Source organism: Arctopsyche grandis, chromosome 8, assembly GCF_051622035.1.
Source record: "Arctopsyche grandis isolate Sample6627 chromosome 8, ASM5162203v2, whole genome shotgun sequence".
Classification (NCBI taxonomy): domain Eukaryota; kingdom Metazoa; phylum Arthropoda; class Insecta; order Trichoptera; family Hydropsychidae; genus Arctopsyche; species Arctopsyche grandis.
In genome coordinates this window covers 26190036-26478393 of record NC_135362.1, presented here as the reverse complement: position 1 = coordinate 26478393, position 288358 = coordinate 26190036, and the positions used below count along the sequence as shown (strand labels likewise).

Here is a 288358-nt window from a genome sequence, read left to right as displayed (position 1 = left end):
TTTTCCATTTACATATTCCGCACGTTAGAATAATTTGTGATTGACTTTACGGTCGTATTAATAATGGGCGTCGAAAAATATGAGGCGTTAACTTGTTAGAGTTTGTCAATTTTTTTCTTACACTTTGATGATGTTATGCAATGAATTTTGTACATGTTTTGAGGTCGTTCAAAGAAATTAGAGTTTTTTAAATTAATAATAATTACGAATCCAAATAGACGTCGTTTATACGGATTTCTCTAAAGCTTTTGATAAAATCAATCACAACCTTTTACTCAATAAACTTTGGTCCCTTGGAATCCGAGGAAATTTATTTCGTTGGATCTCTTCGTATATACTAAATCGTCACCAAATCATAATTCTCAATGGTTTTAGATCATCACTTAGACATATTCCTTCCGGTGTCCCACAAGGGTCGCATTTAGGTCCCTTATTCTTTTTACTCTATATTAATGATATCTCATACATCTTCAAACATTCCTTTATACTTCTTTACGCTGATGATTTAAAAATTTACAAACCTATATACACCATAGACGATTGTCATAAGATACAAGAAGATCTAGATAGATTCTCTATATATTGTTTAAATAATGATCTTTTTATTAATCTAGAAAAATGCTCTATTTTAAATTTCACTAGAAATAAGTCAATTATTACTAATCAATATCAATTAAATCATTCAATCCTTAACACGTCATCTTCTATTAAGGATCTTGGTGTAATACTCAATAATAAACTAGATTTCTCTGAACATATTTCTTTTATTACCAACAAAGCATTTAAATCTCTTGGATTCCTACTCCGCTCAACAAAACCCTTTAATGATCCTTATGTACTAAAATTACTTTATTTTTCCTTTGTAAGGTCTCACCTTGAATTTGCCTCAATTATCTGGTCACCTTTTTATTTATCCCATATTAATTGTATTGAGAAAGTTCAACTTAAATTTATTAAATCCTTACGCTACCTTTTTCCTACCTATACCCATTCTACTGTTTCCGACATTTTAAAAATCCTTTCTTTTAACAATCTTTCTGTCAGGCGACGACATTCTGATGCTATATTCTTCTTTAAGCTCATAAATGGTTTCCTTGATTGTTCTGATTTACTGAATAAGGTTAATTTCAGAATCCCAGTTCGATACCCTAGACGCGTTACACTCTTTTCACTTGATCCTTTCAATACTAATTCCCAAAAATATTTTTATCTGCAGCGCGTTTATCGTATGTTTAACGGAGAGCTGAATGAGGTTGATCTGTTTGGTATTTCCCTACATCAATTCAGGTCTAACATCAAGAGAATCTTGACCGATTGATTCATTTTTTCTTCTATTCTATTTTTCCAATATTTCCATTATTTTTATACTTTAGTTTAGTTATGTAATGTGCTATTTAATCATATTATAGCTTTCATTCCTTTCCATTTCATTTGTTTATTTTGTATTTACCTTTTTCATTTGTTTTTTATATTTGTAAATTTCAATTTCTTCTTATATTCTATCTTATAGCCTTTTCCAAATATTTTAATACTATAGTTTAATTATGCAATGTACTACATATTTTGTCATGCCTTTATTCTTTACTTTTTAATTTGTTTTCCTTATATTTATCTTTTTCATTTTTGTAAAAATCTATTATTGGACTCGGGTGTTACATATATTATTTATTTACTTTTTGTGTTTTTTATACCTATCTCTGTACATCCTGTCTGTTGATTTTTCAATTAATAAAATAAAATAAAATAAAATAAAATAATGGACGTACATATGTATGTATGTGTTGGTGTATATAAAATCTATTTGATTAGCATAAATCAGCGGTTAGCGTGTGATGCTTTCTACTGAATGGTCACGGGTTCAATCCCTGGCCCAATACTGATGTCCAGATCTTGGATATTTGACTCCAGGTCGATCTTTAGCTATCAGAGTCTGCCAATTTTTTGTGATTTCATTGAAACAGTTCCAAAAATTTGGCAACCTCAACCGTTAGGTTGAGTTTTGCAAGACACGGGACAAATTTGAGATGCTGAAAACCGTTTGAGTTTCAACATCTCAAATTTGCTGATTTATAAAATGTTGCAAACATACGAAAATTTTTATCAAGTTTATCCAATAGATGTTACTATTTTGAATTCTCTATAAAATTGCTCTGTAAATTTTTTATCGATGTTTATGATTGACTAGGCAGGCGCATTGTAGTTTACCTGTTAGACCTTTCTGGTATATATGTATATGTATAAAATAAAATAATACAATTTGGTGGGATTCATAAACGAAGAGACTTATTTATAGTAGATTTGTATTGTATTTGGAAAACAAATGGTCAGTAATAATGTTGGTTGCATTTATGTTCGTATATAATATAATGCGTTAAAGTATTAAATGTTGAATGTTCGATATAACGAGGACAAACAGAAATTGGAACGCATCGCTGATACTTACATATCTATGGTTAGGGTAAGGTAATCGACTATTGGAGCAATTGAAGTTCTTGAAGTAGAAATGTGGCATGAAGATCAAACTTTATGGAACGTTGTATAGCGAGGGAAGATCAAAACAAATGAGATCAAGGAAATTAATAATTATATTAAAAGGGTAATGTGGCAAGTTCTAGAATGGAACCGGGGAGAGAGAGTAAAATAAATTAAGTAATCAAAATGTGTTGTGTTATATAAATACATGATAAGAATGTATTGGATAAAATTTTCATTTTACAAATGATGTAATAATCAAAACTTGAAGAGCATTCTATGATAAAAAATCATTAAATTTAAATCTTTTAGTTTTGTATACCGTCTGACGATGTATTAGTTTTCTTTTATTTTTCAGGATTTTCCTCTATGCATGTAAATTTTTTTTTTGTTAGTATGCCTGATGTACTCTAAATGGTTAATTAAAATTATATAACGTTTCAAATTAAATACAACTCGTAATATACATTGTAGATAAAATATATATGTATGTATTATGTTTATATTTATTTTATTTTTTTACTTTATTCCGTGCGCGTTGTTTAATTTGGTCCGTGTCGACATTAATTACTCACTTTTTCCGTTAATTAAAAGCGAAATGAATTTTCTAGAATTTTATTGCGCGAATTTCATCCAGTATTTAAAAATCAATTTTCGCACGTGCTCTCGCATTCGCAACGAAACCTTTCAATTTTCATTCGCCACAAATAAAAACTGCAACGGTTCGGAACATACATATGTACATAAAATGTTCAATTCGAAATATTTCCACGTATTGAACGTGTATGGGTTGTAATTTCGATTACGACATTACATACTGCGAAAGGAACGATCCAAAAAAATAAAAAAATGATCTTCGATGATGTTGCACGCTCGACCGATTCTCTACACGTATCGTTTCACTGTTCTGCAACATCAGTGACATGTCGTGAAAAAAAAATAATAAACACAAATACATACATACATAGCGAGAGAGAGATGTATGGAAAAATATACCGGTTTTAACTGATACGGTCTCGTTAACAAGATCACGGGCAAATTATACCGTACATGTGTACAAATAAATAAATAAAAATAAGAATAAATTAACCGGCTCATCAATGTCTCGTTTGTCGACATGACATTCTGAGCGATCCGATTCGATTTCAATTATTAATTAATTTAAATTTTACATATATTTTTGGTTGGAAAATGGTTGCGTTGTAAGATGAATCGATCGAGCTTTTCCTGTGTATGGAAAATCCAAGGATTATTAGCATTGACTTAAAAGGAGAAATATTCAAATTTAGTGCAATTTACTACGATGTAATACTAGTTTTGATGTGAAACTAAATGTGTATAGAGTGCATTGCTAGTGTAATCGCATGCAATGATTGGAGCTACATATGTATGTAGATGCAGTTGTGGTCAATCTTTGATTTGCGCTTTACGATTGCATTTTTTTTGTGATGATTTTACTCGTCATTTTTATTAATCAATTTTTTTTTATTCCAGGTAAGATCAACTTTTCAAAATATTCATACATTTGAGAAGTAATGGATCGCTTGAACGGGTCAATGTAAGATTTTTTTAATACTATATTAAGATTTTTAAATTTGCGAAAAGGTTCATATTGTGAATTTATTATATTTTCGTATTTATTGTGTGATATTAGTGGCGTGATGTTCATATGATCGGTAGGTGCGGCGCATGTTATATACTTCATTTCTGTTAACTTGGCAGTAGGAAGAAAAATATGCAATTCCTATTGGTGAGTTTGACTTGATTTTCTAACCAATATGAATGTGTATTTAGAAGTTCGAATATGCTAGAGGTCCATGAAAGCACCCGCCTACTGATGGAATCAAGATCTTGGTTTTTTTCTTTTTTTTATGGCAAGCCTCATACAAATTTTGGACGATTTGCTGGATTTGTGCAATTTCCCAACTTCTTGTGTCGTGAAATATCCTTTACACAAAGGTTACTCCTGTCTGTTTTTTTTATTGTCAGCAATCAGACAGGCGTTTACGACCCACTTTGTGACCTTCCTCTATTTTTTACAAGCTTTTTATTAGCTTCACTCTGTTTAATGACAATTCAGTCCGTCAAATTCGTGATCTGATTTTGAACCACTTTGAACCACTCTTTAGATCGCTTTGATATCTTACCGACATACCGGGGTTAGCTAACATTAAAGTAAGCTAATGTTTCAGGCCTGATGCTAGAGGAGTTTAACTATTAACAACCTCATTAAAAGTTACACCGGAATCTTGTGTCAGATTGAAGTGATGACAGCTAGCTATTCAAACGCGGCTTTCTACCGTTCCTTCACAATTCAATTAAACAGTGGTAAAAGTTACCTTTTTCACTTTTATTTATTTCATTTTTAATAGTCTGCAACGGATGGACTTCGGACTTTAGGTTTCGTACATAAGTTACTATATTTCGTTACTCGTTCGCTTCAAAATTCTTCTCATGGTCAACAATATTAACGTCCACGATTCACTTGTGTATGTATAACAGAAACAACTGAATATAAAATTTTTGGGATTTGACACGTATTTCTATGCTAAGGTCCCTGCAACAAAGCACTTGAATTATTGCACGGGCTTGACGTCATCATTAGAGTCTGATTCAGGAACAAGCCCATGTACTGGAACTGCTGGACTTACTCCACCTGCTTCTCTTCGACATTTATTTATTTATTTATAATTATAGCTAATAGAAGTTAAGCTAATAAAAAGTTAAGCGAGAAGGGTAAAAAAAACCATCTAGCAAATGAGTTCTTAATAGTAATTAAACTATCGTGAAATAGGTCTATATCCTCTTCTAAGCTATTGTAAAAATTACAAACTCTGACGATGTACGAGTTTTGTCGATAATTAGTGGAGGCAATGGACCGATTTGGATTTGGAGATAATGAAAACATTTGATTTGGATTTGGATAGAAGAGCAGTCAATGATGTATGTAGTTGCGTGTTATCTCTATGTTGGATACAACAGGAACAAGAGGAACAGGCTTTTCCTCCCGTATTCTGCGCGCGCCCATTAATACGGGAGGAAAAGCCTGTACCTCTTGTTCCTGTTGTATCCTGCTCGCGCAAATTAAGTGAGTATGTACCGTTTACCATGCACCCTTATTATTTGATATTTCGACTTAAGATCTTTCGATTTTCGATCTTTGCGTTTTCGGGCGTTTCACATTCGGGCCCGTCACGGAGACCGCTCTATGTTATATTGATTGTCAATTCCAGTCCTTCCGCTGCTGCATCTAGAAGCTTCTTATCTACATATGTAGATTAAACATTGGATATGATGTATTCCAAAACGTTGACGATATTTGTTGAATTACTACAGCTGATGCTTCTTTTGTGCATGCGCTCTACGTCGTTCGCTAATTCTCGGCCGATTTTGATAACCAACCGTCCATGCGGTCACAATGTTTAATATCCAAGATACGTAGATTTGTTTCGATATTGTTGGTGATTTATTTTAGGGTCTGCTTTTTTGTTACAACCACCATCATATATCCTCGAAATGGTTGATGTCCACTGGTGCAGTTAGTTGTTTGTTGTGTTATTGACCGCAGTGGTCTAGTGGTCTTCGTCGTGCGGCTTACCGGCCCGCGGTCGAGTCATTGTCTCTGCGGCTGGCTGCTCAATTGTGCATAATGAATGCACCTCTGGTGCATACGACTCGGGCCGTGGTCAAGGCGACGGAACTTCTTCCGGTTCTCGCCTTTGCCAAACTTCGCGAATTAATTTCTGCGAATATAAGCAGCATGTATGTACTTTCGAAACAAGTCGGGTTAAAGGTGCAGGTGGAATGCTTTCGTGTATTTATGTATGTTGACAAGCAGGTTCGTTAGATTTTGATATGCTCGTGGAACTGCTCAACTTGCATGTGCTCAGGTTATTAGGTATCTACCTATATTATATAATATGAAGGTATATGTTTTGGATCGTTGTGACATTGCGGCACGAAGTGGTAGAAGTTACAATGCATGTAACTTGCGTGGCTAAACCTGCATCGTTGCTTGCGATGTCATCTTGAGTACAGCTTCCAAAAGCTCTTTCGATCGACTTCTTGTTGCGGTGGCTTCCCATCACGATTTACCAAATTAAATTCCTAATATACGTATGTAGGTAAATTAGGGCTGCCATACGTTCTGGTAGTTCGGGACATTTATTTATTTAAGTTTGGACCATTTTGGCATTACATGAGTCCCGAATGCGCCAAATGGTCGAAAAAATACAGAGGGAAGAGCAAAAAAAAAAAAAATATATATATATATATATATATATATATATATATATATATATATATATCATCATCATCATTTACAGCCATTCGCCATCCACTGCTGGATGAAGGCCTCTCCAACACGCTTCCACTCGTCTCTGTTTTGCGCAACACTCATCCATCTCATTCCGCACATTTTCCTAATTTCGTTCACCCATCTTCCTTGCGGTCTTCCTTTTACTCTTTTGCCTTCTCTCGGGTACCATTCAAGCACTTCTTTTGTCCACCTTTCGTCCATCCTCCTAGCTACGTGACCCGCCCATTGCCATTTCAATCTCTTCACTCTATCCACTATGTCCACTACCCTTGTCATATTTCTCACCCACGTGTTCCGCTTCCTGTCTTTCCTCGTTATGCCAAGCATACAGCGTTCCATACTTCTTTGAGTGCATTGGATTTTATTTTGCATCTTGGCGTTCAGTGTCCAAGTTTCACATCCATACGTCATCACTGGCAAAACGCATTGATCAAAGATCCTTTTCTTCAGGCAGAGTGGCATTTTTGATTTAAAAACAGCATTCATCCGTCCAAATGCACTCCACCCTAATTTCATACGTCTCTTTATCTCTTCATTTTTACTACCAGACATGTCAATTATTTGACCTAAATATAAATAATTATTTACTACTTCTACTGGTTTATCATCTAAGGGGATGCTATCAGCCATGCAATAACTATTGAACATTAGTTTAGTCTTATCTACGCTAATTTTTAATCCTACTTTTCTACTTTCCCTGTCCAGCTGTGTTAGTCTGATGAGTAGGTCAGCTGAATCACGAGCAACTAGAACTATATCGTCTGCGAACCGAAGGTGACTCAAAAAGCGACCATTGATGCTTACTCCGGCTGTATCCCAATCCAATTTCCTGAAAACTCCCTCAAGCACCGCATTGAATAACTTGGGCGAGATTGTATCTCCTTGTCTTACTCCTTTTCCTATGCTAAATCTATCTGTACCTGAAAAAATTTTAACCGAAGCTGTGGCATTCTTATATATTGCAGCTAACAGTCCCACATAGGGTTCCGGCACTCCCTGTGTTTTTAGAGCGTTAAGTACTGCATTATGACTAACTGTATCGAAGGCTTTCTCATAATCGACGAAACCTAGGCACAATGGCCGTTGATATTCGTTGGCGCGCTCGATTAGTTCGCCAACTACTTGGAGGTGGTCCATTGTGCTGAAATTTGCCCTAAACCCTACCTGCTCTATAGGTTGGTTCTCGTCGAGGATATTCTTCAGCCTTTCTGTAATAACCTTCGTGAAGAGCTTGTAGACCGCTGAAAGTAGACTAATGGGTCGGTAGTTCTTGATATCGCTTTTGTCGCCTTTTTTGTGTATTAAAATGATAGTTGCGTTATTCCATCCTTCTGGTATAGCTTGGTTCTGGATGCATTTGCTGAAAAGCCTAGCTAAGATATTAATTAGGGGGGGGCCGCCACATTTTAGTAAGTCAATGGGAATATTATCTTCCCCTGGGGTTTTACCGTTCTTTGCAGTTTTTAGCGCGGCCTCTACTTCGCTAGGCAATACTGCAGGAACCCTTTGGCCGTGTGTCGATTCCAGAGCGGGGAATTGGCCGTTGTCGTTCTCGTATAGTTTTGCATAGAACGTGTAAACTCTGTCTATGATTTCTTCTCTATTCCTAATTATTACTCCGCTCTCTGATCTGATTGCGATCATTTGGTTTTTGCCTAAGAAAAGATCCTGTTTGCACTTTTTCAGGCTACGGTTATTCTTAATGGTATTTTCTATTAGCTTGCTGTTAAAATCCCTGACATCCCTGACTATTCTCTTTTTAATTTCCTTATTTACTAGATTGTATTCTTGCTTATTATAAAATACATTTAAACATAATCATACAAAAACAATAGCATTATAATAATAACATATAAAGTAAAAAATATCAAATAAAAAAATAGATAATAGGGATTAGGGAATGTTTTGCATCTAAAGCCAGCACCAATATAAGAAGCAAACGCAAATACAAAATATCCCTGCTAGGCCCAAATGGAAGAGAGAAGATCAACATTTCATTCATACATCACACCCAACTATGAAAATAAAGATGAGCGCAGGCTACCGGATAGATAGGTTAGTATAATCTCCGGTAACCTACGCTCACTGAGGTGGAAAATATCACATTTAGGCACAGCAGCATCGATTTCATTTATAAGTCGGATAGCTCTTGGAATAGGAGACATCCGATAAAGAACTGTGTTAAATCAAATTGTGTCCCGTGTCCCGGTCCATGAGTCAGTTTTTCCAGTTTATATCTAACAGTCAGTTAATCATAAGTTAGTCATACAAAACAAATAAATGTGAGAATGAAAGGTTTAAGGGCGGCAGGGAGCCAAGGACAAGTTCGAATGCGAGTCGCCAGAACTAATCATATCCTCGTCCTAGCGCTTGTTTCAAGTTCATTTTACCGTATGATATTTTCATCGTGTGACTAATTCATCGGGTGACCTGCAATTATTTAATTGTATACCCTGGGCTCTCATCCATAGCTAGCCAGCAGCATAGCTCAGACGTTAAGCTTCTGCTTACCGTCAAGAAGGTGCCGGGTTCTATCCCTGAATGAAAATTAATTTTTCAGAGTATGCTGTTGGTCAGACCTGGATTTGTGACTCCAGGTTGATCGTTTCCTATCAGAGTTTGCCAACTTTCTCTGATTTCATTGTTGAAACGGTTCCCGGAAAAAAAATTGGCTAAAAATCCTTCCTACCTACTATGTCACCACTATTTGAAAAATTTGATTGATGTACAATAAAAATTTATGTACAATTCATAGATGTCTCGTTAATTTGCGAGTTTTTTCAGTGTCTCGCAATTCAACGACTTATAATAAAAATGCTGTATTTGTATTTGTAATTGGCCAGGAAGGCGCATTGGGATTTACCTGTAAGGCCTTCCTGGTATATATGTAAAAATAAAAATAAAATAAAATAAATAAAAATCTCACCTCACACATTTTGTCCACCCATCTTCCTTGTGGCCTTCTTCACACTCTCTTAAATTTTCTCGGGTACCATTCCCGCACTGCCTTTGTCCACCTCCTTTTAAATTACTCGTTTTTCAATTCTACCGTCTATCGTTTAATTTTTAAATGTCATTATCAGTCAACATCTCGAAACCATAGCAGCCCTACGTGTATTTCATCAGAGCAGTGCTTTGTTTTTTTATTCTTTAATAAGTCTATTGGTAAAGGTTTCGTAGTCAATTTTTATTTTAACTACATACATACATATAGTATACACGAAGTATCAATGAATTGTTATGACTGATTGACTTGTTTAATGGTTTTTATTTTTTTTTTTACTTTTGGAAATGTTTAGAATAAGCATTAAACTAAAAAATATATATATTTTAACTCCAAAAGGAAATGATTATTTTATAAATATGTACATAGTTTCATTTGATGAGTTTTGTGAATGTAATTTAAATACACAATCCGACAAATAAGATTGATGTGTTGGTCTTGAAATCTTCTCTCCCAAACTCTTTTACTTGAATTCTCTTCAAAACCACTCTTTTGTTATGGGAGGGGGGGGGGGGGGTATTTTTTCGAGGGCTTAAAGTGTCGTCATTAAGATGTAATTTCGCCTTGGAGAGCTTCAATTCAAAATTAATTATGAGCATTAAGGGCGCTATTATGAAACAAAAACGCCTACCGCCGATTGTGAAGAAGCTACCCCCTAATCGGTAGGTGCCTGAAAAGTACCTCAATCCTATATTATTATAAACCACCCCTCACTCCGTCTCCCTCCCATTCGCCCTACCTCCATCATCCAGTCAAAGAGAGGAAAAATTCGAAGGCGTAACGAAATCTGACTTAAATTAGTCAATTAGAAGTGAGTCGTTAGCGCACTTGCGCCTATACTTTGTATTCAACGAGTATAATTTATATCTTTTGTCGGTCGGAATGTTTTGATTGGACTCTACACGATTTAGTTAGTGAGTTCTGTTTATACGAATTTTCGTCGGAGCGTGTAAAGAGAACTTTAAGATGGCTCGTTATGTTTTTTGTACCGTCGTGTATTTATGCTGTATAAATGTATGTGGAATTTAAAATGTGTAGATTTTCATCGTTTATTTTATTATGATAATGATAAAGTTTACGCTCGGAGGACTTAAAATAATAAGAATTTTTGAGATGGATAATTTTTTACGTTATTTATGCAAGAAAATTCTTTTCAATTTATTTTTTCGTATGAAAAGCGTTTTTTTTAATGTAAAGAATCTTTTTTAATAAGGATTTTGGTGTATCGTTAAAATGGGCTATCGAAAAAGTACGAAATATCTATTTCATGAATGCTTTTCCATTATATATTTTCGTTAAAACCTTCGTAACCCAATTTCGTATTCGTCAATTCTATTGGGATTGAACTCGTATAGAATAACCGATATTCGCATTTTTTGCACATGCTTTTTAAAAATATAAACTGAGAAGTGTATTATGTAATATTAACATGTTTTTATATAATGGGGAAAATGATAAATTGCGATCTCAATTTTTACCAAAAAATCTAGATGATTTTGCCTAAAAATTATTTCAGAATTTATCAGTCTAATTTTGCTTCTATGTATTTTTTCTTCAAAGAAACGTGAAATATTTCAAATTATTTTGAGCTTGAAAAATATTACCAAAATTAAATACGATTTATAAAGCAACCTTTATAAATAGCATCCAATATAAAAATGTTCTGAACATAAAAGTGATTAATCTGCAAAGTTCGTAATGAATCGCTTTGACTCTTCTCTTTTTTTTATCGCTTTTGAAAGATCACAATTATTCATTTTGCTGGTCGGAAAGATATTACATTTTATTGTTATTGTCTCGTCTGAATCGACCATTACGATAGGAAATGTCCCAAAATTATACCTACTTTAGATCTAATATATACAGTCGAGAAAAAAATTGATATAGACTTGATCCATTAAAAATATCTTTGAATGCGGACGTAATTGTAGTGCAGAATTTTTGATCATTAAATCTGTTGGTATTTTAACATTGTTTCCAGTCGATTTTTATAGTGGATAATGTGCATAATATCCAAGACAGTTTCTATGTCAAAACTGATAAGGTTTGAAACTTCATAAAAATCTAACGACGCATTCGGAAGAATCTTCCGAAGGGTCGCGTCGATAGAGGGACGGTAAAATTTCCGTTTATGCCTCAACATTTACGATTATTACAGTTCGAAATGCTTTCGTAAGTGTCGTTTTATTATTGGTTCGTAATCTCTATTATTATATTTTTTTTAGTGAGCGTATAAAGATATCGCACGGTTTACAACTGCGCAAATTTCGACTTTATATTGTTGGTCGTACGTTCTTGTAGGCGAACGCGCGCGCGCTCAACTGTCACGATAAGGTTAATAAAATGAAAAATAATGGTTTCACCTAATGGGTTATACGAAGCCATAACCCATTAGCTGCCGTATCCGTTGGGTTTTGTATCTGCTCAAATAGGAGTGCGCGTGCGTTATTATTTTCGAAAATTTGCGTTTTGCTCTTTACTTATGTACATACACATAGTTTTCATGGCTAGTTATTTTTAATGGATTAAGTAACGTGAGCTTTAATTGAAGTGTCTGAGTTTGGCTTGAAACTTGCTGTACTATGGTCTGATGGTTCTCTCTGGTTTGGGAGATGCGCTCAGAAGCAATTTTGATCATTTATGATAAATGTATCTAAACTATTGTTACTAACACGATTGCTATTGTTGAATTGATTTGTTGGAAATTTATTTTTAGCATATATGTATATGTGTATGTCTAGTTTTAATTTTTCTGAGTAACCAAATTGAGTATAATTATCTCATGATGTATGTATTTAATTATAATATAATTAATTTTTAATAAAAAAATATTGATTAATTAAAATAGGGAGCTTGCAAATCGAAAAAGAGCAGAATTCGTGTAAAAAGTCGCTTATTCTATTGCATTTTTGTAAAAATGAAAAGATACATATGTATGTAATATTTATTTTACTATTATTTATTTGAACTTGCATTTTAATATAAAACCAACATAGCATAAACCATCAACATACATTTATAGCTCAGTGGTTTGGGTATAATGCTAACAACTGAGGAGTCACGGGTTCGAGCCCCGATCCAGTGTTGCCTAACATACCTAGGATATATGTATGCGACTCCAGGTCGATCGATTCCTATCAGAATTTGATTATTTCGGTTCGGAATGGTTCCTACGAAATTGGCCACCTACCCTAATTTGTCACATTCATTTTATAATAACATTATAGTTTTATTTTGTTATATTTTCGACCATTGTGGCGCATTAGAAATTCCTGTAATGCCACAATGGTTCAAACTATAAATAAATGAACTATTAATCTTTGATCGTAAGTACAATTTTTTCATTCTTATATGTTATATTTTTTTAACTTTCAATGTTGAAAAATTTCTTGGTTTATTCTATAAAAGAAGTACAGAATAAAAAAACTTTATAAAAATCATATTGATAAAGAAATAGTTTGTACAACAATCGATTAGATGGTAAAGGGAGATGAAAAGGGATTTAGAAATTGAAGGAAGGATTTTATAACAATATTGTACATAATATGTACCAGTGGCGGCTCGTCCTAATGGGCTGCCGGGCTGCAGCCCCTCCTATAAAATTATAAAATATATGTTTAATAATACATTTAATATTTTATTTGTTAATGATATTTTTTTTATTAGTTGGATGGACGAACTATTGGGGCCTTCGACAGAGTAAATATTACTTACAATATCACCCATATCCAAAAGGGTGATATTGTAAGTAATGTTGACCGTTTCGAAGACCCCACTAACTTGTATGGTGACAGATGAATTAAAATGTTGCTGTACTGGCTGTAAAGTTTTACAGCGCCGCCCTGAACGCCACGCAGCCCGGAGTCTCGGAACGAGAAAGAGAAAGAGCTATTTGCAACTGCAGATAGCTCTTTCTCTTTCACTCACTCTGCCGTTTTGGGCTGGATAGTCGGCAGCCTTCGCCTGTTAAACGACATTCATCTGTCAGTTTGTGTAAGATTTCGCGCACTTGATCTTACATTTGATTAGTTGAATCGCACGATCACAGCTTTATTCGTTTTCGTTACTCTTAATTGGTTGTGTACGAGCCCTCATCAAATCTTCGGTGAGTCGTTTTCATTTCGATAACAGCAAACTTTTTTCAAATCCGTTTAATTTTTTCTCGTAATTTTTATTTAAATATATTAAGATTTTTTTTCTTTCAAAAATGGAAGAAAAAAAGAATTCAGTAAAATATTTACAAAATTTGCACTTTTCACGACTAGAACTTACCGAAAAAGTCGCTATAAAAGCATTAGGCTGCCTCACGCCCAATTTAATTATTTCACAGCCTGCTACTAGTAGATCCTTTAGTTACTCGCGAAAATTTAATACAGACATTTATAAAAAATACAATTGGTTAACGGGATGTACAGAAAAAAACGTGTTATTTTGTTATCCGTGTCTTTTGTTTGGAGGCGAGCCGCCAGGCGAAGCATCTTGGACGAAAACAGGAGTTATTGACTTTTAAACTTTAAAAAACTTTTTAAAAATTAACATTTAAACGATAAAATTAAAAAAACACGAGGGAAGTGTCGAACACTTAAAAAATGTGTGTAATCTCACGATTTTGGGATCGGCTAACATAAAAACCCATTTAAGCGAAGCTTATCGGCGGGAAATAGATAAGCATAACGAAAACTTTTGTCCTGTTATGACTATAGAGCGGACCCAGAGCGCGCTGTCCATTGTTCACATGTTGTAAATGCATTGTTAAAGGTTTGCCGAACCTTTTTAACAAAGCATTTACAATAATGGAACAATTGACGGCGCGCTTCCGGTCCTACCTCTAGTTATGACATGATAGAACAATTATGGTGACATGTTTTAGACATCTTTTCAGTGCAGCCCCGCCACTAAAAATTATCACGAGCCGCCACTGATATGTACCTATAATTTGGATCTTAATTAGGAGTAAAAATAGTAGTCAAAAGTATGTAACTACAGATGCTATTTAATGAAGAGCAGGATTTGCTTGACAAAATGGCTATCACTTATGTATATGTAATCGAATTGCCCGGTAAAGTTAGCGTGTGGAATAACTTTTCTAACCTAATTCGGCAAGTTAGCCTACGAACTAAGTTCGACTATCATGAGATAATACACATGTATATCAAATTAAGTGTTACTAATTTATCAGGAAATTATAGTAGAAGTAGTAGGAAAAGTATGAAGTGTTCAGGATTGTTTAAAAAAATTTACCATATTAAGATTTGCAGCGGTGCCTGTATTAATTTTTTGGTGTCTGTTAAGTATCGATAGTTAAGTAGATGTAGCCTTAGGGGTCGGTGATTACGAGGCTAAATTTTCGCGATGAAAAGCGTTGAAATTTACGACGGTTACCGTGCCAATTATATCCGAACGGTGAGGCTGTAGGGCAGAGATCGCCAATCGGGATAACCCGGCCCTAGAGCCCTATGACGGATTTGCCTCGTTAAAAGCGACTTTAACGCCGACAGAACAAAACCCGTTTCGCGAGCTGCTGCGATAACAGCTTTTGTTTTCACAACTCCTAATAATAATTGTGCCTACCTTGTGAACTAACTAATCCGAGACGGAGACGGGCAACCTTTTTCGAAAATCGATCATGTTCGTGTTCGCACGATCTGATGCCTGATTGGATGACTTTGTAATCGGTGGCTTCTGATACGAACTTACAGACTTAAGTCTTACAAACTTAAGAAATTAAGATTTTTTACGATTTTTACTTAGTGCCGAATATTGATACTCATTTTACATTGTTTTATTGTAATATTTTGAAGATTTAAATTAAATTGTTCTAGCTTACGAATATCTTCCAGTACAGAGCAAAATTTATATTTTGTTTTTTATTCATCTCGGGTCGCTCTTAAGCGACACATATGATATTAAACTTGTACATATGTTTATAAATTTATAGATTTTAACTAATTTTCAAGTAGTGGTGACGATGTGGGTAAGATGTTTTTACCAATCTGATGAGGAACCCTTTCAAACGATCGACATGGAGTGACAAATATCCAAGTCTGACCAGCATTCCTACAGAAATACTTACGTTTACATACTTTTTCAATCGAGGTCAACCCAGGGCTTTAACCTGGGAAACCTATCGGTGGGTAGCATTAACGCAATAATTATGCCCTATTTTATTTATCTGTTACTTGATTTAAATATGCTTAAATTTTATAAATTTTAAATTAATTTTTAATTGATAATTCAAATTGAACAAATATCATTTTTTTAAGGCTTCACCAGTCTAACAGTGGACTTGTTTTTATTTTATAATTTAAAATGTGGTTGTAAAGATTTTTAAATTGAATGACAGGATTGTTGCAGTACTTTTTTATCATTTTAATTTTAAAGCACTAAACTTCTAATGTAGTCGATTTAGTATTACAGTGGTGTGGAGATTTTTAAGCACTGTAAGGCTCTCAACTTATGAAACAGAAAACCAAAAAAACATAAATATTGTTTCATAAAATGTTTCTAGTGTTACCTCTATTTGCTTATACATACATATCTGTAAACGTGGGTTTTCGATGGTTATTCATTTGAAAACCAAAGCAATAAATAGATTCAATGTTGATACTGACATAATAAGATTGGCATTCACAAAATCTCGACCGCCAATTTTAAAGCTAGTTAGCGAGAAGCAGATTTCAACCATCGCATTAAATAAGCCGGAGTGAAAATTCCATATATTGAATATACGTATACATATATACTTTATTACCATAAAAAATATTTTTTCAATGAATATTTTATATAGCCTGTTAAAGAAACCTTTTTAAATGTATCATGGTCACGAGTCACTTGGCTTCTATAAAATGGGGTCACGGGTCCCTTATTTCCTATATAATGTACATGTATGTTACAGTAAGAGTGTAAAGTTCGAATCAGTATACACTGACGAGTTAGTCTATGCATCATCAAAATCACCCAGTAAAAGTATAAATGGGAGAATGAATGAACACGTTTACTAGTAAATTCATACACTAGCTATCCGTACGTAGTAAATGTTTACGAAAGGAATAACAAGCTGACATTCGGAACAAGTGTATAATCGGCCTATGACGGATTAAACTAAAAACTAAAAGAATGTGACATTATATCGGAGAACATATTATTAATGAACAAAATAAAATGTAACCTAAACTACTCTAAAATGATAGGTAATACCGATGTACGTAATTTTAATTGTTGGATTTAACCTTGTTAATTCATGTCTATTTCGTATCAATTCAACAATAAATTAGTTATTTCAACACAACCAGGTATATTCTTGAGCATAAAATTCATTGGAAGAGCAACGTCAAACTTTGGTCAGCTGACAATCCACTTAAATTTCATTCGTTAGCAGATTTACTAGCGCAAATCAGCAAGTGCATGAATTTGTGCGTCAGTGTATCCTTTGTCTAATAAGAATCTAGCGTCGTAAGATTTAACTAAAAACAAAAGCTTAGTGTACACACTTACTACTCAGTCGACAGTACTACTGATTCGAGATTTGACGCTCTTACTGTAATATGAATGATTGGGAATCTGTTCTGTGGCGTTTTTCAGTTATAAGATGACCCAATTGAAATACTCAAATCACACATTTAATGTTATGCATTTCACCAATTTCTAATATGATAATTGACAACTTGTCAGTAAATTACTCCCGTTTCTATATACATATGTGTGTTATATATGTATGTATGCTTGGCGCTTAGATTGAACATCACCTCTAGGGAGTATTTTTTTGGTTATTGTACATATATTAAATTTACTATCTCGCCCGTACCTCCTCCTCTCGGACTGCAGGAGAACGTTTCGAAATGCGTCATTCGGTTCTGTAGTAGAGAGGTAAGTTCGCTTTTGCATTAAACTTCTCTGGAACTCGCAGATACGGAGGCCCCGAAGCGCTGAAAGCGTTTTGAATTTATCTCGGATCTAGCGTTAAATGCTAGCGCTCCGGTTCTGAATGCGCGAATGCACCAGACTTGAATGGAACTCTGTTTGTTGGCAATGTCGTTCTACGTCGGCAATGTTTGGTCGTCATCAGGACAGATTGAGATCTCACAGAGACGTTTCCTCGACGATCAGATAACCCGGCGGCCTCGAGCTCGTCTCGTGGCTCAGACCAGCTCCAGCCTCGACCTTCAATCGGATCGTTCGATTTCAACAACTAAAATAAAAATAAAGTGTGCACCATAGAAGTGAAACTTCATGTTGTAAAGCCGCGGCGTATTAAATTGGATAAGCGGCTGTTTACCAGTTGAGAGGTCTTGAGTTCAAATCCTGGTCTAAATCTATAAAACTGATTGTAAGATCCAAATCGAGCGTCGCGCTTAATTTGCACCAGTGATTTAACCAACTATTAATGAAATTTGCACTTCTAAAATAATCAACCATATCTACGAAAAATCTGGATATATAATATGTATTTTAGGTAATAAATAGCTTAGGTTTAATAGGTTTCCTCTCTCTCTATCTTTTTGCGATTGATTAATACTGAGCATCGTGGTCTCATGGAACGTCTGGGACCTGATGGATAACTCATTTCCATTCCTCTCCGTCCTGGACCAAGCTGATAATAGTGCACATAGAGGATCTAGCTGACTCTCTGGTCTGATCCGCCCAGAATCTGATCCGTGTGGGATCCCCCACACAGATTACTCTTGCGCGCGTCGCCTCCACTGATTCAGCTACGATCAGCTTCAACTCTCACCTCTCCTCCTGACAACATGTCCGAAATTCGAAGAAGAGATTGGAGAGTTTTTTTTTTAATATTTTAAGCTCCTAAAGGATGGACTCGCAGTCCACGGAATTCAGAACATTCGCTTCTAGCACCACATTTCAAAGGCATCCAGGGTGTTTCTCTCCTTTTTCTCCAACCCAAAGTGAAATTAAGAACTCTAATGATATCACCAGGTGGATTTTCGTTCTTCTTGTGTAGAACCGGCTCTTCCATATCACCATTGCCGATTTTGCATATTCCAATTCTTCTATGGAGCTCTGCAGTTTCCATTCTTTGAGACCAATATACCTAGATAATCAGTTCGTTGACACCTCTTCGTTTTCGTTGGGAGTTCGCTCTTATCAGATTACTGAAACTTTTCACATAAAAAAGCGTCTAATTTTTGTTTATATTAAGGTCTAAATGACTTATCTCTTCTACAATATGCAAGGAGCATGCCTATTTCCTGTTTATTACTAGCTATTACTGTCGTATCGTCCACAAACCTTAAGTTTGAAATTCTTCTGGCAACCACTTTAGGTGAGGTAATTTTCAATGTGAGAGAAGGGGAATTCGCTCTAGTTTTGTGCAATGTTTCATGACGCGTTGAGCTGTACATATAAAGGGAAATAATTCACTATACCGGGCGTAAAGAAAGTTTCACTTATAAAAATTAAGCAAAAAAAATAGCCCCAGCACTTGTAAATCATCTGGGGCAGCATCCTGAGTTGGGTTTTTTGTAACGAAGTGAGCAAAGGTCGTCGCCGACAAAGAGTAGGAAGTCGGGCTGTCGGATGAGGGCGCAGAGCCCTGACCAGGTTTTCCAAAGGCTTTTCCGGCGTCGTTGACTAATGGTCGCTCGTTTTCCCCGCGAAAATTTCCCCGTTGTGAAAACTCTCTCCCGGGGCCGATTGATCAGGCTGGGCCGTTTACCGAAACCGGTCCGAAATGACCCATATGATCGATCTGCGCGTTTGGCCTCTTGCAACTTTTTTTCGAATTGATGCCCTCGGACACTTGAGTATACAATGCAATAAATCAAACTCGCACAAATGCGAATATTGTATGTGGTAAAAATTTTGCACACTGCCGAGCTTTTTTTTGTCGTGTTAATTAGCACTTTGGATACGCAGACACACGCGACAGACAAATTCTTAGAATCGATAGTGATCGTTTATAAATAGCATTTTAGGAATTGTTAGACTTTCAAGGTTTTCATGTGTGGACTCACATTAGTTTTTATTTAATTTTCGTACATACATATGTATATATTACACTAATACCTACTACTGTAAAAGACAACTCATATAATATTACAAACTTTTCTATGTGTCTTCGTATGTATGTACGTTTAGAGATTTGATTTATTTTAGTTTTCTTTTAGCGAAAGTCTTATTACATATATTTTTTATTTAGTATGTAGAGTAAGCATAAATCTTTTACGTAGTAAAATGTAAGCTTACATTTATTTTAAATCAAATACCTACAGTGTATGTAGAACTTAAGATTTTTGAATTTGATTTTCTTGGTACGTCTTATCTTAGGATTCTTTCAGACATTAAAATACAAAAGTTATTCTAGGAATTTACATAACCATTATTATTTTTCATAAATTTACTTTGTGATCATCGTTGGAATTAAAAAAAAAATCAGTTTCATTTATTACGGTCATTTACAAAATTTCGTATATTTTTCGCATAACTTTGACGTAATACTGCAAAGTCATCAAGCAAACTTAATCTACTAAATCAATCTGGTTCCATTCAATGGTATACGTTTTATTATCATTTGAGGTATAAATTTAGTAGTTTTACTTCAAAAACAATCCCATCATTCTATGAACATCAGTAAAATTAACCATAGTTTCGTTTATTGTATTGTAATAACTTTTATAAAATTTCATACATTTTAAAGTACATACTGTAACGTGGGAACACGAGAGAGAATATCCACTGTCTAAGTTAATTTATGGGTGAACAATAAAGACCCCGGATTAGGCTAACGGGACTCCCGAACAAAGGATACGCTGGAGTTATCACAGAACAATAGACTCACCACGGTAGACCTTTGTGTGCCTAGGCAATAGATACATAAATGTGTCGGAGAGCTGTGGTGTACAATTTGTCCTTTATAAGGAGGTACACTAGGTAGATCCGATTATTCTGGAGGTACAATAGTTGGATCCGTGTGAACCTCTTGAATCGTTGAATAAATGCTGTGAAGCGACTTTGGCCCTTCATTTGGATTCTGAACCCACCCCTACGTTACAATACCTTTATGCAAATTGACCATAAATCTTTATTCTTACTTTATTGAATGGAATTCAATCCAATGATTTACTATTGCTAATTTTTTTGAAATCACGACTACTGTTAAAATTTACCGAATATTTTAGTTCAACGTACATACATACATATATTGTATAGAATTTTCCGTATATAGACAAATACATACGAACACGTTACATCGAAAGCTTGATGGTTTTATAGGGAACTCCCTCAGGAGCCTTCGTTCGCCCCCCCCCCCCCCCCCTCCATCTCAATTCGTCCGGTCTATTTATGTTTATTTGTGCGAACATTCAAATTAGTTACTACACGCATACTTTTAAGGGAAGTGGGAGAGGGACGGAAAGGGGGACGTGTTCAGTTTTGGGGAATTGTGTGCAAGCGCGACGTGTTCAATGGGAACTCCAACATTTGTACGGCGTGCATAAACAATTTTACTTGTTAGTTCCGGGCCGCTGGATGTTGGGTGTGGGATGCCCCGGAACTGGGGTTGATGCGTGGGTGAGAGGGGCGCAGGCCTACGGCGAGGGCATGCGCCCCCCTCCCTCACCCACCCACCCACTCCCGCATTCGGATTCCACGGAGCGGAAGGTCAGCCGAGACGCATATTCACCGGCGAATTATTGCACTGATATTCAGTGTTTTGCAATGTTTAATTAGTGGATGCTTTTTTACAAAGCTTTTATTTATTTATTTGCCGTTTTTGAATATTTGATCGTGTGATTAGATTATGCTTTTGGGTAATTTTACATATAGACAGATTATTATTAGCATTTTTTCTTAATGTACTATGTATATGTATAATTTTGGTTTGTTAAGATTTTGACTCAAATTAGCCTATATATTCAAAGCTTATCAGTTTCTTTTGTTCTTTGTAATGTTTTTGGTGTGAAACTTAGGCTTTGAGTTTACCTTTGTCTATTTTTTATTGATTAAGATTTTGCGATTTATTGTACAGTTAAATACAGGGAATGAAAGATAAGATTTGCAATATTAATTTTTATCGTGAAATTGGTATTTTTTACTTACCTCTTATTAAGTTCACATGGTTTTCGTGTTAGTGGTCATTTTTTATATCTCTTATCCGATCGTTTTCATACTTTGCCATATTGCTCATTTTGGTCATCAATATACATTAATGTATCGTCTGCCATTACGTTGGAGATAAAATATCGTATACAATGCGTATCAAATATCCAGAATCTCGGGTACGGTGACATCTATGACGGTACGGTAAGCTACCATAATCTATTGTCAACCTTTTCGCCTTGATATGGCCATTTTAGATTTTAATTGTTTAAACGCCTATAATTCACTCTATATTTTATTAAATTTGCTCTATAGGTTTTCGTTACCTCTAATATTGAAATATTTATAGTTTTAACTCTCATATGTATATATAAATTTCAAATTTGGCGTCTAGCTTCATGTATTGTAATACACGATATATATTGATTTATGGCCAAATATGTCAAATCTGACATTTCACGGCTAAAAGTATATCTCTTCATGGAGTTTTATCTGCGAGATATTATTATTATAGTAGTATTCAATAAGAAGTTATGTTTTATCTAATTGTTAATATGATTTACAATAAGCTTACATACATTTATTTATAATATGTAGTCGCCTTTGTTTTTAGCGATTCGAAATTTTTGAGCTAATTTTGAACCACTTCCGCACATCCGATCAATTTGAAACTTAAAATGAATACGGTAGTTGGTTATGGGTTAGTATAGTAATACAATAGGCACATAAATATCACCTAATTAATTAGAAATGATTCATTTATATTTATAATACTGTATTAATTAATAATAATTCATAATTAATAGCTAGAGGAATTAATTAATCTATGAAATCATTTACAAAGATCAACGATATGACATTTGTCACATGACATTCGCACCATTCGCATGTCACATGTTATTTAGTTGAGCAGCTAGTTTTAATTACATTTTTTAACACCATGTCGTATGAAATTTGTAAATTTTTTTAATGGAAACCAAATTTTTGTTATATTATCAATTAAAGTTAAATAAGTATGTAACTTCATATATAAGAATACGTTAGTGTATCAGTTTAATCATTAACATGTATTTTTTATGAAATTATTGAATCATGTTTTCGGTTTCAAAAAATCATTTCATTACGCGTAATAGCGAAATTGATGTTAAATTACGAAACAAATATCAAAATAAATTGACCATCAAATTAAAGTATTAACAATTAAATATAATATATGTACTTACAAGTTGAACGTATAAATTTGAACTTATGTTCGATTTGTTATTTTTTTATTTATAATATAGGAAGATAGGTCTTTTAAAACATTATCCCTATCGTATTAAAGTTATTAAGATGTTATCGTAAATCAGGTGTAATTAAATCAAATAAAAATGCGCAAAGTTCACTCTTGTGAAGTTAAGAATGACGAAAGCTATCGGATAACACAATGGCAGTCGAGGATATTAATAATAAAGTTGAAAGGACGAAATTTGGTAGAATAATAAAAAGATTGGAGCTTTTGTATACGCAAGAGAGCTTGATGATGATATTCGAGAAACCCGACACATAAAAGCTTCCAAAACATTTGACAAAACCTCTCTTCGCAATGTGCACGGTAAATAGTTGTCGTAAGTATCGTATCGCTTTAAGGAACTCGATAATTGGTACATAAATTCAATAATTGACGTTTTTCCGAAAGTTTTCTAAATTTTTACTGCTTATGTATGTACATATGTATATGCAATGTTTGATAATTTGATCCGTTAATATGAAATACAGTTTTGAATAAATGATATTCTCAATTATAGTTTTGTACGTAGAAACACCGATAAGTTTTAATGGTACTTGTATGGATAATCTGAGTATACGTAAATTACAAACGTTTGCATACGACGAAGTTGCAGACGACTTGCAGCCTGCTAAATTCAATATCTTCGCAATTATCACCATTAGCATCAAATTAACGACGCCTAGCTACATTCAAATGCACCAAACTTGGTACAAAGGTTCTGTAAATTCGACGCGCCTTAAGCAATACACAAATTTGAATTATAGTGCACTTGCATTGTCTTCTAACTATTGCATAACTGAAGCTTTATGTTATGTGTAGATTTATTTTATCAAAAGTCATTGTTTTATTTTATGATATATAAAAAGGGTTAGCTTCGGATTTCTCGCAGAATTGAAAACACATATATGTATATGTATGTATGTATGTATGTATGTACCTCGATTTACGCGGCTTTGATCTAACAGATTGCATATTCCTTTCAATTGATTTTTTTTAATGTTTTCTCGGGTTTTCCATATGATGAATAGAAGTCAGTTTATGATCAATTCGGGATGAAATTACAGATAAATCAGCTGATAACTAATAACTAAAAATAAAACTATCACTGTTTGATCTGTGTACATATATTAAGCCTGTATTGGTTAGAAAGTTTGTTTTGATTTGAGGTTATGGGTTAAACGTCATTCTGTCAGATTCACCGGACAGTGTTGCCACCCTACATAAAGGCCGGTGTGGCAACACTCAAGACCGTTGGCTCAGCAAGCCTCCACAAAACTATAAATATTTATATATTAGAGATAAGGAGAACCTATAAAGCAAATTTTATAAAATATAGAGTGAAAAAAGAAAAAGTTATAGGCGTTTAAATAATTAAAATTTGACAGCGAGATGGCAGGGCGAAAAGTAATGAAACTACCGATGTGAATGATGAATGTGACAGATAAACGTCACCGTGTAATACGATGCAGTATTTCCAAACGTGTCTAATACGATATTTTTTCACCATCGTAATTGCGGATGATACCTTAACTTATATTGATGACCAAAATGAGCAATATGGCAAAGTATGAAAACGATCGGATAAGAGATAAGGGATATAAAAAATGGCCGCTTACACGAAAAACATGTGAAATGTATAAGAGGTTAGTAAAAATGACAATTTGTATTCCCATCATCCATATAAGAAAGGTGATTTTTCGTGCAAAGTATTTACTGCAAAAGTCGAGAGATGGGTAGATTTGATTTGTTTATTTCATTGTCTTCATTCACCTTCATATAAAGTTTCATACATTTTTCATTATTGTTCAATTATATTTCAAACGTACATATATGTATGTTATATGCAAGTATTGATTTTAAAACCAATATTGAAGTAGACGTAGACGTGGTTGGATGAAGAGTTTTTCCATTTTTTTTTGGTTTTATTATATTGTTAAGCTGTTTCGTGTGGGTTAAATCCCACTCGCCAACGTTGACCGTTGATATGTCGAATTGTGAACGTTTCAGTTTAGCGGTATGTCGGTTTGCGATAAACACGTGAAATCCTCCAATTTTCACTCACAGTCGGGCTAAAAAGAGGAAAGCGTGGACCTCAATGGGAAAAGTCGCTGTAAATAAACTAGGGCTTTATTTCCCTCGGGATGCTGAGTCTCTAAGCGCATTATAAACTGCATCAAGAAATACAAAAATGTATCTCTCTCCGTCCGACTAAAAGGGAAATGTGGGCATGTATTTACCATAAACGATATTATAAGTTGAATAACACCAAATCTCACACTGGAAGTTTTACCCGATAAGTCTAAATTCGCATTTGAGATTTTGTCAATGTACGTACATATATATGATATATATATATATATATATATATATATATATATATATATATATATATATATATATATATATATATATATATATATATATCCGTAGTTATTATTATATATATATATATATATATATATATATATATATATATATATATATATATATATATATATATATATATATTTTTTTTTTTTTACTTTATTTATTTATACAGGTACAACTATTTTTATTAACACGACATATATCTATGCTTTACATCGCACATTAGTATTATTCAAGGCTAATTACAAACATTGATCATCATAAATACATCTATGGACAAATGTTTGCAGAATTTTTAAATGTCACACAAATAATGAGATGCTTTGAACTCAAATTTTTCGTGAAATTATACAGGATTGCCAATTTGTTGAAACCGTTTCCAATGAAATCAGATAAATGGCTAAACTATGAAAGGAAACGATAGACGATAGATAGATAGCAACAAAGCCAGGGATAGAACCCGTGTCCACATAATCGGAAGCATTACATACTAACTACTGATCTATGTTGTTGGTTAAATTATACAATAGAGAAGAGCTTGTTTTTTATGAACCCATTTTCTAATAATGTTTTCTATGACCAACAGTCGATGATTTTATTAGATATGGTGTTTCACAATAGAATTGGGTTTATTAAATAGAATTCGTTGCATTTTACTAGTGAAAAGTTGCACAGTGGATCCAGATAGCTAGCTTGTTATATACCTATATATTTATGTATGAACTGTTGTTTTGAAAAAATGCTTGAACTGAACTGATTTTGATTATTTACTTGTAATAACGGAGACTATTTCGTATTAGAAATCTGACCTCGAATTGAAATGAAAAATATTTTCAGATTAAACGTGTTGTTTGTTCTCTAAATTAGGTATGTACATACATACTTATTATATACTTTGTGAAATGGTAGTGAAATTAAGAGAAATGTACCTATTTCGAGACTTTTGCTCCATTTATGTTTCTTACATTTGTTGTTTCGTAAAGTTTATTATATTATATTATGTATCTTGGGATTAATTAGCTCGTAACAACAAAGTATTGGATTAATGAAAATCTTGGCATATTTTTTTCTGCGTTAAAATATGTAAGTTTGTTAAGTTAAGCACGAAAAAATATTTCAACGATATTTGAGGTAAATAAAGTGGCTTTTTGTCGTTTGTACGTTGAAATATTGCCGAGGGAATCCGAGTTGACAAGGGTGTAAAGCTGGCGACTTTACCACCCACCCAGTCTCCTCCTTCCTGCCCTTCATCTGCCCCTCCTCCCCTTCACACAAAGGAGCTAAATCTAGAAACTTAATAATGAGAGTACAGACCGCAAGCCGGTGTAAATTTTGCAACCTTAACTTTAAATTCAACCTAAATAAATTCCTCCAACACAATATCGCGAACTTTCTTTCTCGCCACAATGTGACCAAAAACCGATTTCGTTTAAAAAAGAGATATATACGGGGTTAAAGTCGGCGCAAAAAATCTCGTAAATCTGCGCAGATTTAAATTCCCGAGTCGAGTTTAATTCGTTAATCGACAGGAGGACGGGCGTGGGTCTACGACTTCGTAGACCCAAGAACAAAAGCTGAGACCTGAGTCTTATCAAAGTTCACGAAAAGGCGGTAAGATTAGTTTGACACAGGGCGAGAGTTATGGCTCGCGCGGGGATCCCGAGATCCTCCCGACTTAGTACTGGGAATGGCAGAGGCCTAATTAGAGGACGGGAGGAAGGCCAGAGCGATGTAATCCAATTAGCACGGGAGACTGAGACGAGCGAGCACCACTTCGCATCACACACACGTATAGTAGGCATGCACAAAGGAGAGTGAAACCCACTGGTTCGCCGACCACTTTTGGGTCATCCGTATAGATCACCGATTAGAAACCACTCAGGAAGTGGGTAAGATAAAAGGGAGGTAAGAGGAGGAGGTGGGATCCGATCGGAACTTCAATGTATCGGAACAATACCGAGGGCTGGATTATGCCGGTACGACTAATGTTAGATTTATAACGTAGGAGTTGAAAATATTGCTCAACTTCTTTGTATCAGCACTTTAATTCGTTTAATTTGATTCGGTTCTGCCTGATCCAAGCCATGTGAGGCAGTTATTGATGTCTTCAACTTCTTTTTTTTTTTTCAGAAAGTGTCGTTACTAATTTTCAACTAGTTGAGAAACTTATCTTCACGACTTAAGATTGCGATATAGTGGGACTGAAAATATTACAGGTTTTGCCTTAATTAATGGTGTACTGGTCTATTTTTGTTTAATTTTATTTGACAGACAATTTTTTGCTTGTCTGAATATACTTTGAACCGAAATATCCTATCAAATTTGGATGATTTGGCGTTCGATCTACAACAGATGAATCATACCATTTATGTTATCATGTTTAATTAAAAATCTGGGATTATTTTGAAAATGCACTTTGCTTCTTACATTCAAATTTAAATCAAAGTCTTGATGCTTTTATTAGTCTTCTTCGGGAGAGTTTGAGTTGATAGTTTTATCTTTTCACCTACATATTCATCTATCAAAGGTGCCATGACAGTAATTACACTAAGACACATATGGTTAGATTATTTTTTGTACATAATTAATAACAATTTCAAACATTACAGTACAATTATATATGTATGTAGGTCTACATCTATGGTTCAATCAACATATTTTTGATATACAGCAAATTTGCGAGAAATATTTTATTACAGAATATATAAATAGCATATTTTTATAAGAATCAAAAAATTCGAGATTCTACAACCTTGAATTTGCGAGAAAATGTGGGGGAGGATACCGTTTTATTAGATTCGTCACAACAATTATGCCAGAAAAATCTTTAAATTCTGTGTTTAAATAACTAAAAGATCTCGCCAGCAGCGTATTTGGCCGGGACTTGTACCCATGACCTCTCTATTGGTATGCAATAGCTCTACCAATGCACTACGCTGTGGCTATATACATATGTATTATATGTTTGTAATTCGAAACCATGCTACGTAACATTTTGTTGTTGCACTTTTCGTGACAGGATTTACTATACATTGGTTGTCCTCTTATATGTAGTTTTTATAGCCAGTTTTACGAATAATATTGCAAGTGACTCGAGTGTTCAGGTCTGTTCACTTGTAGTTAATGTCGCTTCTGCGTTTAATGCCACTTTTAACGATTTTGATAAATAGGCAATCTTCCGTTCTCACGTTCTCTGTACTATAAATCTTTTCTGCACTTGAGTGTCGCTTGATTGAGCTTTCAGATTTCTCTCGGGCGTAATTGCGCAAAAAAGTTGCGCACATGTCACTAGACTTTCCTAACGGTTATCTTCCACTCTCGCCGGATGCATTCATCAACACTTTAAATGCAATCAATCAGGTCAAATCAAGTGTGATAATTAATTTTTTTCCACCCAGTTCACTTCCTGTGCTGGTTGAGCTTGCGTTTTTTTTAATATGTATAAGCAGAGGTGCTTTTATCATTAGCTTGAGGTTATTATAGGCTAGCGGTAAGACGGTGGCCTGTTCATTTTGTTTTTTTTTTGCAAAACACTTTGATAATCTAATTATTTTTAACGCAGCGAGTGAGAAGGTAATGGAAGAGATAATGTAAGCAGACGTTAAAATTATTAGGTTTGTTTTAATTTAATAATTGTTTATATAAATTCATTAATTTGTGACGCAAAAAAGATGCTTCTTTATTGTTTTTGAAATGCAAAATTTTAGAGAAGATTTAAAAAGTTCTGTAATAATCTTAAAGTTTATACATACATACATACATATGTATGTACATTATTTTCTCAATCTGCTTCATTACGTCTAAAGAAGGACTGGTTATCAGAATATTAGCATTTGAATTGGCTACGAATCATTTAATACATTTTGAATTGATTTATTGTAGTATTAAATTTAGGAGCACACATAGTTTTAGTTTGCTTTTATCATATAGTAATAATTAGATTAATTACTTTTAGGGTTGCCCGTCGTAGGTCAGGCGGATAACATTTGTAAAAATATAATGGAATTTTTATAGAAAATTTGGTAGTCTTCGAACTAATTAAAAGTGTTATAAGGCCATGCCAAATTAAGTGGTCCTCAATTGAAAACTCTGGAATATCAGAGCCGACAAATAAATAAATAAGCAATAATATGTACCTATATTGGTAGATATGTATGTATCTATATGAATGGATAATATTTTAATGTATAACTAAATAAACGTATAAAGAAATACACAGACACACATGAACACACACAGACAAACACACAGTAACACACAGGCAGACACACACATACACAGACACACACACACACACATATTTTTTTCTATATCATGAAAACGTGATCAGTAATCGATTCTGAGTTCGAATCAGTGAAAATCTCGAGTTAGAATTTTCGCATGATCACAAAACTTCATCTATTGTTACTACATACATAGATAAAGTAATAAATATATATTTAAGTAAACCGCTTAATGAAGAGAATGAAAAATGGCGTATGATTTATTGTAAAAATCTATGTACGTAGTTCTGCAGTATTTAGTTAGAGGAGATAATCATAATGGTTATGACTTTTTATATCTATAGTATAGTATTGTCAACTTCTTAGTCATATAAAATCGTCATATTTTGGTGGTAGAATTCTTATCTAAGTTAGATATTAAAAATTGAGTAAATTTAAGCGTATTCAGGCTGTTTATCAAAATCAAACACTGTTGGCAAGCGTGGGCGGTGTACCTTGTAATTTTGTTTCGATCGATTTGTACCACTTTTGACCAGTTGTATTCTGGCTCACTTTCCAATAAATCAATTATTCAAGTGTTTGAGTTGTCCATTGGACGACGGTTGATGGATTTAGCTTAGACATAACCTGTTGTGCCGACAAACTGCGATCTATTTACATATATATTGAATTTATGCGTGCTTTTTATCATCTCTTGGAGTTTTTACTACAATTATTATTATGTAGGTATTAGCATACAGTCAGATCAATCTTAATTGCAATACGAAACTGTCGTGTCCGTTCTTATGAGACTGACTGGTTTCGGTTCAATTTTTTTTTATAAATATTAGAAAGCGTAGTTGCGTCTGATTTACATTATGCAACGATTATTCAGGACTAATTTTCGTCGCGATCTTTCATATGTAGATAGAATTAAGATGACCATTCACTTGGAAATTTGTCTGCATACAAATCGGCAAACTTGCAATTGGCTGTCTGTCGTAGCACCTTTTCAAAGACCGTCAACTTGTCTACCAATAGCTTTTGCTCACAATCAGCAGGAGGATCTAAATATCCAGGATGATTCATTGCTGTATTTTAAGGACTTAATCGTGTACCGTAGACATTATAATCACAATTCATTTTTTATATTTTATTATATAAAGATACGTATTTTTTTGAAATATGATCTCAAAATTGCATTTGGTAAAAGAAGTTTTTATTCAAGAAAATATTTTAGTATAAAGTATAGACAAATATCTTTTATATTCTATCGTAGCATCTCTATCTAAGAAAAATGTCTTACCCAAAAACCATGTGAAACATTAATCTGTCGCTAAATGTAAAAGGTGAATGGTTTTTTAAGGTCACATTACCGCTCAAACTGCTGAGTAGGATTGGGATATGTATTAAGCGATCAAAAGGCTTCATAAAATTCGTTTGTATTAAGTTTACATCGCATTTTGTATATTCGGTAAAATTAAGGTTTCGAAGGGGTTGGTTTTCCTTTGCCTTTTGCGGTCGTTGTATTATGGCGAGGGTTGTATTTATTTATTTAGCGAATATTAAAGGCTTTTGTTTTGCTTCCGTAGAGGATATTTATTTGGCCTGGAGCTAGAGTGTATCTATGTACACTTTTCAATATTGAGATAGATCGCACACTATAAAACCCGCCCAAGTTCAAATAAAAGAAGACCGTTTGATTGTTCTCTTCGAATGGGTCGGAATGCTCAAGTTTGTCAAATGGCGAATGTTTGATTGCTTCCCGATCGTTTGCGAGACGCTCGCTCAGCCCTCCTGAAACTGTGAGGATTTTTGTTTTTATGCACCCGTTTAATTTGTTTTCTCAAAGCGCTTAAACTTGCATTTTCTTTATATGCAAGTTTATAAAAATTCTATAGGTAGTTTCGCTTGGAGCGCTCGTCAAACGTCGTAGCATTTGACAAATCCTATGCCGAAGTGTTTGTCGTAAAAAGATCAACGTCAATTCTACATGTTACAAAATCTTTAATGTTATCAACTTATGCAAATCTAATTTTAAATGCAATGATATTTGAAGCTGTTGCTTTTCAATGTATTTTTTAATGAATTTTAAATGACATTTCATTTTATATTATTTGTTTGAGATACCATTTCATGTTATTCTTATTCTATAGTCATAAAAGAAAACAAATGAAATTACAAAGACACTTTTACTTATAAAGTACTTTGTAGTATGTAGTATTTAATATGTGAGCTGGAGAAAGATTAGACATTCAAAAGAGCCCTTCAAAAATACGTGTACGGTCTAAGCTAGGGTGCTGTCAGCTAGTATAGCAAATTTGACAGTTCTGTATCATCATCATCATCTTCATAATTTACAGCCATTCACTGCTGGATAAAAGCCTCTCTAACACGCTTTCATTCGTCTCTGTTTTGGCCAAATCTCATCCATCTCACCTTTCACAATTTTCCTTGGCCTTCCATTCACCCTTTTACATTCTCTCGGGTAACATTCTAGCACTGATTTATTCCATGCTTCTTGAAATTCACCCACCCATTGCCATTTTAATCTCTCCACTATATCCACTACCCTTCTCATACTTTTCACCCACGTATTCCGTTTCTTATCCCTCCGAGCTATGCCGAGCATACAGTGTTCCATACTAATTTAGTTTATATATATGTAAGTGTGTGTGTGGGCTTTTTCTATAAAGCAAGCAGTATAGTTCGGTGGTTAATACTAACCACTGATAGGTCTTGAGTTCAAACCTTGGTTTGACCTCGATTGAAAAGAATTTATACTGAGTATTTCTGCAGTGCTGCTGATTCAGATTTGGATTTCCTATCAGAGTTTACCAATTTATCTAATTTAATTGTTGAAGCGGTTCCTCATCAAGTTGGCAAACCTCCACTATTTGAATATGACTTCAGATGTTTAATCTATCAATTTACGTATATATGTATATGTACAGGTTTAAACCATATGTGTCACTTAGGGCAGCTATAATGGCACCATAGTAAAATAAAAATAAATTATAAATAAATATATTATATAGGTATATACATATATTGAAAACTGTAGAATTGCATAGCATATGTACAAAAATTTGTTCTTCGATCCGGGCTCTGAGCCCTTCCAAAACTTAAAAATCTAAAATTTAGTTGTGAATTTAACTGTTGAATTTTATTGTATTAAAAAACATTGTTAAATGTATAAAATTTGTAAAATTCTTAAAGTATATGTAACTTTAACATACACACATACATATATACATAATATACTGTAATTGAAAATTGTTAATTTTACCGTAGCCACGTCGCTTGACATGTTCTCTATGTACTATTCGCAATCAAACTGTCGAAGTTTTCACTCCTTTGACGGGAGAATCTCCGGTGTTGCCGGCTAAATTTTAAAATGAGAACGTGACGAAGTCGATCTACACCCCCCTTTTAAAAGGGTTCACAATCTAGGGGGGTGGGGTGGGAAGGACCCCTCGGACAAATTGAAATTCGCCCATGTGAAAATCTTCTTCGTAGCAGACCTTTGTGTGTGGAAAGGGTTGAAATAAAAGTGAAGCAAAAAAATAGGAAAAAAGTCGTAAATGTAGCGAACGTTTTCTATGCAAATGCGCTCACGTCGTTCTTTTGACGTTTCGGCACTTACGTCCTTTCGGATCGGCGACGCAGCCAACTTGTAATTGGCGTTTTTCGCATACCGATTTGCTCTGACACGTCGTCGACCCGTAGACGATAAAGTGCGATCGTGAAATTTATGCACACCGCAATATGCACCGATGCATCTATAACATGCACGTGTGTGTGTGGGGAAAATTTTCCACTTCCGATTCGCATATTTTCACTTGTCCGAATGGTATATGGCAATTCCTATCCAATACTGTTCTGTATTTGAACATTTTTGTCTATTGCATTTTTCTGAATGTGTTTGATATATTAGTATCTAATAATACGAACATACATTCATATACATACTTATATACTGAGTTTCTTGTTCTAAGCCCATTTTTAAGAAAATTTACTTTGCCAATCATTTCCACTTTTTTTAATCTTCTATATGTATTGTATGTTTTTGAATTCACTTTGATTCGTTCCATTATAGTATTCATCTCGATCATGATTTTCATCGGCGAAAATACAATATTTTTCGATGTCTAGTAATTATTTTAATCCTTTGATTCTCTTCTATGTATATTTAAGTTTAAAAGAATTGCTTTTGATGTTTAAAATTTGGAATTTACAATTCTAATAACTTTTTTTTTACAGGTATGCTTCAATCGATTCATTCAATGTTCTATGGCTTGACGAAGAAATCAAATTCAAAATACACATTTGTGGTGTTTGGAAGAAAAATTATTAAATAGTAAAACTTTCAAATGGCTGTACTGTTTATTCAATAAAAAATTAATACAAGAAATGATTTATTAATTTGATCTTAAAAAATATGGTTATAGAAAAAAAATTGTACTATAGGTACATAAAGTGGATTTAACAGAAACATGCCATTTATGGATTTATCATTTTACTTCCAAACACAACAATGCAAGATGATAAAATTGGATTTTGGTGAGTAACATTCATTATTTCTACATATATTTAAAAAAAATCTCGATTAGACACGTTTAAACGTAGTTATGTTAAAAAGTTAAATCTTATATGAGTAATATGTACGTGTACATGTCTGCATATAATCAAACATTTTTAAGCGAGTCACATGTTTATGAATTAAAAAAATAATAATAGGTTAACGTGTATACCTAAGGACATCCTCTAAGATCATTCAGATCATAAAAAACTAACCAATTAAATACAGATACAAATATATATGAAAAAACGGCTATCAAATCGGAATGTTTTAAGAGCGGAAAATGAAAACTATTCCGGAAATACTTTAAATATCTCAAACGACGTGAGTAAATCCCATACAATATTAATATCCGTTGATCATAAATCTTTTTTTTTTGACGCAATAAAAAACTACGGATCTGAAACATTACGAATTTTGTATAATGTAACGATAAGATTTACATACCGCCGAAATTCTCGCAATTTTGGACACATGGAGTGCACATTGCCAACAATTATACATATGTACATATGTACGTTCAGGAAAATGTTATATACAAATTGTGGATATGATAGACAAAGCACATATGTATACAAATGTATTTATATACATACATACATACAAATTCATATAGTAGAGCTTCGGTGCGCCACAACTGATAATTACCATTATGTAACGTGTAATTTGAACCGGTGGCGATTTGCTTACCGACCAAATTGCACAATTGCTCCATTGCTCGGTATTACTAGGTATAGCGTAATGGTATAATATGATGATGTGTGCATGAGTCGAAAAAAACACACATAATTGTGTGTATAAAACAAACGAAATCTCAAAAGCGTTTCATTAGAAATTTACAGCCGATTTGATTTTTAAATGCGGTCATAATTATGTTCACAATACATCTTAGGTCTGTTCTAATAGCTACTGATCCAGTGATCTATTAAAATATAAATTTTACATATTATTTTTTTTGGTATTTATATTATTATCTAATCTTGAGGCTGGTGTTGATTCATCATAATAGAAAAAAATGTTCATGATACATTTTATATATATATATATATACATACAAAGCAAGAGAGCCAAACAAAAAAGTTGATAATAGTGAACCATTTTTTGTGGGCAAAAGCAACTTGTCCGCCGATACTGACGGAGTTCGATCTTGTGGCTATATTGACGGAGTCTGATGTTGTGATTAACTGTCGTACTTGGGCACGGTTTATTTACTGAATCAGATGTTGTCAAGGTTTATATTATAGCAATTAAATTATACTATCGCTTTTATGGTTTTATATTCCCCGTGTACGATTCTTGTATTTATTTAATAAAATAAGATCAAGGTGCTCTATAGCGGCACCGGATACATAATAGCGTGTATTTTTATTTTTATTTTATACCAGGAAGGCCTAACACGTAACTCCGACGACCAAAAACATTGTACATTTGATACAAGTATTATTAGTATTATACAAAGTACATAAATACATATCAATTAGCATCCACAGAGACATCTATGGTCAAATTTGTAAATTTGCATCATTTTTTAACAATTCAGCGAAATTGGAGATTGCCAAAGATTTGCGAGAACAGGTTGCCAATTTGTTGGAACTGTTTCAGTGAAATCGGATAAATTTTCTAAACTCTGATAGTATATTTAACTAGCAGAATAGGCTAGTGGTTAGTATATTATGCTTTGAACAGAGTAGTCGCGGGTTCAAATTCCACTGGTTTCTGCTGGCCAGACCTTGGATTTGTAACTCGATTCGATCTCGAAGTCGATTGTTTCCTATCATAGTTTACCACTTTATCTGATTTTCATTGAAAAGGTTCCAACAAATTGGCAACCTTGCCCATTTTCTGGCAACCTTACACATTTTCTCGGTTCCAAGAAATTGGCAACCTTCCATTTTCTCTTCTTACCCATTTTCAGCAATCTCGAATTTCGCTGAATTCTACAAATTTGAACATATATGTCTCTGTGGGTGTTAATTGATATGTATTTACTTTGTATAATAGTTTTATCAAATTTTCAATGTTTCTGACCAGTGATGCCTTCCTGGTATAGATTAAAAATAAATAAATATTTGTTAATTTTAAATTGGTGAACTAGAAATATGCTCCCGCCTTCAACCGCGTTGGATTTAGATATGTGTATGGATTGTATATTTTGCGAGGGCTTTCATGGGGGAATTGGAGTCGGGGTGGGTTCGGAAGCGCCAGTCAATTCGACGCTGCATTCAAACGGAGCGCGTTCATAATAACCCACCCTTTGAATGGCCCGTCTGGTACCTTCAGTTATTCATCAGCCCGATAATATCATCTGCGATTGTGTCACCGACACCGCTCTTCCACTCGGCGGGCATTCTTGACAAAGTCTGGGGAATCTCAGAGAGTGTCTGGCGACGAGATAGGAATTTGCCAAAGGAATGCCCGAGCGTTTTCAAAACCGCTGCTTCCATCCTCGATCTCGTTTCAAATCGCTCGAATATCCACTTTCGTTTTGTTCTCGAAATATTAAAGGCATGTGCAAGTCACAGACCGTCGAGGGTTTGCCCATGGAGTGAAGAGTTCAAACACCTACCTAAAATATGTATTCGACCCCTCAATAAGTGTTTTATATGTACATAAATATGTCGACATAAGGTCGTTGGAATGTGTTGATTTTATCTCACACTTCGAATTTGTCCACTATGCTCCACTTTCTACGATCTTCAACGCTACATTCATATATGTATGTATGTATGTAGTTTGCTACATATTTATAACAATCGTCTTGCCTCATTTGGAAGCTGCTCTTAAAATTATCATCCACGTAGTGCTAGTTTTGATTTCCGGAATTGGCTTCAAATTGAATTCGGCAGACCTAGTCTCTTTCAATCAAGTTTTTAGTCATACAACAGCCTTTCAAGAAGCTTTTATATAGGTAGAATATTTAAAACTATGATTTATATATAATATTTAAAACAATTTGAAAAACAATGAGATCTCATTAACATTTCAAAGAACAAAGATCTCATCTTTTCAAATCATTAATATTCATATGTAATTTATAACCCACGAGATACTCTTTTACTACTTCTTTCCGATCTTTTGCTGTATAATGAGATTTTATAAATTGATATTTTCATTGTATTATCTTTGTTAAAAGTTCACTGTCTTTGTGCGCTTAAATAAAGACCCAATAAAAACACGCCCCGGTTTATAATCTTGTAATGACCGTTGATTTTGCGTATCTTTTTGAAGTAGTAAAAGTGTGCCATCATTACGCTGAACATATTACATATGTACTTTATTAAGACAATAGTTCTTGGTTTACTGCTCTGTTCTTTAGATTTATTTATTTTCTAAAATTTCCCCTTGTCATTTAATTTGTAACATCGACTATCACTAAGAATATTGACGCGGAAATATTAAAATATGTAATTCATAAACTTTATCAAATTTGTATTGATTATTTAAATAGCTTCGTGGAAATGGAAGTATTTTAATGGGTCCTATTACGCGAAATTCTTCTGTGGACGAAAATCTAAGAAAGCTGTTCGTTTAATTCTAGTCACTGGTCCTTAAATATACTTGAAGGCATATTAGTCAATGAGGTTTCGTGTATTAAAAGTTATAGCACAAATGAAAAGATCGAAAAATGACAAAACCTGCCAATATAGGTGGGTTGAAATTTTTGAATATTTCACAGATAAAAAAGTATTTTAAAAATGTCTCCTGGGTCTAATGCCTCCATTTAACGACTACTTTCGTAAGTGATCAATGTGTGGACTAATAAAAAAACCCATTTGAATATAGACACATAAGAAGAATGCATTTATACCAAATGCAACCTTCGAAGTTGCATAAGCTGTCTACAATTTTTTGAATTTTTAAAGCATGACCCTGCGTTAGTGAAAAATATCAATATTAATTTCAATAATGTGTAATAAATCGTCAAATTTCGAGATGCTGAAACTCGAAACTTGCGATACAATTATGGATACATTTGCAGCATTTTATAGGAATCAGTAAAATTCGAGATGCAGATAGCTCGAAAGTTTTGTGAGAAGAAAGAATTGTGAGAAATGGGTAAAGGTTGCCAATTTATTGGAACCGCTGTAATGAAAATCAGATATATTAGCGAACTCTGATAGGAAACTATCGACCTGGAGTCACAAACCAAGGTTTGGCCAGCAGCTACCAATGAAAGCAACCAGTTCGAAAGGATATATGCTAATCACTATTCCACGCTGCTGGTATAATATATGTTATAAACTTTTAAAACATTTTTGTATGTAAATTAAGTGCTTTATTTTCTCCAAAAAAATATGGTCACCTTAGCCATCATACTTAAATGGAAGAGCTCTAATAAAATACTTTTTATTCCATCAACCCACGAGATGAAGAGATCTTGTCTGTAAATCAGTGTCAAAAGTCTTTTGTATAAAGTTTTTCCTTGAGTAGAATTGAAATTGAAATATTCTATAAAATACTCTCATCTTTGAATCTACTTCGTAAGTTTTATGATTATTCAATTGACTTCCAATTGCATTCGATGCGATCCTCCCCATAAAAATCGTCGTATCTGGAACCACTCTCGCTGGATTTGCGGTCTCCGTGGTCTCCAGTTTCGTTTATGATGATTTGAAAACCGCAAAAACAACTCACGGTATGATTGTTCTCCTCGCGATGATGTCAAGATCAGACATTTCGTTGTTACCGTTTAAAAAGCCCGAATCAATTATCGTAGCTTGCGCTTCGAGCTCTATCCGAGCTATCAATCATGAAGCGATTATCGAAAATGAAAAAAAAATGGTATATTCGAATAACATTATATAAACTTGGGTAAGTCGATGGTTCATTATCATAATTTTCGGTTGGTTCATGGTTTGGGTGGGGATCCATTTTTTTCCGGTTAATTTGATGAATAAATGACCGTGCAGAAACGTAACCACGTTAGAAATGTTTCGTATGTAAATTGAACTCGTTTTTTTTTCTTTTAATTTATTATTATATCTATAGATTCTGTTATAACGAGTTTGTGACTTTTACCGTGTGCGCATGTATGTATGTATGTATGTATGTGCTAACACGCTATTTTATGCTAATTTTAATTTAATTAAGATATAAACTACGGTTCATTGAGTGATATATTAAAAAATCGTGTGTGTATATATTTATGGAACAATTTAATTTATTAACATTGCTATTTGTTTGCCTTGTTATTAGAAATTCTTTTTAAATTTTGCATTTCTTTAAAATACCTACATATAATAAAAAAAACTGAATTACTTCATTGTTTCAAATAAGTCAAATTTATACCTCGATTTTATTTATTTTTTTATTCATATAGATATGTACATATATGCCAGGAAAGCCTAACAGGTAAACCCCAATGCACTTTCCTGGCCAATTATACAGTAACATAGACACGAGTGAGTAGCATTTTATAATATCAGCCAATTCGAGATTCTTATAAACTCGAATTTGCAATACCTTTTGTATGCATTACAAAATTTTCTAGTTGGTTTCATGTTATTTTACAATAATATGAAACCAAATAGAAAATTTTGACCAGTATTTTCACAAATTAATTGACCAGTATTTTAATCAATTTCGGTATGTATATAAATCAGTTTTCATAAATTATATTATTAAATTTCAGTATAAATATCTATCTCTAGATCAATTATCTACATATCTCTAGACCAGTATTTAAAGTATTTATTTAAGGTATACTATTTCGGTATTTCCTTACATCAATAAATTCAGGACTGTCATCGGGAGAGTCTTGATTGATTGATCCATTTCTATTTCTATTTCTATTATATATTCTTTATCCAATTATATTATATCACTTTATGTTTAATTATGCATTGTCCTATTTAGTCATATTTTAGTTTTTATTATTTTTTTTTTCATTTTGTAAAAATCTATAATTGGGCTCAGATGATATGTTGTTATATTTATTGTTTATTTTTATGAATTCCTATATCTGAGGCCTGTTGATTTTTCAATAAGGTCCAGACACAAATAGTGGTACGCAGCGCGTGTTTTTTTTTAGATAGTTTTGCACGTGCAAAAAAAGCTAGCACGTCTAATCTATGCCATCGTGATCCTTGGCAAAATTCACCCCCTGGAGTGTTTTCGATGATATTTTATACTTTTATTGACATAGGTTTGATGATGATCGATAACGGTGATTCACATATTTTAAGAAATTAAGTAGAAACTTGTCGAAATAATAAGATCGTGCGAATTAACATTGACATGAAGACACGGTTATCACATCTGTAGTCTACATAGACGTACCGTGCCGTACTTTCGAGTGTGTTTTTGCCATTATTCTTTCAGTTCAAAACTCTTGTTTTATGTTTGTAGGATTTGACATGATGCGAGTAGCTTGGACCAAGTAGCCTGGACGAGTAACTTAGACGTTACACGAAGCATGACAACAGGTGATCCAACCGTTTTTTAAGGTTTAGGTCATCCAAGTTACTAGTCCAACTTACTTGGTCCAAGCTAATCGCATCGTGTCAACACGGTATAAGTCTTATGAAATCTTACATTGATAGTGAGTCATGCGAGTTTTTGTTCAGAAGCTCTAAGATCTAGGGTTCGAATCTTAATGGAGTCATTCTTGAGCAAAATACCACATTCATTGAAAGTATTAGCCATCGAGAAACTTTTCTACTGTAATTTTGAATGTCCACCATTACATATTTTAATTTTTAAATTCTTTTAATTATTACTAAATTATGTTCACAATACATCTTATATCTATTTTAATAGCTACTGATCTACTGATCATTTTCTATTTTACAATTTTAAATTAATTTTGTTAGTAATCATAGTATTATATTATTATAATGCATACATACATTTGAATATGTATGATTCTATACGAAATGAATATGTTGTTATTTCTTATTATCTTTTCCAGAAGCTTAAAGATAAACTTTTAAACCTTCATCATGGCGAAGCATGATTATAATCGAGTATACTTTGTAAGATAAAATATGAATAATGCCGTGGTCGACCGGATGATTCTTCGTCTGCGCCAGTCATTAGCCATTCCGAGGTCGAAAAGGCGACTGGCCCAGGGCGGCAATTTTATTTAAGGGCAAACTTGACTAGGGACGGGGTGGAGCATCTAAATCACAGGTATTTTCTGTCCATAGGTGATTTATGTCGCTTTTTTTACTGCTGGAACGGTTTTACGACTTCGCTTCGTTCATATTCTTAATACGTTTCCCCATCCCGCCTCATCCCGTACTCATCTCGGGAACAACCCTAGAGATTTATCTGCGTTTGTATTAATACATCTCTCACTTCTCGGTATAATCGTGCGCTTCACTCAATTATCTTTTTCCTATTCGCCCTTCAGAGTGGTCTTCCATCCATATCAGCGATAGGAAACCTGCGATTCGCAATGTGTATGATAGATACACTGTATCTTTATAAATAATTATATAATTATTTTTTTAATTTGTCCAAATGATGTTTAAAGTCTTGCTTCTGGTAAATTGTTAACCTACTGTTCGCCCACCCATCAAATAATCTAGATTTATATCCGTCAAAGCTGTATACTTTCTTGAATACAATTAATTTTATGAAATGCTTGCAAAAATATTTTGGTTGAACTTCATTTCAGATTTTGATTATTATCGGTTAAAAGAATTATTGAGCTAAAATGTTCTAGCCCCAAATAAATATTGTTATTAATCAGTGGTTAGCTTTCGATTGTGTGGTCACGGAATCTATCCCTGGCTTTTTTGCTGGCCAGGATATGTGACTCCAAAATCGATCATTTCCTTTCAGAGTTTGCCAACTTATTTGATTTAATTGGAAACGGTTCCAACAAATTGGCAGGCAACTCTGTCCTATTTATCACGAAATTTGAGTTAACAGCATCTTACAATTTGTTGATACGGTTCAAAAATTGGTTCGTAGATGTGTCTATGACAATGCTACTCAAACTTTTTCAGTTGGCGGACCAGCATATATTTTTCAGTAATTCTCACGGACCACCATCATATTTTTAAATTGTCATATTAAGCTCCTCTCCTCTTTTGTGAATAGCAATCTTTTAAAAACACGAATCTTCCATGATTTTAGTTTTCGTTTCAACCTATCTGTATTGTCTGCTATTGTAAAACAAGATGATATTCTTCCTTGCATGGAAAAATTTCAAATCCAAAAAATAGTCCAAAAAATTCAGGACTTTACCCCTTGACAATTAACATATGGCAGCATGCGATAATAGTTGTTCATAATCAGCGCCCATATCTTGGCATAGTACCACAAATAATCTCAAGTTTGCAGGGCTTGTCTTTATATAATGTATATAATGGATGAGATGATGCAACGTTATCATAAGCTATTGTTTTAATTTTTTAATGACGTCTTTGTCCGCGGACCGGATAGACCATTACTGGGCCGCGGACCAGCGTTTGAGTAGCACTGGTCTATGATGATAGTAATATTTGATGTTCGATGTTTGTAATTGACCTAGATAAAAATGGATGTATAAATAAATATATTTAAACTCATATTTGGACCACTACATTTGGTATGCTTACTTATGATATCCTAACATGAATTTATAGGCTTTGGTTGGGTACGAAACCCTTCGTTTTTGTAGTTTTATCGGCCCTAGTAACAACATTAAATATTAGCACATAAAACGCTTAAGATTAAGAACTTCTTAAAAAATGTAGAATGAGTTTTTCATTCTAAAAAAAATGGTTCTCAATCCCTAGTCAAGAATCTAGATAAATGTAACTAGTATTTCGCTTCCGAGAAATTAGCCAACTGTTCCGTTCCGAGATTCGCCTCCTCTTCTCTTTCATTATTGCGATCTAGTTTTTTTTTCCACCGACTAGATGAGTTGTTTGTGGTACATATCAAAGTGTTATACGATTATTTATCTTTTGGGTTGGGTCATCCGAAGACCGAAATGTGTCCTCGCGTCGTTTCATTTGTGTCAGTCTCGAGACACTAAATAGCAGTTATGTGTCACAGATACGCTATTTAGTGTCTTCTTGTACATAATAATATAGTATCCACATAATATATATGTAGTGTATTTATTTTGTGTCGATTTCTCAACACCACGCGAGAGTCTCGTTAACTTTGTGATTTGTCTTTGTTGTTATTTCGTCGGATGATTATGCATAATATATTGATAGAGCGCGTATCTTTGCCGCACCCAGTACAAAAATGTATACGGCGCGGCATAATTAACGACTAATACAATATCACTGTATTTTTTTCAAATTTTGTTTTTTTAGTTAAATTTGAATTGTTTCGGAATATAATGAATACTTTTTCGTATTTTGAATGATTTTTATTTTATTTCTGTGTATTCAGTGCGCGCTTCGTTGATTTCGAAACCCTCCTAGACACTATTAGTGCGAGCTTATATTTTACGATTACCGCAGGGGTTGTACAAAAAGTGAATTGTGATAGCACCCCATCAGTTCAGGTAGTGAGGATAATGGCCTACAAATTACAGGCGTGGTCCACTCATTTCTCGGATGAGCTTCGGGAATGTCTGGGAATTTTGTTAGCACTGACAAAAAATCCAATGTTAGCATGGATGATAAAATACAAGTAGGTATATTCCAACTTTGGCACACGCTCGGTACGAGGTTGTAGAATTTAATTTAATTTTTAGTTTTTGCCAATACTGAATATGATATGTGTGAAATATTTATGAGGTTAAAATTTTTTTTAGTGAAATTGATTTATGCAAATTGGTGCTTTAGCCGTGACATAAATATTTATGTGGACATGTACGTCAAATGTACGTAATAATGATTCTAGAAAATCTTATTACTTCCTCATTTAGTAATGTAAATTATGGTCGTAAGAAATTTTAGATGTTTTCAAGCTTTCGTTCCACTCAATAAAACATTGCATTATGTCGTCAACATATGTATACATACATACATATATAACTTTATCATCATTTCAAAGTTTTTATGTAATGACCTCTTAATGTAATAATGTTTTATGTGTAAATTATGCGTAGAATATATATTATACATATTAATATCAGACTTTGACATTATATTTTATTTTTATTTGAACTAATTGATTATTCGATAACTGTTGCAATGGAATATTTTTTCAAGACAAAATTTGGGTTTGTTTCAATCATCAGCATCGTTCAAATCTTTTACCTTAGTTCATTCTCATTTTTTATTTATTATAAACCTTATATGTGCCATGACATGAATTACCCCAACTTCATTAATGGTGTAATATTATTTTCGATGTTTCGTCGGTTTCTTCATTTGGTGACACATATGCTTAGGTTATTTTTGTACATAGATAAGTACTAAAAATTATTCAAATATACCAGTACATAGAATACAATAGATCTCGCCAGCTGCGTATTTGGCCGGGAATTGAACCCAGGAACTCTCTACTTGTATGAGAAAGCTCTACGAGTACACTAGGATCTGGCTGTATGTATCAATTTTTGTAGTAAAGCTCAAAAAACGATTCCTCTGTTTGTTTTGTCTTCAGAAAGTTAATGTTAAATTGAGAAAACGATTACTTTAGAGCAGGGTTTGCCAAACTTTTTCTGCAATGGAACACTTCACAAATCCAGAAATTTAAACGGAATACTTATTTTTAATACTATTTTTAAAGTTGGGTAAATATAAAATAAAATATATTATTAAAACACTTGTTATTTTTTTCATAATTATTTTCAAATACTGTTTCTTTCATATATTATAAATACATTTTAAATAAACAAAGCCCTTAACGACTTTGATGATTTTGAGTCCTTGAATCGCAAATCTTCTTGATATCAGGCAATGGAAGTAAAACAAAAATAGCTTGCTTTGACATATTGGTGTATTCTTCTGACGAACTCGCTCAGAAATCATTTAATGGCTGATCTTTGTATTTTTGTTTCAAATCAGAGTCCCCGAGTAAATCAATTAGATTTTCATAATCACTTGCGCTAATCAAGCCTATTGGCTTAACTGTCACAGAAAATGGATTCCGAACTCAGGAATCTTCCTAACTAGTTTTCGGAAAATATTGCAAAAGAGTTGCTTTCAAGTTATGTAGGTGCTCTAAAAAATACTTTGGAAACTTCTACATCTCTTTTAAAATTGAAATCATTTATCTAAGGCAGGAAAACAATCAAAATTATTAGATTCTACTGATGAAATCCAAAATTGAATTTTACCTCTCATATTAAGAATTGTATTACTTTTACCTTATATTGCAATACTTTTTCCACAATTTTCATTTCCATATCCAATTTATATTTAAACTCTCTGCCTGTGTGTACTTAGATTCTTGACGTCATAAAAATCAGTGGAGATTGTCCATCACTCGCCTTTCGATTTGACGTAGAAATTGTTTAAATGTGTATCAGCCTATAAAACCATTGCAAATTTTTCGCGGAACACCTATTCAGGTTCCGTGGAACACCAGAATTCCGCGGAACATAGTTTGGAAAACACTGCTTCATAGTAATGATGACCAAATTTTATATAAACTTTTATTAAAGTCAGTGCTTTGTAGAATATTTGAAAACAGTAATAATACATATTTACTCTGCATTAGATCAATTATATAACACCGCATTCAGTATTAATCAGCGGGTGTAAAAACGTAGCGAAAACAGCTTTTTCAGCGTATTTCGGACCGTATTTTATGTTCGCATAATAGTTTTGAGCACAGTTCACGAGGTGCTTAACCCTTTCGAGGCGGGAGATATTAATGCCGGGAAATTAAACTGTAGGGGTACATTCGACCTTTCGTAATTGTAAAATTATACTATGCCAATTTTGCACAATCGTTACTTTCGTTATAATTTATATACCTGGCGTAGAGTTTCGAAAAGTTCACTGGAATAGTCGTTATTATATACACACACACACATACACAAAGAGGATGTACTCTCTTCAATCAACACAACAATGAGGCAAAACCGATCTTATCTGATAATCCACCATATTGTCGACGTTGAGGGACTCCATCTTTGTCGAAGAAGCCAAACACTGTCAATTAGCTGAATTATCCGGGACCGGTATTGTGGACTTCCCGTACCCAGTTTCGCAGCATCGCATCTATGTAAGGCTCTCTATGTGTATTTAATTGGATAAAAATACCTCTTTTCTTCCCTTTTCGTTGCATACTGCCATAATAGGATTTTATTATTTATTACCTTTCACGCAAACTCAAATTGGCATATCGGGTCGCAATTTTTCAATAGACGTATCAATTAGTGTGTTATTATATTTACATTCCTACTCTTTAGTATTCGCTTGGAAAGTGGATCAAGTCGATAATTATATCACCTGCTATTTTTTATCACTATCACCTATCCGAGCAAGGCTGGGGTATAGTTCTATTCATACTATCCAGCACTGCAAGACAACAGCCTGTCACAGCAGTTCACGGAATATACTACTTCTCTTCATACTATACATCAGCATACGTTCAGACCGAGAAAACCGGTTCTGCTTAATACGTTACGTAGCAGTATAAAAAGTTCATTGGAATATTCTATATGGAAACATGTACATATGTTCCGTAATATGCACTTGGCGAAATGTAACAGCAGCAGTCAACAAAATCTATTCATACTATACAGCAGTATGAATAGATTTTGCCGTAACGTATCAAGCAAAAGTTTTATTTAGCTGTGGAAATATTCACGCACGACGTGACGTCATAGTGGCGAGTGCACGTGGACTAACGAAAGTGCGTATACGCATATGAACAATATTGCGATGTGTCGTCGCGCTCTGTGGTCTATATGTAAGCCGATTTTGCCTTGCACTCGGCTAGAACTTGTCTGAACGTACGCTGCTGTATAGTATGAATAGTAGTAGTCTTTTACGTGCACTGCTGTGCTGTGCTGTTGCCGTGCAGAGCTGGATAGTATGAATATAACTTAATTCGACTATTAGAGAGTCGTACTTTATCATGTAAAGATCCAGAGCTGCAACTTTACTCTAAGAGCCATACTTTATCATGTGACTCCAGAGCTGCTGCTTCTGTCCGTTCATATTATATAAATTAAGTATATTTATGTTATGAGCTTATAAAATCTACTTCGTTTATAAAATTGTTGCTGAGGCATTTTCATCGTGTAGTTTATATCCTTTGATTATTAATTAATTGACCACTCACTTTAACGCTTAAAGCTCACTGTATTTAGCTGTTGAAAGCTTTCAATTTAACTATGAAACAAATAAACGGGACAAAAAAATTTCCTCTATTATAATTTGAGCCGTTTCAGTTCAGAAACTCAACTCGATACTTCCAATTTGTGAACTAATGAATGAGTTATAATAAAACGATTCGTCAGACGTGAAATTATCTACCTCTTCAGACGTACACTTTGCCGCTATTATAAAGTCGTTTACTCAACTTTTGTTCTCGTGAGTTTTTATCGTGTCAAACTTCTGTAACTAATTTTAAAATTTGAAGTCTACGAAATCACTAGTTTGGATCTCTTGCGTGTTTTTTTTTCGCGGCTTAATTAATAACTGGGAGATTTTTATGTGGTATTTTACGGTTTTTGATACTGTTGACTTCTGGTGAATAGCATGATTTATCGTCGGTGTAAAGTCTCCAAAGTGTCATTCAGATCGTAAAAAAGTTATATTTTCTCCGAGCTATCGGGAAAATTATGGAAAAACGATAATTTACATCGACGTAAAATATTTTATGGCCTTTGTAAAATAAAGCCGAATCGGCTTGTCGGAATAATCATAAGATTATATTATAATATGTATACATAGGATAAAAACCAGACTTTTATTCACATTTGTTTTTTAATGCGTTTTTAGTCAGTGCAGTAGATTTTTCGTCGAGCAATTATTTATGACAGCTGTTAAATATATGTTTATTTTATTGTTTAAGATAATGCTGTATAGATCTATAAATTAATATGACTTCTTATATAAAACTTTTAATTTGATTTATGTATCAATATCTCACTTCGATTCAAATTATTGTTTTTATTTTGTTATACAATGATTGAAAGTGGCTTGTTTTTTTAGTGAAAATTTATTATTATTTTAGTTTAAATAATAATAAAATATGATTTGTTTACTTTGGAAAAAAAACAACCAAAATCGTATGCTTTTGGCTTTAAGATATAATTAATGTCTTAATTGACCGAAATTTACATCATTTATGTGTGCATTTACTAATATAATATTAAATATATGAGCTGTTATATTTGAAATTTGCAAGAGTCCAATTTTCAGTTTCAAAAACATTATTTCTGTTTGACTTAATTCACAAATTGTATCACTTCTTTTAATTCGATATGTCCAGAATCTCGGAAAAGCACAATCAACGTATTACAGGCCACCAATATTTTTCAATATTGCTAATCGCAAAGTGGACTTTTGCCACTTTCAAATATAACGGCTTATGTGGTAAAATAGCACAAAAATGCTTGAGTAGGAACTTGGTCTGATAGTTTCATGAAGACTTTTCAAAATTTTAAACGACTTTTTAAGTATCATTGAAATCAATTGCATTGAATTATTTTTAATACAAACCTGTATTACATTAGAAAATTACAGACTCGCTATATGGTAATATTAATATTTTGGTAATATTAATAAGTGGTAAAGTTTCGAGGAATACCAAATTACATGTACACACAATATTTTCTGAATTTTTTTTAATAATATTTATCAATAATAATACAAATATTTTATTCAAAAAACAAATAAAATACAAGAAATAAACACATGCCAAATAGAAACGAGATACTCAACGATTTTTTTTCTATAATTGTATGTAAAATCAAATGTCAAAGATCAAAGAAAAGCTCTCGCAAGATGCAAAACGATACGCGTGAAGGGAGCGTATCTCCTCTCCAGCTTCCCTCAAACTGTACATCGCGAAGTAAAAAGCATGTCATAAAGGGCGCTCGAAAATTACTCACCGCTTTAAATTAAACAATTAAGTCACCTTTGGGGTCCTCGGATTAACGGGTAATGGCCGGGCAGTTAAGCTGAAACGTTTACGCAGGTAAAATGTTCATACATGAGAATCGTCTCAAATTGACGGGTTCGGTTATTTTAATGTGCGTTTAGGTTGCGGTTTTTACGCCGTTTTTTTTTTTTTGTTTTCCACTCCCGACTCGTTTAACCGGAAATTTGCCGAAGGGCTCGATGACGGGCTTTTTTGCACATGCCAAATATGCTGTAAATCTGCGGATGAATTTTTTACTCATTACGTAAGTTTGCATGTCAAATATTACAATGCCTTCTTTGCACACTTTGTATTTAAAGTTTTCCGGTTTAAAATCTCTTTCAAATTATAACTTTTCGTTCTTTATCTTACACTCTTGTCTATTTTGAACAACATTTTCCTTACGTTTTCCTCTCATCTCGCTAGTGAAGCTCATCGTCTCTTATTATGTATATTATCTTGGGTACTATTACTGTGAGTACTTATGTAGGTTTTTCTGAACTTTTAACTACAAACTCTTCACTTAGTACAATATATTAGCTTCTATGGACATTTTTCTTACTCATGTGTTTCGTTTTATGATTCCTCGTTATACGGAGTATACAACGTTTCATACTTCCCTGAAAACAGTGGATTTGTTGCACTATAAATAGGTGTTCAATGCCCAAACTTCTCGTCAATATTTCATTAATTTTTGAAAAACACGTCGAGAAAAATCTTCCTTCTTCAGACAGAGTAACCTTTTTGGAGCTCAAAGTTTAATGCAATCCCTCAAATTCACTCCCATTCCAATTGAATTCATATTTTGATCTTTTTACTTTCAAAAATATAAAAGAATATATGTTATTACTTTTTTGACAGTTTGTTCATGAATTTCATCTTTAAAGCACAATTATGATATGTCAATAAGCCCCAATTTATCAGAACAGTTGTTGAAAGATCGCAATAAATCATGGAGCCTAAATATGAAATAAAATTTTATTGAAACTATGTACTATATATGTATGTACATCTAACTATATATTCAAGTACTTAGCGTGAGTAGTTGCGAGAGGATGGCGTGAATGAATTCACGAATAGCCAAATATCATCACGTCGATCTAACAGTAGATTCTGATGAAATTTTAATGATTTCGTTAATGATTAAAGTCCTCTGGCATCATGTCGGAGACATTTTCTTACCTTAATGACAGCTAACCTCCGTATGTCAGTAAAATATCAAAGCGATCGGAAGAGTAGAAGTGCTTCAAAATCAGGTCACAAAGTTTGGGAAGTAACCATTGAAACTAATTAAATGTTTGTTAAGATATTTTGTGGCAAGTTTTCAGTGTGATCATGATATGAAAACAAAAATAAATAAACTAAGTTTTGAAACGGTTCCAAACAAATAAGTAACCTATTCTCATTTGTCACCATTGGCAAACGGACAATATCGCACATGGCGATCTCGCACACGACAACAGCTGCATTGAAAATCGCGAATACGGAATATCTGGCACTTGAATTTTCATTAGCATGATAGTTCGGGTTTGGTGCAAACGATCGAAAAGCGCCAGACAGATTGAACCACAGATTAACTGGATGGCTGCTTTAAACGCAATTCTCGACTTCACGAATGAAAAATTGCACATCAGATGACGAGTAACCTTTCGATGTGCACAGATGCAATTATTAAAATGGTAATTATTAAAATTGAGTTGGATCTTTCTGGCGAGTTTTTCATAATTTAATAAGGAAAAATTCGGAAATAAAGTATCAGAAGCACAGAACGTATACAGGGTAGGTATGTCGGGACTTCGGGTAGATTTCGCTTAGTGTAAGTGCGAGCAGTGCGCACGCATAAGGTACACGTGTCGTTAATCTCTGTGGTTCAGTCTGTCTGGCGCTTTTCGATCGTTTGCACCGCATCGGATAGTTCACGTGGTGAATCTCGATGAGTGGAATTTTCGAGTGTTTGAGATTTTCGTGACGCGTGAGGTCGCTATGTGCGAAATTGTTCCCGAATCGTTGCCATTAATTAAATATACATACTTTAAAATTTACTATTTATTATAAAATGTAAAATACTTGTGCTAAAATTTGACTATAGTTATTACCCTAGAATGTGAATACAAATACTGCAACAAACAAACTAAAATACATATGTACACATAGCATAATATATTACTTTAACCTAATATATTTTAATATTACATAAATTTTCCACGTCCCTGGTTCATCGCACATACATATCTATGTACGTTATTGTGCGTCGTGTCTGTTTCAATACAATTTGCATGCGTCTTCTTCCCCGAAGCGACAGGCGCTGTAAAACTGTGGGTCGTACCGACTCCAAAGAAGACCAGAGAAATGATTTTCGACAATACGACTTTAATTAACACACGCTCCGATCGTTTTCAGAGCGTATTTTCTTAGCGTCGCGGCGTTGTATGGATTCGCCACAACATCTCAAGCGTGCGGACAAATGTTTATCGAGTAACAAAGAGCCTTGAATAAATTTGGCTCGATATTTCTATGTATACATAATATACATTTATATTCTTATATATATATATTCTTCCCCTTAAAGGTATTTACTAAGAAACAATACGATTTATTATCAGTGTACTTGTCTATACTGACTCTATAATATAAACATTTGCTGCATCGTTGAAAAAAAGCCTTATAAAAATAGTAAAATATAAAGTTCGTAAATTATCGCAATTCCGAATAAACGCTCTCAGTCCAAAATCAAGCCAAAAATCCAAATTCAGAGAGTTGAAAACAAATATCGACGGATTTGTGCGGACAGACGTCAAACAGTTACCATTAGCGTTTTGGCCATAGCACGAATATCGAATTATCAACATTACAATATAAACATTTTAACATTCATTATACATATAACCTATTAGTGAAGAAAAAATATATATGAGACATAATGAGAGCATATAATAGAAATTTTATAAGATATGGTGTGAAAAAGATAAAGTTATAGGCGTTTAAATAATTAAAATGTGACAATTAAATAATTAAAGTTTAAACAATTAAAATCTGAAATTTAAATAATTAAGAAATGTTTAAATAATTAAAACAATTAAATAATTAAAACAAGTGGGGGGCGGAAAGTCAAACATATAATGCTACAGGCTAGTGGCAAAGGGCTAGCTGTCACCGTCTCCAAATTTTTTGGATTCTTAAACGTCTTTATTACTATTATATTTCACCATCGACTGAAATCTGAATTGAATTAAAATCTCTATCGGCGGCCAAACCTCGCAAAATGGCAAAGTTTCAAAGCAATCGGAAGAATATAGGAATCGTCAGATCGATTGGAGAAGTGAAACTAATAAGCCTTGCTATAAAAAAAAATGATAATTGCAACTAAATCATGTTTGGAAAACGTTTTTAAGGAAACCATCATATGTTTGTATAATATTTCTGAAGCTTCTTTGGATTGGAGTTTGTTCACATGTGTGTTATGTGGCTTGTAAAATATTATAATCGAGTTCTTAATGTTTTACAACGATGCTGTTAAACTTTTAGTACCGTTTAATACGGCTTAAATCGTGTATAACTTTATATTTATTATTATTATGATTTGAATATGTATTGTTTCGAGTGCGTGCGTATGAGAAAAGTTTAATTACTCCATTATAACACTGTCAAGGGAAAAGGTAATGGCTTTTTTTGCATCTATCGAACGATTGTTTCGTACTCTGTATGAATGTGCAATCAATTATAAACGTATTTCAATATTCGCTAGAAAGTTTCAGTGCGAATCTCTGAAGCGTAGTCTGTTCCGTGATTGAGATAAAATCGACGTATCTCTGGAGAAATATTCTCGCAATTAAAAATAGGTATCTTTTCACACTCGATTCACAAATGGATTGTTCTTTGAACTATCGTTAACCCCTTTATTGTTCTTCGGACATAAATACAAACATATTACACATGTATGTATATGTTCATTCTCCAATTCAATTGATGTCTTATTGAAAGATGTTCCTACTTTGACAAAGCATGAGTAATTTCAAATTTCAAGAAAATCTACTTACATACATACAACAAAAGTGAAAATACCTTACTCATAATCTACTAAATATGTAATGTACACACTAGGTATTGAAATTTCTATTAGTGAATTAATAAAAGGAATATGAGACAGTATTTCAAGATAGAGATTAGGTCAGTGGTGCTCGTGGACAGATCTCACGTTTGTACCAATAAGCGTATAAATGAGCCGTATATAACAACCAATAAGGTATCTTGACCCATCGACCAATGATCTCTATGTGCAGAGAGTACTCGATGGGTATAAATATTCTGCGGTTTTGATCTGTGCTTCATTCGGAGGTGACAGGCCGATGGATCAAGAACAATAAGCTTTCTCTACCACTACTGAAACCCCTCTATACGTTCGCGCTACAGTATAAAAGCTTATAATATGAAGTGTATATAAGATGAGAGCAAATGAGAGTGAAAAGAGTAGCTTTTAAAACTGTTAAATTGAGTTACAAAAGGGTGCTAGAAAGCCGCATATGGATAGCTGTCATAACTTCGATCTGACATAAAATTAACTTGTGATCTGACATAAAATAAACTCCTCTGGCTTCATGTTGAAAACAATAGCGTATTTAAATGTTAGTTAACCCCCCCGTATGTCGCTCAAATATCAAAGCGATCTAAAGAGTGCAAGTGGTTCACGATCAGATCACAAGTTTTTGCATTAAGTTTTTTAAGTTAAAAATTTCATTCGAAGCAATTGAACGACAGGAATTTCATTGAACTAACAGAGTAAAGATAATAAAAAGCTTGTCAAATGCGGGTAGGGCTTTTGATATATAAATATGTATGTACATATGTATATGTATGTAAATATGTAGTTCCAAAGGATGCTAGAAGATTGTGGGATTGGGTATAGGAGTTGGAACCATCCCTTTTACATCTGTACAAGCGGCGACATAGTTTAGTGATTAGCTTGTAATGATGAGAGGTCATGGGTTCATTCCCTGGCCCGGTGTTGCTGGCTAGACCTTGGATATATGTGTCTCTAGGTCGATCGCTTCCTATCAGAGTTTGGTACCTTATATTATTTCATTGTTGAAACGGTTCAAGCAACAGTTGCAACCTATCTTGTCTCTCGCAAATTCGAGTGTATGTACATATGTATAGTATCATGAATTTGTTGATTATGATATAAATATGCTACCCACTCTTTTAAATATTCGTATTTCTCGAAATATTAGCATTATCAAATTTGTCCATAGATGTCTCTATGATACTGTATAAATGTGATTGTTTATCGATGCTTGTAATTGTTTATCGATGCTTGTAATTGTTTATCGATGCTTGTAATTGTTTATCGATGCTTGTAAATACGTATGTATGTATATGTATATATGCATATAGTTTTGTGCAATTTTTCATTATTTAAACTTTTGTATAGCGTGCATACACATCAAGGCAATTTACAATACAATGAAGAAGTTTTACTCCAAAACAACACTCTAAAAGCGTATGGGTATGTTATCGAAATTTAAAAATAGTTAAAATGGTAGCAATTTCAACTTGGACTCATTACAATAAATCTATCCACATTATACAATGTGGGTATGCCGATATTAATTACAAACCGCAAGCGTGTGTATGCTTGCAACAATCAATGAATTCGGACAAGTAGAGTTTGCGAAAGTAGAAGAGGATTCCAATTTTATTATTGACGTCACAACAATTAAGTTGAAAACATTAGCAAAGTATAATCTGGATTTGAACCCACGACCTCTCTACTGGTGAACCAGTAATTTAAAATTATATTTAAATTTTTAGAATGTATGTATGTATTTCTGTATGTGTCTTCGTCTACACTATTCCGACTAGTCTACACTGGTCGGCGCCACAACCGCGTCCCCATTCGTGTGAAATCGTCCTGTTTCCTATCTACAAATACATTTATCATCGCAGACACACCATAGTTAACCCCCTCGTGGATATTTACATACAGTTAATGCGTCTACACGCCCACGTTTCGAATATCGAGGGATGACGAGTACAAAGTATAGGCACGTAATTGACGATCCTTGGAAATAAAAGCCATTCGTGATTTATGCGAAGTTGTGGAGTTTTTGTTCTGTTTGTTACGGGGCGTCTGTCTCTGCTTTTACTTCTTCTACTTCTTCCCCTTCCTTCTTTCGTCGACCAAGTGACGAAAACTTTCTTGGCCCTGCCACACAATGGCGGTGCATAATGATAGAGGATTAAGCCCTTTGAAAATGGGGCTTCACTTTGTTCTGCCACTGTCTCTCCATTATGTGCACGATGTCGACTTTAGTTAAGTCTTCCAGCTCCGACAATATGTCCCTGCTAGAGTTTCTTTTCCACTGAAAATCTATCTAGCGTGAACTAGTTGCAATTCTTGTCGAATTGTGTCGCTGAATTTTACGAATTGCGGCAATTGGAAGCACTCCAGTTGGTTCATTCAATTGATGTGACGGTTGAAAGTTTTCGTTATACTGAAATGAGCAGCTTAAAACCCGACGATTCAATTACATTTATTGCTTGTGCCTTTTTGGTTTATAATATATGAGCCGTTATAGTTGAAAGTAGTAGAGTAAGTCCACTTTTCTTCATTTCGAGAAATATTTCTCAAAACATTATGTATAATGTTTATTCTGCATATCGAATTACAAGAAGTAATAACAGTTTGTGAATTAAGTCAAACAGAAATAGTGTTTTTGGAACTGAAAATTGGACTTCCGCCACTTCAAAATATAATCCTTTCAAATCTTGCAAATCTCAAGTTATTAAGCGTCTTGAGGTTCGTCAATTTCTATAATAAAATTTTGCAAAAATTTCTCCATATACATATGTCACTGTGGATGATGTTTGTATGAATTTGCAATGTGTAAAAATGCTTGTATTGTATCTATATTAGTACACTCGTCGCTTTGGAGCGATTTGTAAGGCGAGTGTAAATATATGTTCGATTGAAAAAAAAATAACGGCTCATTTACATACATATGTACCAACATTATTTATATTTGGATCAGATTGCCGGTATATTAGAATCGGATATCAAGTAAATGTTAGATGTAACGAATTAAAATGATTAAAAAATTGATAGTAAATTAAAAAAAATACATATGTAGGTCCTCGAGTTTGTCGAAGAACATAGAAATGTTGGGCACATTCATTGGATAATGTGTGAAAAACAAAAAAAATTATATAGGAGTGCCTAAATGGGAGCCACAGCTCAGTGCACTGGAAGAGCTATTGCATACCATTAGAGTGGTCGTGGGTTCAAGTCCTGACAAAATACACTGCTGGCGAGATCTTGCGGTTCTTAAAAAAACAGATCCTGTTAGAATTTTCCGATGTTTGTGGCTTAATTGTTGTGACGGATCCAATAAAATGGTATTACTACCTCGAATTTGTTGATTCTATAAAAACAATGCCACCTATATAATGTATTTCTCGTAAATTTGCTGTATATCAAAAAAATATATATTTCTCTATTTTATGTATTCTATGTATAATATGCACTGTTATGTAAACCGTTAGTACTTATGTACAAAAATAATCTAACCATATGTGTCCTTGTAACCTTGGGGTGATTCCTATCATGGCACATACATACATATGATGTTTGTAATAAATAAAACATGAGAATGAACTAAGGTATAAGATTTGAACGATGTTGATGATTAAAACCCAGATTTTATATCGAATAAATATTCTATTGCAACGAATAATTAATTAGTTCAACGAGAGAATAAATGAGATGTACCGACTCACATGATAAAATCACAGCAATCGACACGATATATACACATTAAAGAATACTGGAGAAGTTTTCATATACAAATGATGATGAATAGTGATAAAAAATCCAGTTTGTATTTAAAAAGCTTACACTTACATATTTAAAAGTTAAGAAAATATCAAAAAAATAAACGCAATGAAGATGAACTAAGAAAAACTGTGAAATATGATAAAATCAGTTGAATGATACTGCCTTGATTTTATCATGAATATATTTCATCGATCAATTAATAAGTTCACAGCGAGAATGAACATTCAGACAATCAAATCAAAACCGCTAAATCTCTCACGTTCACTGACTATGAATTAAAAATCATATACATACATATGTACACACAACAAAGACATAAACTGAGCCATAAAATTACCACCACAATGGAATTCTGATTAAGCAGACATAAATGTACATTGTATGCGATTCTAATAATCGATAAATCTGCAGAATCTTTTCATCATCGTCAAGTTGAGACACTCTCAAAGGTGCAGTTTATTATGCTGTCTTTACAATGTTATCGTTGTATAGTAATAAATGCATTCGCTACGTGTGTGTATGTATGCTATATTATAAACACTGGAGCGTATCGATATAATGAATTATGCATTTCACGTAGGACTAAATTAGTCTCCTACTGAATCGTCAGTTACGCCTTCGTAATTGAAATGTCTTTATTACGACCGTGATGCTGATGATTCGGGTTTGCGATGTGTGTGCAAATTCATTACGTATACTTATCCTTATGACAGTTCATCTTGGAATTGGAAAAATATATTCAAACTCAACAGAAGCGGGATTTTTAATATGACCTAGTGCAAATCATTCAGATGGAGTTCTTCAGTTGTATGAAATGTTATTACACCCTGAAAAATAAGCACATCTAGAAGCGAATTTGATTGTGGAGATGATCTCTCACTCTTTTGCAATAATTACTTGGGTCTGAAAATTGTCATTAGATGTGAATTGCATTTCCTTCTCATTTCTTGTTTCCTATAAGAAAAATTGCTTTGCATCGATTCTAGAACTCATCAGATCTTCACATTTCTCTACTTTGATTGACTAATTAAAACTGCCTTCTAAGTCATCTCATCTCTTATAAGTTATGTACTGCTTCTGACATATCAAACACAATAGATCTTTATAGATGTCACATATAAATTGATCCCCTTTCTGGATTACTTAATTTCCTATAGTAGCTATAGAACCATTATCTTTGGAATATCAGTTCACGAGATCTCTGAATAATTGAAATATATTCTGCATTTTCTCCAAAATATCTACACATAAAATCTTCAGACTTTTCTTCCTTAGATTTACCAATTGGTTATTTCGTCCCCTAAATAAGAATCTGTTCTGTGCGCTTGAAATATCAAACACATTAGATTTTAGATTTTACATATAAATTGATCCCCTTTATAGATTATTCCATTTCTTACAGGAGAACCTGTTCTACATTATCTTGTTAATGTCAATTCACGAGATCTCTGAATATTTGAACGATATTCTGCAATGTCTCCAAAATATCTACACATAAAGTCTTCAGACTCTTCTTGCTTTGATTTAACAATTGATTATTTCGGCTCCTTAAGAAGCATCTGTTCTGTGCTGCTTCTGAAACTACTTACAATTGTATCATCAATCTTTCCTTATGGAGAGTCGACCCTATGTTGTGGATCAGTGTTTATCATTTATTTCTGTATTTTCACTATAAATATAACTTCTGCAATCTGACTTGACGTATTGAGTATCCAAAATGTATGTGTTTTGATTTTTTCCAATCCTATTCTGGTTTGATATATGTATGTATGTATGTATCTCTTATTCTACCTTCCACTTGACGTAAAAGTATTTTTGAACCAAACCAACACCGTTCCAAAGTTCATATTTACTATAAAAACAAAACAGTGTAGTACTTACATACTTATTACATTTTTGGCACTAAAAAAAAAATTTCCACCGTGTAGTCTCAATTTTAAACACCCCAAGTTTATCTGCCTCGCCCTATGTCTGTTTTTATATTATGTGTATAATAGCTAGAATGCAAAATGTTTTAACGTTTTTTTCTACTCTGTGTACTTTATAGTGGCATCATATATTTTAAAACCCACTCTCTCCATACACGTGTGTGTGTGTTTGTGTTCACTTTTGTGTGTTCAGTCTTGATTTCAATCAAATATCGGCAAATATTGGTACTGCAGTGCAATATCCTGTACCATTTTCAATTATGGGCGAAAATGTTTTATATCGTAGTTTGGTCGTCGAACGATGAATTATTAATTTAACCCTTTCAGTTTTCACATCCTCTGTGTTTGGATATTGGTCGTTTGTTGTGTATCAACCACTTTGTGATTTAAAATTTTAAAGGTATTCAAATTGGGTGTATCAATGTGTCAATTTCAGTTTGTAATTGTATAATGCGTGACATTATGTATAATATGGAATTTAAATATAAATTCAACTGATTATCATATATTCAAATTATATGAAAAACGCAATGTTTGTTGCTTTACTTTGATGAACGTTTTCATATTTTCCATTGTACTTTAGTATGGAATTTTCCGTTTCCTTCTGGAAAATGAAGGTAACTAATATTAAGTGATGTAAATTTTATATGAAACTGTCTCAATAACTGTCAAATAAAATTAGAAGTCTAATAAGACACGTCTTATCTTTGCAGGTGTAGTATTGAAATAATCGAATAAACTTTTTGACTTCTTCAAGGATTTTAGGAACTTCCTAATCATGATCAGATCACTAGTAAACATTGAAGTATAATGTATAGAATAGTCATTCCTAACAAAAGTATCGCTTAAAAGCGAGCCATCGAAGAGAGAGACGGAAAGTCAGAAGAGAGACAAAAGAGTGAGGAAAAAAAATTCGTGGAAGTGATCGTCCCTTATCGTCCCTTGACGTTCAGGGACGCACGGGCACATACAGATGTTCGGACTTTGTCGAACTAATACTACCACACAATTTCACTAGTAGAGCCTATTTCAAAGAGATCCTACTGCTACAGAGTTTAACAATCAACTGAGCAAAACAGCCGAAATCTCCGTTTGCACGGAGTTTTTGTAGCAACATTTTTGGAAGCTAAGAGCGCTTCTACCCATTCTACTTCAATGCTAGTAAAGCTATTATTGTTTACCAGTAGGGGTCGTTGGCTCAAATCCTAGCCGGAATTGTAAAATTTATTTGATTTTTTCGATGATTCTTGTATGTCTATCGCTGATGGCAAGATTATTAAATCCAGATTGAACGTCTGTTATAGTTTGTCAATTTATCTAACTTAATTGTTGTGAAGATTTCAGTAAAATCAACATCCCCATCTCCCTCTCGTAAACTCAGCTGGTCTGAATTTGTTGATTGTTGCTAGAAATACACATGCTTGCGGTTTGTAATTAATGTCTGAATAAACATTATATATGTATACATATTTAACGTATTCGGATATTTATTTTATTTTTTTATTTTATTTTATTAATTGAAAAATCAACAGACAGGATGTACATAGATATGTATAAAAAAAACAAATAGTAAATAAATAATATATGTAACATCCGAGTCCAATAATAGATTTTTACGAAAATGAAAAAGATAAATATGAGGAAAACAAATTAAAAAGTAAAGAATAAAGGCATTTATGAACATACAATCATATATACATACACAGTTAGCCATTATGTCTATTAAGGGTGATATTTCATATGAATAAAAATTATTTAATAAATATATTTAATATTTACATAAAAAGATTTTTATATTTTAACTAATTTTTTTTTGTTTTTGTTCACAGGTGTGTACCTTTTTTTTTAACGAAAAAATAAGACACTGGATGTATGTAAGTTTATATTTTTATTTCATAATGCACACAATGACGATTAAAATTCTAGATCTTCTGTCATTTTTCCATAATTAAGAAGCTTTTAACGCAATTTATCTTGTTTTTTATTTTTTTTTTTATTTCATATACATACATATAATATGTAAATAAATCGCCCATTTCGTCACACTGGGTTACACTGGCAAAGCGCATGCGCGGTCTGTCAACTGATATTAAACTGATAGTTCATACAGACTAGGGATTCCCATAGCGGTACTGCCGAAACCGGCTCTTCGGGCTTTTGATCCAAAATCGATCTTCGGTACAAAATACACTACCGGTATTGCTGAAATTGAATAATATCAATTTAATGTCATTTAATTGAATTGTTTTGAATTTATAATAAACATTGTATCGGCTAATTTGTATGGATTAGTCATACAAATTAGGCGATACCATATATAAAGCCAGCAGTATAGCTCAGTGGTTGCGTTTATGTTTAGCACCAAGAGATTATTGGGTTAGATCCCGGGCTAATCTTTAATATACTGCCGGTTAGACTTGGATGTTTTTGAATCCAAGTCGATCGTTTCTTATCAGAGTTTGCCAATTTGATCTGATCATTGTTGAAACGGTTCCTTAAAATTGGCAAAAAAATCACCCTACCTGCTGTCACAAATCTTCTGTATAATGCATGTAGAATTTTTAAAAATGTATGGACAAGTCTAAAAATCCATAGATGTCTCAATGGATTAATTAATGTATTGTTAAATTTCGTGTTCTTCAGCTTCTCGAAATACAGTGATTTATGTTATAAATCGCTGCATTGTTTGTAATTAATTTTCCAGGAGACGCATTGGGGTCTTCGTGTCAAGCCTTCCTGGTATATATATATATGTAAAAAATTCGGATGTGACCAATCCATGACTTTATCTATGTATTTGAGGAATATACGGTCACAAAACAAAATTCAATATTGAACCGTACAGACACATTCACATATTCCGGAAGCATTATGAAATACTAATAGCTATGACAGCATTTTCGATACAAATTGAGCGCAAATGTATGGAAACTTGCACAAGACAAAAGTTCTACTTCCGGTTGTTGGATTTCAATCAATTTTTTTTTTATTACTTAAAATCACTTATCAGTATTATACACAATAAATATAAAGAAGATTAGAAAGTCTGAAATGGCAGTCAGTAATAAAATATTTAGGAGTAACGTTTGATAAAAGAATGAGATGGGCACCTCACATTGAGGCAGCGAAATGCAAGGCGATGTGGGGTATATCCTCAATATATCCAATATTTAATCGCCATAGTTCTTTATCAACGCTAAATAAAATAAAATTATATCGCGCGCTCATATTACCATTATTAACCTATGCTTCACCTGTATGGAATAACGCCTCGAATACTAACCTTTCCAAGCTCCAAGTAATACAAAATAAATCCCTTAAAATAATTTATAATACACCCATATATACTAACCTGAAAAAACTGCATGCTATATATAATATTCCGTTTGTTACAGACATTACTAACAAACTAACCAGTAGATTCTATGAAAGAATCACTAATAACCATTCTAACACACTTGTGAAGAGTCTCGGTGATTACAACAAAATGTCTATACCCTTCAGGTATAAACACAGATTACCTAAACACAATCTGCTTTAGGTCATCGACTTTAGATAGTCTTTAATTAATATTATGTATTAGATGTATCATGAACATTTATAAGGATTGTAAATAGGTTTTTGAGCTCTTTTTCCTATTATGCTTTAGATTAACATTAGAATAATATAATACTGTGATTACTAACCAAATTAAATTAAAATTGTAAAATAGAAAATGATCAGTAGATCAGTAGCTATTAAAATAGATATAAGATTTATTGTGAACATAATTTCGTAATAATAAAAAGCATTTAAAAATAAAAATAAAGAAGATTAAAATAATTTGAAATAATGAAATATTGTTTTAAAAAAAATAGTACTTCCGGCTTACGAATTCTGACCAAAAACTTATTAACATACATATTACTTATTAATATTTTACTTAAAACATTGGGTCGCCTTTATATCATGTCACACTTACGCAAAATATAATAATTTCAATTTTATGTTGGTTGAATTTATAAGAAAGTGTTGTATCGGCTAGTTTGTATAGATAAATCAGAAAATGAGTCAGCCTCGATATCCTTTTCGACCTGCTATTCAAAGAAGCCGCTAAGTGTGGAAGAAAAAAAATAAACTTCGATTAAATTTTATATTCCAAGAAGGAGCTTTTTTAAGCGTATTAAAATATCGTAGGCACGTTTACTATTGGAAATAACTAAAATTGACGACTTCGGTTTTCCAGCCCTGGTTACTGTAACGTCAATATCTATTTATGGGCTATCGGCACGCGAGCCCACGGACGGACGGACGGACACAATAGCTATGGCGGTCGATTACTATAGCCGTGACAGCAGCTCGCGCCTCGGATTATTTATCTTTTGATAGAAGTTGCACAGTCACTGTCCGCGGAAAGATTCAGCGGCCGTTAACCCATTCGGCGGCCTCCGAAAGAATATTAAAAACAAATTAAAAATCGGCCGATGGCGAGTTTCGATAAACAAAGGAGTCTCCCTCTCTCTCTCTCTCTCTATCCCTCCTAACTGTCTACATACTCGTTCGCGAAAATCGTGATTTAACAATCGAACTTACGCCTCTGTGTTCGTAATTGACATGGATATTTAATATGAGTATTTTGAACGTGTGTTTATCAAGTTTTTGATGTTGAATTACACATACAGCTGATCCCCTTTTTTGCACGGAGGATACGCTCCAAAGACTACCGTGCAAAAAAGACAAGGTGCACATACATACATACATACATATATAAATGGTAGACTATATGAAAGTTCTGAAATTTCATCATGCATAGTACGAGGATGAATGTAATCTAAAATATGGAATATTAGAAACGTATTAGATGGTGGTTTCGTCGGTAGATCTATAATATATATTTTTATTAATTTATTTTATTTTTTATTGTTACAAATCAATATACACTCATCATTACAGATTTGCTCCAATGCGACGGGTGTACGTTAACGAAATACAGAATACATAAACAATCAGAAATACAGTAATACATACATATACAATCAGAATATATAGCATATAACAATTAATCAGAAATAATAATCATAGATACATCTATGGATTATTTTTAGATTTTTTTTGTATACAATTTTTATACTTATAATAAATACGAAATTATAGAGATGTCTATAGAGATATCTATAGATTTCAGATTACTGTGTATAATTATTACAAATTATACACAGGCAGATTGTGTGACAACAGGATTAGATCTAATACCAATTTTCAGGAACCGTTTCAGCAATGATCAGATAAAATTGGCAAACTCTGATAGAGAAACGATCGATTTGGAGTCACAAAACCCCAAATCTAACCAGCAATGGCAAGGACTCGAACTTTTGACCTCAGTGGTGCTAAATATATACGCTACCACTAAGCTAAACTGCTGCCAATATGTAGAACTTTATGAAGATCCCTGAGTTTTTCAGTAAAATTTGACAAATTTAAGTGTTCATTATCTTCGTGTGTTCAGCTTAAATGTTTCTCATTAAAAAAAATCCAAAAAAAATGAGTCGTTTTGGTTTTGACCCTTTTACCGAGAGCCGCCCATTGTACACGCCCACTTCGACCTCGCCTACGGACGACCCTGATCTCTGTTTCGTGTTTGCTTTTGAATTGAAAAAAATACAATACATATGTATGTACATACATGTATAGTCGTTCGGCCACATTAATTATTCTGGGAAAGCGTTCAATTACCTAATGTGAAATTAGCTGCTTGGCTCATATAATATACAGCGACTTACAGCCTTTTTTAACCAAGTCCTTTTACAATACAAAAAAAAAGTATAGATTGAAGCAGTATCTATGTAACTTTTCAATTAGAGAGAAAGTTTTTACTTCGTGTTTATATTGAGGTGTTTGAACTTCATATACTCCTTAGTGGTTGAACTTTTTACTTTGTAAATGAAAATAAATGGAAAACTATAGTTTTCTTTGAGAAAATATTTTGATTGTTGCAAATATGTACATACATAAGTTGATTGCTATTTCAGACTTTCTTCGGATGGATTTTTCAGATCTGAACTTTATTTATGTTTTTTTACACGTAAAAAGATCGCGTCTGTTTTAAATTAATTGATTTTAATTTTCCACTCCGTGAAGTGTTCCATCGGTATGTTACCTAGTTCGCCTCTGGTTTGATGCTAGAAGTGAAGCAAGCAGTATCATATGTATAAATAATAATGTGTCAGTTTTTTGGAATAGGTATCTATGTTGCTTATATACAAATATATATGGCAAATAAGAGTGTATCTAGTAAGGTTCCCTGTGGGACACCTGCCGAGATTTTTTTCAGAGAAAATATTTCCTTATTTATTTTTTTTTTATAGCTAAGCCCATTTCTACATTATTTATTTATTTTATCGAACATTTAAATGTAATTATACAGATAGAATATAATCAATATACGTAAGCATTTATACAAATGTGAATTCATTCAAACATCCACAGTGACATCTATGGATAAATTTTTGTAGCATTTTACAATCAAATTGGCGAACATCAAGACGCTGACTCACTTGAGACCAGCAAGAGAGATAGGAAAGGATATGCCAATTTTAGAAGAACCGTTTCAATGAAAATCAGAAAAATTGGCAAACTTATAAGAAACGATCGACCTGGAGTCACAAATCAAGTTCTGGCTAGCAGTGGGACTCTAGTATTATCACTCTGCTCGAAAGCATAATATGATAACCGCTGGTCTTACGTTAACCACTATCTCTCTGCAAGTTAGGTATGATCTGATGATGAAAATTGGATTGTTTGGTACTTTGTTAGTTACGAGTTTATGAATGAGTCCATCTTGCCGAACCATATCAATTTTTACTTTATCTATGTACGTAGTAACAATAGATGAAGTTTTGTGATCATGCAAAAATTCGAACTCAAGATTTTGACTGATTCGAACTCAGAATCGATTACTGGTCACGTTTTCATGATCTAGAAAAAAATTGTGTGTGTGTCTGTAGTTTTTTGGAGATTTTTTGAACAACGTTAGTCCTATCGAATTGAAACTTAATATTGGTTACTGAAATTCTTATCGACACGATGAGAATTTTGTTCAATTTTTTGTTGACCGGAAATGGTACCTACCCTTATAGGTGTCCCCTTTTTTTAAGTTTGTGAATTCAATTATCTCCCAAACCGCTAACTGAATCGGACTGAATTTTTTTTACATGCAATAGAAATAATAATTTTTATAACCTTATATTTTTATATGAACCGGAAGTAGTACTTTTACTCTAGAGAATCGAGGCTTTTTATGTTTTTCTCAGACACCTTTTGGTTTATTGAACTGAAATTTCATATCTAGAAGTTTATTTTTTTTTCTATGTAGAGACATATTATTCCAATGCTTCTTTTCATATTTAATTTTTTCATCATGAGTTCGATCAGTGTTGTTAGTTGTTAGGTCTTCAGTAACAGCAATATATTGTCAATAGCGTTAGGCCAATTCTACTATCCTCCACAATCGAAAAGTGTTTGACCACCGTAGACTTCACATATACTATTTGAAGTATGCATTTTACGTTTAGAAAACGTGAGAAGGTTAAAAGATCGAACCGGGTCGTTTAAATTGAAACATAATCATAAAGCATTATCAATATTTCCCGGCGGTGAAATTTACGCAACGCTTTTCATATTCGACGCTCGTCCGTTTCGTAATCGGGGCCCCCATTGTTCCGTCGAAAAACAATGCACAAATTTATTCTTATGCCACTTTTATCCCACAGTCAATTTATTATTCATATTCGGGGAGGTGGATAAGTGTCCGCGTACTGATTGAGATGTTTATTTTCGAAAGCGGTCCCACCACCGAACGCTCTTATATAGGGTTACCATACATCTTTCTTTTCTTCATACATGTCTTTTTTTAACCAAATTTGGATTTAGCACTGAAATCTTTTGCAAAAATACAAAACTTTTGTGTAGAACATGTAACCCAAAGGTTGGCTCTATGTATGTATGTATGTATTATACTTACAATCATATATATGAATATCGACGCATTAGTAATGTCCTATGGTTGTTTTCGTTGTGCCGTCTTCACTTTATGGGTTTGTTGGAGGCTTTAGCACCTGGTGCAAATGGCTTTCTTCGCGGTTTAGAACCATCCTCGAGCTGATATCTGCACATTCGACATATTCGCCAGATGAGAAAATCCCACGCGCTATTTTCCACGTGCTCTGCTCAGGCTGGTGTGAAATTTACAATATCGCCAGTTCGAGAATTGCGTTTGGTCGCTGAATTTCAATTCTGGAAGATTGGATCAATATTTTGTGTTCTAAAGAGTATTAAAATATATGAATAATAATATTGTAAATGCAAGATCTCCCTATTAGATTTAGTCATTTGGCTTGTATAAGGTAGAATGCTTTTCCAGTAACTCTCTCTTTACCTTCCGTAATTAAAGCAATTGAGAGAAGACTGATGATTATGATAAAATGAATGTCATTTTGCCTGACTCATACACGAGTAATATTTTGACATTTAAATCTTCACCAGTTTAATGTGTATAATTTTCTTAAAATTTAGTATTCGTCTAACACAATATATATGTAAATGTTTCATCTTAATGGTGTCGGTAGAAAAACTGTAGAGTGCTTATTTGTTTTGCTTTAATATCACAGTCAAATACTGTCAAACTTTTCGTGAAACCATCACAAACCGCATCAAATAGAATTAACAAATTTCAAGATAAGATTTTTCTATGTATGTTTGTACTTACCATTAAATGTATCTTCTTTTTATATAAACATTTAGTATAGTAAATGTTTTCTCAGCGATATCTATGTATTTATTTATTTACAACATTTCCATAATGACAGTACATAATAGCTCAAAGTCAAAGGTTACAATAAGTATGAATATAAATCTAAATTAAACTGAAAATATGAAACAAATACAATATTAGAACACGTTTACGATCTCAAATTTAACAATCCCTCAACCAGATCAGTATATTTTAGATTAAACATATAACCAAGTTAACAGAAATCTGGTTAAGAAGCTTGATACCCCTTGCAACAGGTGACGAAATATGAAGAATGGGTACATGACACAGGAGAAGAGAACAAACTGAGGCATCTAATGTACGTGAGTTGGCTGGGAACGTTGAATTTCAATTCTGAAAGAATTTTAGGAATGACCACCAAACCAACCAGTATTTTTCAAATGTTTAATACCAGATCGGCATATTATCAGCAGATTAGATATATCCAAGTTAGCAGAAATCTGATTAAGAAGCTTGATATCCCTTGCAACAGCCGACGAAGCTATCAAATGGGTACATGCCACAGGAGAAGAGAACAAACTTAGGCATCTAATGTACGTGAATTGGCTGGGAACATTGAATGTCAATTCTGCAAGAATTTAAGGATTGATCACCAAACCAACCAGTAATTTGTAGAAATGTTTTGATTGTGAATAAACATTTTCTGGATCGTTTGAAGAAGATAGAGTGGTACATTAGTTTATTAGTACATACATAAGCATAGTTAATTTGTTTGAAAAATATTTAGCATTGAACCTTCAAAGAAAAGTCAAAGAAAATAATCGAATTTGAGCAAAAAATGTTGATTAGAACTTGAAAAATATTAAAACACTTCAAAATGACCGACCTAAGTGTGAGAACCATTATTTAAATGCTTGAATTTTGAATCTTATCACGTACGACTACTTAGTGGATGATCTTTACATTTAAGAATGTCTACATTTTATTGTCTAAATTGCATTGTGTGGAAATAGAATGGTGGTAAGTGTGAGATACCTACACCGAAAATTAGCACTTTTACAATGGCCTGCAATTTGAGATTTCTAAACCTAAACACGTATTATTACATCCAATACATTTACACCTTTTTCTTCTAACGAAACTTAACGATCCCCTAAGAATGATATCATAAAGGCATTGAATCAGTTTTTTTTTATATTATTCGGTGTATGGCTTTAATACTGTATATTCGCATAGATATGTATGTTTCTTTCATAAAATTAATATTTATTATATGTTTGATGTTGTTCAATGTTATTGAATCGTATCCTAAAATGCCGACTTCTTACATGGATTGTATTATAAAACGATTAGCGGCGATTTCGTTTGTTTGTTCGTTACTATTCTAGTGTTGCTTTGTCTAATGATAGCAACCGAGCTTTGTCTTAAATTAAATGGGCGTATTTAATTTATAATAAATGAACTCGAACGTGTCTGCAAGATAACGAGTGTTTCGCATGATTAGAATCACGAACTTAACTCAATAATATCTATCACCTACGTATGTACGTATATACATATTATATTGTTCATACACCCGTTCTCATTTATTGTATCTATGAAGTACATTATATACGTGGAAATTTTAAACCATAAAATATATAATATGTACACGTAACCGATGCAAGTGTAGATAATAGAAAATGGAATGTGTATTTAACGCGTCATATACTTATTTACTCTGGGTTTGTTAATTTGATTTCCGCTAATGAGACACGCCTAGTTCGCCGTGTGTTGATCGAATTTTGTTAATTAAAACTAAACGTGATGATTTCATTCCGGGATGAATTGCAAATTTTTAGTACGATGCGGTTAGAGTAGGTGTTGTATAAAGTACATATTTTGTGTGTTTCAAAATACAAAAGTCTTAAATTTGATTCTAGCTGGTGGTATATATATAAGTATCCGTTAAGGTGAATTCTTGTCAGTATCATTTTATCCTGTCAATTATCTGTTCGAATTGATTCTACCGATTTCGATATGTCTCCCCCTCATCTTTTCAACGAGAATTTTCCCCCAAGTATTACGCCAAAGTTTTCCTGTGAATGTTTGCAGAAAATTCCCCTGATATTGTATATATATATTTATCGCTTTTATTTATTTTATTATATATAGAATATATTCATAAATAATATACATACATACATTGAATTTAGCTTAATTATTATATTAGTAGCTTTTTTCAAATAGAAAAACTTTCAAATCAATGAATAGTGCAAGTAAAATATAAAATTAATATTTATTTTACAATATTTTGATATAAAATCGTTAGATTTTATAATAATAAAGGCAAAAGTAAAAAAATAATAATTTTAATCAGAAATTGTGAACACAGATTTTCGTAAAAGCTTGAAAAATTACAGTATTATTAAAAAAGTGAAAATTTTATTTAATAAAAAAGTATTTAAATATTTTTTCAAAACATTGACACACATTTATTTATCCATTATATATTAACCCCGACCATATCTGCCACTATAGGTTGCCCAGGGCAAAGAATATGATCAAACTTTTGTACATAAGTACCAAATACCATCATAACACAAAATATGAGTTGAAAACACTGTGCGATAACCCTTTCCACTCAACTCTTCCACTGAAGAAGCCGCTGTAACAGCTCCGTCATATGTAGATATTCCTCTTCCCCAATTCATTGAGCAAAACTTTAAATTTGATTGCGGTACGCCTCAATATTCTATATTCACAGTTCAACCAGAAAGGTTGATTGTCCTGATATAACATCATCATCGCCCATCTTGCAAATATTCCATTGATGACAGCCAAAATCCACTCTGCAGACCTTCATAAAAAAATATTAAGATTATTGATGCGAATTAATAATTGCGAAACACTAAAAATGTTATTCAATATGTTGAATATATCTTTCACTATCACTTACTTTTAATACGATACTAATAACATTATTGTATTATTAGTATTAAACTTTATTTAAATGTATTTAATTTGCATAATATGTAAACTTAAGTATATGTATATGCTCTATGTATGTAGACACATTGTAAGAGAAATAATTGTGGATAAATAAAATGAACCAAAGCAATAAATACCTAGGCTATATTTAATGGAGGAAACTGAGTAATAGATTCAATACGACTTTTTATTGAAATCGTAAAATGAAAATATACAAGCATCGCCTTTCAGAACTGTAGTTTATTTAATGCCAATAAAATAAACTTCATTCTGAAGTATCGACAAAATTGTGGAACTATTGCACGTTTCGAAAACAGTTTACACCGTACTCAATGTGATTATTATGAATACGTAATGCATAATAATAATGATGGTCGTGATGCAATTCAATGACAGTCTGCATCGATTGTTCGACCGAATCCATTACTTTTTCATGTGTGGTGTTTACACCTGACGACATCAAAGGCCAATTCAATTTGGCTCTCGATTGAAAACCGCCCCGACAAACTAATTTCCAATATATGTACATATGCACAATCGACGCCAGGTCTGAAAATTTAATTCGGTACGTCGAGGGCTAAAACGACGAAAGGGTTCGCCTAATTGACTGCGAACACATTGCCGATTTGTTTTGTTTTCACATGTCAACCCCGAGGGTATCAATTATGATCCTGACTAACTAAAATATTGATTGGATACAAGATGGGAGAATCAATTTCGACGTGGTTCACGTCTCCGGTCAGATTTTTAAAAAATTGAATCAAGCTATTTTTAAAAGCTGTGTAGGTGTACTTTGTCGAAGGTAGGGAGGAGTGAATCAAAAGTCAAAATGAGGATTTTTAGGATCTCCCCTAGTTCCCCATTGGGGATCGTCATCCCCCTCGTCTCAAAGCCTCCCTTCTGTCACATGCCATTCTCGCTTCCATTACTCCCCGCTAAATACGTTTCAATTCGTTTCATTTTTGCCGTTTATATACACAGTGGACAAAAAATTGTTCGATTTTTTTTAAAGCATGTGTCTCTCAAACTAAGAAAAATATAGTAATTTTATTTTAATTACATGTATATTATCTCCCCTTTCCATTTAAAATAAATGGCTTAAATTTGTATCGATATCTCATCATACCTACACATGTACATAGATAGTCACTGACTGATTCCAGTAACGTTGGCATTGTTATTTCTATGTCAAAACTATACAAAATATCAGATCATTCTATTGTGAAATGATTTTATTCATAACAAATGCTTCTTAACGGTTGAACCAAGAAATCAACACTCAGTGCAGACAGATTTAATCTCAAATATTTTTCTACAGTAAAATAATATTCCCACGAATTTTTTTTTTAAATAAAAATGATTATATGATTGTCATAAATACTTTTTTCATATGATGCAATTTGTGTGTTGAAAGTAAGTATAGACGTAACAATCCGTCAGCTGATAAGCTGGGCAATTTGTTGTAACAACAATCATGGCGATTTATTGTAACAAAAAGTAATAGGTAGGTAGTTGTCTCAAGGTATTTATTTATTATTAAAAACAGATCCAACAGCATTACAATGTATATAACATTAACCAGCAGCGTGGTCTAGTGGTGAATGTTGAATTATTTCGTACTTGATGTTACGAGTTCGATTCCCCGCTAAGTCTCGTTGTTAGCCAGACCTTGATTTGTCTAGGTCGATCGTTTCTTATCAGAATTTGCCAATTTTTCTGATTTTCATTGAAACGATTCCTGTAAAATTGGCGTTTCCTTCCCAATTTTCTGTTGCGAACCTTTAGTTATTGTTATGTCTTAGGTTTCGCCATATTGCTCACCATAGATGTCTCTGTGGTTGTTTATCGAATATAAAATTCGTATTGTTACATGAAAGTTATTCATCGTTATTTATCGTATTAATACGATGTTTGTAATATATGTATACTGTCCATAGATGTCAGATATTTAGATTTACATGCAGTGGCGGACTGGCCATACAAGCGTACATGCCCGATGGCATGTGGGCCCCACTATCCGTTAGAAAATATGGGCCCTCAGTAAAATTAAATAACTTTTTAACTATTTCACGTGTGTAAAACTTTATAGGATATTGCACTTTGGGACCTAGAGTTTGGGTATTTCAACAAAACAAATTTCTTACGATATACACAAACAACTAATACCTGCTTTAACAGCCCAAGGATCGGTTAACTTTTTTTATTAGGCTCGAAATGTAAGTTTCAACATTTGCGTGGGCCCTTTTATCGGGCCCATTTCCAATCTCAAGGTTATTTAATATTTCCAACCTATGTAACAACTACCTAATGAAATAAAAATGGGAATAAACAAATTTCCGTGAATAATATAAACTGAATTGCTTAAAACAATTTTGATAGGACGATTCATCATCAACCAGCGATTTAAATTTACTTCATACATACTTTCAAAATAACATTTGATTATACTTCGACGATATAGTAAGATTTAAATACACAATTTTAAACAGTTTCCGAATATAAAATCTATTCCTAATCTAGACACATCCATGTATATAGAAACATAGGATAGGGGCCCCTCTCCAAAATCTCGATTTTCGATTAACATTAATTGAAAATATTATGCATTTTTTGTTTTCAGGGACGTAATTTGGGGGGGGCACTCGCCCCCCTAAATTAAGGAATAGGTGAATTTAGAAAATATTATGAATTTAATGATTAATGAGATACTATGGATCTATGAATGCTGCGTTTATTTCTTATATTATGTTACTTTTGTGTAACTAATAAAATAATCGCTGCTATGTGCTTTGAAAAAAAAAGATTTTATTATTTTGAAGCAAATATATTTTGGTTTTTAAGTGGTATGCCTTGGGTAACATTCTTAGAAACTGTTCATCCCATTGAGCGAATCGTTAGAAAGGTCGCCTTTACTTTATTTTGTCTCAAATGTGTATCGTTTATTTTTCCGAAAGTTTGTATATTTTTTTTATATACTGATACATTTTGATGGTCGACTTTTGTTAACCATTTTGCGACCATGTGAAGATTTTTGGAAAAAAATTTTCGCCTGCGGCGCTTTTTTGGCTTTTTACATAAGATATTTTTATATATATTTTTTCAAAAATAAGCTTATTTTTTCATATTGTATATTTTCCATTTTTATTCCGATATAAAAAAGATTTTTTGAAAAAAAATTCAATTTGACCAATCTTTGCCTGCCCCCCCCCCCCCCCAAGAAAAAGCTGAAATGACGTCCCTGATTGTTTTCTACCGAAAGTAAAAGCCGCTTTTATGCCGCATTCTTTTATGATGCATTCTATTTACCTAGGACAAGGATTAAAACGAAATATACAATGTAATTTATGGATCTATATTGCTTTTGCCATTTTTCTTGTACCTAAATTTGTTTATTCCCATTTTTGAAAATTTTATTTATTTTTTGCCCTTGATTTTTAGCGTGATGGAAAGAAGAAAATTTTGTTATATGTGGGGGGGGGGACAATTTTTTTTAACCCTGGGTGGGGCCCCCTTTGACTCCTGGCATGCACTGATTTCAGTCCCAGTCCGCCACTGTTTACATGTATCTATGTAATAATTATGTGGACCAGGAAGACGCATTTGGGGTTTACCTGTTAAGCCTTCCTGGTATATTTGTATATATGTATGTAAAATAAAAAATAAATAAATAAACACTAATACGTTTCTAATGATAAGAACAATAAATATAAAAAAAAGAGAAAAGCATATGGGTACTCATAGTTTCAACCTATTATACAAAAATGCTTTAAACAATGTGCCATATGCTTATGAAAATTAAAATTGCATTTGTTTAAAAAAATTTCTATCCGACAAAAAATCCAAAAAAAAAAAACGAATCGACGCGTTGCGACGTAACAAATAATAATGTAGGAAATTATTTGGAATGGGATTTGAAAAGCTTTCGCCAAACGATTGTAAGATAAAAGCTTGATGATATGATCCTGTATACGTAAGTTGTTTCACCATGGTGAAATTTTGAATAGTTTTTGTTATCTTTTAGAGAATATAGAAATCCTCACAAATTGAAAGAATACGTCGAGACAGATTGCAATATTAATCGAATCAAATTTCTCATACAAAGTAATGTTTATCAATATCAGGGATACGCTTTCATAATCGATGCTCTTAATTTAAATTATAATTTACGTATAACGTTTAATATCATTCTCACTATGGAGCATAAAATCTTAAAGAAGAGAGAGTATTTTATACACCCAGGTGCATATTGTGAATGCAGATCCGCTTTGGTCGATCTTCCTTTAAATTCAAGCTCGGCTGCTTCCGCCGTTGCATCTGTTGAGTCGATGGAAACGAGAAAATTCACCGGCAAAGCCAATTGCTCGGCTAATGAGTCGTTTTAATAGTCATTGAGCCGTGGCCGTGTGTCTGATAATAACCGTTGAAATTGCTTATGAACGCTCGAACAGGCCAATTCGGTTCAATTCCCGCGAGACGAGTCGCTGTGCGCCGTCAATGAGCAAATTTAATTAATAATACCCACGAAAGAATTGAAAAACGCTTTTTAAACCTTTCGGGCTTAAATTTTTTAATTGCACTGTCTCCGTGATAAAATTTTCTGAACGGAATTCAATATACATATACATATGTACCTATAGATACACTAAAGCTCGTACATATTATACAACTCGTACATGTATAAAAAGAATCGTTTGAAAATTTATATTCCGACCACGACTCTAGATTCGACTTCAATCAATTCAAAGTATGAATCTTGATATTAAATATAATATGTGGAAAAATTGCCGGGGCTGAAGTGGATTCGTTTGTTGTTTTTAAACGTAAAACTACGTACGTTGGTACTTCTTTCGGAAATAATACCAGAAATGCTACTTTTATTTATTTATATAGCAAACTGCTAATGAATATATCACAAAATAACAACTAAAATTATAACTACAAAATAATAAAATTAACAAAAAAAACTGTAATTAGAAGCTGAAACATAATGTAATTATAATGCCAAACATTGCATTTATTATCTTATACAATTACATCATCTTCCACAAAGGTATCCATTAACACCCTTCAAGAAAGCACCAATGTTATTAGCACTTCTAATGCTCTCAGGAAGGGCATTATAGATTTGAACACCTCTGTGAAAAACACCTGCTGCAGTTTTAGCTTTCTTAACTCTACCTATAATTAATTTATTCCTATTTCTAGTTTTATAATTATGTATATCTCTATTCCTAACTATATGATTATTAAAATATTTGGGTAATAGATTCTTATCTAGCTTATATATAAATTTTAAAGTGCTTAATTTAAGACTATTTCTAATATCAAACCATTTCAATTCATCTAACATACTTCTTACATTATTACGTTTCCTCACATTCAAAATTGCACGATATATACCAGGAAGGCTTGACAGGAAGACCCCAATGCGCCTTTCTGGACAATTAATTACAAACAATGCAGCATTTTATTATTACATAAATCACTGTATTTCCAGAAGCTGAAGAACACGAAATAACAATTAATTAATTACTTAATTACAGAATTAATCCATTGAGACATCTATTCTGATTTTGTACATAATTTTCACAAATTATACACACAATAAATGCAGAAGATTTGTGACAGCAGGAAAGATGATTTTTTGCCAATTTTGAGGAAATGTTTCAACAATTATCAGATAAAATTGGTAAACTCTGATAAGAAACGATCGACCTGGAGTCATAAACGACGGTCTGGCCAGCAACGAAACTCTAGTGGGACTCGAACCCGTGACCATTCTGCTTGAAACATACTATGCTAACCACTAGTCTACCACGCTGGTTATTATTGTACAATTAATTATGTTTGTGAAAAAACGTCAAAAAAATGACACTAAACATCAATTGAATAGCAATTTGAGAGATAATTTTAGATATGTGGCGATTTTTTTTCCTGTCGCAAATACTAATTACTAATATACAACACATTAATTGATAATCACAGCTAATATAGATATACATATATATTATAGTTGTATGCTATGATAATACATCGAATAATGAAAAACATTGAAACAGATCATATATTTTCATCTATTCCCGTCATTTGCAGGTCTTCAAACAAAATTTCATATAATTTTTACATAACTTTATCGCAATACTGCAGACACAAAGACTGTAAGACACAAAGCCAATCAATTATTATGGATATAAATATGTGTAGTTTGATGGGGTCGATTATGATTAATTTTGACTGATTAAACGATAATCCAAAGTAGCATTTTTTGCTTTTTTATGTTTCCTGTCAGAATTTTGAAAATATAACTTGTTGAGAGCTGCATTGAGTATCTATCTTTATTTTAAACGTCCAAATAGTCCGGCGTTAAATATATATAGATCCTAAATTAAGGTACTGTGTATTTTGTACGATTTATTTTTATTTTTAGACTTGCATTGAGCGTTTAATATATACAGACTGTACTAAACGCAAAAGGGGTATTATCTACAATATGTACATTGTATATATGTGCATATAGCCCTCACCCTAGTGCCGCCCTTTGACAGATTATTTCATTGTGCGGCCGTAACGAGTCTGGCAAGAGCGCAGCGACGTATTTTCACGGGCGATCAAAAAAGGCTTTTGTGGGAATGAAAGTTAAATATAACTTTTGAGGTTTGAATAATTTTATTCGAAAATACTTTTTTTGTTTGACTTTCCCCCTCTCGTTCCCTCGTTCGCATTCTGCGCCTCTTGAATACTAGTAGCCGCGAGGGGTGCTCCAGTGGGAGGGTTTGTTCTCGAAAAAGAGTTTGACTTTACAATGAAATTCGTCGACCTACCCTTTGTCAGTTAAATTTTCATACGATCGAGTATTATAGGATGATATTTATAAAAAAAATAAATCACTACATACTAATGAATTGCATAGTTGTAGCTCTGATAGCAAGGTAACTTCATATTATATTGTTGAATACAGCTTGTTATCATTATAATTATAATTATATTATATTCCCATCTGTTTCAATGTTTATATACATATTTATTTGTCAGTTTTTCAATAAAAATTAAGATTTGATCCTAGCATTTGATAATATTACGTTCATAATATTTGAGGTCGAAAACTCATCTCAACTCCTCTATTGAATCATATTAATTTATATATCCGAAATGAACTAATCAATAAAATCATTTACTTAAAATCTCTTCTCTGATTTCACAACCTTATCAATGCACATATCTTTATCGTTATTAACCCATTGTGCATCGTCGAAACGGCCGTTAAAAGAATATTGTATATCTATATCGGCGATCGTTATGAGCTTAAAGGTACCTAATCGAAATCGAATCTCACCTAGCTACGTAATATTAAAACATAAAATAATTACACCCGAAACGACGCCTATTCAAATACCTTTCACGTTTTCATGGATTACGAATAGGGGTCTGTATTCATATATCTAACCTCACCTACCATTGTGGGGGGTGAGGGGGTGAATTTCAGAAAATGAAAGGGGAATTCTGATAATGACGTTGTCGATCGAATCGCTTTTTTAATGGGCTTTGTAATCCAAAACAGTTGCGTAAAGATGTAATAAGAAATCTATTCCTAAATGCAAAAATCAGTTTTGCAATAGCAAATTTTATTAGTAAACAGCGAATGGCCTGAAATACTTGAAAAAAATTATCGCTAATCTTCCGATTTCTAAAACATGCGATGTAGAATTTGACCCATTTCTATACGTCAGTCGTCTTTAACATGTTTTAAAATTTAAATTTGAAAGTTTTTATGATAAACTTGTATTCCCTACTAGTTTTCTACGTATTAGAATCAGTAATTATAAATTTTTATCTCAAGTTTCGGACCACAAATGGTATTTATATCGCATTTGAATGTGTATTATGCGATAGTGCATCCTTTAACGCGGCTTATTAGTTATGAATAGATTAAAACTACATATATGTATAAATGAAGTCAACATGAATGTACATACATATATTATATTATCTAAAAAGAATTTGAGAAACTGTTTTGAAAATATATGCATGTAAATAACACAATGAAAATGGAGTACAATGATCTTGAATAACTGTTTGTACTCAAATCATATTTAGTTTGACTAATCAAAACGCAATATAGTTCACATTGAAAATATTAGTACACGATTGGTTACATCAATTGAATATTACAAGACTCACTCTTAAGGAACTGTCCATCTCTTTCAATTACATATTTTATTTTATTATTCTTTTGGGCTGTAAGGTGTTGACAATCGTCTTTTGACCATTTTTTTTTTCAATCTATTCTAATTTGAAACATTCGACTTGATTGTGGAAATCGAATAAGTCTGTAAGTATAACCAGGGACATATACCTATTGGTTTCCGAGGCTTAACTTTCTCCAGTTGGTTGTTGAGTCTTCGCCATGGCCACCCATGCAGTTGTTGTCCTTCGCCTCCGACCCGTCACGGCCAGTTCTGCCGACTGCAATTGCATTTATGGTGGATTTTCCCTTTGTCGGAGGATCTTCATCTTCGTCTGTACCTCGAGGAGGATTGCCTTGATTGTACGGTATAGTGAAATCGAAAAAGGACGAGCCAACAAGCGAATTCATCCAATCCTTCCAATGTCGAAAGTTTTGATACGATGTTACACATATGTACATAGACATATCTCGACACGTTTCTTATATAATGAATGGGTTGAATGCGCACGTGTCTTCTAACTGGAGCGATGAAAATTTCGCAAACTGAATATAAACCCTCGTAAAGAATTGAAGCTAGGAAAACGCTGTAGGATAAATTGTTGCCAAAATTGAAGAACATCTCATGCAAAAACGCAGTCACACGAGCGCGAACAGGAAACGCAATATCCTGCTATGTATGAATATGTTAACGGCATTGTGTATAATCTTGACAGGTGCCTACTGTTTTCATCTGCCATTTTCATTTTCTTTTTTTACAAATTGTCACTCAATCTACAAGTCAAATTATATTATATATCACAGATGTTAGTACAACTTTATGTACCCTCTGGCGTAGTGGGCTGTGCCAATATCGTATTGAAAAAAGGGCATCAAAATATTCAAGCTAGTTTTGTTCGATGTGATGTAAACTATTACATAACTAGCATGCTAACAACTGTTATAATGCTTAATGCTAACAACTGTTATAATGTTATAATGCTAACAACTGAGATATCACGGGCTCGATCCCTGATCCAGTGTTGCTGGCCAGACCTTGGATACTCCAGGTCGATCCTATCAAAGTTTGCCATTTTATCTGGTTTTATTGTTGAAACGGTTTCACCAAAATAGGCCACCTACCTATTTATATGCTAGATTTATTACTCTATGTTAACTAACGGTTTTTTTTATATCATTTCGCTAGGTATATTTTCGAACATTTTTATTTTGAATGTTTTTTTTTTTATTATTTAGTGTTCATAATTCGTTTTGTTCTCCAGCTTCTACGTGGTAATACGTCATGCTTGTCATTATTGAGACCTTATGTCCCTAGGACATAAAGTCTCGTGTCATCGTGTTCGTGATAAATATCATCATTTGACGGTTGTACCTCCCGCCCGCACAGTTCTTTATCGGATGGCTCATATTCCAAGAGCTATCAGATTTCTTAATGAAATCGTTATTGCCTTGCCTGAATGTGATTTTTATCAGAGACTAGCTGGAGTGACGGTTGAAGGTCAACTAACTAAAGCCGTGTTGTCATAAACCAACTGGTAACATGTTGTCCCATTTTTTTTCACAGTAAGCTTTCCGGAAATGCATACGACAAATCCTGAAAGTTCCATCGTAATCGGTTGAGTGGTTTAGGAGCCTATACGAGACAGACAGACAGACAACCAGACATTCAATTTTATATACATATATGTACATATATAGATTATTTTAACCTTTTTGTCTGGTAGCCAGTATTCTCTTCGCTATTCTCTCTCCAATTCGGGCCTCACAGAGATATTTTGTATTTATGGCTGGTTCTAACATACATAGTGGACGCAAGAGATTCCATACTACGTATGTATTCTGTTTATTTGATATTTCATTTTCTCACAATTCGTATAGAATTTTAAATGAATTTTAACTGAATTATGTAATATGTATATTCAATATTCGTAATGCGAGTATTTTATATGGCGTTCCAGGTTTATACGTATGTATATCGTCGGTAACATTCGCTTCTCAAAGTATGCGCTGTTTGTTTGGCTCGCGGGCAAAACGTATGCAAATTGTCTTTATTAAGTGTACTCTTTTATATTTTATTTATTTTTATTCTTGACTTACTCGGTCGCGTCGCGAATAATGTATGTAAATGTATGTATTTCGCGAAAGTAAAAGCGCATCGTGTGGCATGCGTATGTATGTTAAATTGTATATAATATACTTTGTATGTTTACTTTCTAGTGTTTATTTCGATTGTGATCGGACGGATATTAATTGATCTGTCGGAGTTTTTTTCTTTTCAACACTACCATGTCGGTATTTGATGTGTTAAGACAGTTGTACTTTCTGGGTGTGCCTAGTTCTTATAGAAATAATCGACCCATACGATAGAATTATGAAACAATTCCTTCGAGCCTTAAATATTCTTGGCATATTTAGAATATTTTTAAATATATAATGTCATTTATAGACATAGGGAGATTCATTTTGAATACTAACGAAGTTTCAAATCTAGAGTATATGCAATAAAAATGAGATATTTCATAAGAATAGTAAAGTCTGCAATGTGGAATATATTTATTTATTTATTTATTTTTACATACATATATACAAATATACCAGGAAGGCTTAACAGGTAAACCCCAAATGCGCCTTCCTGGTCCACATAATTATTACATAGATACATGTAAATCTAAACAATATCTGACATCTATCGTCAGATATTACAAATATCGTATTAATACGATAAATAACGATGAATAACTTTCATGTAACAATACGAATTTTATATTCGATAAACAACCACAGAGACATCTATGGTGAGCAATATGGCGAAACCTAAGATATAACAATAACTAAAGGTTCGCAACAGAAAATTGGGAAGGAAACGCCAATTTTACAGGAATCGATTCAATGAAAATCAGAAAAATTGGCAAATTCTGATAATAAACGATCGACCTTGACAAACCAAGGTCTGGCCAATAGCGAGACTTAGAGGGAATCGAACTCGTAACATCAAGTACGAGATAATTCAACATTCACCACTAGACCACGCTACTGGTTATGTATATGTATATGTATAACAGATCTTTGCCTAGGCCTTAAGTGAGTTTGAAACTATTGATCTCAGTTTATGGAAAGCTTAGACAGTGAGCATGTTTGATTAGCAGCAGAACGTACATATATATGTACGAAGAAGCTTTTCTAAGGACCTTTTTAAGCTGTTGAGACCTCAAACCAACCTTGAATAAGAGGCAAAAAACGAAAAATGAGTGAAAATATAACGCATATAGAAGGAAAGCATATCATAATGACAACTCATTTATACATATTGCTAGATTAAATATAAAAAAATTCACCATTACTTAAGAAGTCATAGAGTATCAACGAGCAGATATGAATAATGATGACTAGAATATTAGGCAAATCAAATATGTAGAACAATTTTATGAAACCTTATTATCTCTAATATATTACATTCATTTTTTGAAACCTTATGATGTATCTCTAATAACACTGAGCGACAAAAAATTACCAGAGCAGAGACTAATCATTTACCGCTCCAATTAGTACAATGCGATATAAAATAAATATATGTATATACATATATATTGAGAGAGAAAACCAATCTTTATAAATGTGGTGAAATTAAAAACTGGCAAAATAAACGCATGATATCACAAAAAAAATGGCTTATCTAATATTCATCTATAATATAAATATGTCAAAGGACGTGTCATCATACGTTTTATTGAATTCTTGTACGTTTTTTTCGTTTTTGAACATATATTATTTATTATTTATTTATTACATTTTATACCAGTAAGGCCTTACAGGTAAACCCCAATACGCCTTCCTGGCCATTTACAAACAATGCAGCATTTTTATTACACAAGTCGCTGAATTACGAGACACTGAAAACTAGCAAATTAACCAGACATCTATGAATTGTACATACATTTTATTATATATTAATCATACTCAAATAGTGATGACATAGTAGGTAGGAAGGATTTTAGCCAATTTTAATCGGGAACCGTTTCAACAATGAAATCAGAAAAATTGGCAAACTCTGATAGGAAACGATCGACCTGGAGTCACGAATATCCAAATCTGACCAGCAGCACTACTTGAAAATTCTTTTCAATCGAGTTCAGCTCATGGGATCGAACCCGGCGCCTCTCGGTGTTAGGCAGAAGCTCAACGACCGAGCTATGCTGCTGGCTAAAATATGTAAATATCGTATTATGTTGCATGCTATCATTTTGTCCATAAACATTATGCTGCGTTATCATTTTGTCGGGGACGTTGTGTCGTTCGCAATGTAATCTGGAGACGTTTTGTCGCGGCACCAGTTTAAATATGAGAAAATTTGAAAATCAGCACTGAAATGAAAATTGACCATGTATGTACAAACATAGATGCAAATTTAAATCTTATTTTCACCTCCGCCAGCACACATCGGACCCTTTTATTATATTATAGGATATTTTGCAAAGTACACATTATACACATAGGAGGTGTAATCTAGACGTAACCGTTGACGCTGGAAAGCAATTTTGCTCTAACTGAGTTTGCTCAGAGACAGCCTCGCGATGTAACGAGCTTTGCGTCGTCGTCTCCATTGGGTTTTACACGTAAACTCGCTCACCTTTGAATTTCCTTTTCAGAATCCTCTCCAAAAATTAACTCCATACTCCAAATACGAATATAAACACGATATAATTTGGTCTATTTTGATTTAAAGTATCCAATATGGGCAAATCTGATATTGGATCAAAGCCCTACTAGTCCATTGTGGATAAATGATACGTATCTGAATCTGGGCTCGTAAGTGTTTTTCCCCGGGGAGTATTCCGAGAACCATTCATCGATTCGATACATTGTTGTGTGTGCAATAGTGCATCGTGCTGCACCGCGGGGTGCAGTTTGGAAAACTTACATTATGCTCTTATCTACACATTATGGGTATTGCAAGTGGAGATTTAATGACACAATAAAGAAGAGCGTGTCATTTTTGTCATACATTTTTTTCGAATTTTCATCTGTAGCGTGCCTATTGAGATTTTGCATGCTCTTGTCTTTAAATGATATCGATTTATATCTATATATTATCTCAATTGCAAAATGTTAATGATAATAATAAATTGACCCATTTTTACTTTGCGTTTCTGACGTCATTTTGATTTAAAGTTAATTAACCATCATTGTAGATCAGTTAGCATGTACATAATACTTTCAATTGAGTGATCACGGGTTCAATCCTTGCTCGGTACTGCTGGCTAGACCTTAGATATGTGACTCTAAGTCGATCGTTTCCTATCAGAGTTTACCAATTTATCTGATTTCATTGAAACGGTTCCAACAATTCTCGCACTCGCTGATTTATAAAATGCTGCAAACACGAAAAAATGTTTGGCAAACTTATGGCATAGATGTCTTTATGATGTTCTGTAAAATTACTATAAATTGTTTATGGATGTTTATAATTGGCCAGGAAAGCGTATTGGGATTAACCTGCTAGGCCTACCTCGTATTTATCTTATATATATAACCGAAACAGCGTTTGTAATTCGTTTCTGATTGGCTATCGTCAAAATCGTTTCTGATTGGTTGACGTCAATGTTGTTTCTGATTAGCTGGATTGGTTTAAAGACGTTTGTGATTGGTTGGTCGTTAAATATATATTTTTTTCGATTCAAGTAAATTTAATAAAAAAAAACAAATGTAGATTTTTTTCATGGTTTGACGGTATTCTCACTACTAGACTGCATTCCCATTTCAATTTACTTATATTATATCCGTGCTAAAACGGAAGAGAGCATCAAAAGTGAAGCCAAGCGAAGCCGGGTAGCACCACTAATATACATATGTATAAAAATAAATAATAAATAGAACAATATTAAAGTAAATCAAAGACTGGTCCATTTTCAGTATATTTATATATGAATATATAGATGCGTTTGAAACCTTCAATTCATCAAAAATATGTATAATAATAACATTGTATTTTAATAATAATAAGTCAAATTTTACTGATATTGTAATTATATTAGAATAAAATTTGTTTTAATGTTTATATTTTAAATAAATAAAAAAAAACAATTCAATTGTTTTTTTTTCATGGAACAAAAGCAAGTCATTTTCACGTTGAAAATTTCACTCGATTTTGCTCAAATAAATCAAAGGTAAATTAATCAATATATATGTATGTATGTAATATTTAACTAATGATTATGATTGTATCCAAATCCATCTATTGCTTATACTGATTCATCTTTTGAGTGTGTTTTTGTATTCATTAAAAAAATTGGATGTATGTATTATATAATAGAAATATATACATAGGTTATAAATCGCATTCTGTCTTCGCAATATTAGCAATTCAGCTAACTATCATAATCAACATCACAATTATACGTTTTCGAGTAACGTAAATAAGCGTATATATCTCCGCGTGCAGTCGCGTGTGAACACGATATGAAAAATGCATTACGATGCACATCTGTCTACACAGCCATTAAGACCTCTAGTCGGAATCTTTCGTAAACATTATATAGCATACGTTTCATACATAGTTATTATTATTATGTTTATGTAACGCATAAATATCCGAGAGCCGTTTATGATTGTTTCAAGTTTGATCGTTGACCAATTATGTACTCAAAAACAGGTTATCGACTCATGCGTTTTGACCTTATAAACGCGAGTCGCTTTCATCTCTTCATGACTTCACAATCGATCGGTAAACTTTGATCCGCCGAATCGATATAGGGAAGCTAAACCTGCGATTTGAGAACTTGATTAATGTTTTATTGCGAATAATCAACTTCGTCGTCACGATTTCGACATCCGTGTCATGGAAGCTACTTGATTTTTGTACGGCTTTTACCATCATCTAAAAACATTGCTGATTTTTATCAATTCCTTGCTTCTTTCTTCATCGATTTGGTTATCATTTCATTGCCGAAAATCATCATCATCATCTTCTTCATTTTTTGCTTTGAGGCGCTACTCTTTCGATTCATTTTCAGCGCATACATATATACATACATATAGTACTATTTAGTTGATTTCTGCGTATATAATGGTTAAACATCTTTGATTTGATATATTATATTTAAACTAGCAATAGCATATTATACAGTTTCTCAAACTGTATATCCTGCTGTGTAATTATGTAGTTTTTTTCATTAATTACAATTCATATTAGTACATAAAGTTTGCTATTCTTATTTTACCCATCGCATGATGTTTTTGTTGGCAAAACGATTTAATCGATGACAATGTATGATTTTAAAATTCAGTTTCTACATATAATATCTCCATTATGTATATGAAAATATTCACTTTTCGTTGCCAAAATCGATTGTGTTCCCGAGTTGTTTTGTATAGGAAAATTTAAGCTTATGATTTGTTCTTGGAATAAAGGGTATTGTTGACTGAAAGTTCCAGCTTTGTTCCTATTCAATTTTTTTCGTATGCATAATTTACAAAGTTAAAATTGTTCCTTGACCAAAAATGTTTGACGTACTCTGCTCTAGTATCAATTTAAGCTCAAGCTCACGTCCCACGCTTGTTCCATATTCGTTGCAAAAAAAAAAATTGTTCGTACCTTTTAAATCATAGCACTCGATCATACCTATTTTTATTATGTGTTTATTGGCTCTCATAAAAAATGAAAATCGAAACGTATTAACGGACAGAAATCCTTCACAAAAAAAAAAATTCAGTACGATCGATATAAAATTGTACGTTACTTTTGCACACATACATATGATCTCATTCATATAATCGTATAGTTTTGTGTTCAAAATTCAAAAAAAAAATTCATTTGTACATCTATTGAAACGTAAAATATGATTTTAATAAGAATTTGATTTATTTCTAATTTTCTCCATATTTCTTGCTTTTTTTTTTCTTTTTTCAATCTTGAGATGATAGCTCATATTATTTAGAGCATTTTGGGCCATATGTATGTACATGCCTTAGTACAAATTCATATCGTTTTGTTTCTTATCTTATATCTTAGTACAATTTTTCTTAAATTAGTTTTTTAAAGGTTTTTAGAAAAAACCACGGCCGTTGAATCGGAGTCGGAGTCGTAAATAATCAACCTAATCCCTATTATTATTTCTAACTAATAGTATTACGGTATGCGTCAACTAGAGACTCCAATTTTATTGTAGTAAATCGAATAAATAATTGGAATTTAATAAGTTATTAATAAAACTCATGGATTTCAATTGCATTATAAATAAAATCGTTGAATCCCACATATTTTAATAATTTCATTATTACAATAATTCTATAAATTGGGTTGCACGATTTTTCTTTTAATTCCTTTAATTTTTTATATTTTGAAAATCGCTATTATTTTATATGATAGTAAGAAAAGTCCATCTTACTAGAATCTTTTAAGTTGGAGTCAGAGTCGAATAATAAAACAATTCCGGAATCGGAGTCGCTAAACTTTAATTCGAAAAAAAACACAAAAGTTTCACAGTTAATTGATAATACTGCCCAAGTTAATAGTGGTATGTTGATATATATATTTTTTTTTCTAATGGTTATTCAATCTTATTAAACAAATTCAAGCATCTGTGTCAACAGAAAAAAATACCAAAGGCACGATAAGTTTTCGAAAATTTATCAAGTAGGAGAAAACTGCTTTTTTTTTTGTACTAAATTTACTTTAAGAAGTCAAACCTTTTCAAAGCATGCCCTTTATTTTGAGTTATCACTTATGTAGATGTCTTTCCAATTATCATAATTAGGATATAAAAACCTTATTAAAGCAGCACGTCGAACAAAGGTCACCATTCACAAGTGACTTTTTTTAACTTCTAATGTCAAATAAAACAATTTTCTTGTTAAAATCACTTCCATGGTGGTAATTCTGAGTTTCATCTCTTGCTACTATTTTGTAATTATTATTTTTGAATAAATGAGCTCCTTGTCATGATATGTATGCCATTAAATTTTGGTATTTTTCTTAATTCATTAATTTTTATAGATTTATACATAGTTTTGTATCTTCGTATCTACAAAGGCATATGTATGTATAGGTATACATATGTACATATGTATGTATTTATACTTAGAGTTTTGGATCGTGTACTTTGCTGCATTCATTGTTCCAAATTAACTAAATATTTGCTATACATGTAAAGCAACCTTAGCTTCTTTATACCAACTTTATTTTCTTATGTCGTCCAAAAAAGTTGAATTGAAACCTTTCAAATGAGTACATTTATACATACATGTACATATATATGTATATGTACATACATATGTGTATTTTTATTACAACCATATTCGAATGTCGTTTATTTGATCATTGCACGATAATAAGTGCTCTCGGTGATAATTACACCTATTGTATCGAATCTAGAATTTTTTTCCCCTATATCAATTCTGATGTCTGGAGCGTGGGAGCGGTCGTCTCGCACAGTTTCTCATTGTCTTCGTCTGTTTTCATCATCTGTTCAACGATATGATTATCCAGTGTGTGACTTCACATGAAGCTTATGTATGTATAATACATACATATAATACGTCCGTTCGAAATATCTGGCACTCCCACAAGTTCATCTTCACGCGCTAATTAAAGCGCAGAAAGGGAGAAAAAAAAGCCGAATGCGTCCCATACGTTTTTCCCATCTTTGTTCGCGGTCATTCTATTGTAATCGTGTCGTGTCGCTGCTTAAATCGTTCGAATGTTTTATTTCGCATTTTTCAAATCGTGGAATTGTTCTTGATAATACGGTGATTATTGGTCACAATTATGCGGTGTCGTAGTTTGAAGCAGATGGTTTTTGTACATTTTATTACTATAAGAGTGAGTTGTATTCGGGATATGGATTCGAGCGAGTCTCGATTTGATTAAATGTATGTATTTATAATATTATATTATACGTATGTATGTATGTATATTGAAGGTAGACGTTCAAGTTGATTTTAACAGAAGGAAATGGAAGCAAAGGGTGTACGTAACCATCATCTGCGAGTTTAAGAACTTGTCGAAACTTTGTAGTGAACTATTATGTGTAGTTGTTAATTTGCTATATTATATGTATATGTGTGTTTATGTTCGAGATGTAACTGTATTAGGTACTTACATAATTTCAATTGTTATAACATATCATCATCATCATCAGCTATAGCCGCTCACCATCCATTGCTGGATGAAGGCCTCTCCAACACGCTTCCACTCGTTCTTGTTTTGCAAAACTCTCATCTATCTCGACCCACACATTTTCCCAATTTTGTCTACCCATATTCCGTGCGGTCTTCTTTTTACCCTTTTGCATTCTCTCAGGTACCATTCTAGTACCTATTTTGCCCACATTTCGTCCATTCTTTTACCCACGTGGCCCGCCCATTGCCATTTCAATCTCTTCAATCTATCCACTATATCCACTACTTTTGTTATACTTCTCACCCACGTATTCCGTTTCCTGTCTTTCCTCGTCATGCGAAGCATACACCGTTCCATACTTCTTTGAGCGCTTTGGACTTTGTGTAGCATCTTGGCGTTCAATGTCCAAGTTTTGCATCCACACGTCATGACGTTTATAGTATTTCAATTGAATGATTTTTGACATAAGCAAACTGTCCACTTCTTATTGTGCTATTTTGACTGCTTAGTATAAGAAATTATATTTTAATGTAATTGGCAATATTCATTAATGAAGTACATACATATGGAGCTATGACGGCATTTCTATGTACATCTTATTCATGCGAAATGATGATCTTTTTATCGAATTGGATTAATTCATTTTGTTCCGGACCTGCATATTTATATTAACGCAAATGAGAGTAAAAAATCTGTCTAGATCTTAATCTATTCTAATATCGACCATCAGTCAGCTCGACACGTCGTAAATCCATCCGTATTGACAAATGAAGGCTAAACGGTAGACTTCGAAGGCCACCAGGTAAAATCCATCTAGTCTGTTCGTTTTTTTCCTACGAAGCCTTATTTTTTACCGATAACACAATAGACTGGTCATTGCTTATTACGTATGTAGTATATGATGTGTATATGTTTGTATATATGTATTGTTTTCTAAAACAATATTTCTCAACTGGGGTCAAAGTGGTCTTCTTGGGGCCCCAGAATATTTCAAAGAGGTCAATACCAACTTTTGAGTAGTTAAAATGATTTGAAAGTAATTAAAATTTAATAGGTATATTAATATAGAAATATGGTTCCTATTGAAACCAAACTATAAATTAATTTTATTTTTATGATATACATATGTAAGATATTTTAAGCAGCTTTGTGAGGATTTGCAATAAGTTTAAATTAGATGATATTATGGATATAAATATGTAGTTTGGTGTGAATGCAATTGATGCTGAAATTAAATTGTAAGACAATCTCATAAAGCTGCAGTGATATAAGTGCTCAAGTTAGATAAAAAGGAAAAAAATATAATTTCTGGAAAAGTAGTGAAACGGCGAATGCATTTCCTCCTCTGTGGAGAGGATAAATTTATATTTGATTGCCTTTTTTCACATCCTGGAATCTGATCTCGAAAGCTCACAATCGATTTGATGTTCATTAACAGAGAGACCGTCTTCATTTGTTGCAATCAGACATTGAAAACTCGCTTATTTTTTTACTTATGTTTGCTTAGGTTTCACTTCGCTAATTTCATTTTATCTCCCTCAATAAACTATTATGGGTATCAGAATACTATCAAACTCAAAAACACAGTTTTATAGTATACATATTTTGTAGTATATGTACCTATCAGTGGCGTGCGGTAACTTTTCAACCAGGGGATGCTGTCCAAAAAACGATCAATTTATTTTTTTTAATTTTATTTTATTCTTCGAAACTTTGTCATAGATGTACATATGTAAATATATATTTATTAAAATATCTTTGATATGTTTTCGTTTTTGAATGAATATTCAATATTGGTGTGAGTTTTGGGCTGTTATCAATAATCTCTTTTTCATTATATGGTAGATAAGCAAATGTCCTTTTTAGTACATTTTTGATTAAACAATTACAATTATTATTAACAATGGCGATAAATCTACTTGCATTATTACTTTGGCTATGCATATTTAGGGCCATAATAAATAATAATTTAGGATGTAATAAATTACAATAAAATAATAAAAGTAAATTACTTGACGGCTGTAGAGTCTTCTCACTCATGCGCATACACAAGAGTGAGAGCTCACTTTTGTGCATGCGCTTAAAGATTTGTATGGAAGTTCAGCATCCAAGGCTTAACGAGCGCCGGCTGCAGCAGTGGGATCTAGCCCTTCAGCGGGGATGCTCTTTTATGTCAATTTTGGATCAGATAAAAGATCGTATATAATATAATCATGTTATCAAAAATAAATGAAAGAGAAATAAAACTACAATAAAAGAAATTCAGAAAATAGTTTTGACGTACATTTTAAAGGATGCGCCGCATCCACAGCATCCATGGACGGCACGCCACTGGTACCTATACATATATATCACCAGAAATATAGCTCAGTGGTTAGCGTATAATGCTAACAACTGGGGGGCCACGAGTTTGATCCAGTGCTGCTGGCCTGACTTTGGATATATGTATGCATGTATGTACATACATGCTTGTATGTGACCCAGGTCAAACCTTTCCTATTACAGTTTTCCAATTTATCTGAATTTATTGTCGAAACGATTCCTATCAAATTGGCCATCTCTCCTCGTTTGTCGCCATTATTTGAGTTTAATTTCAAAGTTATGCTATAAATGTATATAAATATTATATATAGGTACATATAGTACAAAGTTGATCATAAGTGTCGCCTTGGGGTAATCCCGTAATGACACGGTGGTAAAAATATTTTTTATGTATTCTGAAATATGGCTCAAATTGTCGTAGTTGAATATTTGAATTCATCAATTCGAATGCTTCTGGTTTTAAAAGTTTGTGCAATCTCGGAAGCGATTGTTGTCCGATGCGAGGTGTCTGGTCCGGTGATTTGAATTACAAATGGCGGCAATTGACGACGACCACCCGGCGTGTCGGCAAATTGAAACATCCCGACCCCAGCCCGCAACCAATCATCCAGCCTCTCTTGTCCCCACTCGTCACATTCACACCCGTTTACAATTGTAGAGGTCGATGGGCTGTTTGTGGTTTTCGGTTTTCGGCTTTCGATCACCCTCCCCCCCCCCCCGTCCCTCTCGTAAAATGCAGAGTGCTTCATTGCAGCATTCCTAAAACATGTATTAAAATTGTTCATAATATTGTCAGTTTAATATGATAATATTGAATATGTATTCTGTATGAATCTTTCTTCGTCATTTTTGTTTAGTTAGAATTTATTTAAAAAATATATAAATAAAAAAATAGTTAAAATTCATATACACTCATTTTTTTAAATATAATACAACCCCACCCCCTTAGAAAGTCATTCCTTACTGGTTGAAAACGGAACCTATTCTGGATAGAAAGATTTATTTATTTTATTAATTTAAGTTTGAGTTTTGACTATTGTGGCATTACAGGAGTCCGTAATGCGCCACAATGGTCGAAAAAATACAGAGAGATGAAAAAAATAAAAACATATACATACATATGTATCTATATACACAGAAAAAAATACATTATATTTATAGTTATATAATAGCGCTATTCTGTGTGTGTGTCAGTGTGCGATAACGCTCGCCGTACTATAATAGTTGTTTCAATTCGACATATGTACATATGTACGTCAAAGCTAAAACACTGCTAACAAAATGTTCGAACAAAATAACAGATGAGAAAAAGCTTCAATATATTCTGTTGATACCAATGTTTCCTCTAAGGCAATAGTCTCAGAGCATTTAGCGACATCTATTGAAAATTTATTTAATTAATCCATTTTTGGAATTGGATTATATGCATATTTTTCCATAATATGAAGTTTCGATGGATGAAGTTTTGTGATCGTGAGAAAATCCGATCTCGAAATTTTTACCTTTGATGATGTATGCAAATATTATGTGAAATGCGAATAAAGTTAAATAATTTTATTAATTTAAAATATAAAAGTTTCAGCCAACTGATTTGAATGCACCGACTAGACTATCGTGTAAATTTATTCGCATTAAAACTTAAATTTGTTTACGAATTAAAATGAAAAATTCATTGCAAGCGTCTCGAGAACATGAGTGTATTAAACTTAAAGTACAAGTTTAATACACATAGTCGAACTTTCCCCTGCTTAAATTATTCATCTCGATGCGAAACTTTTTTGACAACTTTGCGAGATTAAACTTGTACCTACACAAGTTTGACAATTAAAAAATTCGATAGCTGCAAAATCGTGCTCGTTTATCCTTGGCCATGATTTTGTTTTTTTGTTTTTGTTTTTGGCTTAATCATTAATTAATGCAAAATTTTCTCCGCTAACAATACGCTCATAATTGAACCGCTAATATGATATACGTTCAGTTTTGACTTTATAAATGATTGCTGTCATAAAAGTGAATTAGTGTACGATATTTGTAACCTTTACGTGAGCGTGATTTATATCCGTTCTACCATATTTATATTGTGTGTACCCGAGTGTTGAAAGAATGACATATGAAGTGCTCATTTGAGACACTGTAACGTGTCCCAAATTTTTTATATATAAGGTTACCCACGTATGCAAATTCGATATCAATAACAATAAATTTATCATGTTTCGTTGTACATATTGTGCGATTTTATTTTATTTTATATTTTTGTTTTCATTTCAGGCGAATAAATCAGGCCAAGCTTTGCTGGATGCTGTGTTTCGCCAGTTGGATCTGGTCGAGACGAGCTATTTCGGACTTCGATATCTGGACGAAGACAATCAACCGGTGAGTTTCTGTAATATTATACATATGTATGGTACAGCCGAAGTAATTCGGTAAAATTGACGTATGACTACATCCATTCGTGAGGGTGCATAATAGAGCCATTCGCTTTCAAGTCGATACAAATGATAATTTATCTCTTGCATTGCAATACGATTTATTTTTTAATTGATCGCTATGACTCGACGATGATTCTTAATAATAATAACACTGAGACTAATCAATTAATCCACTGATTTTGAATATGACATTGATTTTTGTTGATTTGCTCTCGTTTATGAGATATAAGCATTTAAAATATGCGCAATTTTTACAGTTTTTTTACTTTTGCAGTCTTTAACTCAAAATCTAGTATTGTTGTGCTAAAAGTTATTATTGAAATCAATAGCCAGGTGTTTTCCCTTTGTATCGTGATTTTTTATTGCTTTTAAATACAATTTTAAAAGTCAACAATATATTTTTTTACACATTTTTTTCCTTGATATCATGCGTTTATTTCATCGCGTTTATAAGGATTTGTTTTCTATGTCAATATTTTTTTTCTAAACGTACTTATTCAAACGGTTGATGATTTTAAGTCGAGTAAATTAAATTTGTTTAATTTTGTTAACTATGTTATATTATAGTTGCTAGTTTTATTTTTAAATTGTTAATTGTTAAATAATTCATTAGCAATTTGCTATATAATAATAATAAATAAATAAATAAAAAATGTTGTCGTTGATACCGTGCGCGTTCAAATTTGTGACAGCAAAAAAGCAAATCAACAAAAATCATCGTCATATTCGAGTTCAGTGGGTCAAACATAGTGAAGATTTATAAGTATCCGCTCCGGGGACTCAAAAACGTGATTTATTTTGTTTATCAGCTTAATTAGTTAGCCTGTTGACTTGCAGTCAGTTTGTAGTACATACTACGTTAAATTTGTGACAAAAATGTATACATATGTACACATAAATTTCGAATAAGTTCACAATTTGTTGAAGTTTTCTGACATAGAACTACATCTATTCTAAAAGGTAAAACAATAGTTATGTAGTTGAATAATAATTCGTGGTTCTGGTTAAATCGTTAAATTGTTCGAAAAATGAATGAGTTCCTCTAGAAGCTGTTGTTAATTTCAATTTCTTTCAGAATTCGATATGATTTTAACATCTCTATACATTCGAAATTAAATATAATAATATGTACTTGCTTGTTAACTTAACGTTTTGTTACAAGAATAATTATTTGGTCCGGTGACTTAGTAGTCAATCCGATCATTCGATTGTTGTTTCCAATGATCATTAAAAGTGAATGGTTACAACGACCAAATAAATGAAATTTTGTAAAAAAGCAACGGTGGTATTTAAAGAATGGTGGTGGTATTCTAGAATTCTACGTACGTACCCTAGGGCGTACGTACATATATAGAATTCTAGTGAATTCACTTTGACCAGAGCTGTTCTTTCAAAGGTAAAATATCTTCCGTTATAGACCAATTGCACCATTAAGCATCAAAGAAGTGCAATAGTGTCGTTAGAAAGGACAACGGCCGAGGGTCCTGGAGTCGGTTTGAATTGGTCAATTAATTCCCGGTAACGACGCCCGTGTTTAATGGCTGCAAAATCGCAACACTCCAGCCAATAAAACAAAAGGCAATTATATTTGAACCTTTGAGAGGAGAGACGGCTGGGGAAGCCCTGGACGCAAATGATCCGCTCCGACTAGGAAGCACCGGTAGTAAAAGTGTCCATTTTGATTTTCGCCGCGGCATTAACTCGTAAAGCTTTCTGCGAAAGTAAGCTCTTGTCTTCTGCCGTCTGTTCTGTTTCTCGGTGGTGAAAAAAGGATAAAGGAGAAGAAAGCAACGGGGCAAAAAAGACACCCAAAACGTTTCCGAATTCGCTCCCGTGACACTGACTGATCTTTTCTCGAGATTTTTTTGTATCGCTTCTTCTGTCGCTTCTCGATCGATCATTCTCGAGCAGATATCGCATGGTTAATATAATATAATATCGAAATGTTCGCTTATGGAGACGTCAATGTTACGAGTCGAGAAATCAAAAGGTCACGCCTTGTGAAAAGGGGAAAAAATCGAACCTTCTCCTGTTGGCATTTCAGCCATTTTGTTCGACTTTATTATTGAAACGGTTTTCTGCATAATCATCACGGAATTTAATATTTTTGCTACAATCTCCAAATTCATTGAGAAATCTCTACAACGGTCAGTAGATTGTGTTTTCGTATAAATATTTATAAATGGGACTTATTTTAACAATCAATTTTGACTCGTAAAATCAATACAAATAAGTTAAGTGTTGCTTATACAAATACATACAGTTGTGATCATATCAAAATAATAATGACGGGTCCATTCGGAAAAACCACGTCCAAATTATCGGGCTTAGGAATTTGATCTTAGGACCGGTAACGGGTTTTTCATTTTGTGCTTCAAATTATTTTGTATTTAAATAATCGGCTTAAATGCGTATGTCGAAAAATCGGTTTATAGAATTAAATTATATCAGTAAAAATAGTAGATTAATTAAAAAAAATAATGACACAGTACCTTCCTAAATAAAATTCAAAATACAATGTTTTAATAAATTTTAATAAATGAGATATGTATAATATTTCCCATACATACGGATATGTACCGAATGCTAAAGATTTTCGTATTATTTATTTTAAATATAAAATTGAACTCTTTATACATATATGTATGTAAATACGTATTTATTTACACGAACATAAATGGAGACGGTAAGTCAATTTTACGATTGAGAATTTTATGCGCTTTATTTTTATACAATTGCACTCTAAAACAGAGACCATAATCCTATAAGAGTTGATAGCAGGAATTTATATTGCGCTAAAAATAGAACTCTCAACGTTTCATTACGTTGGGCTTTCGAGAATTTTAACCGTTAATAGACTAAATAACCCACTTTATATACGCGTGTTAATGGGTACACCACAAACTGCAGTATAACATATGTATATGTATGCATTAATATATGTACTTAGAAACATTTCATTTCAAACGTGTCGCAGTTTTAAAGTCCGTCTGCGTAAAATTTGAGAAGCTTCGACCGTTTCCGGTCGCGCGAAAGCTTCCTTTCCTTCCCGAGGGGAAACTCGTAAAAACGAGAAAACACCCCGTGTCTAGGGTGTGCCACATCTAGCCACTTCTCTTATTAAAGTTCTTATCATCCCCCGTTCCGAACAAGGGGTAGTTTTACGACGGGAGCTTTTGGCCGGCCGGTCTTTTATACCTTCGAGATGATCACGGGGACGATGCAAGTTGACGCTTCGTTTACAGGGGGCTGGTAAGGGTGGATGCTTAAAACGTAAACACAACTTTATAAATGTGCTTTTCCGTTTCGACTGGACTGCACTGTCTGTCTGGGGGTAGTTTTGGGTAGGGTTTTGAAAGCGACTCGTAAAATTGCGGTAAAAGTTAATGGTTTTTTTTTCACGGGAAAAAAGTGACAGTAAGCGGTTATCGTTTCGGCGAACGGAAGGTGAGCGGAAAACCGCACCTCAAAGCTTTTCATGAAAATGGAAATTCATATGTCGATTTATACGTTCGCTCGTAAAAACACGACCCGAGAGATATAACGCTAACTATCTGTGTGTGAGTGTATGTACCTACATATATTATACGGGTAGAAAAGGCAAAACATAAAATTTATATGTACTTATGTATGTATATTCTTCGAACTCCTTTCGTCCGTGCTTATATTATGGATATGTGGAAAACCGAGCTTTTATAACAATTCATTTATTTTCTACTTTAACATCCTGTCTGCGATGACGGTTGCGATAAATGCATGCTTCGCTATGTTCATTCGTCTTTTATCGCTTCTATTTCACTTTTATGATCGACTAGTGTCAATAATGAAATTAATTACGTATTTTGGTTTATATCTGCGGTAACCTATATTTTTTTTATTTATAATTATGAAATGGGTTTCATATTTTTAAAAATGCGTACGAGTTCATAGGGTACGGAACTTGGTAATTTATCCCAATAGTTGGGATTCTTGAAACTGAAAACCTTAAATCGAGACCTTTAATAAAAACAAAGTCCAACATGGTAAGCCTAGTATCTAATTTCTTTAAAATTTCAATTTTAAATTGACAAACTTTTAAGATTTTTTTTAGTAATTTAGAATAGTATTTCTTATATTAAATTATAACCCTTATGTTAAAATAATAAAGGGTCGAAATAAATAGTGGAAGAAGAACGCGAGTAAACTGCTAATTATTCCGGTTGACGGGTGTTGACCAAATTTTATATAAAACTTGTTTATAGCCTTAAAATTCGAGATATGAAATTTTAGTTCAATACATCCAAAGGTTTTTGAGAAAAACATACAAAACTTTGATTCTCTAGTAATAGTACTACTTTTGTTTTGAGGTAAAAATATTTACAAAATACTATTGTATACAATTTATAATTTCTATTTCATGTAAAATAATTCAGTGTGATGCGTTGAGTGCTTTGGGAGATAATTGAATCCAAAAACTTAAAAATATATAAAAGAGGTATGTAAAAAAGAGGACACCTACCTACAAGGAGAGGTACCATTTACGGTCAACTTAAAAATTTGAAAAAAATTTTCATCTTAGCATTTCAGAAACCGATACTATGCTTCAGTTCGATAAGATTAACGATGTTCAAAAAATCTTCAAAATTCAAAAATTTTATTTATAATGTAATTTAAATTCATGATTTTTATAAAAAAATTAATAAAATAAATTTCAATTTACTGGTGGATTTACTTCAATAAAATTGGAGACTCTTGTTGACATATAAAGTAAATAATGGAAAGGAATCGAAGTCGGTTGATTTTTACAAGCCTCTTCTATGTTTGTACAAGGCTATTTTACGACTCCGACTCCGATTGAAATGCTCCGACTCCAACTCCACAGCCCTCCAAAAGAGACCAAAATGAACAGTGCTCGGTTCACGGTAAGATACTCGTACCATCAGTTGAACATCGCTGCTATATGATATATAAATATACATTATTTAGAAATATTGGCAAATCTTTAAGCGGGAGTGTTTAATATTTTGTGTATTTTTATTGAATAATATTGAATCGAATTGTGCAGGTTCGTTCACGTCATCTGCAGGCTTCGCACTTTGCTATTGAAATCTCCCGCGAGATTTCCTCGAACAGCTTTTCAATATTACATAATTCGACGAGTAACCTGAATGAGATTTCCGTGGTGCCGCGTTTCCGTTGCGTCCCAGAAACAACGAGGCGAAATTGTCGCGAGGGTCCGTTCACAAAATGGAGACGTTTTCTCAAGGGTCTGGATGGTGTGGAACGGTGCGTGCGTGTGCGTGAAGGTTCTCCTCGTTGACAAAAGTGAATATAAGTACGTAAGTGTTGGAAAACTGGCTATAAAGAGCCACCCGCTGAGAGGTCGTCCTATGAAAAATGGCCATCCGCAGGCTGTGGAGTGTGCGCTCTCTTACCACCGTATTAAAAGCTCGTGAAAGCTCTTCCCACCCCCTCCCATCACCCCCCCATCCCCGAGATCTGCGAGCATAAACAAAGTGCGAAGCTGCAGGTGCCGACATTGCTACAATTCTTTTTACGACTTTGTTCTTCGCAATCTTGCTATTATGCCTGCTTATATATCTTTTGTTTATAACTAATTTAAGGCTATGTACATATGCGCTGTGGCTCGTTGTAGTAAATATGTATTGTCTAGTTGACTTTTTTTACTTACCTCTTATACAGTTCACATGGTTTTCGTGTAAGGGGACATTTTTTATATCTCTTATCCGATCGTTTTCATACTTTGCAATGTTGCTCATTTTGGTCATCAATATACGTTAATGTATCGTCTGCCATTACGTTGAAGATAAAATGCGTATCAAATATCCACAATTTTGGTTACGGTGACATATTGCAAGCTACCATAATCTATCTTCAACCTTTTCCCCGTGATATGGCCATATCAGATTTTAATTGTTTAAACGCCTATAATTCACTCTATATTTTATAAAATTTGCTCTATAGGTTCTCGTTATCTCTAATATATAAATATTTATAGTTTTAACTCTCTCTATATGTACATATATATAAATTTCAAATTTGGCGTGTAGCTTCTTGTAAGGTAATACACGATATATATTGATTTTTGGCCAAATATGTCAGATCTGACATTTCACTGTTAAAAGTATATCTATTCACTGAGTTTTATCTGCGAGATAAGTATTCAATAAGAAGTTATGTTGTATCTAATAAGCTTACATACATACATCACATACAACAGCTACCCATAACCTCAAATTTCATTATTTATTTCTCCAAAACAAACTTTCTAACCAATACAAGCTTTATATATGTACACAGATCGTAAAAATAAAACTATCACAGACAGTGATAGTTTTATTTTTAGTTATCAGCTGATTTATTTCAAGTATATGTATGTACATATATATGTATGTATATTGTTGACTTCGGGAATTTTACATTAGGGAAATACATTTCATTCAAAAATATGTGTTTATATGTACATTTCCTACTTTTATTATTACAGTTGTTTTATTTGAATTTCCGTATCAAAAAGAAGTTATCATACGTATTAATTTAATGTTTTCTTATTATCATTATTAACCTTTGCTTCACCTGTATGGAATATCGCCTCGAATACTAACCTTTCCAAGCTCCAAATAATACAAAATAAATCCCTGAAAATAATTTATAACACACCCATATGTACTAACTTGAAAAAATGCTATACTATTCCGTTATAAATACAACTGATCTACTGATAATTTTCTATTTTAAAATTATCAGTAGATCATTAGTAGCTATTAAAATAGATAATATGTATATAAACATAATTTAGTAATAATAAAAATCAAAATTATCAATTTAATGTTTTAAATTTTTATTAGATGCTTTTTATAGTGCATACAATTTTGTTCACAGTTCTTTATAGGTCGCTCATTTGTCTTCTTAGTATTTACATACATATGTATAGTATTATCTTATTTTAATGCTAGTGTATACAGAATAATAGAAAAAAAGAGCTTAAAATATATTTTCAATTCTTATAAATATATATATCATCATCATCATCATTTACAGCCATTCGCCATCCACTGCTGGATGAAGGCCTCTCCAACACGCTTCCACTCGTCTCTGTTTTGCGCAACACTCATCCATCTCATTCCGCACATTTTCCTAATTTCGTTCACCCATCTTCCTTGCGGTCTTCCTTTTACTCTTTTGCCTTCTCTCGGGTACCATTCAAGCACTTCTTTTGTCCACCTTTCGTCCATCCTCCTAGCTACGTGACCCGCCCATTGCCATTTCAATCTCTTCACTCTATCCACTATGTCCACTACCCTTGTCATATTTCTCACCCACGTGTTCCGCTTCCTGTCTTTCCTCGTTATGCCAAGCATACAGCGTTCCATACTTCTTTGAGTGCATTGGATTTTATTTTGCATCTTGGCGTTCAGTGTCCAAGTTTCACATCCATACGTCATCACTGGCAAAACGCATTGATCAAAGATCCTTTTCTTCAGGCAGAGTGGCATTTTTGATTTAAAAACAGCATTCATCCGTCCAAATGCACTCCACCCCAATTTCATACGTCTCTTTATCTCTTCATTTTTACTACCAGACATGTCAATTATTTGACCTAAATATAAATAATTATTTACTACTTCTACTGGTTTATCATCTAAGGGGATGCTATCAGGCATGCAATAACTATTGAACATTAGTTTAGTCTTATCTACGTTAATTTTTAATCCTACTTTTCTACTTTCCCTGTCCAGCTGTGTTAGTCTGATAAGTAGGTCAGCTGAATCACGAGCTACTAAAACTATATCGTCTGCGAACCGAAGGTGACTCAAAAAGCGACCATTGATGCTTACTCCGGCTGTATCCCAATCCAATTTCCTGAAAACTCCCTCAAGCACCGCATTGAATAACTTGGGCGAGATTGTATCTCCTTGTCTTACTCCTTTTCCTATGCTAAATCTATCTGTACCTGAAAAAATTTTAACTGAAGCTGTGGCATTCTTATATATTGTAGCTAACAGTCCCACATAGGGTTCCGGCACTCCCTGTGTTTTTAGAGCGTTAAGTACTGCATTATGACTAACTGTATCGAAGGCTTTCTCATAATCGACGAAACCTAGGCACAGTGGCCGTTGATATTCGTTGGCGCGCTCGATTAGTTCGCCAACTACTTGGAGGTGGTCCATTGTGCTGAAATTTGCCCTAAACCCTGCCTGCTCTATAGGTTGGTTCTCGTCGAGGATATTCTTCAGCCTTTCTGTAATAACCTTCGTGAAGAGCTTGTAGACCGCTGAAAGTAGACTAATGGGTCGGTAGTTCTTGATATCGCTTTTGTCGCCTTTTTTGTGTATTAAAATGATAGTTGCGTTATTCCATCCTTCTGGTATAGCTTGGTTCTGGATGCATTTGCTGAAAAGCCTAGCTAAGATATTAATTAGGGGGGGGCCGCCACATTTTAGTAAGTCGATGGGAATATTATCTTCCCCTGGGGTTTTACCATTCTTTGCAGTTTTTAGCGCGGCCTCTACTTCGCTAGGCAATACTGCAGGAACCCTTTGGCCGTGTGTCGATTCCAGAGTGGGGAATTGGCCGTTGTCGTTCTCGTATAGTTTTGCATAGAACGTGTAAACTCTGTCTATGATTTCTTCTCTATTCCTAATTATTACTCCGCTCTCTGATCTGATTGCGATCATTTGGTTTTTGCCTAAGAAAAGATCCTGTTTGCACTTTTTCAGGCTACGGTTATTCTTAATGGTATTTTCTATTAGCTTGCTGTTAAAATCCCTGACATCCCTGACTATTCTCTTCTTAATTTCCTTATTTACTAGATTGTATTCTTGCTTATTATTATCCCTATCTAAATTCCTTTTATGCTTAATTAGGTTTTTTGTTTCCGCTGAAATTTTGCTTAATTTAATCTGTTTCCTGAAACCACCTAATTTCTTACCTGTTGAGGTTAGAACCGAACTAATTACAGTGTTCAATTCCTCGATGTCTGCTTCTGGGTTTAATTTCCCGTATCGATTTCCAAGTTCGAGTTCGAATTCCTTTTTCCTAGACCTTAGTTGAGCGAAATCTGGAGAGTTACTGCATCCTTTTATTAATTTCCTACGTTCGCAATTTATATTAATGGCCATCTTGGCACGGACTAATCTGTGATCGCTGCCTATATCTACTTTACTTAAAACACTAACGTCTTTAACGGAGTGCAGGGCATTTGTTAGGATGAAATCGATCTCGTTTCTGTCTCCTTTAGGACTCTCCCAAGTCCACTTATTGTTGGTGTTTTTCCTGAAAAATGAATTAGTGATGAAGAGCCTGTTGTGTTCTGCGAATTCTATGAGGCGATCGCCTCTGTCGTTTCTTTGGCCGGTACCAAAATTGCCTACTGCTCTTTCTGTGTTTGCCTTTTGTCCTATTTTTGCGTTAAAGTCGCCCATGATTATTTTAAAGTGGTGGCGGCTATTATCGTATGCGCCCTGTAGTTTTTCGTAGAAGTCTTCTATTTCCTCGTCTGGGTGGCTAGATGTGGGGGCGTACACTTGGAAGATTTGACAAGTGTACCTGCTCGAGATTCTTAATACTACATAGCATATACGTTCCGATATGTCGTTTATTTCTATAATATTTCTTTCTATTCTCTTATTGATAAGAAACCCTACTCCTCCTATTCTACCATTTGGTAGCCCTCTCCAGTAGAGACAGTTACCACTTTTTAGGATTATTTGGTTTTCCTGTTTTCGTCTTACTTCGCTAAGTCCTACTAAATCCCATTTGATACTTTCTAGTTCATTCTCTAATGCAAGCACACTTCCTTCACTCGATAACGTTCTTACATTGTACGTGGCTAAATACAGGTTTCTATTAGCTAAGCTATCATCCATCGTCACTCTTACCTTGTTGGAGGTTTGGATATTATTTTTCTCGCATTTATCCAAGATGTGTTGAGAAAAAGGCGGTACTTGAGAGAGATTTCCATTCAAGGAGTGAGTTCTTACCGCCATAAACTCTTCTCTGTGGTCAGCTTTGACATATAGTCATCCTAGGTATCACTTGGATCACTTATGAGTTATTACATGCCATTTAACAGGGTTACTTTGTAAGTGAAAGTAGTTAGTTATGATAATAATAGATTAGCAATTGTTATACTACTTTTTTACAGATCTTTATCGTGAGACGCCTCTTTGGAGACAACGGATTTATATATGTGAGTGCGGTTTGCAATTTAATATTTTAATAATAACTTTAGTAAAGTATATAAAATTACACGAATTACTTTAATATAATTTAAATATGAAAAAGAACTGATAGACAGTTGGGAAACACCGTTTCTGTTTGCTATTATTCTATTAAGTAAAGTTCGTTAAAGATTTTTGGCTGGAAGCAATTATGTGGAAGATTTATTGCTTCTGTGGGACCGACTTGGCTGGCGAAGGACCCTTTTTTTGTATTCAGGTAGGGAGATGTATCTCGTTTGACACCGATTTGACACAAAAATTAGCACAAAATTTTTCGAAATAACTGATATAAAACCGCTTTTTACGACCGATTTGCTGTTTATTTTTACACTTAAATTATACTAGGATGCAATTAGTAAAATAAGTGATTAGATGGTTAAGTTAAATTTCGTGCAATAGCCGGGTTTAAGCGAGTAATAGCGGGAGGAACGCAGAAGCACGTCCTCCTCACATGACACGAAAGACCGAACTCCAAATATATATATATATATATATATATATATATATATATATATATATATATATATATATATGTATATATATATATATATATATATATATATATATATATATATATATATATATAAATGTATATATATATATATATATATATATATATATATATATATATATATATATATATATATATATATATATATATATATATATATATATATATATATATATATATATATATATATATATATATATATATATATATATATATACATTTATATATATATATATATATATATATATATATATATATATATATATATATACATATATATATATATATATATATATATATATATATATATATATATATATATATATATATATATATACATATATATATATATATATATATATATATATATATATATATATATATATATATATATATATATACATATATATATATATATATATATATATATATATATATATTTATATATATATATATAAATATATATACATATATATATATATATATATATATATATATATATATATATATATATATATACATATATATATTATATGTATATGTATATTATTTGTATGTATGTATATGTATATTATTTTTTAAATAAATACTCTTTAATGTCGATGATCGAAAACAAATTGCGTTTAGATAATTTGGGTTTGATTTAATCGGCATGAATTTTTTTCTTATATGTATGCACTTCCTAAAATTTCCTTATAACGAAATATAAAAGTAATAGTAATGATTATTTTCACGGTCATGAAAAAATTGTATGTAGCTGTTTTCAGTGTCATTACAATAATTAATACTCAACATAATGAAACAATTTCAAAGTAATTTGAAGTTTTAACTGTAACAATGCAATAGGAGTATGTACATAGTTAATAGTTACATAATAAATTTAAGACTTGTACGGAAATATGATATTGGAGATAAAGAGTTGAATGAAATTGTCGTGAATTGCATTTGGGCAAATGAATGCTGTTTTTCAATAATAATAAAAAAAAATGGCGCTTTGTTTGTAAAAGATAATTTTGGATAAATTTCAATGGCAAAAAGTTGCCTTAAGTTTATTGCACCTATTGAAGTATGAAAAACGTAAAATGAGGAGACACACAAAACGAATCACTTGGTGTGAAGTATATTTAGATAAGGTGACATATTTATCTATATAGTGGAGTGATTCAATTGAAATTGAAAGGGTGTAACTTGAGGCTATAGTAATGGAAAGAGAAAGTACTTAAATGACGCCCAAAATAGTGCAAAAGAAGAAGTAAGGAAAATGTGAGGTTAAATGCTCCTCAGAACAAATATAATCATATTTGTAATCATATAATCAAAACATTACAGCCAGTATGGAAAATCAATGGAGGTCTACAATATTCGTGGCGTTTTTTGTCGAGCGTTTGCTATTCTATCGAACCACTGTGAGCTTGCCAGAAGTCGAGGCGTTTATTACGCAAAACACCAAAGAAAGTTTTCCTTTTTCATTCTTTTATCGTTCGCATTTTCCGAAACGACCCCGAACACGATGTGGACGATGTATGATAATGAGGCCGCAAATGCGTAATTTTCTTCTTCCTAAATGAAAATAAAATAAAGTAAAAAAAGTGAAGCGAAAAAATGAAAGGTCTTTGCCGTATGTCCGAGATCAACTTGTTTTCCGATGGGAGTGCTATTTTTTTACTAAGGCTATGAAAAAAACGCGTAAACTGTGGGTCGCGGTCGACAACCTGTTTATGGAATCTTATTTACTTATATGTACCTACATATGTAGCTTTAATTTTTAAAGTCAAATAAATGGAATAATCGTTTATTCATGATTCATGACTTTTAGTGTATCTTCCACTATTTCCCGTTACATTTTTTTAAAATGAAAATGATATTTTGTTGATTTTTAGCATTGTTTTCAATATGTTATAATCATCCATTACTGGATTAAAACTCTTATCTCTTATCAATCATCATCCTATTTTTTTTTTATTTACTACTTTGTTCCTTAGTTCACAGTCTTTCTTACTGTTCTCTATATTTATATTCATATGTATATTCTCTTTGAGTACTGTCTTATAATATTAGCACTATCTTATAAAGAAATAATTTCAACTGCATTTTTAGTATGATAATTATCAGCCGAATATCTTGACGTTGCTCGTGCGATTAATAATTGGAAATAAAAGAAAAAAATTAACATTTTCAAGCCATTTTGTATGGAGCTTTAATTGTATTTAGATAATATGTTGATTCAATAACACTGAGCAACAAAAAATCACGTTTTTGAGTTACCAGAGCGGAGACTAGCCAATCTTTACTAAGTTTGACCCACTGAATTCGAATATGATATTGATTTTTGTTGGTGACCGATCGTTTACGAGATATGCGCGTTTAAAAAAATCCGCGATTTTTACAGTTTTTTGGCTTTTGCGGTCTTTAACTCAAAATTTAGGATTGTTACGCTCAAACTGAGTATTGTAATCAATAGTCAGTTATTTTTCCTATTAATTGTTATACTTCATTGCTTTAAAATACTTCTCATTAATTGTCTATCGAGTTTTAAAAGTCAAAAATATATTTTTTTTACGGATTTTTTTTCCGTGTTATTTTTCATTTATTTGACAAATTTTTTATTTCACCACGTTTATAAGGATTGGTTTTCAATTCAAAGATTGGTTTTTTTTGTTGCTCAGTGTAATCAAAGAAACAAATATTCATGTTAAGGATTCAATTTAAACACGATATTATGTACGAATCATACATATGTACATTTATTTATATATTTATATAATTTGAGCTATCTAGCTAATTTAAAAAATACATTTTTAATTACTTAACTCTAAAATTTTATGTATAAATTTATATGCACTGTCCTTCACAGAGGTGTCTCCTCGCACCTCGCAAGAATGCATCCACGGTCTTAGAAGACCTGACGCACTCAGGGAAGGCATTGTACATGAGCAAACCCCTGTGACAAACACCACCAGCTGTCTTATTTTTTCTTACTCTACCTACAACTAAATTGTTCTTATTCCTAGTATAATTTCTTATTGTATAATCCTTAAAATATTTTGGTAATAACTTATGATCTAACTTATAAACAAAAGAAAATGTACTAAGATTTAAACTAATTCTAATACTCATCCATCCCAATTCATTTAACATAATTTTAATACTTTTTAATCTGCCCACATTCAAAATACCTCTCATGGCTTTATTTTGTATCTTTCTTAAATCTTCGCCATTAAACATATTAAGCACAGTGGCACAATAAACCCGGTCTCCGTGACGAGCCGGAATCTGAAATTACCGAAAACGCAAATATCGAAAGGCAAAGATCGAAAATCGAAAGATCTTAAGTCGAAAGATCAAAAAAAAGGCTGCATGGTAAACGGTACATACTTATGTACATACTCACTTAATTTGCGCGAGCAGGATACAACAGGAACAAGAGGAACATGCTTTTCCTCCCGTATTAATGTGCGCGCGCAGAATACGGGAGAAAAAGCCTGTTCCTCTTGTTCCTGTTGTATCCTACTCGCGCAAATTAAGTGAGTATGTACCGTTTACCATGCACCCTTTTTTTTGATATTTCGACATAAGATCTTTCGATTTTCGATCTTTGCCTTCCGATATTTGCGTTTTCGGTAATTTCACATTCCGGCCCGTGAGGTAGACCCCAATAAACCACGTGTGGCAATACAATTGTATTATAGACTAAAATTTTACTTTTTCTACTTAAAATATTTCTTAACCTACATAAAACACAAACTTTTCTAGCCATTTTTTAATGATGTATTCAGCGTGCACCTTAAAATTAATTGTGTCTATGTGAAGTCTATGTGGATTTCTAGATATTTTACATTATCAACTATTTCAATAATTTTATCATCAATTCTTACTTCATTAAATACATTTTTATTATTCAACCACATCATTTTTGTTTTACTCACATTCAGTTTTAATTTATTTTCACACAACCAATCACTTACATAATTTAATTCTTTATTTAAAATTTCAGACATTACATCAACATAATTTCCTATGATATATGTATATTAATCATACATATGTACATATACAATGTATTTCGCAATATTTTTTAAATACAGAAAAACTTTGTACAGTCTTGATATATTCCATTTATGTTCATACATTGTACGTATTTAATTGGAAGAAAATACTCATTTTATTCCACTTCTTCATAACAACGAGCACTCCATATTAGGATTTCGCAATTTATTATGTGAATTGATACGCGACAACTTTCACGCCAGATATAAATTGTAATCAACGTGTCAATACGACGACGACTCAGGGGAAAAAAATCAACTCACTCAAAATTTTATATACACGTTTTATTTTTCGAACCGAACGAGTCAGGCAGCTTAATTGTGGACGTATTAAAATTTAGCGATGGCACGAAGACTTTGTGCGGTGTTCAGCTGAAATTTGAGACACGTCACTGAGTTGTAATAGTTGCACGGCATCCGTGAGAACGCCAAACTAATTTCGTATGTCAAAACCCTTTTTTTCCCTTCTCTCTTACCTTTTGTACCTGCTCCGGTCGAAATAATTACAGTGTTTCTTCAGTGCTTGGAAACCCTCGAGCCAATCATATCTCTCCGTTGCACACTGGATCGGAACCGATTCGTATCTAGAATTAAATCATTAAGTTCACATAGTCGGGCAATCCCCATGTAATGATATGTTTCGCATGAATAATATTTAATTGATTTTTTTTTGATTTTTAAATGCTTTTTATTATTACTAAATTATGTTCACAATACATCTTATATGTATTTTAATAGCTTTAATTTAATTTTGTTAGTAATCATAGTATTATATTATTTTAATGTAAATATGTTATGCTAATTTTGTTGTTGGATGTGTTCTTTGATTGTGTCTTGATTTCATGATGTTGAGTAATCTTAGGTGTTATGTGGAAAAGCACGTACAATATTTAAGAAAACATTTTGTTTCAGTCAGATATGGTTCTATGTATGTTAAAATTGATCAAAAAGTTAGCTCCAAAAATTGCGAACATAGATAATTAAATGCACGAAACATGGAAAAAAAAGTGGTACAGTTTTCGTGTTCGGTTTTTTCGTGACCAACTTTATCTGATCACTTTAAATACATATGTACATATGTATGCGTGTAATAAAATAAAATATATGTAAATAGATAAAAATGACCAATTTTGACTGAAATGAAAAATACATTTTTCGTTTTTAATCGAAACAAGGTCATAATGACTCCATCAGTGCGTCATTCTGATCTAATTACAAATATTAATTTAAATTACACACACACACACACACACTGAATGTGAAAGTTATGAAAATATTATACATAGTAAATTTTTCAACGTCAGTATACAAAATTGGCAGTGAATATGTGCACAAATTTCTTACAACGAACCCAGTATCTGTAAAGCCCTGCTAATAATTATCAATATCAACCTTAAAACACTATTTATTAAGAAAGAGGAGGCCTTTTAGGTGAGGTACCACTTCCGGTCAACTTAATATTTAATAATTTTTTTTTAAAAAGTTAAATCGTAACGATAAGCAATCATAGAAATAACAGTGTTTGAATTATCTCCAAAATACACAGACAAACATAAATATTTTTTTTCGGTGATTGGTTTCGAGTTCAAATCGAAGGGCTAATATGCTGGCAAGATGGTTTTACCACTGCAGTGTGGAGGTTAAGAGACAATTATTTTTGTCCTTTTGTATTAGCCTTTATACTGGAGAATTATGGACCAGATACAAGCGGGCGACGATGAGGAAGATAAAAGTACAATATAACATCTGCGTCGCAAATGTTTGTGGAAGGGCATGTGCCTCACTTCGAGGCCATTCTCAGGATGAGAACGGCCTCTCTACGTCTTTGTATATTTTCATCTTCTAATTGTCTTCTTGTTGCTGCATCTTCTCATTTGCATTCTTCATTATATGTTCGATGGATGGAGCTACTCCACCGACCTTAAATGGACATTGATTGATTGTTCTTATTATTATTATTATAATTTTTTATTAATATTTTTCAATAATATTATTATTTATATGGGCGTTGGGGATTGCACTATTCTCCCTATCGCCTGAAATAAAAATTTATTATTATTATTATTAAATCAGTCAAAATATTGAAGTCGAATTTGTGCACAGTCACAAAACTTCATCTATTGTTAGCACATGTATGTACATACTACATAAGATATAGTAATAAGTTTGAGGCCATTGAAATCCTAATGCGCTATCTCCCTTTTATCTTTAGAAAAAAAATATTCAAAAATCGAGGTGATAAATCACACATCAAAATACCCAAACGATGTTTTAAATGTCAAAAGTGAATATATTTCAATACAAAATCCTTTTTAGATTTATTGCAATCTACGATTCGACCTTGGCCCACTGCGCGTTGTATGCAGAGAGAGAGTGAGAGAGCGGGAGAAGTCCCTAAACTTCTTATACATACATTATATGTTTTTATAAAAATCCGCCTCTAATTTTTAATTATACCACTTCGAAAAACGATCGGTGGGCCAACAAACGTCAGGGTCACGGTCGAAAATGCAGGGCTAAGCGCGCGTCCTCTAATGAGGGCGCCCTCACAAATTATAAGGTACTCTTTGGCGGGTTCTCTTTCAGATGCTCATTAATAATTCATGATGTTATGCATTCTAAATGCGTATAATATAATAATATAATATATGTGTGCGCGTACGATTCTGCTTCTTGCACTGACCGATCGCTCTCTGGGTAGAAAACCTCGTGCCTGAATGCAATGATACCTGTTAATAAGTACATACATATACTTCGTTGCCTCTCGAAACAATAGGTCGTACCCGTATCCACTCAATCGATTTTTCTCAGATATTTATTGGTGTTGTCTTATTTGTTTTGTGTAATTCGATGCTTTGTATGCGAATCGGTGATTCTCAAATTTTTATCGTATTTATGATTGGTTTCAAATATAACATATTTAAAGTGTATTTAAGTTCTCTATCTACCAATGTAGATATGAACCGTTATAATTTAAAGTCGCATAACTCCAACGTTTCTTCATTTCGAGAAATATCTCGCGAAACATTAAATATAATGCTTTGCGTTTAACAATATTTAAAAATTCTGGTGGCTTGTAATACGTTTATTCTGCTTTCCGAGATTCTGCACATATCGAATTAAAAGAAGTAATAACAACTTGTGAATTAAGTCAAACGAAAATAGTATTTTTGGAACTGCAAGGTGTACTTTCGCCACTTTCAATTATAACTTTTCATTATATTGAATTTTAAATTAATTGGTATCCGATTACACATTACACTAGGCATAGTTATGTTTCTAGTACAGATATTGCATATTCACAGACGCTAATCAGTGGAATTATAATTTTGATCATATGGGGTGGTCCATGGGTAACGGACGCTTTTGTAATGAGTAGTACTCGGCCCTTAAATGAAGAAGGAACCTACAGTTATAATCGTTTGATTCCTCGCTTCATGTCATTTAGTCATCATGCCAGTAATCATGAATATAACCGGAACTGTGATGACGACAGGGAAAATTTATGGTTCCAGCAAATATACGTATGTATACAGCCAGGGCCTGACTAGTTGCAGATATAGCGTTGATCCCTAGTCGGCTAATTTCGCGCTTTGGTAATGTGCCTTCACTTGACCTTTCCATGTGTGATTTTTATTTGTGGAGATATCTTAAGGCACAAGTGTACAAAGAAAAACACTGGAAAAACTGGGAAAACAAAACAATAAAATCGAACAAATGGAAACATTGGGAAGAATGGAGGGGATTTTCCGAAAACGGCTCTGAAGTGTGTTCGTGAAAACTAACTTTATTTGAGTGATATAATTTTGTACATATAAACATTTCAAAATTTCATACTTTTTTACCTTTATTATTTGTCAATAAATAATTTTTATACAAGAAATTGATGAAGTACCGGTTAATTTATAACCACCCGTTTTACAATATTATAAGATTATTTTATAGAATGCTTTTAGAATTAAAAAATTGATTGATATCTTTAAAGCAGAAATATTAGATTTCTGAATGACTTTGTAAACGGAATGATTAAGTACATCACTCGAATTGAAGAAAATAAGGATGAGTAGTCCTGATCATTGCAGTTTTTTCAATTTCTAGGTCACTATTAAATAAACAATGCAAAAATTCATTCAAAAAGTAAAATAACCGAAATACTTTTATGCACATATGTATGTAGATTATCTGTCCCAGAAAATATTTTAATGAATTGTGCCTCGCTTCTAGCTATTTATCGATGTAGCTTTGTAACTAATGGCTGTTTAATTTAATTTTTATATTTTGATATTACAAAAATACTTTTTTTTTCATTATTTAACATTGTAGCACACTTATTTATCATTCGTTTTTCTAGCATTGAGAAGTGGGTTTGTAATTCCATTGCTTAGATTCATACTCATTCCTCGAGTTATGAAAATTGTAATCTCGCCAGCGGAATTGTAATTTGACTGAAAATAATAATTTCACTGTAACATATGCATATGTTTAAATTTAATGAGGAACGTTTTAGAATCTCTTGATAAAAGTCTATTAATTATCCCGTGAATATAAACGCTGCTGTACCGATCATGTTGCATCTGCTCTCTTTTCCCATATTCATGTCTTGACCTCTTTTCCTGTCCAGGTCGCGGTGCTTCGAAACCTTTCCGGTTGAATATTTATTGTAATTATTATTCAAATTCTGACGCTCGGTAAATTTTAAATGTTTCAGAGGTGGCTAGAGGCTCGCAGACGCTTGGCACGTCAATTGAGAGGAAACGGCCCTCACACCCTCTATTTGGCCGTCAAATTTTATGCAGCAGATCCTTGCCGACTACTCGAAGAAATCACCAGGTAAGATTTCTTTTTATTATTATTTTCCGTCCTATATATATATATATATATATATATATACATATAATCGTACGTAAATATGTATGTATGTACAACAGGAAAAAAGATGGTTTTTCGAATTGCTTCGAAACATACAAAGAGTTTTCCTCATGAATCAACTCACTTTTAAAACTAACAAGGCGCGAAATCTTTACTTTGACTCTTGTTAAATGTGTGACTCCTAGACAATTTTCTCTCTTGGCTGTGTGCGATAGTGTTGCCTTTTGTAAAAACGATCCGACGCAGACGTGTAATATGATCACGTTATACTAAGCATCCCTTTCAGTTCTTGCACGTTGATTCATTTGCGAATGTATACATATATTATATATATTATACATACATATTCTTCACAGTATAATAGTGAAAGATCCAAGCTATTTTCCAGTTGAAAATTTTCGAATTGAAATTGAACACTTTCTGTGTTATTTGCATAGTTCATGTTTCGATAAGTATAAACTTTAGTATGAATACTCGAATAGTTTTTCATTGACTAATTGTAATTCGCGCGGAACGCTCGCACTCGAACGGTTCGTTCTTCAACTGATCGAATTTGCATCTTGAATGGCGAGGAGGGTTACAAAGTCGACGAGTCGGATCGAATTACAATAAGATGAGGAAGTGAGGGCGCGTACATAGAAGGGGTGCAAATTTTGTTGAATTTTAAACCGGGGCGTATATCCCGAAGAGGGGCAGAGTGAATAGTGCAACACCTGTACCACAAGAAATATTCGCAATATCAATATAATATATATAAAAACGGGCGTGACGTTTGTGGATTTGTGACTATGTGTTTGGGTATGTGGCAGACGCGTGGACACACACCCAATCAGAGCAAAGTATTCGAGACGAGGGGAAGCGGGGAAGTGGGGGAGGGGGTGTGTGGAGCGTCATTTAACACATACACACACACACTTATTTCATCATTTCGAACGGGTTGGATTGGTGAGAGCGTAATCCGCGCACTTTTTATTACGATTAATATTACGTGCGCCCGCGTGTCTATAAATTACCTTACTTAAATATTTATAGTATAACATATAACTTTATTTTATTTCGTGTATCAATTCCTTTCCGAAACCACCCGTTGAAATCGACGGACAGAACACTAGTTAATCAAAGGACAGGAATATATTTTGTGCCTAGAGATATTTAATAAAATAAATACACGCGAACAAGACAAGACAATTAGAGCGAAGTGGTTCACGTGGACTAAAACGTTTGACCAATTAGAGCAACGACGATACATTCTGACCAATGGGTGCATTTTAAGCATCCGCTGTAAGGACATGGGGTGGCGAACGATCGTGTTGAGGAAATTCGGGGAAGTGGGGGGTGGGGGGTGTGGAGCGTCTGACATGTGCTCTTGATATTGAGCACCGAGCGACGCCAAATTAGTAATTTGTACAGGAATATTGTAAATATGCATGTTTAAACTTTTGACTATGCCTAGAGAGCTTTCTGGCGCCTTTTGAAGTTCGAGCTATCGATGTGTGAGATGGATGATAGGGAGATAGATGGTTACCCTCTATAAATAAGGGGTTTATTCATGAGACTCGTAGCAAAAATGCACCTCGATGACGAGATATCCCGTTGGAGGCTCGTCGAGTGGTCCACAGACCACTTTGCTATGCTGATGTGTTCATTTGTCAGCCTCGGGGTTTACACAACACTTTACCACCCCTTATTTCCCACCCACCCCTCGTTGGTATTTAATTATTGTTGCTCATTCTGGGCAACTTTGTGCAACGCTAATACGAACAACTCGCTCGAACTTTAATCTAATAAATATGCGTGTCTAACTCCTGTGTAATTTTGAAACTTTGACTTAAGCTAGTATGTATGCGCTGTTTAAATTTCAACATGTGTTTTGTGGTAGAAAGAATTATGTCGGTTGAAATCAGTCGTTTTGTAAAATCAGACTCTGTGTATGTGTGATTTTTATCGTAAGTGTATTTTATATCGATTTTATTTATTTCAATACAGTTCACTTTATATATGTACATACATATGTATGTATTTGAATTATTTGAATTTGTAGGATTGAATTGTAAAAACCGGAATCGCGACCGCTTGAAAAAAAATCCAAACATGATAAAAACGATGAGATTTAATTTTAAACGACAGTATTTACTCGACAATTATGGCTTTAGCCGGTGTTAAAACGCGACATTTTCCGGTTCGCCCGCTCGAAACGATGCTGTGACCAACCTTTATAAAAATTTTGGCACCGCTGTATGAATACTCAATCTCTATAATTATATGAAGAACTCGGGAATGGTTTAATGATGGTTCAATGCATGAAAATCTTCCAGGTTATAGAATAAATTTATATATCATTTGCTATAGATGTAAATATGAATGCTCTTTTGTCCGCTGTTCAAATCTACAGTTTTAAATTTGGAAACAACGAATTGGGTAAACTATTACTTGGTAATTTTCACTTTCACCCGTCCGAATATCGCTGAAATATTTTGCTAGTGACTTATAAAAAGTTTATCATTTGTTTGTCCGCTGGGCATATCAACAGCTTTTACCTTATTTAATTACATATATATATATATATATATATATATATATATATATATATATATATATATATATATATATATATATATATATATATATATATATATATATATATTTTATTTTATTTTATTTTACATATATACCAGGAAGGCCTTACAGGAAAATCCCAATGCGCCTTCCTGGCCAATTACAAATACAAATGCAGCATTTTTTATTATAATTCGTTGAATTGCGAGACACTGAAAAAACTCGCAAATTAACGAGACATCTATGAATTGTACATAAATTCTTATTGTACATCCATCAAATTTCAAATAGTGGTGACATAGTAGGTAGGAAGGATTTTTAGCCAATCTTTTTTTCCGGGAACCGTTTCAACAATGAAATCAGAGAAAATTGGCAAACTCTGATAGGAAACGATCAACCTGGAGTCACAAATCCAGGTCTGACCAACAGCATACTCTGAAAAATTCATTTTCATTCAGGGATAGAACCCGGCACCTTCTTGACGTTAAGCAGAAGCTTAACGACCGAGCTATGCTGCTGGCGAATGACACTCATTCCCGTTTTTCCCGTTTCCGTTCCCGTTTTTTCCCGTTTTTCTTTCACAGTAATCTTACCGGACATGCATACAACAAATCCTGAAAGTTCCATCGTAATCGCTTCAGTGGCTTAGGAGCCTATTCGAGACACACACACATAAACACAGACAAACAATATTAATCTTTATATACATATGTATGTATGTACATACATAATAGATTTCAATATATGTACATATATTCCAAATCTCATGTAATACTAACTTATATAATAGACCAGAACCTTTGTAATGTTTTTGGGAAGGTACTTACCCAAAATGTGTTTGTACTTTTTATTCTATTTCGACCGCCGAGCAATGACAGTTCGGTGGAGTTAACTTGACCTTCCATTTACAATTTGTACCCCCTGCTATGAATTATTTTATTGACATATTGTATAAAAATATGCTTACTTATATTGTATGTAGAATTTGTTTCTCGAAAATTCATCATATATCGAATTTGTTGATTTTGCTAGTTTATCCATAGATGACGCTGTTGTATTGTATTGTGATGTTAAGTACTTATGTACAAAAGTTTGACCATAGATGTCGCCTTGGGTCAACCTGTCATGGCACCTATGGTAGAAATGAATCTAATATACATATATAAATATAAGGTTAATATGGTGAAGTCTTACCCATCTTGTTATCAACGAATTTCATGGTATTATTAAAAACAGTTACATTTTGAAAACGTTTTCTGTTCATCCGGTTCTTTCTTTACGTATATTTTATAAATAGTAAAAATAAAAAAAATGTTACTATATATGTACATATGTTCACCTGTTTAAATTATTCTCAATAATGGTTGACAATGCTATGTTGAAAATACTGTAATAATTGGATATTTAGCATATTCTCGCTGTAATACAATTGAAATATATTTAATAGGAGCTACAGTGAGGATTTTAAGAGTTTCTTCTGATCGTTTTGTGCCAAATGTATGTATGTACATACATATATATGTATATTACAAAAGTGTATCGTATTCGCGACCGGGAAATCTTGGTGACCCGAGCGTCGACGGGGCACTCGAGTCACCCTTGGCGCCAAATTTATGCTCGAATAATGAAAAATTTAAATATTGCCAACTTGCCGGTGTTTCGCTTTTTTTTCATTATTATTATTCTCATCCCTCACCACCCCCCCCCCATCTTCCCTTCCCCTCTTCTGCAGGTTTCGTCTCGGTTCTGCAAATGAATCCGGTGCTTGCGCTAAAGCCGCATAATTTATCCGGCGGATAAATTTAAATATTTGCCAGTTGGCACTTTTCATTTTTTCACACCTTATTTGTGCATCCTTCTGCATACAACCCTGTTTTTTGTATTATTCGATTTTTTGTCGGCATTTTCCCTTCGTTAAATTGCGTTGATTTGAATGAATTTTTGTATGAATTTGAAACTTTTTTGAAGAATTGAATCGTTCGTTAAATATATAATTGTATGTATAGTGAAAATAAATTAACAATATATGTAATTAACCTACAAAATAGTTTTATTCGCTTTTTTTAATTATAATGTACACAGTTTTAGTTGCCGCACGTTCGCCGTTGCAATCCAGTTAGTGAAATGTTAATTTATTTTTATTACGAGCGAATATGAAACGCTTTCCAGTGAAAAGCTCGAGGCACTCATGTATACGCCCTGGAATATGGAGCTTTCATTATGTGTATAAAATATATATATATATATATATATATATATATATATATATATATATATATATATATATATATATATATATATATATATATATATATATGTATGTACATATACAGCGTGTCATTTTCTTTAATGTTACTTTCTGTTAATTATTATGAGTGCTGTATCCTGTGTAGTTCAATTTCTGAATGCGTTATGTTCGTCAGAATATTAACCTTTTACAATATAAAATACATACTGTATAGTTTACATGTATATGTATCTGTTTATTTATTACACGTTTGCCATAGTGATATTACAGAGTCTTCATTATGGCTAGACAAAAAAAGAAAAAGAGTATACATTAAGGCAATACTAAAATAAAACATAATAATAAACCAAAACTAGCATAAATATAAAACAAATACAATACTAGAACACGTTATATACATATATGTACATGCATATATAACAGTAGATAAATCTATTAAGATAATTGATGTACATATTTGTATATTTAACCAGCAGGGTGGACTAGTGGTTAGCATGTTATGCTTTTAGCGAAGTGGTCACAGTTCGATTCCCACTAGTAGCTGTTGGCCCGACCTTGGTTTGTGTCTCCAGGTCGATCGTTTTCTTTCAGAGTTTACACATTTTTCTGATTTTCATTGAAACGATTCCTGTAAATTAGAATCTCCTTTCCAATTTTTCTTGCAAATTTCAAGTTATTCAGCGTCTTGAGGTTCGCAATTTCTATAATAAAATTGTCTCTATAGATGTCACTGTGGATGATGTTTGTATTAATTCGCAGTATATAATAATGCTTGTATTAATTGTAGTATTGTATTGTATCTTTATTAGTACACTCGTCGCTTAGGAGCGATCTGTAGAGGCGAGTGTACATATTCAATTGAAATAAAAATAAAATAAGATATAGACTGAGATACATATCGGTTAGACCTATGTATATACTTGTAGAAATTTGGAAATATTAATATACATATACCACTGAACATCGGTTTATAAATTTGCGTATATACAATGTATTTAATATATTTAGATAATAACAATTAAATGAAACTGAATATTCGTGGTGTATTCGAATATGTTTTTATGCGAGATACAAATCTAATAAACCGTCCGGCGAAATTTTCACATGAAAAAATATAATATTTTTTGCTGCATCCGGAAACCGAAACATTTCACCCGGAAGGGACGAATTCGGCGGAGGTGGTTGTGGGTGGGAGGGGGGGGGGTGTACTTTAGGCCGGAAGTGCGACCTGTGAGCATTCCGCAAACTCTTCCGGTCAAATTCAATAATAAAGTGTCGCGTCTCGAACGCAACTCGATTTGCAGTGGCGGCTCTCGCATGATAATTGCCCGCCAAATTAGATTTATCGTCGAATTAGCACTCGCGTAATTCGAAATTCTCGGTCTCTACATGTATGTATGAATGTAGAGACCGAAAATCGGAGATAGTTCCGATTGAAGACGATCGATTTTCACTTCAATCGCGTCGCGTCCCATTGTTGCTCGAGCGGTGGGTGTGTATTATTCGTGGTCGTAAAACGAAATCACACGGTCGAATTAATGTCCTTACGAGTCCTGCGGGATCGTGGAATGCCGCACTTTCGCACTTTTGCATTAAATGTTTTAAACGAGTCGTGCGGAAATTTTTAATGCGTTTAATATGTCGCGCGATGGTAATACGCAAGTGTGTACCTTATTAGCGGCTCTTTATTGTGCTTTTGAGACGATTTTTCATTTTATTATTATTTTTGCTTGTGAATATTCTTTGATCATATGTATTATGATCATATTATGCTGATATGGTTAGATGTAATTCTATTTATTTATTTTTAATTAATACCAGGATGGCCTAACAGGTGTAACCCAAATGCACCTCCCTGGCCTGAAACATTGTACATTTGATACAATGTACGAAGTATTATACAAAGTCAATTAGCATCCACAGAGACATCTAGGTTTAAATTTGCAGCATTTTAAAACAATTCAGCGACATTCAGTAAATACATATCAATTGACATCCATAGAGATATTTATGGTCAAATTTGTAAATTTACAGCATTTTATACAATTCTGCGAAATTCCAGACTGAAAATTCGAGATTTCGCCAGAAAATGGGTAACGTTAATTTGCTAATTTGTCGGAACCGTTTTAATGAAAATTAGATAAATCCAAGGTCTGGTCAGCAAAAACCAGTGGGATTTGAGCCCGTGACCACTTTGTTCAAAGCATTATATGCTAACCACTAGTCTATTCTGATGGTTAATGAATGGTAATCTATTGGTATCCGAAAAGTTGTTTCATTTAGGTTGCATTCTTGCTGCGGTGGCTGCACGTGACATTCACATTCGCATTCGTGAATGTTATTGTTGTGTATAATTGTTTCGTCTTTCATTTTATTTTCAAATTTGACTTATTTTTCACATCGTTCTAGGGATAAAAATTATATTCCATTTTTGTATCCTATTTCAAACGTTTACCCTTGGTGTTGAAATTCCTTCATTGCTAAAATTTCCCATTTCAAATGCCTAATCTCTTCCGAGTCACCCCACTGCCTTTTATTACTTTATTTTTTTAATGTAACAAAATTCTCTTCGAAAGCTTATCTTTTTGCTTATCCATAAAACCTACCGTAGTCAACTAAATTTAAACATTGCGGTATTGGGCTTTAAAAGTATGAAAACAAAGGACTTTTATGAGTACTTGTTTCGAATAATTATCTGTGCTCCCAATTATTTCCAACATTATCTTGAGAAGTTTGATATCCACTGCTTGCACACTTCATCTGTTTTCGTGTACGTAGTATCAAATACAGAGGCTCTAAACATCTAAAATGAGACTTTCAATAAATTAAATTAACCGCTGGATTAGTAGAACCTTTTGTATCTGTATTTCTTATTTATCCCAATCTTCTTCATGAGACACCACATATCTTACTGCTAGCATCCTTAACTTGGCATTATCGTACATATATGTACCCAGTAGTATCAAATACCCATGTTCTGTTAAACTTTCAAAATGATAAATTTCAATGAAGGATATATTTATATCGGTTTGATTATAATAAAAGTTTGTATGTTAATAATTCTGAATATCTTAACTATCCCCAACATTATCATGAGAAGTATCATATACGTACTTACATATGTTTATGCTACCTAATATTATATTCTCGCGTTGTATCAAATCAGTTTAAATTACGCAATTTCTACGTAGATAACTTTCGTATATTTGCTCATATTCCGTATTTGTTTCATATTAAAATAATTTTTTCCACTATTTTTTTCATTTACCACATGAAGCTTTATAATATATAAACTACCAATGTAGCATAACATTTGAATGTCGTTATGTCGCCAACAAATAGCAGGAAAAAAGCAAGACCCGATATCTTGGATGTAAATAAGAAATAGTAGAGGACCTACATGAGAACCTTGGGGTATTCCCCATGGTAATTTTTCATAAGACGAGATATAGTCTCTTTAATAGTTACGGCTTGGAACCGATTGGAAATACAGGAAGACATCCAATCGAAAAGCTCCCTTCAGCACTTCCATTGTTTTAAAATTGATCTTCACAAAAAAACTAAAAGCTTCGCATTACTGCACATATGTGAGCGCTCAATGAATATAAAAGAATATTTTGACGTAGTACCTTCATTACGTTCATAGGTCAGTCACACACGTCCAAGTAAACTTTCGTCGTCGATTTGTCCGCACAAGTTTAGCCACATCAATTATGGCAGACCGAGCTTGGATCGTTCTTACACATCAAGACCACACGGTGCGAAATGTTTCACTTTCCGCGTTGCGGTCCCGCTTATTCGCGCAACTCTCGATTCGCGGATTCGCGGTCGCTCGCAAACTACTCACTTCCCGCTTTTCAATTACCCGAAACCCAATACGCTTAATTACCCCGCCGTTGGGGTTATTGTTGTTTGTTCGGTTGATGTTTCAAACGAATCTGCAGTCTAGGTCAGTGATCTCCGAAATTGGTCCGAGAGCCGATCTGTGATCAAATCCACCTATCAAGATCGATCTGAAAGATTTCGGAATTACAAAGAGAAGATATAAAACATCAAATGTCAGTGTCAAAACTTGCGTCATATTTAAAAATGAAATAAAACACTTAATCGATTCGATACTTGGGTAACTTGCGCAATTTTAAGTGTATTGCTTTTTATCGCGGTGTTTTTCTTTTTCTTTTTTTTGTATGTATTTATATATAACTTGGTCTATTGTTGAGCGGCCTTCACCTGTTTGGAGACCGGACCTTTTGTGTTGGACTTTTTAGAGCTCGTTTCCCGTCGAGCCTTTTTTGGAGTACTCACGTAGGTATTGAACGATTTATTATTAGTGTGTTAAGTATATGTTGGTTTATATCGGGATTGGTACTAAATAAATACTGAAAAACGTTATAATATGTATATGTAATCAAAATGTTATAATTTAATTCGATTACTCATTTAACATATATTTTAAAGTGAATGGGATATGTTCGTTGATTTGTATGTGCAATTTTTTTAAATGCACAATTCTCGATGTTGAGAGCACCTGCCCCTCTTATCGCGCTTGACAGTAATCGATAATCCCTTTTCACGCCGATTCGCCCAGATCTTTACTCGTCTACGTGATTCTTTAAAAAAGGAAACTTTCGTTCGCGTTTGACGGGCCATGGGGGTGGAATGGGTGAGATCCCATCTTCGAGATCTGCTCCGGAACCAATTGATGGGTCCAGAGACTTCATGCATATTTATGAGCGGGCCTCAGCCGCCGAAACTTTGATTGATTTATAACGTTACGAAAGTCGATATATCGGGAATGGCAGGTAGTGTTCGTATGTTTGTACTCTGTGTTTCGATTCGCAAAGGGCTTATGTCGGAGTGTGCAATTGTGATGAACAATGATGTCATGAAACTGCTATTTATGCTTGATGCTTCCGATCGTCCATTTGAAACAAAAGGACGAAAGAATTTTTAATTTTAAAACAAAGGGTTTCCGGAATCCCTTGGAAACCCGTTTAATGTTGGCAATTCATGCATGTCTCATATAAATTTGCATTCAATGCTGTCGTGTATGAAGTCTGCTCCAGTTGATCGTCAACGGATAATACGATGATCTCGCATCCGATTTGACGTTGACCCTTATAGTGCCGAGCCACCCTCTTATATATGTACGTTTTCATTCGACGTTCAGATGCGGTCAAGCGAGGACTGGCACTGATTCGATTAATCATTTCGCATCGGTTGACACGTGCCTATGCAAATTAGCCAGCAGGACCTTTCCAAGACACCCGGTTCATCGGATTAACCAGTCGACTGTTGTAGGTACGTACATATGTGCGTACGGTTCATTGAATTGGTTGCATCGTATAATTCAAATTGTCACATACATATGTATGTAAATTGCTACACATGATTGAATTCGACCATTTTTTTCAATCTTACTTTATTCGAGGTTTTGATTGTTTGTGCGATCGGTCGAGAGTAGGAACTTCAAAATAAAAACATCCCCACTCCAATAAGCCCTAGTCGAAATGGAGTTCATAGCCACTTGCTCTTTCGTCTCGCCCTATATGATATGTAAGTATGTATTGGGTGTGCTGAGGAAACGGAATCGCAAAGTCGTTCGATTCAATTCGGTTCGGGTCATTAATCCGGTCGTGATTCGGCGATCTTCCGTATACCGGTCGCCTGCTCTGCCCGATTGCACACCTAATTTAGTTAGAAATCCGGAACATTGTCTTGTCTTCCGTTCGACAGGTTCGATTCTGACGTATTTACATACGTTTAATCGCGTGTGAAATATTCATTTCGGGGAAAAACTGCGGGAATCCAGTCGTACAGTCGCGATCCAAAACTTTGAAGCGGGCGGATGTATTTGATTTATCAATTTTGATTTCAACCATTAAATTTTATTTATTAGTATAGGTTGTACATGCATATATGTATATACCAGGAATGTCTGACAAGTAAACCCGATGTGCCTTTACTGATAAAAAATTATATTTATTTAAATTTGGATCATTATGGCATTACAGGAGTCCCTAATGCGCTAAATGGTCAAAAAAAATGCAGACAGATGAGAAAAATAATAATATATACATTTATAAATAATCATAAAAAAACAATAGGAGATAAAATAAAAATATCAAATAATAAAATACAAAGTAGGGAATGTCTTGCACCTATAGGCAGCACCAATATATAAGAACCAGCCACAAATACAAAACATCGATGCGAGGCTCAAATGGAAGAGAAAATTTCTACTTATACATCACATTAAATAATGAAAATGATTATGAGCGCAGGCCACCAGACAAATAGGCTAAAATAATCTCTGATAACCTACATACTTTCACTTCGGTGGATAGTATCATATTCACCAACGATTGCATTAAGAAGTCGTAAATTAGTGATGTCAGCCTATATTGAGAGCTATGTTGCTGGTTTGTTATTGTGTGAAGTTTCAGTACTGGAGCGAACTAGATCTGAATATCCTCATAAAATTTTCATTGCACGTCCACTTTGAAGGTACTTTGAAGGTTTTAAGATGTCTTCTCAAGCACAACGTCATATTAAGGGTTGAGCCTCTTGTCTTAATAAATTATTTTTCACTTAGTTATAATATCAGCCAACATACTATGTAGTGAAGGAGATCTCATACAGGGCAATAATTCGCTCGGTAAATTGCTTACAACGATAATTATCGTAGCAGGAAATGCTACGAGCGATTTGCCGAGCAACTTTTAATTTTTTTTCCCCAAGTCCACTCAAATATGCATATTATACATAAATCGCAAACTTCAATCTACCATTAATCAATTACATTAACCGGTCAATTATACGTTTTCAAATATGACAGATTTACACGATTTTGCATCGTCGGGATTCAAATTATCACCAGACGTGTCGTCGGACCGGTTCGTCGATGCTACCTTGGACACGAATTGAACGCGTGAAGTGCGTTAAAGGTTAAGATCGAAACGTATTGTTAAAAATGTATACGTTTTGAATTGGTTTTAGAAGTGTCAATCGACATAGTCAATCGTTATACATAGTTCAGTGAGAGTTTGCAACGAGTCACGCCAATTAATTGCGTCGATTGTTAAGGTTCCGCAGTTAAAATACCCGATCGACGTGTATGCGCGTTTTTTACGTACCCACCCTGTATAATTATATAGGCTATTGATTAATTGCTTAATAAAAGGGCTCTCTCGCTTTTGTATTATTCACCTTTTGAATGCGGCGGCAACTAAAAATTTATATAAGCACTCTATGGAGGTAATAAATTGCGCACATCGGACGTTCTCAAACAGCTGTGTATGTACTTTTCTTTCAAAGTAATCTGGGTTAATAACTTAATTGTTGGATGATTTGTTGGGCTATTCAAATGTGTATAGTTTAAATTATAAACATATATAAGAATAACTTAATGTCGATACCTGATCACGTTTAAAATGTGTGTTTGCATTTTTAGAAGATTCGAATGCCGTTATTCCTATTACATACACTGAAACATTCTATTGATTTTATAATATTTTATTTTATACGTTAATTTCTACCGTAGGTGCCATGACAGGTTGCCCCAGGGTGACATCTATTGTCAGATTTTTGTACATAAGTACTGTAGTTTGGCCGCGTAGAGGTTTCTCGCGCAGAATTAGTGATAGAAGTAATTTATTGATCTTGATTCGTCTGCCTGCCAGCTCCGAATGAAACACGGATCAAAATCGCATAATATTTATACCCAGTCTCAACACAGAGCGGTCATTGGTCGATGGGTCGCGATATCTTATTGGCTGTTTTATACGTTTTGTTCATACATACGTCGAGGCCTTTTTGGCGCGAAAGTGATATCAAATGATCAGCGATAGTAAACCAGTGATTGACGAGCACGAATCACCTTATCTTTACGATACAGCAATTTAAAACATATCAACACAATATAGTCATCTATGGATAAATTGGTATAATCAACAATTAACTATTACAGTGAATTTGCAAGAACACGTTTTACAGAGTATGTATGTAGGTAGCGTATTTATAACAATCATCTATGGGCAATTGGTATAATCAACAATTAACTATTACAGTGAATTTGCAAGAATACATTTTACAGAGTATGTAGGTAGCATATTCATAGTAGGTAGCATATCTACCTATAGATAATCGGCAACCCTAGCAGGAGACTGTCGATCTGGGCCCATATCTCGCAGCAGCGTACATACATATGTATATGAATCGAATAATCAATACTTATAAAATCTTAATCCTTGTTTTTCAAATTTTAAGTAGGTCGAAAGTAGTGTAGTTAATTTGAAAAATAGTATGCAAATATTTGACTAATGTGTAGGTAACTTGCAGCACTCATTTATAATAATAGATCTGGTGTAACCTTCACACGTGGAGTCTTCGACAGTTGGTTCAGTGGGATGAGTATAATTCTGAGTGGTTAGGTCTTATCCTAAAGACCCAGAGGCCTGAATCCCCTCGGGCGACGAGGGCGCGAGCATTCCGCACAGTTTGCGCTTCCGAAATTATCGTTTATTAAACAGGAATGCTCTCTCGGTCCGGCAATTTGCGTGCGGACAAAGCGAAAACGCACCGTGGGACCATTTTCCGGGACACGACTGAGACTTTGAGTGTGTCTGAGATTTTCGTGTGGGAATTCCAGACAGCAGCATCCCTCCAATCATCTTCCCGTACCACGATTTCTCAATTTTTGCATCCACCGATTGTGCAGCCGAGCCAAAGTCGTGACCTGAAATTATCGACCGGATTGCAATGTCCATCTTTGGATGAGTCGTATGTATGTATAAGATTTCAAACATTGTAAGGGTAGATAAAGTGCTGTAATACCACGTATAGTCGATCCGGAGTAGCGTGAGTCTTACGAAAACCGAGCATGCTTGCGCATTCGTCCAATGTTTTGTAACATCGTAAGGACGCAATATAATTAAACCACATTATGATATGCTCAAATGGTGGTGTAAAGTTTTGTAACGGGAAAATTTGCACGTACGACGAGAATTGTCGATAAATTTGAATTCGGGTTTGGAAAGTTGGGAGTGAAATGAGGAAAATAATAAACGTTCCCGGAAAGAAATATAATGTTGTAGGCGAGCCAGGAAAAAATAATAATATATATAGCGGGCGTGTCCTATAAACGGGCACGAGATGAAAATAAATTTCAAAAAAGGTTGTCATAACTTTCAGCGTATGTTTTATTTACGACAGACTCGTGTCAATTTTGCAATGGGGGTCCGTCCCGGGAAAAAGTTTTCGGCGGAAAATCGTCGTCGACGACGGGCAAGAATTTTCCTTTCTTTTTGACAGCTGACGGAGCTTTTCTTCGCTCGGCGCGCACACAAAATTATTTCGCTTATTATTAAATTCTTTTTACGGAAGACAGCTTTTTCTCGGCATGATAAATCCTGACCGCAAACACACGAATAATGTTTATATATGTGTATAAACTTCGCCTAAAGATACAAACACATTATATTTGCATATAAGGAAATTACTATGTACTGTGTAGTAGTTTTCCATTATGTAAGTAGAGTTGAGGTTTCTGAAATATGTATGCATAATAGTACTGAAGCATGTATGCATAATATAATAGTACATATATTTTGAGATATTCAGCTCTTAATTTTTTTTTGTTTCACAATCATACTACTGATTACAAGTATGATTCTGAAAAATAAGTGAAAGGATGAAGGATATCTCAATTACTTTCTACGGCACATACATATGTTTATTCTGAATTATTTAATTATTATGTGAATTATTATCAACACTACTACATATAGTAATGATTTAAAGTATGAACAGTATATTACGTATTTATATATGACAAGTTTGAAAGTCACAATCTTCGAGTTCGAATGACAATTATTATTATACTAAATTTGTAAAAAATATGAGATTTATCTTTATTCCAATATCTTAATCGATAAATTTAAAAATAATGTATGTTTTTCCATAATGAAAATATCCTGTTTTCAATTTAGGACCACTAAAATTGAGACAATATGTCAACGTTCTGATAATATGTTCTGATAATATGTTCTGATAATATGTTCTAATAATATGTTCTGATAATTGCTCTACTTCTAGATAACGATTTTACATAATACGGTGTAAATTTTTCAATCCACATATTGAAAAAAACTACTCGGCGTTACTTGAGTGTATAAAAGTTGAAAACAAAACCTTCAAAATTCAAAAACTTTTTACGGATACTGTTAAGTATTTAGTATTCCAAATATGGTGACATACATATGTAGATATAAATATATGGTGTTTATATCTACGTGTCTACAAGAAAAGCTTTGGATTGTAATTTCTTATAGAACAATAATATATTATATATTAATAAGATATTATAGAAAAACTTAAATAAATTATAAAAGCTTCTATAATTTATTTTATATCAGATAAGAGTAAATGGGAATGGAAAAAGTAACTTTTACCAGTTTAATTAGGTCTGAAGGGGCGGTAGACGGCCGCGTTTGGATGGCTAGCTGTCATCGCTTCGATCTGACAGATAATTTAATAGATTTAACCGCTCTATGTATCTGAAGAGTTAAAGTAGTTCCAAATCATAAATTTCTTACAAGCAGGAGTTTCATTGAACTAACAGAGTGAAGTTATTAAAAAAAAGACTTTTGTTATGATTTAAACCATTTGAACCATCGAACTTGTCTATAAACAAACCCTCCCCTTTTCTACTTTCCACGTAAATTGCATAGCTTTTTATTAGTTTCACTGACTGTGTACATGGCGCAATATTCGTGAGCTGATTTTGAACCACTTCCTCTCTAAGGAATTCAATCACAAACGAAATCATCAAAGTTTCACCAGAATCGACTGTCAGATCCACATGATGACAGCTCGCTGCTTAGTTGAACAGTTATAATACTTACTTTTTATCTCGTATGAACATTATATTATAAGCTTTCACACTTTCTCATATACATTTTTAATTCACTAATAGATTATAGTATATGTGTGTAGGTATTATACTAGCATTACGAGCACCACTATAATCCGAGAGACACTATCACTCACCACAAATCTAATTAGTATATTCAAATCATTACTATAATGGCTTGATGATGGTTACATATGCGCTATTTTACATCTGGGGTGCGACAAAGAAGCTGCAGGTATCATCAAAGCTAACATCTCCCATGTTACATGCGAATCGACACTAATTGAACCGATCGCATAATTGCAACGCGTGTCGCAAGACAGGCCCGCACACCCAACAAACAAAACACGTTCGAACGAATGCACGCTCCTTACGATAACATGGAAAAGGTTACGAAGGTGTCGCCTCGACTCGACCCTTTTTATCCTCGTGAACAAACACTTCAAGTACCTGTAGGTACTGTGCCAGAGTCGCTCTCAACCCAGGTGGCCAAGTTTATAAGTTTATATCGACAGACGGATGGTGAGATCGAATACAGGGCAAGATCTTATGGAATACGTATGTATATTACGTAATTTAAATCGTCGTCAATTGACACTTAAGCTGCCTAAAGTAAATAAATCACTACATACTACATAGAGGGAAATGAATATATGGACTTTGTTTGTTAGAATATTTTTATTAGCTTCACTTTATCACTGAACTCGGTGACATTCCTACCCGGTGAAATGATTTCTCTGTTCCCACCCGTCAAAAATTTGTGATCTGATTTTGAATGGCTTCCATTTTTTAGACCGCTTTGTTATTTTACCGACATACTAGGGTGAATTAATATTGAAGTAAGCTAATGTCTCTGACATGAAGCTAGAGAAGTTTAATCATTGACAAAACCATTAAAAATTACATTGGAATTTTCTGTCAGACCGAAGCGATGACAGCTAACTATCCAAACACAACTCAATTAAACAGTGGTAAAAGCTACTTTTGTCACTTTCATTTACTCTTATCTCAGATGAAATTAATATTACCAGCTGTTTTACTTTCTCATATACGTTTAATTCGCTAATTTCAAACTAAATATTCTTTTTTAATGCAATTTTGGAATCAATAATTGGTGTTTGATCTTATCTTTACTTCTTATTAGTTTTTATCTAAGAAATTACATTTGGCTACTTAAGTTCAATGCTACTAGATTGGAATCTCAGTTTAGATTTCAAGGCAGTAAGATAAAAAGTCTATACACCGGAATAGACTAGTGGTTACCAGAAAATGCTTTGAACGAAGTGATCATGGGTTCAAATCTCACTGGTTTCTGCTGGTCAGACTTTGGATTTGTGAATCCAGGTTGATCGTTTCCTAGCAGAGTTTTCCAATTTATCTGATTTTTGTTGAAACGGTTCCAACAAATTGGCAACCTTACCCATTTTCTCGCGAATTTTGAATTTCGCTGAATTGTATAAAATGCTGTAAATTTTCAAATTTGACCTTCAATGTCTCTATGCATGTTAATTGATATGTATTTACTGAATTATTTAAAATGCTGCAAATTTAGCTATATATGTATCTGTGAATGTTAATTGATGTGTATATAATTTTTATAATAATACATGTATCAAATGTACAATGTTTCTGTCCAGGAAAGCGCATTGGGGTTACCTGTTAGGCCTTCCTATTATAAACTAAATATAAAAATAGTTGCCAAGCATGTTGTTTCAAGGGAGTGATGACAGTTCATTGTATTTAGCTTTGATTAAATTCTAAAATGCTGCATACATTTCAATTTATATGCTCAGCGAAGTCTTGATCATTGTATAACAAAGAGTAAATGAAACATTCAGTGAGAGGTTTGAATTGAGTAGTTAACATAATGGAGAGAAGAAAATTATTGAAATGATACCCAAAAATATAAAAGCACACAAGTGAGAGAGGTAGACTGAGTTAGGATGTGGATGAGAGTTTTTGGAGACAAATTCATCAATCAGTGAATGGTGGTGATGATAATGAGAACAAATTGAACAGTACTCTTTTCCAAGATAACAGAGGGTTGCGTGACATAAAGTAGTAGATTTCAAATGATTAATTGTATCGTATCAACTTTATGCAACTGAAACAGGACACATTTTCAAAAGATTGAGTGTGCTTAGATTTTTTTTAAATGTATTGACATCCCCTGCTGTAGGTACTATACATACATACATACTAAACTTGCTTACATACAGACAATGTTTATTCACCTAGCCAACAAATATTTACCGTGGCTTTGTGATGTTGCGAGCATAAATCTCACGTTTACCAACACCGTCTCTGGATGCTCGAGCACTCCAACTATTACACTATCCCCTTCCCAGTACTGTGCCTAGTACATACTACACACATAGTTACAAATTGCTCACGGTTACTATATTTATTAGACGTGAGTGGTCACGGGTTCAATCTAATCGATAAATTCTCGATTAGAGTAAACGGTAGTGTATTGAATACAAAATCGTTCGATTTCCGAAATCTTTAATTGAAGTTGTGGCTATGTAGTTGAGAGTGTCTGCTTTATGTTGTATTGTATGTAGTTTATTGCATCGTAGTTGTTAGTTAGTGGGGTGTGTGTGTACGTTTCTATTTGCATTTAAGGGAAATTCAAACGTGTAGGTTTGGATTTGACGTAGCCCTTTGAATTCTATTCACGGGACACGGGGTGGACTATTTAAATGTTAATGTGCGCAAATTGATCGCTAACACCTGACTAGTATTCGGCGCATCGCAAATTCGCTCAAAGTGTATAAATTAAAACGTGAATCAGGTGGGTGAGTGTACTAATTAATTTTATTGGAATATTAAATTTAGTATTGATTTGTTTTTGTTTTAAATTTTTGATTTTATTTGTATGTAATATATAATTTCGAAAGACTTTGTATGTATGTAAATATTGTTGGTTGGAAAATGGTTGGGAACTTCGAAAACAAGTCAAAATTTCCATGACGACATGGGGACGGGGGATGGGGGGTACCGGGAGCCAAGGCCCGGAGGGCGCCGGGGGAGCCGCCGGATGCTGGTATAATATATGTATAATACATCTAATATATAATTTCGAAAGAGACTTTGTAAGTTTGTATCAATAGTTGGTTGGAAATAAAAAGCAAGTCAGTTTCTATGACGATTCGATTGGTAGATTTTTTTTTTCGATTCAAATAAATTAAAAAAACAAATGAATATTTACTATTAGATTCACCATGTTTAAGTTGTTTATATTACAAATACTGAGCGAAGCCGGGTAAAACAACTAGTAATCTATATATGTACGAGTATATAAAAATGAATGTCTGTCTGTATGTGTGTCTCGTATAAGTTCCTAAACCACTCAACCGATTACGATGGAACATTCAGGATTTGTTGTATGCATGTCCGGTTTGCATTTACTGTAAAAAAAATCGCCCAAAACGGGAATGAGTGGCATTGCAACGCAATCATTTCAAATGTTTTCGCGTCGCCACCTGCGTTGTTAGGGTAAAATAAACAAACAATTGAATAATTTAAAATGTGTTCGCTGCCTGCATTTTTCCAACAAATGGGAACGGGAACGGGAATTGTATGTGTTATTGTGGCATTGCAGCGCATGCCGGGTTCAGCTAGTGTTACAATAAATTGTACTGATTCTATGTACAACTCTAAATGGAAAACTAAACGTGAACAGGGATAGATACTGAGTATAAAAACCAACTTAGTGGTTAGCGTATACTTCCAATAACTCAGGGGTCACGGGTTTGAACACTGATCCAGTGTTGCTGGTTCTTCAGTCGGAGATTGCCAATTTATCTCATTTCATTGTTGAAACGTCTCCTATTGCATTAGCCACTTACTCTCCCTTTTCACCATTACTTGAATTTAATTTAAAATTCATAATAATATTTAATATTAATATTTCCATAGATGACTACCTATTGGAGAATAAAAAAAAATCCAAACTTTTCACAAAAATTGTACTAATCTTGTATTCTTACAAAGATTAATCGAATCTAGAATTTTTTTTTAATCTGAATCAATTTATTTTTATATTCACATTAAAATATTTATATTATATATTCTTATATCTTGTCGATTTGTTTCCATGTACATAAGACGTGCTTTGATATTTTTTACACTTTGATAATAAATATTTTATTACATAATAACAGAGGCAGAAAACTTTTGAAATATGAAATGTTTTAGTCTTCATATTAAAATGTCGTAATAAATAAATTTTATTTTGCAAAAACTCACAATTTATAGCGATTACTTTTTACGTAGCACATAATACATATTTAAATACTTAATCCTGGATAGGATCTTTCATCCTTTCTCTGTATTTTTATCACATCGCTCAGACAAAGAGTAATAACTTTAAGTGCATATACATATGTACATATGTATATTAAGTATAATAAAGCACAAGGCTTATAAACACATGGATATAACTTTAACTGATTATTACCCTATAGTGATAGCTGTTCATAAAAAACTGATTTTCCGGATCCTCTTTGATTCATCTGATAACATTTTATGAAGATTTTATCTAAAACGATTATTTCATAGTCGGTATTATTAATATACATATACATATATGTATTCTTCAAATCCCCACTGCGATGATTCTCTATTGTAGATGTTTCTGTTCCGAGAATACTATACAAGGTTCTTGGAAAAGAAACTGCTTGGCTTAAATATATCGTAGACGAAATCTGATTTAGAAGTGGCATATTCACATCCGGTCATCGAACAATCCATCATCATCGGTGCAACAGTTCTTCTGCGGTGCCCTGGGGCTGATGCTGCGGCCAGCACGCCCCTGTCAGCTCTCCTTTAACGCAAAATCAATTATTTATTTCGAAATTGACCGCTCCGTCTCGACAGCGTTTAATGAATGATCGATCCCTTTCAATGATATACATATGTATGTATGTATGTATGTACATATATACTCGTACCTGTGTACGTTTCTCAGAAGGCTGTTGAAATTGTCGGAAGCATGGTTTATTATACGACACGGGGCTCTACTAATAATAATCCAGTTTATTGATCCATTTTTATACCTACATACATATATGATATATAGGTATATGTAGTTCATTGTTTTGATATGTATTTAAAAGTCTTTGGCAAAAATTCATCATAAGATAGTTACGGAAATAATGTAACGAAATTGGGATAATTTCTTAATATCTTTTACATTCGAAATCAATTATACAAAGCGGTGTCCAGTCAAAACGGCTCGGTACATAAGCGGCCCTCCCAATATACATATTTTATTTTATGTACGTAGTAACAATAATATCTTTGTACGTAGTAACAATAGATGAAGTTTTGTGATCATGCGAAAATTCGAACTCGAGATTTTGACTGATTCGAACTCAGAATCGATCACTGATCACGTTTTCATGATCTAGAAAAAATGTGTGTGTGTGTGTATCTGTGTGTGTGTGTATTTTGGGGATATTTTTAACACCGTTAGTCCTATCGAACTGAAACTTAGTATCCGTTACTAAAATTTTTATCGACACGACGTAAATTTTTTTCAAATTTTTAAGTTGACCGGAAACGGTACCTCCCCTTATAGGTGTCCTCTTTTTTTTAAGTTTTTGAATTCAATTATCTCCCAAACCACTAACTGAATCAGAATGAATTTTTTTTAAATATGATAGAAATAATAATTTTTAAAATATGATAGAAATAATAATTTTTATAACCTTAATTTTTTTAAATATTTCTATCTGAACCGGAAGTAGTACTTTTACTCTAGAGAATCGAGGTTTTTTATGTTTTTCTCAAAAACTTTTTGGTTTATTGAACTGAAATTTCATATCTAGAAGTTTAAGCTTAATACCAAGTTATTTATAAAATTTAGTAGGCATCTGTCAACCGGAAGTGGCAGTTTACTCTTGTTCGATTTTTCTTCCACTATTTTTTTCGACCCCTTAAACATGTGTGTTCGTCACGAAAAAATTCAAATTCAATTCAGTGATTTTTAGTAATAAAAGAAATTTGAACAAAATCTGACAACCGGAAGTAGATCTTTTGTTTTGTGCAAGTTTCCATACATTTGCGCTCAATTTGTATCGCTATCATAGTCATCAGTTCAATATCGAATTTTGTTTTGTAACCTTCTTATATTCCTCAAATACATAGATAAAGTCATGCGTTGGTCACACCCGAATTTTTTTTTATTTTTACATAGATATGTATATACCAGGAAGGCTTGACAGGAAGACCCCAATGCGCCTTCCTGGACAATTAATTACAAACAATGCAGCATTTCATTATTTTATAAATCACTGTATTTCTAGAAGTCGAAGAACAATTGATTAATTAATTACAGAATTAATCCATTGAGACATCTATGGATTTTAGATTTGTACATAATTTTTACAAATTGTACATGCAATAAATACAGAAGATTTGTGACAACAGGATAGACGATTTTTTGCCAGTTTTGAGGAACCGTTTCAACAATGATCAGATAGAATTGGCAAACTCTGATAAGAAAATATCGATTTGGAGTCACAAATACCCCCAAATCTAACCAACAGTATAGCGGATCGAACCCACTGATCACTTGGTGCTAAACATACACGCTACCATTAAGCCACAATGCTGGCTAACAAACATACATTGGGGACGATTATTTCTTAGGAACAATAGGCGAAGGGACATCGATTCCATAAATTTTACGTGATTTGTTTCATTGAATTTAAACTGATCTCAATAAATATAAATACTTTTGTATTACACATTTTAAAATGTACAGGATTATTCATATTATATGATTAAGTGTATCTACATACGTGTGAATTACATTTCTACAATACCATTTTAATGTAAAAGCTTAAGAAATTTCGGGGCGCTTTTGATCGTTTTGACTGTTTGACGCTCGCCCCAAATCGACCCAAGCCCGTATTGTTTTTTATGGGAATTCCTTAATATTGAGCTCTGAAGCCTTTCAAAATACATTATCTTAAAGTATCACGAAATGCACAATATTATACCAAGATAGGTCTAAATTGAAAACTATATAATAAACTTTTTATTAGTTTCACTTGATGTTTGTTCGCACCGAAAAATATGTCAGTTGATTTTGAACCACTCCCATTCTTCCGATCGCTCTGATATTTTACCGACATACGGGGTAACTAGCTATCATTAAAGTAAACTGTACATGTTTTTGATGTGACGCTAGAAAAATTCAATCATTAAAATTATATCGGAATCGTCTGTCAGATCGACGTGATGACAGCAGGCTAATAGTGACGACTTTCTTGCCAGCCACTTACAATTCATTATATTCATATTGATATTGATTAGTCGATTTAGATGTGTACATATGTGTCTTGTATGAAGTAAGTTGTAGCTGAATGCTTTGACAAAAAAAAATGCATATGTACATATGTATATCTAAGAATTGTAAGCTCTTTTTCCTATTATGCTGTACATTAACATTAGAATAATATAATACTATGATTACTAACCAAATTAAATTAAATTATAAAATAGAGAATGATCAGTAGATCAGTAGCTATTAAAATAGATATAAGATGTATCGTGAAAATAATTTCGTAATAATAAAAAGCATTTCAAAATCAATATAAATATATTATATTGTCTGACAAATGATGTTTACAAGGAAGTTTTACGAAGTTAGGTGAGCATAATTTCAATCTGATTAGACAGAGAGTCTATTATGAATCCGAAATCATGGGTTGCAATATATAATCAGTGAGTACACACAGATAAGATAACAAGTTGTCGAAGTTGGCGAAAAATCGCCTCGTTCAAAGTGAAATATTTGCGGAAAACTTTCGTCGACGTCATGTTTGCACCGGTCATTGGGACGCGCGAAGTTTTTCCATTTTCCGCCAACTAGATAAGGCCGGTCCCTTCCCGGAAAAGTGTCCGTTCGTTTCGTCATTTCGCTCTCCCGAAATGCACAACTTTTCTTTTATCGTTATTGCCGCGTGATTTTCGCGAGAGAGAGAGTCGTCCCATTGTCTCGGCCTTTCGGGTGCTTTTACTCGTTTAGGATAAAACTTATCACTTTAGATAATAAGTTTCATGAACCCCCTAACACTTTTCCCACCCTCTCTTCCCGACTTCACCTCTTCTTGCGTCTCCCACGACCCTCCACATCACCTTATCATGCGAAGAAATGACAATATGACACATATATTTAATGTGCATGTGCAAAACTTTGGTAATATGCCTTTACGTGTGTTTGTACTCGTCTCGTAAAAATATAAACATTTTCTTTTGAAAGTGTTCTTAAATTAACTTTTGCTTTGTCTACATTCGTTTTACGACTTTTTTATTGCTAAACATAATATATATATATATATATATATATATATATATATATATATATATATATATATATATATATATATATATATATATATATATATATGTGTGTGTGTGTGTGTGTATATATATATTCTTAAATTTGAGTAATCTGACTCGTTTTACCTATGGAATTACCAGAAACGAGCTTGCTATATATGTACATATTTCAAAACATACATACGTACATATACACATTATTTTATACTAGTACAGCACATACTGGCAACTGCACGTTAACAGCAGTACGAAAAATATTCTTTAGTACAATATATTCATATGTTCCGTAATATATACGTGACGTATACGTAACAGCAGCAACCGACACGATCTATTAATATTACTTGTCTCCGAAATGTATCAAGCAGAATCGGATTTATTTAGACATTGTGGAAATATTCACACATGACGTGGCGTCATAGTGGCGAGTGTAGAAAGTGTTGAAAATTTCCGAAAACGTCATATAGAGTTTTAAGAAAACATGATATATTTTTGCCAATTAGGGCTAAATCAAACGTGCTCATGAACTCCCCCCTCTCGAGAGCTGTTCGACACCTTAACTTACTGGCACATTACTTGGACCTCGATGCCAGTTATGTTGAGTTGGTGGAACACATCCTAAATAGCACGATATAAATTTTTCAATCTTATTTCTTTGTTTTTATTTTGTGTACATATTTCTTACTTTATTTTTTTTATAATTTTATTGATTTTTATTATTTGTATTATAATCACATTGACGCTTTGGGGCAACCTGTCAAGTCTCTGTGGTATTGATTTTTTTTTAAATAAAATAAATTATTATATATACCAGGAAGGCTTCTCAGGAAGACCCCAATTGGTCTTTCTTCTTGGACAATTAATTACAAACAATGCAGCATTTTATTATTTCATAAATCACTGTATTTCCAGAAGCTGAAGAACACGAAGATTGTGACAACGGGAAAGATGATTTTTCGCCAATTTTGAGGAACCGTTTCAGCAATGATCAGATAAAATTGGCAAACTCTGATAAGAAACGATCGATTTGGAGTCGCAAATACCCCCAAATCTAACCAGCAGTATGGCGGATCGAACACACTGATCACTTGGTGCTAAACATACACGCTACCATTAAGCCATACTGCTGGCTAAATGAATAAAAGTGGACTTGTGCCACTTTCAAATATAACAGCTCGAATGTATTTCTACGTCAATGTATTCGATGTATTGTTTATAATCACTTATTAAAGCTTCGACCCATAGAATTCAGACCAAAATGTTTCGTCGTGGAAGTTTCAGTAGTCGATCCAACTCACTCAAAATGACATACGACTTTGTTTGTCGCACCGATACGTGCTGGTCCGCTAGTTTTCGCCCACAAAAGATCGATTCTCTTATCTTAATGCTTTCGTTCCCCTTTCTCAAAGTTTGACGAGATTTTCCGTATATGTAGATCGTGTTTGTGTGTTCGTTTTATCTGTTGGCAACCGGTCCTCAAGTCGCTAGGATTTATTATCCATGGCAACACCACCGGCTTGTACATTGTCAGAACATTCAATTCTCTTTTAGCACGGTCGAAATGCTGGGCAATTGCTAGTAAATAATGTTTTAGTCGAATCTCGAACGTTGAGTCTTGGTCGTTGTTCTCTTATACCATTGTTTGTATGTACATACGTACGTACATATGTTTGAAAGCTCATTAAAACCCCACAACTATAAACCATTCCGATTGAAACGGCTCTCAATCTGTCGAATCCTCAAAGTATCGGTACATTTGTCTACAACTATTCCTTTTATAAATCGAATGGCTAGTCTATATTGAAATTCTACCGGTCAAATTCCGACATTCTCATGGCAGTACCATGTTGAAATATTTCGAACTTTCCTATTATATCTTGTTTTGTAATATTTGTTAATAATATTCCACGTATGCTGTTGTTTACTGCTTCAACTTCGATTCCCATTTAGACTCTTCGACATTCGAAATATTATGCAAAACTCATCCGAGCCATTTATTTGCGCCAGATAAAATCACATCGCTTGAGAAGCGCAGATTCAACACGTCCAAAACCCCTACGGTAGATAGATCATAGTGTAACGGCATCCACGCGGACACGAAATTGCAATAAAACCATCGCCATTTTGCTGCCCGATATTTCAAGATTATTGCTGTGACAACTGAAAATTTGGCACGGTCGCGATGAAACAGTTTTCCTTGGAACTTTTCGACGCATCGGAAAACGGTTTTATTAATCGATGACACTATATATGTACATATATGTATTTTTATTTTCAACGCAACCCTCTTTCGTGACTCTGCGAAATATAAATGCGACGTATATTCGCTCGTAAGGGCTTAAAATGAAGTCTCCGTCGTACACGTGAATTTTCCTCGTGTTTTTCCTTCCTCTTTGCTCCTCGGGGATTCTGCAGGCTTGCTTCTATTAGCTTATTGGTTCCGTTATTTACTGACTCGATTGATAAATTGGAAGCGACTGGAGACCCGTTTTTTTTTATTCAAGAAACTTGTTACAAATATCCCTCCGATTCCTCCTCCCCATTATAATATTTTTTTCTTCTTTCATTATGACCCAAATCCCTCCCCCATAAGTTAATATATTATTGTTGTTCTTGGTGATTTATATAACACAAGTACGTCTTCTCGACTTTGGTATATCTCGTGCGATTGTTTTTTTTTATTTGTACATATTTTTTATGGAACGTAATCGTTTCGTCACTTGACGTTTGCGGAAGAAAAAATAATTGTGTACGAATGTCATGGAAAAATTTTTACTTTCATCCGAGGCGGGGAGATGAATTTTCCGCATACATTTTTCCAGGTCAGCGCGGTCCAATTTCTCCTTTTTATGTCACATCGGTCCCACATATATTTTTTGGCAACATAATAGCGAATAAGAATTATTACGTTTATATTGGGTCACTGCTGAAGCTCGTACCGCCCCATTCATTTCTATAATTGAAATATAATTATTTTTACTTTGACAATTGTGTGCAGAAAATGTGAATTCGTGTAGTATATATGTATATGTAGAACATATGTAGGTAATACGTGTAATATAAAAATAATAAATTTTAAATTGTTTTTACATTTGGTCAATTCATATATGCAAATGCCAATGTATGTATGTATTATTCAGAAGGCGCTTTTTCCATTAAATAATACAAATACGCTTTCAACTGATGAAAGTTTTCATGGAAAATCAACAAACGTACACTATTGAGTTGAAGCTTCATGTTTGTATACATTTACTATTAAAATATATAAATTTACATTACAATCATGTAACGTAATATCTATAGTTATGATTGAAATTTCTGAACACATATGTGTGTACATGTGTGTATGTATTTATAACAAATATTGACATTTTGTGTTTTAAATGGTCTTAAATTTCATCATCATTTTTCGGTAAATTACACTGAGCAACAAAAAAACGTTTTTTAATTACCTGAGTGGAGAATTATCAGTCTTTACTAAATTTGACCCACGGAATTCGAATATAACAATAATTTTTCTGAACTTGCTCTCGTTACATAGATATGAGCGCTTAAAAAAATGTGCATATTTTACAGATTTTTGACATTTGCCGTCTTTAATTCAAACTTTGGTCTTGCTGTTCCAAAAGTGAGTTTTGAAATCAATAGTCAGATATTTTTTCTATTCATTGTAATTTTTTTTATTTCTTTTATAAACGTATAATTAATTATATAGCGAATTAAAAATTTATTTATTCTGCACATTTTTTCCTAATGAATTATGAACTAATTTCGCAAATTTACCAGTTTATAAGGATTGATTTTCAATCTCAATATAGTTTATTTTTATTTTAACTGAACGAAATCTTCATCTAAACTCATCGCTCGTAAATGAGCGTGACCGAGTGAGATGGAGTGATGCGCTCACTATTCTTCATCTCGCTCTTACAGTCACATTTCATAAACAGCAACATTTTTTACTCAATTTAAAATCATTTACCGCTAGTATTAGTACGTTTCGATAAAACAAAAAATATTAATATAAAAAACCAATCCTTATATGTGGTAAAGTGAAAAATTAGCTCTTAATATTACAGAAAAAATAAAAATATTCGAATTCAGTGGGTCAAACTTAGTAAAGATTGATTAGTCTCCACTCCGGTATTTTTTTTGTGCTCAATGTAATTAACGAAAGATAATTCATCAATTACTATACTTTGATAATTCAATGATACACGAAAAGGTGAATTTTTTTTATAATTTTATTTTTTCAATGAAATTTTTTTTTATCTGCATTTTTCGTGTTCAGTTTTTTAGCGACGGTTTATTTCGAATACCCATTATAATATACATTTTTATAAATATTTACATATATTTAGGTGTATAAAACATACAAATACAATATAATTTGTATCCATTATATAGTTTTACATTTCTGAATAACATACATATATTTGATAATATTCTAGGAATATACATATTGAAATGGATCATATTTTATAGCATTTTATTATAATGAAATATGTGTATTCAAACGGTAACAAATTATTCATACTACTCCGTCAAAAATACATATACGATTCCATCATAAAGCAAACACGTCGAATCGATATCTTGTTATTTCAATATAAATTATTCTTAAATTGGCCCAAGAAATGAACACAAATATGAAATAATGTAGGTTTCTCGATTTCGAATCGAACGAATATGTACATATGTATGTACATATATCCTTCTACCCTCTACATCCGCCTACTCGATATTATTGTAAGCGTTCGCATGTTGGGGAAGTTTGCGTTCGTTTATTTTTCGACTTTTACCCGCGAACGTATTTGTGTGTATGTTTTTGACATGTTGCGAATAAAACAATATATCGGCTTGTTCGCCATTTTTCGTCCGAAATGAATAACGAATAATATTCATGCCGTGTAAAGAAGATAAACAAAATGTATGTCCGCACTCGCAATGAAACTGCTTTGTTGAAACGCGAAAGATACGGGTCAAAGTATGTACATATGTATGTATATGTATATGTACATGTGTACATATACATATGTTTTATAATAGATCAAAAATATTTTATTCATACAAATTTTAATTCCATTTTTCTATAAATAATTGCGACCAAAGGTTTGCTCGAATACTGTCTATATGTATGTATGTATGTATATACTTATTTATGTTGTTTTCCGACTTTAAAGCCTTGTAAATTGCAATTCAATATTGTGCGAGTCCTTTATATATGATATAAATTACAAAAAGATATCCATCCGGCATTGACTCTTGTATTGTCACCTTCCAATGAAAGATTAAATAATTTTTCTTTTTTTTTAAACTACATATATATGTACTTGGTTAAATATCCAAGACTTCTTTGTCGTTATTATTACGTTACATTTATCTTATTGGTAGAATTTAATTATGGAATGGAGACTTTAAATGAGATACGTTGAACTGTTTCAATTTAACTTTGCTTCACTATTTATGTAACTTTGTTCTGCTGTTAATGTATTGACTGCTACTCTCGGAGTCTCGATGGTGATGACTACCACTCTCGGAGTCGATGGTAATGACTAACTTAAATTCTAACAGTAATGAGTAGAGGTAGGACCGGAATCGGGCTTTTTCCAGGAAACAGGGCAAACTACAAAGCTAGAGAGCATAAAAAAAAGATTCATCATAAAAATGAACGAAGCATGACGTACAATGAACAATGAACGACGCAAAGTTGGTCCGCTCTTTAGTAATGAGTTTATATACTCTTCTTAAAAACAATGAAGTGTTGAAGACACGTGTCCTACAATATTGGTTAGTCAGTTTTTAAGGTGTGCTATAAATCAATGGTGTTACTTATTAAATTGGGTGTGCCACAAATCAACGGTGTGTCTTATCCCTACTGGTTAGTCGACTACATTGATAAGCGAGGTACTTAAAAGTATGTATGTATGTATTTTTATTTATCCAATATATCCGGTTAAATTCATAAAATATTTCTAAGTTTATAACATCTCAAATTTGTTGATTATGGTTTGAATACGCTACCCACTCTGTAAAATCGATAGTACTTATATTTCTCGAAATATAAGTACTATAGATTTTTTCTTACATATAATATCGCTATTCTGTCTGTGTGTTTGTGTGGCTGTGTGTCTGTCTATCTGTCTGAGATAACGGTCACAGCCAAACCTCTGCCAAAACGTATATACGAATACAATAAGAAAAGAAAAAAACTTATATGCATACTCTTTCCCACCAATGTTTCCGCTTGCCTGAGAATTCACCGACATCTATTGAAAATGTATTTAATTAATTAACTTTTCTATTGATGTTTTATATTTTTTACATGTGGGTAAGTAGGTAGTTTTTACTTTTTTTTCGTATTGAAAAATTAAATGTAAATATTAAATTAAATATAGCTAAAAGGTATTTGAAAAAAAATCGACCGCGTGGGGATGGAACTCATGACAGATAACACATTGATTTTAATTTTTTTGTTATTTAATAACTTAATATGCCAACACCCATGCGATGATATGTCATCGGGTACAACACTAGTACTGTATACATATAATTGTTTATCGATGTTAGTATGTAATTGGCCAGTAAAACGCGTTGAGTTTACCTGTTAGGCATTCTTTTTATTCGATCATTTTCCTATACATATTATACAAAGCTTTTACAAGTGTATAGTACTTATAATGGTATTATACCTATACAATCAGTCCATCACTGTATGTAATTTCATACTCTGGAATGACTCATCAGTGATGATGATGAAAGTCGACAAAAAAATTGGATAATGAAGAGGTTTCTAAAGTAACGTGACTGCAACGCGTGCACGCTGCCCCTAATGGCGATTTGTGAGATTAATTGAGGCAGTTAAAAGGTTAAAAAGAGGTACGAACGCGTACACAAATCGTTTCGTTTTTTCATCCCAGTGATACCTAGTTGTATTATGCGTGCATTTATATGACTTTCGATTATTTTTTTATTTATTTATATTACTATATTGGGTACCTATCTGAATATACTCGGAATAATTCACGTGTGATGGTTGGAATTTAACCCGTTCGCCGATGGATAGATAGGGCGAGGATGAATTATTGTATTGCCATTCGAAATTGCCTTATTACGTTTATATTATGTGTATCTTTCACGTTGTGAATTCGTAAGATGTTGAGCAATTTGAACGTTTTTATATGTATTTATAGACGTTTGATGCGAGCTCTGCGTTTGCCTTTTATCGGTTTCGCGTTTTAAATGTGAGCCTTAAATATGAATGCGCTTCTTTATTGCCGTTGTTGATTTTTATGTAGAATTTGACAGACTTCGCCGGGTTCGATCTCGTGAGTTGACCTCGATTGAAAAAAATATATAATTATCTGTAATGCTGCCGATCAGACTTGAATATTTGTGACTCCAAGCCGATCGTTTCCTATCAGAGTTTGTCATTCTGTCTGATTTCATTGTTGGAACAGTTCCTCAATTAAAATTGGCTAAATACCATCCTACCCACTATTTCACCACTATTTGAGTATGATTTATGTGCAATAAAATTTATGTAAAAGTTTAAAATTCATAGATGACGCGTTTGATTCGAGTTTTTCAGTGTCTCGTAATTCAGCGACTTTTGTAATAAAAATTCCGCATTGTTTGTAATAGGCCAGGAAGGTGCATTGGGGTTTACCTGTTAGGCCTTCCTAGTATATTTTTTTATTATTTTTTTATTTTACATATATACCAGGAAGGCCTTACAGGTAAATCCCAATGCGCCTTCCTGGTCAATTACAAATACAAATGCAGCATTTTTATTATAAGTCGTTGAATTGCGAGACACTGAAAAAACTCGCAAATTAACGAGACATCTATGAATTGTACATACATTTTTATTGTACATCAATCAAATTTCAAATAGTGGTGACATAGTAGGTAGGAAGGATTTTTAGCCAATTTTTTTTTCCGGGAACCGTTTCAACAATGAAATCAGAGAAAATTGGCAAACTCTGATAGGAAACGATCAACCTGGAGTCACAAGTCCAGGTCTGACCAACAGCATACTCTGAAAAATTCATCTTCATTCAGGGATTGAACCCGGCACCTTTTTGACGGTAAGCAGAAGCTTAACGTCCGAGCTATGCTGCTGCTGCTATTTATTTACATATATGTATGTAAATAAATATTTTAAATTCGTATTAAAAATAACTCTCCGTTGCCTTTTTATATTATATTTTTCCAAAAAAATAAATAATAATTCATTTCCATTAGGAATGTAAAACATAAACAGAATAATAAACTTACACTTTTAATAAGGTTTAATATGGATATTAAACCTTATTAAAAGTGTAAGTTTTGAACAAAATAAGGCAATTGGACCGTTATATGTATGTATAGCCGAAACAGTGGTATGAAATCTATAGGTCGAATATTACTTAGAAATAAATTTGAAGGTGAGAAAAGTCCACTTTTCTTCATTTCGAGAAATATTTCACAAAACATTAAATAACTGGTGGCCTGTATTTAATTTAATTAATTATACTGGTGGCCTGTATGAAATTTAATTAATCGAGTTTTCTTTATACCTTAATTGGTTTCGTGATTCCATCACCTGCACTCACCTGCATTTCTCTGCTATTTCTGGGAGGTGAAAACATCGGGAATGGGGAAGGATAGGTGACGCGAGCTTTTCCCCCCCCTTGTCCCTGTCAAAGTTTTCAATAAGGCCTCGGAAAACTTCTCGGAGAGCTTTCGTCGCCCGGAAAAGTGCGGGGTGGGCTGTTGTTGTTATAAAGCGATCAGAACGCGAAAAATTGAAGAGGGGAACCTTTGATCGTAGACATAATTTCCCCAGCGGATCGAACGGGACGCATCTGTGGCAGTGACTCAGCATAGGACCCCTCATTCCACTGACAGAAAAAAATATATAAAAAAAAACTTATTTTACCCCACCACCCCCATTCATGATAATATTTCGATTTCGTTCAAGTCCCGAATCGGGATATTTCGAAAAGCTTCCCTGCTTTTCGTGAATAATATTTATATGTACATATGGATACAGAGCTTCGTGGAAACAAAGCTCTGTACGATTATTATCATGAAAAGAGACACATACATTGAAAAGTAAATATTTTGAATTTCAGATATTGTCTTGGGAAAAATGGTGGACAATATTCTACAATGTGCTAATCTCATCTTCAAATAATGGCTTTGTTATTTAATTTAATTATATACTATTTAGTTTATTTTCATTTAAATATTGATATACTTTTCAGTTAACACTCGCCTTACTGTGTTAAAAAAAATCCACCAGCCACTGTGCTGGACGCCAAGCGTCCAGTTAAAAATGTATGTTTTAAGTTAAAATGATGTAAATTCTGCATGAATAATTATGGTGTTTAAGTCATAAAAATCAGTTTATCGTGTATTAAAAATTAATAAAATAACGGCTTAAACAGAGCCGTCTTTCCAAAGTGGATATCATTCACACACTGACTGTTGAGCGCAGCGTACTGAATGCATTATCTCTCTATATTTTGAATTTGTGAGGCATGTGTACAAGGAGCTTCCCGCTAATATAATTACTTCTGTACATATATTGATCAATATTTTTATTTCATAATGACATAATTCGAACCATGGAGGTTTTGATGAGTAATACATAAAATATGAAGTCCTTGCATTCAGTATATTTGGAGAAATAAAATAAAATATATGTCCCGGTCACTGGCTATTCATCACAGTGCAGCAAGTGTTAAAATGTTTATTAGAAATATATTAATCATCTAATTGTTTTCGCTCCATCCTGTATGATCCTCACGAAGTATCTGCGAGTAGTTGTATCGAAATAATTTGAATTTTAAATTCATAATTTTTAAAATAGTTCTAGTGGGAATTTTTGTTGAAAATCGTGAATAAAATTGAAACAATCTCGATTAATGCTTTGTGTGTGGATTTTTGTAATGCCCGCTTCAACGTTTAAAATAGGCTGAATAGTTCCCAGAGGAGCAATTTGGTCTATTTCAGAATGCAATGAGCTTTGAGGCATTGTTTAATTTCGAATTCCTGCATACTATTTCGGAAGCACTGGATTCTACTCGTGTTTAAAAAAAAACGTAAAAAAAATTATACATAGTAAAACATTTAAAAATTTCCTTTGTCTATGAAATGTCCTCAAATTTCATCAGCGTTTAAAATGTTGAAAGTTTTTGATTTGGTTTTTTTTACATTGCTTTTCATATATTGTAGAAAAAATGTGTTTGTATATTTTTTTAAATATGCGATGTAACGTTTTTGACCTCGATATGTGAAATGATCGATGAGTTTGCTGAACAATCTGTTAACATTTTAGAAAATGTGTTGTGTTGAAAACCACGTTTCACTCATGCGATTTTATCGTTCTTGTTTCGCGAAGGTTTCTCATCACTAAATATGTATATTCATAGGTAGGAATATATGTATATGTACATATGTACCTATCAACCGCTAATTTGCGTTTCAATATGTAATAAATCAATATTTTACTATACATATACGCAGTGAGAATCAAGTAAATAATAAATAATCTTGAGTTCAAAAACTGGAAGTTGAAGAACTTTTCAATTTCCCAGTTAGCTTAATGTATTAGTTATTTTCAAATATGCTGAAAAGAGTTGTGTGATGATAATGATGATATTATAAATCTAGATCAACTTCCTGCTGTTGCAATTTTATGATTTTATTTGAAGTACTTATCCAAGATATTTAGTTCCAGAAACCTAGGCTTAAAACCTCAACATTAGCAAATTAACAAACTGGGATTTTTATTGATTGGTTTGATTATGTATCTATGTACATAAATATGCTAACACAAACTGGATCCAATCTTTGAATTGAGAAGATATCCAGAGAAGAAGAACCTTACGAAACACGGTTTCTTCCTTTTATCTATTAGAAATCTCTTTTAAAAGGCAAAAGAAAATCACAATTTCAATCATTCAAAACGTGTCCTTAAATTAAATATTATATTATACATAGATAGTATCGATAGATCGCAAAATTTATAATCGAGTTTTAACTTCACATCCTGATCTACATATAATACTAGACATCAATATTCTACCAGTTATAAGCTTTCACCAATTCTTCACAGTCCTTTTGAACCATTACTAGTTAGAATTTTATTTGTATTTACATACTTGCGAAAAATGGGTAAAGGTAGCCAATTTGTTGGAACTGTTTCAATGAAAATCCGATAATTTGGCACACTCGGATAGGAAACGATCGACCTAGAGTCACAAACATAGGTCTGGCCAGCAGCAGCCAGTGGGACTCGAACCCGTGACCACTATGTTCGAAAGCATGTATGCTAACTACTAATCCATGCTGCTGATTATTACAATCAATAATCATAATTTAATATAACATGCCCCCGCCAACCTTGTTCGAACTTTTCAATGAAAAAGATGAAATATCCACCAAATAATTCTGTAATATTCAGATTCTAATTACAGTATCTCTCTTGTTGCTTCAACTTTTCTTCTCTATCCTTTTGAGCTACTACGTTATTATATCTATTTATGTACATATATATGATAGAATGAAATCGCGTTTTATTGACATCAATTACCCAATGAAGAGTTTTTTTTTTAACTAACAACCAATTAATTGCACCGGCGCATAGTGAAAATTTTTGCACCGTTTATTGGATGTACGTAAAATATAACACCATCATAAAACGTTCATTACGACTCACCCCCACCCCCCTTCCCTTCCTCCCATCAGCTGATTTATTTTATGTGCGAACATAAAACATGCAAAACACATGCATCGGACACGCAGTTGCTCGCTAAAAGCAACAATGTTGCGAAAATGCCTCGACAGAATCGAATTGTTTTATCTCGAAAATCGCGATCGTAAATCTCGCGTAAAGATAGGGATGACTCGTTACTACACGCCTAGGCCCAGTTTAATGGGTCGTACGTAACTTAAGCGGTTGTAAAATGTATGGAATTTGAACAAACTGCTTGGGTAGTAGACACATTCGGTAGCGGAATCGTTAATCAAATCAATTCCAACCACTAGGGCTTGTTAGAGCACACGTGCACCTGTTGACAATATACGAATACGTGCAAAACGTGTAAATGTAGTTCTTGAAGCAGAACTAAGAATTTTTACAAGTTTTTTATTAGTTTCACTGATTGTACTTTCGGCCCGGAAAATTTGCCTGCTGATTTTTACCCACTTTCTGATCGCTTTGATATTTTACCGACATACGAGTTTTAACTCTCCTTGAAGTAAGCAAATGGCTCCGACTCGTTTTCTCAACTTTTCGTCTGCTTGAGATGGGGTTTTGTATATTACATACAGCCAGCAGCATAGCTCGGTCGTTAAACTTCTACCTAACACCTAGAGGCGCCGAGTTAGATCCCATGAGCTGACTTCGATTAAATAAAATTTTTCTGGGTATATCTGTAGTGCTGCTGGCCAGACCTGGATATTTGTAGCTCCAGGTTGATCGTTCTATCAGAGTTTGCCAATTTCTCTAATTTCATTGTTGAAACGATTGCCTATTAAAATTGACCAAAAACCTTCCTACCTACTATGTCACCACTATTTGAGTATGATTAATGTACAATAAAATGTATGTACAATTCATAGATGTCTCGTTAATTTGCGAGTTTTCAGTGTCTCGTAATTCAGTGACTTGTATAATAAAAATGCTGTATTGTTTGTAATTGGCCAGGAAGGCGCATTGTGGTTTACCTGTAAGGCCTTCCTTGTATAAAATGCAATAAAAATAAATAAATATACAATTTTTTGTAATGTAATGTCTTTCATATACGAAACATATTGTGATCATTCATAGATTTTAAGCTATTAATTAACACACCTTTAAAATATTTAAAAACGTTAAGAAATCAATTCTTGTTATATTTTTTCAATACTTAATGTTCATCTCGTAAAATAAGTATTTCACGATGTAAAATATTTTCGTATATGTGTTTTGTATACATATGTATATACAAACTTGATGATGAAATACACTGAAAAAGTTGGGCAAACGGGTCTCGAGAAATTTCAAGTTGGTGGAACGCTTGAGGAATTAAATCATTAACGAAATCATCAAAAGTTCATCAGATTCGTCTTTCAGATTGACGTGATCACAGCTAGCCATCCAACTCACAGATTCACACACACGTGAAATTATTAATTGTTTAAATCTATTTCTAATATTAAATAAGCCATAAATTAAATTAATATCGTTGCAAATTGTTAATTTTTCTTTTCTCTAATCTCTTTTTTCATATATGTAGAAATAAATTTAAATAATTTATATTCATTAAGTAATTAATATTAATTAAGTAATGAATAATAATTAAATAATGAATATTAATTAAATAATGAAAAATAATTAAATAATGAATACTAATTAAATAATGAATATTAATTAAGTAATTAATAATAATTAAATAATTAATAATAATAAAGAGATTAGTAATAATTAAATAATTAATAGTAATTAAATAAGTAATACTCAAAATAATTCATTATAATTAAAAATAATTTAATAATTTGACTGTTCGTCAAAATGTTTGTCGACCTAATGTCCGTTCGGCCAAAAGTCCGTTTGGCCAAAATTCCGTTCGGCCAAATGTCTGTTCTGCCAAATTTCGGTCGTCTTAACGTCCATCGGCCAAGTGTCCATTCGGCCAGATGTCCGCGCACGAAATTACTCTAACAACAATGTTTTCAGTAAATTTGACTATTCAAAATGGCGGAAATGAATGCGTTTCAATGTACGAATGAAATTAAGGTCCAAGGATGATCGTCATGGTTTGCAAAGTTCGCAATATGCCTCGTCGGACCCATTCAATCACTTTGAAGCGAAATTTGGCCAAAGGGCAATACGACCGTGGCATTTTTCGCGCTCAAACTTTCCGAAGGGTTCCCTTCGTTCGACGTGATGTACGACCGGTTCGGCGTCCCTGCTACAAAACTAGTGGAGATTTGTGTGTTGTTTTGAGGCCGTTGTTGCCGCTGATGGATGCGGCATTTCAGCAATCTTAACGACCCGCGGCGCTCCTCAATCATCCGGACGCGGCCTGAAGCCCAAACGATTTTCACCAGGCTAGCCCTTAATTTATTTGACGGATATCCGACTATTTTTACTCTACGCCCCGCCACTGATTTCCCCATATCAAATTACTATGGATAGAAACAACCCATTCGACATATAGGGACTCTTATCAAGTCGCCTTGTTTATTTTTCGATTCATCGTAAAATCAAATCTTCGCCCAATTATAGATAATATAATAGTGAAATATGATCGGGTACATTATCAGAATAAAATTTATAATACTAATATACATATACATATACTACTTCGAAGATCCAAGTATTACTTCATTGTTCGCTTGTCCGGAGCATATTGGAATTTGAGTCTGTAATTTTGAGTGCCACTGAAATTAAATTCTCTCTCTTGATAGAAAGAGTTCAAAAAAATTTTATTAGATGCCTTTATATGAAGAAATATAAATATTACCCCTATTTATTTCACACTGCCTTTTTACAAAGTATGCTAGCCTTTGACTCACTATCTTCAAGAAGAATTATTGCCATTTCCAAAAAATATTTCTTTGGAGTATTGAAGGGAAGAATCGACAACCCTTCGATTTTATTGGTATTAAAATTTTCAACGCCTGAATGCGGTAGAGCTTTGCGTCATCATTTACTTTTTCAACCTATTCCTATTGCTTTCAATAACTCGTCTCTTGTAAAGGCTATCCAGTTCCTTAATGTGATTGATGAGCATTTGGACCTGTTCAATTGTCATATTGATGAGCTGGTTAGTTTCTTGAGATTCAACACAAGACTATTTGAATGAGATGAATGATTGGAATTTTTATTGTTTTTATTTTGTTATCTTATTTATTTTGTTTTGTAAAACTAGTGTGACGCTTTGAGTCAACCTGTCAGGTTACACTGGTAATTTTATTGTTATTAATAATTTATAAACTATCTATAATACAGCAGATAGTAAATAATCTTCATTCGAAATTTCAAAAATGGTTTTCACGATTTTAAATGCTATATATCGTTCTTCAAAATTACGATTAACAATCATTTATTTTAATATACATTTTTTTTGTTCACAGGTATGTACAAAAAGTACATTTGTATTGAGAAAACAATACAAGATACTCGCACGAATATGATATGAATGAATGATGCCCCAACATGGTAATTATAATAAATTTACAGAGATGTTTTTTTTAATAACCAAACAAGTACGATCGTCTCATTCTATGCATGGTAAATCTTATAATAAACATATATAATACATATAAACCAAATTCAAATTGAGAATTATCCAATTATGTAAATTTAGAGTGGATGTATTGAACTCGGCCGATACTGCCCCCTAAGTGTTCGAGTTTAGATTAATATTTTATTGTGTGGAAAGGTCTGTAGGTCCCCTCAGGCTTAAGGGTGGGGCACAAGAAGCGGTGAAACATCCCCGGGGATAAATCGGGGCCAAAGGAGTGATGATACCCTTCCCACGTAGACGTTCCCATGGGAAACCCCATAGCGGGTCGCGAAGCAACCGTAACTAGGGTTTGTACATAACGAGTTGTCGACACGCGTGTGCTTTTGATCATTTAACACCATTTTTAGACACAATATGTTAACACGTGAATATATGTATGTATGTATTATATATTGAAATAAATTACGCATATCAAACGCAGTGATACATTGTTCACGATGCATATAAAATGGTACACTTTTTTTACATACCTCCTTTATTCATGTTCTCTCCACTCGAATTAATTCTTCTTACATATCTACAAATACCATCTACACATGTCGATATACTCTTATACATTCACGTGTGTGTTATTGTATCAGATCGAGAATTTCATCGAGATGATAAGCGCCCGGATACGATTTCATTATGCTAATGATATGTCTTTGTAGATACAGATACTGTGTGTATACCGGTTGTTGCACGAAAACCGGTCGTCAGTATAACCCGGTCAGATACATATGTATATATATATTTATATAAAATATTGGTACAATTTTTATTTTATTTTTTACGCACAATACTCGTTTCATGATGACCCCTTTGTTTCCGATGATTACGAAAAAAAAAATATTTCGCATATGTACTGTCATTATCTTTGCGCAATTCGATCGATTTGCTGTCCAATCATCTGGTTTTGCGACGTTTAAATTGTTGAGCAAATTGTATGTATATTTCGGTACTACATGGTATAATATACAAGTTGCGGGTTTTGAAAGGTGGTTTTCTGCCGCATTTCTCAATACTAAATAATAACGATATGCGTTTATATACGTCGGAAAATTTCGGTTAAATTTCCCTTTTGTTTTGCACATCAAAGGATCAAACGTAAATTGTACGATATTAAAAGCCTTAATTGCTATATCGCTAATGAACACACTTTCAAAGGTATGGAAACGACAAGAGAGCTTTCGACGAAAGCTCACGCGTTCTAAATATTCGTTTTATTTAATGTTGTGTTTCGTTGTCACTGTTTATTAATAATATGTATATACATATGTACATATAATATATTGTACGTAAATATTATAATTTGGCCAAAAATTATAATATTATTATTGAATTAATATAATTAATATAATATTATTGAATTGATATAATTAATATAATATTATTGAATTAATATAATTAATATAATATTATTGAATTGATATAATTAATATAATATTATTGAATTAATATAATTAATATAATATTATTGAATTAATTTAATTAGTATGAAACTTTCGTGTGGAGACATATTTACCTACATATTAAGGTCTATTCATACTATTCGGTACTGCAAGGCAACAGCAGTGCATATAAAATACTACATCTATTCATACTATACAGTAGCGCACGTTCCGACAAGTTTTGTCCGAGTGCAAGGAAAAATCGACTTACATATACATATGTATAATATTGCGTGACGGCGAAATATTGCTTGCGTCGTATCATCGAGTCAATATTGTCACAATATGCCGTTTCTGAAAATATTAATATGCACATGCGCACTTTCGTTAGTACGTCTGCACTCGCTACTATGACGTCACGTCGTGTGTGTGAATACTTCCACGGTGGCCTAAGAAAACCGAGTCTACTTGATACTTTACGGTGACATGTACTGCTGTATAGTATGAATAGATTTTTTCGGAACTGCTACGTCCACGCCACGTACATATTACGCATTCCATTCAGACTGTACCAAAGAATACTTTTCGTACTGTTATTTACGTGTAGTTTTCGTCTGTCTGTGCCTTGCCAGTATGAAATGATCTTTATACGTAAAAATTCATGATTATTGTATAATTAATTTATATACACAATAATATTGTTGAAATTCGAGGATTTCTGATTTTAATTTGCAAACTGAAATGCATTAGTGATCGTCATCGCTTATATAATATGTATGTATACATATACTGTTTGAATTTCGAGCTCGTAAATACTTATCGGCGGTGTCCAAAAGCTGCGCGAATTTACGAAGTTGCGATAGATTCGTTATAGCGGTAAGTGATGTATGATTATTGCTTAACGAGCTCGTTAAAATAAAATTTCCCGCGGAAATTTTCAGCGATGAAAAGCGAGCGCACGGGACCGGACGCGGCCCGTCGATCCTAATTACCGTTTTCAGTTAGTTTTTCCGACAGACGCGAATCCCGTCTACGTCGGCGGAAAGCCGGAAACACTGCTGCGAGTTCCGGTCGTGGAAAATCCCAAATAAAAATAGAAAATAAGCGCACAACGCAACGGTGAAATGCAACTCAACGCAACGGACGTAAACGGTCTCCGGCATCAGCTTTCTGAATTAACTTCTTTCTGAACCACATTGCATACATTATACATATCTGAATGTATGTAGTTTTATTTTTTAAATTCTTATTTTGTACCATTTTCCACATAGTGTACTTATTTTATTTTATTTTTATTACATTTTATATCAGGAAGGCCTTACAGGTAAACCCCAATGCGCTTTCTTGGCCAATTACAAACAATGCAGCATTTTTATAACACAAGTCGCTGAATTACGAAACACTGAAAACTCGCAAATCAACGATACATCTATGAATTGTACATAAATTCTATTGTACATTAATCATACTCAAACAGTGGTGACATAGGAGGTAGGAAGGTTTTTAGCCAATTGTAATCGGGAACCGTTTCAACAATGAAATCAGAGAAATTGGCACTCTGATAGGAAACGATCAACCTGGAGCACAAATATCCAGGTCTGACCAGCAGCACTACAGATATACTCAGAAATTTTTTTTCCAATCGAGTTCAGCTCATAGGATCGAACCCGATGCCTCTCGGTGTTAGGCAGAAGCTTAAAGACCGAGCTATGGTTCTGTATCATTTTGTCCGTAGACATTATTTCGCATTATCATTTTTTCCGCAGACATTATGCTGCGTTATAATTTTGTTGGGGACGTTGTGTCGTTCGCCATTTTGTCTGGGGACGTTTTGTCGTGGCACCGGTTTAAATATGAGAAAATTTGCACTGAATCAGCACTGAAATTCTTTTCAATCGAGGTCAGCTCATGGGATCGAACCCGGCGCATCTCGGTGTTGGGCAGAAACTCAACGACCAAGCCAAGCTGCTGGCTAAAGAAATAAAACCATATTTTCAACATTAGTTTCATATAATGTGAGCACCCTTTCAATCGAATTGCATAAACGATGCAATTGAATCGAATCGTGATCGGGCCTTTAGTTAGACGTCAAATGGAGAAAGAGAGGGAGGGAGAAGTGAGGGGAAGGCCCAGAGGCACGGACAGACGGACAGATAGTGTCAAATGCAAGCGCAAGTGTAAATTGAGAAGTGAAAGGCGGTAGATAGTATGTATGTAAGTACCTATGTACATATATTCAACAGACAAAGGATAGTACCCAGCCGCAAGGACCCAAGCATGGGTGATGCAGATTCTAGAAGTTCACATATACGTAGTAAAGCTTTGTAACTAGCGGAAAACTGTTAAGTTTATATGGGGTCATGCAAAAGTTTAAACATGACGTTGGTTTTTACATATGTATATGACATCTGACGGGTATTAAATTTTCAGAAAAGAATTAGATTTTTCGATTTGTGCTATAGTAGACTCACTGCCTTCGAATCGGAATATGTTTTTAAAGTAATTGGGAGGAAATTTCTAATAATTTAAGATGCCCCCCAAACGATTCATATAAATTTATCTTGACTTAAATCAATGGCGGGTTCAGCTAGTTCATTATAAATTATGTACATATGTATGTGTTTATGTCACGATTAAGCTCCAGTTATTACTTCATGTAATACAATTATTTTTCGAATTCGGAAACGATCGACCTGAAGTCACAAACTAAGGTCTGACCAATTGTTACAAACCTCCTTTACGATTACAATTCAGGAAAAAATTTGCCTCTTATCCGATCGTTTTCATACTTTGCCATATTGCCGATTTTGGTCATCAATATAAGTAAATGGATCCTCCGCCATTACGATAGAGATAAAATATCGTTTAAAACGCGTGTGAAGTTTGCAAATTTGAAATCTAGGTGACGTCTATGTAGTCTTTAGTTTTATACATAGATGACGGTAGTAAAATAAAATTATTGGTATTTTTATTCAAAATAATAATTTATATATGTATCTTTTTATTATGTAAAAAACTAAAAAAGGTTTTTTAAAAAAAAACTTTTTTATTAGTGGGAATCGAACCGTGACCACTCTGCTCGAACGCATAATAAGCTAACCACTGATCCACACTGCTGGTTGTATGTATGTATGTATATCAGTGGCGTAGCTACCGCGCCCGCAGACCCTGCAATGCGGGGAGGCGCCGAGACCCGGGGGGCGCCACGGAGCGCGCCTTTTTCACTGATTTTTTAATTTGTTCCGAAATTTTTTTGAAATAACTTTTTTAAAAACTTCTATTATTTTTCAAACTATATGTATGTACATACATTATTATACATATTTTGAAAATTCACCATCAGTTACTTTAAACAGATTGTGCACTGCTTGTTGATCGTCCAGATTAAACTATTAATGCACTTCGATATATAGGTACATATACCGATACGTAAAAAACGGTATAAATTATTAATTTGGAAAGTTATTTTGCTGTAAGCAAATGATATGAATATATGGGGGGGGGGTGCCTTAAAATATTTTGCGGGGGGCACCAGGAATTTACGCTACGCCACTGATGTATATATATTCTTAAATAGGTGCTTAAGTTTTATTTTTTCTTTTATATAATACTTCTTCGGTTTAAGGGGATCCCATCTCTCTTCCTCTAAATGGGAGCTTAATGATGTTGACATAAAGAAAAGCGTTTTGATGGAGCTCTGGAGCGGTGTGGCGAGCTAGCTCCCCAGAGTGCTGATTTACTTTCAAAACGGGAACGTATAAATCGAGAATCACGAAATGTAAAATATTTAATATCGAAACGTTCTCATTCTCTCTCGCTCGTCCTAATCCGGTCTAATTAAAATTTCGCTACGGCTTAATGTATTATATGTATATTAATAATACGGTACATATACAATTTAATATGTATGCACGGTATGCTTACGCGAAACTCTTCACTCGGATAAGGTCTGTACACAAATGCTTTGTTTATTATTATTATCGTGTTTATTTTTGTTTGAGGTTCATAAATGTTTATGCTCGATATATTAGAATGTGCATATGTAACGGTTGTTTCTGTATCCTGCGTAATACACGATTTCAATTTCATCATCGCATTTTATATGTATTTGTATAATATTTTCATATTTATTTTCATTTTATTATTTCGTATGAATGCTTTCATATATTTTGATTAAAATAACACAATATATATATTGTTGCGTAGGTGGGTGGGCTTAGGATCCAAATGAAAAGCCAAAGTCGCTTCACAGCATTTATTAAGCGATTCAAGAGGTCCACACGGATCCACTGCTCACTTCAGAATAAACTAATCTTCCGTGTGTACCCCTTTATAAAGTACAAGTTGCACATCACAGCTTCCCCGATCCATTAATGTGTCTATTTTATATGCACTTAAACGTATCCTTTGTTCGGGCACTTACTGAGTTAGCCTAATCCGGGGTCTCTATTGTTCACCCACGAATGCACTTAGACAGTGGATACTCTCTCTCGGGTTCTCACGTTATCATGTTATAATGGGTTGAGTTACATACTTACATATGTTCGATGATTTTTTTATTTAATAAATGGAATATGTACAATGGTGGCTTTATGCACAAATATTATACGTCTATTTTTTAATTTGTATCGAATTTTTAGTTTGTAGATGCTGGAATATTTCAAGGTAATTCGTGTGGTGTACATGTGGTATACAAGTCGGTTTTTTATTCCATTTAATGGAGTCAAGTTATATATTTTTTTTTAATTTACAATTTGTCGAAATAATAATATATGTATACGTTTATATATATATACTTTCATTTCATTTTCTTTATTATTTGAGTTATATTTTTATCTATATTTTCAAAGTTAATTAAATCGCCCTGCATGTATATTTATAAGTTGCAATTGATTGCAATTATAATTTGTTAATATATTCTGGCTAGGTTTTGTCGCCAGGCGCTTTTTGCTGGGGCGGTTTTGTCGACGCGCGATTTTGTCCTTGTGCGGTAATGACCGGGCGATTATGTCGAGGCGCTTATTTACCGAGCGATTTTGACTGAACACCATTATGGTTTACTTCCAATATCTTTTTCGAATTTACGAAGAAAATAGCATTTTAAATGCACCATTTTATCTATTTTACATTATATTGTATGGAAATAATCAAATTTGAATTCAACATAACGGATGAATTCATAAATAATATAATAGTTACTACCCAGGAATGCTCGGGTTTATAAAAATTGGAATTTGATTTCATAAAATGCTGTACAATTAAGATTAGATTGATTTTATACCAAACTAGCTGAACCCTGCATGCGTTGCAATGCCACAATAACGCATGCAATTCCCGTTCCCGTTCTCGTTCCCGTTCCCATTTTTCGGAACAACGCACGAAACAACGTCACGACGCGAAAACATTTTAAATTATAGCGAATTTATTTATTTTATTTATTTATTTATTTACATATATACCAGGAAGGCCTTTCAGGTAAATCCCAATGCGCCTTCCTGGCCAATTACAAATTACAATTACAAATACAAATGCAGTATTTTTATTACAAGTCGTTGAATTGCGAGACACTGAAAAAGTCGCAAATTAACGAGACATCTATGAATTGTACATAAATTTTATTGTACATCAATCAAACTTCAAATAGTGGTGACATAGTAGGTAGGAAGGATTTTTAGCCAATCTTTTTCCGGGAACCGTTTCAACAATGAAATCAGAGAAAATTGGCAAACTCTGATAGGAAACGATCAACCTGGAGTCACAAATCCAGGTCTGACCAACAGCATACTCTGAAAAATTTATTTTCATTCAGGGATTGAACCCGGCACCTTCTTGACGCTAAGCAGAAGCTTAACGACCGAGCTATGCTGCTGGCGAATGACACTCATTCCCGTTTTTCCCGTTTCCGTTCCCGTTTTTTCCCGTTTTTCTTTCACAGTAATCTTACCGGACATGCATACAACAAATCCTGAAAGTTCCATCGTAATCGCTTCAGTGGCTTAGGAGCCTATTCGAGACACACACACATAAACACAGACAAACAATATTAATCTTTATATACATATGTATGTATGTACATACATAATAGATTTCAATCAAATTCCCGAAAACTGCCATTTTTCTTCAATATGCGAACCATATTGTTGTTTAACATCAAAGCGATACAGTAGGGTTTTTGTTAACTTATCCGATCTGGAACGAATCCAAAGACCATTTTTTTCCACGAACGATTTATCTCACTCGCGTGGAAGCGGAATCTTCTACGATCAATTTCGTACGTAAAAAAATATTTTTTATTTCACTAACAAGCTTTATGCTAATCGAGCTTTGCGTGCTGAGAGCTTTTTTCAAAACGAGTTTATCGTGTCGGCTACTGTGCCACTGGGCTTCAACATCACGCACCTTTCTCGAAAGAATCTCCGATTTCCCTCTCTTCAAACGACCGATAAGTGCATTATTAAATTGCATCCGTCCAATCGCATGCATACTAAGAATCGATATGTAAATTATCGTTGTATTTTCACCGTCTGTGGTTGCTTTTCGCTTGGTTTCCGAGCGTTTGTGAGATATTGTTCTATTGAAAATGACGCGTGCAAAATAATTAACGATCTTGTAAGTTTTAACGACGTGGCCCCGGGCGTTAATTATACAAACATATCACCTACAAAGCTTCGTTCTATAATTACTATAAGCGGGAGATGTTAGTTTTGCTTATTTGCCCTCATATACAGTACACCAAACTAAACCCGACTACCTCCAACTAGTATAATAGTACAAATTATATACATATACGTGTGTATTATTCATTTTGTATACAGTCTCAACACGAAATTCAATGAAAATCGAATTCGATTAACGTGTCTAAACATTTTCCAATGGCAGGTATGTACATATCTATGTAGGTAATTAATATTTGGAAATATATTTGTAGGTTGTTGCATTTGAATACTAGTTCTTACTGCGTACTACATATGATTTAATAATTGACTAATTCTCTGAAATAATTCTTATATGTAAACATATTTAATAAAATTCCCTCAATTTATAGGTATATATACATAATGAGTTTTCCATTGATATATGTATGTATATATTTAAAAATTGGAAATTGTATATAAACTTCTTTGTAAATTTGTTATCTTATTTGGTAATTTTATGTTCTTTATAATTTTATTCCTAACAGATATAATCATTTATTTACTAGACTTTTACGTTGATTTAGACTAGAATGATGCAGTATCATTATTATTGGTAATAATTGTCATATCTTTCATAGCATATCGTTATGAGACTTTTACTTCAATATAGACAGGGAATATGCAATTTATATTTCACAGAAATGTCTATTTTTGGAAAAATAACTAAGGCAATATTTTACCGTTAATTTTTGGAGAAGCTATAAAAACTAGAAATTTTATGCATTTTTATTTAGTTTTTCATTCTTATAAGATTGTAAGACTCTTATTACAGAATATGATCTTGAATGATATCCTGTTATTCCGAAAATGCTTTTTTAATAAATATTTTTCATTTAAAAGTATCATTTTGTAAGTTAGGACATACATATGTATATTTTAAAATATTTTTTTGGGAGGAGGTAGAAAGCAAAGATTTTCAAGAGTTGATGAATTTAATATTATTTATTTCTAAATCATATATATCAGATAATTTCTTCTTCAATTAATATTTAAATATGGAAATTAAAACAAACTAATGCTTAAGAGAGACCTTAAATATGAATAACAAATCATTTTTATGGATTTTATGTCCATACATACATATTTAATCCATAAAAATTCCTGCCATCAAAAATTCGTTCACATACAATTTCTATAACACAAATTACATCATCGACAAAGGTTACACATACGCTATTCAAAGCGATTGGTGACATTAATAAAAGTGTCGATAAATCTTCAGATTAACGCCGATAAACTAATAGAGATTTAAATCGAAACGATTTGCATAATTAATTGACGTTCTCCTATCTCGGATATATTATCTAGGTATAAATACATTTATCGAATATATTTATCGAACGAATAAACGAATGGGAAACGAACTCGCACTGAATGAATCGAACGATCGTTTAATTTAACGTCGAGATCGTTTCAATGCGAACTTATTAAACGCGCAATTAATTACGCAACCCACTCGGTAATTAGTCTAGGTGATAAATGTGACTATATACCTACACATTTATATTCGTTCATCGTCTACATTAATAAGTCCGTAATGGTACAGTCTCGCTTAACGTACTGGTGACACGTTAAAGTCGCATAGAACGAACGGCGTCGTATGTATGGAAATTCGACCGCCAAATTGACACATTAACTAATTATTCTAATTAAATTTTATTTTATGAATGTATGCGTGCTTTATTCATTCAATTATACGTTTAATATGCGAATGCTTTTAAAAATTTAAATTAAATTTATTCGCATGTATGAAATTTGTCTGTGTAAACTATTATATGTATGTATGAAAAATTCTGTCTGTGTATATAATGTACGTTTTAATAATAAAAGCTGGAAGTTGTTAATACGTTAATATATTATACATATGTATGTATGTATAATGTTCTAACAGATTAAAATTAACGTACTGTGAAAATTTCGGAAAATTCGCAACTTTGGCATAAAATGGCGTATTATATACGGCTCGTACTGAAAACTTTCATTGGTGTATTGAGGTGAATTTTTAATTAATGTTTTACATTATAAAGTATGCAGTTGGATTATTAAATGTTGCTTTGTTAACTTGGGTATGTATTTAGTATGTAATCTTATGATTCAATTAATTGTTTATATACATATATAACTGAATTATATTTGCAAAACTATAAGTGTAAAGGAACATAAATACAACCTTTTTTTTCCACATTTAAGTTCAAACAATTTTCCTACGATCTATTTACTGTGAGAGCGGTTTACTTCTTAAAGAAGTCTTCATTTATAAAATTGTATTTTCTTACTTGCTTTCATTGAATGAAATCCAAACAAAATCAATACTTGTTGTAAGCGCTCAGCATCCTTAAAAGGAGTGTGTAATCAAAAGTGCAATTACTTTTCAAAATAATCGACTGAAGACGATTTCCGACGTATAAAACGAACATTTATTATTTTCCTCAAAAATAAATAAATAAATATTAATATTATAAACCAAACTTACATTCTCAGTACAGTTTAAAAAACATATATAATATTATATTATATTATGTGTAGATAGTGATCATTAAAATGCTCGCGTAGGACGAAAGTGTCCATTTGCATTTAATGATTATTATGATTATGGTTGTTTATGCACGAAACCGAAAGTGGTTCGCCGACTATATTAGCGATAATCAAACATTAATTCGTGTTTTTATTTTCATACTATTTATAATAATTTAAATATTTAAATATGCATCCACTGACACATCGCGAGCAACAAAATATCATACACGACGCGAAACTATCAAATCTATTTTAGATTATTATATGCAATACATTTGCAAAATTTAGAAGGTTTTCGCATAAATTTAATCAGTAGACATTTTCCAGGCTTTAATACGTTCATTTTCGATATCGGAATTTAAATTTTCATTATCAAATTGTCGGATCGAAGCTCGCGCGGAGAATTACGACAATTTTCCGCGCGTGCGTTCGAATGCAATCATCGCGCATTCAATAGAAAATTTTCCGATGTCCATTGCATGCCGATTCGTCGATTTTCCGACTGTTAAACATAATTTGGATGTTATGTTGATACAATGAACATTAAACACACAAACTTGCGTGCCGAATTAGCGCTCATTTGTTCACACATATCAGGCGAATGCGTATACCCTGCGGTCAAATTCCAAACACGCGAAAATGCACTGAATCATACCGCAAATCGAATTAATCCATAAAGGAAAACTGTATTGTATTTGATGTGCTTTTGAAACATAAATTAATCTATATAACATTTACATACTATAAGCATTCTCTTTGACTGTCTATCGCAGTTTTCTTGAATATGTAAGTACTGCGATGAATTTCAGATTATTTTTATAATAATGGAGAAATAATTTTTTTGTCTTATTACGTTGCTTAGTACGTATTATACTATAAGGAATTTAATTTTGTAGTTTGAATTTAATTAATTACTAATTTAGTTCTCCTCTCTCTCTCTCTTAGTTAAGCTGCAAGAAGTTTCCATGGAAACTAATGAACGCGATTGCCATATTATATTATACATTTCATACGGGGATTACACAAAATTTAACGACTAATTTTGAGCCATTATTTATTATTAACAATATTATTATATTCGAAAATATTTATAAAGTATTTAAATAAAAAAATAACAAATGAAAATTATGTTATAAACAAAAGTAAAAATGTTTTATACTAGAACTTTCGATCATCACACCAACATTTTCTGCTAGTGAAATATCGGTAAACACTTAGTTTCTAATACGATTTAATACCTACATTTATGTATTTTATATGAAATGAGCATTTTCAATAAAAACTAGCTATATTTTCAACGATTTCAATAAGTTTAACTTTATTTTATTTAAACCGTCTGAAATGAGTACTTCAATTCATTGGAGCTAATTGGCGTGTTTTCAACATCCTTTATCCGCTTTCAAATTAATATCACCACTTAAAATACATTGCACAACATTTGTGCACTCGTCGATAGAATTATAACTGATATTTAGTACATAAAATGCAATATTTCGATGCATATTGCAATTTAATTTAAAACTAATCCTTTTTTGTATGGAAAAAACAAAATCGATTTCAAAAAACTTATTCAAAACGCAACACAAATTGAATCATTTACAATTTATACTAAATGGCCTTATATTAAACAAAATGGTATCGATTTAATTTTCAAATTATTAAAAACATCGTTAAATTTATTTTTTTTGACACACTTACCGATTTTTTGACACGATACCGATTTTCTTTAAATTTAAATCTCCCATGACAATTATATTAAAATTATACATATTTAAACGCCCCCCCCCCCCCCCTCTCAACTCCCTTATATTAAGGAATTTACAAAGTATTTGAATCTTCAATGGTAGTCAACAGGAATTTCGTTTGATGAGCCTATTATATTATATTTACTTAGTTACCATATGTATTAATCAATCAGCAAATAATGTATGTGTATATTTTGTTTTTCCAATAGTCGAAATAACAAAAATGAAACTTAATAGCTTAAATAGTTTTCAATTGATTTTTTTATGTACATACATACATAGTTTCCACGGTACTTTTCCAGCTATGAAAATTTCATACGACATCCTTTGAGTTTGAATCTCGGCAAAACGGCTCGGTTTGCCTCAAATCGAACCTCATTTCGATTTACACTTCAAGTCGAACCATTTTGAAAAACATTTTTGTCGACTAACATTGCCATTTTGTCGCTCATTAACCCTCAAAGCGATGTACGATTCCGAGAAGAGAGCGGAATCGACGCAATCTACCCCGCGGCCAAATCGCTCAGATTCTTTCCCACGTACATATTTGATCTTTTTACATGACGTGTATGTGTATAATATAATATAATCATACAATACACGAGCGCGCATTAGACCCTTTAGTCTGTTCTTATTTTCGAATCCCTCGGCATAGTTTTTAATGCGTAATGTATAATTAGCTGTCGGCACTAAATTACAGGTTTACTTCTTTCGAGGGATTCCACGAGAGGCTCGATCGCTCGATGTTTAATCTTTCCAATGCGTAGATTTGAAAGGTTCCTTATATACATATATGTATGTATATTCGTGAGGATACGTATTAACGACATTCCAATTTATATCGTTGAATACATGAAAAATGACAATGATAATAATTGGTTGATGTAATGAATTGCACTCTGTTCCACAATGTTGCTTCAAATTTATACGAAAAATGTATGAAGTACTGTATATGACCGTTATAAACTAAGCTATTGTTAGTTCCAATCATGTTCGTAATGTATCTAGAACTGCATATATTCGTTGAGGTACATGTGCATAGTATTAGCCAAAGAATTCGAGACCTGAACTTCATAAAGTTTTCACACAACTTCGAGGCAATACTAGAGTGACCGTAATTCATCGAATCAACTTATATTATCTTTCCAAATTATCGATCTTGCTCTGCCTAACTATATAAGTATTATTTTTATGTGAGTCATAATCCCAGATTTATAGCAATTTTATGTGTGACAACTTTTTAAGTAGTAGCTGAATGCTGCATACAATTTTGAGATATTTTTAACATCGAGCTATTTGTCTATTTTTGTTAGTACATACAAACCATGTTTGTATGTATTAGATTAATGGAAGCCCCGAATCAAAAATATATTTTCTTTAAAATCATTATAAGTTTGTGATCAACTCTTTAGGAATTTAAATATGTACATACATACACAGAGCACAATCAATCCCCTCTCGTTTTAAGTCAGTACATAGTTTTGCGTCAAAGTTGCACAAAATTGTATATTATATAAAGAGCATTGATGTTTGAAAATAAAATTTTCAAGGCAAAGATTAAATAAATGACTCATTGTGAAACAGCAACTCAAATGCTTTCATTTGCATAAGGTACCCCAATCTAAAGGTTTCGCAGTTCTTCGTTCAATGTTTATATTTCACCACCCTGATTATAGACGATATATACATATGTATATATATATATACAGTTTACTCTCATTATATATGTATGTATATACAGTTTACTCTCGATTATCGGGAGTAAACTGTATACACATCTCGATGTCGGGAGTACGGTACCAGATAATTGAAAAACACGGATAATTCGAAGTATCAATTTTTGATATGGTTTCTATAGATATTGATATTGGCAATAGAAACGATATCCGCATGCATTGAAAACCCAAATTGTTAAAATTGTCTTTATTTTTAATATAATTTTATTCGAATGAGAAGAAGCATTATCTGTTAAAAACACTGCTTTCTGTGGCAGCCCTTTTCTTTTTAAAAAATCCCATTTTTTCTTGAATCAATCTTCGAAGATCTCTCTACACATCCATGCTCCTTTTTGGTTATTATAATCAACAAGAAGATATTTTATTCAATGATCTGGTTTTTCCAATTAACAAAAGTTTCATTTTATGAGTTACTGATGAATTTCCACAACACATGACTGTGGAAATGTACGCTCTTCAGATGATTAGTTTCCGGGAGTGGACTTTTCTTTTGAGGCAAACTTTTCGTTGGAAAACAATTCCAAGCGTGTCTCATCTGACTTTGATCGAGTACCAAATTTTCTAATTGAAAATATAATTTAAATTCGATGCAGAATTTATCAGCGCCTTTAGCACAGCCACTGAGACGTTCCTCTTTTACTTTAAGCTCCCGAATACCACATTATTACTTAAATTTGGTCTGCCATTCAGATGAGGCGTTGAAGTTGCTTTTTAACCCTGATTTTTCAAGAAAAAACTTACCATAGTAATTAAATAAATAGCTGAACATACATATGTATCTAACGAAAACATTGCACTGTTCAACCAATGCTCCAAATCTACGCACGTTTACGTTTAATTCATGTCCCAACAGATGTGCATTATTTTTCAAAAATAATTAAAAATATGAATTTATTTCAATTTTTAATTAATACAAAAATACACAATTTTAGAATTAGCACAAATAATCCACAACCGGATAATCGAGAGTACACTGTATTATAATACAATATAAATTCAAGTGATTAATCTGACAAGTTAATCTCGTACAACACTGGTCTTTAGAGCTTTCACGTGCGTAGGATTCGATTCAAAGTGTCGCAGCACCTAATAAATCCGCTCTCCTTAAATTTCTAAACGTTTTCGATGTATTATATGTATCCATAAGAAGTATGTACATATATACATATGTATATACACAACATAAAATTGTTCATTAGGTTGACCTTATCCCCTGCCGATGATGTTTTAACCTTTTGTATGTTTATTTATCGCCCGTCTCATAAATAAAATGTAAAATTGTACGTACTACACACACATATGATTTAAATAATAATTTACATTTGACTACCAAACGACGATGTATTTATTCCGCTCGGCTATAAATTATTTATAATTACCGGTTCATGCTCAATTTATTTAATATACACGTATCTATGATTGTTTGTGTGTGTGTGTGGTTTGCGTTTTTAATTTCTTCTAAATCTGTAATTAAATAAATTATGCGTATGTTTGTATGCATGTATTTTTATCTGTGTTGTCTCGAGAATGATTTATCTCGCTGGTTCATTATGTCAGCCTGAAGGTGTTCGATAAATTTTTATATTTATTATTTGGGTTGGTGGGGGGGAGGGGGGAATTCTGTGCAATTTTATTATTTTTTATTTCTCTTCTAAGTTGACTTACACTTTGAGTAATCTTTGCAATGTGAAATACATATAATTAGTTATGCTTATATTTATGTATGTACATTATTTGACAATGAAATACCAGTATTTTGTGAAAGTACATATGTCCTTTTTTTAATATTTGATCGATTAAGAATCTATGTATTGTCACGTTGTGAGGACTATCTCAATGTTCACAATATATGAAATCTGTATATATTCATTTTTCTCGTAAAGAAATATCAACATAAGAAATACACTTTTCAAGGTAACTTTTGATTGAATTTTAATGGGAAAAAATTAATTCTACATACATACATTAATATGAATGTTCATATAAAAAGGAGCACTTACATACATATGTATATTTGCAATACCTAAATTGCAAAAATACGTCAGCTAATGGATTTTTATTGTGTGCCGATTTTACCATGACGTTTCATGGTTGATAGGAAAACTTCTAATTGCTGACTTCAAAACTGTTTTTGACTATGAAAATTGGGAAAATGGTTTAATCTTTAAAATATTTTTATTTCAAAAACCTTTCCAAAAGATATTCTTGATCATTGGTGTTAAATTGAATGTTCCAAACAGCCTAAAAAAGTAAAAAAAAAAAAACATGAAAACTATCCGTCCAACAATATGTACATTTGAACCTATGATATGTACATATGAACGTATGTAATTTGAATGTGAAATAAAATTTTCCCTTGGCAATCCCTATGTTCACAACGGGACATATAATATTTGAATATATCGAAGGTTTTTCAATACCACACGCTTATTTCCCTTGCGGTAGGACCACATCAATGTTACATTAGCCCCCCCCTACGTGCGTACCCGTCCCACAAGTTTAAAGATTTGAATACATTACGGCCGAAAGGTCGCATCGACAGACTCCTTATCTGATATCACCTGAGTGTTTGTCGATATTTGATATTCGCATGCGAACCGTAGGGTTTTATCTGGCTTGTTGTGACGGAAACCGGGAGTTGCGTCCCGCGGATAACCGGTTAACCGAACCGTGCCGAAAGTCTATTATATTTCATCTCCCGGTCTATCTCCAACATGTGCTCTCAACCTTTTTACAAGGTTTTTCTATGTTGCACTTCGCTTATTTAAGCTCTAGCTTCCTCTTGTTGCGACAAATGTGGATATTTATGTATGTCTATCATATCACTGATTTCAATCTTGCGTATTCTATCGATTTTTTTTAATTTACTCGTTTTATACATGTATATTTTATAGTGAAATTATAACAGCAGTGAAATCATATCCAATTACATTTTCATTGGCCCCTATTAGTGAAATTGTAATTTTTGACTGTAGGATGATAGTGCGTTGCCGATGCGAATCGCGCCACCCCACGTCACAACCCCGCTCCTCTCCATCCCCACTCCGATGTCTAACTCGCGCTCACACGCCCTTCCCCGCAACCCCGCGCCTGTCCATTCCCACTCTCCTCAGGGTCCACTGTTTCGATTTGGCCTTTTTTGATGCTGCATGTGTGGAACTGGATGCGGAAGCAACCCATAATATTTTGTGGGAGCAAAAATCATAATATCTTAGCAGCCAACACTTATTTATTTAAGGATATGTTATGTTAGGGTTGGTTTTATTTATTAAAGGTTAGGTTAAGTTAGAGCTGGTTTTATTTATTTAAGATTAGGTTTTTCGGAGTTGGTAGTACGTTTTAATTCGAATTCGTAGTTTGTAATTCGAATTACGAATTCACTGACATTAAGAAATGAATTTGTAATTCTATTGTTATATTTCCGTACTCACTGCTTGAGTCAGTAAAATTAGAATCTTACAAATGAAAATTTAGTTTCACTGACATAAAAAGTTTCACTGCAACATATGTACATACATATATAAAAAAAGATCATTATTTTGTGCTTATAAAAATAGCTCCCAAAATATTGTTTTTTGGGATGAAATGTTATGCATCTTTTTTGGGAAATATCATAATATATGCTTTTGCAATTTTTTGTGTTTATGTGTGTGTTGTCTGCTTTTCTGTTTTATCTCCTGATAGTGTCTCATTCGAAGAAAGGAAAGTTTGAAGCACAAAACGTTCCGGTGTGAAAATATTTACCGTAATATCTTCCATTGTGTGTTTTTATGCTCTAGACTTGTATAAGGACTTCTTTGATGTTTTATAGAAGTTTTTAATATAACATTCAATATTGAAATAAATTTTCTCTGAATGCAAATTACAGCTTGTTTTCTCCATTGAATTTTATCCCGCCCTCGTAAGTTGAGCTTTAGATAGTGGAAGGTAAAATTTCGCAGTACAAGTCTCGAAATTTTAGTATACGTTATTTGATACTTTCATAATTTCATTTAATGATTGAAGCTCTTTAAGCTCTCTAATACTATATAACTACGTAACTTGTAAAGCTCTTCTTTCGTTATAATTTTCACTAGTTAATTAATACGGTGTGCTCAAAATTTTCCATTATTATTTATGTTAAGAGTATAATTAAGTGCGTAGCATTGCTTTGTATTTTCTGAATAAGATAATTTTCTAGACTTACATAAGTAGCTTTGTATTATATTACGTCTAACATGAAACAAACAGCTAAATTTAATAATATTGGATTATTGTTTTATGTGATGGTTCTTACTAACGACTGTTAATTTTCAAATTAATAATATTCAATGTTTGAGAGTATATTTATTTGCTTAATTTCTATTTTAGGTATTTTGTATAAGTGGTATATATATGTATATATTTATGAGGGTATAAAAAAACATCTGAACCTAAAACAGATGTGATATTTTATTTTCTTCGAAATACGTGAAAAATAAACCTCCGACATTTATATTCAAGTCGTAAAAGGCTGTTTATTTCATCTCTAGAATGTTCTACATCTAATGTAATGAAATTAAATAGTGTTCCCTTTACAATTATATTGTTGCGTAGGGGTGGGTAGGTTCAGGATCCAAATGAAAGGCCTATGTCACTTCACAGAATTTATACAACGATTCAGGAGGTCCACACGTTACCACCGCTCACTCCTGAATAGTCGGATCTACCATGCGTACCTCCTTATATAGGACAAGTTGCACAGCATAGCTTCCCCGATCCATTAATGTCTATTGTCTAAGCACGTAGTCTACCCTGGCGCGTCGCACCCACTCGCCCGGGTTTATAAAAACTCCAGCGTATCCTTTGTTCGGGCACTTACTGAGTCCCGTTAGCCTAATCCGGGGGTCTCTATTGTTCACCCACGAATGCACTTAGACAGTGGATTCTCTCTCTCTCTCTCATGTTACAATATTTATATTATAAAGACCAAAAGATGTGCAATTTTTTTTTTTTAACAAAATGAAAATTTTATGAAAGCACTTATCTCAAACATAAAGCACTTTTCTCAAAATAAATATGTATTTTTATAAATTTTAAATCAGATTGATGAAAAATTATTTCATGTTTAATTAAGAAAGAATTTAAATTGATTCTAATGTTGGCTAAAAATAACTTACATTCTTTTTCTCTGATTTTTTCACGTAATTAGTATGTTTTAATTTCAAAATACATTTCAAAATAAAATACATGGGGATAATACTTTATTAACGCTTATGTCGGGACACCCATTTCATAGCCCATCTGTGTATGCACTTATTTTATCATATTAGAACTTATGTATGTAATGGATCTGAATTGTCATATTTAAATGTGTTTAAAAAAACTATTCTATGAACAAAAAAGCTGAAGTATTCAGTATTTTTGTTTTTTATATAAAATCTAATTAATGTTTTATTTTCTTTCTAGATATCAAGTTTTCCTCCAGGTGCGACAAGACGTGGTACGCGGACGACTTCCGGTCCCACCAGATCTTGCACCCCAACTGGCCGCCTACGTACTTCAATGTAAGTTTTTATCTATTATATACATATATGTACATACATAAAGATATTAAAAAAAAAACAGGTAACATATTATCAAAAAATAAAAACATAAATATCATACATAAAAATAATTATTTTTTTAAATATGAACCGAAATATACATATACAATATGTTTTTAGCTTTTCGTGAGAGGCTTACGCCATTTAAGCTCGCGTTTTGTTTTGAGACAAAATTTAAAGACCTTTTTAAATTCAGCGGCTTTCAAGCACTTGATCGTTTTAATAGTCGTCGTCGGTTGTTGGCGTCGAATCGCTTTCAGTTGCGGACGATTTCGACTGAAACCCTCGAGATTCTTGACCCTTGTTAGTTTGAATAGTTGAAACACGTAATTGAAACTAAAATAATTCAATTTAAACTTGAACGGCTTGCATAGTATTACATAGTATCTATGTACATATACATATTTTAATGTACATATATGTGTGTGTGCATATTGAACGTTCGCAAACACTATCGCTTACTTTTGTATGTACTTGGAGGAATTGTATCATTAATGTTTCAATTGGATGTCAATTTCAGTCAAATTAAGTTAGCTGTAATAAAAATTAAAAGTATTTTTCGCTATGCGTCTACATATAATTAACTGTGCAGAATTTGTTCAGTTATTTTATGTAAATTATATCGACGTTTCTTTCAAATTTGAAATGGTTTTTTGATGAATTCGCACACTATTTTAATATTTTTTTTCAGTTTCCTCTGAAAAATACTATAATTTCTTTCAGTGATTTAAAAACTTAATTTAGTATGTATGTATATAATACGTTTGCCGCTTTTATTTCATTTTATTTTAAGTTTAAATTTGGACCATTGTGGCATGACAAGAGTTCCGAATGCGCCACGCCACAATGGTCGAAAAATACAGAGAATGAGAAAAGTAAAAATATATACATATGTATATATGTATATGTATATATAAACACAAAAAAAACATCTCTACATTATTATGAAAAAACAATAGTATTATAATTATAGCAGAAAAAATAAAAGCATTAAAAAATAAAATACAAAGTAGGGAATGTCTTGCATGTATGTATAGCCAGCACCAATATATATATATATATATATATATACATATACATGTAAGAACCAGCCGCAAATACAAAACATCCCTGTGAGACCCAAATGGAAGAGAAAATATCGAAATTCCACTCATACATCACATTCTATTATGAAAATAACGATGAGCGCAGGCTACCAGAAAATATTACTTTCATGCTCGGTAGCAACGATTTCATTGGGGAATCGGATAGCTCTTGGAATATGAGCCATTCGATAAAGAACAGTGCGAGCATCAAATGATGATGTCTACCACGCACATAATTATTAGGGACATAAAGTCCCAACTGTTACAGCAACGACAGGCATGACGTATTACCATGTAGAAGCTGAAGAACAAAACGAATTAATAAGAAGTTCAAGGGAATCATACCCAAGCATGCCTAAAAGGAAAGGCGTAGGGTGGAGATATGGGCAATACCCGTACTCTTTCCTATATACATAGCAAACGAATAAATGCTTTTTGCACTTTCTCAATCATTATAGAGTAATTTGCTTCATGCGGATTCCACACAGTCGTATTATACTCTTATTATTTATATACATATATACATATTCAGAAAGGACTATTATTTGATAAACATAATTGTGCTATTTGCAATCTTACTCTAAGCGGTTTATATATGTAAGATTACTGGTCGTTTATAAATTGTCTGCTAATATTATATTTTCGCAAGTACAAACTGTTGCTGTCGCCTAAACTCGCCCCCCTCCCCCCATTCCGCTTCCATTTCATACCTACGTATAGTACTTACATCAAAAGCTCACGTCTCGCGAGCTTCCCTTTCTCGTCTTTGATAGATAGATGTTTGCCGGCGGAATCCTCGGGGAGAGAGAGACGAGCCGAGACGATAGCTGCTTATAAAAATGTATCGATAGGTCGGTTAGGGCATTTGTCATCTCGCGTTTTCGCTATTTTTGTGCGACTTGACGCTTCGACCGGAGATGACGGAAGCAAGGAGGATGGGGGGGGGAGGAAGCGAGGAAATGGGTGGGGGAGACGAGTACTCGGAAAACGGGGGGGGGGTGAAAACCCTTTGAGCCGGCAACAATAGGGGAAAATTCATCGCCGTTGTTATCTTAAGCCTTCACTTTTGTGAAGAGACTCGAGCTTATCTCGCCGGCAACACTGGCTTTAGGGGAGGTCATGTGTGCACTTCAACATCACACTGCATACATTTTAATATTATGTAAGAACACAATTGTATTGCAGAGCAACAGGGACGAATTGATGATACGCTACTTGTATATAAAAGACCTACCTAAATCAGAATCGTATATTTTATTGTTGAAAATAAATAGAAATAATTATAACTATTAATAAAACCTGCTTTTTAATATTATATTTTTAAATAACAAATATCAATAATTTATTTAGATGCTATAGGTCTACATATAAGGGTCTTCGTGACGAGACAGAATGTTAAATTACAGAAAACACAAATATAGGAAGCCAAAGATCGAAAATCAAAAGATCTTAAGTCGAAAGATCAAAAAAAAGATTTGTAAAAAGCTTACAAAGCTAAGATTTGTCTCGGTGTCTCGCTACAAAGAGTGCCACTATATAAATTTCGAACGCATCATAAAACACTCATCATCATCACTTTGCACAGTGTATTGTCGTTTTACATACTACATATTGTATCTACTTATGCGAGTTAATCGATGATTCGCAAGTTCGCCTTGCGCATCGGAAAAGGTTAACGATTGATAATGACCGGTTGCGAGGATCCTCGTTATATCGTGTTTAACGACGCAATTTCAACGGTGTGAAATTGTCATTGTGGGTATGCCGCTTTAATCACGGATAATTGTTGTTTATATTTAATGCGCCAAAGGAGTCGATGTTCGATGGTCGACGAACGGTGCATCCGATGCACTTTTGTGCGAACTGCAATCGCGCTGAACAGTTTCTATTATTCGCAGTATGTGTTGGTGTGTTTGTGTCACTTTTTCCTTTGTTAGTTTGTTCTATGGAACGGTCTGAATTCAATTACACGTTCGTCGTATAACGGAATAGTGTCGTAAAGTGGCACTCTTTGCCGTTGGATCGGTCCACACGTCGCGGATTAACGGCGTTAAGTTATTGGGAAATTCGGAAAGTTTCGTTTCAACTTTGAGAGCTTTTACGCGGATATTGATTTTGCCGACTTTTATGTTGTTGTTTCGATTTTTGTTGTTTTGTTTTGGTCATCTTGTTGTCACGTTTTTACAAGCCTCTTCTATATTTCACTTCGCTAACGATTCAGTATCTACATATGTACATATGTATTCCTACAGTCTTCCGTTCGTTTTCAAACAAACGGTTTGGGCAGCGATTGAAATTTAAATCGATTCTCGACAAATTTTGGACATCTTGACGTTTAGTGGTCACTAACCTTATATGTTTGACTTTTCGTCACGCACTTGTCTTGTTAGATTTTAATTGCTTTAACTCCTATAACGTTTTCTTTTTCACACTATATCTTTTAAAATTTGCATTATAGGTTCCCATTATCTCTCATATACATTTTTACTTCACTCATGGGTTATATAATGAATGTTAAAATGTTTTTATTGTTGATTTTTTCAAATACTATACATACATATGTACCTATGTATATTGTTTTATATTTGGCACTACTTATTTATCACTAATGAGATTTAGCATTTTTGAATATTTTAAAAGTAAACTTTACATATGTACATATTACTATTATATTTATTAAAATTAATATTATTTACATATCAGTATAAAATTGAATTTATTTTTTTTAGCATTGAATAAAACACGTGTCACAAATGTAAAAAAAAAAAATTCGTACGAATTTTCATTTATCTTTGTCACAACAAATTTATATCTTTATGTGTATATTAAATTTTTTTTATTATAATATAATATGAAAAAGTACATTTTTCGCTTTGTGCCTAAAACATTGAATACAAAAATTGCAATAAATCTCTTTCGTTGTGTTTTACGAAATTTTATTATCATTTTCATTGGTTTTTTCTCTCGGGTAGGTAAATACATGTGTATGTTATTAAATTGTATATAAAGTATCTATTTGTATTAAATTCGATAAATTTCACGTACGTGAAATTACATGTGTTACATTCTTAAAACAGTAAATTAAGATAACGATTGCACACGCAATTTCTAACGCTTTCGCAACTACGATTGAGAAGAGTTTTATACAATGGATCTAATCCACCCAAGTATTCTTAGTGACATCAAAAATTGTTTGCTAATCCTTAAATTAGGTTGTTATTATGAAATACAAATAAGATTATTTCTCATGTGGATTAGATGTTTCTTAAGACTGCCTTTAAATGTCCATATGTATATACGTATGTATATAAACATATACATGTTGTCTAGTTTAATTCACATTTGATCCAAATCTCAAAACCGGAAACGGTTTTGCTTTTATTTGCTGAATACTACCAACAATCGACAGTGTCGTGCGTTTTCCGCGCCAGATTTCGTCAACTTTCGAAAGCGCTCTGCGAGACGATGATCAATCATACACAAATCGCAGATACGTAGATATTACATTGTGGATCGGGGAGTCGAAAACCTTTCTCAATTCGGTCGACGGATTAATTGAAAGTCGAGGAGAATCCGAGAGAGGGAATGGGAAAAAAACCGCGGCGATAGTTAACGGGACATAATTGGCATATTGAATTTATTTTTGCGATCGGGAAGTCGTTAAAGATAAATCAGTCGACGTCGCGTTATGTACAGGGGGGCGGCCGATAATAACGTCCCAGACGTAATAGTTGCCGATTTGACGGTAATAAATAGCCGCGGATCTAATAGTAACAAATGGCCGACTAGGTGATAAATAAAACAAAATGGGCGAAACGGCGTGGGACGAACGGGCCTGGCCTCTAATGTTATTATACCTTATGTATGTATGGATGGATTTTACTTTAAGCTGGACCGACTCTCGTGTCGGTTCTCGGTCGTGGGATGAGCATCGTCTCGTCGCGGGAAAACCTCAAAGATGAAAATGGAAGAGGGGAACAAAAAATAAATGACAATAAAACATGCCGTAACTTTCTATGATGTACCTACACATGTATGAACGTATCGTAAATCGGACAGAACGAACGGAACTGTTCGAGAACAAATCGATTTTGATTGTGTGTTTTGCTTTTATCGGATGTACGATATATTTTTTTTATAAAATTCAGTAATCCGATGTAGGATGTTCGATAAATTCAAGTATGTATAGGTAGGTATATTATGTCTATTTCCGTTTCCATTGGATCCATCTTGTTGAAGCGTGTGGAATCTATGGTCGATTTGAGTATCACTTTTGATCCTCAACTCGCCTTTCACAACCACATCAAGACAGTCGCTGACGTTTCCTTTCGCCGACTTGGATTTGTCGTGTTATCCTCCAACCCTTTGTCTTCTCACTTGCTTTTCAACTCGCTTGAAAGAAGCAAGCTAGAGTATAGTGCGATTGTGTGGAATCCGCTTGAAGCAAATTACTCTCTAATGGTTGAGAAAGTCCAAAAAGCACTTCTTCATTTCGTATATAGGAAAGAGTATGGGTATTACCCATCATATATCTCTACCCTACTCCTTTCATTTTAGGCATGCTTGGGAATAATTCCCTTGAACTTCGGAGGAACTTCTCATTAATTCGTTTTGATCTTCAGCTTCTACGTGGTAATACGTCATGCCCGTCGTTGCTGTAACAGTGCTAACAGACTTTTTGTCCCTAATAATTATGTGCGTGGTAGACATCATCATTTGTTGGTTGTACCATCTGCTCGCACAGTTCTACAGTGAGCGACAAAAATAGGTACGCACATAGATTTCGGACAAACAGCGCGAAACAAACCTCTCTACCTGCCGTAAACAATGAGACCCCAACCTTTTTTTTTTTTTACACAACTCTATGTACCGTTGGTTCAAAGATTTACAAAGCTGATGGTCAATTCCCTATTTAGTTTCGCGTTAACTTTGGTTGCAATAGCATCGCATCGGAAAAATGTCGTCCGCACGCCAAATGTCGACCGATGAAAAAGCGGTAATTTTGGCTCTTACGAGAGAGCGAATCGCGTATCCAGAGATTGCTCGTCGGGTGGGGTTTAGTGAAGGTTCTGTGAGAAAATTCACCAAAAAATACAGTGATACAGGATTATTAACAAGGGCTCCAGGATCTGGAAGGAAGTCAAAATTGATGGAACGTGAAAATCGTGTCCTAAAACGTGCTGCTCTTCAAGATCAATTTATTACTGCTTCTAAAATCAGTGATGAGGTTTACACTTCAACATCCACAGCAGTACATACCCGTATGATCCAAAGGAAGCTGAATAAATTAGGGTTTAGAGCGATCAAATTCGCGAAAAAGCCACTTCTGGCGGTTTCAATGAAGAAAAAGCAGTTGAAATGGGCCAAGGACAAGAAGAATTGGATATCAGAGGACTGGTACAGGGTGGTTTTCTTAGATGAATCTAATTGGAATCTTATTGGATCAGATGGGAAGACCACAGTTCGCCGTAGAAGTGGAGTATGTTTTCACGCAAGTTGTGTTTCGCGACCGCGAAGCATTCTCCGTATGTCATGATATGGGGGTGCATTACAGGATATGGAATGGAGGCGCTAGAGTTCGTCCGAAGGTCCATGAATGCTATCCAATACGAAAACACGATACGGGAACGTGTTTTACCCACCATCGAAGCACTCACAGAATTCGTCGCTGAACCAATATTTCAGGACGAATCTGCACCTTGATATCGAGCTCGTTCTGTAAGTTATCAAACCGTTTTTCTATCTTTAATTTGTTTTTTTATGTGGTAAATATCATCGACTTGTTTTAGATAACCAATTATAAAGAAAGTTTGGGAATTAAATCCCTTACCTGGCCCGGGAACAGTCCAGACCTGAACATTATCGAAAATTTATGGGCGATTTTGAAGAGGAAAGTAAAAGCCTGCAATCCAAAAACGCTTCAAGAGCTGGAAAACATAATAACGGAGGCATGGGAAAAGGATATTTCCCCAGATGTTATAAAAAAATTGTTTTATTCTATGCCCAGAAGAATTGAGGCAGTAATCAAAGATAAAGGGGGAATTACTAAATATTAAGCTTTATTTTATTTATATATTATTGTTTTATGTATATATTATTAATAGGAAACATTTAAAAAATGTATACCGTGAAAACCGCTTTAAATTAAATTAAAAACTCCCGAAGAACTGCCAATACTTTTTTCCCAACTTTGTCCATTTCGTAAATAATTCCAATATCTCAATAAATACATCAATATAATTAATAATTTGTCTTGTTTTATTATCTTAATGATCCTAGTCATGATTTCAGAAACTTTTAAATGAAAAATATTGCGATATATACGAATAAAATGAAATTTTGCTACTGCGTACCTATTTTTGTCGCTCACTGTATATCGAATGGCTCATATTCTAAAAGTTATCTTCAATGAAATCGTTGCTGCCGAGCATGAATCTAATATTTTCCACCTTATTGAGCGAAGGTTATCATAGATTTTAACCTATTTGTCTGACAGCCTGCGCTCATCATTATTTTCATAATTTCATGTTTGGAATTTCGATATTCTCTCTTCCATTTGGACCTCTCAGGGACGTTTTGTATTTGCGGTTGGTTCTTATATATTGATGTTGGCTATAGGTACAAGACATTCCTTTCTTTGCATTTTATTATTTAATATTTTTACTTTTTTCGTTTTAATATTATTCGGACTCTGTTTATTCCCTCTAAGGATGTTTATTCGAATGATGTCATTTCGGTAAATGTTTTTGTTTCATGTAAAAGTTTTAAATTTTAATAGTTGTATTGGCATTTGCATGGCTTATAAAGTAATTAATGCCTATTCGTATAAATGCCATAATTACCTACTGCTATTACACGCTTGGTCTGTTTCGCAAGAAAAAATAAAGATAATAAAATTATAACAGAACATAATTCATTTGAAAAAACTTTTTCATTTGTTTGTCTCCATGTACCATTTTATGTAATTTATAAAAATCTATAATTTGGCTTAGATGTTATTTTATTTTGTTACATTTCTTCTTTATTTTTGTGCATTTCTACATCTCTTGTCTGTTGATTTTTCAATAAATAAATGATGCAAATATTATATATAAACAGGATGCACTTACATCTCTTGTTTATATATAATATTGCATTTACTATTTATCTTCATTGATTTCTTTGGCTTTCTTGCCAAACCAATCCAGCGCGTTATAAAAGGGCTGACTGTACATATACATATGTACATATATGTATGTACATAGATTTACGATAACAAATATTTTTTTAAATTGAAGGATATCCTCATAAAATGAAATAAATAATGGCATTGAGACAGTCAAATGTTCTTAACTTTTTATAAAGTTGTTGTAAAATAAAATTACAAATCTCTTAAAAGTTGTTTTTTTTAATGTACTCATTTATGAGTTTGCTTTCATTTATTCTTATGCTCAAATTTCGATTTCAATTAAATTTGCAATCAATTTTGTAATTAACCATCGACTGCATGCGAAATGTTCAATAGAAACTGAAATCGGCGTTGAATAACAACCGGCTTCCGGTCTTGCGATTTCCATTAAAATTTGACATACAACTTTTTTATAAACGCGTGGAAATTTTGTTCATTTCCAACGGTTACTTTTAAAAGTATTCGAGATACAAAATAAATTTTCCATACGATTTTCATTAAAATTAGTCTATCGCTTGCAAATTATCCTGTCAAGCTAACCGGATCGTTGAATAAGCTTTTCAAAAACCTCATTATAATTTGTATTGCATAACGTATGTATTAAATATGTAGATGCGAATATTGGGTACTATATCATTCGGTTGACCAACCACATAGGTTTTAATTATATTAGATGTCAACGGCTCACAATCTATGACTCGAAACATAGTCCTACTCGTATTCGACAACTTATACAATGCGATTAAATTTAATTTAAAAATATACATGCACATACATTTTAACACTTTCACAGCATCGTTTGACATTATTGAAAATGTACGACTTCATTTCGTCGATAAACAATCATTAAGTGTAGGTAGATGCACGTTTATTGAAACGAAAAATACGATTATACTCAAAACGTTTCGACAGACCCACGCCGTACCAGCGGGAGATCGAACTGGCAACTTTTATGCCTCTAAATAATTTCGAAATTTTGCAATTACCACGGTAAGGTCACAAACAATACTGTCAATCAATCAAACCGTTCGAAATATTTTGATTGTATTAATGATTTATTTACGTATACAACGTACGTAGGTGTGACGAATACACTGACTGTCTTCTGTTGGCTGAAATTTAATGCATAATGTTGATTGTTCGTGTGTGTCCGAAGTGGTTTAATCTTGGTCGGCAAGTCGGCTAGTTTCGTGAAGTTATAGAACAATGGCTCGGTAAATAAATAAAGCGGTAAAAGGTAATCCCGATACTGGGTAAGGGTTGTGTGGCACCCCCGGCGTTTGCATTGTTTCCACGAAAAAGGTAACAATTGTACGTTTACACCCCCTCCAACCCTTATTCGTCTCCATTCTCATCCTCCTCCTCCTCCTCCTCCTACCCTCTGTTGGCTAAGAATGGATATAATCCCCACACATTCGCGGAAACCTATAAAGGAAATTATCTGGGACCTTAGGCTGACGCCCAATTTATTTATTAAACGCAGGGTGAATACGCACGTCTCGTTTATAAAATTTATTCCTTAACAATGTGCTCGCTGTTTATGTATTATATGTTTATTATTATAGATATGTATGTATATGTTAAATTATTTAGTATTATTAAATTATAATCTAATTGTATGGGCGATAGAATGTTGCAAAATTGAACTTATTATGAAAATTTTGTATGTTATGATACCATATTCGGTGATTCTAAACTGTTTTAAAGCGAAAAAACGGTATTTTTTATACGTAGGTACATAATAGGTTTATAAAGTGATGCTTCCTGTTGTATAAAGTAGATTTCATTTATTTTACTTCAAAAGAATTCGGCTTACAAAAAATAAAGTAAAAATTTCATCACCAATGGAAAAAAATGTACTCATTTTTTATTATATTTAAAATTATTTTTTCTCCTGCAAATAGAGTGCCTCTCTTATGTTTATTATGTATTTAATATAATTTTTAGTTAAATTAAATTGTATTTCATTTTATCGTGTATAAAAAGCGGCTTACAGTTCTGCAAAATACCCTTAAATATATTAGTCGTTTTTTCATGCTAAATTATTAACAAAATTTGATATATGAAGTAATGTATGAAATTTTGAAATATGTGAAACGGTATTTTATGTTTTTGACCTTTTTCAGATGAATAAATTTAATTTTGAAATTGGAGAATTGCTTGGAAAATTCGGAGAAAATGTTTGCGTATCTACAAAATATTATATTATATTTTTATCTTATATAATATGTACATATTAATATGTGTAATAACAACGTAGATTGTGCTATAAAAAGTATTCGGAAGTTATTTTATATTATTTGAATTTTCCCAAATAAATAAATAAATTATAATATAGGGAACCAATGATATAATGGGGAAAAGCTAAAAAATGTATAGATATAGATATGTAGATACAAGGAAGAAATTTTCGGTTATTGTTTGCATCTTTAGCGATTGAGCAGTCATTTCTACATTGAAGGGGCTTTGATTTAAAATTTATGTTTAGAATTGTGTAAAAAAGGCAATAATAATTCTTCTTCTTTTTACAAGCATCATAAAATATTGATACATATTTATCGATATATCAAACCATTCTGAAAATGAGTCGTGTGAAGGCTCCAGAAACAATTGAACAGATCAAAGTCCTGTCGAGCCAATTAATAACACAATCGTGAAAAATTTGAAACACACACTCATTCACTCTATTGAAGTTTGAGCGCGCACATGTGCGCAATAGAAGATGTTAAATTACCGCAATGCATCATGCGATGTAAAAAAGAGCAGAAAATAATCTTTAATGGAAACCACGAGTGGTTTATTTAACCTTTTGCTCCGCAAAATGAGCACAGTGCACATACATATGTACAATTGCGCAATTTTAATTGTGTCGGCGCAATAATTAATAGGCCGCGACTCGTTGAAGTTGAACTTTATCAAAACGCGGAACTAATTAGCTGCGAAGCTCTATCTATGCGGTTTGGATATTTTTCAGCTACATACATAGATATTAGTATTATAACAAATTTAACCATAGCTAAATTAACTCGATAGGGTGATGTCATCGTGTACTGGGGTATCTATGTATGTATGTATCTTAGTTGTAATCCATGTATGCTTAAGATATTGCTGTTTTTTTTATCTTAAAAGCTTCTTGATCGTAATGTGCTTTTTTTGTTAACTCAAAATATTCTGATTATGACTTAGATTATGGTCTACAAATGCATATATGAAGTATTCATTATTTTCATTCACATCCATTCGCCATCCACCGCTGTATAAACTCCTCTCCAACATGCTTCCATTCGTCTCTGTTTTGAGCAACTCTCATCACACATTTTGTCGATTTTACTTACTCATCTTCTCTGTGCCCTTCCTTGCACCCTTTTACATTCTCTCAGGTGCCGTTTGATAACTTATTTCGTCCATATATGTATAGTGCATTCTTCTAGCTACGTGACCTGCCCATTGATCACCATTACAACAACCACTATAATTCTATCTTCTATAATTCTATACTTCATACTTCTAACCCACGTATTCCGTTTTCTTTCGCTCCTGGTTATGCCAAACATACAGCGTTCTATACTTCTTTGAGTGCACTAGAACGTATGCAGTATTCTGGTTTTCAATGCCCAAGTTTCGCATTTTTACGTAATCACTGGCAAGACTAATTGATTGAAGATCTTTTCTTCAGGCACTCCATCATAATTTCATACATTTAGTTATTTGCTCTTCTTTATTTCTGGACATGTCAATAATTTGACCTAGATATATGTGTATGTATGTATATAATTTATCATGAGAAAATTCGACATTGAGATTTTGACTGATGTTTAATCAGAACCGATCTTAAACAAGGTGTAAGTGTTTTTTTTTAATATGACTCAAATAATTTCAAATTTAAGTAAAACTGATATTCAATTAATTCTTAAAATATTCATACATATATCAGTTTGTGTGTTATCCAACTAATAAACACAACCTACTATAGTACTTGTAATAGTCAACAACGTAATATCTTAAGTTGTGAACTTCCTTCTATTTAATTTCAATTTACCTCTATATCTATAAAATAATTATTGCTAGTGATATTAATGCATGTACATAGCTGTCTTCGGTATGCATTCAAATGTATAAAATTGCTATAATCTTTCAATCCTTTTGAAATGGCTGCATTTATTCAAAACGTTATGGTTGCGTATTCCTATAATAACCTAAGAACGTATGCACGCCTTCTGGAATAAAGCAATGAAAATCATATTACATACGCCATCAATAGAAAAACCCACTGTATTAAACTGATTCAATAATGATGCCTCGGTATATTATAGTATAGTACAGAGATCTAATCATTCAAAGCGTGTGTTGATTTTAAATTGTCAAAGCATGCTCAATGCATGCTCATGTGGTTTATGTAGTTTTGAAAAGGGTTATAGATTCCTGACCCGAACGCGTGCACGGTCTGGTTCAGATTTAAGGTAAATCCTCGAGCTTTCAGCTTCCAGATCCTCTGGTGGTTGGCGTACCGTTAAACACTGTTATTACCGGCTATCAGTGTTAAATGCATTGCCATAATCGCCGGCACACAGCCACCATTAATGGCTTCGGCTGCCGAATGAGATACGATCATTCGCACACACATAGTACACCCATTTACTGTGTAAAATATACGTATGTGTGTATGTATACCTTCCCAGAACTCCAGTGGTGAATGCGTTCGTTTGTGTATTCAAATGTTTGGGAATCGCCGTGTATGTATGTATGTATGTATATGTTACAGTAAGAGTGCAAAGCTCGAATCAGTATACACTGATTAGTAAGTGTGGTTCTAGGACGCTTACCCCCTGGACACATACCCCCGGTCAAAAGCCCCGTGGACAAAAATATTTTAAGTCAAGTCAAGGATAAAAATATTTTATAAAAAATGACAGTATCTTTAATAATTAAGATATATAAAAAAAACTCAAGTAAAAAAAAATAAATGTATATAAAAAACTTTAGTAAAAAAACTATATTAAAAAAAAGTCAAGTAAAATATATGTATATAAACAAATAATGTACTAAAATATAATAAATAATTAAATAAATATATAATAAATTAAATACAATTAATTAATAAAAAGTCAATTTAAACAATATTTCAACAACAAATGTACAAATGTGTGGGATTAAAATTTCAATCAAAATGATTTCAATGATTGGGGTTTCAATCAAAAAGATTTCAATGATTGGGGTTTCAATCAAAATTATGATCCCGGCTTAAACTAATGTAATTAAATATATTACTAAGAGGTATGGGCCGCCTTGATATGTATGTGATGATCTAAAATGATCAGATCAGAGTGATCGGAGTTTGCCATTTTTTTTCTGATTTTAATTGAAACGATTCCTTCACACTTGACTTTCCCTCCCAATTTATCTCGCAAAATCTTGAGTTATTATGTTATATCTCAAGGTTCGCCGGGTTTCTCTCCATAGATGTCTCTGTGGATGATTGATGTATAAAAATTCGTATTATTCTATAAATGTTTGTTGATCGTATTGTATACGATGTTTGAAATGAACTCTGCTATGTTTGACCATAGATTTCATGTATAATTTCGAATTATGTATATAATTTGGTGTGTTTCTTTATTTATATATGTAGTATAATCGTCGCATTTGAGCGATCTGTAATGACGAGTGTACATAGATTGATTGATTGAATATAATAAAATAAAATAACATTTTATCGAAGAGCATATTATTAATGAACAAAATAAAATATAGCCTAACCTAACCCAAAATCGTAGGTAATAACGGGTGTACGTAATTGTAAAACTTCTAGAGTGGATTTAACCTTGTTAATTATTGTCTATTTTGTATCAATTCAACAGTAAATTAGTTATTTGAACACAATCAGTTATATTCTTGAGCATAAAATTCTTTGTAAGAGCAACGTCAAACTTTGGTCAGCTGTCAAACCACTCAAATTTCATTCGTTAGCAGATTTACTAGTCCTTTATTTCAAACGGTGCTGTTATGTTGTATGTAAGTTGACAGCATTTTTTCAATGTACTGATTTGTGTGATATGCTTTGGTGAAAGTATAATCTCACTGGAAATACGGATTCACTGTAACATATACATACATATATGTCATAATAAAAGTAACGACGAAACTTTTTCGTCGTTATTATTCAGAATTGCATTTGAAAATAGAATTTTCAGATATGTATGTCTATCGTTGGATATATCGTAGTTCATAGCTATGAACAATGTTGGAGGAGAGACCCTACGAGAGATAAATATCAAATCAATCTTCACTTTATGCGTATCTCATACGAATGTGAAAAGTTCATTGTTATCAATGTTTTTTTTATATTAATTTTTAAATGAATATCATAAACAATCAGTTTTTTATATACCCATATGTATGTTAATTTAAATTTAATTTTATGTTTCAATTCAAGCCTTTTCAGCAGTAGTGTGAGCGCATCAAAGGTTCCCTAATTATGCCGAAGCTCGATACATGAAAGCTTCGCTCGTAGGGTCGAAGGGTTCGACTCGATAATAGATGGAAAATTTATGATAATAACGACGTCCGTGCGGGGAAAAACAAAAGATTCTCCGAAGCCCTTACTATTATCGTTCCGATCGCCAATTTTCGCACAAAACTGTAGGCATTGTCGTATTTGCAGAACAATTGGTACGGAACGGGGTTCCACTTTACGGAGGACGCTGATTAAGAGGCCTCGTTTCTTCGATAAAAGTTAACTACGATGCTTAAGTACTATACTGTATTATATGAGATATATGTACATGTGTATTTAGAATCTAAAATTAGCTAAAGAGTACGTGGATCATTTAATGATAAAATGAGTGATCTACGTCAAGCCCATTTTTATCGTGTTCATTCGGCATTTTACTCATATCGTTATTAGCATGCTTACATATAATATGTACGTGCTGAACTGAATCATTATATTAAAATTAAAAAATAATATTTGAAAGAAATTGATGAATCGCTCTTGGTTAACTGTCCTAAATTCAATTTTAGTATTAAATTATTTTATATAAAAATGTTTGTATGATGTATTTTATTATAACGGTTTGCATTTAATTTGCACATACATTTGTATTTAAATTTTGAAATCATATTCAAATAGTGGTGACATAATAGATGGTTTTTATCTATTTGATGAGGAGCCTGACAGAAGATTCAGGTGTAATTTTTAATGAATTCGTTAATGATACTCCTCTATGTAGCTTCATGCCGAAGACATTAGCTCACTGTACATTTTGAACAAATTTGTATGGTTTTTCTTGAACGTGACATAATTCATGATTGAATAGTTGATATTTTCGTAAGAAAGATTTTTTGCAAATATTACATTTATGCAGCTTTTCTTTAGTATGAGACTCCATATGTCTCACATTGCTAGCTTTTTGACTAAATGTTTTTGAACAGACATCACATTTGTAAGGCTTTTCGCCAGTATGAGATTTTTCATGCATGGCAAGTTGAGATTTGCGCTTAAATGATTTTAAACAAATTTCACATTTCTACGACGTGTTTCCAGTATGAGCTATTTTATGATATGCAAGGGTATATTTTTGAGAAAATGATTTTCAACAAATATCACATTCGTACAGCTTTCCTTCAGTATGAAGTTTTTTATTTTCATTTATATTTGTATATTTTTTGTCTCACTGTACTGCTTTCTTTATAATAAATGTAAACTGACCCCCGGTAAAATATCAAGGCGATTCAAATAGTGGAAGTGGTTAAAAATATTATCACGAATTTTGACAGGCTTTCCTGCCCGTAACAGAGTGAAGGTAATAACAAGCTTGTAAACAATTACATTGACGAAGTATTTGTTTTTTTTTTCATATACGAATAAAATAAATTTCCACTCTTTTGAAACTAGCAAAATACGGTCAATTACTTTGAATGTGAATTCGGTGAATACCCAGCTTTCAATTTGAAATTCAGCACTTGTTACATTTGATAGTATGTACATACACACACACACATATAACCATTAACGAAAATAAACAGATAAATTTTCGTTATGGCTATTTATTCTATGTGGAAAACGCATCAATTCTACGCTTGTCTACGCCGTAGCTCCGTTTCACTTTCATTATTCGTTCGGACGGGTCTACGGACGATTTTTCTTCTCGGTGTCTTCATTTCCGCTTTTGTTCGCCGCTCGATTTGAATAATGCCCAACTAACTCGCACATACATACATACATATATCCGTGGCGGGAAGTTATCTCCTCACCGTTTGGCATTAATTGAATTGAATTAACGCGGTCGGATTGTGGCCGCGCGAGGACACGGTTTGAGAAGCGGAGATGCGGTTCGCATTATTCATACGCGACGGCAAATTGGACGAACACCGAGCGGTCGGAAAATTTTCAATTTTTCCGCGGAAAACTTTTCGCCAGTTTTCCGCGCCAAATCGGCCCAGCGCTCGCCAAACTTTTCCCGAACGCTATATTTTATTCATGCGACACGAAGATTTACAACTTGGAATTATTATTTTTTTGCTCGCCCGTTGTTTTCCCGCGCATTTCTTTCCCTTCCCGGTTTTGACCCGCACGCCTACTAACTATGAAATATGGCGAGATAAAGACTTTTTCCCCCTTTTTTTTTTTAAGGTTCAGTCCGCAGATTGCCAACATTTTTTTTTGTTCTTGTTGTTCGTTTTGGGCGGTTGGAATTTGGCCAGGGGGTTGTTTGCCGGGTTTATACAGTAAATATACTGTTTCTAAGCGTGTGTCGTATATTGGACGATTTATGAAACATAGTTGGATGTTAGATTCCGGTCTCTCTAATACGGGCCAACCCTTGATACGTATCAAGTCATGCGGATATGAACATTGACCGCGTTTGTTGGCTAATGTGTGTTGTTTGCTATTGCTATAGTTTCACGCTCTCCGGCTAAACTTTGTTGATTTTTTTGTTTTGACGTAGAGCTGCGTCTATCTATGCGAGAACTTATTAACAGTGACCGCGAACTGATAAAATCTCTATACACATGTACATACATATGTGTATATCCAAGTTCAGTCAGTCTGCAGTATTGGGTCTAAGTTGTGCTAGAAATGTATGAAATTCCTTAATGGCCGTAATTGTGAACTTCAATGTAGTTCCCAAAGCAAATTTATAAGATATGCTTTCATTATTAAATGCGAAATGTTGATTTCGATTCTTATAAATTGACACTTTCTGTAATGTACCTCGCCCACATCCCAAATAATTTCAGTTCATTGGTTCACGCAGTAGTGATAGTTTAATCATATCTATGATTAAAATAAGTTTACAATATTAACCCTTTGACTGCTACAACAACGATAAATCGTTGTTTTGAAATCGGCGAAGATTGCTACGACGATCGTTGTTGACGTCATTAATTGTCGTATTTCATTACTTTCTTTGCCAGCGCATCAGTGGCACGAAACATTTTTTTTATATACGTATTTATATTTATTTTTCAATCAAGCTTTATAAATATTTATCAATTTTTTAAAAGCTCTTCAATTTCGGGTTCATCATCAAAGTAAATTTCGGGTTCGTTGTCAAAGTCATATAAGGAGTAATTACTTGGGAATTGATTATTGTCGATAAATTCATTTTCAGAATCAGTAGAGCTGCTGATTTGTCGAGTTCCTCGGCGAGGAGCTATTATTTCGCTTTCGTCACTTTCACTGTCCGATATCATTTTGCAGAGTTAAAATAAATGGCAAAAAACAATAGAAATCCGCTTTCAATTATATAGGTCACGAGACGTCACGAATTCGTGCAATCAATCAAATGCAACTGAAATGCATACAAAATGTTTATGATACATGTTGAAAAATTATTTGATTATTAGAAACTTCGCATCCTTGTGTGTCTCGCTCACACATACACAATTAAAACCAAGAAAGAAAGAGAGAAAGACCGCTACCTGTTTCAAATGTATCGCATGTTTTAACAACGACAAATACGTCGATGTCTAAAAATAGATTATTGAAAAAAATAATGCGTCGGAAACAATCGTCAAAACTTATTTAGTGTATATATGTAGGTATCTCTTTCGCACGCACGCATGTAAAAGCAAGACAGAAAGAGAGAGCGCGAGTCCACAACTGCTTCTTAAAAATTTATATAAAGTATTAAAAAAATTACGCGCGTTCGGCGAAGCAAGTATGTAAAAAAATATATTATATTTATTTTTTTATAAAGTAATTACAAATGTTAGCATTTTTCGCTTGGACATTGAAAAACCTCGTAGCAGCCAAAGGGTTAAATGAAACACGTTCTCATATTTATTTTATTTATTAAAATATTTATTTATTTATTTATTTATTCTAAACAGACCATTGTGGCATAACAGGGATTCCTAAAGCGCCACAATGGTCAAAAAATTTAACACAAAAAAAATAAAAATAAAATAACAATTAAACATAAACATAAATACATCCATACTTAAACATAAAAAATAGCATTTAATAATAGCAGATAAAGTAAAAATATCAAATAAAATATAGCATAAGGAATGCCTTGCACCTACAGCCAGTTTCAATAAATATGTAAGAACCAACTACAAATACAAAACATCCCTGTAAGGCCCAAATGGAAGAGAGTTAATCAAAATTTCACTCATAAATCACAATCAATCATGAAAACAATATATATCAATATACCAAGAAGGCCTAACAGGTAAACTTCAATACGCTTTCCTGGCCAATTACAAACATCATAAAGTTGATATAGTACATATCATAGAGACGTCTATGGACAAACTCTATATGTAGTACTAATATTATGAAATGTACATATGTATGTATGTATGTACATATATTTTACAGAGTGGGTAACACTTATAATATCAACAATTTGAAATGGTATAAACTCGAATTTGTTAAAGAAGGGAAAGGTTTTTTCCAATTTTATATAACCGTTTCAATGAAATCAGATAAGTTGGTAAACTCTGATAGGAAAATGTTAACCTGGGTCACATATTTCAAAGGTTTGGTCAGCAACATCAGGCTAGAGAATGAACCCATGCCCACTCAGCTATTTTATTTTACATACTATGTGCCATGACAGGAATTACCACAAGGCGACACATGTGGTTAGATTAACTTTTGTTACATACATAAGTACTTACAATTTTTTAGACATAACAGTACATAGAATACAAAAATCTATGGACAATACAGTTTTGATACACAGCAAATTTGCGAGAATTGCATTATGTAAGTATCTTTTCTTAGATTCAAAAAAATCGATAAACTGAGGGGGAGGATACCGATTGATTGGATCCGTCTGAACAATCAAGCTAGAAAAATTGGAAAAATCTAACTGGACGATATGCGTTTTTTAATATCCAAAAGTCCTCACCGGCAGCGTATTTGGGCGGGACTTGAACCCACGACCTATCTACTGCTATTCAATAGCTCTGCTTATATATGACTTGTACACTTAAAATGGTCCACTATTTATTTTCTTTGAATTGCTTAGCTACATATGTACGGAATGAGATATTATATGTATGTACATATGTATATACACACATAAGGCGTACGTAGTAAAACTTAAAAACTTTTTATTTTTTGGTTTGTCAAATATTTTACTTATGTAAGACTCCATCAGAGTCTGGTCTTATACGAAAAACGAGCATTCGATAAGTTCGATGACTCCATCAGCATGTTGGAGCGTAACAAAGTACAGATTATACACTTTTAATATGGCCGCGGGAACAAAGGGCGAAAATATCTCGACGGATCGCAGGCACGGCTCGTTTTACAGCGAAAGTCATTAAAAGTTACGAAAATACGTATCCGAAAATAATTATTATCCGAGAGGAGGGGTCGGTCGACAGAGGTGGAGTTCGGACAGACAGGCGGACAGGAGGGGAGGGGAGAGGAGGGGTGCGGCGTGGCGGGGGATGGATGGGGGAGGATGGAGTGTTCCTGGTTTTTATCAAGACACCCTCTAGTTTTACCGCTTGTCCAATATTTCACGGTTAGTTGTACTCGGCATGTACCCAGGTCAGGTTAGGTACTACACCCCCAACACCCCTCCAACCAGACCCACTCAATGTGCCACATGCACCCTTAATATATTGCATTCTCTCTTCCGTTTCTAAATATAAAGCAAGGTGTTTAATTCTTTTTGCGTGGACGACACCGTGCGCTTGTAATGTGCCAGTAAAATTTTGTGCATTTTTTACAATATTCTTGTTTATTCGTATGTCTATATGTATGTACATGTGTACCTAATGAAGTGGCCTTAGCTTTTGGAACGTTGAGTTTTTTTTCAGAAAAACTGTAAAACCAAGTTCTATTTTTGTTATAGACAATAGTTTTCAGATCAGAAGTCGAATTTATCTTACTTTAAGTTTAATTCCAAATCTAATAACACTAGTTTTGCTCAAAAGTTTTGCAATATTTGCTTCTTTTGAGTCTGCTAGAAGCTGCTCTAAGTGCGGTCTCCGTGATTTGACAGAATGTTAAATGACAGAAAACGCAAATATCGGAAGGCAAAGATCGAAAATCGAAAGATCTTAAGTCGAAAGATAAAAAAAAATGGTGCATGGTAAACGGTACATACACACTTAATTTGCGCGAGCAGGATACAACAGGAACAAGAGGAACAGGCTTTTCCTCCCGTATTAATGTGCGCGCGCAGAATACGCGAGGAAAAGCATGTTCCTCTTATTCCTGTTGTATCCTGCTCGCGCAAATTAAGTGAGTATGTACGTGAGTATGTACCGTTTACCATGCACCATTTTGTTTTGATCTTTCGACTTAAGATCTTTCGATTTTCAATCTTTCCCTTCCGATATTTGCGTTTTCTGTCATTTAACATTCTGTCAAGTCACGTAGACCCCTCTAAATGACCTCAGATATACTATCTCGATTATTATTACTATATTTTATGTCAGGCATCAATTTTAAATCGTTACATGTTGATTACATTGAGCAAAAAAAATTACCGGAGTGATGACTAATCAATCGTTACTAAGTTTGGTCCACTGAATTCAAATATGATAATTATTTTTGTTGGTTTTCTCTCGTTTTGAGATATGAGCGTTCAAAAAATGCGCAATTTGTACAGGTTTTATTCTTTTACTATCTTTAACTCAAAATTTAGTGTTTTTATGCCAAAAGTCAGTATTAGAATCCATGATCAGATATTTTTTCTTTTGTACTTAAAATTAATTATGTAACGAGTTTCAAAAACAAACTTTTTTACGCATTTTTTCTTGAGAATTGGTCCAGTTTTATATTTTAATACGATTACAAGAATTGGTTTTCAATCTCAATAATTATTTTTATCTGATCGTACTAACTCCAACGATAAATGATTTGAAAAAATATTGACATATTGTCTTTCTTCAATACCTATACTACAATATTTCCTCAATAAACTTAATTTTAATGTCTTCAAATTTAGGACTCTTGTTAAATAACCAACATCAATGTCCTTGTGTTAGTATTAGTATACAATTAGTCTGCATTGTGGCTTTCAAATGGTTCAAAACCTATCCTTTTTAGCCTACATAGTATGAATGTATATGCATGAAGTCTGTTCCTGATTCACCTTGATGAATCTTTATTGCCGCTTTCCAGATACAATAGAAATTAAAAATGCAACGAGTACGTTTTTATGTTATTCACTCGCAATTAAGTTCACAGGTGTGGCACCTTTCATCCATCCATCCTTCAATTATTCTCAAAGCACACACATCTTCTAACAAAGGAAAAACCTCACCGATTAATTATGCGGAGTGTGTAGCGATTCAGAACTCCGAAGCAGAAAAATCTTTTGTTCACCGTTTTTGTTGGTTAGATCTGCGAACGCATTTACTGCGATAATAAAAACCCCTAGCTCGGGAATAATCTCAAGGGTGAGAGCTTTCAAAAGCTCCAGTGCAACGAGGTTAGTTTTCTCCACCCTTACCCGCCCATATGTGCAATAAAAGCGCACTCGGGGACATATCTAATATATATGCAAGGCCTCTTTTACAATACCCAGTAGATACCCGGTAGATATCGTCGAATAAAAAGGAATACTAGAGTGTCCTGCGAAGGGCCAGAATTGGTCATGATAAATCACGCTTGCTCTTGCTCACTGACCCCAATGCTGCTTTTTCGCCCACGCATGTATTTACATGTACTTGCATGGGTCCTGTCTGGGGACAAGGAGGGAGGTATTTGTTGTTGTTTTGCCTCGGGAAACCGAACCAAACAAGTTCAATCAGCGTGCTCAAGCTCCGTGTAATGCGCGGCTCCGTGCTATATCGAAATTGCGCGCTCGCTGTCACACCACCTCCCCCCCCTCTGTCTTTCTAAACGCTTCTAATAAACTTTTTCTGCCATTACGTGCTTCCAGGTGCTTCAAACTATCGTTTCGATCGTGAATCGTTTGAATTCCTCTGAACTTATCGGCCGTATCGTCGTCGCGTTGGCTGTACTTAACGCACGCGTCATGCAATTCCACTTCAAAATTCGCGGTGTATACGGATTTATATACATATGTTCTGTTGTTTTAGACTAGCATGTAGTCTATAAAACGGATTTAAATGAGTAGAAGATTTTGAACGTTTGAACACTGATGGATCATAACTAGAGTTTGTTTAATGATCAGTCAAAATCTCGTGGTCTCGAATACACTCTACTTCATATAAGTATGTAATGTTTTGGATATCGTTATGAATATATTTTATATTTTTAACCAGCAGTATGGCCACTATGGTTAATATATAATGCTTTCGAACCAAGTGGTAACGGGTTCAATTCCCACTGGTTTCTGCTGTCCAGACCTTGATTTGTTACTCCATGTCGATCGTTTCCTATCAGAGTTCGCCAATTTATCTGATTTTCATTGAAAAGGTTCCGGAAATGTGGCATCCCTGTCCTGGCTCTCTCGCAAAATTCGAGCTATTCGAGTTTGTATTCATATGTACATATGTATGTACATATATGCTGCAATTTCACCATAGAAATCTCTGTGGATGTTGATCGTATTTGTCTTGTATATTTATAATGCTTCTGTACAATGTTTGACCATACATGTCGTGTGTAATGTAAAATATATAATAATTCTGTACATCTTAACCCTTTGAGTGCTGACGTCTTTTCTGTTGAAAGCCCGCCACACTGAAAGTTTCACCAACATTTCCAACTAGAATTATTTAGAAATCCAATAGAAAGCAGATATAAAAATTTTTGCTAATCCAAACAAACCCTAGATAACTACTGCCGAGGATTTCGAGTTTTATAAAGGCGTGTTTAGACTCTCTTATATATCTTGCAACTACATATATAAAATAAACAAACGAAGTCTATTAATGAATGTATTTTTCCAAAACTAGTTCCATCTTCTTCATTGTTGTTAAAATGTAATGCTTACAATCCAAATGCCAAGGCACAATCTAAAATACTCAGCAGTTAGGGATTTCTATCGATAAATTCTGCTATGGCTATAAATTTAGAAATTCCGGTGTACACCAGACTTTTTAAACGTAGGCACGGATTACACTGCCAATGTTCAATGCATTTTTTTTCAATGCTACCTGCAAAGGCTTAGCGGGTATTATTCCTATTTATATTTTACATACTCAAAAAACAACGCCTATCGGCGTATTTCAGGCTCATGGACTTGTGGGCAAAATGCCGAACGGCGTTGGTTAGGATGCAAAGGGTTAAGGAGGGCGGTTGGGGTGGAAATAGCCGCCCACTCTAGCCAAGTTTCTTAGGAATGAGTTTGCAACGTTTCGTTACACATCCAACCGCACAAATCTAATTCTCTCTACCGTGTATAAATAAGTTTTTACAAATCAACTTTTCGACGATCATATCGTTCATATGTATATACCTAATATATATTCGACATCGTGGTAGTTTACAACGGAGTGAAGAGGGTGGGGGGGGGGGGGAGTTGTGAGCGCGACACATTTGCGTAATGTGTGCAAATTTTCCGCAACACGCGTCCGCACATTTCGCAACAAAACAATTTCATTAAAAAGTCCCCTTTGTGAGGCGCTGCAGGCCGTGAACGTGAACACGACCCATACACGACCATAGTTTTCGGCGACAAAGACTAACCGCACAGCATCCGGTCGAAATGAAAATTTTTCAACCCCTTCGCCGGCTTTTCCTCGTCTCCCACCCACCTCTCCGGTTTTGTATCATTCGAAAGTTCGGAGTGGCCGATGTTAATAATAAATATATATCCGACGAAGGATCGACGTCGTGATCGAGAGTGTTTGTATGTTGTTAGATTCGAACAAGGATAATAATATAAAATATATGGGTGTGTGTGTACGACACTTTAGAAAGTGATCGTGCTCCGTTGTGTGTATGTACATTTTCACTGTTAATTTATTTATATCTGTTTCAGTTTAGTGCTGGTATGTTATACTGTTACGATTCATTGTATGTATATAAAATTGTGAAATGTCTAATCATCGGAGAATTGTGCCAGGATTTGTGTGTGGGTTACGCGTTTCGTGATTTCGTGCCGTTTGCTTGTCTCGTCTTTGTTATAAATAAATGATCATCATTTTCAAATACTACATAACATAATATGTATTTATATTTAGATAAAGGTCTTTTTAGAGAAATTTTGAGCAACTCTCATCTAAATATTTTGGCCATCTCATTTTTGGACTCATTTTGGAAAAGGTTTTTATTAGCTTCACTCTGTTAGTTTGGTGACATTCCTGCCCGGCAAAATATTGTGATCTGATTTTGAACCACTTCTTCGATCTTCAGATCGCTTTGATATCTAACCTACATACGAGGGAAGTTTGTTAATTTATTTATGTATTATTTTTACATAGATATAGTCAGGAAGGCTTGACAGGAAGACCCCAATGTGCCTTCCTGGACAATTAATTACAAGCAATGCTGCATTTTATTATTATATAAATCACTGTATTTCCAGAAGCTCAAGAACACGAAATAACAATTAATTACGGAATTAATCCATTGAGACATCTATGGATTTAGATTTTGTACATATTTTTTACAAATTATACACACAATAAATACAGAAGATTTGTGACAACAGGAAAGATGATTTTTTGCCAATTTTGAGGAACCATTTCGACAATGATCAGATAAAATTTTACAAACTCTGATAAGAAACGATCGATTTGGAGTCACAAATACCCCCAAATCTAACCACCAGTATGGCGGATCGAACCCACTGATCACTTGGTGCTAAACATACACGCTACCATTAAGCCATACTGCTGGCTATACTACTGCTGCATACTAATATCTCCGACATGAAGCTAAATGAGTTTAATCATTAACGAACTCATTAAAAATTACATTGGAATCCTGTGTCAGATTTAAGCGATGACGGCTAGCTATCTAAACACGTCATTCTACCACCCCTTCACAACTCTCAAACTAAACAGTTAAACGGTTATTAAAATTATTATTTTGATATCTTACCGATATACGAGGGCTAGCTAACATTGAAATAAGTTAATGTCTCCGACATGAAGCTAGAGAAGTTAAATCATTAACGAACTCGTTAAAAATTAAATCGGAATCTTGTGTCAGATTGAAGCGATGACAACTAGCTATCCAAACACGTCTTTCTACTACCCTTTCACAACTCACACGCTAAGCAGTTAAAAGTAAAAGTTACTTTTTTCACTATCATTTACTCTCATCTCATATAAACTTAATATTACAAGCTTTTATATTTTCTTATATACGTTCTCAATTAATTAATAGACAAAGTAATATTGATAATATTTCTGGCTATCGTTTAGTGCAGAGAGTGTTGGAGATAGATGTTCTGAAGCGTCCTGACTCCTCATTGGAAGACCAATAGGAGTCAGGACGACCAATAGGAGTCTGATTTTACTGATTTAACTTAATTACTTCTTCAGAAAATTTTTCACTTTAAATATCCGCAATACTAAAGCTAGCTTATATAATTTAATAATAAAAAACTTGTAATGATAATAAAGTACATATATGAAATTGCACATGTTGCATTGGGAAAACTATTATTGCAATTGGAATTGGAATTGCATTAGGAAAACTACATTGTATATGTCCAAATATATGTATAATAGTTTGTGCGTCTATTTTACCTAGATAGTTATATAATACAATTATATACTATATATACTAGTATAATATGTAGGTACATGTAGTTTGACAAATATTTTAAATTGTTAATAATTGAAAAAACTATCGAACTTTCCGTTACCTGGTTTCATTTGCTTTTATTGCTTTTTAAGCTCGCAAAAATATTCATGTAATTGAAAATATATTATTACTCATGTGGATGTGGATTGAATGATCAAAAATCATCGATTGTCCTGACGATTTCGTTATTTAAAAAGTATTTTTTTATACACGGATGTACTTATTCAAAGTGGTCGAAGCGTTTTCGCGCTTTGTCGACTCGTATCAATTATACACCTGGCTCGAATTTATCTGGTGCATTCATGACTATTTCGCCAACACTAGGGATAAAAAGCCAAACGTGCATAATTAATCAATTTGAATTATGAATTTGATTGAATTGACGAGCTGACCCGTTCGGACAAATATGCACATTCGAAATTAGTTTAATTTATTTATTTTATTCCCGTGTTTCCGGGAGTAAATGTTTTAAAAGTCGATGTAAATTTTCACCCATTATTGGCAAATAATTATGCACAGTTTTGAACGTGTCTGAAATTCAATACAACTTTTTTAAATATTTACTTTACAATTGCCATTATTAGTTGAAACGGTTCCATACAAAATTATTATCACAATCCATTATTTCTTCTTCAAAAGACAAATGAAAACCCTTTGGAGATGAAAAACTCTGCTCAAGACAATTTTCTTGCTTGTATGTAATAGTGGTGAAATTCAATTTCCGCAAAAAATTTTATTACATTTAAGGGGGGGGGGGGCAAACCATAACGTTGTAAGTGCCACATGGGCTAATTTGAAGTATTTAAATTTAAAACAATTTCGAAATGCCACCCTCTAGGTGTAGAAACTAACTAGTTATAACGTTGTTAGTATTAGTTGCACTGTCTCTTGTACTATCAGTATTTTAAAGATGTATGTATATCAGTATATATAGTGAGTACTACGACATTATTTAACTGGATGAATTTTTCTAAAGAGATTATGTACATCAAGAAGCTGATGATCTTCAGCCACCATAATCAGAATAGCATCTGAAAGTTGAGAAAGACGACGCTAATAAGTCGTCTATTTATTATTATGAAAGTGGTACATACAACGTTATTATAGCACAAAATTATGACACACATGATGGCATTTAAAACATTTCATTCTTTTTTTTCTGATATCTAAGATTTATAGATTGCATTTTGAATGATTATAATACTTCGTAAAAGTATTAAAGTTTATTAATATATGTTGCAAGAATGAAGTTATAAACAGTTTTAATTATTAATATTCTGGCACTTGAAACGTTATGGTTTGGCACACCTCATATGTGTGTTTGTATAAAAAAAGTGCATATAAAATCCGCATATGTACATACGTTTTGTAAATAGTAATAATTAATATCGGTATTTGATCAAAGGCTACGAAAGCTTTCAAAGCCATGTTAATACAATAATATTGATACAAAAAGCTCACACATGTTTACGTATGTACATTTGCATTTCTGAAAAATCGAACAATGGTCGTGGTTTTTTGATTGCGAAACGTACGGTTTTAAATTTTAATTGCAATTTTAGTATTTATTTAAACGTACATATGTACATGGGTAGATAGGACTTTACAAAAGGGCACGTCCAACCACCCCAATAACCCTTCTCGCCAGCATTCTCACCCCCTCGGAATCGTCGTGTTTATTTTATTTTTAATTACCTAGCCGCATTCGCTCGAGTGTAGAGATAGTGGGTATATATCCCTACGGCAGACAATGGAGCGATTTAAACATGCCCGAGTGAAACGCCTTTTAATTCGCATTCCCACAGTGCAAATTATAAAAGGTGCATGTGCACTAAATGGTAGTTCAAAACTGACGTTTCTTTCAACTTTGCGTGTAATTGAATGTTTTGGTAATGGAATTTTTACATATGAGAAAGGATTTGATTCAACGAATGAAATATTGATCCGTGTGGAAAATTTGTATGAAACTATCTTATTTTATTTATTTAAAGTTTGGACCGTTGTAGCATTACAGGAATTCCTAATGCGCCACAATGGTCAAAAATATAACAGAAAAGACAAGAAACAAAATAATAAATTAGACATAACAAAAACAAAACATATATATACACAAACAACTAAAAATAATAATTATTATTATTATATATCGTTTATCGTCTTGAATTCATTCTATGTTTACAAGGTTTTTGTATTTCGTAATATTCTTTCTCGATTATGATTTTCAAGTTATGAATTCCATAAGTCCTCACCAGATAGAGTTGCAAAATTTGTCATCCGGACTGACCGAAACCAATCACGACAAGCAAATAATACACCACCACCACGTCGATCTACTCTATCGCGACGATGTAGCCTCCAGGAAGAATCAAAAAGTTCAGCATCAAAAAATTATGAAGTCAACCATGTTTCCGTTAGTGCTACCATATCATCACAAATATGTAGTAGAAACGGCTGAATTAAACGCAGCCAGCTTTGTCTTGAGACCTCGTGCATTTTGGTAATAAATTACCAATTTTCGGTATGTAGTAGGTATTGTTTAACATATATGTACCTATCAGAAAAATAGCTGAGAGCGGCCAATTTGGATTTGATCATTAATCGTAATAATTTTTCTTCACACTCTTTTCAAAATTCGACTATTGTTATGCGTATTATAATAATAGAGATGTCGGCTCACATAAACTTTTCACATATCTAGCATATTATACATACAGATATTGCTTTCGGTTATTGCTTTATGGTGCGCGCAATACTTAGAATAGGGTCCGTAGCAGACAAATGGCTCGTCCCAGAAACAAAACCATGGACAATTCGCATAATAAACCTATATCCTTTAGAAAGGGACGTTAGATTTGACGACGGTTCACTTATCAACCGAATTATTGGAATTCCATTGCACGCTCTCCGACCGTAGAGGCCTCCTTTATATAACACGAGAACAACCACATACATACATACATAAATATATAATAATGTAAATAGTTTACTCACATTAAAGGTGGACATTCACCTAGAGATTTGTGTGTGAGCAAGTGTCTGGCTACGGCATTTGTTACGGCTCAAGACTCTACGACAGATTCTTCTAAATGAAGAAAATCTATCGACTTCTGAAAATCTATCGCTTCTGAAAATCTTTTGTCGAACAGAGAATGATATTAATAAATTACATGATAGAGTTTGAAGCAGTTGACTATTATATCTGTTTAATTATTTAAGCTGTGAGTTGCGCAAGTGTGGTAAAAAGGTGCTTTTGGATAGCCACCTGTGATAACGTCGATCTGACAGGCGATTCTGATGAATTTTTGATGATTTCGTTAATGATTAAATTCATCAAGTGGTTCAAAATCAACTCACAAAGTTACTCGGCCAAACTCACAGTTTGGCCGAGTAACTATGCTTTTAATTATGATGTGGTCAAAATTCTTCAATAGCAAGGCCACGAGTTTGACTAATATCTTACTTTATTTAATCTATATGTGAATTAAAAACATATATAAGAAAGTTTGAAAGCTTGTAGTATTAAGCTTACGTTGTATGTAAGATGAGAATGAAAAAAATAACTGTTAACCACTATTCAAGTGAGTTTTGAAGGGTCGGTAGAAAGCCGCATTTGGATAGCTGGATGTCATCGCTTCGATCTGGCACATGATTCCAATGTAACTCATCAAACTCTTCGAGCATCATTTCGGAGACATTAAATTTATTCAATTTAAGCTTACATATGTCAGTAAAATATCAAAGTGGTCTTAATAATGGAAGTGGTTCAAAATTATATCATAAATTTCTGACGGACAGGAATTTCATAGAACTGGCAGATTTAAGCTAATAAATAGTGACTCATTCACGTAGCGATAAATTGCCTGCTACGAAATTTTTTGTTAAAATTCATACGAGAGATATTTCAACGAACAACTCTCTCTTACTCTCAAATACTCTTTTTCAAATGCAATTTTGATATGTCCTTTGAAAAACTCTAGGTCGACCGTTATATGTATATGTAGCTTAAACGATCAGTCCATTATTTAATAATACATATTTTGAGTCCCTGGATGACTCTGTCTTACAGTTAGCAGACAAATTGCTTGTCTTTACTAAAGGTCTTTGAATAAAAAATTTGCTAATTTATTATCAAACAAGTGGCTACGGCAATGGAACACATTACATATCACACCTATATTTAATGTATAATTTAAAAAAAACTCCACTCTATTATTTTGATATCATATTGACAAAAAAAATAAGCTTTGTCTTTACATATTACACATAAATATATGTATATAAAAAATCATTTAGCTTTTTATTTAAAAAATCTTTTAATTTTCACTTCTGGTTTATTTTTTAATAATATTTTGATTCCTCAAAGGACGGTGACTTCTTACAACATAATAAATAAATTGATTACAATACGTTATTATTTAAAGCCTTATCTTTTGGTAAACATGCTGTCAGTCTCTGAGAAACCGCTTGACTTGACTTGACAAATTGATAGACTTGTCTACCGATTTGTTTACAGATTTGAAACCCTACTGCATCCTGAAATGAAAATTTGGGGAATTATATAAAAATCCATACCTTAAGTAGTCTACGGGTCATCGGTTGAAAATTCCTTGTATATGTATGTAGATTATGAAAGTAATTCGCAAATCCCTAGGTGTTAACGTACATATGTAGGTACCACCTTTTGAGGAGCGCCGGCCTAATGTGAATTATTAAGTGCCTCGCTCCCAAAAACCTCATTATCATTATTATTCGTATATTCAATATCCTGCGCTCACATGTGGGTAATTTTTGCGCTATGCCGCGGCATTGCAAAAGAGATTACGAGATGAAATGTTAATGGCGTCTCGGGTACCCGAAAGATAATGAGAATCCCCGGAGGATCCTTGCGGAAATCCTGCATCGCCAGGATTATCACATCGAGTCGGAATTTTATCAGTAATAATTCAACAGACGGCATAAATTAGAATAACGAATCGATTTATGAAGGTAATGAAGTCATTCGCATTCATTCCACTACTTTGAATTGCAATTTTAGATTAAAAATGATGTAAATCAAAAAATTCAATCTTAGTCATAGCTACTTGTAACTACATATGTATGTACAAATGGACGAGTTGGTCTTGTTCTCTCACCCACTTTAATGTATATGGGTAATAAAATAAAGTCACTTATTAAATCTTTTAATTTGCACCTGTTAAATGTTTATCGTCATTTCAACGAGTTGAAAGATTTTTCAAGTAGCTGGAATACTTCCAGCAATTGACTTACAAAGTCTTTTTACTGTGTATTTATTTAAATGTTGTCAACGTGATCTTGTTTATCACTTTTTTAAATATTTACATAAGTACAATGACCAACAAAAACCAAGTTTTTTGAACTCAAAATCTAGTATTGCTGTGCCAAAAGTGAATATAGGAATCAGTATTCAGGTTTTTTTCTATTGATTGTGATTTTTATTGCTTTAAAATACATATAATTAATTATGTAACGAATCTTAAGAGTTCAAAATACAATTTTTTACACATTTTTTCTCGAGCTATCATGTATTTAATGGACCAGTTCTATATTTTCCTTTATTAACAAGGGTTGGTTTTTGATTTCAGTATTTTTTTTTTATTTTATCTGAACGCACATTTGAGCTTATAATTAATTATAAGTATTTAAAGCAATAAAAAATCACAATCAATATAAAAAGGAAAGTCTGTAAAAACCGAAAATCTGTAAAATTTGCGCATTTTTTTTAATTGCTCATATCTCATAAACGAGAAGAAAACAACAAAAAATATTTGCCAAACTCGAATTCAGTGGGTCAAATTTAGTAAAGATTGAATAGTTTCCGCTCCGTTAATTTTTTTTGACTAGTATCTGGCATACTTTTAGTAACCAACAGTGTACAGAACCAATTTATGATTATCCTACGGATTTGATTAATAAACTGGTGCTGCTTTTTCACTCGATTTACTATTTATATGTATAAAAATAAGAAAATGAGATCTGTTGATTGGTTAGATCTATTGGAAAAATTTCAATGAATGTTAAGTTTTGTACGTACACATATTGATTCTTCTTTTCTTCTTTGTTTCCATTCCAGAAAACTATGCTCAGTTAATTTATTAGCCAGTCTTCTCATATGCAGTATTTCTCTCCGTTATAATGGTTCCATTTCAACAGTATAAAACGGGAGAGGAGTGTACGATAAAGTCGCAATCTTTCAATGGGTGTTTCAAGGCTGTATGCAAAAAATAACTGGAAAGGAAATTGGAGAAGTTGTAACGATATTTTAATCGCTCTCGTTCGGACGGATATTAAAAACGCACCAGTAAAATTTAAGTGTTCCAATTTTTTTTTACCCTCTCTTCGTTGCTTTCTTTACGATTTTAATCTCAACGCGTCCGCTAAGTATTATATGTATGTACATACATCCTCCTTACGACCGGACGAATTAATCCGAATCGAATATATTATATCAACGGCACGAAACCTGATTACATATTATTATTTACGGTGTCACAACAGACGGACGTTGAACCTCCTCGGAGCGGTTTTGTCGGCACATATTTTGAAAATTTAATTTCGTAGACAGCTATGACTGATGAGGATGCTGCGGCGAAAGCTCTCCCGTGTAGCTTTTTATCCTCTGGTATAATTCTAGCGTGTGTTCGGGACAGTTGGCACCGGTTTCTTGGACGGCTCGCCGCCAGCTGCCTCCAATGTTTTACCCCACAGGACATTACTAATGGCCTATGATTCCCCATAGAGGCCATTATGAAAATAGTGCTGCTGGTGCAGACGACCTCTGACTATGCGGTTTCTTCCCCCATCCTATCATCATCATCCCCCCCCCCCCTCAACGATATCTTTGCTTTACTGTCTCGAATCGCTTTGGACTCCTAATTCAATCAAAAGACAGATCGTTTCAATTTTTCCATCAAACTTAATTTAACGCTCTCGATAAAATCGATGCCGTTCGAAGTTTAATAGGTTTGTAATCAACAAAATGCAGTAGGATATAATAACTTCCTGGTGGTAGTTAAATAAAAGCCATTACTTTATTTTTACGACGTATGTATGTATGTACCAGCCGGCGTTGCTCGGGCTTGTGGAAGTTAACTTTTTTAAAAAATAATTCATAAAGTTTACATGTTGGAGTATCATGAAATAGTCAACATACCAAATTTGGTGGAATTAAATATTAAAGAGCCTTTTTATGTAAGTATTTTTAGTTCGTTTTAACATCGAAAATAAGTCAAAGTTTCTATGACGATGATTCGATTGGTTGAATATTATTTTTTTCGATTCAAATTTTTTATTAAAGTTATTTGAATAATTGAACTTAGTATTATAATAATTAAATGCATCTATTCAATGCATGTATAATTATTTATTGAAAATTACTTTTTTTTGTTGTTGATAGTATAGTTATAATTCTATCGATTTTTATCAGGGTATATGTATAGGCAGTTGTGTAGTCGGGCCAGGTCGCCGCCCTGGCACTTTGATTGATATAAACATTGTTTTTCGAGTACAATTACAAAATATTTTGACTAAAATATTGTGAGCATAATCTCGTTCTAACACTCGATGACCAAAATCGAATAGTAATCTTAGCGCATTCAAAACTTATAGGAAGTTTAATGAAATTTATTGACTTTTTTATCTAAAACCATCCAAAAACTCGAAAGAAAACATTATTTGAACTATTGACCATAGTACACACTTGAGGATAGATAAAATGAGAGAACTCAGCTTAAATGAATAGTCATGTTTAAATTCACCTGTTAAAATGATTAAATTGATTTTTTGATATATTTGACATATTTACATGGTTTTAGCACTGCTAAAAGCAAATGTTGCTGTTGACACACAAACACGGGTTTATGGAAATATTGATGCATTATGGAAGTTTTTATAAAATAGAGAAAAATACATCATAATTTCAACAAGTAAGAATATTTGTTAATTATTATTTGATTTTTTTATAAATATTTGGACTACCAATATTAGGATACAATTTTTTTTAGTAAGAAAAAAGCGGGGGGGGGGGGTCGTAAAAATTAAACACCGACCTGGTTCTTTTTTATTTAGCACTACTCCACTGTGTATAGGTATAGTTAAAGTTCGAATTTAAGTGTTAAAAGGGGGAGTAATTCGATCATGTATTTCCAGTATGTCTTCCTTATAATATATGGCGTATTTAAATTAAAATTTATACACATCGTCAAATTTATACTTTGGCATAAATAATTTGGCATAATATCCTGTCAACCTTTGTTTTATGGCGTAGTTTGCCAGCGCCTTGGAACGCCTCGAATTCCCCCTTAGGTTTTACATTGTCCGTGGGGTTGGTTATGGGTTACTTTTGAATAGTGCTTTAGCAAACTGAAACTGCTCCCTCTCGGCGAGGTTTGCTTGCCTTTTTGCGATCCTGGATGGATTTACGACCTGGCCACAATGCAACGGCGATTGATAGCCCACCTAACCTTACCCAAAGGGTCACCCTTCTTCGTCTTGGAGTTCTACGTACACTAGCATTAACGCATTTACCTCTGGGTGGTTAACCTTTCACCAGTTCCGGTCAGAATTTAGTGTATTTTTATTCTTTTGTACGGCCTCCTTCCACCCATTACAAAACGTTCTCCTGTCCAAATATGTATGTATGTATGTAATGGGGTGGGAGGGGTTGGGGTATTTACATTGAACTGAAATAGTACATACACACATATATGAAGTAGATCGAGTTTTCCATTCTTTTTTTTTTATTATTGAGAAAGAATATACAATAAAAAATACTGCATTATTTGCTTTTTGATTTAGCGTTTGGACATATTTTTTATTTCCTTTGGCAAAAAAGCATTTTGCAATATGGTTAAAGGAAGCTGCGCCACTCTGTAGATATATTGTCGACGCAGCGAACGGTTTCACCTTTGTCCCCTGGAACGCTAATGACCGGGAAGTTAGTTCCCGGGAAGCGGGGGAATTCATTGGTATCATTATCCCGGGATCGAGATCTAAATCCCGGGGATCTCCGCACTGCAGAATTTACTATACACGTAGACGAGCCGGCGACTTATTTGTCTTGATCGCAGTTTCGCAAACTGGCGTGTATCGCTTTTCTGAATTTTACCACAGGTCCAAAGTCGTTCAATATGCGGCCGAATGAATAATTTGTATGCTAAACGAGCTGTGCTTATCCTTGTTAATCGTCGAGGATAACGGCCCATTCCAGAGCTGCTTTTCGGGATCAACCACCCCCCCATAACACTAGCCCGCTCTCCTCTTCTAGCCACTAAGATGTAAACAAACCCCTTCGAAATGGCCGAAGGGCAACCGTAACGATATCGTTAATTTTTTACTCTAATTGCTGTTATCCTACTATTGTTCTGCTAGAGCAAATTTCACTATTGTATTTGCTTTGTAGGATTATGAATTTCTATTCGACAATATTTTGAATTACATACATACAATATGAACTTGATGATCCTGACAGAGAAAGTAAGGCAGTGATGAGAGCATTAACGCAAAAGTGAACTGTTTGTATGTGCATATATTTAAATTCTCAATTATTAAGATAGCTAGGAGAAGTTTTCATAGTGTTTATAGAAAGGTCACTGAAAAGAACCAGTTGGTAGTAACATAAGATAGGTTTCAAAGAATCTGAATACGGCGTTGAACCTCTCCCCAATATGTATTAGATAATGAAGTTAAAGAAACTACATATACATATATGTACATATACAACTAGCAGCGTGGACTAGTTGTTAGTATATTATGCTTTCGAAAGGAGTGGTCGCGGTTCAATTCCCACTAGTAGCTGTTAGCCAGACATTGGTTTGTGACTCCAGGTCGATCGTTTTCTTTCAGAGTTTTCAAATTTTTCTGATTTTCATTGAAACGGCTCCTGTAAATTGACATTTCTTTTCCAATCTCTGAAGTTATTCAGCGTCTTGAGGTTCGCCAATTTCTATAATAAAAATTCTAAAAATTCTATAAAAAAATGTCTCCATAGATGTCACTGTGAATGATGTATGTATGAATTCGCATTGTACAAAAATGCTTGTATTAATTGTATTATTGTATCTGCACTAGTACACTCGTCGCTTTGTAGCTATGTACATACATTTTCTATTGAATGTACATGTTCAGCTTTCTGATTCAAATTGATGATCTTTGTCAATTTCCCTATGAAATTAAGTGTATTGGATAGCAAAATTTCAATTCATGAATCTACATACATAACCAACAGCTTAACAGGTTAGCATGTAATGCTTTCACCTGAGTGGTCACCAGTTCAATCCCTGGCCCGCTGCTGTTAGCTAGACTTTGAGTTTGTTACTCCACGTCGATCGTTTCCTATTAGAATTTGCCAATTTATCTGATTTCATTAAAACGGTTCCAACAAATTGACAACCTTGTCATATTATGTATATGTTATATGTTATAACATTAAAAGTATCTAAAATTACTCTTTCTGTAAACGTATTGTAAAAATACTATTTCTGTTTGACTTAGTTCATAAATTATCACTATTCGATAAGTACAGAATTTTGGAGAAGCAGAATAAACGTCAACATTACAGGCCACCAGTATTTTTAAATATTGCTTAACGCAAAACATTATATTTAGTGTTTTCGAGATATTTCTCGAAATGAAGAAAAGTGGACTTTCAATTATAACGGCTCATATGTATATAATACATACATAAATAAATCACTTGGATCGTACGATTTCTTAAAAAGTATTTTTGTTCATTTTTAAACGATATCGATTCGCTTGTTCGTCAAACTGTTTTCGATCAATTTCGAATTAATAATATAACAACCCCTTTTTCTCACAAAGCGAAAGCGGCTCCATTGTTACAATTCCCAAATTGTTTCAAATTTTGATTGCTTGTTTGTCGACCGTCAAAGCCGAAAACGGAACGAACACGTTTCGAGCCATTTTTCATTCTGCCCTTTTTTTTATTTTTATGTGGAAATTTCCATACATTACCGTGAAAAAGAGACGCCAGCCTATAAATAAACACCTCCCCAACGAAGATGAAACGACCGAGTACAGCATAAGTCGGAGATAAATGTGCAAATGTAAACATTAATAATACCTCATGAAATTCTAATGGAAAAATGGCGGTTCGTTCGCATCGACTCAAAACTGTTGCCTCGCTTATGAGGGCTGGACACCAGCGCCTTGTCCATACAAACGTATTACACTTCTCCCTTCCTCAATTATGGCACTAGAGAAATTATTTTTTAATATGCTATGGATATCCACCATAGGCATGTTTCTATATTTTTTTTTTTTTTTTTGATGAGTTATTTTTTATAGGAGCTAGGAGCCACCAAATATCTATAAATTCGGCTCGTTTTTACACCCACGAAAAGAGTCCAGTGTGCTAGTTTAACGATTGATTTAAAAAAAAATACGAAGACCCATACATAGAAAATATCTTTCTCATACCGATGATGAAATTTTTTTTTAAATTGGTCCAGTTTTGGAGGAGAAAACTGGAGAATACGAAACCTCGATTTTGTCAATTTAAATTAGGTATTATCTGGTCGAGGCGCAACTGTTGCATTCACTCAATATATACATTCACTCAAAATACATATACATATATCGAAGAAATGAACGGCAACAAAATTAAGGTTTCGGGTATACAGTCCTCTTAATAACGTGTTGACTAGGGATCCCAATCGAATATTCGAATATTCGAGTATTCGAATTAATCGTCTGATTTTTCAGTCATTCGTTATTCCAATATTTCATCAACTATTCGAATATTACTCGTGTATATATTTTTTTATAAACTAAATACACAAAATCAACATGAAAAGAGTGATGAAGAAGAAGCCGACGATTATGAAGTAAATGAAATACATATATGTATAATGGGGATAATTGTGATAAAAATTAAGATTTTTATTAAATACATAAATACAGAAATGTTTTAAGAAAATCACTTTTAGATCGATAATAATCTCTACGAAAATCATCAGAAAATAATACGAATATTTAAGAAGTCACCGGCGAAATATACATTTTTACAAGAAATCATAATGAAAAAAGAAAATAAAAAATTGAAATTATTATTGGCTATAAAAACTAGTTGGAATTCAATGGCAACTATGATGAGACGATTCATTCAAATTTATGCTTGGTTTATATGTAATAACCTTTTTTTAATTTTCGAATATATTCCAATATTCGAATAGCTCTTGATTTACTATTCGATATTCGAATAGTTGAAGTCGACGAATATTTGGGATCCCTAGTATTGACGCGCTTTACTCGATGGTCAAGCAGCGTCCTGCTTTACCACCGGGAATTCTGTTTTTCGGATTATATGATTATGTCAATGATCCCACAATAGAGCAATTCTATTAACTTGAATGCTCTATTAGTTGAATTAAATTAATGTATTATCCTACACACGTGTTCTTGGCAGCGTTCAGTTCAAATAGTGTAATTTGGAGCATCCACCGTCTTACGACGGTCAAACCTCCTAGTTAAATATATTCATATACAACATGGTAATATACACGTGTGTAGACATCCGCCGATTATGCTGATCACAGGCGGGTTCGGCCGGATATCGTCGACCATTATACTAATTACCGTTTATAATCCGTGCGCGTTCCGTCGCTGGTGCCTGCTGCGAAACAGTTTGACAACAACTGGATCGATCGTCGATATGTTAATGTTAATGGATGTTGTGGGTCGGCGCCAACGATCGTCCTCAAGGGGTGGGTGGGTGTGGTTTCGTCTACGTAGTCGAGTTGTGTCATTACGTCAAACACTGATTACACCGGTCTCGCCACTTGATCGGTGACGTTTCAGTGAAGTCAGTGCCGTGCTTTGTGAAATGGCGGAAACAAACCCACTGAAAGGAGTAAAAGTGTTCCCCGGAAAAGTTCACCCTCGTTATGTGGCGAACGCTCTTCAAGTTTCGCCCGTTATTAAAAAGTGAAAACGAGATTAAACATCGGGTGACCCAAAGATTCTGGCGAATGTGTATTTTATCCGAATGAGGTCTAGCCAAATAGAACAACCCAGAAGTTTTCCCATTTTGAACGTGTTGAAGATGTTCTTTTTAAATTGCGTCTCCTATGCGAAGGTTGTCAATCAAGGCTTTCATAAATAGTGATATTGTCCTCTTTTCTTTTGTAATAACTAATGAGTTTTATTTCCTTAAGCAAATTTGTCACGTAACTTCAGGTTTTCAATTTAATCAATCAGCCATCTTGTATTTGTAACTTACAAGAATATGTGGCTTCTAATTCAGATTAGCGTGGTCTAGTGGTGAATGTTGAATTATCTCGTACTTGATGTTACGAGTTCGATTCCCGCTAAGTCTCGCTATTGGCCAGACCTTGGTTTATCAAGGTCGATAGTTTATTATCAGATTTTGCCAATTTTTCTGATTTTCATTGAAACGATTCCTGTAAAATTGGCGATTCCTTCCCAATTTTCTGTTGCGAACCTTTAGTTATTGTTATATCTTAGGTTTCGCCATATTGCTCACCATACATATATGTCTGTGTGGTTGTTTATCGAATATAAAATTCGTATTGTTACTTGAAAGTTATTCATCGTTATTTATCGTTTTAATACGATGTTTGTAATATCTGAACATAGATGTCAGATATTGTTTAGATTTACATGTATCTATGTAATAATTATGTGGACCAGGAAGGCGTATTTGGGGTTTACCTGTTAATCCTTCCTGATATATTTGTATATATGTATGTAAAAATATTAACATTTAGATATGTATTATAATTTAGATTATATTGCATAAAGGGAGTTATTTACTTCAGAATGGTAGTTGTAGTTTATTTTATTTTATTTTTGCATAGATATATACCAGGAAGACCCCAATGCGCCTTACTGGACAATTAATTACAAACAAAGCAGCATTTTATTATTACACAAATCACTGTATTTCCAGAAGCTGAAGAACACGAAATAGCAATTAATTAATTAATTAATTACGGAATTAATCCATTGAGACATCTATGGATTTTAGATTTGTACATAATTTTACAAATTGTACATACAATAAATACAGAAGGTTTGTGACAACAGGAAAGATGATTTTTTGCCAATTTTGAGGAAACGTTTCAACAATGATCAGATAAAATTGGCAAACTCTGATAAGAAACGATCGATTTGGAGTCGCAAATACCCCCAAATCTAATCCAGCAGTATAGCGGATCGAATATACTGATCACTTAGTGCTAAACATACACGCTACCATAAAGCCATACTGCTGGTAGTTGTCTAATTTGACCCAGAAACTGCCACATTTTGACGCTTTTTAACCACATTTTTTCCGCAAACTATCTCTTATTGGTGGGTTTTAATCAAAATCTAGATCCTTAAGAAGTAATTTGTTGCATTGTATTAGATTCTGCTTCTTCCAGATCGTTAATCGATGAATATATTCAATCTGATGCTCATTCAAATATCAAACAACTATCTATCAAATTTACTACCATAGTTTTATATACTTCCTCTTCATATCATATTTAAGATTAAGTATAGATCTCAGCGTTTTAATAATGCAATTTTATCTGTATAAGAATGCTATGAGAGAATGAGAGCAGTTTCCTTCAGGATGGTAGTTGTCTAATTTGACCTAGAAACTGACTTAATTTTCATGCTTTGTTAACTTTTATTTTTTCTGCAAATTGTCTCGTATGTGTTGGTTGACTTTAGTCAAAGCTATTTCCATCAATAAAACTGCATACTTAATAAGTATTTAATGTGTTGCATTGTATATTATATTATGCTTCTTGCAGATAGATCTTCAATCAATGAAGATATTCATTCCGATTCTCATCCAAATCTCAAACAACTATCTATCAAATTCTTCTTCTTCATCTCATATCTAAGATTAAGTCGAGATCTCAGCGTTTGGATAATAAAAAGTATGACATTCGGGTAAATGCTCCGTAATGACCGACTTTTAAATGATATACACACTCGTGAAAGAATGCTCTTAGAACGGTTTTCGTCAATTACAAATAGATTTTTTTCAGTCCTATTGATTGGTTGTTCTTAAAGTTGCAATTTTAAATCTCTTAGATGATTTTTTACAATATTATATAGGTATATGTAAATGTTTCATTTTTTTCCTTGCTTTCAATTCATATTTTATTATGATTTCATACTGAGGACGAGTTTTTTTGATCACCTGATACTTTCTTTGGGTGTTGTACTTAGATGGTCGTTCTTAAGTGTTAAATCTGGTTTTAAAGAAGCAAAAAAAAATTAAAATAAAAGAAGAAGTAGCGAGCAAGCAGTCGAAGAAAAAGCTTTTCGTTCGCCGTCCAGCCGCGGGGCAAATAGCTGAAAAGATAAAGGAGTCTTTACAATTTGCATTCAATTAAACGGTAGTAGAATAACGTTAGTCCTTTTATAAAGATAAGACGTTGAGTTTTTAAACCTTCCTCCTTTATATTATTGCATTAAACATTTTCTTTAGCCGGGCTAAAGTTGGCAGTCTGCAAGCCTCTATTCAATTTAACGGCAACGTTATGCAGATATTGTTTACTCAAATAATTAAGGCTCGAAAGCAACTATCGTTTAAAAGGTCCAAATTTTAAGTGAAGTTATATTTTTTTTTAGTTATGTAAAATTCTTCAATGAAAAAGTTCAAAACTTATACATATACTCGAGCAACGTCAATATTCATTCAATTTTTTTCATGCTGCTATGTATAGGTACATATATTTTTAACACTTGCCTTGTTGTGCTAAACAAATCCGCTAGCTACTGTGCTGGACTCCAAGTGTCCAATTAAAAATGTGTGTTTTAAAATAAAATAATGCAAATTCTTAAAGGTTAATTATTAGCTATGGAAATCGTTTTATCATGTAAAAAAATAATGCAATAAATGAATAAATTTACGTCTGAAACAGAACCACCATTTGAAGGCGAATATCATACACACACTGACTGCTTTATATTTATCAATGTTTAGTGACATAATTCGAATCATAGAGGTTTTGATGAGGAATACAAAAAATGTGAAAACCCTGCATTCAGTATATTTGGAGAAATAAAATTATATATTAGTCCTGGTCACTTACTATCCATCACAGTGTGGCAAGTGTTAGCCAATTATATATATATTATGTATAACGTAACAACAATTTGGTTAGATAAATTGTCAAATTCCAGTCAGGAAACGTTCTATCTGGATTAATACTACATGGATGTTGCCAAAAGCGATAGACATCGTTGTATGTAATTCGGATTCGGATTCGAACACTCACTTAACCAGTGACCTACGCTGTAGATTACATATAACAATATAAATTTCTGCAATAATTTGAGTTCTGGATATCTCCAGTAGCTGTGTATGTACATATTACAAATCAAGCCAGAAAGTTGAAATCACAGAGTTTAAAACAAAGATGGATGGGATCAAAAAAAAAGATACGTCAAAAAGTTGGCCATAGCACGGCATCAGCATTGGCCATTTCCTTTTAAAATCAATTTTTAATCATTGTTTATATAATCTATCAGTGAAGTAAAAATATATGAGAGAAAATGAGAGCCCATAATGCAAATTTTATATGATATAGCGTGAAAAAGATAAATTTATATGCGTTTAAACAATTAAAATCTGACAAAACGAGTGGGGGGCGGAAAGTCAAACAAGCTTGGGCTAACATTCTAGCGTTCGCGGCGGCTGTCACCGTCAGAGAAGTGTAATATAATAGATATAATATAATTTTAATTATATTTTATTTTACATAGTTATATACCAGGAAGGCTTGATACAATTAATTACAAACAATGCAGCATTTTCATTTCATAAATCACTGTATTTCCAGAAGCTGAAGAACACAAAAATAACAATTAATTAATTAATCCATTGAGACATCTATGGATTTAGACTTGTACATAATTTTTACAAATTGTACAAAAACTAAATACAGAAGATTTGTGACAGCAGGTACGATAATTTTGAACCGTTTCAAAAATCAGTTTGGCTTAATAATAGCGTATATGTTTAGCACCATGCGATCACTGGTTCGATCCGCCAAAACTGCTGGTTATATTTGGGGATTTTGTGACTCCAAATCGATCGTTTCTCTATCAGAGTTTGCCAATTTTATCTGATCATTGTTGAAACAGTTTTCTCAAATTGGCAAATAAATCCTTTCCTGTTGTCACAAAAAATCTTATGTATTATTGTGTATAATTTGTAAAAATCATGCACAAAATCTAAATGTATAGATGTCTCAATAATCATCTGTATTTATTCTGTGTATAAATTGTAATAATTGTGCACAAAATCTAAAATCCATAGATGTCTCAATGGATTAATTCTGTACTCAATTAATTGTTGAAATTAATTCAATGGTCCTTGCGGCCGTATATGTATATGTACTATGTAAAATAAAAATGTCTGGCCGTATATTTCATTTATGGTTTCGAATTATGTAATGATTGTGTATTGAAAATAATAATAAATTCTTGATGGTTATAGTACACTCGTCGCATTGGAGTGATCTGTAATGAGTGTACTTTGATTGATTGAATAAAATAAACAATGACAATGACCGTGTCATCTGCAAATGTTCCAATGAATGTCTCTTCGCTTGTCGGGATGTCAGCAGTGTATATCAGATACAGTATAGGCCCTATTATAGTATATAGTATATAGTATAGGCCCAGTATAGGCGCCAAACTGGGAGATCGAAAATTGGTAATTAATTACCAAAATGCACGAGGTCTCAGGACAAAGCTGGCTGCGTTAATTCAGCCGTTTCTACCACATATTTGTGATGATATGGTAGCACTAACGGAAACATGGTTGACTTCATCATTTTTTGATGCTGAACTTTTTGATTCTTCCTGGAGGCTGCATCGTCGCGATAGAGTAGATCGACGTGGTGGTGGTGTATTATTTGCATGTCGTGATTGGTTTCGGTCAGTCCGGATGACTAATTTTGAAACTCTATCTGGTGAGGACTTATGGAATTCATAACTTGAAAATCATAATCGAGAAAGAATATTACGAAATACAAAAACCTTGTAAACATAGAATGAATTCAAGACGATAAACGATATATAATAATAATAATTATTATTTTTAGTTGTTTGTGTATATATATGTTTTTTTTTTTGTTATGTCTAATTTATTATTTTGTTTCTTGTCTTTTCTGTTATATTTTTGACCATTGTAGCGCATTAGGAATTCCTGTAATGCTACAACGGTCCAAACTTTAAATAAATAAATAAATAAATTACGCTTCCCTGTGGTACTCCTGCAGAGGCTGTGAAAAAGTTAGAGAATGCCTCCTCATGAGCAACTCTGAATTTGCGTCCGGATAATTTGATATAATTTCCAGGTAGTGACTTGCTGATTTTGTGGATAAGTCCTTCGTGCCAATGATCAGATAAAATTGGCAAACTCTGATAAGAAACGATCGACTTGGACTCGAACCCAATAATCACTTGGTGCTAAACATACACGCTACCACTGAGTCATACTGCTGGCTATTTGTATGACACTAGTATAAAACCTTAAAAAAAAGTATTTTCGAAGAAAGCTTGCATACCACTGGCTCAATATACAGAACACGGCGCGGCGCGCCTTGACTTCCAATGCCTAATGTAATGTTTATTTTCGTATATATCCTCCGTGCGTTCGTTAATTACCCAGAGATCCCTTGTTCTGGGTCGCGCTGGGAATTTTGATATTTCGTTAATTCGAATACGAGGTTCATTAGCAAAATTGGCCCTGGCCGGTCATTATCCGAGCTTCATCGCCGGGTAGGTGTGTATATCTAATTAAAGATTGTCCTCCCGCGGGAACAATGAGTACGTTACGCTCCAGAGAGGTTGCCCTCTTTATTCCCACAGCTGCTTATTTGCCCGCCATAATAAATCTACCCAGTAATTTAATTTGATACGTTGTCGGTGCCCGCTGGCCGACCAAAGAACAACAACGAAAAAATAAAATGTAAATACGTACATATGTATGTATGTACATATTCCACAATTACAGAAGCGAAACGTTATTAGGTTATAAAGAATTTTTCAAACATCCATTACACTTACAAATTGCAAATCCAATTATTAGAACCAGTTCCGGCCTTACACCCTATATCGGACAATTTTTTTCTAAAATCAAAAGTCAAAAGTACGTATTTTCATCAGGGAGTTTTTCCCACTGTTAATACTATTTTATATTGAGTATTTTCTATTGAAACATGTTTATTGAGATAGTGTTCTTGCCACACTATTTTTTGTTTTCTTTTAAAAGGGTTAATTGGAAGTGTGCTGAATTTTAAATCGGTAAAATTGCGAGCTAAAAGCTCGTACTAGTATTTACTCGTATTTGTGGAGTCGTGTTGAATCGTGTGGATTCGTGTTGTTGGTAAATATCGGAATCGCAGTCGTGATTTTTTTTAACGACTCCACAGCCTTGGTATGTACACATGTTCTTATCGATATACATATGTATATGTATATAGGTATTTAAAACAATAAAGCACAGGTAAAACTTCATGTCGGATGTAACGTCCAATTTCGAACTTTCGCACGCACATATTTCAAAAAGTATACGCACGTTTTAATAAGTTGGCCGCACCGGGGAGTCCCGTGGCGAGCAGCGCCTCTCAACATGGGGGCCGTAAATACGAGTGTATCGTAAAAAAATTGGGTCTCATTTTGAGGTAACCCAGATGGGGCGTCGACGAAATTACGCTTTAATTTCACGACGGCTATTTTACCCGAAATTCGCACATCGTGTGGACAAATATATATGTTTGTATGTATATATATATATATATATATATATATATATATATATATATATATATATATATATATATATATATATATATATATACCAGCAGCGTGGACCAGTGGTTAGCATATGTATAACCTTTCGTACATGGCCAGACCTTGGCTTGTGACTCCAGGTCGATCGTTTCCTATCAGAGTTTGCCAATTTATCTGATTTTCATTGAAACAATACCAACAAATTGGCAACCTCTACCAATTTCTCCTAATTTTCGAGCTTTTAGCATCTCGAATTTCGCTGACTACACATTTCCGAACACATTTCCTTGACTGCATAATGGCGCTACAAACTTTCGCGTCGGTAAAATCGTAATTATAAATATAATTATTAAGAGGTTTTCCCCGTTTTTTTTTTACAGTAAGCTTCCCGGACATGCATACAACAAATCCTGAACGTTCCATCGTAATAGGTTGAGTGGTTCAGGAACCTATACGAGACAGACAGACAGACAGACAGAAAGACAAACAGACAAACATACATTCAATTTTATATATGTATATAGATTATAAAAGATGATAATTTAAATACGTACATACATAAATATATGAAAATTCAAAATTAATATGAAAAACTTCATTAATATCCAAAACATATTTTGCAAGAAAATTTAGCCTGCGGCACATTTCGATAATCAATTCATAAAAATTATACATTCAAAGCGCTTCTTTCACTATTTTTCATGCAAATTTCAATCAGTAGCAAACAACCACGCTAAACAAGTTTACCGCCTGTTTAAGTCTCTCGTGCAATTTGTTCACGAGTAATCCACGCCTATACACGCGAACACATCCACCGCGATTGTGGCACGCGCAATCCCGCGTGATTAACCGTCGCAATTCAATGAGCTTGCACTATCTACACACACACACACACACACACACACACGGGACTTTAAACCCTCGGGACTTTAACTACAATATTGACGCGCATTAAAATTATATTACGTACAAAAAGACGAAGCGTTTCAGCTTGTCGCTATATTTTCCCGTTAAATATTTACGCACCCAACAATCCCGCAATACGGCAACCAGTGTAGAATACATTAATATTTTCCTTATATAACACAATACTCGTCTTTCATACGACGATGGCTCGTCTTACTCCCACATTTCACCCGAATTATTAATTAATAATATTTTATCAAAAGCTCCCATTTACGTAAACCCATCTCTCCCCGTCTCCATTTTCACTTGAATCGCTTCAATTTTAATAACCCACGGCGATTTGAGTCGAACTCAAATTGTCTCGAAAGGTACGCGTGAAGAGTCATCGATTTATTTCTCGATTATATATATGCGTTCGAGGCGTTTACTTCGCCGAATTTTCACGAATAAAATGGGAAAACTGGGTCGTCTTTTAACCGTGTGGAAAATTTCCCGCGGAAAAATGACACGCGTTTACACGTGCCGGTCGTAAAAACTTGATCCCGCTAGTCGTCAGTCTAGTGTTGTTTTTCACGGTCGAGCGTTAAAAGGGGATGTTTTTCGGTATTTTGGCTCCCCCTATCTCGTCCCATTCCGTTTCATCCCAAGCCTTGGGTATCGTTCGTAATGTAAGGGTAACCATTGTGATGCTGAAATTAAGAGAATAACAAATTTCGAACGCAGTATTAAAAGGCGATAACTAGCAACATATTTTTATTTTATTTATATTACATACATATACACCAGGAAGGCCTAACAGTGCCTAACACCCCAATGCTCCTTCTTGGCCAATTATGTAGATCAATGGTTATCATGTGATGCTTTCGATTGTACAATCACGGGTTCTATCCCTGGCCCGGTGCTGCTGGCCAGACTTTGAAATTTTCTTTTTATTTTATTCAATCAAACAATTTACAATCATACAGATCAAGAAACATCCGCTCCCCCCTCCCCCCTCTCGGCCCATCATACGAGATACGAGAGGGGAACGTTGGGGACGGGTGAGGTAGCGACCAGCGGGCTAAGGAGTGGGGGTCACTACGCTTGCCGTACCGCGCACTAACACAATCACACCGGTGTCGAAACGTAGCCCTTTGCGATGCAATGCACCGGGGAGTTTTTGCGTGGGAGTCCTATGATTCCAGGCTCCAAGCCTTTCTAAAACCCCTCTCAAGTCTACATATGTACATAAGCTAAGGTACTGTAAGATGGTATGTCATGTTTGGGGATACTAAGTTGAAACCTGTAGATTTGTATAGTGAAAAAACATGGATACAAACTTACAAGAGTAGATTACATACATACATACATACAGTAGATATGTACAATTCTCTTGAAAAAAAAAATATCTGATATTTCTTATGTAAAAATTAATCAATTTGCCGCATCTTTCCCAATACAGAAAATAATTAGAGAAAATTTCTTCGGAAACTTGATTTTCCGGGTTAAAGGGGACACATTGTCATCCTACGTTGTGGAAACGATCCCTAAAAGTGGCTCTACTTGCGTAGGAGAGGATTCCTTCCTACTTTGTTCTCCACTCTTCCTTCACCGCCATTTCCGGTTTAATTATCCCTTTGTGCTTCGAGTGAAAAATACGTGGAATGCAGACGGTGGCTACGAGCCGAAGGTTCGACACTTCTGCCTCTCTCTCAACCGACCTCCGACCACTCGACTGCGGTTTCCTCAATTTAATTTAATTTTCATAAATAAATTAAATCCCAAATCAGAAGTGCAATAATGTCATCAATTTTTCATGATTTCATGTTATATTATACAATTGCCCGGTGTTGCTCGATTGAATGAAAATCGGAAAAACAATCTTCAAACGGCTCTGACCCATTCCCATAATTTAGAGTATATCTTAATTTATTTTTCTTTTTTAATTATTATTAAGGCGCCATTACAGATTACCCCAAGGCAAAACACGGCCAAATTTGTTCATATGTACTATATATGTACATATGTATATAAATTTGAAATTAAATTAAAATGAGGGTAGGTGGCCAGTTCAACAATGAAATCAGATAAATTGGCAAACTCTAATTGGAAACTATCGACCTGGAGTCACAAATATCCTAGGTCTGGTCAGCGGGTCAGGGGTTGAATCCGTGACCATTCAGTTGTTAACAGTATACACTACCTACTGAGCTATGTTACTTTGTTATCGGTGATATTATACTAAATTTTCTGGTGCAAATATTTGTATGAACATTCATTTTTACTAGCCTCTTCTTACTTCGCTTTCGATTTATTCGTCTGATTTCGTTCGACGAAATTTTTATATATGTACATCTTTTTTGTATTACAGATAAACTCATTTTTTATGAATACAATTATATTTTTATGCAATATCATAGAGACATCTATGGACAGATTCAAATATGTACATACATTTTTAAAAAGTTAAGTGGATAGCATATTTATATAATAATCAACAAATACGAGATAATGGAATCTGAAATTCGCGAGAAGTGGGTATAGGTTGCCAATTTGGTGAAATCGTTTCAACAATTCAATCAAATCAATTGACAAACTTTGGTACGAAACAATCGAACCATAGTCACATACGTCCAAGGTCTGGCCAGCAACACCGGTCCAGGGATTGAACCCATGACCCCTCAGTAGAAAGTATTGCGTGAAAACCACCGAGCTATATTTCTGAGTATATAGATATGTATATTTATGAGTACATATATGTATGTTACAGGCTGATTATATACCAGCTTTTTGCTATTTATGAGGTCGAATTTTATAATTCAACACTTTTACAAGTTTTTCTCGTTTTGCCTCTTATTTAAATATCTTTTTAGGGTTCAGAAATATTCTTCTTCGTTTCTTCAATTTTTATTAAAATGCTTTCCAGACAACATTGCTCAACGTAATTCACTATTATGATTGTGATTTTTATTTATAATATGTATACCTATGTTTTGATATGCACATATATATGTACATATGCACACACTTAAGTATCGATTTAGGATCACCTGTCTTATGTACATATATGTATATCTACACTAGTGGTTTTACCCGGCTTCGCTCGGTATTTGAAATATAAACCGCTTAAACATGACTAATCTAATAGTAAACATTTTATTAAATTTATTTGAATACTCATTTGTTTTTTTTTATTAAATTGACTGTCACGAACAAACAAACATATATAATGTTTCTTTCGAAATTGTATGTATACCAGAATCCGGCACCTGCGCCCCTGGCGCCTTCGCCCCCAAAGGCTTCGCCCTCGGCGCCTTCGCCCCCGGGAACTTCGAATCCTTTGAATCGAAAAGAATCGAATCGGCGCCTATGAATCGAAAAAAAATCGAATTTGTCGTCTACGAACCAACGAACGAACGTTACATAGATACGTACATATATGCACAGTCTCTTTCGAAATTATATATTAGATTCATAGATAATATGAAAAAGAAAAAGAAAATTGTCATAATTGTAATACTACATATGTATATGTGTTTATAAATTTTGTACTATTTTCAAAAATTCTCCATAAAATTGAAGGACATATGTATATAGAGCTTATTAATTTTACTATTCAATTACAGGATGCTTCACAGACTGTATGTTTTTATGTGTGTTGTTTAGTTACGACGCTCTCAGTGCTCCCCATTGAGCAGTTTACTTATGAATACCGCATAGGAAGTACGCTCTACAGAATGGCCCAAAAATGCTTCAGGGAAAACCTCATGTAACGATCGAATTATACAGGATGTTTGTGTAAAATATTCCCGGCACAAGTTTTGTGTTCGGAAATTTTAATCACACTTTATCATAGTAAGAAGTGTTACGCAAAAAATACAGATTTTTTTCAATTGAAACTTGATATAGATTGAGATCAACAGGAAATCATCGTGTTGCGATTAATTAAGATTCAATTGCATTTTTGACGGGCATGTTTTATCATTGAAATTGATCGACATTTGTATGTATTTTTTTAGCTATGTTATCAATAGTCCTTGAATTATTATATTATATGCACTTCGGCGTGTGTATATACATATATTTTATTAATACAGCAATATTTACTTAAATTATATTAGAAATAATTTAAGATGAATGTCTGCTCTCGAACATTATTTCCGTCGGTTTGCTCGAATGAATCGCGCGAAAAGTTTCAGCTTTCAGACGAGGGAAAATTAAGGAAAAACGGGACACGTTCGTCGTGTAAGATTACGCTGGAAAACCATCATCGTTGTCGTCATGACACACAAAGGTGATGAACTCGCTCCGTTCGATGAGAATTCCCGCTTGAAATTGACATTTGATATTTGGGAATCACTTTTCGACAGAAGTCTCTCGCGGAAAATTCACATGAAACCCACACACACACACACTTCGTGGAAATTTTTCAAACGAATATTGAGAAAATTCCATCACACAAAGGAATTCCTCCAACCAACAACGGTTACTCTTAGCGAGGCTTAATCTTACACGGTAACCATAATTGTTATAAAAATAAACGACTACATAGCTCAACGAGCATTAGTTGTAATTAAAATCTGATGCTTAAACCAAGAGAATGAAGTTTTTAATATTTTTTTATAATAGTGTATATATATAAATATATATATATATATATATATATATATATATATATATATATATATATATATATATGTGTGTGTGTGTGTACATTCCAAAATCACTCGTTGAAATATAAACGTGCATAATACAAATATCATAATAGCGAACACACTAAATGATGAGCAGAGTAGATACCTATGTACATATATACGCATTTGCCGCAAGGTCTGTGCATACTGAAACTGTTAGCAACAATAGCCTCGGGTATGGTTCGTGTATCAATTCCTTTCCAAAGTCACTCGTTGAAATACTAACGGGCACAACACTAGTATTATAATAGCGAAAGTATACTTCTGTGTTTAGATTAAATTTCATGTATAGTAAATCAAACTGAGCGTTTTTATAATAAATATATTCTCATGGTATTATAATTGAGACCATAAACGAATTTTGGAAAGTTCAAAAACCCTTCCAAGTTCAGAGCACTTGGAAGGGTTTTTTTTGCAATTTTCAATCGCCCGAAAATCACTAAGCATCGCTGGCATATATAAATAATCGGTCTCCGTGACGAGCCGGAATGTTTAATTACAGAAAACGCAAATATCGGAAGGCAAAGATCAAAAATCGAAAAATCTTAAGTCGAAAGATCAAAAAAAAAAGGGTGCATGGTAAACGGTACATACTCACTTAATTTGAGCGAGCAGGATACAACAGGAACAAGAGGAACAGGCTTTTCCTCCCGTATTCTGCGCGCGCACATTAAAAAGTTAAAGCCTGTTCCTCTTGTTCCTGTTGTACCCTGCTCGCGCAAATTCAGTGAGTACGTAAGTGAGTATGTACCGTTTACCAAGCACCCTTTTTTTATCTTTCGACTTAAGATCTTTCGATTTTCGATCTTTGCCTTCCGATATTTGCGTTTTCTGTAATTAAACATTCCGGCTCGTCACGGAGACCCATAAATAATATGTAGTATAATTTTAATATTTAAATATTTAAACTTTTAATTCAAGTATTTTAATATTGAAAACCTAGAATCTAGGATTTAAATATTCGCTATATTTTCTATTGCTATCTAGGGCCTAGATGAATAACCCAGCGTTGCTCGGGCAGATGGAAGTTTTCATTGATTCATCGATACTCCATGTACCAACTCCTAACGAAAACGAGCTACAGATTATGTAATAAATATAGTACTTCTACATATGGGCATACATATGTATATTGAAGGAAGTCAATTAATATTGTGGAGACGTATTTGTATTGGAGTCCTTCGATCCAGGGCTCTTGTTGGGGTATCTTGACTAAGTTGACCAAATTTGATGATTTTAAACCGAAATCAGTAGGCATGTGGAACACATTATAACATATATATTTATTTATTTATTTTAATATACTTGGGGGAGGCGGCAAAGCCGATAGGCCCAAGGGGTTTGAATAAACATATTTTACAAATTATACATATATGCAATAAAAAAATGAGAAAAATTAAAATACATTAAAAAAAACAATGTTAAAATAAAATAAAATAAGAGAAGAAAAAAAATATATAAACAAAAAAGATAAAAATATGATTATGGGAAAGAAGAATCACAAAAATCCTTTGGTTTTAAAAAAAGTATCAAGTTTATTCTTAAAAATATTAATATTAATAGAGGTTGGGAAGACTATTCCAAACTGAAACCACTCTGTTAGAAAAGAATGTATCTCTGATCAATTTATTAGATTTATCTTTTTGGAGTCTAAGCGAGTGACCTCTGAGGTGAGTGTTTGTGTTGAATGAAATAACATTAGACATATGACAATTATAGTGATTATTAAGAATTTTATAGACTTCAATTAAGTCACCTCTAGTTCTTCTCGTCTCCAATGTAGTGAGATTCATTATTTTCAATCTTTCATTATAAGTGAGTGATTTGAGTTCAGAAGGAATCTTTGAAATTCTCCTTTGAACCCTTTCAATACATGTAATATCCTTTTTAAAATGAGTAATATCCTTTTTAAATAAAATATATATGTATTTATTTATTATTAAACATCATCACTATACATTTTTTCACAAATTGTTATACTTTTTGTTTCTCATATGTATGTATGTATGTATGTATGTATGTATGTACATTAAAGTGTTAATATTAGCCGTGCGTAATTTAAAATTCGCATCGTGCGCTCTCCGTTTACCCGAAACGATTTTCGCGAAGTTTGACCGCCTCTTGTTTACACACCCAACATCGTTGCGTATTATAAAATATATCAAGCCAGTCGCGCAAGGGTTGAAAAAAGGATTTTCCGTAAACAATTTATCGCAAACTGTGTATACAAACACTACATACATAGAGCCGGTAACAAATGGGTTCGGGTCGAATGGTCAAACCAAACCGTCAACAAAACGACCCGGTCAATATAAACTCTCCCCAGTTAACCCCTTGAACCTCGACCTGGTATCTGATTCGTTTACACCCCTCATTTATTAATAATTATTCATTTGGCGCCAACCATTATATCATTGGCGGTGATGGATGCTCTCCCGACGTACATATGTACATATATGAACCTAATCTGTATATGTACATATGTATATCTCTAAACCTTGCTTCATTGGATTCAAACTGACACAACTATTAATTTAGACGTTTACCCCAAAGTTCAACTGAAGCAAATTCAATCCTAACCTTTGGCCTGTCGAACACAAACAGAGCATTCACTCGATAATGACCACATCAAACATTTCGTTGCACTTTGGACATATACATATTGTTCAAACTGTTGCACATCGACCACACCAGCCCCATCTCCACACCACTACCCACCTTCAGACAATTACGACACCAAACCTATTACGACACGTCGTAATTAATTCTACAGGTACAAACATCTCCGCAAGTTCCGACGGACACAAAGGGGTGGTGGGTGAAGTTGCACCAACTCACCCCCAACAAAGAAAATGAAGAGTACCACGAGGAAGAAGAACGTTGAAACTTTTCACATTTGCTCGGTCAAGTTATGCACTTCTAAGTGTCTCGTTTTAGTAATTAACTCGTCGTCGTCTACGATGAAGGCTTTCATTAGTTTTCGTTACTCCAGACGGCTACATAGACTACCATCGCCATTGTCTATTGTAGTTTATTAACCGCCAGAAGTTAGATTGCTTTCCTTTCTCGTCGCTGTCGTTCTAATTTGCTCGTTTTTCCTGCGCACACGTTTGTATAATTGATACTGAAATTATTATTATTTTTTTTTATTTTTTTTTTTTTATTATTTTATACCAGGAAGGCATTACAGGTAAACCCCAATGCGCCTTCCTGGCCAATTACAAACAATACAGTATTTTTTATTATGTAAGTCGCTAAATTACGAGACACTGACTAAAACTCGATAATTAACGAGACATCTATGAATTATACACACACATTATATTGTAATATAATACACATTATATTGTAAATTAATAATCTTAACAGTCATCTTACATGATTTTAATCAGATGACAATTCAGCTTTTCGGTAACAGAACTCCACTCCACTGAGTCGTACAGAACGCTACATCGTACAGAAATTTGGTCCACTCCACTGAGTCGTACAGAAATTTGCCTTTATACAGACACGTTGCAGACCATCTAGTTATCACAATTTTTGTTTAGAAATATAAGCTTAGATCCTTGTAAGTATACATATCTACGTATATAAATTTCAAATGCATCACATAAGTGTATTGAGCTGACCCCAAATAAATAGGATAATAGAAGAAGAAGAAGAAGATCAATAATTGTATTCAAAATAATATTTGGCTTCGGGTTGGCTATCACACAAAATAGAGATTGTTGTCACAAATGGAATATGTAGCAATCAAAATGCTTTGTATACAAGTTGGATCTTTTTAACATAAACAGCTAAATTTTAAAACCTTTATACGGCGTTTGAATTATTCCAATTTGAAAAAATTAAATTGCTCACCCATTTCTCTGCCGCATATATCAATCTAAATGAACTCTATATTATATATTTTTTATAATTATAATGTAGTGATTGACATTTCCGAAATATTTCCAAATGAAGCTAAGAATATATAGATAAAAGTTTATGCAAAAAAGACTCAAACAACATATGACAACAATATGCCGTTGCTTACAGTATGTCTTCACTCTTTAAGTTTCTTAAAGTTATGACAGTCAAAATATTACTTATGTGGGTAAGATCTTTCTTAAGAAACTAAATTAATTTCAAGTTTGAATCTGAAGCTTTTATTAGATGATAATTTTTTTCCGATTTGAATAAATCTAACCTGTTTAATCTTCAATTTATAACCACTCATTTCTCTGCCGCACCTATCAATCTAAATTAACCTTACATATGTAATGTATAATAAAGCTTTTATCTTCTTATATATTGATGAAAATATTTCCAAATAAAGCTAATGATATATAAAATAAAGTTTACGCAAAAAAGACTCAACTAACATATGATAATAAGTTTGATTTTGAAGCTTTTATCTGATGATTATTTTTTTCGATTTGAATAAATTTAATCGGATCAATCTTCAATTTATAACCACCCATTTATCTGCCGTACCTATCAATCTAAATTAACCTAAAATAATATACGTAATAAAGCTTATAATTTCGTACACATTGATTAAATATTTCCAAACTCGGCTAGTGATGTATAAACAAAGTTTATGCAAAAAAATCTAAACCAACATATGACAACAATATACCGTTGGTTATTGTATATCTTCACACTTTGCTTACATTCATAAAGCTGTGACAGTCAAAGTTCTACTTATGTGGGTTGGATCTTTCTTAAAAAAATAAAATAATTTCAAGCCCATTCCCAAGCTTTAATCTATGTATTAATTTTTACATTTTGAATTAATTTAATCGGACCAATCTTCGATATATAACCACCCGTTTCTCTGTCGCACCTCTCAACTGCAGCCGATGCAAACTTAGTGCCACAAAGGGTCTAAAATCCGAAGCCTTAGCCCCCACCCCGACACTAACAGCCTGTTTTACGCTCATTAACCGCCCTTCCAATTAAATCACCCTCTCCCATCATACACGGTCAGGTTGCGCCCCCATCTCTCCCCCTCTCAAATATCGATCTATCGCCTCCTGCAGATTTCCATGCAATCGGAGCAACTCTGATGCGATTTTTCAACCCATTTTAAATTTAATTAACATCCGACTTGCGACCTTCGGCATCTGAAAGCCTCCAGCATCCTAATTGATGGCACGCCCCGTGTTTACACACGCTCTGCGGCCAAATTAGGGCTCGTTCCCCGTTTACGACGATCAAACATATTAGGTTCACCGCGAAACGAGAGCTAATCCCTCCTTTCCCCCATCCTTCCTCTCTATTCCGATTCTATTCCCCTCTTGCGGATCCGACTCTGGCTCCAATTTGGCCCCGATAATTAGTCGAGAAGTGCACACGTATGTTTGTATGGCGCAGTTTTGACGCCCAATTTGTAACATGAAACTATCCATGCAATCATATATATATATGTATGTACCTATATACTTGGGTACTTCAGTAAATGTGTTCTGTAATCGGGGCTTAGTGTCTGTTGATGCTGCTTCTAAATTTCTAATTTGAAAGTATCTTCTTTATCCACATCATATACATATATACAATAGCGTTATTTGTTGTGTGTATGTATGTTTGTGTACGATACGCTCGCCGTACTATAAGGGCGAAAACACACAGAAAAGAACGGCGCGTCGTGTGCATGGCTCCCGCTGTGGGTGATCTCCTACATTTCTTCAAATATGGGATACACCGTTATCGATCACTGTCAAGCAAGGTTAAATGCAAGGATACAATTATACCGAAAACACTCCAGAGGGTCATTTTGGGGTGGGGCGTGCTGAGCGTTCCATGAATATGTGCAAGGCACGGCTCATTTTTTTGCATGAGTAAAAGTATCCAAAAAAAACACGTACCACGTGCATCGCTGTGTGTTTTCACCCTAGTAGTCGTTTCGATTCGACATATGTACGTCACAGTTAAAACACTAGCAGCAAAATGTTCGAATATAATAACAGATCAAGGAAAAACTTCTATATATCCTGTTTACTACCAATTTTTCCTCTGGGAAAATAGTCTCGGAGCATTTAGCGCCATTTATTGAAAATTAATTTAATTAATTAATTAATTTTTCTATTGGTGTTTTATACTGTTTATATGTAGGTAAGTAGGTAGTTTTTACTTATAATACACCCGATAAAATTTTCATCGGGTCTACTATTATATACATAACAGGTCTGTTACCGAGAGTTGGCGCGTTCTCATACTCACGCACATGCGTCCGAAAGAGACAGAGCGTCTTTTTATTATTGAATGCATGTTATGCACCTATTCACAAACACAACACAAGCGCATTTGTTCGCGCCAACTCTCGGTAACAGACCTACATACATATAATAGAAATTGCTTACGTCACGCCATATAAAAAATACACAACGTTAATGTGATTTAGCTTGGTTTTGACCCATTTTTTTTCATATGAAACAATTAAATATAAATATTAAATTAGTTATATTTCAAAGGTATATGAAAAAATACGACTGCGATGCTGACGAACACAGAACCGACACATTTCTTATAATTTTATTATTATTTAATAGCTTAATATGCCATAATATACCCATGCGATGATAATTCATCGGACACAACACTAGTATGTTATGTGATTGTATATGTGGCGTTTTTCTTCCGATCTTCTCTATTAATTTCCAAAAATAATTGACCTAATCCATCATTAATGACTGAAATTCAGAAGCGTGTCGCGAGCTTTTAGCGTTAGGAAGCACTTGTTTATGCAACGGGTAAAGATTTTATCATCCGACCGTGAATATAAACGTGAGCCTACCTAAACATTCATCATTTACATTTCCTAGTATTTTCGCAGACGCCGAAAGGGCGGGGATTCATAAATCGCTTTATCATCACTAATTGAAGAATTCAAAAACTTTATAATGAAAATAAATTAAAGGCCACCTACCTATCTACGTGCCTCTCTCTTTCTCTCCCTTTCGATCCTCACAAAGAAACAACAAACAGAAAATCCTCAGCGCGAGCGAAAGGAGACGGGGGGGGGGGAGCGCAGGGTGAAGGAAAAGCGCGAGCAGACAGGCGTTGGGGAAAATTGTCGAAAGGGGAAAACCGGGAGGCAGCAAAAGATAAGGCTCATTTATTATCCGCGGCCCGTGAAAATTCATTAAGTCGCATAATCAAATTTATAATCGGCGCACAAGACGACGTGCATCAAGGATGCTGCCTGGATCTCCCAGTGTGACCGCACTCTTATCTCCATTCTGTACCCAAAACAATACTACTGTTAAGTGGTTTGACTGTCACGCTTTGATTTACGGCTTCCTATTTCTTTATTTGAATCTTATAACTGAGCATATCAAATTAAATCAAAATAAAATAGCATAAACGCAACTTTGGAAGACTTGAACCAACTGACATAACGTCACTTTGACTTGTATGTAGGTATAAACCACGTAAATGCACTTTTGGTCAAAAATAATGTATTAAATTTTAAATCGATAACAAATCCAAATTTTGCCTTACTGTGCTAAAAAAATCCGCTAACCTTTTAAACTGGACGGCAAGCATCCAGCTAAAAATGTGTCTCCAGGTCGATCGTTTCCTATCAGAGTTTGCCAATTTATCTGATTTTCACTGAACGGTGCCAACAAATTGGCAACCTTACCCATTTTCTTGAATCTCAAATTTCGCTGAATTGTATAAAATGCTGCAAATTTACAAATTTGTCCATAAATGTCTCTGTGGATGTTGATTGATATGTACATATTTACTGAATTGTTTAAATTCGACCATAGATGTATCTGTGGATATTATTTGATATGTATTTATGTACTTTGTATAATACCAATAATATTTGTATCAAATGTACAATGTTTCTAGCCAGGAAGGCACATTGGGGTTACCTATTAGACCTTCCTGCTATAAATTAAAAAGATAAAATAAAAACGTTCATGCCCCAAATTGAAGATGCATGAAATCAAGTTCACGGTTAGATGAACGTTTGCCGAAATCTTATGAAATTTATTGCTAATACAATTTGACGGATTTTAAAACGTAATCTTTTCAGTCGGGCACGTATCGAATTTTTTTTTCTATGTTTTATTTTCACGGGAGAATAAATGAAAAATTCCAACAGCGAATCCCTTTCATCTTGTGCGAGCTTTTCGCAAGACATCTCGCGCACTTGCAGGTCCTTTGTGCTTTTACGATCCACCGTTAGACTAAATTGAAATGTCCTGTCGCGGGCAAAATAAGAAGATGCAGCCACTCCCTTTATATCTGGAACATATCTGTCGCTCGCCTTTTCCGCAGCTCCATTTTCCGAGACGGCGACGGAATGTTAAAAATATCATATTTCCTACTCTGATTACGATAAAAATCGCCACCACCCATTCATTAGTAGGACGAGGCCTAAAATCTCATCCTTCATTAGAGTAGGCTTTTCTTTAAACATTTATATTCATATAATATCATAGAGACATCTATGGAAAAATGTGGGTTAGTAGCATATTTAAAATATCTGCAGCATAAAAATTCGAGCAGCATAGACTAGTGGTTATCATATAATGCTTTCGAACAAAGTGGTTATGGGTTTGAGTCCCACTGATTGCAGCTGGCCATACCTTCGTTTGTGACCTTGGTTTGGTTGATCGTTTCCTGTAGAAATTTTGACAATTTATCTGATTTTCATTGAAATGGTTCCTCCAAAATTGGCTTTCCTGTCTCAAAAAATCGAGTTACTCAGCATCTTGATTTTTTGCTGGTTTATATTTATTTATTTATTTTTACATACATATATACAAATATACCAGGAAGGCTTAACAGGTAAACCCTAAATGCGCCTTCCTGGTCCACATAATTATTACATAGATACATGTAAATCTAAACTAAAAATATCTGACATCTATCGTCAGATATTACATATATCGTATTAATACGATAAATAACGATGAATAACTTTCATGTAACAATACGAATTTTATATTCGATAAACAACCACAGAGACATCTATGGTGAGCAATATGGCGAAACCTAAGATATAACAATAACTAAAGGTTCGCAACAGAAAATTGGGAAGGAAACGCCAATTTCACAGGAATCGTTTCAATGAAAATCAGAAAAATTGGCAAATTCTTATAAGATACGATCGACCTTTACAAATCAAGGTCTGGGCAATAGCGGGACTTAGCGGGAATCGAACTCGTAACATTAAGTACGAGATAATTCAACATTCACCACTAGACCACGCTACTGGTTATATGTATACATATGTACATATATATCACGGTGAAAATTATATTTCAAGTGAAAATATATTTTCACTAACGTCTCAGTGAAATCATAACCAGTTACATTTTCAGGGTAGGTTTTATTCATTAAGATTAGATTGTTAGGGTTGGTATTATTTAAGGGTTAGGATAGGTTAGGTTATGTAAGGGTTTGCCCTATTCATTCAAGATTGGGTTGTTAGAGCTAAATTTTAAAATCAGCTAAACGTTGTAAATTCATTGTTTGATTCATTTTGAATGCTTGAATTGGTGAAAATATATTTTCACTTGAAATATGCTTTCACTGTTACATATGTACATATGTAAATGCTGCGAATTTCTCCATAGATGTATCTGTGGATGTTGATCTACAATATGTCGTGTTTTATTTAAAACTATATATTAATTATGTAACTTAGACGAATGTGCGTGATTAAATGAATAAAATAATAAAATAATAAACGACAAACAAATAAAATAATAAACCCGAATTTCAAAGAGATAGGATAGGTTGTCAATTGTGGTGGAACCGTTTCAACAATGAAATCAGATAAATTGGCAAATGATCGACCAGTATTCGCATATATTCAAGGTCTGACCAGCAACACCGGGCCAGGGAACGAACCCATGACCCCCCCCCCTCGTTGAAAGCATTACATGCTTTCCACTGCCGGTTTTGTTTAAAAATGAGGGAGAAAAAAATAACTTTTACCATTGCTTAAACGAGTTGTGAAAGGGCGGTAGAAAGGCGCGTTTGAGTAACTGACTGTCATCGTTCGGGTCTGACACAAAATTTCGATGTAAATTTTAATGAGTTCCGTAATGATTTACTCCTCTAGCGTAATTTCAGAGACATGCGTTTATTTCAATGTTAGATAGCCCCCGTGTGTCGGTAAAATATCAAAGCTATCTAAAAAGTGGAAGTGGTTCAAAATCGGATCACAATTTTTTGACAGGCAGAAATTTCATGGAACTAACAGAGTGATGCTAGTAATAAAAACAGCATGAATTTCACCGCAAAGCATTTATTAGTTGTAGTTTATAATATTTAATTCATTTGATTGTATTAAATTTTTAACGTTTATCAATGAAAAAGTTTAATTATAAAATAAAATAATCAATAAATTTATTCCTTCTATTTATATACACACATATCGTGTAATGAAAATTCTTCGACACATTCGAAAAAATATTTGCAATAAAGAAAGAAACATTAATCAAAACCGTAATCCGAAATTGAAATCTATGAAACGTGTATTTTGATTATTTAAAAAATAAAATAAAAATATGAGAATGTTTCATATACGTTTCTACTAAATATAGTTTATACTGAAGTGTACGTATATATTTTATGAATGGAAGAATTTTCCGCTGGTAAATTCAATTTTCCGGGAATGTTGCATCATTTGTTAGACGATGTCGGAATCTTTTGAAAGATGAAGGTTACATTTTTTTAATTCAATTTAATCTTCAAACGCTACTACCTTTTCGCCTTTTTATTCGCCTTGCCTTTTCGATATATTTATTACATTGCATTAAATATAATATATTATATTATACTGGCGCGTTTACGTTACTGGATTTATCATTTGATGTGCGTGCAAAAGTACATATATGCATTAGCTGTTTCGCAACGTGCATAAAATATGCAAACGGGCCTTTGATGCTGTGAAATATCCCGGAAAAAATGCACTTTACGTCTGTTTTTATCGTTGAATAGTAAATACGTAGACTTTTCGGTTCGTTTTTATACTTTTTTTACAACTCGCCAATTTGCAAAAGCTCGTTTTCAACTTTATTGTCTGCGCTTTGAATCTGTTTGTTTTCAATTTATTGGCTTTCTCCCACCCACCATTTGCCCAAAATTTGGCGTATTTTCAATTGAAACCAACAGAATAACATTTAAATATTAGTCTTTTCTATATCGTATCCATATTTGAAGTACATATTTTAATAGTTTTATTCAGTTCGAGACTCGAGTCTGATTGAGCTTGTCTTGAGTTTGATTTTACACACGAAATACTTACATACATATTATATGTGCATTGACTTTGACAGTTTGAGAAACGCCCTCGAATAAACGAAGCAATGCGAAAGCAAATTTCATCGGAACGAAACGTTGCAAATTACCATTTCAGAAGCGTTTCCTTCAACAGCATCCATACATCCCTTTTCCCCCTGACCCTCTACACTAATAACATTTATTAAAATGCTTGCAGTCGTGATGGATGCTTAGAAAAATAATAAAATCCGTTTTGAGAATACCATACCCTCCTCACACACCCACCACCACCACTCACCCCCTCTCCCCAGACTAACATCAAAGACGACCCACCCCTTATAACTTGACCCACCACCCCCATCTGCTGAAACTGCTCAGGGTGTGTACCGGCTTCAAATTACATGCAAATGTAAAGGGAATGTCTAAAGAAGACCAGGGGCGTAGGGGGTGACTGGATTGGGGAGGGAGGCTATCGCCGCTTTAATTTGCGTCCAACTCTGGTTGTTTCGCGTTGTGAAAGTTTTACTGCATGAATGAAAAGTTCACTTGGGTACCTCATAGATATTGTGTTTACCTTTCCACCTGTTGATTGTGGTCAACTTTTGATCTTTAAGTCTGTTTTAAATTATAATTTTAATATATAATCATTGAATTTGGATAAGCAGCATTGTGAAAATAATGGGGAGGATAATAATAATTTAGTCACTCGGAAGTTATATTTAAATTTTAAATATGCCACTCAGCCTGTAAAATGTATGTATTTTTCAAAGTAATAGTATTATCAAATTTGTCCATAGATGTCTCTATGATACTGTATAAATATAATTGTTGATCGATGTTTGTAATTGGTCGGAACAGCACATCGTGATATACCAGTTAGGCCTTTCTGGTATATATCATATATATACTATCGCTATTCTGTCTGAGATAACGCTCGCCGTACTTTATCAGTCGTCTTGATTTGACATATGTACATATGTAAGTCACAGCTAAAACACTACCAAAAAAACGTATCATATATACATATGTACATATGTAATACGAATATGATAACAAAAGAAAAAAACTTCTATATATACTGTTTGCTACCAATGTTTCCTCTAGGCGACTCTGAGCGTTTACCGTCGTCTATCGAAAATTTATTTAATTGTTTTATATTGTTTATATGTAGGTAGGTAGGTTGTTTTTACCATTTATTTTCATATTAAACAATTAAATATAAATATATTTAAAAGGTATTTGAAAAAAATTTGACCACGTGTGGATCAAACACAGAACTGACACATTTTTTTTATTATTTTTTTATTTAATAACTTAATATGCCAACACCCATGCGATGATATTTCATCGGGTACAACACTAGTCTTATATATAAAACCGAAACGACGTATGTAATTCGTTTCTGATGGGCCGTCATCAAAGTCGTTTCTGATTGGCTGTCATCAAAGTCGTTTCTGATTGGCTGGATTGGCCAAAGACGTTTGTGATTGGTCGGTCGCTAAATAATTCGATCAAATAAATTGAATCAAAAAGCAATTGAAGATTTTTTCATGGCTTTCATTTCATTCCCATTCACCGAGCGAAGGCATGTATCACCACTAGTATATGTATAAAAATAAAAATATATATATACAGTTTAAATCGAAATTCGCACATACTGTGTGTGGAATTTTCAACGTTCCTTTGCAATTTCCTGTCAGAGAGGAGGAGGGGCACCTCATCTTCGTCCAGTTCCGGCCAATAGCAGATCAGAGTCTGTACTTAATTACTCCACATATATGGCTTTATAGCTAGAAGTATTGATCTCAATTTAAATTAATTGAGTTTTTCGTATATTAAGAATATTATACGTTGAAATGGGTCGTATTTAGTATCTGAAAGAGCCGCATGTGGCTCTCGATCTGCAGTGACAAGCTTCGTACAAGCACTTGGATGCGTAACGTTGAATTCAACACCACAACTTCGTTGAATGCAGACACCGTTTAACTTGAAAAGGGGGTAAATCGCGACGATGGTAATTCAAACTGTCGTTTTCAGCCATTGGCTGAAAGATATTACAAGGAATGGAAGAATATTAAAGCGCACTGTCAAATTGAAATGCGACTTCAATGGAACAATTTTGTGTCAGAGCAACGCTTGGTAATTACGCTCAGTGCATTAGAACTCTTATTATATTCATCAGTACTTGAGTTCAAATTCGTTTGTAATAAAATCTCATCTACAAATTCTATACAAAAAAACTGTATATACTTTTGAAATGGTCGTTGTAAAGTTTTGTACAACAATCGTGTTATAAGAAAACTTACTACTTGGTGAATGCCGTGTTATAGGAAGTGTTATACGAAAGCTTGTTATATGGGGGATTTTTGTATACAATCGGCGAACCATGAGACACTGAACAACTGAAGGCTTGTGATAGAAATTGGAGAGGGAATGCTAATTTTTACAGGAACCGTTTCAATGAAAATCAAAAAAATTGGCAAATTCTGATAAGAAACGATCGACCTCGACAAACCAAGGTTTGACCAACAACAGGACTCGAGTGGGGATCGAACCCGTGACACTCTGCACGAAACTATACGATGCTAACCACCAGGCCACGCTGCTGATTACACTAATGTTACACTGAAATCAAAAGAAAAAAATGTATATAAATATATATAAATACATATATCTGGCATATTCCCCTTCTCCCCCCCCCCCGCCTCTCTATTTCTTGCAGTATTCATTCAGTTTACCTATTGTTGAATGTGTTTAGTAGCTATGTACAAGTTTGGTCATAGGAGTCGCTTTGGGACAACCTGCTATGGCACCTATGGTAAAAATAAAATATAATATATAAAATAAATAAAACAAAATATGTATGTATATAATATATTATAAAATAAAATAATACCTTAAAGTGCATGTTTTATATATAGTATATAAAAACTGAAGCAATTTTCTTAAGTACTTGTTACTTTCAGTCACCTTTTTACGTGGACTTAAGTCTTCAGACGTTTTAAATACCTTATTTTATCACTTTCTCGGAAATGTCTGCATATTTTCAAATATACAGCTACACATCTGTACATAGTTTTGCGAATATTTAATAGTATATTGCAAACGTACTACATAAATTCCGGAAGTCGGGGTCTGAAAGAGAGCTCCAAAGTTGTACGGAGCGAGTGCTCCTTCAAGCGGTGCTGTTCTTCATCAGCTCCGATAAAACTTGCGCATTTAATTACGCTTTCAGACTCTGTAAACATTTTCCATTTTAAAATATTATCCACCCTCTTTAAAATCTCTCCCGTTCCATTATCCGCTATCCCTCCCCCGAACGAGTACCAAGCAAAAGTCTAAGCACAAAGGCCCAACAGACTCGCACTCGTTTCTAATGGGTCACTAGTATTTGAAACCTTTGGAAATTTTTCAGCATATCTGTGCTAGTGACTTTATTTGGATATACATATGCACATATTGCTAAGTGGCTATAGAAATTTCCACTTCGACTGATTTGTATTTAGTTTGTAGCATGGCACAACACTGCACGGAAAAGACTACTTCTATTCATACTATACAGCACCGCTGATTTTCGGCACGTTCATATTTGTTTTGGATGAGTGCAAAGCAAAATCGGCTTACATATACATTACAGAGCGCGACGATACGGTGCAGTATTGCTTGTCTCGTATCGTTGAGTCAATATTGTCACAATATAACGTTTCCGAAAATATTCATATGCACATGGCAACACTTTCGTTAGTGCGAGTGCATTCGCCACCATGACGTCAGTTCATGCGTGAAAATTTCTTATTATAAACTTACGTTGGTATAGTATGTATAGGTATACGTTACAGTGAAATTATAAATTCACAGACGTTTCAGTGAACAGATAACCATTTACATTTTCACTGGCCTCTATTAGTGAAATTATAATTTTTGAAATTACAGTTGGATGATAGTGAATCACCGATACGAATCGAGCTACCCCACGTCACAACCCCGCTTATCTCCATCCCCACTCCGATGCTGAACTTGCGCTCACACGCCTTCCCCGCGACCCCGCTCCTGTCCATTCCCACTCTCCTCATGGTCCACTGTCTGTTCTGATTTGGGTTTTTTTGATGCGGCATGTATGGAACTAGATGCGGAAGCAAACACATCATAATATCTTTAGCTATCATAGCAGCCAACACTTAATTTAAGGTTAGGTTAGATTAGGTTAAGTTAGGGTTGGTTTTATTTATTTAAGATTAGATTGTTAGGGTTGGTACTACGTTTTAATTCGAATTAAAAATTCACTGACATTGAGAAGTAAATTTGTTATTCTATTATTATATCCGTACTCACCGCTTGAGTCAGTGAAATTATAATTTTATTGAGTATAACAGTATCACTGAAACATACATATATAAAAAATGTACTGCAAAGTTAGTTTGAATGAAAAATTTATACATATACATCCAAAGTAAAACGTTTTGAAGATTCTTATCAAATAGTCAATCCCTTTTGACCGGCCTGTTTTTCTCTCTCCAGCCTGTTTTTCTTTTATTTTCCCGGGGGTTTTTTTTTATTATTTCTTGTCTAGGGAACGGTCCGCAAGATAAACAGTGCATTTTCCTTTAGAAATCGAGAACAAAGGACATAATTTCATGGAAGTTAAATTCGACCCCATTCTTCAGAGTGAGAAGCTACTTGTGTCCCTCACAATAGTTCACCTACCGACAGATGTTTCCGACACGACCCCTTCAACGATAAGCGAGGCTGCATACTGAAGGATCAAACCCAACTGAAACGACAACAAACGCCTCAAAACAATGCAATATGATTATGCCATGCTTTCTCTTCAATCATCGTATTTTTATATAACAGATATGTTAACATCGTCGCATTGTTACAATTAAATGGAGATTAGTCCGATTTCGTAAGGATCCATCCATCCATCTCAGCAATTAAAAAAAGGGATAATATTTGTTGCGTTGATTGGTGCTCGTCGACCACTGGTTTACTAGCACTGATCAGCTTATCGTGCGTTCGCGCCAAAAAGGCCTTAGCCAATAAACAAACCGTATACAACAACCAATAAGATCTCGTGATCCATCGACCAATGATCTCTCTGTGCTGAGAGTACACGCTGTGTATAAATATTCGGCGGATTTGTTCCGTGCTTTATTCGGAGTTAGCTGGCCAACGGATCAAGACTAATAAATATTCGGCGGATTTGTTCCGTGATTCATTCGGAGCTGACTCGTCGACGAAACCACAATAAACCACCTCTAACACTACTCGGAATATTAGAAACCCCTCTACGCGTCCACGCTACAATATTTTGCACGTCAGAATTGATAATTCGGATATTAAAAAATCAAATTCAAGGCATTAAAATTCTCGCAAAGTTTGTTTCTTACTGACATTTATGCTCTGTAAATAAAAACACATAGATAAATAATAATGTTAATAATAACAAATTAAATTGAAATGAAGTTTATTGAAGTTTTAACTATTTTCTAATAAAAAGTTGTATCTAATTGCGATTATTACTTTATCTATATATTTAAGTAGTAACAATAGATGAAGTTTTGTATCATACAAAAAATTATAAAATCATGCGAAAATTCAATCTCGAGATTTTGAGTGATTCGAACTCAGAATCGATCACTGATCAGTTTTTAATCTATCATGAAAATTTAATTTTTGTTTCTGGAATTTTTTTTTATTGTATTTCTAGCGCACAGTGACTAAATCTATTGTGCAATCGCACAATCTGCCGGGAAATGACTATTGTTGCCGTGCAAAATCATTCATCGATTATGTCATTATGACTACATACATATTTAATCACTTATTTAATCAATGGCATATTTCGAACCGATGAACTCTTAAATAACAAATATTCAATTAATCTGAATTTTAAAATCACCCACATCGTTCCAGCAACGGTTAACATTAAATATTCGACAATCATTGAAAAAGTCGAATATTTTTTCGATTTTGGCAAGGATTTCAACCGGCGTTACGCTATTTGCATAAAGTTTCACTTTCAAAATAAAAGAAAAATCCGAATGAAGTGTACGTTTTCTTCAACAAACACCCTGTGACCAGTTGGGCCTAATTATACACGGTGTTTGATTAAGGGTCGAGAGCTTTATTGTTGCGCGAAACTTGCGGAAGCGGGGATTTGCAGGCCGGGCACACGTTCGCGTCTAATATTTGCCTAGAACATGATACCGAAGGGGATGGGGATGAATTGTTTGGGATGGGGGATGAGTGACTATGATTAAATATTCTCCCCCGTCCCGGGGTATGATACGCGTGCAGGCCATGCGAATATGATACGAACCACTTTTGCCGATGAGCGCTTTGCGGCTTCCGCAACATGTTTTATTGTGAAACATTACGCCGAAATGCGAAACGGCTGATTTTGAATATCGCGAGTGCTTTTGCTTCGACGCCCCTGGATAGAGCTGCAAGCGGTTGACGCGAATCGTGACAGATATCGCCAAATTGAAACACTCACACATATGGAGAAAAAAAAACTCAAGTGATTCAATTCTTCCGTATCTGGTCTCACATATACCCAATTTTAATTTAAAATGTCAAGGTTCTTGCTCCTGACACTCTTGGTAAATTAAACCCAGCAGTTAATGCTTGAGCTCTTTTTCCTATTATGCTGTACATTAACATTAGAATAATATAATACTATGATCACTAATCAAATTAAATTAAATTGAAAAATAGACAATGATTAGTAGATCAAAAAATACATGAAAAAAAAACAAATGAATTAATAACAAATGCATACATACATAGTTTGAAATATTAAAAAAAAAAAATATATATATATAAAGTAATCTTATTGATTTAAATTTGAATCGAACATGTAAACGTGAAAACTCGAAAATTGCGAGAAATGGGTAAATTTTGCAAATTTATTTCAATGAAATTGAGAAAATCAGAAAGAAACTATCGAGCTGGAGTCACAAACCAAGGTCTAGCCTGCAGGTACTAGTGGGAATCGAACCGTGAGCACTCTGCTCGAAAGCATAATACATATGCTAACCCCTAGTCCACGCTGCTGGTTGTGTGCATTATGAATTGAAACTAATTTACTAATTCAATTAATACTCAACTGGCTTATTTTTATTTTTTACATTTTAAACTCGGATTCGACGTCGCTTTCCTTTCAATTAAACATTAATTTCTTCGAATTTTCTTTCACCGCCATTTCTTCTTTATAAAAGTACATCATGATTGACTTTCCCAATAAGGAGCCTGCGGTCAAACGACGATTTCATTTGCGAAAAAAAAGGATGAAAGGAAAAATACAACGCTGTAATCATCCCCTCCTTCCACTCCACTTCTCCGCATTCGATTTGCACGATTTAAATTTTATTCTAACGTGTAAACCAAACGTCTTTGATCGCGCAGAAAGTCGCCTCGTTTACAAAGGGTCTTATCTTCATAGCCTTATTAGCTTTGCGACTGGAAACACTTTAGAACTCCCAAAGGTAACAAAAGTTTTCATACATATATGAGATGAGACTCTTCACCCTTATTTACTCGATTTCATCCCCCTCTTCGTCTACTTATTACTTTTGTATATTGAAATCGGCGGCGGACTTTCGCGGAAACTTTTAGAACGCACTCAGATCGGTTGCATTCGCTTCGTAAAGTTTACTCAAACTTTTTTGTTTTTGTTTCAGCCGAACTTGGAGACTACGACCCTCGAAGGCATCCACCAGGATATGTGTCTGAATTCAGACTCCAACCAGGACAAACACCAGCTCTAGAAGCACGCGCTGCAGAACTACATCGAACACTAGCGTAAGTATTTATTAACTATTTGAAATATTCTTAACCTATAATATTGTTGCGTAGCGGTGGATTCAGGATCCAACTGAAAAGCCAAAGTCGCTTCACAGCATTTATTGAATGATTCAGGGCCAGCGCTCGCTCCAGAATAATGTGAAATAACATACATACATACGTATGTACCTCTTTATAAAGAACAAGTTGCTCACCACAGCTTCCCCGATCCATTTATTTATCTATTGTCTAGGCACGTACAGTTTAAAGTGAGTCTCACACTCTCGCCCGGGTTCTGGGAAATCTAGCGGCTACTTACTGAGTCCCTCTAGGCCCATTCGGGGGTCTCCATTGTTCACACCCGAATGCACTTAGACAGCGGATACTCTCTCTCTCTCGTGTTCCCAAGTTACAATATAAAGTACATGATACTATTTGAGACGATCTCAGATTTAAATATGTCTCAAATTGTTAGCGTTTTAGACCAAATGTGTCTCCTTGTTTAGAACGTTTGTGTCTCAGTGTGTCTGTTCGTTACTATAGACGTCAATATGCAAGATAATGTGTCTTCGTACATGCCTTGTGTCTCTGTGTGTCCGTATTTGAATGAATAAGTACATAAAACAACTGCTACTACAGTATAAAAGTATGGTCGTTGAGCTTTGCTAAAGCGACCGCTAAGTGGCGCCACTAGTCCCGTCCGCCATTGCGCGTGCGAATTTCAAAAGCTCTCATTGAAACTGCGTACTAATGCCAATAATCATCATCAGCATTGAACACCGAGTGCATTTCCGGTCCACTGCGTCTCTATCGGACGGTTGCGAACCGGACGCATCCCGTCGGCCATTCATTCGCAAACCGCGTATCTCCAAATGAAATGGACTGTTTTATACTACATACATATGTGGATTTGCACGTTTTGTTTTCCTTTTGTGTGATATTTTTTTTTGAATTTTGGCGCGCTCTTTTTCAATATTGATTTTCGGTGTTGCTGATAACACGTTGGATTTTGCAACTGGTGTATTTCACACGGTTGATAGGCTTAACTAGAAATTTTCGAAACACCAGATTAAATTTTCATTCTCAATACTGAAATTCGTTGATTTTCAAATGCATAGTACTATTGAATTACATATGTATGTACATGTATACTATGATACGTCACATAAGTATAAACATCTACTTGCATCGTGTATACGCAACTTTTATTAAAAAAATAATAATGAAGTTACTCTTGTCAAATTGATTATCATACAGCTTGGATTGTTTATGCAAAAATATGTCCGTCTATGTAATTGAGTGCTCAACAACACCCACATTTGAACATTTTAAACACCCACGTGGGGGCGTTTACTTCCCCATTGCGAAACACAGCTTTACTTGTAGCTCGTAATGAAGCAGTAAATTTAAAAATAAAACATAATTAATTCTTCAATATGAGACGTGATGATTTATACAATCACTTGAATTCCCCAACGTTGCCCGGGTGAGTGAAATTTGAAGAAAAAACCTTTTCAGAAAATTTTATATAAGGCTCTGACTCGTTATGCCTCAATTAAAATACCATGAAATAGCGTATTCAATTTGGCGATTCTAAATTGTGAATTTTTATTGCGGAAAAACTTACAGACCTTCATATTTTTATGGTGGATATAAAGCAACCTCCCTGGCGCTGCTCGGTTTCGAAAATTGTGTAATCTACTTACCAAGTACTGTTACATTCGATTTTTTTTTCTTGGAAGGCCTAACAGGCAAACCCCAATGCATATATACATATACATATACAATTTTTAGAAAAATATTAACAAAGCATCATTTAGACATCTATGGATATTTGAGAAATATAAATTTTCGGAGCATTTTTTTTTTATAAAAATCGTCAAATTTTGAGATGTTGAAAACTTGAAAATTACTAGAAATGGGTGAAGGTTGCGAATTAGTTGGAATTTTTTCAATTAAAATCAGTTAAATTGGCAAACTTTGACAGGAAACGATTGACGTGGAGTCACAAAGAAAGGTCTGGCCAGCAGGAACCAGTGGGACACCACTATGTTTGAAGGAATATATGCTAACCACTAGTCCACGCTGCTGGTGACTCTTAAATCTTATTCCCACATTGGAATACTCTATTGTAGTATTTACATATACTAAAACTTCGTAGTTCTAAATTTAAAACTGAGACTTATAATGGATATTCAAACAAACATTCGGATACTATTCGAACTGCCCGGCATTTCTCGGACAGATGAACGTTAAAATAAAAATGGTTCCAAAAACCTCATATGCTTTATGAAATAGTATACAAAATTCGATAGTTCTAAATTGAAAATTGTAGATTTGAATATTTATACAATATGGTAGATTTTTAACTTTATATTTATAGATTGTATTTAAGTTATTATTTTAAGTTATTTTGTTAAAGTTATAATATATGTATGTACATACATAGGTATCTAGTTTCACAAATGACGTCAGATAACGAGACAAAGAACCGATACAAACATAAACATAAAATCCAGATTATGGTCTAATTAAAATTCTCGCCATCCCTGTGCTGCTGTCGCTGTGGTGTATCTTTAGCGTTTGTATCCTCCATTGTTGCAAGTTGAGGTTTTTCTTTCTTTTTTTTTCCGTAACCGCAACCGAGACGGAATGAATAGAACCGTCGTTCGTTCAGCAGACCGGAAATGGATTGGTTGTGTCTTGTCTTTCATCCCCGACCGCCGCCTAAGGGATGAAAATCGCACGCAGCCTAATTGGATTGATTTTCAGCGTGACACATCAGACCGACGCTAATTAAATTAAAAAGAAAAGAATATGGTCTCTTCCCATCGTAAAACGCGCTTCTAAATGAATTTAAAACAACGTCGTGGTTAAACTCCCGGAAAAAGATTCTCTACTGTTGCGTTTCCATGCAAATGAAAAGTGGGTGATTAAATGTGGCGGCCATTTTGAATGGAACCATCAACTGAATCCTGCTGTTAAAAAGATACATTTTTCGAATTTAAGATAATTTGGTTGATTAAATTCATATCCAGAAATTTACTTGAGGTGTGCGTGCATTCACACGGCACATTTCAGGTATTATTTCCTAACGCATGCGCGCTTTATGTGTTCATGCGTTGTTGTTTATTTTGTACTTGGTTATGTACAGTGTGGTTTTTTTATTAGAGCAGTGATGTGCGGTTGTTCTTGTGCGATATTCATGAACATCAGTCTCGTTCTCCAACGAAAGGGTCTCGTTCTCCAACGAAAGGGACTGTATTCGTTGGGGGGTGGTGGCCTTATGTTGAGGGTTGTAAGGGTCAAATTCCTTGACCTTTGAAGCGGGCTTAGAATCCAGAAAATATGCTTTCGAATACATCATGACTCATTTTAAATTTTTAGCATTTCTAGCTATTCATAAATATTTTTAAATGAGGAATTTAGTTACATTATGATATTTTAAATCCAAAACAACAAAATCATTTATTTGATAATGTTTATATAAAACATATGATACTTATATGTACATATATAACTACCGAGCCAGTATTGTGGCTCGGTGGTTGCGTTTATGTTAAGCATCGAGAGGCTACCGGACTCGATCCCGTGCTCATCTTTAATGCTGCTGGTCAGACTTGGATATTTGTCAAGTCGATCGTTTCCTATCAGAAATAGCCAATTTATCTGATTTCATTGTTGAAACGATTCCTCCATCAAATTGGCGAAAACCATCCTACCCGCTATGTCACAAATATCTGAATTTGATTTATGTACAATATGTAAAAATATATGTACAAGTCTAAATCCATAGATGTCTCTATTGTTCTTCAGCCTCTCATGCAGCGATTTATGTAATAAAAACTGCTGCAATGTTTGTAATTAATTTCCTAGGAAGGCGCATTGGGGTTTACCTGTTAGGCCTTCCTGGTTTATATTTATGTAAAAATAAAATATGTATGTATCTCGAAAACATTATCTAATGAATGAATCCAAAGATTGCATTCATGCTCTATAGAACCGAAATTTTATGTGTCTCAATCATATTTAGATAATTACTGTGTATACGTTGTGTAGGAAAAGATTGTGATTTTTACCTGACAATTCAAACACAATTTCACGTCACACCAGTCAGGTCATATTTCACTTTAATTAATCTGGACTTAATGAAGATGGATGTTCCATTTTCGTGTGTTGTCTTTTGCAACCGAAAAACGAGGAAAGGAAAGGGGGAGGTTGGGAAGAGAAACAGTCGTGAGAAGAAACAGACTTCTACCAATGTTAATGCTTTTTTAATTCCACCATTCTTTTAGTATTATTATTTTTTTTTTTGCTCGGCATTGTTTTAATATGCAAAACGAACTCTTCCGTCTGTTTCTATTGGCTCACTTTTTTATTTGAAATCCGCATTTAACATGATTTTTTTTTTTTTGTATTCCTTTCAACATTCTGTTATATTATATAATGCCTGCTATTTTCAGTAATTCAAACTTTCCTTTAATAATTTGGTTATTCTTGTCAGATTTTCATGATTCTGACAGTGAGTAATACCTATATATGTATGTAGTTTATAAGTTTATCATTCAATGTACCGTTGAAAGAAATCGCTGCACAGACAGTAACGAATCTAGTTGAGAAATAGTTTGAACGCGTGACTAATGGCGAGGTCACGAAAAACACTAGGTGTCTGAAAATCGTTAAAGGCAATTTGTCTATTTGGGTAAACCTGTCCATTTTCTTATCTAATTTTCCCCTGTTTTTCTCGCACGCGTTCTTTACGAAACAAAAAACCGTTCGCACAATGATTTATCGCAATACCAATTCCTCAACTGAAGAAATTAAATGAAAATTTTCAGACTGAAGACTCCAGTCTTATATACACACACTTCTATAATATATTGAATACTTAAGTATTATATATTATATGTTACAGTGAATCTGTTATTATTGGTGAAATTGATATTTATTTATTACAATCAATGTACACTCGTCATTACAGATCGCTCCAATGCGACGAGTATACGATAACGGTCAGAATACAATAATACATAGAATATAGTAATTAATCAAGTACAGAAATAATAATCATAGAGACATCTATGGATTATTTTTAGATTTTGTGCACAATTATTATTACAATTTCTATACACATAATAAACACGAAATTATAGAGATGTCTATAGATTTCAGATTACTGTGCATAATTTCTACAAATTATACACACAGATTTTTTGACAACAGGAAATGATCTATTACCAATTTTCAGGAACCGTTTCAACAATGATCAGATAAAATTGGCAAAATCTGATAGAGAAACGATCGATTTGGAGTTACAAAACCCCCAAATCTAACCAGCAGTTTGACGACTCGAACCATCGTTCTCAGTGGTGCTAAATATATACGCTACCACTAAGCCAAACTGCTGGCTTATGCATATGTTATAGTGAAACTGTTATTATCAGTTAAATATATTAAGCACTTATATATTATGTACCCAGCAGAATAGAATAGTGGTTAGCATATAATGCTTTGAACAGAGTGGTCACGGGTTCAAATCTCATTGGTTTCTACTGGACATACCTTGGATTTGTGACTTCAGGTCGATCGTTTCCTATCAGGTTTGCCAATTTGTCTGTTTTTCATTGCAACGGTTCCAACAAATTGGCAACCTTACCCATTTTATCGGCAAAATCTCGAGTTTTCAGCAATCTCAAATTTCGCTGAACTGTATAAAATGCTGAAAATTTACAAATTCGACCATAAATGTCTCTGTGGATGTTAATTGATATGTATTTACTTAATTGTTTAAAATGCTGCAAATTTACAAATTCGACCATAGATGTCTCTGTGGATATTAATTGATATGTATTTATCTACTTTATATAATACTAATAATATTTGTATCAAATTTACAATGTTTCTGGCCAGGAAGGCGCGTTTGGGTTACCTGTTAGGCTTCTTGGTATAACTTAAAAAGATAAAATATAATATGCAAAGAATTTTCAAAATAGCACTTAATTTAAAATCATCACTATTTTTACATACCTCCTTTACGTTTCACTTACGATTACAATTCAGGAAAAAGTTTGCCTCTTATCCGATCGTTTTCATACTTTGCCATATTGCTCATTTTGGTCATCAATATAAGTAAATGGATCCTCCGCCATTACGATGGTGCAAAAATATCGTGTAAGACGCGTTTGATATCTGCCCGGCGAGATAGTCGTTGACGTTTATCCATCGTTTGTTTATTAGTTTTAAACATAGATGGCGGTAGTAAAATAAAATTATTGTTTTTATTTGAAATAATAATTTTATATACAAATTATAGAAGAGGTATGTTTTTAAAAAACTTTTTTTTTATTACAAGCTTTTTATTAGCTTCTTTTACATAAAAAAAATATCAATTCTTATACAACATATCAAAACGAGCAATTCTAATATAATATGTATATTTGTATGCTTGTAAATTTTATCATGAAAACTTATCCAACGATTTTGATGTAATCAGAAACATACTGTTAAGGTTGAAAACAATAATTTATTTTTAAATTTTGTATGCCTTATTGAGCAAAGCTCAGTCTTACATATTTTTCTTATTATCTTAAAAGTTAGCTAACAATCAAATCTTAATGTTTTTCAGAGGTCAGACTCCTGCCACTGCTGAGATGGGATATTTGGATCGTGCCAAATGGTTGGAATTATACGGTGCCGATTTGCATCCAGTCCTTGTAAGTTCAATTCTCATAATTTCTTTAACAATTAAATTGTTGATTATATCAAATTATAATCACGTTTTATTTTAGGGTGAGGACAGTGTGGAATACTTTTTGGGACTCGCTCCTAGCGGAGTGTTGGTCCTCAGAAACAAGAGAGCCGTAGCCAGTTACTACTGGCCGAGGATAACCAAACTCTATTCGAAAGGAAAATACTTCATGCTTCGCGTTTGCGATAAAAATGTAAGTCTTAATTAATCTATTGTATGTAGTATTTGTGTTATATAATGGTTAATCACTTGAATATCTTTCAGAATGAAGTGAGTACATATGGATTTGAAACACCGAATAGAGGTGCTTGTCGACATTTGTGGCGTTGCTGTAGCGAACAACATGCCTTCTTCAGATTGCAACCGACTCCTTCACATGTTACTTCTAGAAAGTAATGGATTATATTTGCGATGAATTTTAATTGTTATTGTATTTTTAATATTTAATAATTATTTATTTTAAAGTGGAAGACAAGCGGGACGTTCTCCTCCGACGTTTACAAGAATTCCATCAAGACGTCTTCAGCGGCGTCCCTTAGAGTCTTCTCTTCAAGGTTATTATCATTTTTATTAGACCCATATTATTCCTTCCCTATCTGGATTTTTTTATCGGTAAATTATTTATAGTAAATTTATTTAACACTTTAAAATTTTCAGTCTGACATATAGCAACTAATAAAATTCAAAAAAATAAGATACTTGTTACCAATTACAAGCTTTGCTCTATTATTATATAAGCTTTAGATACATATAATATTATATATTTTTTTGTATTTCCAGTTTCTACTATTGAAGTTCGAGATACACCTGAAGCTAAACCTATATCGATACCACAGCCAGCATTGTCGTTAGTATTGGATACTTAAAAAACAATAATTTTATTTATTTATTTGATTTTGCATTTGTCAAAAACAAAACTATGCTATTTAAAAACATACATACGTCCTGGAATTTCAAAATATTTTTAAAAAGATAAATAACTTGATGTATTAAAGTATTTAAGTAACATAATGTATTGTCTTTATAAAGTACTATCTGTAGTTTTATGATTTTAATTACATTTTTCATACAATATGTTGAAATTGATTGACTAACAGTTTGGAATCTCCATATCGTTCAACATGCAGCATTCCAGCAGCACTAGGATCAATGAAACGTTCAGATTCACCACGTTCGACTCGCTCTGCCCCGTTTCCCAGGCAGGGTATGTATTCTGGCCCCCCGTCGCCGAGAGCTACGAATTCTTCTAGAATACGATCTAGCTCTCTAGACAGCCACAGCTCAAACGACTCCCGATCCTGTCGAAGGTTTGTAATTTGACTACAAAAATATCAATATATATCAATACTAAAACTATTGTTGTTTTCAATTACTCATACATTTATCTTTAATAGGCACCGTCACCGAAGTCGGAGAACTTCGGATGCTGAAAGTGAAGCTTCGAGAGGCTCTGGCCGTTCGCGCAGAAGACGTCGTCACCGTTCTCGTCACAAGAGCAAGGATTCAGCTGATGAAACAGACTCGAAGCATAGATCATCCACAAAGAGAAAGTACGCCCATATATGATATTATCATATGTATATACGTATGTCATATCTAGAATATGCTAAAAACTGCACTTATAAACCAAATTTTTCATCGCAGGGAATATGAATTGGTGGAATCTGGTGGTCAGTGGCGAGAAATTCAACGAAAACAAGCTACAGGTGGACTGGGAACGGTACAGCAAGCTAGTGTTAGACGAGCCGTACCCATCGAGCCCAATGATCCATCTCAAAATCATCATAGATCTTCACATCGACATAGGAGGCATCGTAAACATAGGTTTAGTCATTTAATATTACATATATTTAGTTATGTAAGTTGAATCTTTGTTTAACTTTGTACGTGCTTATTTTCAGATCGAGGTCTCGTTCTCCGTCCGAGTCCAAATCGTGGTTACCGTCGGAGTTGAAGCAACACCTGGAGTGGGATCTAGTCGATACTGATGGGATGAGCGTAGCACAATTGAAAGAAATACCGTACACTGTAGTTCAAACGAGCCGTGCAAGGCAACTGCGATTGAAGCAAAGCAATAAGCACAGGTGTCGTACTCGGCACATATTATAACATAATAATAACAGTCTAAAATTTGTCATATTATATTGCTGAATAGTGATATTTTATTATGATTTCAATCATTTTTAATAAATGAAACTACATTATAGGACAATTATTTAGTAAGACTTCGTCCGTTAACTTTTCAGAAGTGGGGATCTGAACGAAAACGACAATTCAAATAGTTCGTATCTAAACAAAACGAACAATCAAGATTTTATAAATAGCAATGGTGGTTCTATTCGATCCATTTCTAGTACAATCAGTTCGGGAAGAAATAACGGTAATAGCAAAATATCAGACAGGTTCGTAAACATGTAAATTTCATACAAATCATTTATGAAATACGTTGAAACTATGTAGTAATATGATATGATGAAAATAGCAGACGTGTCAAGGATCCCAACAGCAAGGAGAGCTCTCAGTCGGGTCCGGCAATGGGAGACCCCCGCTCCAATCGAATCACCGATATAGATGGAACCGGAGGAAATTCTGCCCGTCAGCCGATAGCTAGTGCTAGCAACAGTTCAAGTGGAGAACTTATATCTAGCTCTCGCGTTTCTCATGAGCATACAGATTCTGGACTTGGAGCCGATCAAGACTATGCTTACTCGTCTGAACGGTGAGTGCCACTTGTCGTCGTCTTCCGTGGCTTCTTTTACCACATATCCTCAGTGGTGTCACCCAATGGGTTACCAAGGTTACCAAAGGTCTCTGGAAATACTTTGCTCAAAATTTTATTTAACTTAATAAAGAGATATATTTGAGAAAAGAAAAATGTCAGTTAAATTGTGCTCCCAATCCTTAATGGGGGGGTTCTTTGTCTGAAACGTTCACTCGTTTATTTATCATCCTCGAAAGAACTTGTATTATGGCCATTTTTATACAGCCATAATGAGTATTTCTTTATTAATTGAATCTGATAAAAGCCCCATGGAGTATCATCTTTAAAAAAAACAGGGTACAAAGAATATTTAAATGGTTGTGGCTATTTGCAGGTACTATATCTGCAAATTATGGGCTATTTGCAACTAGCTTAATGATATAAATCTATTATAATAACGTGTGAAATTTATTTAAATATTATTTCATTAATAGTATTCAATCAAAAAATATATAATACGTATGTATGTATTTAAAGTCTTTATATGCTTGTTATAATACCAGGATTATTGAAATATAATTAGAAAATACTAATGTTATATTTCAAAAAATATTAAAAATAAAAACCCCCCGAGTTGTGATGAAATTATGAATATGTACTATGAGAACTTATCACACATTTATACTATTATGTAAATATATACAATAATAAAGCATCCGCTGAAAAAATGTAGTTTCCAAAACTACAATTTGTTTTGATGGAATTTCTTAGAAGTCCATTGTTACGGAACTTGTCATAAGTAATAAATTTATTTTAAGTACTACTACATAAGTACTTGTTGTCGAATATTCACTGAAACCTTTTCATGTAGATCCAAATCTTAACGTTGAAATTCGTCATGAAATTAATGCATAACATATACAGTATCAATGTATTTTAATGTAAAGAATCTCTTTCACAGCATTTCTACGATTGTATGCTTTCAGATCGAGTGACAGTGCGAAATGTCCTGCCGTGAATGGTGTAAGACAACAAATCAACACACCCTCAGTGAGTAGCCTCCGCCCTCTGATTCCATATTCCATGGCTCCCCACTGCCTGACTCCCCATTCCCTCTCGGCTGACTTGGCATCCCTTAGTCTTACACGCCAGAAGCCTCCCATCAATCCAGCTGTAAATAAATATGTACAGCCTTCTAACACAGGGTTAGCTTACAAATTTGGTTCACCGGGCGACTGGGGTGTTGGTCAGGAGTCACGAGGCACGGCCAGACTGGGACGTGGACGCGCCGGGGGAAGCTTACGCTCCCTGGCCAGCGTACAGTCCGAGGGGCGAGCCACACTCAACAAGCACAGGGGACCCCTCTACTATGTGCGTAGTGATGCCACCTATGCTTTCAATGTGAGTGGGCCTAATTTCGAGCTTTAATGCTTCACACCGTTTACACATATCCTCTTTCACACCACAGTTGTTACCGTAGACACCTCTGAATAACACTTAGTTTTGAAACTGATCGATCGCTTTCGACAAGTAGTGCTTTTTCTGGCTTCTGTAATTATAATGGTTATGGTATAGTATCGATAACAATGTAGATTCACACATGTATGATTTGACTCGTTTTAGAATTTGGCCGATGGAGGTTAAGGCAGCGTTTTCCATACCGCATATACATATGTATTTACAGGCTTCGGAGCTCATCGTTATTTTTGAAGTTTGTCAATACGGTTGAGATGTGATTGATCCCAACCAAGAGTATTTTCAGGTGGTAGGTAGTCAAATTTTAAGATTTCCAGACTAAAACTTAAAACTTTTAATAGGTCAGGTTTTTGAAATACAAGTTAAAATACTTTTTCAATTTTTTTGAAGCTGTTTTTTATAATGGAAATTTTCGATACGTCGAATTAATGAATTTGAACAAAATTATAGTTATTTGTTTAAGTAATATCTGTAAAATAATTGTTGACAACCCTTTGGTGCTAACGTCTTTTCTGTTGAAAGCCCCCCACGCTGAAAATTTCACCAACTTTCCAACTAGAATTATTTAGAAATCCAATAGAAAGCAAGTATAAAAATTGTAACTAATCCAAACAAACCCTAGATAACTACCGCCGAGGATTTCAAGTTTTGTGAAGGTGTGTTTAGACTCTCTAATATATCTTGCAACAATATAAAATAAATTAAAGAAGTCTATTAATGAATGTATTTTTCCAAAACTAGTTTCATCTTATTCATTATTGTTAAAATGTAATGCTCACAACCTAAATGCCATGCCACAATCTAAAATACTCAGCAGTTAGGGATTTCCATTGGGAAATTCTACTATGGTTATAAATTCAGAAATTCCAGTGTAAACCAGTCTTTATAAACATTGACAAATGAATGACACGGATTACACGACCCATGTTCAATGCATTTTTTTGCAATTCAATCTGGAAAGGCTTAACGGGTAGTATTCTTGTTTACTTTGTACATGCTCAAAATACAACGCCCATCGGCGTTTTTCAACGAGACAACGATGAGCTCCGAAGTGTGCGATTACTGAAATATGCTCAATGGAACATTACTATATTATAAGCAAGGAAAACACTCATTGATTCATTATAAAGACATATATTTATTATAAAGAGCTTTACGAGCCTTCAAATTCAATCATTTTCCATAATCCACATTATTGTACATCAACTAGTATGTCGCTGGAACACATTGATGGAATGATTTAATTTTTTTTTTAAACGAGAGAAACAATGTTCACTGTACAAATACAAATACAATATATAATTATTATATTACTATACAGTTTAATGTGTAATGTGTTTGAAATAATTGATGTGATGTGAACAGAGACACGCGTCCAACAACAACTTTGTAGACTCCGGAATCTTTGTTATGGGTCATCATCGACAGAACGGTGGTAGCCTACGCAGTAATAGTATTCACCATAGTGATCATTATAAAAACGCTAGTAGAAGCACCACCGCTGTCCATTCTACGCTGACCCGACAGACGGATGCGAACGCTAACGTGAAACGAAACGGAGGTCCGTCTACGGATAACAGTCTCCAAATCATCTTAAAACCGCTCATAGAGAGCACTCAGTAAGTATGAGTTGAAATTGATCACTTTTTAATTATATCAATGCAGAATTGGGTGGAAACTATTAAACGGTAAGTAACTTAATGAACACTTGAATTGAAAAGTAAACATTCAGTAGCTAAATAACATCATAACACATATTATACATAGACTATCTAAGACTTCCATAACATTATAAACCCAATCAGGGGCGGGTCGTGACTTTAAAAACAGGTGGGGCACAAGGAGGCTAGAGCCTTCCCCCCTACATGCTTTTTTTTCCAAAAAAAATTAACTTAATATATTTTTAGTAACATTTTATGCAAGGAAAGTGACTTTTTTTCAACAAATTATCGACTTCGTTCATTGTGTTCTGAAAAAGCAAAAATTTTATTAATAAAAAAATCAAATTGTGATTGACAATTTAAACATATACAGTTAAAATATCGAAAAACGTGTATTCTTCAAATCGTATAGAGAACGTAAACGACCGGAGCCCCATATAGACCTTTTCGCAGTCAACTAAAAGCGACCTTCTGTATACGGTAATACGGATTTTTTCTCTGCTTCCACTGACTGTCTACACTCTAAATACAGTACCACTCGCAAGTGCCAGAGTAGCAGGCTATTTGAAGCTGGCGACCACGGGACCACGGCAGATGAGCGACTGCCCAAATTGAATTACGAACTAACCACTTGGTGAGGGGGATAAACAAACACTCGAGACACCAACAATATACAAAATCTATTTTCTTGTTTGGATAGGAGAAATGTGTGTGGGGCAGTGCCCCGGTTGTCCTTAAAGACGAGCCGCCACTGAACCCAATTATATTATTGTTTTGTCCTTCAAGTCGACAATTGTACCCACACGCTTTTTTATGAGACTTTTTTGATTAACAAGAGTCACTAGAGTTTCCATATTCATATGCCTAGTGGATCATAAATTAAAATCAAAAGATTTATACTCAAATATTGAAGGATCTTAGCAGAATTACAGATATTATGTTATAAACTTTTACACACTAGTATTTTGCTTTTGTTTAGATACTGAATACACATTTACTTCTCAGCTAAAGTGTTCATTTACGAGATACAAATCGTCTAATTGTTTTTGCCCCACTCTGTATATATATTTACATTATTCTTATATATCATGTGTATCTACGAGATTAAGATGTCGCTATTATCGACGTTTTATTTTATATATACATATATTCATAAGCTTTAAATATTTCAATATGAATATGAGAAATACTTGCGGCATCAGTTTAGATTCCGATTTAGCATTGCAGATACTATGATGCCAGGTATGATACAAGTATTTTTAATTTGTATATATGTAAACCAAAATGCACTTAAATTATAGAATAATCACATACTTATTCAAGAGCACTTAATGAAGGTGATTGGTTAGGTTGGATTAGTCATAAAAAATTTCATCCTTTTGAAACTATTCCGCAACTATAAATAAACATAATATTATTGTAACGTTCAACTTTTCATTCACTTATCTTGACTATTTTATCCATTCATATTGACAGTAGATAAATAGTCATACGCTTTTGCTTTTAATTTGCTTTTAGTTACTCATATCATATTTTACATTAATTTAATTTAATATAATATAATATAATGTAATCCAAAATTTATTCCTTTTCCCAATCCTTTTCTTTTTGATTTCTTTATCATATGTTTTTATGTATTACATTATGATTATATTAAACTGTTATAATAATAAACAAATTATATATGAAATAAATTATCTACAAACATTCCAAAGTTACGGAAGCATGATTTATCATCGATACACATCAAAATATGCATTAAAAATTAAATAATTAAAAAATATACATACATTAAACAATATCTTGGGTGATGTCTGTTATTAAGTTACTTAGAAAAAACCACATACACATAGTCGATTATCAAATAATGAAATTATCATAATAATTTATATTAAAAGATCAAAAAGTTGGTCGAATACATGTTGAACACTACATGTTGAACAATACATGTTTTCTAAAACGTGACAAATTCATTTATATATAGTATTTTGGCTTTTAACTGAAGATAAACATACAAACACACTTGTAATTTTATTCGTTAGTAGTCAAATTACTTGCCGTTTCTCGGGCAGAGGAAAATTCGAAAAAAAAGTTCAAAACGGAACATTTTAATAAAATCGTAACATAGTATACCAAATTCAGTGATTTTAAATTTAAAACTGTAGATTTGCATAGCAAGAAAACAAACATTAATTTTTATTTTGTAGATATGTAGAATTAGACTACGTTGCTGCTACCCTCACTGATTGAGTCATCTGAAGAGTTTTTAATTGAATTCCTACTTCATATAGATTTTATATGGGTTTGGTGCACACGATCGACAAGCGCCAGACAGACTGAACCACAGATTAACTGGATGGCTGCTTTAAACGCAATTCTCGACTTCACGAATGATAGATTGCACATCAGATGACGAGTAACCTTTCGATGTGCACAGATGCAATTATTAAAATTGAGTTGGATCTTTCTGGCGAGTTTAATAAGGCAAAATTCGGAACTAAATTATCAGAAGCACAGAACGTATACAGGGTAGGTATGTCGGGACTTCGGGTAGATTTCGCTTAGTGTAAGTGCGAGCAGTGCGCACGCATAAGGTACACGTGTCGTTAATCTGTGGTTCAGTCTGTCTGGTGCTTGTCGATCGTTTGCACCGCATCGATTTTATATGTATTTAGATAAATTAAGAATTGTTGTTGCTGATGGATCCATATAATTTATGCATTTATTGTTCAGAAAATCACAGATTAAATATCATGCTGTTGTTTTATTTCTAAACTTTGTATTGATAATTTTATCTTTATACTTTCCCGCGTATTATGTACGTGAAAATAATATTTTTTGTGTATATAGGCTTCAGGGAAACTGAACGAAACCAGAAAAGCATCCGAAGCGACGTACAACGGCATGACACGGCACGGGATCAAAGCTCAAACATTTGCAAGATCTGCAGAGCAGGGCGAAATGAGCACTGAACTATGATGTATTTTAAACAATACGACATATCGATGGCTTGTTGCATAAATATTGTATGTCCATTTTTGAATTTGTATCGAATTTTCAGTTTGTAGATGCTGGAATAATTCAGGTTTTTCCTTTCAATGTAATTCAAGTGGTATACAAAAATTACCTTGAAAAGAAAAACCTGAATTATTCCAGCACCTACAAATTTTAAATTCGATACAAATTCAAAAGTGGACATACAATATCTGTGCACCAAGCCATCGATATATACCTTTTTGTATCATAAAATTATTATGGAATGCTTAAATGCACATTGTTTATTATTAAAAAAATTTCTTGCACATACATAAAATCATCCTTTTTTTTAAATAATTGTATTTACTTGGCAATATATTTTTATATTTAATCTGTGTAAAATTATGATAAATAATTTATTGATTGTATCGTTGTTTCTTCCGTGTTATTTCAAACTAAGCATATATCAGTGTAATTGTTATTTATCCATCATTTTTATCGCTTAAAGTATTCAATTTGTGCAAGAACAATACGCCGGCGAATTCGTATGATCCTTTGAAATGAATAAACATAAATATACAAATTTTATTTTTTCTACTATGGATAATGTGCCTGAAATTTAAATTTAAGTTTTGATATTAGACCATTTCGACATTTTTACTTTTTTTCATTGCATCCATAGAAGCAAATAAAACTTAAAATATTATTCTTTTTATATACCTATGTATTTTTGAGTGACTCTCACTTTGACGGAAAAAATGATTATTATAATATTCCAAAAAGTATGTGTCGTGGTAATAGTGGCATAGTCTAATTGTTTTATTTTAAGGATATACATACATACATATAATAAAAATATAATATAAAAATTATACCTCACCTTTAAATGGGTGGTCTTGTTAGTTTTTTTTTTCAGAAAATAAATTATTGCAACCATTTAAAATTGAGATACAATTTTTTTTATATTTTATGCATATTCTACATCCGCAAAAAAAAGATAAGAAATCAAAATGTTTCGGCAAAGTGAATGCTACTCTAATGTATATGTAGATTAAGAGTATAAATCCATACTGTGAAGTCTGATATCGATTTGCTTACATTGATTTAGACATAATATAATATATTATTATATAAATATTTAGTTTTGTTCATAGATGTCAAATGTGTATATATATATATTGATATTTCAAAACATAATACTACATTTAACTCTTATTCAATGTAATCCAATTACATATTTAAATGTATATATCATATACATGCATGTATTTCATGAATACGTATTCGGTTTATATTTTTATGTTATATAAATGTGAGCGTATACATATTATATATAATCCAACTATTCATTTGAAGTTATACTGTGATAGTTCACTCAACGATACATGAATTGCACGTGTATTTTAGATTGAAAATGCGCAGCAGTTATTTTGCAAACTTTAATGACATGATATTATTTAATATGTTTTATTTTATACAAGATAAACACACATAGCTGTGAAATTGTTTGAAAGATTATTGAGTCAATTTTATAGGTTGTCAATTTTTATACTCACTATTTATAAGTATAGATGTTTAGAATTCTTATGGCATAAAAAATTCACATATGAAATTCTTATTGTTGTAAATCTCAATAAAACATTAAAAATTTATATAAATATTTGCTTCTTTATTTTTTGTTTGTATACATATGTATATACCAGGAAGGCCTAACAAGTAAACCCCAAGGCGCCTTCCTAGCCAATTACAAACAATGCAGCATTTTTATTACAGTGTGGGAATAAAGCACGACTTGTGCTATTACGAATCAAAACCAGTGATCACATCATCGATCCTGTACAAACATGCATAAATCAAGGGCAACGTCCCCTTCGACCATTCCAGAAGAAAGAGTTCATCGCTCGATCGTAAAACGAACGAAACCCAACAGTGATGTCATCACGCAACCGCGACACATGTCCTGAAAAGTCGTTTACGCGTGGCACACGACTCCATAGCTATAAACCACACGTGTACCGAAGACACGTGCCTCGAAAACAGGTCAACACGTGTCTCTAGCACACGTGTCCTGGAAACGAACCCAGAACGTATATAAATCGACGCACCAGCTCCCAACACCAGAGTGAACCTCTGGAGTTCAACCAGCTCACTTCTCCGAAGCCCAACCTCTTCGTACATACAATAACCATTGTAACAATTGAACAAAAATAAACGATCCTCTTTCAAACTCAACTGAGTTTCCATAGGCCGGGAAACGGTCGAAACCTTTAACCCGTCCTATAACATAAATCGCTGAATTACGAGACACTGAAAACTCGAAATTAACGAGACATCTATGAACTTTAACTTGTAAATAAATTTAATTGTACAATAATCATACTCAAATTGTGGTTACATAGTACGGTAATATGTAGGTAGGATAGTTTTAGCCAATTTAATGCGGGCACCGTTTCAACAATGAAATCAGAAAAATTAGCAAACTCTGTCAGGAAACGATTGACTTAGAGTCACACATACATATACAATTCTGACCAGCAGCACTACAGATAATAATATGAAATAGAAAGTGAGTACGCAGATCTTCTGCTGCATAGCAAGGTACGTTAGTTATCAAGAGGAATCGTTTAAAACGTTTCGCTTCCTTAAAACATTTCTCGGGCATAATCGAGCAATAAAGATTTTCTTCCAAACTCCACAGAGTTTCCATAGGCCGGGATACGGTCAAAACCTTTAACCCGCCCTATACTATAATACTGTGGCGGCTCGCTATATGACATGGTCGAGTTCGTTCACCTTCCTGCGAGTTGGGACCAACGCGGCCGTGTTCAGTGTTGCTACTATCACTTCGTTTTCGGCCGTCATAATAAATCAACGTACATTAACAAGCCAGTCGTCTCATTCGTTCCATCCCCTATAATACCTTACTTACAATTTAATTTTTATTAATAAATAAGATTATTAAGTATGATATCATTATCATATATTAATTATTAAGTATGATATCGAGTTCTATTCAATGTACCTATAGTTTAATTAAGACTTAAAACTTTAATTTTAATAAACAGTATACATGTATATAGTTAAAATTAAAAAAGTTTGGCTCTCAAAAGAAATCTCAATCGTTGTACTGTTGAAATTTGGCTCGGTTGACTAATAAGTTTGCCGACCCCTGGCTTACTTGGCCTATTATCAAGAACTTTCAATGGTGCTGATATTCACTTTAAACTGATTCTATACAACAGTTATAGAATTTTCTTTCTACTCGCGAATCAACGGACGTAGACGTGATATTTGCCAACTGGCTGATGTTTTGTGAGTTCGATTCATAAAATTACAAAGAAGACATACGTTGCTTTATAGTTATGGGGGATGAACGAATGAGACGACTGGCATGTTAATGCACGTGTTTATTATATGACAGCTAAAGGCAGAGTGAGTAGTGGCTCTCCGAACCCAGCCGAGTTGGTCCCCACTCGCAGGAAGGCAACCAAACTCGACCATGTCGTATAAGCGAGCCGCCACATAGTTAAAGCCTCGCCATTTCGCAGATATCTAGATCAGTGGCAGCTCGTCTATATGGGCTGCGGGGCTACAGCCTCCCAGTATAGTACAAATGCATGCTATTTTTGCCGTCTATATGGGCTGCAGGGCTGCAAATCTCCCAGTATAATACATATGCATGCTATTTTTGTCTGCATTTGATAACTGGTATGGTCAACGAGTTGGTTACAAACCGATTAATCTATGTAGCCCTCCCTCTATGAATTTTCACGAGCCGCCACTGATCTAGATAAATAAATACCCACCCAAATCTTTGAAAGACATCAACTTAAAATATTTTGTCTGAGGCCGTATTTAATCCTATTTAGACCTTTCCATATCCAACGCTTATCGTTGACAGATCGGGTTGGGAACTACGCATTGTTATTAACTATTATTAACTAATGCATTGTTACTAACTATTGCAAGTGAAAAACAAACTTTCAACTGGTTCGTAACGATTTTTTAATTTTTATATCTTTCTAGTGGTTTTACCCGGCTTTGCTCGGCAGTTGTAATATAAACCGCTTAAAAATGGCCAATCTCATAGTAAAAAATTTATTTGAATAGTCTTGTTATATTCAAATTTATTTGAACATTCATTTGTTTCTGTTTTATTAAATTTAACGTCACGGATTCACCCCCGGCCTTCGCCCCCGATATACCCCCAGGCTTTCGCCCCTGGCGCGCCTCGGGCCTGCGCCCCAGGCCTTCATCTCCGGCGCGCCCCGAGGGCAAAGGCTCGTCCCCCGTCCCCACATATTCATGGAAATTTTTTACTTGTTTACAAAGTTACGAACCAACAATACATATATACAAAGTCTCTTTCGAAATTATATATTAGATTATTTACGGCTAAATATTTTAGAATTTTCATATATGATTATTATTTTTTAATAATAGTTTTTGGTTATGCTTTGAACACTTCTTAAACTATGAAGTTTAAAAATATAATAAGCCTTAGTTTTATGTTTAAAAATATAATAAGCCTTGTCCATACAAACGTATTACACTTCTTCCTTCCTCAATTATGGCACTAGAAAATTATTTTTTAATATGCTATGGATATCTACCATTGGCATGCATCTGTGCTTTTATTTTTTATAGGAGCTAGGAGCCCCCAAACATCTATAAAATCGCCTCTTTTTTACACCCACGAAAAGAGTCCAGCGTGCTTGTTTATCGGTCGATTTTAAAAAAAATACGCGCACAGTTGCATAGAAAATATCTTTCTCATACCGATGATGAAATTTTTTTAAAAATTGGTCCAGTTTCGGAGGAGAAAACTGGAGAATACGAAACCTCGATTTTGTTGATTTAAAATCCGTATTATCTGGTCGAATTCACTCAATATATATATTGATATATATTGTCGCATTCACTCAATATATATATCGAAGAAAGGAACGGCAATAAAATTAAGGTTTCGGGTATACAGTCCTCTTAAGAAAGCAAAACTGAACAACTTGTTATTAACACTCATACTAATAGTAGTAATATGAGACATATTTATGCTATCATCATTCACAGTGTGATTGTTAGTTGTTTGTATGGACGTAGTTAGGCAAATAGAATCAAACTTATATATGAATAATACTTAATTAAGTTATTATATTTTTCAGACAACATGGAGGAAATGGTAAAGAAGCTCATATTTTCAAAGGTCACAAACACGTATATATGCCCTCCAGAATTCACAACAACGTACCCATGTATATGTGGTGATAGGTTAGTCAAAAAAACATTGTAACATTCGAAATACAAAGCTTTTATTATAATAACTCATTTTATTTCAGATTCGCCTTAGAATCTAGTTACCAACGTCATATAAATCGGGCGAGTGTAAAAATAACTCTCTTTTGCAAGCAATGCAACACCAAACTATTCTTCACGAATCGATGCATGATGTTTATGCACTTAGAGTCGCACGAAAACAAAGATTTCAAGTATTCGTTGTCAGACTTCACCATCGAACCTCTACCGATCGAAATGATGAAAACTAATTTAGCTACCAGTAATAATCTGAATGACGGCACTGATCTATTGAAGAAATATGGAATTTTGTCGTCTGACGATGAACCGAAAGAAGATAATGCAACCATTGTGGATTGTTCTGTCGAAAATATAGATCAGGAGCAGATCTCCGAGGATCCCATCGACATTGTTACATTTAATCCAAGCGATTCATGCCAAATCTGTTCATTTAGGTTCAAAGAGACTACTCAAAAATCTGTTGAAGTCATCCGTTCGCATCATTATCAACGTATAGACGATTCCGAAGTGTTCGACCACACATGCCACCACTGCAAACGCATCCTGCCCAACAAATGCTCGCTGATCGCTCATCAAAAGGCTCACGCTAAGGAAACTCCTCACATTTGTCCGGAATGTGGCTTGGTCTTCCCTATAGAAAACATGCTGGAACGTCACATGACCTTCGTCTGTTTCCACTATTCACGGATCATGTACGTCAACTGTGTAGCCGACTCTTGTACATCTTCGTTCCGCGAACAAGAAATACAAACACACTTCAAAAAGCATTTGAAAGTCTATTTCACTTGCCTGCTGTGCGCGCTGGAGTGTGAGACGTCCGAAGAGCTGAAGTCGCACTGCCAATCGGTGCACGAGGAGAGAATTTTCCAATCTGTCGCAGTCTACCATTGCACAGTCTGCAACTGCAAGTTCGCAAAAGAAAACGTTTCCGAACACATTGTAGATCATTTCTCGCATGCTACTAAAGTCAAATACATATACGTATGTCCCGGTTGTAAACATTTCGTCATGAATATCCGCCAGCTGAAGAAACACGTCGGTAAATGTATGCCGTACAAACAAAACATGCAATGTTTTGATTTTCACAAGAACGCTTTGCTGATGGGAAAACGTGATAAGGCAACCAGACTTAAGTATTCAAGAGAAGCTTGCTTGTCTACTGAACAGACAAATCCGAGCTCGGAAGCGGTTGATGATCCGAATTTTGCGAGCAGTCCAGACAGCGAAATGGAGAATGTAGATGTCGGCAGTAGTGTCGAAGAATCCACAATTCCCTCTATAGAGGAAGTTGTAGTAATTCCGGAGACTACTCCAACAAAACCTAAAAAGAGACTCAGACCTCAGACTAAGAGATGTACCATCGCGAATGTTGTAGCATCACCTGTCTCCGGATTGAACTCTTCAGTCTTCAATTGCTCACTATGTGCGTTCAAGACGCTAAACAATGTCATATTTTATAGACATATTATAACGCATCGTGATGAATGCACGGTATATCAGTGCATGGAATGCGGTCTTTGCTTCACTTACAAATCTGCATTTGCTACTCATCTAGAAGCCAAGCACAGCATCGTGAATGCAGAGGTTTACATAGAAGACAAGAAATGTTTTATTAAAAAGGAGGATAGGTCTGGATTCGGCGCTAAGAAGAGAAGGAAATGGAGGAAGCCAGCAGCAAAAGCAGAAATAGAAATTAATTTTCAGTGTCCGGAATGTCCGGAAACTTTTGATAACAACGTCGAACTTGACAAACATTTCAGGTCTCATGGTATGGCGTTTTTGATGAAAAAGAAACGATAAAATCGAGTGGAGATTGGTTTTCTTAGAACCAATAAGGGGTTTAACATTTATGTACTATCTGAGGAATATAATATTATACATATATATGTATATATATATATATGATACTTCTTCACGTATAATTCTATTATAAGTAGGGGTAAAAAACCCATCTAAATTTTTCCATAAGTTAGCTACATACAAATATATATATATATATACATCTAATCAGTGGTATAGTCGGGCCAGGTCGCGGCCCTGGTACTTATTTTTGAGCCAGGTCGCCGCCCTGGCACTTTGATTGATATGAAAATTGTTTTATGAGTAAAATTAAAAAATATTTTGGCTAATATTAATAACTAGAGGTAGGATAGTCACAGTGCTATACATTGTTCGGCAAACCTTTAATAATGCATTTACAACCTTTGAACAATACACGGCCCCCTCAGGCTCCGGTGACTATTAATAACACTTGAGACAAGAAAAATAAGAGGCGACTCAATCGCAGTCTTTAAAATAATAAATAATCATAGTTGTCCTATGTCCAAACTCATTACGTTCAATGAAAACACTCCTTTCTTTTCCTTCCTTTCAAACAGTGTAGTTAAAGTTTGAAATAATCTTCCCAACAATTAAGTATATTCTAAAAAATTTAGTATATTTTTAAAAACAAGCTAGAAGTCTTTCTTAAACTTACTTTTGAAATTCTTCTTTTCCAATATCTTTTCTATATATTTTTTTTCTTGTTAGTTATTATGTTACTTATTATTAAGTTTTTAGAAAATATAAAAAAACATCGTACTTTCAACAAGAATATTTGTCAATTAGCATTAGATTTTTTTTCTAAATATTTGAGCTACCAATATAAGGCTACATATTTTTTAAGTGATGAAAAAAGAAGGTATGTAGAAGGTTTGGGTGGTAGAATCCGTGACGTTAAATTTAATAAAAAATGAATATTCAAATAAATTTAAATAAAATAAAACTTCAAATCACTTTAATAAAATGTATATTTATAATTTAAAGCATGTATTTTTTTTATGTAGGATTTGATCTTTCATGCTTCATTTTAAACATATGTACAAGAACTCTTCATTTTTTTAATGCATTATTATTTGAATCTGACAAAATTTGATAACCAATTTAAAGCATTGTGATTGTTTATAAGCAAATTTCGTAAGTGTTACTAAAGTAGGAAAAAAGTAAAAGTCTTTCCTTTAATTAAGTATTTTTAGTTGTACCATTTATTTGTGATTGAATAAAAAATAAAAAAATATTCATAAATTTTATTTTATTTTCATCAATAAAAAATTATGTACATAACAAAAATGAATGATTGGACAACAGAAGGAATATATAAACATTTTCCACACAAAATTCAATTATCAAGGAACAGTTTCAGCATTTTTAGAAATATACTTTTGAAATGGATTATTGTCTAGTTTAATTGTCTTATTAACACCTATCGCTGGTAAAACTTCGTTATCTTTAACAGCATCAAAACTATTCGCCAATTTTCTACTAGCTGCTATCTCTGCATTGAATTCATCATGGATGAACTTCAACAATTTCTTCTCATACGCGTTCCTCGACAGGTAATACACAATCTCAGGCCGTGGTTCTATCGGTGCATCGTCTCTTCGATTGCTGTATAATACCTTATTGTGTAACATTTCCTCATCGGTGGGGTATATCAAAAGATAGCTGGCAACGCTACGGAGTGCTTCCGGATCTTTCTTAGCCTTATAGTAAGCCATCTGTAAGTAGTTATAAAAGTCTCCGAGTAGTTCATCACCTTTCACTCCGTCTAAAGTTTTCAACTTCTCACTGCAACCCTGTTTACACTGGAGACAATATGTGAAATGATTCGAAACGGATGCTGTAAAATCGGGCAACCAGCCTTGATCGAACGATGATTCGCATAGGACTCGGCAACGTTCGTCGGCAGCAAAGTAAGAGTGGATGGCTTCCTCCATATAGGCGATTACTTGATCCCAATCTTCACCGCCATATGAATTAACAGCATTGAGGTACAGTGAGTAAAATTCTTCAGTTTCATAATTAGTCACCTCTCTAGGATTAACACGGGGTAAAGTCAGATAATATTTTAAGTTGTTTTTAGCCACGAAGTTGTCCGGGTGACGGACTAAGTAGGTGAAAACGGCCGATGCTGCTTTCTGTGGGTTGTTGTCTTTGTAGTAGCAATTCTGAATGTAAAGGTACGGCTCAAGGTTTTCAATGTCCCTTAAAGATTTACCATCGGGTGCTTTGTTGAACTTCACGTCTTCGTAATTCAATCTTTTACATTTCATGAAACACAGAGTCTTCCTTATCATCTTCTCGTAGAAATGCAAGTCCTCTATGTTTTGCCGATTGAGATAATCATACTCCTTGTTTGCACACTGCATCCTGCAGTCGGCTATTGCTGTCAGGACTCTCTTGTGTTTAGCGAGAGCCGCCTCCAGATCGACTATGCATTCAGACCAGTTTTCATCCAAATAATTTTCGACTCCCCTCCGATACAATTCGTCGTAGGTCTCCTCGACTTCTTCGGAAGCGCTCCATCGTAAAAGACTCAGCAGAACAAAGAATAGCACTTCTTTCGAGATGTTTCTGTGGAGAAACATTGCGGAATAAAGCGTCAATACAAAAAAAAATGTGATAAACAGATGTTGAAGCTGCGTGATCTGTTTTGATAACCCCAGACTGAACCATTTACTAGTCGACCCACTTCTATAATGACGGCGACCAATGAGGTCATTCACTTCCTGGAAACATTCCCGTAGGAAATAGGAATGCTTACGTGCAACAAATGTAAATTTTACGACACAAAACTTTAATCTGATAATAAAATAATGTGCGTCGTTATGAACCGAATGATATCGTATTTTATGAATAGAGTTTCATATTAATAATATCAAATGTCGATCAGAAGCTTAACAAGTTCAAAATGTCGATCAGAAGCTTCTTAAAAAAAAAGGGCTTTATAAAAAAATAGCTACAAATTGACCAGAGTTTGCCTCCCCCCCCCCCCCCTAAATTAAGTCCCTGGATTTCAGTAGTCGATGCAATGGGGAAATTCTAAATCTAAATTTCTATTGATCAAATAGCATCATTACGAACCTTCAAAATACATGATTCATATTGATTGGAATGTATTATTTGACCAATAAGATTTGGGTATTTTTCTTTTTTCTTGAAAATAGCCGTGATAATAAATCGGTGGCCCTTACGGAAAAAATATGAACTCGTACCAGGAGAACATCCCAGGTTGGAGGATAATACGGGACAAGTACGCGTGATGCGTGTAATTTACTCATACACGCGTCCCACTCCTAATCTTAAGGTCTGACCGCACTATGCACCTGCGACATGACCGGCAGCGTGCGGCCAAATATTGTTTGTATGAAATTGTATGAGATATAACGCACTACGCGTCAGGCGGCAGAGTTGCCTTTTGTATCAACTTTGCCGTGTTGTGTCGTGCTGCAGCAGTCGACGGCCGTATAGTGCGGTCAGACCTTTAGAGCTTGTACACATCAGTCATTTTATCATTTTTCGAGTCTTCATCAATTCCAACTGTGTGCCGTAAGGTGAACCCATATTAAATATGGGTCTACTTCACGGGACCGAAAGTGAAACGTCCGAAAACGCAAATATCGGAAGGCAAAGATCGAAAATTGAAAGATCTTAAGTCGAAAGATAAAAAAATGGAATATCCCCCCGTCGTACATACTCACTTAATTTGCGCGAGTAGGATACAACAGAAACAAGAGGAAGAGGCTTTTCCTTTCGTATTCTGCGCGCGCACATTAAACAAGGCTGTATGACAAAAAAAGAGATAATTTCACCGCATGCCACTCATATATATTATATATACATATTACTATTTACCATGCACCCTTTTTTTTTGACCTTTCGACCTATGATCTTTCGATTTTCGATCTTTGACTTCCGATATTTGCGTTTTCAGGCGTTTCACTTTCGGTCCCGTGAGGGGTACCCATTAAATATATACATATAGTAAGAGAATCACAACCGAAATCGAATCCAACAACTGTTGACTATTTAGCAAACTGTCACATTGCTATCGATAAGTAATGAACAGTAAAACTATTGAAGGTACAAAAGCAGTCAGTCAGTAAAGTTACAGGTTTCTTATATTTTGATTTTAAATTCCAATCGGTCAACAATTGTTGTTTCTCCTACTTTATTGACAATTAAAAGATTTCATCATATTTTTTACATAAGATTTGTAAAGTAAATAAATAAAAGAGAATCAGTTTGAATCATTTGCATAATTGGGAATTTACCATATGTTATTTCGAATTTCGAATTATTGAAACATTTCTCTGTTGGTAGTGGACTTGAGATGAGTACTGTGTCAACATCTGCTATTGACAGGTGTCAGGTATTCAGTTGAAGCCTACGCCCCCATATTAAATATTTCTGGTCCTGAATATAATCACCAAATCGACAGGTAACTTCAATGTCACAGATCTTGACCCAGTCCGTAATAATAGCACATGCCTAATCTAATTAACCGTGACGCATTCCAATCGAATTCTTATACAATTAATCAAAATATTGAATATTAAGTGTGTTCGTTGTCGCGTTCGGTCGTGTCGCCAAAGTGTGTTTTTGCTACTTCTTCATTGTTACTAAATAAAATATAAAATGGCCAAGTACGTGCAAAGCGTCTCCAAAATATTAGAGAGTATGGTCCAAGTCCTCATGGACCCTGTCAATAGATTTAGCAAGGACCAAATGGCCAAATTGATGCCTTTCACCTCTGATATCTCGCAAACTGTAGGCGAAATGTCCTGTAATATTGCAATGCTGGAAGGAGAGCTGTCAGCTACCAAAATTTATATGTCTAAAGATACACCCACCACGATTGAATCGACATTGGAACTTGTTAGTGAAATGGAAGAAAGAAAAAATAGAAAAAACAATGTTATCATATTTGACATTACTGAAACAGGTAATAATGACGACAATAATGTAATCGCAAATTTATTGTCAAAAGCCGAGCTACCTAACCACAAATTCACCGCTCATAGAATCGGATTAAAACAAGGTACGAAGCCAAGGCCCCTAAAAGTTAAACTCGATGTACAGCAAACAGCAATATCATTACTTAGAAAAGGACCCAAATTAGGAATTAAAATAAAAAATGACCTAACGTACATGCAAAGACTACATATAAACAATTTGTGGATCGAAATGAATACCAGAAAAGACAAAGGTGAAAGTGACTTAATAATAAAATATTTTAATGGAGTGCCTAAAATAATAAATAAAAATAGTACAAAAAACTAACAATATATTACCAAAATGTTCGAAGCATTATATCTAAAATACAATTCCTTAAAAATGCTATAGCTGCTTCCGCATATGACATCATATTATTAACAGAAACGTGGCTAAACAACCTTATAAATGACTCCGAACTAAACTTTCATACATACAATATGTATAGATATGATAGAAACATAAACACCAGTACGAAGACTCGAGGCGGTGGCGTGGCAATTCTTATTAAAAAAGTTCATTCATCATCTGTCATCATCAACACAAACAATTCCATCGAACAAATATTTATATCAACCAAAATTTTCAATGTAAAGTGCATATTCGGTTGTGTTTACATCCCTCCATCCTCTGACATTAGTGTATATAATAATTTTATAAATAATATTGAAACAATCAGATTAAAATATCCTGATTCAAAATTCTTAATAACTGGTGATTTTAATCTACCAAATTTGGACTGGCAAAACCTTGAAATGAATGAAAATTCTCCAATTCATCAAGAAATTATAAATTTATCTTTAAATTTAGGTCTTAAACAATTTAATACTATTTCCAACTTGAATGATCGTGTCTTAGATTTAGTTTTTTCCAATTTCAAAAACACTAACGTTATGAAATCTCATGATGTTCTATCTCCAGTGGATGGCCATCATCCACCCCTAGATATTATTATTACTTTAAATAAATCTACTAATCTACCTTTAATTCAGCAAAATATTTTTGATTTTCACAGAGCCGATTATAACGAAATCATGAACCAATTAAATGTCACTAATTGGTCGTTCTTAAACGATAACATTAACTTTGAATCAAAAGTCATTATGCTGAATGAATTATTAATCTCTTGTATATACAACCATGTTCCTCAATATAAAAATAAGTTGCATTTTTTTCCAAAATGGTTTAGTCCCGAATTAAAAAACCTAATACATAAAAAAAAAGTGTGCACAAATTATTCAAAATTTATAACTCTACACACATATATATTGAATTCAAAAAACTAAGAGCTTTGTGTAAACTACATATATCCAAATGTTTTAAACTTTATATTAAAAAAACAGAATCATTCATTGATTCAAATTCCAAATATTTTTGGTCATTTACTAAAGAATTAAACAACAATAAAACATATATACCAGAAAACATTCAACTTAACGGTAAATTTGTTGACAATACTAATGATTCAGTCAATCTTTTTGCTGATTTTTTCAAATCGATCTATGTCAAAAACAACAACAATAATTCTAATTATAGCATTGTAAATAATAATGTCCTGATTTCACCTTTACATTCTATAAATATATCTATTCAAAAATTAATTAACAAAATAAATGCCTTAGATATATCTAAATCTGCGGGTCCTGACAACATACCCCCAATTTTTATCAAGAATTGTGCCAATGTTTAACTTATCCTCTTTTTAATCTCTTTAATCAATCTATTTCCACTGGTATATTTCCCAATTCTTGGAAGTCTGGCTATTTAATGCCTCTCCATAAAAATGGGGATAAACATAATGTAATGAACTATAGAGCCATCTGTCAACTATCAACTATTCCAAAACTTTTTGAAAGTTTAGTATTAGACGAATTTATTCCTTTCATTAATAACATTATTATTCCACAACAACATGGTTTTACTTCTGGTAGATCTACCTTATCCAATTTATTATTATATGAAAATTTTATTTCTAGTGCCTTATCTGTTAAATTGCAAGTTGACTCAATTTACACTGATTTCAGTAAAGCATTTGACAAAGTTGATATTGAGATTTTATTATATAAACTAAACAGTATCGGAATCAGCGGTGTATTACTAAACTGGTTTCGGAGCTATTTGTCCAATAGATCATTATTAGTTAAAATCGGCCATTCTAAATCTTACTCCTTTAATCCAACTAGTGGCGTTCCCCAAGGATCTCACATGGGACCAGTCCTATTCAATATTTTTATAAATGATATTATAAATATATTTAATGATGTTAAAGTGCTCTTATTTGCAGACGATTTAAAAATATTTAAATGTATAAAAGACACTAACGATTGTGCTACTTTACAAACTAATTTAAACTCATTAAACGATTGGTGTTCTTTTAATAAATTATATTTAAACATTAAGAAGTGTTCTGTTGTCAGGTTCAGTAGGTCAAATAACAAAATTATTTATAATTATCATATAAATAATGAATCATTACCATCATCATCGCTAATTAAAGATCTAGGAGTTATTTTTGACGACAAATTAACTTTTAATTCTCATATAAATTTTATCACAAAAAATGCCATCAAAACACTTGGTTTCTTAATAAGAAATAGTACTCACTTCAAAAATGTAAATACGATTAAAATTTTATACACCACTCTGGTTAGAAACCAATTAGAGTACAATTCTACCATTTGGTCTCCTTATTTAATGAAACAAATTAACATAATAGAGTCAGTGCAAATAAAGTTCACTAGATTCATCAAATTTAAATTTTTTAAAAGTCATAATCACTATGTCAGTAACGTTATTATTTATAGGAAACTTAATTTGCTAAAATTATATGACAGAAGGAAAATTAACGATATTTCAGTTCTGTGTGGTCTTCTTAATGGCACTATTAAATGCTCTGACTTGGTGAGTTTAGTGTGCTTCCATGTGCCGGGTAGATCAATTAGATGTAACCATCTTTTTGATATGCCCAGGTTTACCACTAATTACTCATTGAACTCAGCTATGTTGAGACTGCACAGAGTTGGAAACGAATTATCCATGGTCGATTTATTCATTGTTAGTAAATATAACATGAAATCTATTTTATTTAAATATTTTTTTAATATAATGTAATTTATTTTGTAGTATATGAATGTATGTGTATTTTTCTTTTATATTTCATTTTAATTTTTTTTCTTTTTCTTTCTCTATTTCCAACATGTAAAATGGTCAATTTTTTCTTGACCGTAAAATAAAATAAAATAAAATAAAAAAAAAATAAAAAATAAAATTATTACTATGTATGAAATACTGCGATATTTTTTTTAATTTTGAATTGCCTCAGGAAAGTTATTTTAATACATATCAATTCTTCCGATAAGCATTAGTTCATAGTCCATTCTAACAAAAATTCACATAAACAGAATATACAATATACAATACTAGGTATTAATTTAAATTTTCAGAATTGAATAGTTAGCCAGTCACCATGCATCTGAACGCCGACATATCGAGCGCGCTTCAGCAACTGGAGAGCATCAAAACGGCCATCGACCAAAGTGATGATATCAAGCTACAGGTATTTATCATGAATCGAAACAAATAAAAGCATCAAAAGATATCATAAATATATTAACTTTATCATATTTTCAGAATGCTACTGCTGACGACTTTGCATTGATATTGGGACTATTGGAGAATCCCGTGTTCAGAAGCGTCGTCACACTGCAAGATTCAATGGCGTTACTTGCGACACAAATCTCTCATCATCCTTCGATTTTACCTGGAGATTTCGACATAACCCCAGCTGGTCGGTTTATCAATAATAACTATAAGACCTGTTCATAACCATCAAAACAGTTCATACATATACCAGATCCAATTCTTTAGTGACGCAATGTTAAATCTGACCTATAAAGTTGAAATGCATAGTCACATCTTTGTGATCATTTCTTCATCTTTAAAAATTCAAAACACGTTTCTTTATACTGCATATGTTTTGTTTTTGTAGGAGAGCTAGCATTGCAAGCCCGAGGTCTTTATGGTGGTTTGGACGGTGAAGAAGAGCAAAGGGTGCCTCAGCTGTCTCCTCCTCACAGCTTGGGATATTCCGTGCTAGGAGCACAACAAGATTCCGATCGGATTCTAGGCATAGACGGCCAACCCATAGATACCAGTATATCTCATCAACAAGTATGTATTTAACCCTTTGCCCGCGGCAATAAATATAGCGAACAAGCCCTGTACGCAGCACCTTTTTCGCGAATTTAGTAATCGAGTTTTCGACCTTAAATACAGATTTTAATATTTACTCAAGTAACCAGATATGTTAATTAACACATAAAGTATTATTTTAAACAATAAAATACATAATATATCTCGTAGTTTTGCCTTAATTGTCAAATAATCATTCTTCATAGAATTGAGACGTATCGTCGCCATTGTTCAACAGACGTGACGTCCCATAAACGAGGTTTCAGTATGGTTCAGTATGGTTCGTCATGACACACAAAGGTGATGAACTCGCTCCGTTCGATGAGAATTCCCGCTTGAAATTGACATTTGATATTTGGGAATCACTTTTCGACAGAAGTCTCTCGCGGAAAATTCACATGAAACCCACACACACACACACTTCGTGGAAATTTTTCAAACGAATATTGAGAAAATTCCATCACACAAAGGAATTCCTCCAACCAACAACGGTTACTCTTAGCGAGGCTTAATCTTACACGGTAACCATAATTGTTATAAAAATAAACGACTACATAGCTCAACGAGCATTAGTTGTAATTAAAATCTGATGCTTAAACCAAGAGAATGAAGTTTTTAATATTTTTTTATAATAGTGTATATATATATATATATATATATATATATATATATATATATATATATATATGTGTGTGTGTGTACATTCCAAAATCACTCGTTGAAATATAAACGTGCATAATACAAATATCATAATAGCGAACACACTAAATGATGAGCAGAGTATTATAAAGAGTAGATACCTTTGTACATATATACGCATTTGCCGCAAGGTCTGTGCATACTGAAACTGTTAGCAACAATAGCCTCGGGTATGGTTCGTGTATCAATTCCTTTCCAAAGTCACTCGTTGAAATACTAACGGGCACAACACTAGTATTATAATAGCGAAAGTATACTTCTGTGTTTAGATTAAATTTCATGTATAGTAAATCAAACTGAGCGTTTTTATAATAAATATATTCTCATGGTATTATAATTGAGACCATAAACGAATTTTGGAAAGTTCAAAAACCCTTCCAAGTTCAGAGCACTTGGAAGGGTTTTTTTTGCAATTTTCAATCGCCCGAAAATCACTAAGCATCGCTGGCATATATAAATAATCGGTCTCCGTGACGAGCCGGAATGTTTAATTACAGAAAACGCAAATATCGGAAGGCAAAGATCGAAAATCGAAAGATCTTAAGTCGAAAGATAAAAAAAGGGTGCATGGTAAACGGTACATACTCACTTAATTTGCGCGAGCAGGATACAACAGGAACAAGAGGAACAGGCTTTTCCTCCCGTATTCTGCGCGCGCACATTAAAAAGTTAAAGCCTGTTCCTCTTGTTCCTGTTGTACCCTGCTCGCGCAAATTAACTGAGTACGTGCGTGAGTACGTACCGTTTACCATGCACCCTTTTTTTATCTTTCGACTTAAGATCTTTCGATTTTCGATCTTTGCCTTCCGATATTTGCGTTTTCTGTAATTAAACATTACGGCTCGTCACGGAGACCCATAAATAATATGTAGTATAATTTTAATATTTAAATATTTAAACTTTTAATTCAAGTATTTTAATATTGAAAACCTAGAATCTAGGATTTAAATATTCGCTATATTTTCTATTGCTATCTAGGGCCTAGATGAATAACCCAGCGTTGCTCGGGCGGATGGAAGTTTTCATTGATTCATCGATACTCCATGTACCAACTCCTAACGAAAACGAGCTACAGATTATGTAATAAATATAGTACTTCTACATATGGGCATACATATGTATATTGAAGGAAGTCAATTAATATTGTGGAGACGTATTTGTATTGGAGTCCTTCGATCCAGGGCTCTTGTTGGGGTATCTTGACTAAGTTGACCAAATTTGATGATTTTAAACCGAAATCAGTAGGCATGTGGAACACATTATAACATATATATTTATTTATTTATTTTAATATACTTGGGGGAGGCGGCAAAGCCGATAGGCCCAAGGGGTTTGAATAAACATATTTTACAAATTATACATATATGCAATAAAAAAATGAGAAAAATTAAAATACATTAAAAAAAAAAAATGTTAAAATAAAATAAAATAAGAGAAGAAAAAAAATATATAAACAAAAATGATAAAAATATGATTATGGGAAAGAAGAATCACAAAAATCCTTTGGTTTTAAAAAAAGTATCAAGTTTATTCTTAAAAATATTAATATTAATAGAGGTTACTAAATCGTTGGGAAGACTATTCCAAACTGAAACCACTCTGTTAGAAAAGAATGTATCTCTGATCAATTTATTAGATTTATCTTTTTGGAGTCTAAGCGAGTGACCTCTGAGGTGAGTGTTTGTGTTGAATGAAATAACATTAGACATATGACAATTATAGTGATTATTAAGAATTTTATAGACTTCAATTAAGTCACCTCTAGTTCTTCTCGTCTCCAATGTAGTGAGATTCATTATTTTCAATCTTTCATTATAAGTGAGTGATTTGAGTTCAGAAGGAATCTTTGAAATTCTCCTTTGAACCCTTTCAATACATGTAATATCCTTTTTAAAATGAGTAATATCCTTTTTAAATAAAATATATATGTATTTATTTATTATTAAACATCATCACTATACATTTTTTCACAAATTGTTATACTTTTTGTTTCTCATATGTATGTATGTATGTATGTACATTAAAGTGTTAATATTAGCCGTGCGTAATTTAAAATTCGCATCGTGCGCTCTCCGTTTACCCGAAACGATTTTCGCGAAGTTTGACCGCCTCTTGTTTACACACCCAACATCGTTGCGTATTATAAAATATATCAAGCCAGTCGCGCGAGGGTTGAAAAAAGGATTTTCCGTAAACAATTTATCGCAAACTGTGTATACAAACACTACATACATAGAGCCGGTAACAAATGGTTTCGGGTCGAATGGTCAAACCAAACCGTCAACAAAACGACCCGGTCAATATAAACCCTCCCCGGTTAACCCCTTGAACCTCGACCTCGTATCTGATTCGTTTACACCCCTCATTTATTAATAATTATTCATTTGGCGCCAACCATTATATCATTGGCGGTGATGGATGCTCTCCCGACGTACATATGTACATATATGAACTTAATCTGCATATGTACATATGTATATCTCTAAACCTTGCTTCATTGGATTCAAACTGACACAACTATTAATTTAGACGTTTACCCCAAAGTTCAACTGAAGCAAATTCAATCCTAGCCTTTGGCCTGTCGAACACAAACAGAGCATTCACTCGATAATGACCACATCAAACATTTCGTTGCACTTTGGACATATACATATTGTTCAAACTGTTGCACATCGACCACACCAGCCCCATCTCCACACCACTACCCACCTTCAGACAATTACGACACCAAACCTATTACGACACGTCGTAATTAATTCTACAGGTACAAACATCTCCGCAAGTTCCAACGGACACAAAGGGGTGGTGGGTGAAGTTGCACCAACTCACCCCCAACAAAGAAAATGAAGAGTACCACGAGGAAGAAGAACGTTGAAACTTTTCACATTTGCTCGGTCAAGTTATGCACTTCTAAGTGTCTCGTTTTAGTAATTAGCTCGTCGTCGTCTACGATGAAGGCTTTCATTAGTTTTCGTAACTTCAGACGGCTACATAGACTACCATCGCCATTGTCTATTGTAGTTTATTAACCGCCAGAAGTTAGATTGCTTTCCTTTCTCGTCGCTGTCGTTCTAATTTGCTCGTTTTTCCTGCGCACACGTTTGTATAATTGATACTGAAATTATTATTTTTATTTTTTTTATTATTTTTTTTTTATTATTTTATACCAGGAAGGCATTACAGGTAAACCCCAATGCGCCTTCCTGGCCAATTACAAACAATACAGTATTTTTTATTATGTAAGTCGCTAAATTACGAGACACTGACTAAAACTCGATAATTAACGAGACATCTATGAATTATACACACACATTATATTGTAATATAATACACATTATATTGTAAATTAATAATCTTAACAGTCATGATTTGAATCAGATGACAATTCAGCTTTTCGGTAACAGAACTCCACTCCACTGAGTCGTACAGAAATTTGCCTTTATACAGACACGTTGCAGACCATCTAGTTATCACAATTTTTGTTTAGAAATATAAGCTTAGATCCTTGTACGTATACATATCTACGTATATAAATTTCAAATGCATCACATAAGTGTATTGAGCTGACCCCAAATAAATAGGATAATAGAAGAAGAAGAAGAAGATCAATAATTGTATTCAAAATAATATTTGGCTTCGGGTTGGCTATCACACAAAATAGAGATTGTTGTCACAAATGGAATATGTAGCAATCAAAATGCTTTGTATACAAGTTGGATCTTTTTAACATAAACAGCTAAATTTTAAAACCTTTATACGGCGTTTGAATTATTCCAATTTGAAAAAATTAAATTGCTCACCCATTTCTCTGCCGCATATATCAATCTAAATGAACTCTATATTATATATTTTTTATAATTATAATGTAGTGATTGACATTTCCGAAATATTTCCAAATGAAGCTAAGAATATATAGATAAAAGTTTATGCAAAAAAGACTCAAACAACATATGACAACAATATGCCGTTGTTTACAGTATGTCTTCACTCTTTAAATTTCTTAAAGTTATGACAGTCAAAATATTACTTATGTGGGTAAGATCTTTCTTAAGAAACTAAATTAATTTCAAGTTTGAATCTGAAGCTTTTATTAGATGATAATTTTTTTCCGATTTGAATAAATCTAACCTGTTTAATCTTCAATTTATAACCACTCATTTCTCTGCCGCACCTATCAATCTAAATTAACCTTACATATGTAATGTATAATAAAGCTTTTATCTTCTTATATATTGATGAAAATATTTCCAAATAAAGCTAATGATATATAAAATAAAGTTTACGCAAAAAAGACTCAACTAACATATGATAATAAGTTTGATTTTGAAGCTTTTATCTGATGATTATTTTTTTCGATTTGAATAAATTTAATCGGATCAATCTTCAATTTATAACCACCCATTTATCTGCCGTACCTATCAATCTAAATTAACCTAAAATAATATACGTAATAAAGCTTATAATTTCGTACACATTGATTAAATATTTCCAAACTCGGCTAGTGATGTATAAACAAAGTTTATGCAAAAAAATCTTAACCAACATATGACAACAATATACCGTTGGTTATTGTATATCTTCACACTTTGCTTACATTCATAAAGCTGTGAAAGTCAAAGTTCTACTTATGTGGGTTGGATCTTTCTTAAAAAACTAAAATAATTTCAAGCCCATTCCGAAGCTTTAATCTATGTTTTAATTTTTACATTTTGAATTAATTTAATCGGACCAATCTTCGATTTATAACCACCCGTTTCTCTGTCGCACCTCTCAACTGCAGCCGATGCAAACTTAGTGCCACAAAGGGTCTAAAATCCGAAGCCTTAGCCCCCACCCCGACACTAACAGCCTGTTTTACGCTCATTAACCGCCCTTCCAATTAAATCACCCTCTCCCATCATACACGGTCAGGTTGCGCCCCCATCTCTCCCCCTCTCAAATATCGATCGATCGCCTCCTGCAGATTTCCATGCAATCGGAGCAACTCTGATGCGATTTTTCAACCCATTTTAAATTTAATTAACATCCGACTTGCGACCTTCGGCATCTGAAAGCCTCCAGCATCCTAATTGATGGCACGCCCCGTGTTTACACACGCTCTGCGGCCAAATTAGGGCTCGTTCCCCGTTTACGACGATCAAACATATTAGGTTCACCGCGAAACGAGAGCTAATCCCTCCTTTCCCCCATCCTTCCTCTCTATTCCGATTCTATTCCCCTCTTGCGGATCCGACTCTGGCTCCAATTTGGCCCCGATAATTAGTCGAGAAGTGCACACGTATGTTTGTATGGCGCAGTTTTGACGCCCAATTTGTAACATGAAACTATCCATGCAATCATATATATATATGTATGTACCTATATACTTGGGTACTTCAGTAAATGTGTTCTGTAATCGGGGCTTAGTGTCTGTTGATGCTGCTTCTAAATTTCTAATTTGAAAGTATCTTCTTTATCCACATCATATACATATATACAATAGCGTTATTTGTTGTGTGTATGTATGTTTGTGTACGATACGCTCGCCGTACTATAAGGGCGAAAACACACAGAAAAGAACGGCGCGTCGTGTGCATGGCTCCCGCTGTGGGTGATCTCCTACATTTCTTCAAATATGGGATACACCGTTATCGATCACTGTCAAGCAAGGTTAAATGCAAGGATACAATTATACCGAAAACGCTCCAGAGGGTCATTTTGGGGTGGGGCGTACTGGGCGTTCCATGAATATGTGCAAGGCACGGCTCATTTTTTTTTGCATGAGTAAAAGTATCCAAAAAAAACACGTACCACGTGCATCGCTGTGTGTTTTCGCCCTAGTAGTCGTTTCGATTCGACATATGTACGTCACAATTAAAACACTAGCAGCAAAATGTACGAATATAATAACAGATCAAGGAAAAACTTCTATATATCCTGTTTACTACCAATTTTTCCTCTGGGAAAATAGTCTCAGAGCATTTAGCGCCATCTATTGAAAATGAATTTAATTAATTAGTTATTTTTTCTATTGGTGTTTTATACTGTTTATATGTAGGTAAGTAGGTAGTTTTTACTTATAATACACCCGATAAAATTTTCATCGGGTCTACTATTATATACATAACAGGTCTGTTACCGAGAGTTGGCGCGTTCTCATACTCACGCACATGCGTCCGAAAGAGACAGAGCGTCTTTTTATTATTGAATGCATGTTATGCACCTATTCACAAACACAACACAAGCGCATTTGTTCGCGCCAACTCTCGGTAACAGACCTACATACATATAATAGAAATTGCTTACGTCACGCCATATAAAAATACACAACGTTAATGTGATTTAGCTTGGTTTTGACCCATTTTTTTTCATATGAAACAATTAAATATAAATATTAAATTAGTTATATTTCAAAGGTATATGAAAAAATACGACTGCGATGCTGACGAACACAGAACCGACACATTTCTTATAATTTTATTATTATTTAATAGCTTAATATGCCATAATATACCCATGCGATGATAATTCATCGGACACAACACTAGTATGTTATGTGATTGTATATGTGGCGTTTTTCTTCCGATCTTCTCTATTAATTTCCAAAAATAATTGACCTAATCCATCATTAATGACTGAAATTCAGAAGCGTGTCGCGAGCTTTTAGCGTTAGGAAGCACTTGTTTATGCAACGGGTAAAGATTTTATCATCCGACCGTGAATATAAACGTGAGCCTACCTAAACATTCATCATTTACATTTCCTAGTATTTTCGCAGACGCCGAAAGGGCGGGGATTCATAAATCGCTTTATCATCACTAATTGAAGAATTCAAAAACTTTATAATGAAAATAAATTAAAGGCCACCTACCTATCTACGTGCCTCTCTCTTTCTCTCCCTTTCGATCCTCACAAAGAAACAACAAACAGAAAATCCTCAGCACGAGCGAAAGGAGACGGGGGGGGGGGAGCGCAGGGTGAAGGAAAAGCGCGAGCAGACAGGCGTTGGGGAAAATTGTCGAAAGGGGAAAACCGGGAGGCAGCAAAAGATAAGGCTCATTTATTATCCGCGGCCCGTGAAAATTCATTAAGTCGCATAATCAAATTTATAATCGGCGCACAAGACGACGTGCATCAAGGATGCTGCCTGGATCTCCCAGTGTGACCGCACTCTTATCTCCATTCTGTACCCAAAACAATACTACTGTTAAGTGGTTTGACTGTCACGCTGTGATTTACGGCTTCCTATTTCTTTATTTGAATGAAATTTCAATCTTATAACTTAGCATATCAAATTAAATCAAGATAACATAAACGCAACTTTGGAAGCCTTGAACTAACTACATACTGACTTGTAAACCTCGTAAATGCACTTTTTATCAAAAATAATATATTAAATTTTAAATCAATAACAGATCCAAATTTTGCTAACCATTGCCTTACTGTGCTAAAAAAATCCGCTAACCTTTAAACTGTGTCCAGCTAAAAATGTGTCTCCAGGTCGATCGTTTCCTATCAGATTTTGCCAATTTATCTGATTTTCACTGAATGGTTCCAACAAATTGGCAACCTTACCCATTTTCTTGAATCTCAAATTTCGCTGAATTGTATAAAATGCTGCAAATTTACAAATTTGTCCATAAATGTCTCTGTGGATGTTGATTGATATGTACATATTTACTGAATTGTTTAAATTCGACCATAGATGTATCTGTGGATATTATTTTATATGTATTTATGTACTTTGTATAATACCAATAATATTTGTATCAAATGTACAATGTTTCTAGCCAGGAAGGCACATTGGGGTTACCTATTAGACCTTCCTGCTATAAATTAAAAAGATAAAATAAAAACGTTCATGCCCCAAATTGAAGATGCATGAAATCAAGTTCACGGTTAGATGAACGTTTGCCGAAATCTTATGAAATTCATTGCTAATACAATTTGACGGATTTTAAAACGTAATCTTTTCAGTCGGGCACGTATCGAATTTTTTTTTCTATGTTTTATTTTCACGGGAGAATAAATGAAAAATTCCAACAGCGAATCCCTTTCATCTTGTGCGAGCTTTTCGCAAGACATCTCGCGCACTTGCAGGTCCTTTGTGCTTTTACGATCCACCGTTAGACTAAATTGAAATGTCCTGTCGCGGGCAAAATAAGAAGATGCAGCCACTCCCTTTATATCTGGAACATATCTGTCGCTCGCCTTTTCCGCAGCTCCATTTTCCGAGACGGCGACGGAATGTTAAAAATATCATATTTCCTACTCTGATTACGATAAAAATCGCCACCAACCATTCATTAGTAGGACGAGGCCTAAAATCTCATCCTTCATTAGAGCAGGCTTTTCTTTAAACATTTATATTCATATAATATCATAGAGACATCTATGGAAAAATGTGGGTTAGTAGCATATTTAAAATATCTGCAGCATAAAAATTCGAGCGGCATAGACTAGTGGTTATCATATAATGCTTTCGAACAAAGTGGTCATGGGCTTGAGTCCCACTGATTGCTGCTGGCCATACCTTCGTTTGTGACCTTGGTTTGGTTGATCGTTTCCTGTAGAAATTTTGACAATTTATCTGATTTTCATTTAAATGGTTCCTCCAAAATTGGCTTTCCTGTCTCAAAAAATCGAGTTACTTGATTTTATATTTATTTATTTATTTTTACACACATATATACAAATATACCAGGAAGGCTTAACAGGTAAACCCTAAATGCGCCTTCCTGGTCCACATAATTATTACATAGATACATGTAAATCTAAACTAAAAATATCTGACATCTATCGTCAGATATTACAAATATTGTATTATTACGATAAATAACGATGAATAACTTTCATGTAACAATACGAATTTTATATTCGATAAACAACCACTCTGTGGTTGTTTATCATCTATGGTGAGCAATATGGCGAAACCTAAGATATAACAATAACTAAAGGTTCGCAACAGAAAATTGGGAAGGAAACGCCAATTTCACAGGAATCGTTTCAATGAAAATCAGAAAAATTGGCAAATTCTTATAAGATACGATCGACCTTTACAAATCAAGGTCTGGGCAATAGCGGGACTTAGCGGGAATCGAACTCGTAACATTAAGTACGAGATAATTCAACATTCACCACTAGACCACGCTACTGGTTATATGTATACATATGTACATATATATCACGGTGAAAATTATATTTCAAGTGAAAATATATTTTCACTAACGTTTCAGTGAAATCATAACCAGTTACATTTTCAGGGTTGGTTTTATTCATTAAGATTAGATTGTTAGGGTTGGTATTATTTAAGGGTTAGGATAGGTTAGGTTAAGTAAGGGTTTGCCCTATTCATTCAAGATTGGGTTGTTAGAGCTAAATTTTAAAATCAGTTAAACGTTGTAAATTCATTGTTTGATTCATTTTCAATGCTTGAATTGGTGAAAATATATTTTCACTTGAAATATGCTTTCACTGTTACATATGTACATATGTAAATGCTGCGAATTTCTCCATAGATGTATCTGTGGATGTTGATCTACAATATGTCGTGTTTTATTTAAAACTATATATTAATTATGTAACTTAGACGAATGTGCGTGATTAAATGAATAAAATAATAAAATAATAAACGACAAACAAATAAAATAATAAACCCGAATTTCAAAGAGATAGGATAGGTTGTCAATTGTGGTGGAACCGTTTCAACAATGAAATCAGATAAATTGGCAAATGATCGACCAGTATTCGCATATATTCAAGGTCTGACCAGCAACACCGGGCCAGGGAACGAACCCATGACCCCCCCCCCCCCTCGTTGAAAGCATTACATGCTTTCCACTGCCGGTTGTGTTTAAAAATGAGGGAGAAAAAAATAACTTTTACCATTGCTTAAACGAGTTGTGAAAGGGCGGTAGAAAGGCGCGTTTGAGTAACTGACTGTCATCGTTCGGGTCTGACACAAAATTTCGATGTAAATTTTAATGAGTTCCGTAATGATTTACTCCTCTAGCGTAATTTCAGAGACATGCGTTTATTTCAATGTTAGATAGCCCCCGTGTGTCGGTAAAATATCAAAGCTATCTAAAAAGTGGAAGTGGTTCAAAATCGGATCACAATTTTTTGACAGGCAGAAATTTCATGGAACTAACAGAGTGATGCTAGTAATAAAAACAGCATGAATTTCACTGCAAAGCATTTATTAGTTGTAGTTTATAATATTTAATTCATTTGATTGTATTAAATTTTTAACGTTTATCAATGAAAAAGTTTAATTATAAAATAAAATAATCAATAAATTTATTCCTTCTATTTATATACACACATATCGTGTAATGAAAATTCTTCTACACATTCGAAAAAATATTTGCAATAAAGAAAGAAACATTAATCAAAACCGTAATCCGAAATTGAAATCTATGAAACGTGTATTTTGATTATTTAAAAAATAAAATAAAAATATGAGAATGTTTCATATACGTTTCTACTAAATATAGTTTATACTGAAGTGTACGTATATATTTTATGAATGGAAGAATTTTCCGCTGGTAAATTCAATTTTCCGGGAATGTTGCATCATTTGTTAGACGATGTCGGAATCTTTTGAAAGATGAAGGTTACATTTTTTTAATTCAATTTAATCTTCAAACGCTACTACCTTTTCGCCTTTTTATTCGCCTTGCCTTTTCGATATATTTATTACATTGCATTAAATATAATATATTATATTATACTGGCGCGTTTACGTTACTGGATTTATCATTTGATGTGCGTGCAAAAGTACATATATGCATTAGCTGTTTCGCAACGTGCATAAAATATGCAAACGGGCCTTTGATGCTGTGAAATATCCCGGAAAAAATGCACTTTACGTCTGTTTTTATCGTTGAATAGTAAATACGTAGACTTTTCGGTTCGTTTTTATACTTTTTTTACAACTCGCCAATTTGCAAAAGCTCGTTTTCAACTTTATTGTCTGCGCTTTGAATCTGTTTGTTTTCAATTTATTGGCTTTCTCCCACCCACCATTTGCCCAAAATTTGGCGTATTTTCAATTGAAACCAACAGAATAACATTTAAATATTAGTCTTTTCTATATCGTATCCATATTTGAAGTACATATTTTAATAGTTTTATTCAGTTCGAGTCTGATTGAGCTTGTCTTCAGTTTGACTTTACACACGAAATACTTACATACATATTATATGTGCATTGACTTTGACAGTTTGAGAAACGCCCTCGAATAAACGAAGCAATGCGAAAGCAAATTTCATCGGAACGAAACGTTGCAAATTACCATTTCAGAAGCGTTTCCTTCAACAGCATCCATACATCCCTTTTCCCCCTGACCCTCTACACTAATAACATTTATTAAAATGCTTGCAGTCGTGATGGATGCTTAGAAAAATAATAAAATCCGTTTTGAGAATACCATACCCTCCTCACACACCCACCACCACCACTCACCCCCTCTCCCCAGACTAACATCAAAGACGACCCACCCCTTATAACTTGACCCACCACCCCCATCTGCTGAAACTGCTCAGGGTGTGTACCGGCTTCAAATTACATGCAAATGTAAAGGGAATGTCTAAAGAAGACCAGGGGCGTAGGGGGTGACTGGATTGGGGAGGGAGGCTATCGCCGCTTTAATTTGCGTCCAACTCTGGTTGTTTCGCGTTGTGAAAGTTTTACTGCATGAATGAAAAGTTCACTTGGGTACCTCATAGATATTGTGTTTACCTTTCCACCTGTTGATTGTGGTCAACTTTTGATCTTTAAGTCTGTTTTAAATTATAATTTTAATATATAATCATTGAATTTGGATAAGCAGCATTGTGAAAATAATGGGGAGGATAATAATAATTTAGTCACTCGGAAGTTATATTTAAATTTTAAATATGCCACTCAGCCTGTAAAATGTATGTATTTTTCAAAGTAATAGTATTATCAAATTTGTCCATAGATGTCTCTATGATACTGTATAAATATAATTGTTGATCGATGTTTGTAATTGGTCGGAACAGCACATCGTGATATACCAGTTAGGCCTTTCTGGTATATATCATATATATACTATCGCTATTCTGTCTGAGATAACGCTCGCCGTACTTTATCAGTCGTCTTGATTTGACATATGTACATATGTAAGTCACAGCTAAAACACTACCAAAAAAACGTATCATATATACATATGTACATATGTAATACGAATATGATAACAAAAGAAAAAAACTTCTATATATACTGTTTGCTACCAATGTTTCCTCTAGGCGACTCTGAGCGTTTACCGTCGTCTATTGAAAATTTATTTAATTGTTTTATATTGTTTATATGTAGGTAGGTAGGTAGTTTTTACCATTTTTTTTTCATATTAAACAATTAAATATAAATATATTTAAAAGGTATTTGAAAAAAATTTGACCACGTGTGGATCAAACACAGAACTGACACATTTTTTTTATTATTTTTTTATTTGATAACTTAATATGCCAAAACCCATGCGATGATATTTCATCGGGTACAACACTAGTCTTATATATAAAACCGAAACGACGTATGTAATTCGTTTCTGATGGGCCGTCATCAAAGTCGTTTCTGATTGGCTGTCATCAAAGTCGTTTCTGATTG

The 288358-nt window shown here is 33.7% G+C and overlaps 3 protein-coding genes across 3 annotated transcripts; 2 read left to right on the top strand and 1 right to left on the bottom strand.

Annotated features, from left to right (window-relative positions):
* The first annotated feature begins 91808 nt into the window (after nucleotides 1-91808).
* Nucleotides 91809-254264, top strand: LOC143915912 (band 4.1-like protein 4A). The gene is made up of 18 exons (XM_077436733.1): nucleotides 91809-91982; nucleotides 93580-93684; nucleotides 113229-113350; nucleotides 172235-172332; nucleotides 243069-243189; nucleotides 249797-249884; nucleotides 249960-250112; nucleotides 250184-250311; nucleotides 250385-250473; nucleotides 250700-250766; nucleotides 251017-251226; nucleotides 251314-251469; nucleotides 251564-251743; nucleotides 251821-252015; nucleotides 252166-252321; nucleotides 252402-252638; nucleotides 253607-254021; nucleotides 254244-254264. The coding sequence occupies exons 1-18, from the start codon at nucleotides 91809-91811 to the stop codon at nucleotides 254262-254264; spliced, it is 2715 nt and encodes a 904-aa protein (XP_077292859.1).
* An 8326-nt stretch (nucleotides 254265-262590) lies between these two features.
* On the top strand, nucleotides 262591-267082 carry LOC143916263 (zinc finger protein 532-like). Its single transcript, XM_077437296.1, has 3 exons — nucleotides 262591-262723; nucleotides 263896-264001; nucleotides 264070-267082. Exons 2-3 carry the CDS (start codon nucleotides 263901-263903, stop codon nucleotides 265844-265846), a joined length of 1878 nt encoding a protein of 625 aa, XP_077293422.1. The 5' UTR covers nucleotides 262591-262723; nucleotides 263896-263900; the 3' UTR covers nucleotides 265847-267082.
* Nucleotides 267083-267096: 14 nt separating this feature from the next.
* LOC143916264 (cartilage-associated protein-like) lies at nucleotides 267097-269289 on the bottom strand. Its single transcript, XM_077437297.1, has 2 exons — nucleotides 269059-269289; nucleotides 267097-268438 (listed from the first exon to the last, which is right to left on the bottom strand). Exons 1-2 carry the CDS (start codon nucleotides 269088-269090, stop codon nucleotides 267211-267213), a joined length of 1260 nt encoding a protein of 419 aa, XP_077293423.1. The 5' UTR covers nucleotides 269091-269289; the 3' UTR covers nucleotides 267097-267210.
* Nucleotides 269290-288358: the final 19069 nt, after the last annotated feature.

Bases quoted from the DNA above. Each gene is read 5' to 3' on its own strand.
- LOC143915912 (XM_077436733.1), top strand. From the start codon at position 91,809: ATGCGAGGTGTCTGGTCCGGTGATTTGAATTACAAATGGCGGCAATTG. The intron at 251,470-251,563 runs GTACGCCCATAT...TTTTCATCGCAG, and splicing joins AGATCATCCACAAAGAGAAA to GGAATATGAATTGGTGGAAT. The intron at 251,744-251,820 runs GTTTAGTCATTT...GCTTATTTTCAG, and splicing joins AGGAGGCATCGTAAACATAG to ATCGAGGTCTCGTTCTCCGT.
- LOC143916263 (XM_077437296.1), top strand. From the start codon at position 263,901: ATGGAGGAAATGGTAAAGAAGCTCATATTTTCAAAGGTCACAAACACG. The intron at 264,002-264,069 runs GTTAGTCAAAAA...ATTTTATTTCAG, and splicing joins CCATGTATATGTGGTGATAG to ATTCGCCTTAGAATCTAGTT.
- LOC143916264 (XM_077437297.1), bottom strand. From the start codon at position 269,090: ATGTTCTCCTGGTACGAGTTCATATTTTTTCC. The intron at 268,439-269,058 runs GTAAGGGCCACC...GTTTCTCCACAG, and splicing joins TACGAGTTCATATTTTTTCC to AAACATCTCGAAAGAAGTGC.